Source organism: Barbus barbus, assembly GCF_936440315.1.
Source record: "Barbus barbus genome assembly, chromosome: 10".
NCBI classification, from domain to species: Eukaryota; Metazoa; Chordata; class Actinopteri; order Cypriniformes; family Cyprinidae; genus Barbus; species Barbus barbus.
In genome coordinates, this window is record NC_136738.1 from 2,425,210 (window position 1) to 2,648,709 (window position 223,500).

General features: G+C 37.7%; 11 protein-coding genes across 28 annotated transcripts; 6 read left to right on the forward strand and 5 right to left on the reverse strand.

Annotated features, from left to right (window-relative positions):
• Positions 1-768: 768 nt before the first annotated feature.
• On the forward strand, positions 769-33,607 carry abi2a (abl-interactor 2a). Of its 6 annotated transcripts, XM_079427187.1 has the most exons (11): positions 769-909; positions 15,303-15,470; positions 19,454-19,630; positions 20,301-20,398; positions 22,324-22,473; positions 24,825-24,946; positions 26,414-26,647; positions 29,088-29,246; positions 29,691-29,777; positions 30,739-30,912; positions 32,503-33,607. In XM_079427187.1, the coding sequence occupies exons 1-11, from the start codon at positions 793-795 to the stop codon at positions 32,676-32,678; spliced, it is 1,662 nt and encodes a 553-aa protein (XP_079283313.1). In that variant the 5' UTR covers positions 769-792; the 3' UTR covers positions 32,679-33,607. The 6 variants fall into 6 exon arrangements, with proteins under 6 accessions (XP_079283313.1, XP_079283308.1, XP_079283309.1 ...); XM_079427182.1 differs by lacking the exon at positions 26,414-26,647; XM_079427183.1 differs by lacking the exon at positions 26,414-26,647 and having other exon boundaries at positions 24,828-24,946.
• Positions 33,608-39,025: 5,418 nt separating this feature from the next.
• On the reverse strand, positions 39,026-105,313 carry raph1a (Ras association (RalGDS/AF-6) and pleckstrin homology domains 1a). 3 transcript variants are annotated; one of them, XM_079427212.1, is made up of 16 exons: positions 105,049-105,313; positions 86,520-86,576; positions 67,101-67,220; positions 66,649-66,751; positions 65,174-65,799; positions 62,644-62,718; positions 56,996-57,073; positions 54,386-54,545; positions 50,016-50,137; positions 48,689-48,754; positions 48,410-48,553; positions 46,572-46,682; positions 45,431-45,529; positions 45,214-45,334; positions 44,966-45,105; positions 39,026-42,596 (listed from the first exon to the last, which is right to left on the reverse strand). In XM_079427212.1, exons 3-16 carry the CDS (start codon positions 67,218-67,220, stop codon positions 40,497-40,499), a joined length of 4,065 nt encoding a protein of 1,354 aa, XP_079283338.1. In that variant the 5' UTR covers positions 86,520-86,576; positions 105,049-105,313; the 3' UTR covers positions 39,026-40,496. The 3 variants fall into 3 exon arrangements, with proteins under 3 accessions (XP_079283338.1, XP_079283336.1, XP_079283337.1); XM_079427210.1 differs by lacking the exon at positions 62,644-62,718; XM_079427211.1 differs by lacking the exons at positions 62,644-62,718; positions 86,520-86,576; positions 105,049-105,313 and adding an exon at positions 84,323-84,426.
• Positions 105,314-109,792: 4,479 nt separating this feature from the next.
• Positions 109,793-111,914, forward strand: LOC306876387 (uncharacterized protein). The gene is made up of 4 exons (XM_079427500.1): positions 109,793-109,919; positions 110,200-110,490; positions 110,774-110,898; positions 111,053-111,914. Exons 1-4 carry the CDS (start codon positions 109,826-109,828, stop codon positions 111,125-111,127), a joined length of 585 nt encoding a protein of 194 aa, XP_079283626.1. The 5' UTR covers positions 109,793-109,825; the 3' UTR covers positions 111,128-111,914.
• A 671-nt stretch (positions 111,915-112,585) lies between these two features.
• Positions 112,586-115,062, forward strand: cd28 (CD28 molecule). Its single transcript, XM_079427858.1, has 4 exons — positions 112,586-112,856; positions 113,322-113,666; positions 114,421-114,569; positions 114,756-115,062. The coding sequence occupies exons 1-4, from the start codon at positions 112,730-112,732 to the stop codon at positions 114,831-114,833; spliced, it is 699 nt and encodes a 232-aa protein (XP_079283984.1). The 5' UTR covers positions 112,586-112,729; the 3' UTR covers positions 114,834-115,062.
• Positions 115,063-119,856: 4,794 nt separating this feature from the next.
• On the forward strand, positions 119,857-123,820 carry LOC306876085 (uncharacterized protein). Of its 2 annotated transcripts, XM_079427001.1 has the most exons (6): positions 119,857-119,944; positions 120,712-121,041; positions 121,179-121,372; positions 121,470-121,490; positions 122,433-122,480; positions 122,591-123,301. In XM_079427001.1, exons 1-6 carry the CDS (start codon positions 119,890-119,892, stop codon positions 122,699-122,701), a joined length of 759 nt encoding a protein of 252 aa, XP_079283127.1. In that variant the 5' UTR covers positions 119,857-119,889; the 3' UTR covers positions 122,702-123,301. The 2 variants fall into 2 exon arrangements, with proteins under 2 accessions (XP_079283127.1, XP_079283128.1); XM_079427002.1 differs by lacking the exon at positions 121,470-121,490 and having other exon boundaries at positions 122,591-123,820.
• Positions 123,821-124,195: 375 nt separating this feature from the next.
• On the forward strand, positions 124,196-134,416 carry LOC306875995 (uncharacterized protein). Of its 4 annotated transcripts, XM_079426875.1 has the most exons (7): positions 124,225-124,756; positions 125,290-125,727; positions 129,461-129,508; positions 129,602-129,816; positions 129,912-130,071; positions 130,205-130,311; positions 131,670-131,752. In XM_079426875.1, the coding sequence occupies exons 1-6, from the start codon at positions 124,357-124,359 to the stop codon at positions 130,306-130,308; spliced, it is 1,365 nt and encodes a 454-aa protein (XP_079283001.1). In that variant the 5' UTR covers positions 124,225-124,356; the 3' UTR covers positions 130,309-130,311; positions 131,670-131,752. The 4 variants fall into 4 exon arrangements, with proteins under 4 accessions (XP_079282999.1, XP_079283002.1, XP_079283000.1 ...); XM_079426874.1 differs by lacking the exon at positions 131,670-131,752 and having other exon boundaries at positions 124,215-124,756; positions 130,205-131,486; XM_079426873.1 differs by lacking the exons at positions 129,461-129,508; positions 129,602-129,816; positions 129,912-130,071; positions 130,205-130,311 and having other exon boundaries at positions 124,196-124,756; positions 131,670-134,416.
• On the reverse strand, positions 133,771-152,846 carry fer1l6 (fer-1 like family member 6). Its single transcript, XM_079426872.1, has 42 exons — positions 152,748-152,846; positions 151,750-151,829; positions 151,443-151,560; positions 151,296-151,350; positions 151,066-151,197; positions 150,927-150,989; positions 150,771-150,849; positions 150,498-150,654; positions 150,072-150,258; positions 148,812-149,004; positions 148,278-148,603; positions 148,036-148,144; positions 147,188-147,344; positions 146,991-147,111; positions 146,794-146,894; positions 146,065-146,155; positions 145,692-145,811; positions 145,435-145,587; positions 145,162-145,339; positions 144,948-145,072; positions 144,483-144,617; positions 144,172-144,318; positions 143,894-144,001; positions 142,198-142,359; positions 141,897-142,068; positions 140,948-141,072; positions 140,624-140,746; positions 140,481-140,526; positions 140,337-140,381; positions 139,258-139,334; positions 139,056-139,184; positions 138,825-138,965; positions 138,449-138,576; positions 138,183-138,353; positions 137,942-138,096; positions 137,719-137,861; positions 137,514-137,602; positions 137,323-137,421; positions 135,519-135,760; positions 135,137-135,294; positions 134,818-134,918; positions 133,771-134,645 (listed from the first exon to the last, which is right to left on the reverse strand). The coding sequence occupies exons 1-42, from the start codon at positions 152,780-152,782 to the stop codon at positions 134,465-134,467; spliced, it is 5,457 nt and encodes a 1,818-aa protein (XP_079282998.1). The 5' UTR covers positions 152,783-152,846; the 3' UTR covers positions 133,771-134,464.
• A 1,610-nt stretch (positions 152,847-154,456) lies between these two features.
• On the reverse strand, positions 154,457-162,072 carry prkag3b (protein kinase, AMP-activated, gamma 3b non-catalytic subunit). 5 transcript variants are annotated; one of them, XM_079426737.1, is made up of 14 exons: positions 161,950-162,072; positions 161,214-161,310; positions 160,661-160,703; positions 159,698-159,838; positions 159,506-159,587; positions 158,157-158,215; positions 157,749-157,794; positions 157,605-157,659; positions 157,397-157,523; positions 156,069-156,234; positions 155,927-155,964; positions 155,679-155,825; positions 155,405-155,573; positions 154,460-155,137 (listed from the first exon to the last, which is right to left on the reverse strand). In XM_079426737.1, exons 4-13 carry the CDS (start codon positions 159,764-159,766, stop codon positions 155,457-155,459), a joined length of 906 nt encoding a protein of 301 aa, XP_079282863.1. In that variant the 5' UTR covers positions 159,767-159,838; positions 160,661-160,703; positions 161,214-161,310; positions 161,950-162,072; the 3' UTR covers positions 154,460-155,137; positions 155,405-155,456. The 5 variants fall into 5 exon arrangements, with proteins under 5 accessions (XP_079282862.1, XP_079282863.1, XP_079282860.1 ...); XM_079426734.1 differs by having other exon boundaries at positions 159,698-159,810; positions 161,950-162,060; XM_079426736.1 differs by lacking the exon at positions 161,214-161,310 and having other exon boundaries at positions 154,457-155,137; positions 159,698-159,841; positions 161,950-162,058.
• A 2,126-nt stretch (positions 162,073-164,198) lies between these two features.
• ttll4 (tubulin tyrosine ligase-like family, member 4) lies at positions 164,199-180,318 on the reverse strand. 3 transcript variants are annotated; one of them, XM_079426977.1, is made up of 20 exons: positions 180,207-180,280; positions 179,707-179,801; positions 177,467-178,864; positions 176,015-176,085; positions 175,806-175,860; positions 173,330-173,448; positions 173,072-173,182; positions 169,990-170,066; positions 169,587-169,781; positions 169,423-169,505; positions 169,208-169,336; positions 168,991-169,113; positions 168,727-168,825; positions 167,677-167,811; positions 167,079-167,216; positions 166,246-166,342; positions 165,663-165,873; positions 165,505-165,575; positions 164,910-164,959; positions 164,199-164,806 (listed from the first exon to the last, which is right to left on the reverse strand). In XM_079426977.1, the coding sequence occupies exons 3-20, from the start codon at positions 178,783-178,785 to the stop codon at positions 164,629-164,631; spliced, it is 3,261 nt and encodes a 1,086-aa protein (XP_079283103.1). In that variant the 5' UTR covers positions 178,786-178,864; positions 179,707-179,801; positions 180,207-180,280; the 3' UTR covers positions 164,199-164,628. The 3 variants fall into 3 exon arrangements, with proteins under 3 accessions (XP_079283103.1, XP_079283101.1, XP_079283102.1); XM_079426975.1 differs by lacking the exon at positions 179,707-179,801 and having other exon boundaries at positions 180,207-180,318; XM_079426976.1 differs by lacking the exon at positions 179,707-179,801 and having other exon boundaries at positions 180,057-180,270.
• A 3,184-nt stretch (positions 180,319-183,502) lies between these two features.
• LOC306876208 (uncharacterized protein) lies at positions 183,503-193,947 on the forward strand. Its single transcript, XM_079427213.1, has 7 exons — positions 183,503-184,066; positions 187,337-187,558; positions 188,681-188,851; positions 188,981-189,112; positions 189,198-189,367; positions 191,996-192,232; positions 193,289-193,947. Exons 1-7 carry the CDS (start codon positions 183,601-183,603, stop codon positions 193,487-193,489), a joined length of 1,599 nt encoding a protein of 532 aa, XP_079283339.1. The 5' UTR covers positions 183,503-183,600; the 3' UTR covers positions 193,490-193,947.
• A 1,093-nt stretch (positions 193,948-195,040) lies between these two features.
• Positions 195,041-223,274, reverse strand: abcb6b (ATP binding cassette subfamily B member 6 (LAN blood group) b). The gene is made up of 18 exons (XM_079426763.1): positions 222,999-223,274; positions 222,717-222,900; positions 220,270-220,362; positions 219,978-220,170; positions 219,735-219,856; positions 218,904-219,013; positions 218,738-218,803; positions 218,531-218,656; positions 218,368-218,444; positions 218,167-218,230; positions 217,592-217,677; positions 217,431-217,488; positions 217,209-217,313; positions 205,449-205,623; positions 204,978-205,090; positions 204,803-204,897; positions 199,168-199,236; positions 195,041-196,528 (listed from the first exon to the last, which is right to left on the reverse strand). Exons 1-18 carry the CDS (start codon positions 223,083-223,085, stop codon positions 196,408-196,410), a joined length of 1,944 nt encoding a protein of 647 aa, XP_079282889.1. The 5' UTR covers positions 223,086-223,274; the 3' UTR covers positions 195,041-196,407.
• Positions 223,275-223,500: the final 226 nt, after the last annotated feature.

Consider the following 223,500-nt stretch of genomic DNA (forward strand, 5'->3'; position numbering starts at 1 on the left):
GCGCTAGTGTTTGCATATTTAATTTCATTATTGTTCTACAGATCTTTAAATACTGTTTTTGACAGATAATATCATATTTGTTTTGCTTTTCCCTTAACGAATGTCAGCAATAACCTGCCCATAGGCTTTTTTGATTACTGCCAGTTTGATGTAGTGTTGCCAGATTTTGCTATTAAAAACAAAAAATAAACCAAAATTATTTCCAATCATAAAGATATTTCTGACCCCAAACTACAACTTTATACTTTTTTAACTTTCTAAAGTGTCAAATTATGTGTTTGGTTTAATTCAAAAGCATTTTTGGCAAATTCATAATGATTCACTTTGATTAGTAATTAAATTGTATTAGTTTTATATAAAATAGGCCACATTTAAATAATATTTCAATGCAAGAAAACTATTCCGGATTGTTTATTGCACCAAATGTAATTTCAAAGGAACATTAAATGTATGTACGGTTGAAGTCACCATTGCAAGATCTGCAAAATGTTAATGATTTTAAAATAATTATTTAATGTATTTTGTTTTTAGTATAAGGCCTACAGCTATTTTAAAATAAGCTATTTTATATAGGCTAATAGATTTTTACATACAGTTTGCAACTTAAATGTAGAATATGGTATGGTTATGGAATAGATGCTAATGTTAAATTATATTATAATACGCAATCTAATACGCAATCTCTTGAGCATAGTAGGATTGGTGAACGCGCTTCCATGGCTTTCCCCAAACTCTGCGGGAGGTGAAGCCGCTGTACTTCCTGTCGCTGGTTGCGCGAGGAGGGATGTAAAGATGGCGGAGCTGCAGATGCTGCTGGAGGAGGAAATCCCAGCGGGTCGCAGAGCGTTACTGGACAGCTTCACCAACCTCGAAAGAGTCGCCGAATACTGCGAAAGTAACTACGTACAGGTGAGCGGGCGAAGCGTTGCGCATAGCCGGAGCGGATGTGTGGAGACGGAGCTGTTAGTGTCTATGTGCAGGCTGTTGATCATATGTTGAAGCTGAGCACCAACTACTAAATGCATGCATGCAACCTCTGCGTTCCCTTGTTGAGATCAGCCGGGAAAGTTTATAGCACTCTAAGGTGAGGCTGGGAACTAAGCGAACACTACTTTGCGAGAGATTTGCAGGGATTGTAGCGCATCGATATAGTGATTACATGAGCATCTCGCGCTGGCAAACTTTCTTCTGTTTCTCCACGCGAGAGATAATGCACTTCAAATCAACTCATCGTTTGTTTTTACACATTTATAGACACTTTCTGTTACTCGTGATCATAGCGAACAGGTGCAGGAGGAATGAATCTGACAGACTGCTAGAGGCTCATTGGAAGTCTTCTATACTGAAGTCCTTGCAGGTTTATTTAACTCAGATTTTCTGTAAAGTGTAAATCACTTCAGGGATTTGTATTGTGCTTGAACACTCATGTCAGTCGTGATCAGGAATTCATTAAAATTCTTATTTAATATTTATTGGCACACTAGTCATATGTGTATTGAATTAAATGTTAATGCACTAAAATGAATGTTTTAGTGCAGTGATGCACACTAGGGTCAGTTTTAGTGGTCTACCATTTTTTGTGTTTTTTTGTTTTTGTTTTTAGATGGATGATGCCAATATTTTAGCAGGGTGACTAATAGTTAAGCACATATGTTAAATTAAATATATATGTATGTATGTATGCATGTATGTATCTAATCCAAATGTTTTCTGTTCCAAAACCTGATCAGTTGCAACAAGTCAGTTGTAGTCATTAATCAAAACTGAACCAAGCAGTTTGCTTTCCCATTGTGGGACTGCCTTCTTTGAAACCAATGTTAAGTTTTGGAACAGTTTGCATTGGGAACATCCTAGTGGTTCAATTGAACACAAATCTCACGGTTTATGGTTAAATTTAGCAATTAATCTGTGGATCACATGTGTGCCGAACCATGGGGCTTGGTCCGTGCGGATCTACGATCCGTTTAACCACTAGTCCCTATGATGCCTAAAAGTGCTGTTCTAAGGTAGCTCAGGTTTTGGACCAGAGCTTGAAAGGAAGGATAAGGAAGGAGGATGTGCTTGTATAGATTAGCTTTGTTAATTAAAGAAATGTCTGACTGTTTGCTTGGATTCATCACAGTTGCTTATCTTTATCAGCCAAATCACATGCTTGCTTTCATTCCCTCAAGCAAGCTTTCCAGGCCTGCATGTCAGATTTGAGTCTGTGAAGATCAGCGATTGGCTTTAGTTCTGAAGTATCAGTGCTTGGATTATAGAGAGAAAGATGGAGATGACAAGCCTGTGGGCAGTTTTTCACATGTTTAAGGTGTGTTTTTGGTGGGCTATTGTATCCATTCCAGGTCATTCCAGCTTGTTTCGATTATCTCTTGCTGAGGAGAGTCCCAGTTGTAATTGGATCCATGTTCGGATGATGTGCAATGAGTGGTCCGCTCTGAATCCTAATGGACACCCTTCCAGAATGTTTGTTTTAATGGCAGCCATGGAGATGATGTGACACACACTTTTCTTCTGGCTTCTATTCCAAGTTGAGAAGACGCAGAGTTTTACATATTCCCCTGAGAAGATGGTTTGGCAAAAGACAGAGTTAATTTATTTTGAGAAACTCGTTAGTGTTAGATCTTGACTCCAAAACATATCAGAGGTTCTGAAGCAGACTGGGTTAGTCGCCCATATTTCCAAGTAACTTACTATTCACTGCATTGCAACAATACTGAGTTTACAGACCTTGAGAAAACAACCTTCTTCAGGGTTTCCAAGGGTCCTTACAAAGTGTCTTAAAGGTCATAAAAAGTCTAAAAGTTGCAACTTTCATTGTGAAGAGGTTTTAAAGGGATAGTTCACCGCAGAATGAAAATTTGCTGTTATTTTACGCACCCTCAGGCCATCCAAGATGTAGATAACTTTTTCTTGAGTAGAACAGTAAAGAAGATTTTTGACTGTAACCGAAGGCCTTGATGGTTCATAAAATGCAAGTCAGCGGCTGCCTGTGTTTGAGAATAAAGAAAAAGTATATCAAGGACCACACATTTCATGCCTGTGCCTCCTGACAATAAATCGAGGGATTATGAAGTGAAACGATCAGTCTGTGCAAGAAATTGAACATTATTTACATTACCTGTAATCCATAACCTCAGGAAACAGGGAAATTCCTATTTGATTCGATTACGAGGGCTGTGCTGCGATGATAAAACCATTATTGATGCATCTTTTGTTTTAATACAGATTTTCACTGTCTGACTATTAAGGCAAAGTATCTGGAATGACCCATAATGAATTTACTTCCAGATCTTTTATTAATAAACCAAATGGAAGTGATTTGGCAAGTCAACAACAAGGTTACAAAGAACCAATGGGAAATCAAATTTATTTTGAGATTGTGTGGGTTTGTTCTGAATGAACACACAATATTAATTTTATTTGTGGAGGTCTTTAAAAGGTCTTGAATTGATTATTAAAAACTCTGCAGATTCCCTGTTCTTGATCTCGATAATGATGACAGTCCTAACCATGCAGACTTAGTACTCTGCTCTTTTCAGTAGGTGGTAAACTGGCCATTGATGTATCAGTAATAGCTGATAATTGTCAGTGCTATTTTTCTCAGAGCATTTTGTACAACGAATCATGCTGAGTTCACTAGCAGCAGGACAGTCATTCCAGAAGGAGCCGTAATTAGACCGTAAACATGATGGATGCAGAAATGATGGTGTCTGTGCCACATGACAATTGAACATGAATGAAAGACATGTCAAAATGAAGTGTGCTAAAAGTGGTTTTCTGCCTATGCTCGCTCTAGTGGGGGTGGACGAGTTGAAACTGTCTGTAATAAACCCTTGAATTTATCTTCTCGGAGTGTGTGATTGAATTGTTATTTATTCACAGAATGGGTTTGTATGTGTTGAACTGCACTGCATGTACTATGACCAGGACATTATCACAGAGGACAGTTTGTCAAGCCGATGCCAGACTGAGTCTTGCAGAAGAATGCCTCTCCTTTTATGGACTGGATGGCAGTTGCTTTCTTTCATCTCCTGGCACTAGGACTCTTTTCTTTGAGGGCAAACTCTGTGACTACTTGCTGGAGAAAAAATACTTCCTTTGTTCGTCTGCTTTTTTTCTTTTCTGTGTATTGTGTGTTCTCAGGTGATAAACCAGTCAAAGTAAAGTTCTTTGCTGACAAGATGCTTGTTGAGATAAACAAATCCCCTTTGTGTGTTCCTTCGGATCAATTCCTGTAGGCTCCTCTGAGGCGAATAACTGATGTGGATACAATATATTGTGCAAAAATCACTGTGTTGCTCAATAAGCTAGGCTTATATTATATCTTGGGGAACACTGAATATTAAAATGATTTTTAATGTGCTGTTTAAACACAACTTTCTCTTTATTTTGTGCTTCTTAACACCCTGTCATAGCTTTTCTTATCTTCATGCTGTATTTGTTATTTAAGTAATTATTACTCTCTGAGCAGATTATGATTCCCACTGGATTGTTTTAGCAGTGATCACATACTAGAGTCATTTGTTTATCATATATATATTTTTTAAACTGCTTCTCAGGGATGCTTTTCAGTTCTTAGTCATCTTGATTGCATCATTAATGGCAATGAGGCATTTAGAGTGTGACTCAGATGTTTGTTGCCATTTGGGAAAAGTACAGCGAGGCCCATATGTCACGTTTTAGTGTGCAGTTATTCACCATCTGAGAGTGATTGCATCACAGAAGATGGAGGAGCTGTGTCCAGACTCACTCATCCGCCTCACTCTGTGCTTCACCCCTTTTGTGAATTTAGTGAGATGTAAAAGAGGCAAGCAGGCGTTTCTTTTGTGAATTGTCCTCCAGCTTCATGGTGCAGTGCTGCCCTCTCCTCAGGCCAGAGAAACCAGACGACCAACTAGGTCAGATTAATAGACAGAGTGTCAGGGACAGGCAGGCAAACACTGGCTAGAGAGAGAGAGAGCAAGAGACACACACACACACACATACACACACACACAGAAAGAAAGTGACAGAGATGTAAGAAGGAGAGAACGAGAGTGTGATGAAGTGAAACTGTCTGTTGTCAGGATTTGTAAGAGTCCACATCTGTTTGATACGTGACCTGTTATATAGAATGTGCTCCTCTGTTGTAACTGACGTCTGTGATATTGACTCGGTTGAAATGACTGCATTCATAGGAGCTGTTGTGCCTTACATTTTACAGATTTGTCTGGAGCAGTGCTGTCTTATGGCAAGCTCGCACTACAGGACTTTTGGCTGGTTTTTGCTGTTGCAGACAGATTTTTCAAGGTCTGCAACAAAACCCCTGGATCGCAGCCAAACCGGTGCTCGTTGCAGTCGCTGAAGTTCGTTAGGTATGAGCAGGTCAGCAACGTGATCCGAACCGGTCTCGAGCAGTCACAGATGCTGCGATATTTTCAAACCCGTTTGATATTATCGCCACCTGATCTTGTAGTGTGAGTGTCGCGATAACAAGGTGGAACTAATCCAACCAATCGCAGTGCGGATGCTATAAATGGAGATCGGTCAATGAAGTTTGACATTAGATGTCTTTATTAATAGAACAGAAAAGACACAAATTAATCAAATTAACTAACTCGAATTAAATTAAACATGCATATATTGTGTATACATAATTTTTTATATTATTATATTATATTGTAGGTTTGGTCAATATTTTGAATAATACATTCATTTGTAGAATTCACTTTGGATTTAATGTGAGCTTCTGTTGGTAGCAATGGATTTTTTTTGAAAATTGCTTCATTTTATATAATGTTTTAGTTAAAAATTAGAATTCTATCTTATTTATTGCTATGCAATAGGTACAAATACATAAGATAGATTTTCACTGTATTTTGTGTTGCTTTTTCAATCTAACATTTTGAATTTCCTTCAGAAATGTCTGTTTCATTAATCATAGTTCAAGATTTCAGGGCATATACCCTACCATTCAAATGTTTTAATCAGTAATGGGCGATATCTTCCCGCTATAACAACAATAAACCTAGCTATTGACATATTTCTGTGTGTGACCATGCCTCGCGCACACAAAAATGAGTTGGGAAGCCATTTGATCGAATGCCGCCAGTAAAAGGGAAAGAATAGCAATGCTCGGGCAACCCGCTGTAGAGCTGATGTCACGACAGAGTTAGAGCCGGTGAATGTGGTTTACAGGTTTCATAGAAAGAGAACGATGTGCACCAAATGAGTCGCTGTAGAAACTCAATACTTGGTTGAAGTGCGCTCAACACGAGAGCCAACGCAAACACAATGACGTGAAATAAAACATCCTCATGTATTAAAGAAGAGTGGCTTGATTAAGGGCTGGAAATAGTGGAGGATGGGCAAAGAACGGTAACAAAACTCTGAAACATGAGTATTGTACAAACTGTACTTCATAACGATGTTTAGACAGCTATAGAAGAATTCATATGTTCACGTTTTTTATATTTAACTTACAGATCTCAGCTCAAGTTTGGCTTCAGTTTCTATTCTATTCTATCAGTTTCAATAGTTTGTTTTGATAATATATTATGTTAGGGCTATATTATAAACCTGATAAATAATTGACCTTGTTTTTGAGTCTTTGACTTTGAGTCTCTAGCTCATCAAGGCTGTATTCATTTAAAAAATAAAGAAAAAACAGTGATATAGTGAAATATTATTGCAATTTCTAATATTGGTTTCCTATTTTAATACCTATACTTTAAAATAGCATTTATTCCTGTGATCAAAGCTGTATTTTCAGCATCATTACGCCAGCAGTGTCCCATGATCCTTCAGAAATCATAATAATATGCTGATTTATTATCAGTGTTGAATCTGTTGTGCTGCTTCATATTTATTTGCCACCTGTCTTACTTTTTTCTTTGATTCTTTGATTAATAAAAATTTTAAAAGAACAGCATTTATTCAAAATAGAAATATTTTCTAACAATAGAAGTCTTTACTATCAATTTTGTCCATTTATCACATCCTTGCTGAATAAAGTTTATTTAACTTTCTTTAAACTTTTTTAAAGTATCTTTAAAAAAGAAATAAAACAATTTCTGACCCCAAACTTTTGGATAGTTTATATTGTAACACCAAATCTCTATTTTGACTAAAACACTGTTCTTTTTAACTTTTTTTTTTTTTTTTTTTTAAATCACAGGTCCCAAAAACTACCGTATAAAAAATTAAATAAAAGCAGTAAAAATCAGCATATTAAAATGACTTGTAAAGAATCATGTGACACTGAAAATACTGCTTTGCTTCACAAGAATTAATTACATTTTAAGGTATATTAAAATAGAAAACATTTATTTTAAATTGCAATAATATTGCACAATGTTATTTTGTGAAATAATATTCAGTATTTTTTATCAAATAGATACAGCCTTGATGAGCATAAGAAACTAAAAAACTTTATTGATCCAAACTGTTGAACTGCCGTGTATTGTTCAGTAAACATGTTTTCTCAGGTAACCTAAAATGTACATAATTTAGTTACATCAAGGGTCAAATCAAATATAAATAGCACATTAAAGTTAAAAGTTACACATGTTTTTGTGTGCATGCTGTACAGGTCTGGTATAAAGAATGATTTTTCTCAGGTGCCAGAAATGTCCGCCCAATAGAGAGAAGTTTTGCTCAGCAAGAAAATGATTTAGAAGGAACATTGCTCCCACGGGTCTTGAAGAGTCACTGAATGGAAGAGTTTTTAAGGCCTTATACCATTTAACGTATGTAAAACTGTCTAAGAAATAATTTTTCAAATTGCCTTTTTTTTAAAGAATTCTGCAGATGTCTTGTAAATAGTAAAATAAAACTCTTTCCTTGATATTCGTTGATATTTGTGTATTGAAAATGTTTTTGATTGACATTTATGGTCTTTATTTTATTTGGGCTAGTTAAATAAATTTCCGGGCTACCAAAATCTGAAGAGTACATTTTATATATATATATATATATCCACCACTATCAGCCGGCCACTTTACTCATGTGTAGCACAGGTCACTGTGTTCCAGGTTAATTATCTGTGTTTAATGATGGCTTCATTAAATCCCTGTTTCCCTGACAACAGATGCAGTAATTATACTCAGACGGCCACTGGCACCTGTCCTGTAGTTCATGTATTTTCTGTTTTCCAAAATGGCACAGATAAACTCTAGCTTCTGAAGCCACACACTGCTTTCCACATTTGGTTACTGCCTTTTTCTCTCTCTGTGTGAGTCTTTGTCATCAGACCGGCTGCAGTCTGACGTACTGACAGGCAGCAGTTATGGTGACATGAGCCATAATTCTCCTGCAGTACAGAGAGAACCTCGTACTGGTAGACAGATGCTGATATTTCTCATCTTGGCCGGTTCTGCATTGATATCCTGGCGAAGATGAAAGAGAGATGAGTCTGTGTGTGTAGGAGGAGAGACGATGTGGGCTGCTTTGATTCTTGGTTTAGTCTTCCATATCTGCGATACATCCTCGACTGCATGTTCACATGACAACGCATCAGTGTTTTCACAAACTCCCATTTAAAGCATTAGATATATTGAATAATATGTTTCTAATCATTAGTCAGGTTCTAATCATTACTCATGTTTCTAATTATGCAGTTATGAGATGTAGGTGCTGTGGCTGGTTCTCAGGGCATTGCTAAGGCAATTAAAGGTTGATAACCGTAGATGCTTACGGAGTCTCAATATAAACACACACTGCAGCCAGATGTGATCATGCAATGTAAGCCTATAGTTTTTTTTCTCTCATTTTATTGTTCACCAAGTTTAAAGAAAAACAACAAAAAAACTTGTCCATTCACTTGGAAAAAGTAGTGGTCGATGTCAGAAGTGCCCAGTCCTGCTCCATCCGATTTTTAGAAAGTTTTTTAGTTTCTAGTGATCCTGTAAAGACCCTAGTTAGCGGGTTCAGGGGTTAGATTCATGCAATTACATTTTTAATACACTGTGTATTTTAAATAGTTAATTTTAAGGAGCTTGATTCAAGATGGAGTGGTCTGTTGCATTTAATTGCACTCCATCTTTCTTGTGCTCTCTCTGGAATGGATGTGTGTGCTGAGATTTTAGACCATTTGGAGGTTATCCTTACTTTAAGAAGTTAATTATGAGGGTTTTTAATAAAATGTAATAATTCCTAATTAGAATAAATATAAAGAAAAAATAACAACTTTTTTCAAATGTTTTTGGAATGCAAAATATTGTTCACTTAAGTTAGGCAATAAAAAGAAAATAGCAGTAAAGCAATTCCCTGTATAAATTACGAAATTAATTTAGAGATTTTCAAAATCAACATGTACTGTACCTGTAAATGATATTGATTTAAATCGCAATAAGCATCAAATCAAGATTTTGTGAATCAAAATTGGATTGATTAGAGAAATCTGTCAATGATCAATAATGACAGTGATGCTTCTTTCTTCTGTTGGTGAATAATGACAACGTTTTCATTTTCTGCTGATCTATCCCTTTAAGAACGGTGTAAAGTGCTTCTGGGTACACTATTGATCAACGACTTGTCTTGATTAAATGAAAAGGAATCTCTCTCTCGCTCTCTCTCTCTTTTTGAAAGCTTTATTGAAAAGAACCCTCTGAATGTACAGATTTGCTCAATTGAATTGTACTGCACTACTTGAGACATCCTTTGACAGTGATTATTGCTTCAGCTCATCTGTAAGTTGCATTGCTTTCAGTTGAGCTGAGCCACAGTCACGCTTCAGAAAAGTGTAGTCACGACCCCCTGTTTGAAAAGCTCTCACTGTTGAAAGAGGTCTCTGGTGAGGTGTCTGATGAAAAGAGCTATGAGCTCTTGTGCATTGAGGAACAAAAGTGTCATCAGCGTCTCTTGTTCTACCCACCTGTTCATTTTCAGTGTGTAATTATTTGAGTCATCACTGAAAAATCAGTGTGTCCTTCTTCTGTGGTCAGAGCTGTGAGCACACAGCTGAACAGTCATTAATGGGCACGCTACCGTGTAATTACCCACAAGCCCTGCCTCCATTTGTGTGCGATTGAAACCGAGAGATGTCCTGTGTGGTTCAGTGGGCCGGCCAGTAAATGACTCCTGTACCTGCTCTCTTTTCATTTCAGACAAAAGCAGCTGAAACAATGAGCAGACATTCGCCTCTCCCAAACCTGCCCTGCAGACCCACGTCAGTTCAGGGGTCACACACACACTTTATTATTTTAATAATACACCTGTTTGAATTATATGATGATAATTCCCTCCCTCTTCACAGGAAAGAGAACTTTTTATTGAGCTGCACAAAACAACAAGCATACAGAGTGAACCACTAATCTTTACATTTAGTGATGCCTGACTCAAAAGGTTCACAAATCATTGTCTTATCACTGATTGATTGTACATAACATTAGATATACGACCAAATGCTTATATCTCACTGCTTATAGCAGTGAGAGATTTTCTCTCTTTTATTGTTTGATTAACATGAATGACAGACAGCAGGAATATTAGACTGCTGTCACTTTAAGAGCTGTCCGGATCCAATATGTGTTTTCTTTCTCAGCTGTTTGCTTTCATTTAAGACCTAAATGAAATGTATTTTCACGAGGATACTTGCAAAGATGGGTATTTTGAGTGTATTTAACCATTCAAGGCCTATAAAGCAGCAAAAATAACTCTGAGCACCGTTGAGTAATGTTTTATTGCTGAGTTATGAAAATTACGTTATGTACAACCTTCATGCAGTGTGTGCATTGTAAATGCTGCAAGTTAGCCTAATCCCTCACTAGGGATGAGTATCGTTTACATTTCATCGATATCGATACTGTTATCGATACTATTTGGTGCAAGAAGATATGATGAAAATGAATGAAAATGGTCATTTATTCACTCTCAAGTTGTTTCTTTCTTCTGTTAAACATAAAAGATATTTTGAAGAATGTGGTCCCCAGTGACTTCCTTTTTTTTTTCTTCCTACTATCAAAGTCACTGGGGACCATGCAACAGCTATTTGGTGACCCACATTCTTCAAAATATAAAACCGATAATAAACCGATCTTGGAGCGCTAATTGCTGAAAGGACCTCCGTTTAGTAATCCCAGAAGGTGCTTTTTGGTTATATTCAAAAATATAGCTATAGAACAAGTTACTAACATGATAGTTCATGATATTATTGGTCCCCGCTATAATGGTTATCTTCCATTTCTACTGAGCAACTGATTATCTACACCTGTGATCAATTTTGTATCTGACACACTCTGAGGACGTCTGGGTGGCTGAAATGCATCAGTGTGCAGTGTTTTAGCTATTTTGTAATGTTTCTAGAGTGAACCATGTTTGAATAAAGGCTTTTTAACATTTTGGAACCGGAAGAAGTGCCTTGGATTTGTTTTTCTATCGATACATCATCTTTTGTGTTCAGCACAAGAATATAAATTGCGGTAGATGTTGTTTTGTCTGTAAATGTTTCATTATGTTACTGGTGTTGCCTCCTTTGTTCACTATTACAGTACTGCATATATTGCAAACGTAGGACACTATTCAGTGAAGGAAAATGTCAAGCAGCAGCTTCTAATTCATCATTAACATTGAAGTATATAGAGATAAAACAATGCAAGATAACAGTATCGTTTGTCCTGAAGCTTATCGGTAGTCTGGTATTGACCCAATTACCTACCAGTTCTCGGTACCCATCCCTATCCCTCACGGCCCCATTTTTCTTCCAAATTCAATATGGAATCTAACCTGACTAAGGTCCATTACTGTTTAAGATCTGGAATTCAAATCATTGAAGCTATTATAATTATAAACATTGTTTTTTGTTCATCTGAAGTGGCATATACTAGAGAAACTATACTATAGTGTATTTACACGGGTATCATCATAACTGGAAACAGTGAATCAGTGTTTGTGTGGCTTTTGTGCACACGGACCAACAAACAGAACACACATGCAAATGCTAACCGAAAGGCAGCCCAATGATAGTCATCTGTCCAGTCATCCAGATTCACATACAGTGTAATAGCCAGCAACTATCACTCACATGAAAAAATGGCCCTAGTTATTGACATTGTTACGCCCCGTGGCTCAAAAGGGACAGAACAACAACAGGGACATATGAGAGAGCCAGAAAAGAGCACATCATTTATTAACAGAATCAAACTATAACAAAATTAAGAACAACGTAAAGCGTAGCAGTCTGGAATCAGTAATGTAAAGTGAAATGCATGCATGGAAGTGTAATGTAGTGTAGCGATGCTGGATGTACCAAAGGAAACAAACTTGAAGGAAATCCAGTAGCTCTCCCGTGGCCATTCGTCTTGCGTCTTTTAAAAGGTTCAAAAGGAAGTAACAACAGGTGTCCTTAGAGAACCATCAGTTTGGAGGGTGGAGCCAAACATCCACCTCGGCCGGAGGAAAACCCCACATACATCATACAACATCCCTCCCCTTAAGACATGGATCTGCCAAGAATCCCTGTAATAAACGAGACAATCAATCAAGACAATTAGCACTCAAACAATTAGACCTAAGACAACGGCCAGGAGAGTAAAAGAAAACTACCTTTACAGCATTCTAATTATTATCCACAGGAGCTTGAGACAGTGTGTCATCTACAACGTTATCTAATCCTCTGACATGTCGAATGTCATGGGAATGAGCCTGCAAAAAAAGGACCTACGGATACGCCTTTGATTCGGGCAGAATTGTGTGAATTTGATTTCTATAACAATTTGTATTGAGAAAAGTGCCGTGCAAATATATTTGGGAACTGCTTGGGATTTATTTCTTTTGCTGGGTATTTTGACTGCCAACCTGACATTAATTTGGAACATGTTTTGATTATTTTTTTTCATTGTGTGTTTTAATGAGTTTCTACTTAAATGCGTAGGTGTGATAATTGAGTAGCTGTTCTCTGTGTCTCTGTTCACCTGAGCTTCTCTCTATGAGCTGTTGTGAGGGAGGCGTTTCCTCTTCAGACGCTGCTGCTCATAGTGTTGAAGGGTCAGCTCTGTGTGGGACGGTCTCTCCTCCTCCACTCTCTCTGCTCAGATGCAGCTGTGATGTTATCAGCGTGGGTCAGCGCACTGCATCTGCATATTAGTGTCAGTGTGTCGTTGTGTGTCCTGGGGGAGGATGGGCCTACATGCCTGCCCACTGCAAGCCCACAGCTTCTTCTGGGCCTGCAGCATGTCAGTGCAGTAAATGCATTCAGTGGTGCAGATCATTATGTGAGAAGTTCATCCATGCGACTGAATGATTCCTTTTTTGGTCGCTTAATAACTGCTCTGTTTCACTGCAGCATGAGATTTATGTAAGTTTAGATGAGCAGGTGAAGTGTTATTTACTGACAAATTGATTTATTATTACTTACTATTTTTGATATTGCATCAGCTGATAACTTTTGGAATAAATTATCAAAGAAATGGGCTGGGTTTTGACACAAATCTCATGATTTAATTTGATTCTGATTCACAAGCTTTCCATTCGATTTCCAATTCGATTCGATATATATCAGGTACAGTATATGACCAAATTTCTTGAGGAAAAAAAAAATTGACTTTTTCTGAGGTAAGTTACATGTGATGTTACATGACATTGTTTACAAGCTATTATATTGACGTCTTTGCGTGGTTGAAACACTGATTGAGAGATTACAGGAGACGGGATATGGATTTCAGGAAGTTGATTCTGATTGGTTGAGCTGCGTTCAAAGCTGTTATAAATTACTCTACACACATACACCTTTGTTTACGTCTGTGTTTTGCTCGGCAACCACTTTTTCAACCACAACCGTTTCTGAGGAACTACATTGTTTGGTGGAAGAATTATGTTTTTATTAATATCATTACACTTCATTTGCTGTTTTATTTTGTGAAACCTTACTACGTATATGGAATAACCATTTTATAAAAGCAATGAGCCCTGTAAAGCCATGGTTTACTGTGAATTTATAACAGCTAAGGGGGTTTGAAATCCGAGACAGTTTTATATCAAAAGTAACAAAGCACAAAACTTATTGTGATTTATTGGATGAGAGGTGCACTACAGTGTTTCCTTCATTAACTGAAAACAGGCTAGACTGGTCGATTCTTGGAATTTAAGAATCAATATTGTTTCGTAAAAATGAAAATCGAGAAATCAAATTGTTTTTTTGCCCAGCCATGTTAGCTATCATATGTCATGATGTTAAATTACATTGTATTATGAAATAATTGGTTAATTTTGCATATCTATCTAATATCTCAATATATGACACCAGCAACGCTGTCTGTACAATACTTCTCTTGTTAGTCACTGAACATTTTTTGTGCTGGTTTAAGGTGGTTTGAGATCCACAGTGGTCTGTTGTCGTGTGGGGTTTGTTGAATGTGTGTTACAGCGGTTTGCAATCTGTAATAGCACATTCAGAAGTATGTGAGACGCGACATCCAGTACCGAGTACCGTCCTGGGACAAAGACAGGAATTGTGTACACAGACACACACGCGTACACTTTCTCTCTGTCAGCCTGGGGATCAAAGCCCAGGTCATGTGACTCTGCAGCTTGATGTCACAGAAGAACTGCTTAGATCCTGACATTCCACACCAGGGGCGTCGCACAAGCCCCAGTAAAATATTACTGACATTTTTGTCTGGTGGTGGTGATTACTGTATACTAAGATGAGAATTAGTTTCGATGATAGTATTTCAGCAATAATCTTGTGTTTTCTGCTCTTTAGAATCAGAACTAGTGATTCCAAATTTGTTAACGAATGATTGTTTCTTCTAATTGATTAAAATGGTTACACAATAAGGTTTGAAATTGTTTATGATTCAGTTTGATTCATCCAGACACTTTACTCATACTCACGCACTGAATCCCAGCTGTCAGCAACTTTTTTAAGACAGAAACCAGAAAGTGCTGGATGAGGTGGATATTTACCTACATCCATTGTAAGAAACGAAATTTGCAAACCGCTTGTCAGTGAAGAGAGCAGCTTGTAAACAGCTCATTTTATCCATTTGATTTGGCTTGATTCTGACTCGCAAAGTCCCAGTTTGATTCTGTTTTGGTTTCATTGACCAATGATTCAGTAAAGACTATTTTAGTTAGAAGCAGTGTCAATTTTGCTTGACAGATTTTGGGACGACTAATGCTTAAACAGCTTCTGCTGTTTGTTCATTGCTGTGTTAAAAAAATGCTTCAACAAAAGCTCAGTTGATAAACATGAATGGAGACGAGTTGCAATAAATATATTTTTTAACCATCAAAAATCACTCCGCGTACTCCAGTATCACACTTTGAAATGGCTGAACAGATTTAATGGCGCACTGACTATTGCTCTTTTATTTCTCCATCAGTCTCCAGACAAGCATGCCGCTCTAGAGGAAACCAAGAACTACACCACTCAGTCCCTGGCCAGCGTGGCCTACCTGATCAACACACTCGCCAACAATGTGCTCCAAATGCTCGACATCCAGGCCTCCCAGCTGCGCCGAATGGAGTCCTCCATCAACCACATCTCTCAGGTAACCTAGCAGCACACCACACCTCCCCATACAATCTCACACTCTGGGCTATATTTACTGAAGAATGACTGACCGCTCAAAGAGTCTGCTAGGAGGTGACAGGCAAATGACTGTGACATGGTTAGGTAAAAGAGAGATTATAAGAGGCTCAAATAGCGGTTCTGATGCTAAAATTAGTGTAGAAAACTTTAGACTGAACTCTAATCAAACACTATGCCTTCAAAAATGGCCACACGTTAAAGGACACCTATTATGCCCTTTTTTACAAGATGTAATATTGGTCTTGGGTGTCCCCAGAATGTGTCTGTGAAGTTTCAGCCCAAAATACCCAACAGATCATTTATTATAACAGCTGGAAAATGTCATTTTTGGGGTGTGTCTAAAAAAGAGCTGATTTGGAGTGTACGGCTTTAAATGCAAATGAGCTGCATATTCCCGCCCCGTCTGCAGAAGAGGGCGTCACATATACGTCTCTCTGCATTGCATATCTACAGCAATAAACAGCCAGTAGAAGCAACATAACAGAGCGAGAGAACTGGTGTTCAGCTGTACATATGGGAAGCCAAATGCACTGAAAGTGAGACAAAACAGGGCGATGTTCCAGAGCTCACGCCGTGCTGACCTGTCATCGCCGCAGTTCAATGGACCGAGCTGCGCTACGAATCTCAGAAGCTCCATGCTGATCAGTTAAAAATACTTAAAGGGGACATAACACACATTTTCACAGATGTTAATCTTGAGTACCTATAGAGTAGTACTGCATCCTTCATATGTCCAAAAATTCTTTAGTTTTATCATATTTATAAATGAAAGATACAGCTTTACGATTCTCTCAGAAAACAGCCGAGCTCCTGGAGGCGCGTTGTGGGCGGAGCTAAAGAGTAACGAGCACTTGAGCGCCGATCGGCAACAAAACAGACATTTAATGCCGTTTCTCTTACCATCTGCAGTTCTGAATTATGACCAGGAAGGTTTTTAGCTGGGACTGCTCTATCTTTCAGTATCAAACGATTGCAAATCCAGCTTCGAACTGGGCCTTGTTTATAAAACGTTCGTCAACAAACACACTTGTGAAACTCTGTTGCTGCCCCGGAAAAACAAACTGCATCCACTGTTCACGTAACACTGGGTTCTTCGGGAAGCTGAACAAGGTTATCTTGCAACCAAAAACACACTTCTTTAGAGACATTCTTCCAGAGCGAGTCCCGCGCAGTGCAGCCGAATGAAACGCGTTGATTGGCTGCTCTTGCTCTTGCTCTGGTCGATGCGTCCATGGATTTTTTTCACACACTGCCAACATACGTTTTGGTCCAAACACCATGTAAAAGTGGATTTTGCATAATAGTTGCCCTTTAAAATTAGAGTTACCAAGGATTGTCTTGCTTTTGTGTTTTAATTGTTCAGATTCTTGGTTGGCTCGTCAGACAGGATCCTTGTCCTGTCACTTTTTGAGTCAGTCGATCTCATTGATTCTGTAATTAAACATTTTCCCACAGAGTCACAGAGTGTGAGGAGCTGTAATTCAGATGCAGTGTAACTGCAGGGGTCTGGTGCGACTGCTGTAGTGTTTTGTGCCAGCCGAAGATACGAGCAAATGTTAGTCACACATACTCATTTATGTGTTCATGCCCCTGCCTTCTCTCTTTTCCTCCATCACCACTTCTCTCTCTTTCTCTCCTCTACCACTTATGGGAAATTCCTCCCTGTGGTGTCACATGTGGACTGTTACATTACACAAAGCTCTGAGCTTAACTATTCACCGTACCACAGCAAACTAGACGAGACCACACACATGCAACTCAAATATGGATAAAAAACCTCAACCTTTTGATGATATTTAATATTTTTCTTTTATTTAGCAATGTTGCATTAAATTGATCAAAAGTGACTTATAAGAAATCTATATTACACAAGATTTGTTTGAAATAAATGCTGTTCTTTTGAACATTCTATTCATCAAACATTCTATTCATCATTTAAAAAACTAAGATTTGGAATATAGTGAAGTAAAAGTTTCCCAAAATAAAAATACTCTGGTAAAGTACAGATACTTGAAAACTGTACTTGACTACATTAAAGAATTAAAAATACTTGGTTAAGGCCCACCTCTGCATTTTACACAATATTACGGTTTTCACTGTATTTTATAAATGGATATGGAATGAAAGATAGCTTGCTTATCTTACTCAAGAGCATAATCTATAAGTCCACAAGTCACACTAACAAGAAACTATGCTTCTAACCACGGGTTAAGAGCTGCAGTTTCAACCACACAGCTTTGCAATGCTATTTGCAAATGTTCGTTGGAACTATGTTTTTGGGAAACGCTGGATCGTTGAACTGTCACACACTATACCATCATGGATTAAAATCCTGCAGCGCGCGCAAGGTCCCCCTGCTCAAGCCAGCACATGTCCAGGCCCGTCTGAAGTTTGCCAAAGCCCATCTGGATGATCCAGAGGAAGCATGGGAGAAGGTCATGTGGTCAGATGAGACCAAAATAGAACTTTTTGGTATAAACTCCACTCGCCGTGTTTGGAGGAAGAAGGATGAGTATAATCCCAAGAACACCATCCCAACCGTGAAGCATGGGGGTGGAAACATCATGCTTTGGGGGTGCTTTTCTGCAAAGGGGACAGGACGACTGCACCGTATTGAGGGGAGGATGGATGGGGTAACCGTTGAGACTGTGGTCCCAGCTCTCTTCAGGTCATTCTCCCGTGTAGTTCTAGGCTGATCCCTCACCTTTCTCAGGATCATTGATACTCCACGAGGCGAGATCTTGCATGGAGCCCCAGTCCGAGGGAGATTGACAGTCATCTTGAATTTCTTCCATATTCTAAGAATTGCGCCACCAGTTGCCTTCTCACCAAGCTGTTTGCCTATTGTCCTGTAGCCCATCCCAGCCTTGTGCAGGTCTACAATTTTGTCCCTAGTGTCATTAGACAGCTCTTTGGTCTTGCCCATAGTGGAGAGGTTGGAGTCTGATTGACTGAGTGTGTGAACAGGTGTCTTTTATACAGGTAACAAGTTCAAACAGGTGCAATTAATACAGGTAATGAGTGGAGGATAGGAGGGCTTCTTAAAGACAAACTAACAGGTCTTTGAGAGCCAGAATTCTTGCTGGTTGGTAGGTTATCAAATACTTATTTCATGCAATAAAATGGAAATTAATTATTCAAAAATCATACAATGTGATTTTCTGGATTTTTTTTTCTTTTATATTCTGTCTCACACAGTTGAGGTGTACCAATGATAAATATTACAGATCTCTCCATTCTTTGGAAGTGGGAAAACTTGAAAAATCGGCAGTGTATCAAATACTTATTTGCCCCACTGTATTTAGCCATCGTGGATGATTTCTCTCTTCCACTTTTCATTCTTTTTTGTCTATGTTTTTCTGATCTGTCTTATCTCGACTGCCCTCATCTGTGGACTCAGCTGTTGCTCTGGACTCGATCCCTATTTACCATATCACTGTCACTTAATGCTGAAAATCATTTAACTGTGTTTGAGATGCCAGCAGCGGCGGCTTATCCCCCCTCTGTGTTTCCCCTTTTATTTTTTATTTAACAGCTGTCAACAGCATGGGCTCTAAAGCGATTAAACACAGCGGCACAACATCTAATAGAGCTCTTCTCGTGAAGTGCTTTTGACACGATCCTCTCCCAAATTGCCGTGTGAAATGAAACAGAACTCCGCCGACAGGGATTTCAGACCTCTCACAACTACACACTTTAATAATTCGCCTCACATACTCTGTGTTTTGTAACCTGCTTCCACAAATATTAAGTTTAAGGAGGCCATCATTTTTCCTCAAGTTGTTTCTTGCACCAATGCAGTACCACTGTGGCTTTAAGACTTTTGTATGCATATTATAATATCATGCTCTATCATGAATGCGAATGTGGTTGTAGTTCTTAATGACCCAGTTTGGTTTTAGTAGATTTCAAAGTTCTTTAAACTTTTTTTCCCCCCTCCAGACGGTGGACATCCACAAAGAAAAAGTGGCGAGGCGGGAGATCGGCATCCTCACAACCAATAAGAACACCTCCCGCACGCATAAAATCATTGCTCCAGCCAATCCCGAGAGGCCAGTGCGGTACATTCGTAAACTTATCGATTACAGCTCGCTGGACGATATCGGTCACGGTGTGAAGGTAGGACACGGGCTCACCTTGAGAGGAACGATTTTTCTGACTAACATGTTTGTTTTGAACTAACTGCCAGAATCTGATGTGGGTTTTCTTTGTGTCTGAGATGTGTGACTAACCTCTCTGTGCTTCCTCTCACCTCTGTTCTCTGCTTCGCTCTTGGTTTAAGTGGTTGCTTAGGTTCAAGGTAAGGGCCTTTACAGCTGTCTTATGATCAGGTGACACGAATGGAGAAGGAATAAGGTTTGATTCCTTAGTTCATATTACCTAAATATGGACTGATATTCTATATTTGATTCGTTCTAGGTTTAAAGGCTTGTCAGTTAATACAAAAACAATATTTGGATGCTCAGAAATGTCATGGAGCGAATAATAATTAAACAACCATTTGGCAATCATCCCTGTTTCTTCTTTCATCCTTTCCATAACACATTTGCATTTTTATCGTTGTTGCATGTTGCTCATGAGTAGGTGTGTGTGTATGTTTATGAGCTTTGTTTGTCTAAAAACTAAATGAGAGAAAACACTTGCAATCTTTCTCTCTGTGGCTCTACATGTTATGCGGCTGTTCTAGGCTATTGTCAACTTTTTTCTGCTCTTCCGTGAAACTGAGATGATTTTGTTCACAGCCAAAGGCTGTTTTTGATGTTGTTGATTCGATTTGTTATTGTCATAGGTCAGCACCCAGAACATGAAGATGGGCAGCCTTCTTCGCACCACACCTCCCACACAGAAACCACCAAGCCCCCCAATGCCAGGCAAAGGCACCATAGGGTATGTATATGCGCTTTGCAGCTCTAGCGGTCACGAATGAGAGAATGGGTCACTGAGATTGTGGCAGTGAATGACTCATTTCAAGTGTTTGCTCATAAATCTCCAAGGTCCTTGAACAGCATGAAATGTTTTGATTTACATATGTTCTGGAAAGTTTTTATGATAAATGAAGTGAATGACAAATTCTGCTTGACTCGGCACACTTATTCATTTGTCATTATTACCGTAGTAATTTCCAGTATGTAGAACATCAAGCATGTCCAAACATTTGACTGGTCCTTTGATTCTTTCAACTTATAGTCAGATTATTTAAAACAATATTTTTTATATTAGTCTCTGCAGCAACAGTGAGGTTTTTATTTCCTAGTAAAAGCCTGTTTTTCAGTGTAAGTCACACACAGCTGTAGTTGAGTTCAGGAGCACATGTGTGGGTCATGTCTTTAGTCCTCAGGGAGACTTCAGCCTCAGCCCCACAGATGACATTATCCTTCACATCCCTTGTTTCCCTTTATGCCAGCAAGCGAAGAGCCTGATTTTACATTTGGGTCAGAAAAGAGGCGTTAAATACGCTTTGGCATCTAAAATTGTGAAAGCGTGAAACTGATTATGAAAGATCAGATATGCTCAGTTTTTAAAGTGTGTTCATTATTAAGATGGAGCTTGATGTTTGAGCATTGAGGACAGAGGGTGTGTCCTGCCCTGTTTTCTGAGCACTAGCTGTGCAGATTGGCGCTCTTTTGGCTTCCTGTCGCCCCATGATGGCTGGTCATTGCAGGCCAGATTGTGTGCTGCTTAATGGACAGGTCAGCAACACAACACAGCTAAAGCTTGTTCCCTCATAAAATGCATATGCAAGTGATGGGAAATTGTAAATCTGTATATATCTGTTAAAACTGTTGGGTGAATCTCATAAAACTTGTCAAGATGTCAATAGTAGCCTATTATTAAAGGACCATTAAGGTTTTCTTTGCAATTTATTTTCATGACAATAAAGCACAGTTTTGGGTGAATTCTCATTATTGTACAGTGAAAAATAGTATTTTTTGTACTTAATGCTGATTTTAAAAATGACTGTAATTAGTTTACTGTTATACAGTAGAAAAATATGTATTACAGTTGTGGTAATATGATTGTGCCTGCACACATTATGGTAATCTGGGGTTAAAATGTCCTTTTTCGTGAAAATGTCACTGCAAAATAGTTTGATTTATTGACATATATTTTTGGGAAGAAATGTGACTTTTTGATAGATTCATTGTGTGTCTGTTAGTTTTTTTTTTCTGTGAGAATTGCTTAAGTGTCTAATTTTCTGTCACTTTATTTCTTTCATTTTAAAAAGGTTAATTGTTACATGTGTGCCATAGTCAAGAAGCACAGCGTTTTGGTAAAAATAGCACATCTTTTAAAGTCAATGAAAAACATTAAGAGAAAGCAAGGTTGAGTACTTCTAAGATGCAGTTTTTCCTGCGATGAAGAGACAAATTAGTTGATTAAAATAGTAATGAATTGTTTTAATTAATAATGTATGCTAATAGTTTATTCTTGTTGCCTCAAACAGAAATGCCCGTTTTATCTTTTGATTCCAGCGAAAAAATGTGACACTGACTTCACATTTTGTTTTCACAGATCGAATTACTATTTCTCACCTGCACTTTCCTGACCTCAGATCCAAAATGCTTTTTCACAACCTTGAAAATCATGTATGGAATCTCATCCTTTAAAAGAAACCCGAAATCATGCTGTTGATGGATTATAACTGTTTTGCTTTGGAATGCTAAAAGTTCTGATTGTAAAATTTCAGAATAACAGATATTAAAGCGAAATGGTTTTCTATATAACATGGCAGCAGATATTTCAGTTTTCTAGGCTAGTAATTGTCTGATTAAGCTTTCCCAGGGTTATTGACCTGCTGTCTCTCCCGGCAGGAGACACTCCCCCTACAGAACGCTCGAGCCAGTGCGGCCTCCGGTGGTGCCTAATGACTATGTCCCCAGCCCCACACGCAATATGGCGCCCATTCTGCAGCAAAGTCCTGTGCGCACGGCATCTGTTAATCAAAGGAACCGCACTTACAGGTACCATTATCCTCATCCTCTCCTCTCTGTCGGAGCAAACCTCTCGCACTGCTCTCAGTGTGCATGCACGTCTCTCTATTTACTGACTTAAAGCAGTAAGGGACCTTTAGGCACCTATAGTCACATGTATTTATTAGCTAACATTGATTAGTTGGTTTTGCTGCAGAGCTCTTTCACACAGACATCGCTTTTCCTCAGCGCTTCTAAAACAAGCATCGCTGATTGTCTGTACAATTGCATAATCTGAAACCCTGGCAACCAGTTGCGAGTGACGTTAGCAGTGCTCACATAAACGCATCATCGGTCATGGAGGATAAAGACGCCTAAAGATGCTCTCAGATGACTGCAGAGCCTCTCCTTCTCTGACATTTTCTCTGTCTCCCATCCCAAACTTTTCCTTTTTTCTTGAGGATTTTAAAGATCAAGTCCACTACATTGCAGAACAAGCACAGATAGACTCTTGCTGATAGTTCTCTCTGGGTCTTTCCTTTGAAGCTGAGACCTTTTCAGCTGTGTCTGAAATTATGTAACCACTTTCACTTGTTCTCTTTTGATCTCTGTGCCATCTGCAGAGATGCCTGTAACATCTTCATTTATGCATTTGGCTGACACTTTTAGCTAAAGCTATTTTTTTAATGCGTGTTTCCTGGGAATCGAACTCTGACCTCATCCTATGTTTTACTTGAGCAGGAACACTATTCAATGCACTCTCCGACTTGACTGAAAACAATCCTTATCATTTCTCATATTTTCACCCTAAGCAGTGAATGTTTGCTGAAGTCCTCCAACATGCTCTTTACGACTGCCTCTTGTCACTTAGTGCAGGATCTGAAAAAGAGCATTTGGGGCTGTTTTCCCCAGCCCTCTCCCATCTGTCTGCCATTTGGAAATGTTATTGAACATCTTGGACAAAAATAACAATGTTTGTGCCCTCCTGAAGGGCTGATGATGTGAATATATTCAAATTCTTGTTTGAGAACGCTTAAATATCCTCAAAGCCTTTACAAACCGAGCTCAGCCTTAATCTTGCATTTAAAGGCTACAGAAAGTTGAAGTCGCTGGAGCTTTAGCTCTGTGGTAGCACACGTGATCTTAACACATTGGATTTGTAGCATTTTAAGGATGGTTTTGAGTCCAGCCTGTGTTGTCCAAATCTCCTTTCCCCTCATCATTTTATAATAAGGGTGAATTGAAAGAAAAGATTTGGCCCTTAGTTCACCCCAAAATAATCAATAGAATAAATAAAAAAAATTGCATACAGGAAATTAAGATTTAATTCGAAAAACGGTTGGTTGTTATGCTATATCTCAAATGTCTTAAATGTTATGCAAATATTGTGCAGTCCAACAAGTTTTGGATGGAGGCAGATCTGAATGTGAGCTTGCAGTCGATCATAAAGGCACTGAAATCAAAGGTCGAATTGGTGTGATGCCATTTCAAACTAAATTAGGCCAAAATGAAGGAGTTTGTTTTGGGAGTTCAAATCAGCTTGCCAGGGTTAACTTTTCAGAAATGTTTCAGAAACTTTTCAAACTTTAAACTACCGATAATGGGATGCAAGCAAACAGTAAAGCACTGCTTGCGTATTTCAAACTTATTTTTACCTCTGAGTAAAGAACAAAAAATAACTTTGCTGTGACTAGATTGGGGCCTTAAGAAAAGAGCAGGCTTAAATGAACTAAATGATTGGAGAAATCCTGCATAACAAGTGTTGACATTTTGAACAAAATTACAAGGTCAGAATTTTTTGTTACATGCATTAAAAAGTAGGTGCATATCTATTTCATGTAGACTAAGAAAATAAATTATTGCTGCTAATTCTAAAGATGCTGACAGTTCATTCTTCTCTTCAGCCATTTAATGCATGTCTTGTCAGATGCTTCAGCTCTATATTTGCCTGGCATTGCTGTGTGTCTTTTTCTTTTCATCTAAAAAAAAAGTGTCTCAAGGACCTTCATCTCATTACTGATTTGTGGGTTTCTTCTTGCTCTTTTCTCTGCATCTCAAGCACATGATCTCATGCAGTCTGTGCTCCAAGTGCTCAGTATTTGTGCATTCATTATGAGTGCAGCCTATAAAGTCTCTGCTGTTGCTTCTCCATTCTTTCTGTGACTCACAAATGCTGCCATATCATGTTCTTTGTCATAGACACAGAACCAACCCGTGCTGTTGTGTGTTTTCCTGTCATGTGTGAGCTGTTGGCTCATCTATGTATCTGTATGTGTCTGAGTTTGTATGTTTGAGAGCGCTTATGATTCATCTGTTTTGTTGTCTCTTTGTGTGAGCCTTTGGATGTCAGAATAACATGAGACACATGTATGTGAGGTGTGTAATCTGTAGCGTGTGTTCAGCAGTGGGAGCAGTGGCGGCAGTCATCCCAGCAGTCGCAGCAGCAGTCGTGAAAACAGCGGCAGCGGCAGTGTGGGTGTTCCCATCGCTGTTCCCACACCCTCTCCACCCAGCGCCTTCCCAGGTGACATCTTCACAGAAAGCACACTTAACATAAATACCACTTGCAGTCTGGCTGGGGTCATTTGTTTTTTGATCAGTTATAAAAAGGGCTTGGTATGAGCTAATAACTGGCTTTAAATCAAGATTCAAAAGCTAAAAACATTAATGGGATAGTTTATCCAAAAGATAAAATTTTCATCTGTTCTCCGTCATGTTGCTCCAAATTTGTATTTTTTTGTTTTTATGGAACACAAAATGAGTTTAGTTATATTTCCCCAAAAAACTTTTGACGATACAAGCAAGAACTAATACAAATTGTATGCAGTTCTTGTCCAAATATGATGTTGACTGCTTGAAAAGATGTTTTCAAATGTATCGTAAATGCTGTAGTTTGCAGTCAAGATTTCCAGTGAACAACTGTTTGAAATATTGGTCTATTCTTCACAAAACTATTGCATAGCTTCAGATAATTTACCCATAGGTTGGTAGAATAAGATTCACATTTATGTATATCCAAAGTGACTATTTTCCCCCATGTATTTCCCATGTATTCCCTGGGAATTGAACCCACAACCTTGGGTATTGTGCACTGTTGGAGCTACAGGAACAATAAAATATAATACAAAATTTTTATGGTACTTTTGAACATTTTTCACTTTGTTTACTTCTGTGCATTAAAAAAGCATATTGGCTGACATAAGTAAATGTTTAAACACAATTTTTTGGCTGAACACTGAATGGGTGAAACTCGGGAATGACCGTTTTTACTGTCAAATGACTGAAGCACTTTCCTGTAGCTCAAATAGTAGAGCATGGCGCTAGCAACGCCAAGGTCATGGGTTCGATTCCCAGGGAAAGCAAACGCTGATTATATGTAAAAACTGTAACTTGAATGCAATGTAAGTCGCTTTGGATAAAAGCATCTGCTAAATGCATAAATGTAAAAAAAAAATGTAAATGAAACAAGGATTTTTTTTTTAATGAGATTTGCATGCATCCAGTCCTCAAGGGCCACTGTCCTGCAGAGCTTAGCTTTAACACACCTGCCTGGAAGATTCTAGTCATCCTTAAGACCTTTATTAACTAGCTCAGGTGTGTTAAATTAGGGCTTGAGCTGAAATGCTGAAAGGTTGCACTACAGGAGAAAGATTAGCATCCACTGATATACTTGGTCTTCACAAAAGTTGAATTGTGACTAGATTTTAAGCTCAGTCTTTTTCTATCATGTTCTCCGATACTTGAGGCCAAAGTATGCTGCCGTTTTTATGCATATGCAAGGGTATACAACACAGTGCATGTGACACAAATTTTGTCACCAGAATAGAAGCACACCATCCGATTTTTATCCAATTTACAAAAACGAAGTATACTTAAAGCAAGACTTCTTCCTGGCATGCCCCACATTAGTTCCCTTTAAGCGAAATGCAAAAGCATTTCTCATTTGGTTTCCTCCCTCTCTCCTTTTTTTTTTTTTTTTTTTACCCTCAAGCTACTGGTGCCAGCACACCCTCAGCTCCAACTAACTCCACTCAGCCTTCTGTTAAGTCCTCTAATTTAACCCCCACGCAACCCTCAGCCAACCCCACCTCAATCCCTGAATCTCTCCCCACTCACCCCGACTCCACTGAGAGCTCTCTGACCCCAGATAATGGCTCTCCTCCCTCTCAACCACCCCTCGCTTCAGCTGAAGCTAGTGCTACATCCAGCACCAACCCTGGCACAGGTGAGTCCGCCACTGTCCGGCCCATTTCCAGCCCATCAGTCACACATTCTGCCCTTCTTTCATTCCCCACCTGCTGATACATCACCTTATTCTGTGGTGAAGTTTTTGGTCTTGTGTCCTACTCATTTTGCTTTCTCATGAGTCTCTCAGGCTGTTTTCACACATTGTTTCATTGTTTGTTCCAACTCAAACATTGTCGTTTTAAGTCATTGATAAAAGTACCACTGCTACTTCACTGGCAGAGAAAAAAGTTCTTTAAGCAAGATTACGTGTTTCATTATTTTGAGTGTCATGTTACTTAAAAACAAGCTGATTAATCGCCTTCGATATTTCTCTAGAATCCTGCAGTTCTGATAGTTAATTTTGTAGGTGTTAAGGCATCAGCCTGGTTCCCCTGACGAAAACCCAGTAGGAATTTTCCCTTGACCTTTGGATTATTGCAGAAAATAAGCTCTGTGGCCAGCAGAAGTGTATTATTCTTAAACATCTTATTCATCATGATATTCTTCACAAACAATTTTTTTTTTAATTTTGAAGCCTTAATTACAATTGCCAAAAAATAAAAAGCTAAATGTAGAGTATAAAGTACGCCATGATCACATGACTTCAATGCCACCAGCATTATGCTTATTTAAAAACACATTCCATGAAAGTTAGAAACGTTTGCGAGAGCGCAGTTGTATGGGCAACAGTGAGTAGATTTAGAGAGTTCAGCATGATTTTTAATGACGTTTAGCAACTACCTTTTTCCAAGACATGTAAAAGCTTTCAAAAATTACATATCAAAAAATAAAACATGAAAATATTTTGAGCTTGTATTGACCACAGACTTTATTTCAGGCATTTAACCAAAAAAAAATGACTTGGGGACAATTGAACCAGAAGTGCTAAAATGCCAACTTGTTTCCAGGTTTTTGCTTAGAAAAATATATGAATCCAATTTGCCCGATAGCATTGTGGCCAGTATGCCAACATACAGCCCCGTTGCGCTACAGGCGTCCCGAGTTCAAATCCCTACTCGAGGACCTTTCCTGATCCCACTCCCTATCTCTCAAGAAGATTTAGTGACAAAACCTACTTAGTCCAGATCAGTTTAAACATAATTTATGATATTCACAGTCATTGTCAAAATGTTTGTCTTTGAATGGTCTGACTTTAGACCTCTCACAATTCTTATTTTTTTTTTTTTTTTTTTTGTACTGTTAAAAGGTTACTCCACCGCAAAATGAAAATTTTGCCAATCACTTACCCCCACGTCGTTCCAAACCCGTAAAAGCTTTGTTCGTCTTCGGGAACAATTTAAGATATTTTGGATGAAAACCAGGAGGCTTGTGACTGTCCCATTGCCTGCATAGTTAATAACACTGTCAAGGCCCAGAAAAGTATGAAAGACACAGTCAAAATAGTCCATCTGGTTCAACCATAACGTTATGAAGCTACGAGAATACTTTTTGTTCGCAAAGAAACAAAAATAACGACTTTATTCAGCAATTCGTCGTCTCCGTGTCAGCGTAGCGCCATTTTGGAGAATATCCATATAATATTATAATAGAAAATATTTAGGGGAAGTCGTGGCCTAATGGTTAGAGAGTCAGACTCGTAGTCCAAAGGTTGTGGGTTCGAGTCTCGGGCCGGCAGGGATTGTAGGTGGGGGGAGTGAATGTCCAGCGCTCTCTCCACCCTCAATACCACGACTGAGGTGAGACCCTTGAGCAAGGCACCGAACCCCCAACTGCTCCGGGTGTGTGTTCACGGTGTGTGTGTTCACTGCTGTGTGTGTGCACTTTGGATGGGTTAAATGCAGAGCACAAATTCAGAGTATGGGTCACCATACTTGGCAGTATGTCCCTTCACTTCATCCGCTGGACGCAAACTGCGTACGCTGTTCTGTTTCAGTCGCACCACACAGAGACGCTGTTTTCGTTCAAATCAAAGCGTAAATAAATGTAGAAGACGTATCCATGTGGTGCGGCGGACACAGAAGAGTGTACGCAGTTTGTGTCCAGCGGATATTCTCCAAAGTGGTGCTACAGTGACTCGGAGTAGATGAGTTGTTGAATAAAGTCGTTTTTTTTTTTCTTGGCGTACAAAAAGTATTCTCGTCGCTTCATAACGTTACGGTTGAACCACTGATGGCAGATGGATTATTCTGACGGTGTCTTTCATACTTTTCTGGGCCTTGACAGTGTTATTTACTTGGCAGTCAATGGGACAGTCACAAGCCTCCCGGTTTTCATCCAAAATATCTTAAATTGTGTTCCGAAGACGAACGAAGCTTTTATGGGTTTGGAACGACATGGAGGTAAGTGATTGACACAATTTTCATTTTGAGGTGAAGTAACCCTTTAATAGGGAATAAAGGTTGTATGTTTGTCAGAAATGAATGTGATCAATCTGCAGTCAGTGTTTTCTCCATCTCATGGCTGTGTTGTTCATGCAGGTGGTCCTCAGTTCTACAGCATGAACAGGCCCGTCCCCAGGCAGATCACACCCACGGTGGGGGGTTCGCTGCCGTATCGCCGGCCGCCCTCAATCTCGGGTCAGACTTCCATGCCCTCCAGCCAGCAGAATGGAGGGCCCTGTTACAATCAGAACCAAGGTACTGCTCTCACTATTCAGACCTGATGTCTTTTAGAACATTTGTTCTGGTGATTCGTCAAAGGCAGTTTCATTTGTTCTCTGAGACGGAGTACATCATGGACCCCCTGCCTGCAGTTTACTTTCTTTTAACATTTGACACACCATCATATCTTTGCTGTGCCACATTAGTTTTTTTCTGTAGTAACATCTCTCTCATCAGGTTCTTAATAATAATGCACAGTTAGATTGGTGTTTTGATGTATAAATGGGTTAGTCTTTCAACTCTTTAACTGTTTTAGATCCTTTCTGTTCCAAGGTGACCACTTCCTGTTTGTCAGACAGTGTTTGCACACTAAACTGCCTACTCTCTTCTGTTTTTCCCTTTCACATTCACTTTATTTATCTTGGTTCATGCTCACACACTCCCCCCTTCCTCTGTGCTTATTGTGGTCTTGTGGACTAGCCTCAGTGGCCCCCCCTCCCCCCTCCGTACTGCAGATCACAGCCCAGCTTCCACTGACGGGTTTTGTGGCTCGCGTACAGGAAACCAGTAAGTGGCTTTGAGCTTCTCTGATGAGACCCTCCTGCATTCAGACACACGTTCAGCTCAATGTGTCTTGTCATTGCAAGGCATGCTGTTGAAAGCATGAAAATATATCTTGGTTTCAGGGCTGTCAATTGATTACAATCTACTTGTTTTTAGAAATTTAAAAAGTCTTTAATTATAGTAATGTTATATGTGACCCTAGACAACAAAACAAGTCATAAGAGATTTATACATCATCTGAAAGCTGAATAAACAAGTTTACGATTGATGTATGGTTTGTTAGGATAGGATAATATTTGGCTGAGATGCAACTATTTAGAAAATCTGGAATCTGAGGGTGCAAAAAAGTCTTAAAAGTTGTCCAAAGTAATTCCTTAGCCATGCATATTACTAATCAAAAATGAAGTTTTGATATACTTAGTGATCAAAATTAAGAATGTTTTAGGCAGCCCTCCTTAAGAGAATTGTACCCCTATGGGTGTATTGTAGATATGAGCATTTGTTTATTTAGTATTATTAAATTAAACTAATAAAATAAAAAGCAATATTTAACACTTCTTAAATGTTTGTAATCAGTGCAAGCTAATGTGTCTAACGTAATTCTGTCGTTTTAAAGAACAGAGTCCAAGCTCAATTTTATTATGCACGCCTGATGTAATGCCAAATTAAACATTTTAATGAACAGTTACTTTTTGTAACTGTTTACCATATGTGTAAGTACAATAAAAAAAAAATTGGATTTTCATTTGTTTTACACAGGTGGATCCATGTGTGTATGCATCTGTCTGTCTGAGAATATTAGGAGTCAAACTTACATCACTGTTTCTTTCTCACAGTAATCCATTCAAACATCCATATCACAACTTGCCTCTTGCGCTTTCTGCATGGATCCATGAGCTTGCATGGCCTTCCCTTCTAAAGGAGTCCTGGTCTGTGAGTTTCCTGTTCATTTCTCATCTCTCAGTTTCAGATGCGCCTCCCCCACCTCCCCCTTCAGAAGAGCTGGTGTTTGAGGAGACACAAAACCCAGTTCCACCTCCAGAAGACTATGAGGAAGAGGAGGCTTCTGTGGTGGAGTACAGTGACCCTTACGCTGAAGAAGACCCACCCTGGGCTCCACAAACTTACTTGGAGAAAGGTGCACTGAACATACTGTACTGTATAATAACTGCTGCACGTCGGCGCCAATAGTCTCGTGGTTAGTACGTCGTCATACAGCGCGCTCACGGTGACCTGAGTTCGATTCCCATCTCGAGGTCCTTTGCCGATCCCACCCCCTCTCTCCACTGTACTATCTATTTAAAAAAAAATGCATAAAAAGCCCATAAAAATATCTAAAAAAAATAAATAACTGCTGCATGTCATGGTGCTGTGCACACATTTAAAAAATTGAGAATTTTAATAATAAAATTCTGGAAACAAGAATAATGTTAAGTGATCGCTCCACTACAGTAATTGGGAGCTATTAAGAAGAAAAAAAAATTATGTAAACTTTTATAATGGGCTATTATGGTATTAAAAAGTTTTTAAATATTATGTATATTAATATAAATTAGGGCAAGCACAACTATTCACACTAGTCGAGCAAGTAGCTGGGTCAAATGTTTACCTTGTATAAATAAGTTGATAACTGATTTGATAACAAATAACTTGATTGTTAATTTCCACATTTTTTAAATGATATCCATCAATTTGAGAGATTAAATACAAGACAAAAGCATTTTAAATGTTCCTATTTTTAAATAGGGTATTTAAATAAAAATAGGATATTGTTTCCCTATTTTCAAATAATATATACATTAATTGTCTAGACAATTATGAAACTGACCATGTGTTCCTGGGTTCATAGGATCACAGAACTCAATCCCCCACCATGAATAAATCACAATACAAATGCAATGCAAATTTGTTACAGATGTCCCCATGTGCTTTTGCACAATTACTCTCCAAATAGGGCTTCATTCATAACCGAAAGAATCAAATTAGCACAAAAATGTAATAAAAACAAGGGTTTTGTGGAACTGTGAATGATTGGTACTCAAATTCCCACATAGTTTGGTGCTGATAGCTATGGAAGCCCGTTTCCGCCACGGAATAAAAAAGGTAATTGCGACTTTTTTTCTCAGAATTGCGTGATATAAACTCACAATTGTGAGACAAAGTCAGAACTGCAAAATAAACTCGCCATCGACTTTTTTCTCACAATTGTGAGATATAAACTCCTAACTGGGAGTTATAAGTCAGAATTGTTAGATATAAACTTGCGAGTTTTTATCTTGCAATTGTGACTTTATAAATAGGAATTCTGACTTTGACTCGCAATTGTTGTGAGTTTATATCATGAAATTCTGAGGAAAAAAGTCGCAATTCTGACTTTATAACTCGCAATTACGAGTTTATATCTCACAGTTCTGTGGAAAAAAAAGTCAATTGTGAGAGTCCCAATAACCGTTTTTTATTATTATTCAGTGGCGGAAACGGGCTTCCAGAGATAGCACTGTGGGCAGCGCACCAACATATAGCGGCGTTGCACTACGGGCGTTCCCAGTTCTAATCCAGACTCAAGGATCTTTCCTGATCCTGCTCCCTATCTCTCTCCCACTTCACATCAGTTCTGATCTGTCCTATCCATAATAAAAGGCAAAAATGCCAAAATGTAATCTTAAAAAAATCCACATGGGCCTCGTCATTTGTAACTTGAATCTCTCTTTGTTGTTCCTGCTTTCAGTGGTGGCAATCTACGACTACATGCAGGACAAGGAAGATGAATTGTCTTTCCACGAGGGGGCTATCATCTACGTCATTAAAAAGAATGACGATGGGTGGTTTGAAGGTGTGATGAGCGGCTCTACAGGACTCTTCCCTGGTAACTACGTGGAGTCCATCATGCACTACACGGAGTGAGAGTGTCCTCAGCCCCAACCCTCGACGCCCACCAGCGCTAATCTTACACTGCAGAAGAGTGCATGTGTGCATACAAACCATGCTAATAACAGGCCGTGAGACTTCAGAGATGCGACTGAAAAGAGGAAGCGATGTGAAGCTGAACATCCAGACTTCTGCACCAAGACTGAGAAAACACTATTAGAGAAATAAAATTATATTAATAAAAGCCAATAATGTTTACTGTTGAATGAAGGATACAGAGTTTGAAGTTCAAGATATGCATAAGCTAGATTTAGTGTGGGTAGATTGTTTTTATTTTTCCACATTTCATAACCTTTGCTCATTCCACAGCATTGCTGTGTTTTGGAAGGCAGCACGGGGCCTTATGATGTCTCTGAAACAGATTTGTATTTTTGAACAGCCTGAGGTGGGTTCAGGGTGTGTCCAGTGAGGTCACGCTCAAAAAGGGAGTTCATTACATTCATGGTGTATTTTAAGGAACGAGGAAAGTGTGGAACTGAACAGAGAGTGAATGTAGAGAAGTAGCTTTCTATTTATTACATGTTGTGACAGCTCAAGGTTTTTTAATTTGTCTGTAAAGTGTTTTGATTGAGTTATTCTCTCCCTTCTAATTAAAATCAGTTTGAGCCAGATTGATGATATAGGAAATATTTGCACAAAAGGTCTAACCTTGGTTTTACTTTTTTTAATCATTAAATATATTTAATGTTATTCATTTTTTTTCCCCCATGAGAATCAGTCAGCCCCAACACACATGCAGTACTATACATATCTAATAACCTCATGAACTTAAAATGGTTTTACTTTTTGTTTGTTTTACATATAAATATTGTGTCATGATGCTAACCATTTGGTTAATATTTGATAAGTGTATGTAGTGTTTCATAGACTGCATGCTTAATAAAAAATAAACCTTATTTACATTTAATTTCTTTTTTCCCCCCTTTCATTTATAGGGTGCCCATAATCATGGAAAACCTGAAATATCTGGAAATGTTTAACATGTGATTTCTAGTCTTCTCAACATTTTCTGCAGTGGTTCTGAAATATTTAATCAGCTAAAACCACAGCTATGCTTGTGACACTTATTTCTGGTTGAGAGACATTTACACCATAATATGTGACCCTGGACCACAAAACCAGTCAGAAGGGTCAGTTTTTTTTATTGAGATTTCTGAATAAATAATCTTTCCATTAATGTCTGGTTTGTTATGATAGGACAATATTTGGCCGAGATACAACTATTTGAAAATCTGGAATCTGAGGGTGCAAAAAAATCATCTTTAAAGTTGTTCAAATTAAGTCCTAAGCAATGCATATTACTAATCAAAAATTAAGTTGATATATTTACAGTAGGAAATTTACAAAATATCTTCATGGTACATGATCTTTACTTAATAGCCTAATGATTTTTGGCTTAAAAATCAATAATTTTGACCCATACAGTGTATTTTTGTCTATTGCTACAAATATACCCCAGCGACTTAAGACTGGTTTTGTGGTCCAGGGTCACATATAGTTGGTCTATTCATGACACTAAAAAAAATCATCCAATAATAGTCATCTAGAAAGGTTACAAAAAAGAAACAAGTGTTAGAACCCCATATTTAATTAGTTCATCACGTTTTTGTTCTCGATGACCTCTTATACCTAGTTTAAGACATTCGTGTTACATGGACAGTAAGTCCAAATATTACAGTATTATTTTGGGTGCTCTTTTCATGTTTATGCTAAATATATTGTGCCATTTTGTAGTAGTATTGAAACATGTGTAAGCTACTATTTGACAATCACTGCTCTCTTTCTCTCCAGCTACTAAACAGGTTTTGCATTTTTCAGGTCCTAAAATAAGAAAGCCTTCAGTGAGTTTCCATCGTGAAATTTAATTTGAATCTTATGTAAAGAACAGATGGAGTTTGTTTAAAGCAGGGTAGAGCCAGGTGAGCGTATCTCTCTCCACCCAGCAATATCTGGCCAAATGTGATGTTTAGAGGGTTAATTTACCTCTGTCTGAAAGCACATCAATCTAAACACCAGTGTTGATAGATATTTTAATGAGTAATTTTTGTAAACAAACCCAGTAACTATATTATTGTGTGCAAATATATGTGTATATATAACAATAAAAGTATGGACATCAGTATTTCCATGTATGAGAGGATGCAACTAATGTGCAAAATCTCTAACGTTAAATGTGAACCTTTTAAAGCACTTGCTTAAAAGAAATGTTTCACCTTTGCCCTGTGTCTCATACATAAGTTTATAGATTGTGCTGATAAGCTAGACAATTGTTTTTTACTTCTTTCCATGCTGTCTTGATTGTGTTGTGGGAGTTTATAGTGAAATGTCAGTCTCCTCAGATGGTGTAGTTATAATGCAGACTGCAGATCTCATGTTTGGGATACACGCCCATGTTCTTTTTCAGACTTACGTAACTTGGCAGCGAACAGGGGTCCAGATGGCTTGAGACGTACGTAAGATTGCTGGAGGTTTGCACACTCAGACGCCCACAGGCTGTTAGCTGCAGAGACAGAGAAGAAGAGCATTTATTCTGCTTTGATGAAGCTATGAGATTCTCTACATATTTATATCTTATACATGCTTGTTCACATCATTATATAGTGTTATTTTATTTTTAAAGTAATAAATAGAGCTGCAGGATCCACACAGCAAAAATTGCAACTACACAAGGAAAGGTGAATGTTTGTGTGGAAGTGCAAAAATCAAACCTCAGCTCAGTGAAACATGTTCATGGAGTGAAAATCAAATGAGCTGTTCTGTTTAGTCCGACTCAGACTAGGAGGGGGAAGGGGATATTGATCATTCTATGTTATATAGGATTATATCTCAGTAACTTTTTGTATGTGCGTTTCAAATTAGGATAATGTTATAGAAATTCCATTGTTGTCATTTTCTACTATAACTTTGGTAACAAGTGAATTAAAACAGGTTAAGACTAGAGTCAGCTATACTAAACTTTAAAAACTGTTTCCAGGTCAAAAGGATTGATCACAAATAACAGGTTGCGGCAGGCTGTCGTGTTTTATGATGCAATTTCATACAATTAACAAAAGTTTAGTGTTTTGTTAACTTTAACATCATCTTTTTTATGATTAATTTTGTATGGAATAGTTCACCCAAAAATTTAAATTTGCTGATGTTTTTATTTTCTTCAGAACAGATTTAAGTACAATATCGAGGGGTGAGAACCAGAAGGGCATAAGTGACATTTTTGGTGAAACATACATACATACATATATATATATATATATATATATATATATATATATATATGAAATGAAAGCTCTTAATGAGCTCCTTCTACTGGCAAAAGTACTGTCACCCATGAGTGTACACATTTTTATTATAAACAATTGAAATCAGTAAACAAAGTCAGATCAAACTATGGTAAACATTTTTGTTTTGGCTCTCCTGTAAAGTTGGTGAAATGTATCAAGTTCATAAGATGAGGATTTAAATAACGAATCACTGTAAATATTATATGGACATAATAATGACGTCAATTCTTTAGAAACAAGTCATATGGTGCTTAACATTATCGCATGTCTTGGAAATATATATAAATATTTTAATGTGTTTCAACACTCAGAAAAGAGGTACAAGAGTTGTCAATGGGGTGGTACCTTGTTAAGAGGTAATCTTTTCTTTTTCACCTTATTCACCCCCTCAAAAGATGCATATTAGTACCTTAAAGATACATATTAATAGCTAAAGTATGAGTACCTACATGAACTGTTCCAGTGGCAGCGTTTGTACTTTCCCTTATTTTGTTAAGCAGATGATGGAATATTATATTAAATTGATCAAAAGTGACAGTAAATGCATTTACAAAAAAAGATACAAAATGTTTTGGGATATTTAGCCTATACTAACACTGCTTCAAATAAATTATATTCTTTTGAGCTTTCTATTCATCCAAGAATCTTAGAAAACATTATTATTAACATTTTCATGGAAACATTAGGCTATAGTTTCCATGAAAATATTAAGCAGCTCAACTGTTTTCCGCAGTGATAATACAAAATGCAGCAATTTAGCATACAGTATATGATTTCTGAAGGATCAAGTGACAATGAAGACTGAGGTAATGGCTGCTGAAAATTCAGTTTTGCCATCATAGGAATAAATTGCATTTTGAAGTATATTAACGGTCACTGTGAATTTTGGAATAATATTTCACAATATTAGTTTTTTCTGTATTTTTGATCAAACAAACACAGCCTTGATGAGCATAAGAGACTTGAAAACATGAAAAAATATATATAACCCCAAACATCTGAATGTTAGAGTAGCGACATAAACTGATTGCTACTACATTAGTGAAAGTTATGATAAAGTCTTATTTACTCTAATTAAACAGGGCAGCTTGGATATAACTTCAGTCCTCTGGCTAACCTGGCATTGAAGGTTTCTGTCGATGAAGTCAACAGGCAGTCCAGCAATTTCAACCTGCACAGACCAACCAGCAGTGTGGTCCGACAGGTAATAATATGCGCTTTTCCTTTTAAGGGGAAAAAAAGGTTTTTATATTTGATCTGCCAACCATTAATGGTTTAGACCAGGCATCCTCAAATCTGGCCCACTCCTGCAGAGTTGAGCTCTAACCCAAATCAAACACACCTGAGCATGCTAATCAGAGTCTGCAAGATCATTAGAAAATCACAGGTAGGTGAGTTTGATCAGGGTTGGAGCTAAACTCTGCAGCAGATTTGAGGAACCCTGGACTAGACCGCAGCCTCAGGAATCCTCTCAGCAAAAGTCGAGCAGTTTCTCAGTGCACTACAGTCCTCTAGTGGTTATATGAGTTCAAGTCAACAAAGTACTGGGTAAATTTATTCACACAAAAAACAAACATTATAAGGCCAAAATATAGCTACTCTCCCTCGTTCGGTTTCAAATCCGAATGCTGTTTTTATTAAACACAAAATTGTAAAGAATCGTCAAGTTCAACAGCATTCTTGACGTCTGTCAAGCTTCAAAGTAAACGCACCATAAATTTTGATTAATTTTAGGTTAGCCTAAAGTTTGGGTTTGTAACTTCTGACAAACAATTTAAATAAGAGTATATTCAGTTTTTTTGTTTATTTTGCTTGTCAGGCATTCATAAATTCAGCTATGACTAAACAGCCTAAATAAGAAAATCGCCAATAATTGATTTGAATGCTGCAGCAGAGGTCAAGGAAATGGACCTCTGAAAAAAAACTATACTACAAATACCGTTATAAACATTGCAAACATCAACTTTTAACCATTAAAACCATTTAAAAATGGTTTCCTGTAGTGTGTTTTGGGACATATTCCATTAAGATATAGTGGTTTTAACAAGACACCAATAGAAGGCGAGAGACCAACAGGCACACTTCCCATTATAATCACACCAGTAAAACCATTACAAATTCTGTGATGATTTCTATTGTTTTTTTTCCAGCAGGGCTCTGTATGTTATCAAGCATTCATACTATTTTGAAAGAATAGCATTAGAAAACAGATTAAATGACAGACTCATTTGATCTTTGTCATCGAAGATCACACTGGGACGTGATAATACATATGATATACTGCTTGATTTGGGTATAAAGGAGACAGTCTGTCTAAAGTATACCAGGAGACCATACAGGAATAGTTGCCGTTTCAAACAGGGACGTCTTGCGGTAAGACAAGCGTCTCCCTTCTATTCGTTGCAGGTCACACATACCAACATCATACGAAGATATTTCTCACCTTCTCTTTCTCATGTCAAAGAAATGTTGCTCCAGTCTTGTGCGTGTTGGCAGCATGTCTGTAGCTCCTCTGGGCATCAGTTGTGTGGCTGCTTTTGTGTCCAGCTCAAGAGTCCAGCAGTGAAGAGTTCAGTATCCGGCAGCCAGGACGGGTTCCTCTGGGCTCTTTGTCTTAAGGAGTCATTCTGTGTCAAGGAGAGTTTAACTGTTCCAGATTCCTACTGTGATTTCATAGAATGTGATTAAAGTAGACAAACAGATAGACCTCCAACTGACGTTTCAAATAAAACAGTAACTTTACATGAGATTGTTTTGCTTTGAAAAGATTCATTTTCAACCAAGAAAATACTATAATCAAATAATTATCTCCTTATTTCTCTGTACATAAGAGTGCCTCTTATAAAATTAATTGTGTAGTAAATCTCGAGCAACATTCAACCCAAGGCACATTCTTTTACAGTTTAATCAGGCATACAAACGAGTGCAACACATTTGTAGCTAGCTATATTTGCAGATTTTAAAACATTATGCATGTATTATATAGAGTGTATTGTCCATAAAGGACTAACATTGTTATTCGCTGGAAATCAGAGGATTCAGCATAAGAAGCTTTTAATTGTATGATGATAACAAACCATCAAAATAACAAGAATTTGGACAACATTCCATGTGATTTACACATTTATATTGTTCAGTTTAAATGTAACAGACATTTACTTCCCCATTTATTTAACTAAAGGTTCCTGACTTTAAGAAGCAGCATTAGCTCTGTACTCCTCCCTGTAAAGAGAACTCTATCTGTTCCTACATTTCATTGCTCAGCCTTTCAAACTGAAAGTCTTTTGGAGATGCAAAACCAACAGGTACATGTTTTCTCAACCTACGCATTCAAGTTTGTTAGAGGGATGACAATGATAGTAGGCACACAGTGAATTTTTTGCATTGTAAGTCAAGTAAACGTGACATGACACCTTTTATTTTGTGGCTATGGTTCTAAAACCCTACAAAGTGTTCAATCTTAGGCAACCATACTATGGAAGCATGCATGCTAGATTAACGTCAGTACATTGTGGCATTGCCATGACATGAGAAATAGATGTTCCAGATATGTGACACACTTCAATACAGCACTGAGTATAGACAGAGGTTAAAATAAGGAGAACGACATCACTTCCTAGTGTGTTTCACCCATGCAGAGCTAACACACATTGATAAAGTCAGGAACTGCAGCTGTATGTACAGATAGATAGCAATGTAACCAACAATGTAAGACATCACATCCCATCCCTCAAGCGGCAACAGGCTCATTTTTATCTCTGTCTAACATTTGGACATCTTCATGAAAAGTAAGGGTCCACAGCGACACAACATAACAGATTTATCAATAACAATGGTAGCGTTTTTTTTTTTTTTTGACATTTTAAGTGGAAGTTTCTGAACCATTTAAATTAAATGTGGAAAATTTGGTAGAATACTTCATTTAGAATGTATGCTACACAAGTGCAGTTCCCACATTGGGATTTGCACATCTAATGACGAGCAAGGGCGGCACTATTTCCAGGCCCCTGCTGTTTTTCTGAGAGTGGATCAACCAAATCACTCAGACGAAATGCGCGCACGCACACACACAAGCATCGGTTCAACAACCCTGATTTTCTATTCACGTTTAACGTTTACAGTCAAGGGTTTCAAAACTAAACTTTAAAATAAGAATATATTTCAGGTATTAAATAATTTCATATAAAAAGTACAAGTTCCCTCCCACCCCACTGTTCCACATATATATTTTATCATACATATACAGTATCCCCTTTCCTCACAGCAGTGTCCATGCAGTACCTATAATAACAACGTCAGTCTCTTTTTCTCAGTTTTTTTTTGTATATCTGCTACACTTAATAGCAAAGCGGCACAAACACGCAGAGAAGCTTATGTATAGATGGTTTGGATTTTTAGTATTGTGGTTATAATCTGGGGTTAAAATGAGTAGTATTTTAATGCAGACGTTTCAGCCGTTGAAGATAAACAGATTGGAAAAGGAGAGTGGCATTTCCTTACTCGGCACATGTCCCAACTACCACTCGCTTGTCAGTTTAGTGTTTTGGTCCCGTTTGGGTGGAGCCGGCGGAGGACCCCGCCGTAATGTTGCATAGCCTGAGATGTTGCCGCTCATGTATCCACCCTTTTTCTGCTGGCCCAGCAGCAGCTCTGGAGGAGGGGGCGGAAGGGCCATATCGTCCATGGTGGTTACTGGCTCCAGCTTGGCCGAGATTCTCGAGGACGTGAGGGAGCCATGTCGAGTCATGGACTTCCTTTTCAGAGTTCTGTTGAGGTCTTCCAAGAAGTTGGGCTGGATGGACAGACTGGCCTTGGGGGAAGTTGGTGGGATCTGAGAGTTAAAAGAGGACAGAGGCATCTGTTGAGGAGGTGGAGAAAGGACAAGTGGCTCGGGTGGGCCACTGCTGCGGCGGTGCATAGCCGGAGGAGGCATTTTCTTCAAGGAGCTTTGCTTCCACGAGGATGTGGAGCTGGAGGAGTGTTGGGGTTGAGGGTTCACCACGGCCACTTTGGGAGCCCCGGTGTGCAGTTCTGATGGGAGAGGTGGAGGAGGCAGGAGTTCTGAGTCCGGCGGCGGTGGGGGAAAGTCACATTCGGGAGGAGGAGAGGGGAAGTCTGAGCTGGTTTGCTGATATTGACCTGGCTTCCCCTGGAGAGCCAGAGGCAGATTAGCCAAGTTGATCTTGCTTGGTTTTGGTAGTGCACGAGGACCTGCGGAAGAGTCCTTGGAAGGTGATCCTGTCGTAGAGGATGGAGTTGAGAAGGAGCTGGGTGGGGCTTGACTGGTTTGGGCAAACATGCTGACCAGATCCTCCACTTTCTTGGACTCCTGGTACTCAACAGAAGAGGTGGACTTCATGCTGGAGTTGCGCTGTGGAGTTGGAGGGGGCTTCTTCCCTCCAGAACCAGTAGAAGAATTTGATGACGTCGATGGGGACTTCTTGATTGGTGATCCCATCTTGCCAGAAGGCTGTGGGGCAGGAGGGGGACTTGGAGAAGGAGGTGGAGGGAATTCAAGGATATCCTCTGGTGGAGGTGGAGGAAATTCAGGAGACTGTGGTTGAGCCTGCCCTCCTGGCTGCCATTTTGGTTTGGTTTTTACCACAGGAGGAGATATGGGACCTTTGGATTCATCAGGGGTGTCCGGGAACTGGTTTACAATCTGCTTTACAAGCGATTGGGTGGGAGAGATGGGAGCAGATACAGATGCAGCTTTGGAAGAAAGGCTATATTGCTTGGGAAGGGTAGGTGGAGGTTGATTGGGGCTGTGACCACTGGAGAGGCTTTGCTGTTTCTTCATGGTGGCCGTAGGGGTTGGAGACAATGAAGGTGGCACAGGAGAAATGGGGGAAATGCTGTGGGCAGGTTTCAGAGCCATTTGGGGTGGAAACCCACCAGTGAATGTTTTAGGTGGGGCAGGTGGACCTGACTGCTGAGGGGGCGGAGAGAAACACACTGGAGGAGGTGGTGGAGGCTCTTCATCTTGTTGGACAGGTGAGAAGTCATAGGTCATATTAGGGAACTTCTGAGCTAAGAACTGCTGGAGCCCATTGGTGCTGAGGGGAGGTGGGTATTTTAACTGTTCTGGGGGTGGTGGTGGAGGCAAGTAGCCATTGCTGTGTAGGTGAGGTGGGGGTGGCAGCTGGTCTTCCTCTGGAGGTGGAAGGGGAGCGTATTGGGGGCTGAGGGGGGCATGCTTCAACACCGCCATGGCTGACCCTGGCACTGGCATCTCTGGAGGAGGTGGTGGTGGTGGGTGCGGAGGGGGACTGCTTTCATTATCTGCCATATTATTCATTACAGGTTTGAGACACTGTGGGGGTGGTGTTGGGAGCTGCTGCTGTGCTGCCAATAAGGGGGTCTGTTTGTAATGATTCGGAGCCTGGGAGATGTTTTGCAACCTAGCAAGGGTGCTGTATTTAGTGAACATAACCGGGGTGGAGTGGTGCGTGGGGTTGGGGAGAGGGGGAGGTGGTGGTGGAGATGGGGGCGAGGAGGGGGACACTGGGGACACACCACTGTAGCTGCTACGAGATTGGAGAGACTGGGGCAGTTGGGGAAGTTGTAGAGGGTAAGAGGCTCTAGCAGGCTGTGCTGGTGGGCCATCCATTCTCATCTGTGGAAATGACAAAAATGATTCAATTAGAACAGATATAGTTCACATTGATTTTATTTTTTGACGGATATATATTAGTGGTGTGCAACAAGATATTATTGAGATCTGCTCTTCCAAACTCAGACACCTTTGTTCTCACAACATAGAATAAATGAGATGTAGAGATCAAACTAAAAATCAACAGCAATTCAATGTGTGCAAAACAAAACACGAGCTATCCTGTATTCTTGTCGAGCTTACCTTCTCTGACAATATCTCTCATTTATAACACACACCAAACCAAAACACACCAAACATCATGTAACAGGTTATTCAAAATACAACACCAGTGTGTCTGTTAAGAGTTAACACAAACTATTACAGCAGGTGTCTCACACCAGTCCCCAATTACCCAGCATTCAAAAAACAACTAAGATGAACTGCCCACCACACACATCATATCAGTGGTTAGTTGCTTTAGAGGTTCACATGTAAGGATTATTTCAAACATAAACAGCTAGAGTGTGAGGTTTTATCACACTCCTAACCTCAATCCCCATCAGTGTATAGCCTTTCCAGGCTTGACATTCTCATCCTGGGTAGACAAACAGAGAGGGGACCAATTAACAAGTACTATATCTGGGGACAGTGCGATACAAGTAATATCCCACAATCACCCAAAGGGTCTAAATTGTGGCTTAAATTGCTCTTGTCCTCTTAGCAATTAAACTTAACACTTGGAAGTAGCTGACAATATGCCATATCCTAATTCAGCAAATTCCACTGACAGAGCAACAAAATCAGAACTATAACAAACCTCATTGTTTTCTGCTCGGTATATGCATATATTTTATTTCAGGTTTTCATTACAACTAATATAAAACTGATTGGTACATATTGTGAACCAGGTGTGTCAGGACACTCTTGAAAAAGAGATTTTTAATCTCAATGAGTTTCTTCCTGGTTAAATAAAGGTAATAAAAACCCTATTTCTTGAATGTAATATTTAGGGCTGCTCTCGATTAAGGATTTTTCTGGTCGACTAGTAGTCATTCATTTTAAGCATTAGTTGACTAATCTCACGTTTATTAATAAACCGTTTAAATCATTATAATGCGCCTTTCATTGTCTACATAGCCTAATTATCAGTCAAGCACATGCATAAAGCTTGCCACAGTGCACCGCAAAAGCTATGATTATGAATGTGTCAGGGAAAAACAGTAAGTAGGCTGCATTAACGTTTTAATAATTCACTGATAAACAAGTGCTTTCTTTGTTCTCGGTTTAAGAGATGAACTCTGCAACACTGACTCGTCATCTCCACGAGCCCGGTCTCATGAAAATGTGTATAAATAGTGCGCCAAATAAAAACAAAACCTTGTTGTATTTACACGCAAAAACTGGCTTTGGCATGCATATGATACGCACGTGTTTGGCGTGCATATAATACACAGTTTTCACATACATATGATACGCATCTACCCCACAACCCTAATCCTACCCATTGCATAGCATATACACGCCAAAGTCAGTTTTTGCGTATCAATACCATGAGTTTTTTTATTTTATTTGGCGTACTATTTATAAGCACTTTCATGAGATCGGGTTGGAGAGCCTATCCATGCTTACATGATCTAACAATATTTGATCATGTAAACATGGATTACATAATCTGACAATATTTGTTTTCCATTTCAATTGGTTCATTTGAAAGTAGACATTTCATTCTCTATAGACATATTTTTAATGTTTGTAAGGTAAAAATATACATGGAGTTTCGCGCTCAAGTTCACAGACCGAGACGGCAGAAAGCGCATCCTGTTTGCTTTCATTATTTTACAAAAGCGCAATGATTTGTTGTTATTGTGAGCGCACACAAATAAACGTGGAGTCTTTACAGATTTGAAATATGTATTACTCTTATATGTATGACCAACAATGAGGGAGTATTTTAAGAGCAAGCCTCCATCTGTCCTGCGGTGAGCTACTGTTCAGCTTCCGCACAGACCCTTGAATAGTGGACATTTCTCTAGGTTAACATTAGTTTGAGCAGCCATGTAAAATTCCTAATACTTGCATATTTCAGATGATAAGCCATATTTGTAGTGGATGAATGATGTACTGTATTACCATAGACCAGCTGTTAACGATCTCCATGACTTTGCCAATGTGGATTTTATTTTTTTTCTAAGCGACTAATACAATTTTGGTTGACCAAGCCTCTTCTGGTCGACTAACGATTAGTCGACTATTAGGGGGCAGCCCTAGTAATATTGCAAACAATAGGTCTTTCGAAATGGATTAAGACACAGAAGAGATGATAATGCCACCATGATGAAGAAACAGAGGTGAAACAAAGCAGAGCAAGTAAAGAGACTAGTAATGTTCACCTTGGGTTCATCTGCCTGATTGCCTCTCTTCCATGCCTCAGAGAAGATGGAGCTGACGACACTCTGAGAGCGCACATGACCAGACGATGTGGTCTCTGACACGCCGCTGTCTGATTGGCTGGAGTGGTTGGACTGAGATTCTGTAGGCATGAAATAAATCACAAAGTCTATTAAATGGGTGAACACAGACAACAATACACAAGCCTGTTAAATATAAAGCATTTCTGCTGCTGCACTGCTGAACTCACCTGGTAGACTGGAGGAGCTGGAACCAGACTTGATACTGGAGCTGGAGAGCGAGGACCAGTCATGAGCAGCCTCTGTGCGTCTCATGGCTTCCTGGTAGTTCAAATACAGCTGCTTCCCATACTGCATTACAAATCACATAGATTCAGCCAAAAAACCTAGCTACTGTATACACATTAATACACAAAGCAGGGTGATCTCATCATAACCAGACGTTACCTTGGCGATGCGTATTCCATTGACCCACTGATGCAGCGTTCTCACATCATCACAGCACAGGTATTTGACGTACTGTGATTTCTTTTGAATCTGTGGGTGCTGTGTGGCGAAATCAGAGATGTTACCTATACTGATGCATTTTATAGTCTGTGTGTAAAGACTTTTTGACTTTATTAGACTATGGTCAGAGTAAATACAGCCTCAACTGGCTCACAGTCTGATCACTAAATGTCTGATGCATATTAAACTCAAAACGTGCAAGCACTACCAAAAAAAAAGTGAAAATGATTGAATGGCTTTTATGCAATTTCTGACCCCTCCTTCAAAACACAGTTGTGTTTACAAAGTATCAGTTTGATACAATAAATGCTTCTTTGCCAAAGTGGGATCAAATATCGGGGTGATTTCTATACTGTTAGTTGCTGGCTGGTGTTGTAGCATAATTTGAATGAGATTGTCTGGTATAATATTGTGGTATAAACAGTTTCAGATGAACTCATCTCTAAATGGAGCGTTAAAAACACACACTGTGTTCGGTCACTTTTCAGATGGGCAGTTCTTTATATTAATAAACTGCAGTGTGGTCAATCCTTTATGCTATAGTCAAAATTTTGGACTATGCAAGAATAGCGCCAGAGAAGTTCAACAGCTGATAAGTTATGTCAAAGGAAAGCCAAACACTGACCAAAAACAAGCTATATTTATGTTTGTCTCACTTCTGTGGCTTTGATTTCCTTCTGAGGGTGTCTGCAAAAACTGAAGAAATATGTTGAGCAGTCCAGAATCATAAATTGCAATGCAGACCGAGATCTGGCTTTTACAGATCCCAGCACTTGGCAAAAACCTCTGACTGCTGTCTGCTTTAACCATATAGACAAATGGAAATCTGGAAAATAATGATAAACTCTAGAGATATGGACAGGCAAATGCTTGTTTTACTGCTTCCGCTACTTACAAATTACTTTTCAGTCATTTAAGCAAATGCATTTTAAGAGCACATGGCTTCATCTCATCTTCATGAAAAAGCAGTGTGACTGATATCTGATAAGGAATTAAAACTTTCATATTTTTAGACATTTTTTATATCTGCATAAAACTGCAACGTCTGACGCAATGTACAAAGATGATTGTCATCCCTCACCTTCAGGACCATGCAGTAGTCAGTTGGGGCTTTATACTTGCTGCGGTAGTCCTGACCCAGGTACACGTTAACATGATCCAGCTGCAGGAAGCAAACCAGGTCTCTAGAGGCCTACAGATGACACAGGATGGAAGCAAAAAGACTACGTGTTAGAACATAAAGGATAATCTTTGTTTGTGAATGCATCTGTAGGGAATGCTGGTAACAGCACTAATGCAAATTAGAAATCGATTGTCTGCATGCATATGCTTGCATCTGATCTCTTACTATTATCAGAATGATTATTTATTTTATAATTATTTTTAAAACATCATGCTACACACTTAGACCTGCTGTTTAATACATTTGTTTGCTTATATTTTAATTTTAATTAGTTTTTAAATAAGCAACAAACAAAAATGAAATGACCTAAATGTTACATCACTGTTGAATCCACTAGGGGGGGCACTGCATTTGTAAAAAGTGCATTGAATTAGTGCATAGAAATAGGGAAGACAGGTTGAATAGCATGAAAAGGGGGTCCTGAATGTGTTATTTATTTAATTTTTTTTAAGAACTGAGATTCTGTGCTTGTCTCATGTTAAATCAGACGGGTCATGTGTTAAGTATGAAACAGTATGCGAGTATGCTAGTGATGCGGATGGGCAGCAGCTGTCAAACCCAGAGTGATGACCTGAGGATGTACAGCAGCTGCTCTTTTATCTCTCTCTCCATCACCCTCTGCCTCCCTGTGGTCTGTGGATAATGAACAGTCACTGGCCCATATCTCCTCTGATCTTGAACTCATTAACTGATCTCTAGACAGATTTGTTAAGCACAGAGTCAGCAGGCCCTTTATCTCTTGAAAAGCACAGGAATTATGATATGTGACTGACAGCAAGTGTGCTCATGCTTCAGCTCTCAAACCTCAATCACATTTGCACATTCACAAGATGTGCTTGTATTCTTGAAATTGATTATTTGTATGCGCTTTTGTCACTTTTATCAGTTTTTATATGTTTCTAAAGAGATTTAATCTCAGTTTAAGTTTTAGTAATTTGACTATTTCAAATTAAACTTATTTCAGTTAGTAGCCAAGGCAACATTTGTACTCAGTTTTCCATCGATTATTTATTTTATTTCAGATTTATTTCAATTATGGAAAACAATTTTTAATAGTTTTAGTTAACGGAATTGAACATGTTTATTCAAATAGCACAAACGTAAGAAGGAAGGGGAAGATTTTGAGTGAATGCTGATTTACATTGTTTCTCACACTACGCTCTTGTGTATCATCACTGCTCAGGCCTCAGTGTATCTGCACATGTGTGTGTGAACACTTAAGTGCATGCATAATACGAGCATGTGTGCACACAATCATCTCAGTCATACGCGCACATAATCCCAAAATCTCTTTTCATGCTTTTATAGATCATTTAGTTGGTTAGTGTATTAGATTATGGAGCATCTTGTTCTGGGACTGAATCTTTAATATTAATCGAACACTATGCACAGATATGTGATTAGTGCTGCCCAGTTTGATTGTAAACTAGTCAGTGTACCCTAGTGAAAAATAAATATACTAAATAGCATATAAAATATACATTTATTTCATGCTTTCATTATATCATGCACTCTTGTTTTGGCAGAGCCTAAAGAAATGTGATTTTACAAATGCGATGTGGTCAGACGCCTTTTGATGCTCTGACATTTTGGACCCGTTGTGATCAGATCACCAGAAAGTGTATTTTAATATCAGTTAGAAAGCGGGCCATAGTGTAAGAGTGTTTGTGTATCAGTCAGCAAGTGAATTGCAGCAAGCAAACTGATTATTAGAAAACGAGAGACTAACAACTGACCTTGGCTTTACCCTTTGGCACATAATATAGCCCAGAGGCTCGTAACAGGAAGTAGCGCTTCTTCCAGGATTTCTTGCCGTCGTCTTTGAGCCAGAGCACCCCTTCCATCTCAGGCACACTGATAGAGCTTCCACAGAAACACTCCTGCTCAAAAACACGCACAAACACGTTTATCAGTCACTCCAGTGAGTGCAACATGCATGACATGAACCACATAAGTCATGCTGACTTTAAAACCCAAGAGAAAATGTGTGCAAGTAGGTTCACAGTCGGTCTCACCTCCAACAGGGCCTCTTTATTTCTGTCTGCCATCTCACACGTCTCCTTACGCCCCAGCAAATAGTTCTGAGGAAACAGATGATTCAGGGAGATATCACAGTGATCTATGACTATCGCTGATTTATAGGTTTACTAGAGCATTAGCCAAAACCAATCTTTAGATATCTGAATATGCCATTTTAAAAGACTTTCAACAAAATACAAGTGGTTAAACACATGGAATGGCTTTTTGTTTTTAGGGTTGCACGGTCTGTCTGGGGGTTTTTAAACGGCCAAAGCAGCAGCCAGAGACTCAGTCTGGGCAGTGAACACACTTCAGCCAGCCTCTGCTGAGATCAATTATTCATTACAGCTCAGCATTTACATGACATTGACCTACATTAGTCACATACACCAATAAAAGCACTGCACCAGCAGAACATCCATACTGAACAAACCTATATTACTGTCACTCTGAAACTCAGTCACCTTTCTCCTGCATATCTACTATCAGTCTTTGGTGACAAAACTGCACATCACGTCTAGTCATTATACGGGCAATAAGGGACAGTTCACCCAAAAACGTAAATGCTGTAATACTGAAAATCAAAGCATTATTAACTGAAAATTTTGCCTTTCACTGTTACATTCATATTAAACATGGCATTATCAGACATGTGAATAGCTAACTTACACTATCATTCAAGTTTAGGGTATTTTTTAAATTTATTTTTACAAGGACACATTTAATCAAAAAAAAAAAAAAATATATATATATACAGTAAAGACATTTACAATGTTACAACGGATTTCTATTTCAAAGAAATGCTGTTCTTTTGAACGTTTTCTATTCATAAAAAAAATAAAATCCTGAAAAAAAAGTTTCACGGTTTCTAAAAATATTAAGCAGCCAAATGTTTTTATTTTTGATAAAAATAAGAAATGTGTCTAGAGCAGCAAATCAGCATATGATAATGATTTCTGAATGATCACGTGGCACTGAAGAATTAAAAGTCATCTTTTACAAGAACAAATCAAATTCTAAAATATATTCAAATAAAAACAGTTCTTTTAAATAGTAATGCTTTACAAAATTACTGTTTTGTTGTATTTAGATTAAATAAATGCAGCCTTGGTGAGCATAAGATAAAAAATGACCAACTTTTAACAATAGTGTGCACAATATTTAACAATGCTATTATAGGCTACAGAACACTTGTATGTGAAATGTAGCGCAGAAGTTGTATGGAACCATTTTTTGCTGCTATATCACTACTGACAGATTTTATATCACTAATATAACCTGTATATATACTAGCATTACCTTTAGCATTACATGTAGTATTACCTGAGGGTTCTTGAAAAGTGCATATTTCTCAATGCGTTCGATGAACATCAGTCTGTTGGTGCTGTCTCTGGTCCAGTTCAACAAGTTCTCAACCAGGTTCTCATGGTCCTCAAAGATTCTCTCTGGAAAAACAAAAAGTATGAAGTTTATGTTTGCTTTTCAAAAATCAATGAGGAGAACATCTTTGGACACTTCGTCCATTTATAGTTGTAGAGCACTTTCATTTTTCCTCAAAAACACATTCTGATGTATAAAGTGATTGTGAACTAAAGATAGGTTTAGGAGTCCATGTCTAAATCATGAAGTACACAGGCCTACAAGAGATCCGATGGTCTGTAAGGAAAAGTGACATTTATCCAAATTACTATAAACCCTGCTGCCACGGTCCTGCTCTCTTTATGGACTATAAAGATCCCTTGGACTATTTCATGGTGGGAAAGTCCCCTGAAGACATTTAGGATGAGAAAGTATGTAACAAACTGAATGCACTAGACAAAGTTAAAATGGGTCAAACCATAAAATGCATTGAAAAAATGCATAAAATGCAAATGATGCATTGACTACAATTTCTACATGAGGGCTGCAATTATTACTTAATTACAATTACAACATGCTTTAACCCTCAAAAACAATGAGCCAACAAACAAACCTGCCAAAGGAGCAAAATCTGAGAGTTAGGTGCTGACAGCAAGACAAGAATCGTTCAAAACAACATGGAAATTGAAAATGTTGTTTAATGCATGAAAACACACTTTTTTATTTTCTCATGAATACACAAGTGTGTACATCTATTTCTGATCTCATTCAGCCAGAGGGGCAAAAACACATAATTCCTCATTATAAACGGCAACAATCCATTAACTTGCACAAAATACCTCCAGAAAAGACCTCCGCTGCTCTTTTTATCAAAGGGATTTTAGCACAGTCCATCTGGCGGATATTCTATACCCTACCACTAGATCTCCTTGTCTTTCCCCTCTCTGCCTTTTTCTCCCTCCACTGAAAGAGCAGAGAGTGGAAAAGCTGAAGCCCCGGAGATGTAGGCTATGGCCTCACGCATGATCGCTCAGGACCTACATACAGAGCAGCCCAGCACACGAGGCCTGACTCACACACTCATATATCAGACACGGCACGGGAGGATGCAGGCTCTAAGTTCAATACAACTCTATCAAAAACATAACTCGGATAATACATTTGATTGGTTTTTCAAACCATAAAAAAGAAAACAAAAATGCTTATAGTAATACTTTCAAAATGGAAGTCTATGGGGCTGAAAATACATAAAAATAAAAGTATAGCCTAGTAGACTATAATACTGTATTACCTCTGTTAACATGCAAAGTTAGACTACTGTTAGCGTAATTTGTCAAATTAATATGTTTATTCGGCAAGGATGTATTCAATTGTTAAAAAGCTACAAAAATCTTTTGTAACAAATTTCTTTACCATTTCAAATGCCAGAAATGCAAACAGGTAAAGGGGAAAAAAGGTGAGAACAGTGTGGATCGGGGGCATTTATTTTAAAGATATTTGCTTACATGCTCATTTGTAGTTACTTTAAGGTTTTATTATTATTATTATTTATTACCTTATATGTCCTAAAGTAATTTTTCACACACACACACACACACACACACACACACACACACACACACACACTAAAAAAAAAAAAAAATCTTGTTGCAACACAATTCAATCAAAAAAACTATACAAAACTTACTGAAACAATCAGGGGCCAGTTCATAAACTTAGCCACCACTGTGCCATAGTTTCACCAACTAGCAGTTGCCAAGGGGTAATCAGTCTTACTTTTCCAATACTAATAAGACCAATCTACCTTTTCATAACTGAATTTAAAAAGTTATGACCAGTCTTGAAGAAAAACAAAATTGATGACTAACTTTTTAAGTCTAGTCTAAACAGTTTATGCAACTGGCCCCAGTTCTTTCTTTACCCTTGCAAGACCCCCTCCCCATGAAAACACTTTCTCATTGGATCTAAGCAAATCTCATAGGTGACCTATTTTGATCTGAAAAAAGTGGGTTGTCACTGAAAGGTTAGGAGTTTGCATCTATGAAATGCTGATCTTTTGAACTTTCTATTCATTAAAGAATCCAGAAAAAAATGTGTCATGGTTTTCACAGAGATATTAAGCAGCACAACATAGATAATAATAATAAGAATTGTTACCTGAGCAGCCAATCAGCATATTAGAATGATTTCTGAAGGATCATGTGACACTGAAGACTGGAGTAATGATGCTGAATTATTACATTTTAAAATAAAATAATAAAATATATTCTCAGTAGACTTACAGTCTTACTATTATGGAATTGGAGGAAGCGGTTATAGTGATATTTACCTAGCTCAGGCTGTACATGATTGTATGGGATAATCCTATTGGGATTTCAGACATAGATTTTGCTAATCTATACTCGTTGCTAATCTGCAGTGATCAAATAAATCAAATAGGACTGCTTTTATGGTTTGAAGACCAGCGGAAAATGAAAAGGATGTGCATTATCATCCAGCTGTCGTTGTGCTTCATCTGGGGAAAGCCTGACCACATGATTTTAATCCCTTTTTTGTTTTGTTTTTATTGATTCAATCTCTCTTTGGACACTTCAGTCTCTATTGGATCCTTTAGACTAGTCAGAGAAGGAATAGTCTGTTATCATACGTACTCAAGTGCCACCACACAACATGGCGCTGCATGTGAAGTTCCTGCCAGACCATGTCTTTGATGATGCACAGTTTTTATAAGTCAATTTTGGTTACAATATACTAATGATATTTAAAGAGATGATATTTAAAAGTTTTGGGGTAACACTTCAGTATAGGGACCAGTTCTCACTATTAACTAGTTGCTTATTAGCATGCATATTATTAACATATTGGCTGTGTATTAGTATTTATAAAGCACATATTCTGCATCCCTAATCCTACCCAAGACCTAAACTTAACTACCTTACTAACTATTAATAAGCAGAGTTTATTGAGGCAAAAGTCATAGTGCTAACACTTTATATCGATACCACCGATATATACCGATATATCGACCACTTTAGACATTCTACTAACAGTAAGTAACTTTGCAACTACATGTCAACTAGCAGTCATTAGAGTATTAGTAGACTTTGCAAGTATATGTCAACTTATTCTACTAACCCTAAACCTACCCTAACAGTCTACTCTGAGAGTTAGTAGACATGTAGTTGTGAATTAATGAGAATTACTTGACATGTAGTTCCAAAGTTACTTATAGCTAGTAGAATGTCTAAAATAGACTATCAAAATAAAGTGTAACCGTCATAGTTAATGGTTTGTTAATGGCGGGATTGGGCCTTAAAATAAAATGTGACCAGTTTTGTTAGCAATTAGAACCAAAGTGGAAGTAATCATGATATCTTCACGTACAACAGTGTATTCTGCTTTGTTTGAAGAATTGTGTTGGTTAAATAATCAGTCGTTATTGCTTTTGAATGGAAACTATGAATAACACTACCATTCAAAAATTTGGGGTCTGTAAAAAATTTTAAATATTTTTTTAAGAAAGTGTCTTATGCCTCATTTATTTAATCCAAAACACAGTAATATTACTTGTGAAACATTACAATTTAAAATTGTGAAATAATTCTGTGAAAAGGTAAAGCAGAATTTTACTCCAGTCTTCAGTGTCACCTGATCCTTCAGAAATCACTCTAATATGATGATTTGATGTTCAAGAAATGCAATTATGTAATTATGAATGTTGAAAGCAGTTGTGCTAAATATTTTTTTCCAACATTCTTTGATGAATAGAAAGTTCAAAAGAACAGTATTTATTTTAAAAAGAAATATTTTGTAACATTATAAATGCCTTTACTGCCACTTTTGATCAATTTAATGCACCCTTGCTGATTTAAAGTATTAATTTCTTAAAACAAACAGCAACAACCTTACTTACTTTGACCGATAGTGTACACAAATAGATTTTCTGCTAATTACTTTGAAGTTGCCTATAAAACCATTCACATTTTTGTGACACTATTTACATTTACATTTATTCATTTAGCTGACGCTTTTATCCAAAGCGACTTACAATTGCTATATATGTCAGAGGTCGCACGCCTCTGGAGCAACTAGGGGTTAAGTGTCTTGCTCAGGGACACATTGGTGTCTCGCAGTGGATTCGAACCCGGGTCTCTCACACCAAAGGCATGTCTCTTATCCACTGCGCCATCACCACCTATTTGTTGCATGTCTATTACTGTGGGACCAAATCCAGATTTACCTAGAGACATCCTGTGGCTGGTCCATTTTGATGTCAATTACTGTGCAGTTCTTGGTCAGAACAAGCTATAATCAGACAGTCTTCTGGCTCTTACCCATCTGGAGTTCAGGGATGATTTCCACCAGAGACCAGTCCAGGCTATAACCACAGTGGGATTTGTCCAGCAGGCTGTCCAGCACTTGACGCACCGTCTGTCTCTCATCCACCATCACAGTCTTTGAGCTTTCATCTGATAGGTGCACTCGGATTACCAACTGAGGGGAGAGACAGGACATGACAACAGTTACATATGTTTGTACATCATTTGCGAAAATGTCTCTCTCATCAGTAGGTTACATCGTGACCTGTGTTTTGTGCCATTTTATCCTTCTGAAAGCACTCCAGGCAAAAATTCACCTCGGCTCCGAGTAAAACAGCAACAACATCAACTGCTCATAAACAAGATTAAATGAAACAACCCTTCCACATACATATCCCCATTTTAATAAGAAAAATCTCCTATAAACCACTATAAACCAATAGGAATCCCCTCCCTCTCTAAGACATTACACACTGACCTACATTTTACCATATGAATGGTCAGTGAAAATACCAGAATCACATTAATCTACCATCTACTCTAATATACTCCACATACTGTATGCAGATATTAGATTAGATGTAAAATTAGTTTTCTTTCTAACAATCAGTTCTTTCTAACTGATGGTTATATTACGCACTGATTCAAAAATGAATTTCCATCATTACTAAACATATCCACATATATATTTAACATAAATGTATTAATTTATCCGATCATAACTAGGGAGATCAATATCTCAGAACACAAGGCGATGGCTTCCTCCCTGAGCACTGCCATAAACCCAGCAGCTTGTTACTGTCCACAAGCACTCATTCCAGATTAACTGTGGATTTTAAGAGCACATTTACAGCGATTTGACTTCAAGAGAGATTTCTGAGGAGCATTTAAAGAGATGCAGGCTCAGTTTGTGTACTGTCACAGTGACCTGACCCAGAAAACATTTCATCAGGGCTGCTGACCCACACACACATATTCAGAGAGAGAACAGACGCCGGGGGAGAGTAAGGGCATGTGGGCACACGTGCATACACACACACACACACACACACACACACACACACACACAGAGAGACACACAGACACACACAGCTAATCCCCTCAATGTGTTTAAACTGTCTTGGACATCCGCTCTTTGGCTGTTTGTATCAACACAGCTCTGTTTCACCTCCTCAGATAACAACACAGAAACTTCAGGAAGTCCTGACACAGGACATCAATCTATAACTGTACATACATCTACTTATATACACATTTATACTTGCCAACATAGACTGAAACATGCAATAAATTCTAGAGAGTCTAGAGATCAGTATTATTTTTAAAGACCAACACCAATACTTATAATTTATTACAGTATCAGATAAATGACATGACAAAATTATTAATAATATTCATTTTATTTCTTTTACGGACAGTAACTAAATAAATAGGTCACACTTTAGATTGGGGAACCATTCTCACTATTAACTATTAACTACAACTTCTCATAATTTGCTGCTTATTAATAGTTATAAGTTAGTTGTTAAGTTTAGTTATAGGTGGTCATGCGGAATAAGGCAATTACTATGTGTTTAAGTACTAATAAGCAACCACTATGCATGCTAATAAGCATACTGGTCAACTGAATATCGATCAATCTCTACTAAAGGCAACACAGCTCTTCCAAAGCCAAATCACACTAAACATTCTGTGAAAATGTGCTATAAAATCATTTCCCAGGTCCCACGAGGGCCTGATTAAGCCATGTAAGTGTGCTGCGATGACCCACTTCTACACTACACCACACTGCACATGCTGAAGGTGTCATCTGAAAACTACGGTACAGCACAGATGTATAAGCAGTAAACATACAGCGGGTAAAATAAGTATTGAACACGTCACCATTTTTCTCAGTAAATATATTTCTAATGGTGCGGTTGACTTGAAATTTTCACCAGATGTCGTTAACGGCCCAAGTAATCCATACATATAAATAAAACAAAACAAATAAGTTCAGAAATTAAGTTGTGTGTAATAAAATGAAATGACACAGAGAAAAAGTATTGAACAAATGAAGAAAGCGAGGTGCAAAAAGGCATGGAAAGCCAAGACACCAGCAGATATCTATCAGTAATTAGAAAGCAATCCTGCACCTTGTCAGGGGAAATTAATACTAGCTGGTTCAGTCACAACACCTACAGTACCAGGATGATGAAGATGAAACAAGGGTGGACATTTCAGCAAGACAATGATCCCAAACACAGCCAAGGAAACTCTCAACTGGTTTCAGAAAAAGAAAATAAAGCTGCTAGAATGGCCAGCCAATCACCTGACTTGAATCCAACAGAAAATTAAAACTAAAGATCAGAGTTCATAGAAGAGGGCCACAGAAGTTCAGGATTTGAAGACTGTTTGTGTGGAAGAATGGGCCAAAATCACACCTGAGCAATGCATTCGACTAGTTTCTCCATACAGGAGGCGTCTTGAAGCTGTCATTACCAACAAAGGCTTTTGTATAAAGTATTAAATACATTTCAGTGTCATTCCATTTTTATTACCCGCTGTATGTGACCAGGTCTGCGTCACATGTTCAGTTAAGATGTGTTTACATCTAAACAAAAAAAAAACTGCTGATCATCTCACCTTTTTAACCTGCGCTTCCTTTATCTTCTCCAGAGCTACTCGGATCTTTTCAGCTTTTTGTTTGGCAGCTTGTTCCTCCTAAATATACACATACAAACACAGTCACCACATGGAAATACATTCTGAATTATTGTAACGTTAATTATTTCTTGGAGTAACCAATTTCCAATGGTTAAACATTTGGACATTTGATGATCTATAAGACCCAAAGTGCACAACACTCACATTTACCTGGCTTTTCCAGCAAGATGCCATTGTAAAAAGGATTATTTTGACCTTGAAGAACAATAAAAGCTTTGGTGCAAAAAAATTAAAAGGAAGGTAAACGCAGTTTAACGTAAACGCCCCATTTGATTCTGGTAGCCCTTTTTCGATGCCTAATACAGATTCGACTCAACAGATTACAGAAAGCTGCTTTTCAATAGTCACATTTCGAATTATAGGTCCAGTCGAATAGAAAAATATCCCATTGTAGCAAGTCTGAAGCTTGTCCATGTCTATTCGTGACTGTTCTGGCCATCGCTGAGGTGTGCAGATCCATGCTCAGAAAGGAATACCCCTCCAACAGCATAAATGATTCCCAGAGAGAAGCTCCTCTGCCCAAGAGCATAAAACGCATCTACTACAAGGTGGAGGATGGGCAGAACTGGCTACACTCTACTACCTCTCGTCTACTGGCTAATCTCTCTCTAAAACAAAGAGATGATCCCTCCCCTTTTACTGTCAGATACACTTCCATCAAGCCCTCCCCATCCCTGTTTCTGCGTGTGCATTTGTGTGCAATTGCTTTAGTCTGGGTTTGGGATTTTGCATTATCCTCTCACACTGCAGTGAATAACACACAAATACACCAGAAAACAGCCACAAAAGGGCACTGACTTTAGCAACAGAATCATCTTAAAATCTGGACACACATGCCTCCTCATTTTAACTAACAAAATGGCAAATGAGGGAATTACAGCTCAAGCCTCTTAACAGTACACATCCTCCCCTGACTAATGCCCAGCACATCAGCTATAGTAACAGTAACATGCAAATAGCATAATATTTATATTCAGAGCCATGCATTTATTCTTGCTTGTATTTATCAGATTGAAAGATTTCTATCCCTCCGCTGAAAGTCTATTTCATTGAAACTTCGAATAGTAAAAGTAATCCATATGAAGTGAGTGGTTTAATCACATATAAAGTACATCTAATACGGTAATTGCACTTGATGAGAAAGAACAAACCTCATTCTTTTACAATGTCTTTATGAGCTTCTCAGAGTTTTGGTGGAACAGAAGTCCCTCAGGTTTCATTAAAAATCTGATTTGATGATCAACAAGTTTTATGGGTTTGGAACAACATTGTAATGAGTAAATCCATCCATTTCCCATACTGCTTTATTCTCTATAGGGTCGTGGGGGGCTGGAGCCTATCCCAACAGTTTTGAGCCAGAGCGGGGCATGCCCTGAACGGATGGCCAGTCCATGACAGGGCTCACACATAGACACACACACACACACACATTTGTTTTTGTGAAAAGTGGGGACATCCCATAGGCATAATGGTTTTTATACTGTACAAACTGTATGTGCTATTGCCCTACACCTAAACTTAGCCCTCACAGGAGACTGTGCATTTCTACCTTCCCCCCAAAAAACCTCACTCTGTATGATTTATAAGCGTTTAGAAAAGTGGGGACATGAGTCAATGTACTGAAAAGTCACCTTCTCCTTGTAATACCTGTCATACCTGTGTCATTATACGAATTTGTGTCCTCATTTGTCACAAAAATGCATGCGCACACACACACACACACTGTACAGACAATTTTATAGTGTCTAATTCAGTTATGGTAAGTAATTTTTCATTTTCATTTTTGGGTGAACTAACCGTTTCATAAGTAATTGGATGAACATTTACAATATTTGTAAAAAATAATAATAATAATGATTCCAGAAAATATAGCATGCAAGTAAGGTGTATGGCCTATTTTGACTGAAGTTTTGGTTAAAAAAGTGGTGTAAGCTCACGACCCATAGACAGCATGTGGAAATGGGAGATAGCTGACACAGAAACACACATATTAAAAAGAGGCATGTCTTCAATAAGAATAGCCTCATCTGAAGATCAGAATCCAGATACTATTTCAAGGCCTCAATGTCAAAACTAAACGACCCACTGTCTACACAAAAAAAAGAAAGGAAAACCTGGCACAAACCAAAAATAAGCGGATAAGCAGCAGCAGAAACTGCCCAGCAGCTGTTCTCCTGACCCGTAATTCTACATCACAAACCACCTGGCTGCAGAAACTACAATTATCTATATCGCTGAGAAATCAGGGCTTGTACAGCATCCAAGGTTTTGGGGAAATCAGGAGAGCCAGTGCAGCTTGTGTAGGAAGAGGAGAGAGAAAGACATCTCTGTGAGCAGGTGTGTGCCCTCAGGGCAGAGTTACGGTTATCAGTGACTCAAATAAACGTGCAGAGAGGGAGTATGATGAGACATGAACCCAGGAGCTGTAGGTGTCATGACCTCACAGACATTATGAGCATCGGCATATATACGCTAGTGGTGAATCACAAATCATCTGAACACATTTTCACACGACTGTGATGTTTGTTTACTGAAGGATAATTTAATACTCTTCCATTAACTGTACCAGAACTGATTATTTAAAAAAAAGAAATTATGTATTGTACTGATTGAGAACTGGCAACTTCATTACAAATGTGAAATTACAAATATGTGACCCTGGAGCACAAAACCAGTCTTAAGTCGCTGTATGGGTCAAAATTATAGATTTTTCTAATATGCCAAAAATCATTAGGACATTAAGTAAAGATCACGTTCCATGAAGATATTTTGTAAATTTTGTCAATTTAATTTTTGATTAGTAACATGCATTGCTAAGAACTTCATTTGGACAACTTTAAAGGTGATTTTCTCAATATTTAGATTTTTTTGCACCCTCAGATTCCAGATTTTCAAATAGTTGTATCTCGGCCAAATATTGTAATATCATAACAAACCATACATCAATGGAAAGCATCAATACATCTCGATTTTGAAAAATTGATCCTTATGATTGGATTTGTGGTCCAGGGTCACACATTTAAATACATGTCATTTACGTTTCAATAAAATTATTAATAATAATATACATTATTAATTTAAGATTATAAGAGAAATTATGTAATTACATATATAAGATATACTTACTAGTACCATTTTTGTAGGACCCAAGTTCAACTAATTTAATATAATATAAATTTACTTCTATTTTATAAAAAAATTGAATCTAATACTTTCTCATTTAATTGTAGTTAACATGCAATTAAGTGTCCAAAACATTACGTTCAGTTCACACTTAAGTATATACTTTTGAAGTATATTATATCTGTAATAAGTACTTTTTTCAAAAGTATGCTGTAGTGTTGTGTTGTGCACAAGGGCAGTGATGAACAGACTGAATAAGGAACGCAAATCTAGGTGATGAAACGTCCCGAGTGTAAAGCGGATTACTGGCACGTTCACTCATCTCCTCCAACCAATCAGATCACCTCAACCGACTCCAAGCCTTGCTAATGCCGCCACAACACAACAGACTCACACTTTAGATACTGTCCAAACCAAAACAGTAAAGAACAACACAAAGAGAGACAATGCAACTTAAAAGTCAGCACATCCGTAAAGAGGTTTTCTACACATGCATTCGGAGTTACTAAAACTAGAGTGCTACTGTACTAAATCTGAGATCACCAGTGAATGGTTAAACAACCCAATTTCACAAGAAAATGTAACTATTTTACAACATCCTGATTTTGTATTAATTTTTACTACTTTAGAAATAAAGAAAGCATGAAGTTCCATGCTTAAACATAACTGTCCATAGAACATAAGCAGAATATTGCTTATGAAACTGCACATATTCCCAAATTTGATCAAAATTGGTCAAAATGTAAAGTAGTTATAAATTGCCATAAGACTGCGTTGGATTTAACACGCTCTGAATTGGGGTCTCAGCTGTGGATAGGGCACTGGTCCGGCTACTGTTGGTCTAGAGGCCACAGTACAGTTTAACAAGATGAGCTGATCTGTGCTAACAAAGCTTAAGACTAGTTTAATAGAGGTTTTGTTGTGCAGGTAAGTCCTCAAAAAAAGAGAAAACAAACACTGGTTGAATGTGGCGTACAATTGTCTGTGAGGAAGCAAAACACTTTTGTGTGGGACTGCAGCCTGCTGTTTCTGGTGAAACTCGATCGCTTCCTAGAATCCATCTGTTGGGCTGATCATTATGTCACTCGGTACCTTGCGGGTCCGTCTGCCACCTGTCCACAGCTAACCGATCTGGGGCTGTACCTCTCTAATGAACAGGTACATACAAACCCGCAGGGAACACACAATTATCACTTACAGTCATTATCACAGATGTTGTGTTACATAAGCAGTGACGAAACTAAGTTTCCTTCCATAAAAAACAAGCAATGAAACTCATCTAATAGCAATTACAAATAATCCATGTCCAGTTTTCAACTTCATGTTCAAGTTTAATATTGTTCTGTTGAACTCAAATGTCCAAATGTTTAACCTCTAAATGGAATGAGCTCCCCGAAATCCTTTAGATATCTTCATACATATTTAATGGTTTGCATTGGACATGCAGTCCTGAAGAGCTGCCAAAACCAGACTCAAAATGCAATTCACACATGCATGAACATGCTCTCCAGACAAATCTTAATGAAGTCAATAGTCATAGTGCAAAACAATTCATTTTTAAGTGGACATCTCAGATGCTACGGAGCCCCTGAGGGGACATGGTGATGAAAACAATACGAGATGAGAAGAGAAGAAACATTTTATTGCAATGCTTTTGCATTCCTCCATGAATATTTGTGTTTGGCTTACAAAACTATAACATTCTCTCATCAAGGAATTGTGTTAATGCAAAAGCATTAAAATACAATTTTTATTCCCGTCTCATGGAATTTCCCTCACCAATTGTTTTCAGTGTATGCCAAAGTAAATACCAAAATAAATGCTGAAAAATGGGTCTATTCGCACCAAGAGGAACATGCAGGACAAGATTTTAAAATAAAATAATGCATCTCCATGAACCTCTTTACACCAACTCTGACCTCTCTTGTGAAGGTTCATGATCATTTTATCATTTGTGCTGGTTACCTGTCAGACTTGGTGTAAACAGGACCTAAGATGTAGTGCACTATAACTGCATCAACAATACAAAACTTGGGAGTTTGAGTTAATAGAGGGATGAACATTCCTGTTTTGTTATGGAACAACACAAACATTGTAGGTGAAGTATCCATGCACATCGATCTGCGTCAACCATCAATTCTGATACTTCTGATGGCTTTTAATATATTAAATTGACTAGATACAGACGAGGAATCAGCATGACGCAGAGGGTGGGGAGATGGTTAAGGTCAGTAAAAAATAACCAAAAAAAACATTGAGGTTTAAGGAACAAGCTTAGAGGAATTATGCAAAGCTTTATTTCATTAGAACAACTTCTTTGTCTTAACACCAAGACACATAATGAAAGAAAAACAGATGAAAATGAATCATGCTGGCATGCACAGAGGGGTTAGGAAGCCACTAGGAGAAACTCAATACATCCAGAGGTGGAAAGAGAGCGTCACCTTGGTCAGCAAGTGAGAGGGCTTTCCTGCAATGCTTTTCAGAATGAGAGAGGTCTCCCTGTCCAGATACGAGTGCTTTGTGCAGAGAGAGAAGAGACAAGAGTTATTAGTGCTTTGATTAATAAACATGAATGATTTTTCATAGTGTGAAAGCACAGGGGAAAATTGTGAGCAATAATCAGTGAAACTAAAAAGAAAATGTCCTATCCAAAACAGCTAAATTTCTCATTTCAAATGGCTAAAATATTTTTTAAACTGCACTTTTAAAGACCGTACTAGTGTGATTTCCAAGGATAATCAGTAATGATCATGTTTTGTTTTTAATTGCACATGTGTGGGTGCTGTCGTTTAATTAGAGGGGAAAAATACACAACCAAAAAGGTGTTTATCTATCATCAATCATCTGTAGGTGAATCATGTTCGTCGGTAAATATCCGTGGGATAGGATTGATTAGTGAAATGCCTCCACAACAATCTGCCCTGTAAGACTATTCCTCTGAGCAATCGAAGAAAGCATGCAGACAGCTTTAAATAGCAGTGGTCTGAGTGCCTTCTTAAATCATTTCATCTGTGACCACAATCTCATTCCGTTAGCAGGCTGGTTCACATTAACCAACACTGTTGACATACTAATATAACACAACCCAACAAGTTGGTGTTTGGCGTCAATGCGAAAAGCCTTAAGTAAAATAAATGGTCTGTTACCGTCACTCACATGATTCATGACAGCCTTCAATTCATTTAAGAAAGAAAATGTAATTAATAACTGATGCATTTAAGAAATCTGCATTTGTTCAACTGTACCCACAATGGGTTGAAAGTTGAACCATTAAATATTTGGGTTAGATGCAACTCAATACAACAATTAAATATAATCCAAACTACAGCAAAATCACTTGTCTGTGTAATTAAGTCTGCAGTGAGGGTAAAAGCCGCTTTTATTTGGCCTTTCGGTCAGGGACAGAAGCAATGCTCAGTTTAATGCTTAATCTGCTCTGCTAGAGGCCAGACGAACTGACTAGGTTCTGTTCCAAAACCGAGAGAGCTGTCTACATGGGCAGCATGTTAAGCACTTTAGACCTTGCACCCCATTGAACACAATGATATTCAAAGGCCAAATGACATTTTCTCTCACCCTTTCGGTCCCACTTATTTTTGATGCAAGTTCAAATTAGTTAAGGCCATTTAATCTAAAGTGGGACCAGGAGGTTTAATCAAATAAAACTGTATTAATTTACAGCATTCTTCTATGTCTAGAAATCACACAATGGTGCATTAGTACACATAGGTTCCTCAAAGAAAGAAAGAAAGAAAGAAAGAAAGACATACAGACATACAGACATACATACAGACATACATACATACATACATACATACATACAGACATACAGACATACATACATACATACATACATACATACATACATACATACATACATACATACATACATACATACATACATACATACATACATACATACATACAGACATACAGACATACATACATACATACATACATACATATAGTTGAAGGGGTGAATTAAAATGAGAAATATACCCCCGGTTTCACAGACAAGGCTTAAGACTAGTCCTAGACTAAAATGTAAATCTGAGCTGTATCAACTAAAAGAAACTTGCACTGACTGATCATAAAACATGTCAGTGCCTTTGTTTTGTCTTAAGATGCACACCAGTAATGCTTTTTTTCTAAGGCAAGTTTATAAAAATGACTTAAATGTCCTAATTGAACTATGGCCTAATCCTGGTTTAGGCTAAGCCCTGTCTATGAAACCGGGCCATATAGATTTTTAGTTAGGTTTTGTTTTAAAGGGTTAGTTCACCCCAAAATGAAAATTCTGTCATTAATTACTCACCCTCATGTCGTTCCAAACCCGTAAGACCTTCATTCATCTTCGGAAGACAAATTAAGATATTTTTGATGAAATCAGACAGCTCTCTGACCCTGTATAGACAACAACGCAACTGAAAACACATGCACGCACTTTCTCCTGAATGTAATCAACGCAATCAGTGTAGTTTACGTTCAGGAGAAAGTGGTGGAAGATGGTAACTCGGTGGAGAAGAATTGTTGAATAAAGTTGTTATTTTTGTTTTCTTTGCACACAAAAAGTATTCTCGTAGATTTGCAAAACTGAAGTTGAGCCACTGATGTCACATGGACTGTTTTACCGACGTCCTTGCTTTGTTTCTGGGTTTGGGAACATTTCAGCTGCGTTGCGGTCTATGGGAGGGTCAGAGAGCTCTCCGATTTAATCAAAATATCTTAATTTGTGTTCCGATGATGAACAGTGGTTTGGAACGACATGAGGGTGAGAAATTAATGACAGAATTGTCATTTTGGGGTGAACTATCCCTTTAATGCTTGTTTGTCTTAATCAAATTATTTTAAGTAACCTAAAGGCCATCTTGGACGTTTGCTCAAAGCCTCTATCGGGCCCTGGCCCCTTGGTTGAGACCGATGGCCTTATAAAATCTCTTTTTTTTTTTTTGACAAACTCTCACTCTTTACCTCTGAACTCGGCTGGTCCTGTCCATCCTGCATCCCGTCCTGATCAGACTTGGGTTTTTCGATGTCTAGTGAGTCCATGCTGGACGCAGAGGCCGAGTTAATGCTAGAGCGAGAGGAATGGACAAAGGACCGCACCTCATGCTCGGTGACCGTACCCACCGACCCCGTCCTGCGATGATGATGATGGGAGGTCGGCCGCCGCATGGTGGAGGAAGAATACGGCGCTGAGATTGTAGAGCCGAAGGATGTGGAGCTCTGCCTGGCTGCTTCATCCATGCTTTGGGAGGCTTTTTCCAGTTGGGCTGTGATGTCATCCAGGGAGAAGTTGGATGCCAGCGGGGGTCTGCTGCTGGAGCTGCCCACCCTGACGGTAGACGCGGGAGAGGCGCGGGTGCTACTGCTGGTGCTGCCGCCACTGCTGCTCGCCCCTCCACTGCTGCTGCCCGTGTGCTTGGTGCTGTGACTGCGCCCGGCCGGGGGCTTCTGACGGACTTTGGTGTCCCCTGTCAAGCCAAGGCGAGAGGAAGCGCTGCTAGGCTTACCGATGGTGCTGAGCTCCTGCTCGATGGAGCAGAGGTCCGCCATCAGAGCATCCAGATCCACCGCATCACCCTGGTTCAGAGCCTCTGTGAGGAAACAAATGTGCACACAAACAAATCTAAACAAATCAGCTTTAAAGTGCCCGTTATGGATTTTTGTAACACAGCTCTAAGTGACTAAAAACATCCTGCAAAGTTTTAAATCTGAAAGTAGACCATGTATAAAGTTATTGTCTATCAAAAGATAGAGTCGACTCTGAATCATTGAAACTAATCGTTTTTAAAACGAATCCCAAGCCGTTTCATACTGATGTCAACATGAAACATTAGCATATTGCCTGCACACTTGTTGGTCTTTCAGCGTTGGTCTGAATGAAAATGCAAATTTTGGAGTAGTAAAAATAGCTGTTTCCCCAGTAATGCTGTACACAAAGCAGCACTGCTCACAAACACTGCTTTATCAGGCATTACAGGAGAGATGAAATGAAAATGAGACCAATCGACCAATCACCGCAGATTAGCGTCACGCAAAGGAGGGGTTTGGAAAAATGAATCGTTTGGGAGTTGTTGAGCAAGTAAGATAATATGCATTTATTTTTATAAGACAATGAAAGTGTTTTTTGACCTTGCATGCATGTCTACCTGTTGTTGGGGACTCCCAAAACCAAAATATGAACCTTTCATAACCCATAATAGGGGCATTTTAAGCATGTCAAATATTTACTGAACACATCAAGGGCCTTGTGTTCCAAGAAGTCATAATCATTTTTATAGAAAACAATATATACTTATCCTTATGGAGTCATAATGACTTTAAAATGCATAGTCCCCAGTTACGAATAATTTTGACGTTATAATGATATTAGAATATGACAATATAATATTGTGGATAATAATCGAGTAGATTGTAATGCAGAGTGTATAATGTGGCCTCACCGTTGATGTTATAAACGGAGAAGCGGTAGGCCATGTTGGCCATGTTTGTCTCTTGTCTGAGAGGTGCTCTCTGCATCTTCTCCGGTCTCCCGTCATCTAGACTCTAAAGACAGCAAAACAGATAAACAATAAGTGGTGAGACTACACATATACAGTAGTTTCAGCTGTGTCAGCACTGTGAACAACACAAGGGATTTCAGGACTATCTGATTAATTTAGAAAAATACAGATTATCAGTGATGTCATTCTTACTTAATACAGTTTGTTGCATAACACTAAAAACTAATAAAAGAAGCTTTAATAGTAAATTGAAATGCATCTATGAGGACACTGCACAAAACTGAATGACTGACAGACTCATCATGCTGCTTAAAGCCCCATGGGTAATGACATCACAAACCTAATCTACACTGACAACCATGAGATTATTACACAAATGTACTGGTTATCACCTTTGTCAGTTTGTCCAGCTCTCCTAGCCATGCTCCAAACATTTTGTCCAGGTCCTGGTCCTCTTTATCGCTGTCTTCCTCTGCAGCGTGATCCAGCTCGTCATCTGAAAACTGCTCCATCTGAAACAGGAAAAGTGAAGGACTGCTCAGAATTCATGGGAAAATTGGACTTTTTACAGATTTTAAACTTTTAAAATGCAACAACTTTTAAAAAGGTAAAAAAGTTTCTTAAAAAAAAAAAATCTAAATTAGCCATTTAAGCTTAAAATGTTAAGTAACCAAACCTCAAATATAAGCAAAATTTGCATGTTTTTTTACTGCAAAAGACAGTATGACATACACTACCATTAAAAAATTAAATATTCAGCGTAGACAATTTAAATGTATCAGTAAAGACACATTTTAAATTTCAAATAAATGCTGTTCTTCAGTTTTCTATTCATCAAAGAATCCTTAAAAAAGTATATCAAAAATATTAAGCAGCACAACTGTTTTCAACATTGATAATAATAGGAAATATTTCTTAAGCATCAAATCAGCATATGTGACCCTGGAGCACAAAAGCAGTCTGAAGTCGCTGGGGTATATTTGCAGCAATAACCAAAAATACATTGTATGGGTCAAAATGATTGATTTTTCTTTTATGCCAAAAATCATTAGGATATTAAATAAAGATCATGTTCCATGAAGACATTGTGCAAATTTCCTGCCGTAAATGCATCAAAACTTCATTTTTGATTAGTAATATGCATTGCTAAGAACTTCATTTGAACAACTTTAAAGGTGATTTTCTCAATATTTAGATTTTTTTGCACCCTCAGATTCCAGATTTTCAAATAGTTGTATCTCGGCTAAATATTGTCCTATCATAACAAACCATACATCAATGGAAATATTATTTATTTAGCTTTCAGATGATGTATAAATCTCAATTTCGGAAAATTGACCTTTATGACTGGTTTTGTGTTCCATGGTCACATATTAGAATGATTCCTGAAGGATCATGTTGACACTGAAGACTGGAGTAATGCCTATAATGATATTTCACAATATTACAGTTTTTACTGTATTTTTGATCAAATAAATGCAGCTTTATTGAGCATACGAGATGTCTAAAAACCTTTCAATATCTTAAAGGTAGTGCAGTTGAGACTATTTTAATAATTTTTTTAATTGTGCATGCTTCAGAAGAAAAGGAACTAAAAGCAGTCAATCAATACAAATGTCAATTGACATTCATAAATTTGGCATTTGAACCTCACAACATTCTGCTTTCTTTGAGCTCTAATGCACATGCATTACCAAGACCTCAGATTTCCTGATCAGCCACTGACCTCAAAATTTCAAATCACACACTGCCCTCTGGTGGCCACAAAGACACATGACAATTCTGTCATGAATGAGACCGCACAAACCAATGTTACCAATGTTGTCACTATTGTAAATTATGAAATGCTTATGTAACATTTGCACTCAGCGCTCAAAGCATAAAAGAATCTCATCCTGTGGAATCTAACACTACGCAGGACAGATGGAGACCTGGTGTGTGTGATGCACACATCAGTGTCTTATCATCAGTGTTTATATCAGATGGTTTGGAAATCATCCTATCCAGATGTAAATGGTTTTGTCAAGCTTAGCAGCAACACATTTCAATCGCTGTTAAAACACAGAGCCATTACCGCTCTCCAGCATCTAATGTTTCTGTACCACACATCAACCCTCTCATACACTCTCATAAGTAGCTTGAAGTTTATGCACTTGCCAAGGAACAAAATAAGCACTGTTACACTGTGCATAACAGAAAATTCTTCTCAGGTACTTTGGTCTGAAAATATCCTGTCACTGGTGAGGAAACCTCATGGACAGACTGTACCAGGCCACAGAAATCTCCACCGTAACCACCCATGTTACGGAAAAACTAGACATGGGCTATTTACAGTAGTTGTTGGAACGGTTTCCAAGCCAGTCATTCTGAAGCCAGCATTCCGTAGGTTATGTACGATACACAGGAGAGGGGGGGGGGGGGGGGGGGGGGGGGGGGTTTCATTTGCAATCTGGCAACCCTGTTATTGTGGGTCAGTCCTTCTCAAACATGCAGAAGGAAACTGGGCAGTGGGATGATGAACTGCTAGCCAGATGTTGCAGAGTTTAGATCTTCATCAGAACAGCCGGCAGGATCATTAGAGATGGAGACCAGAGACCACCGCAAATATCTTAAACACACCAGCACAGCTGAAGAATGATCAACATCACTACAGTACATATCCAATGACCACTTTTACAAAATCCACTGTTTTATGATGCTATCACTGTACAGTGATGGTATCACACAAATAATCATCCCATGGCATTTTGATATACACTATAGTTTTCAGCTGGAATGATTTTTTTTTTAAATACAACACTGATGCTCCCCAAGACTGTATTTATTTGATAAAAAAAAAATAAAGTAATAAACAGTAATATTCTGAAATATTATTAGAATTTAAAATGACTGTTTTCTATTTGAATATATTTTCAAAGGTAATTTATTTCTGTGATGCGAAGCTGAATTTTCAGCATCATTGCTCCAATCTTCATTGTCACACGATCCCTCAGAAATCATTCTAATATTCTAAATTTGTTGATCAAGAAACATTTATTATTTTTAATGTCAATTTTTGCTGCTTAATATTTTTTCAGGATTATTTACTGAATAGAAAGTTAAAAAAACAGCATTTATTTGAAATATAAATCAATTATAAATGTCTTTACTATCATTTGTATCCTTGATGAATTATGTATTAATTTCTTAAAAAAAAAAAAAAAAAAAAAAGTCAATGGTGCCACATACTATGGTACTGAATTATTACCATATTCATCAGCTCATGGGGATTGGGGTTCGAATCCAGCTTGGGTCAAATCCCAACCCTCTCACTTTCCTGTCTGTCATTACTTTTTCGTACATACAGGCTAAAAAGCCCCCCAAAAGCCTCAACTACAGAGTAATTGGTTCATTCTAGATTCTAAACCTGTCAGTCTCAAGTTTCTGGAAAGTTTTCAAATTCAGATTCCACTTCTCACACGTTCTCTTGGCTCATAGCTTTATCAGCAACTGTTTATGTTTGATCCGAGGAGAGAGAGTGAGTGAAACCAGGGAGAGAATTAGAGGGAAGCGTTTCAGGGAGCTGTGCTACAATTAGCTCCCTGCGGTTAGCAGCCCTGTGATTTGGGCCTGGACTGGCAGGCCCGGGGCGTGGGACGCTACAGACACTCAAACTGTGCTCGGAAAGGTCCCTGCTGACACACACTGACCCGCGTAGAAGAGCGGTGCGAGTATGTGTGTGTGCCTGTGCAAACAACATCATCATCACCAGAAGGCCTGCGATCGCACGTGCTGCGAAGTCATGTACGGTAGATGCTGGACCGGATTGCTTGGCTCGCACCTTCTCCGTTTTATGGAGAGACAGCAGCCACATGCAGCGTCAAGTCTGCAGAGGAGGCATCTGTTTCACATCACTGCCTTACACATTCCACACACAGCAAGCTCTTCGCTCTGATGGAGTAAAGCAGGCACTCCTGTTGCCTCCTACATGGGAGCGTTAATACTTTATACCTAATAATTAATACAGAAACATGTGTCCTACCAACACTGCCACACTCTTGCTGTGTCCACATTCTGTGAGTTTTCTAAATCCTACTTCAGATCCCTATTGACAATTTTCATCAAAGGAGATTTTAAAACAAGCTACTGCATGTGCACCATTACCTTCGTGTGTCAGCTTGGAAACAATGATGATTTCTGGGTGCAATGCAATTTTCCGGAACAGAAGTCACAGTGGGTCAAAAGTGCATTATTAAGAGAAAAAAAAGGAAGTTGCATCGGTGCTCTAAAAGTAAACACAAATAAATACATTTATTTCATGCTAAGTATACTACAAATTCATTTACATATATATGTGCTTAATAAAAATACCCTGCTGTTGTACTTTTAGTATACTAAACTGGTATAAATAAAGTCTGCTAAATTGGAACAACTAATTTTGCACTTAATGCACTTTAATTGTGCTGCTGAAGTCCAACTAAAGATATACTGAAGTATATTTGATTGCGCTAAAGTGAAATATACTTTAGGTACACTTTAAATATCTTGCATTTAAAGACCGATATTATTCAAAGCTCATACTAAGGTCATCAGTAGTGACATTAAAACACATTTTAGGCTTAATATTAAGAAATGTGCATTGTGCACAAGTAGTATTCCAAATAATTATAATTTTTATATCAGTAAGTCTCAAGTGATATGTCAGAATAGATTTGAATTATACTCAGTATGAAATAAATGTATTTTAAATATATTACTTTTTTACTAGGGTGTACATGTATATAATAAACACTCAAAATGCATTTTAGTTCCGCATAAAATCCTGTAAATTTTCCAGTATTTGGAAAGAAAAATGAGCCATTCATTATAAATAAAATATATTATAAACACAAAATGATTTCAAGCAAAGCTGAAACTACTGTTGGAATGAGCTGTATAAATAAACTTGGGCTCACATACCTCTCACATTTAGCACAAATCCAAATGTGTGCACTTTGTGCAAATTTCATAATTTATCAAATTTGTAAAACTTTAGCATCAAACAACTGAATGCACTTTTGACTGTGCGCAGTATTATTAGTGCTGCTAAGCAAACATATTTATCTCATCTAGCATGTTTTTGTAAGTGGAAAAAAAATGAAAATATGCATTTATAATGAACAGCAGTTTTGAAGTTACACATCATTTAAATTTTTACTGATAACAGATAAGCAGCGAAGGAAACATTAAATCTGAGGGCATGTAGCTGTGTGTAGGAGGACAGGCTAATGTGAACAGGAAGTGTGCAGGATGTAATGGATTCCTCATCCCCCTCGCGGCTTGTTGTGTAAGTCATCCCTCAAGATGAGGGCCACACCAAACTTCTACCATGTCACAACAAACACACTCCCAAAAGCAGTACATCAGAAGATGTGACTCATTGCATCAGTGACATTTTAGATTATATAACAAATGGCCCATCAAATCCTTAAGTGATCCAAGGTCAGAAAACAGCATCATAATAAAGAAAAGGCACATCTCCACCCAAAGATGCCATTTCATAATCGACCTGCCACGGGAGTGTCAGAGGAATTCAACATCTATCTGAGAAGTGGATTTACTAAGAACCCTGATTAATGGGCAGCTAAATCCTAAAGAATGAATTTAATGGTGATAACTGTTGGGCTGCTCCAATAGATGTGCTTCAACACGCAAGAAATACCAATGTATTTACTCAGCGATACAGTCTGATACCAGCAGGCCGCAGGAAATCGAATGACCTCTGAACAGACCATAACGGATGTTCACAAAAGGCCACCCACTGTCCAACACAATGCCTCCAGTACAATGCATATGCTAACTATAATGTGTATTAACTACATTATGAACAGAAACCGGTAGTGTCGATAGATTTATTAACCACAACTCATTTTTGAGCACTTGTATGTCCTTCAAAAATAAATATAAGAGAAAACAAGAAATATGATTTCAGTTTACATCTTGATTGTATGTTTTTTGCATTTTAATAAAAATAATAATATATGAGTTTGAAAAAAATCATCCTGCGGCCCCCTGTTTGGAAACCACTGTAGTTAAAGTAATGTTACAAATAACATATTGGCATTACATATGCTAAATAAGTAAATCATTTTAAACACAATTTATTTTTTATTGTAATATTATATTTTAAAACTAACGTTTCCTCTACACTGCTCATAAACATTATAGCCTGTATTATCAGACGATCTTTCTCATGATCCCAACGTCATGCTGTTTGCAAATGGACAACAACTGTGTGAATTGTGCTTCCCACTGCCTGACCTTATAATCTTTCAACTCTGGGCCAGAGGTCAGTAGAGTGCAATGGAACAAGCTCAAATTCGCCCATGGAACCCTGATGTCTGGCAAAACTCTTAAAAAGAGAATGATGAAGACACCACGCATTCATTTATGCCATTACCAAGCCCAATAGTCACAGCATCATAAATATGATTTAAAGTGCATTGATGGGCTGTGTGGGCCTATCAGAAGCATTAAGCTCAGTTAGTCTGCTCTCATGCAGCATGTTAAAAATGGATGCAAGGAGGCTTTGAAGTGGGGTCGTGACCCCTGTACATTCTTCACACAACACATGGTGGGTCCCATATAATGAAAGTGTGTTTGTTATTAATGGGAGCATGGTAAAGCCCGGAAAACACAGATACACTAATGCAAACCACAGACCCAAGCTGGCCCTACATGCATCACCACAATCATCACCTGTGAGTGCATCAAATGACTACATATTTCAAACATGAGTCAACAAAACAGGTTGTATTAAATGGCCATGATTCAACATGGTTTAGGGTGCCAAATCAATTTCAAAATCAGCATATAGAATCATTTCTAAAGGATCATGCGACACTGAAGTAATCACTGCTGAAAATTCAGCTTTGCCATCACAGAAATAAATTATATTTTGATATATATTATAGTATAAAAGTGTTATTTTAGATTGTAATAATATTTTACAATATTACTGGATTTGTCATCAAATAAATGGAGCCTTGGTGAACATAAGAGACTTCTTTCAAAAACATTTTAATTAATCTTACTGAACCCATACTTCTGAATGGTAGTCTATATAGTCCTGTTTCAGCCATTACCCACAATTCCATGACCAGAACACAAAAACGGATCAATAAAAGGGTAAATTTGAATCAATATTTGAATCAAAATAAAATCATCAGCATTAACTTATTCAAAAAAATAATTAATCTTAAGAGCCATTAGCACAAATTTGCTGCAATGTAAAATAATTGTCAGTGACTTTGCGTAGTGTTGCAATTAGTCAGTACTACACTGCACCCTTCAGAGTGTTCTGTCTTTCTCAGAGAGTGGGGAATAGTGATACTCATATTTAAATAAGAGCATTCCTCTGAAATCATCACATGACCTTGTATGACAACGAACTGCTTCGAAACAATAAGTGTCCATTAAAGCATTAAAGCACCAACATCCAAGTGAATTTCCTGAAATCTGGATTTGGAAGCAGAAATATGATCTGATGTATAAAAACTCACAGTCTTGGAAGGAACTGTAGAAACGTGGCTCAATCTAAGCAGTTCTTGCACTTTTGCATCCATGAAAACCTTATCCAACCCTAACTACTGAAACATCGAGCGAGTACAGATGAGATTTACATGAGGAGCCAAATGGAAAAAAGAAAGCAAACAGTGGAGGGAGGCAACTAAAGGACAGGTACAGGATCTGCCAAAAGCTAATAGGACTGTGCTTTTGAAAACAACAGATCTATACCATGGACTGAGCAGAGTCATGTAAAAACATACAGTTACCATCAAGTGTGTATAAATCTGATTGCATATTCCTCAAAAAGAAATGTCTCTTTTTGAAAAATACCTTTATTTAATAAATAATAATTTTATAAAACACTGGAACTGATGGCATTAAACACCTATAGGAAAAGATTCTGGAGTGAAAAGAAATAAGCGGTAAATGCTACAATGGTGTGTGCTAAGTTTACATCACCTAATAAATATTCATGAGCCAAACTGATGGCTTATCTCAAATATCCCCTCACTTCTGTTCTTAAACCCTGTCAGACACCTTATGGAAGTAGAAAAAACTATAATCAGAGCATTTGGAGAGTAGTTTCCATTCGCAAGTCCAGCATTCATCTGATACAGATGTGGTTTATTCCAAAAGCTCAGAGCTTTGTGTCCTTGGGGGCTGCTTTAGTTTGCAGATCTCTAGTTTATTCACCCCAACTTCAGGAGCAATAAAGATACGGGGGGCGGGGGGTTGGGGGCTTAAGTAAAGGAACCCTATGCTGACTGGGCATAATTACAAAGCTGCATCCACGTTCCTTGTGGAGCATGAGTGGAAACGTTCCTCCAACCACACCACCAACTGAAGTACAGTGACTCTCAGTAAAGCACAGAGGAGCACCGAGGAGCGTTTTCCCACGACTACGGTACAGCTGTCATCCTCGGGGATGCGGGACTCGGGCCACGACCGCAGTAAGCTCCTCGCACGAGGCAGATTCCAGCTGAGCTGTGGTGAGGATACAAGCAGAACGTCAGGGCAGAAAGAAACTGCTTCAAATAAGATCCAGATTTTCCTTCATTCCCTCTGCCTTCATCTCGAGGAGAAAAACAAATGTACTCGTGGTTAGGACGAGCTGGCTTCAGTCATCGTAGGAAAAAATGAAAATTAATCAACAAGAGAGTCTAACTCTCAGCTTAGTATTCCAGATGTGAGCGAGGGAGCATGGAAACACACAAACATAACACATTCTCTCGCTTGCGTATGAAACGACATGCAAAAATAGACTGAAAACCATCAAAACGGGGCAAAACGGTTGATGAGTGAGATAATTGGGTACACACTCAAAGCTTGAAAATATTAAGCGTTAGTGACATTTTCCTCCCTGCATACCTCTCTTTTCCTCCCTGTTCGTCTCCGTTCTTCTTCGCAATTTGATTGTGATTACTCCCCAGAGAAAGACAGGAGTGTCGTTGGCAGAAAGCTGGAGACAGCCTTCTACACAGTCAACATAAACAGTACCAGGGCGATGTTTAGACTGAAGTTCAGGGCACAGTGGCTTTGCGATTAAACTGTCTGTTTAAAACGGCTCTTTATAAACGTTCAAAACAAAAAGAAAGAATAAGCAGGGGAGAGATAATAAGCGGAAAAGAAGGGAGTTTTATCTCTTTTCAGTATCAAAGGGAGGTCCCTTGGCGAACCACTGTGTGGACACCACACACACACCCGCATCTCTAGACAGGGACCAAAATAGCTAAACAAATCTTAAGAGAGGTTTGTGGTTCTCACGGATAAATAAAAGCAAGTGGCAGCACTATAAAGGTCATAGCCAGAGATCAAAGATAAGTTGACTAAATAAACATTGTATAACATTCCCAAATTCCCAAAATGAACATTTGAAGAGTTTATTGACAACAACCGATAAACGCCACTTAAAAAAAAAAATATTCTCCACATATAGCACGATCTGAACCCTGAACACGTTTTGTCAAAAAAGCCGGTATTGTCCACTTTGAAGACATCGCGAGTTCACATTTTACTGCAGAAGCCGACAAGCGCCCTTGTTGTTTTTGAACAGAAGCCGATAAAACCGATAAATCTAGCAAAAAGCTGAAACGTTTTCACTGAGCCTTGCAAAAGCAGCGCGTTACAATGGTGAGGGAAAAGCTCACAACAATATGATCACAACAACAACAACAACCTTTGTCAGACATCTACATTGTCATCTAAAGAGATTACAAAGATCAAACAAGTGTTTTTTTTAAACTCCAAAACATGAAATGTGGAATTATCTGCTTTTGCCAAAAATACAACTGTTGGGAGTTATCCGTTTTTGCTATATTTTATATATCTTTTTAAAATATATACATACACACACACATATATATATATACATATACATATATATATATATACTTTCAATGAACTTTAATTTAGTAAATTACCTGTATTTGTTTAAGTTATTATTACTTACAACAACCCAACTGCAGTTTGATTGATATTACTTTGAATGCGCAATAAGAAAAAACGTGATTTCTGAAAGAAAAGAAAAATTAAAATGGAGTTATCGGTTTTTGCAAATGAACTCTTCATTTGTAACAGGGTCAATGACATATAAAGAACACGATATTAGTCACATGTGCCAAATTACATATGGTTTTGAAAAACCTACATACTATTTTCAAGGGAAAAATGGCTAAATTTAAAATAAAAGTATCACATGGCGTAACCATGAAGTAGAAATTATTTTCCTTACACTTCGTATACATGACAGTGGACAAAATGTGAATGTATATATGTATATAATATACATATATTTGTGTAATATTTGTGTATATATGTATATTTGGTTTGGTTCTCACACTGCACACTGTAACTGAAATAAATACATTTAAGTCAAAGTACTACAATTATGAAAATTACAAAAACTAAAACTGAAATAATTACATTATTATTATTATTATTATTGTTACTGTTATTGGTACATTTATTAAAATTTTGTAGAAATATATACAGTCATGAGGTTCTGCAAGGGGTCTTCTATATTCCAATCTTCTGTTTTAATTTTTTTCATTGGTCGCACCACATGACTTTGATTTAGTGGATAAAGGTTCTTTAAATATTAATAAGTCGTGGTGCAATTTTCTTAAAATCCTTTTTCCCCTAGGTATAATAAAAGAGTATGGCCAAACTACTACAATGAAAAGGTTTTCTTTTCAAGAATTCCTTTCTTTTAATGAGAATTTTCCTCCTTTATTCTGACTATTGTATCATCCTGATATATTTTACTTTATGTACCAAAAAATGTCAGAATGCAATTCACTTAAAACATGCTCATAATAGAAGAGCATGAAAAAAAGCATGAAGAGCAAGAGAAAAACTGTTTTCAACTCCATGTATGTATGAACTGGATGTTTACAGAATGTTTAATAAGTAAACAGATTTAGGTAAAAAAACAAAAAAAAAACAGAACATAACAAATGAAACCAGACGTAACGGCTTTCAAATGATAAGTTGCATAAAGTGCATGACACATGGTGTCCTGGCAGTGTGCAAATCAGTCTCCTGCTCAACAGATGGTCCTGTCTAACATAATTCTTCTTATTCGAGTCAGCACAGGTTGTCAGAGACCATATACAACGGGCAGACTAAGGTGCAGGGATGCTGGTGCTCAGCCAATGCCACTGTTTCTGGCACGATCCCTACATATGGGAGCGATCATAGCACGTATTCCCACTGATCCCACTGCACTGCTATGGCACGGAGATCCTTAAGCGTTACTAAAGCAGTCATTTATCTCCAAGAGAGACTGAAAAACACAAAAGTATGCATGTGCCACGTTGTGCTCGGGGAAAAACAGATTCAAAATGTGAAAGAAGAGACTGAAAAGAAAAAAACAGCAAGAATTCAGATGAGGATGTGTGCTGGAAATGTTTAAGACTTATCCAGTGGGAGCATTTCACCAAAGACTGATGGAATATGTCCTACTGAACAGGTCTGACAAACAAAGTCATGATTGCCTTTCCATTTACTGCACGAGGCCTGGATGGTTATTTCCACTACAAATTTTTTTTCTTTCGCTCTCAGCAAAAGTTTACATTTGATGCCTCGTTCTTGTGAGCGCTACATTCCAGTCCATGAGATCAACTCCAAATCCCAATGACACGCTAGATACCTAACTGCAGTGAGTCTTTAGTAACATATGATGTTCTTCCACACGGTCCTGTAGATCTTTGTAAAAAAAAAAAAAAAAAAAAAAAAAAACTTGTCATCCAAATGTAATTAGGCCTACTTGTCTCTAAGAAAGACTTGAAGAAAGAAAATCAGAGGATGAATCTGTCTCCATGGCCTTCTGACAAAGCCTCTTCAAAGACTTTTGGACGTGTCATTCAGATCTGGCTCCATTCTGGTGTGGAACATCCACTTTTCATGATCCAATAAATTCCTGATGAATAAAACAATCTCAGTCCTTCAGTTTTTTCACATTTAATATTCCATTTTATTCTGAAATGGATTATTACGAACATAAAATGGATTCCCATGAAAGTTACCACTAAAATCCAATCAAATCAACTCTACCCTAAAAGGCATAGTTCACCCAAAAATTCTGTCATCATTTACTCCCCCTCAAGTATTTCCAAACCTGTATGAATGTCTTTGTTCTGCTGAACACAAAGGAATATATTCTGAAGAATGAGGGAAACAAAGCAGTTCTGACGCACCATTGACTTCCATAGTATTTGAATTTTTTCCTACTATGGAAGTCAATGGTGCGTCAGAACAGCCTGGTTACAAACTTTCTTCAAAATATATTCCTTTGTGTTCGGCAGAACAAAGCAATTCACACAGGTACGGAACTACTTGATGATGACAGAATTTTCATTTTTGGGTGAACTCTCCCTTTAACTCCTGAGTGGTTATCAAGAGGAAAAGGGTGTTCAGGAATGAACTGAGAAAGCTAGTCCAGCAGAGTGATTTTAATTGCTCTTATCAAGGGCATAAAGCTCAAATCTGGACATGGACCAAGTGTACAACCATTTTTACTGGCTTCAATTTTGGCTATTCATATTTCATGACCAAAGTGCTGGGAGGTTTGACCAAATATCACGTTTTTTTTAGGATTCTGGCAGTTTGACCGTTTTTCCCTGACTGTGCCTTTATATTAAACTGAATGCAGTTGCAGAACCACTATATTTGAATCATGATCCTAACAAACATGCTAGCATGAGCAGTTTTTGATGTGAATTAGATTGTATGATTTCAAAATTTAAAGCAAAAACAGAATGGTCTAACCTTAGCTTTGTGATATTATGCTACATAAAATGTGAACGAAAACAGAAACCGCAGAAGGGCTGAATGAGACACAAATTCACTCTCTGCCAGCAGGTGGCGCTTATGGAACAGCAGCTATACAGCGTTTCCGTGGTTACCGCAGGAAACAAACCAGCACAGAGCTTTTAAATACTACGTTAATATGCATTATACCAGTTCAGTATTTAGAATTTTCTTCCTATACTTCAGTGATCTTGCTCTGCCTGTTATCTTCTACTTTTTGAATTCATCCTCACTGTCTCTAACGCCATTTACCGCTTGGTTATTTGCCCATTTAAAGAATTAGTTGTGTTATTAATAGTTCTAAAAGTTTCCCAACCATTAGTCAGAAGTCTATGCAGTTAACAGGGATCTCCTCTCAATTAACAATGCTGTGTATGTTGCTTAGGCACTTGTACCTCTATTCAGGTTTTCAAAAAATTCATACCATTTGCATGATTCAAACCAGTTTACCGTTTGAACCGGTATATCGCCTAGCACTACTAAAGACACAAATAAATCACTGATGAACCAATGATTCCCTATCTTCTACTGCTAATCAGAGGCAGCTGGTTTTAGCAGACAGGACTGTCTTATTCTAGAGGCCTTATGACTGATCAAAGAATTCAGGGATGGAAATGATTTGTTCATCAAAACACTAAAATAACAGCCAAAGTAAAAATGTCAAAATGCGAAGACAGATGAGGTACATAAAACTGGCCACGGCTCTGGGCGGCACTGAAGGCACACTCATGCTGTTACGTAACCATGCGGTCTTAATTGCTGTGTACTACCAGGCCTGTTCAACTGCTATATAATGTACCAGCCCTGTGTAAAAACAGCAGCCTGTCTACATGACCTTTCAGAGCTAAAGTCAGAACATGAAGACTGTCTCACACCCGCCTGGGCTACACCCATCACACATCCATCACTGGACCACACTTTTCCTTTAAATGTTTGATTCAAATGGGCAGAAGTACACTGAGGACTCTCAAGCAAATTCTGGAAAACAGTTCAAAGGGTTTGTGATTTTTCATGGCTACTACATATGAGCATGTTTTAAATGGCTCCATGAAATCAAAGTTTTGTGGATATACATCCATGTGTGATTGCTTTGAGGTCATCTATATGCTAGTTTACACATTAAAGTTGATCAAACTAGCACTTTTTATATATATATACACTCACCTAAAATGTAGCAACAATTTCTATTTTAGAAAATATTGATGACATACTAACAGGCATAACCATATTTTTGTCCAATCAAATGCCTCCTATCATCAGTTGCTTCAGACTAACTATCAAATCATTACTGTTCATAACAACTGCGATTAATTACATTTTTTAATAAATAAATAAAGAATGGGCATTCAACATGCCTTGTCCACCTTGCCTGTTTCAATTGGAAATTCATCAAAACAGGAAGAAAAACCATTTAACAAGCCACTTTCATGGGATGTCATGAATGTGTACACAAGCTCAATATTTGTGATCAAAAATTAAGAGCCAAATCAACCAAACTCTTTGATCATACATTCACTCAGTATGTTACTTAGGATTAAGTATAAAACATATCCTCTTTGATGATGTGGAGAGTTTTCTTTGCCAAGGAATGCACTGGATTCAATGTTTATAAAATTTGAGTCAAATAATATCTCAGTGGCACCACAAAGTCTCCATTGTTTATTACCTCCAGAACTCAGTCACCCAATCACAAAGCAACATCTAGAGCTCAACACACAACCGTGTAGTGACACTACAGATAGCGGAGCTGGAAGAATGTGCACAAATCAATCAGTCAATTTGTCACACAACTTCATGCTAAGTGCAAAAGTTGCAGTACAAAGCAGAAATCTCTCATGTCCCCGCTTTCACGAGGAAGGCATAAAGAAAACAATGCGTCAATTAATTTGGTCCAGGACTTTGACTCTTAACAAGTTGCAGGTTTAAATTTGCTGCAGACTTGCATAGATGGCACTATTTGCTACACATAAAAGCAAGAATTTGAGTGCTCCTTTCCTGGAGTGAAGAACACTAAATCCTCCAAGCAGTTCCCTCTCATTGCTCTCATTATTGCGAAACTATCGTCAATGTTTCCCAACTTGATGCCACTGCAGATTTCCGCTCTGTACTAAAATAACCTTGTGAGTTAATAGTAGGAGACGTGTCTTTATTCAGTCAGATCTGCCATGCTTCTGTCATTTCCACATCCCTGACCAGGATAAACAAAGCACCATCCAACACTATCCTTGGTCAAACGCCTCTGCGAGGCTCATAGGAGATGATGGTCCAACCTCGTGAAGTCACAAACGCACACGCAACCAAATCTCCACACGCAACCAACAGAAACCAGGCTTACAGGATATTTGACATTAGGCTATAATATTTTACAGATGATAAATGTCCATCAAGTAGGTTTGTTTGGGTGGGAGCTCATACAATTGGTTCACATTTTTATATGCGCATTTTTCCCATATTCTACATTCATATTCATGCATCTATTCATCCACCCTTATAAGAGAAAAAGGTAACCATCCTGATTTATTCAAATAATAAAAATATTGGGAAACAAGTGGTGAAGATACTAAATATGGGAACCCACTAGATTGGGGATGGTTGATGGTGTTTGGCTCTAGAACAGCTGCCTGTCCGTGACCAAATTAAACACTGGAACCAAAGCTACGCCAAGTATTCCAGCCATTTGTCTTGTCAATCACGTGGTCAATTCACATTAGCGAGAAAGCACAGGGTTTAGAGGAGGATGGAAGAGAAAAGATGTGGAAGCAAAAGAAGGATTCAAAGGTCCAAACATCCTGCAACAGAGTGACAAAGCATCACTAATATCATCATTCACGCACAACTGAGTGCTGTAAACGGGAGACGTGCATGAAGACTCCCTGCATGAGCTTGGCAACACACACAATGGGAGAGAGTCTTCACACATGGCTCTGCCAATTAGATGCAGAGAAGAGGATCCAAAACAAACTCCAAATTAACAAATTAGCCATTCTGTAATCCCAATAGATGCACAAGTGAGTTTTGCAGCAAGGACGCAAATTGAAATACTAAATGCAAATTCAATTCTTGTGCATTATGCAAGACATAAAAGGCCTACGCTCTGGTCTAGATGCCCCTTTACACATCTTAAGGCCCAGAAGGGTGTGGTGTCTGCCAACGACACATATTGCCGATTCCCCAGACGTCGTAACCAGCACAGATGCTCCAGTTTTCCAATCCCAGCTGCACAGTAACAGGGTCACACCTGATAACGCACTTAAAATACAAAGCAAGTGCTTCAAAATAGCAAGTCGTCCACTAGGTCTAGTAACTAACAAGTCATAAAATCGTAAAAAAAAATTAAAATAAAGGTTCTAAAAGGTGTTTTTTGTATCGACGCAATAGAAGAACCATTCTACGTTTTGCAAAGAACCCTTCAGTGAAAAGTTCTCAAAAGAAACATTTTTGCTTCGTGTGGAGAACATTTAAATAATCTAAAGAATCTTTTTCCACTAAAGAACCTTATGTGCATTTGAAAGGTTCCATGAATTTAAAAGTTCTTCACAGATGCCAATAAAGAACCTTATTTTTTAAGAGTGTACTAAAGCCATTTCAGCCAAGCCTCTCTAATATCACAACCGTATCTCAGAGGTTAAATATATAGGCAAGGCACAAACTCTAGCTGGGATAAAAGGGGGCAACAATGTCTGCCTCGGGGCACTTAGGGAAATGAGGGGCCCTTATTCAGTGACAGTACAGAGACAGATCAGAGGCAGTCTTGCTGATGCTACCATTAAATTTAATGAGTAAGGAGAAAGAGGGGTTTCTGCAGTAGACAGTGAATGGAATCAAAGATGACGATTCTGGTACGGGACAGTCCAGCTGAGGCCCCATTTACACACAGCAGGGGGGTTTGTGTTCATCCACAGAGACATAATGCATCACACTATGAATCAATACTGTTGCCCATACTCTTTTCAAGCAAACCCACAAGCTTTGAACATGGGCCAGTTCATCCTGCAGTACATCAATGGCAAAGATGAGCCTAATTTGAGTTCATACAAACATGGCCTAGAGCTGGTCGGAACTGTTTTCAAATGTAGATCACTTGCCATGCTACACTAAACTTATTTAGTAGTGTTGAGGGATGTAGAGGGGATGTGAGTTGCAGCAACAAAGCATCCAGAAGTCGTTATATATCAATGCGCCTACAATGTAAATCTATAGATGTAAGAGGATAAAAAAAGTGTATTATAATGTAACATACCACTCAAAAATGTGGGGTCAGTAAGATTTTTTAAAAAGAAATTAATACTTTTATTTGGCAAAGATGCATTCAATTTGTTTAGCAGTAAAGACATTTATAAAATATTATATAAATTTAAACATGCTGTTCTTTTAAACTTTTTCATCAAAGAATCCTGAATTCACTGAACATTAAGCAGCAAAACTGCTGTGTTTCAGCAACAAATCAGCATATTAGAATGATTTCTGAAGGATAATGTGACAATGAAGACTGGAGTAAAAGCTGCTAAAAATTACATCTTAAAATATATTCAAATAGAATACTGTTTTTATTGTAATATTTCACAGTATTTCACAATATTCCTTTTTTTATTGGATACAGTTTTTGATCAAATGAATGCAGCCTTAGTGAGCACAAGCGACTTCTTTCAAAAGCATTCAAATATTTTATCACCCAACCTTTTGAACAATGATACAATGGAATAAAATAAAACATGTTATATTGATGTGGTAACACATTGAATAGGTAGATAAAAGCACATTGCACTCATTCCATTACATGCTTTCCTGTGGGTGCTCTGACATCATTCCATCACTTCCTGTACCCACTTGCTCTTTTCTTATCTTCATGAAACCAGTACAATCAGAGCAGTCCGTCTGTTTGGTGCTGAAAGGTCAAGGCGGAAACAGAATTCAGTAGAATAAGTCTGCTAAGGTCAACACCACTTCAGGATCTACATTTGAAAGAGCTCATGAGTCAGCCAAAGGCCATTCTTCCAAACAAAAACAAAAGATCCTGGTTTGTACATGTTATGAATAGAAACTGAAATGTTATGAAAGAAAAACCATCACACCCTTTCTAGAGGGCTATGAGACATTTAGATAGACTGACCACAATTTAGCCCAGTGATCCTAGTCTATTGTGTTAGGCTTTAGTTCCACATACATGCCACTATCCACGACAAGAGTACAGAATAGAAATTCATTTTCAACAATAGGTTTGTGACATAAGTAATTACATTTTAGAAAATGTTCGTCTATCTCTTTATTTTATATGATGTTCGCCATTTTTGCAACCCTGTTACCAAATATAGGGCATGAAACAATGATGCAAACTAATTTTGTTTGGTAGTCTGGGTCATGTACACAGGCTGGCGAGCCTGTGTACATGACCTTATATACATACAGTATATATATACTGTATGTATATAAGGTATATTAGATGCGATTTCAATATTTGATCTGAAATATCTAAGGTGGCATTCCAAAGAAAGCATTTAATGCATCTTAATGCATTAATGCATTTACTGCTTAAAAAACAATCTCTACCCATATTATGGAAAGTGCCAGATAAAAGAGTGTGATCCATGCGACTGGGTCATGCTGGCTTTAGGTAGCAGCTGAAGTCAAGAGATACTAGAGACTACAAAAACAGCTCACAGTGGGACAGAGCGGCTGCCCGGGAGCAGCACATACTTTCAGATTCTATTTCCATCTAAACCAAAAACATTAGAAACGCAACACCTTTGCACAGACTGTGTGGAAAGCTGCTTCTTTGGCATCTGGGGAACTAAAAACATCTCAGCTTTTCTTCAAGGCTACTGACATTGATTTCATTCTCCCTTGACGCCCTTTACCACTGAATCATGTAACTACAAAAAAAAACATATAACAATATTAAAGTATCTCTTTACATTATGGAAAGATTAACCATGTCTGACAATTTTACAAAATTTCCACTAGGTACTTGCCATCGTGTTCCTCAGACAACTGTTCTAGACTCTTAACGCAGAGAGAAAACTCCAACACTCTTTTCCTGCACCTCACTGATGAGGAAAACAACACTTTGTATAATTATTGTTCGAGGAAACTTGAGACTGTGAAGTCTTTGCTCTCGCAGTGGTGGGGCCCCAGGGGCCTGACAGCCTCTCCCACTGTCCCCTCTCATTAGCGCAGAGCTAAAGCAGGCGCTCTGAGGAGATGACCACACTTCTGAGACGAGACATGAAGAGGCACTAACTGAGAGGGTGGATGGAGGGAAGCAGAACTGAGGTTTACTCCAGGCGGGGATCGAGGGGTTAATGATAGTGTGTCTGTGTGCACACGTGCGCTGGAATGTACGGCAGGCGGCAGGTCTCAGACCTGATAACAGGGCAGACAACACACAGGGATGTAATTCAGGAACATCAGAGTCCTGGAGGAGAGACCGAGTCTACTGTTTCCATACATCCCCACATGCTTTCACTTTTCAAATGGAATTACCAATGCAGACAGGCTCTGCGGCGAGCGAGCGGGAGGATCCAAGGCTTAAAGCAGCGTTATTTGAGATTTGGCTAACTTCTGGGAGGTTTTAAGGGTCGGGTATGTCCACAGACATTATGTTCCTTTCAAAACACACATCACATGTCTATGGAAATATTCAGAGTGTTATTAAAATGTATTATGGAATGTTTAGAGAAAAAAGCCAGTCACGCACGTGGGATGAGATCATAACTTTGTCAAGTTCGCTTTGTGTAAGTGCGCCAAGAACGTCATCAAATTAAATTATAATAGTTCACAATTTTCAGGGAAATCAACCTATGATATGATACGATACTAGTTATTCTAGTTTTTGAAAAATTAAAATATATATACACAGCAGCCCATCACCTGAGATTTCAATATCTAAACATTATACAGGTCACCTATATTTATCAAATGTAAAGGAATTTTGGCAAATCATGCAGTCAGCTGTTTTAATGCTAGAGAAAGCTTACCTTTGGTTCTGTGGCAGTGCCAAGCTGATTTCTGAATGGAAAAGGTCCTCGATCAATCTGTGGAACAGAAAAGACTAATTAATTCAAGTTGCCCTGGCCCATTAAGCATTTAGATAGATTAGGAGAGCTACAAATCAGTCCACTTTAGCCATCAGATCTGCAGGTTAAGAATGCATTATCCACCTGTTGTACCTGATGTGACAATGCAGTGCATTTGCTTTAATACGGTCTTTAAAACTATGATTAATGTGGCCACCGTTCATAAGCAAGTTGATATGACCACAAAAAAAAAACAGGAAAAAAGGTTGTTTAATGCAACACGGCTCTACTGGTCATGACAGAACCTGAGCTGTTCAAAATGTTTCAATATTATATCCCCAATATTCAATTAATGTTTAATGCACATAATGCAAGCACAGTAGTTCTTGTAACAAGTTAAAAGCTTTGATGGAATAAAATTTCAATTAAACTGAAAGCAACTGATTGATCAAGTCATAACGTTTAAGACTTCTCACAAATCTATGAGATCACAAGAAGCAGACGCTGACATGGGGTTGGTTTCTGATTTAAAGCAGAGAAACACATAATATGTCATTAACTCTTTTCATAATCAGGACATTAAATTAAAATCTATGTATACTGCTATATGGAGAAATTAATTGACAAATGAATTAGAAAGAATGCATTTATAACTTTAATTAGTAAAATGTTATTTAGGACAACTTAGAGACGGATGATAATCAGCTTGACTTTTTTAATTATAATAGATTTTCACACATTTTTCTATATTGAGTTTAATATCAGATCTCTAAATAATAGCACACAACATATGCAATTCTATTACACCATGTTTTTTTTAAAAAGTTAACGACAGTATTTACAAGTTAAACACTTATTTAATGTATTGTTTCATGTGCATAAATTACTCAAAGTATTTATGTAACAGACATTCATTCTCAAATGAGAAACATCTATTATTTTGGCATTGCCAAACACAAATGATGAATAGCCAAAAATACATTGTATGGGTCAAAATTATTGATTTTTCTTTTATGCCAAAAATCATTAGGATATTAAGTAAAGATCATGTTCCATGAAGATATTTTGTGAATTTCCTACAGTAAATATCAAAACTTAATTTTTGATTATTAATATGCATTGCTAAAAACTTCATTTGGGCAACTTTAAAAGGTGATTTTCTCAATATTTAGATTTTTTGCACCCTCAAGATTCCAGATTTTCAAATAGTTGTATCTCAGCCAAATATTGTCCGATCCTAACAAAGCATATTTATTCAGCTTTCATATGATGTATAAACCTCAATTTCAAAAAATTGACCCTTATGACTGGTTTTGTGGTCCAGGGTCACAATTTAGGATGAAAATAAATTTGCAATCATTTAAAAGAAACAACCAACCAAAGAAAAAATAAATAAATAAATACAATGAATGAATGTTGTATTGTTGTAGACATGCTTTTTTTTTTTTTGTCAAAAAAGAAAAAAAGTGGCATGTCGTTATTGGACACGTCTAAATATAGAAGAATATATACGTTGTATAGGAAGTATAGCATGTCACACTGCAGGACACTGCTGTCACTGGTTGTCATTTCATGCCAGTGACCCAATTATTGTAGGCAGGGCTGAAGAGCTAAAGCACAGACCTCAGATAGGCTATGTTTAAAACAAATCCTGTGTATTCCCTATAAGGTATACCGATGTGTTATATTTAAGACTAAATATTATCAAATACTAATAACAAATTAAATGCTGCAAGAATCTTCCTAAAAGGGAATTGTTACCATTAGATAAGCTTCAGTGCCTCACATACTCCAGAAATGAAGTTGAGTCAAATCAACACTACTCCACTATAAATAGACAGTCAACTGTAGTGGTGTGTGTGGGTCAGTGGGGTAGGCTATTTATACATAGAGTGGGGTTCAAATGCTTTGATACACTCTCAAACACCCTTCCACATGTCTGCTACACAGCTGTTCACTAGACAAATGCGCTTGTTGTATTTACAAAGACTAGCTGCCTCTGTTTAGCTCCCGAAGTTAGTACTTCCAAAAGTCAAAATGAACAAACCAAATCTTAAGTTAAGCAAATCTGAACCACTCACTGATGAGCAGGGGAAGAGCACCAATTCACACTTTCCACACACCCAGTGAAGAAAATCACAATTTGCAATTCAAATTCAAGGATCAGCTCTCTACGGCAGGAAGCCACATAAAGCCTAATGTTATGAGCGAGTTACGTCTCGTTCATACTGATGGAAGGAGAAACAAAAGAGCGATTATCACTGTGACCTACTCCACATCCTTCTGTCCATGCAGACGAAAACCAATACACTTCCCTTTGTGAATGATGAACAGGTGAGCGAGAGAGAGTATAGTGCAGAGCAGCATGCATGTAAAGCAGATTTGAAGTACATGGTTGGAGGACGTCAGAAAGGAGAACCCAAGCTGTCACAACAAACAGTGACCACACACTGACCTAATATTGCAGCTCCGTTTAGGCATAACCACACTAGTGGAAGGAGCTTGTGCCATTTAGGCCAGTTTCATTCAGAAAAAGAGAACAACAAACTCATGGTTTTGACAGAACAAGCTACTTTTTTTCAATTAGTAGAAATGTATCGCTACATTAAATCTTTAATGTAATGTTAAATTGTGCACAATGCTTTTGATGTGACAAAAAGGATTACATAAATGCCAGGTTCTGTCATGAAACTCTAGACGGTGCAGGCTGATGGGTCACGCAAAGTGATGATATTCACAGCATTAATATACTTGGCACAAGCTGATTGGTTCATGTTGCAGCCGCAGCCAATTAGTTTGGTGCTTTACATTTAAAAGGCTTGTTAGCATTCACTAGATCATTTCACAGCTTTAGTGTTCCTCTGAAACCCTCCACCCTCCCCAGCTCCACCTGTATAGATCTGCTACAGCTTATTATATATGCTATTTGTGCAGCAGCAGGATGTATTAAAAACTAACAGCATCGTATCGGCGTACACTGTAAAAAAAATTCTGTAAAATTTACGGTAAAAAACTGGCAGCTGTGGTTGCCAAAATTCTACCGTAAAAAATATGGTAGCAACATTTTAGGTTTTACGGTTTTAACTTAAATTTACAGTTAAATACCGTAATTTCTTTAACTGATATAATCTTAATATACCAACCTATTAAAGTACTGAAATCTGTTTTGTTCCTTTGAAATACACTGATAACCACCAAATGCAGGTGATGATGAGAAAGTCACATGATGAGCCAAAGCCCATCACAAGCAACTTTTAAACAATAGAATATACAGAAGGTGCACAGTGTCATTCACACAAGCACTAAACACCATCATGGTGAGACTCATTAAACTGAAATATGCTATAAACATTAATTTAACAACATTAGATGTAACATACAAACCTAATAAACATAACTGATAAGAAAAAACTAAGAAGAAACATAGTTATTTCAAAGAAAAAACGTCAAATTCAAACAGAACTTGAAATGGAACGCAGGGAATTCTGGGAACGTCAGTTTACAGGAACTTTCCGTTAACCATGTAACAGGTTTTTACCATAGCATTTTCACAGTTTTTTACCGTTAAAATCACGATCATTTTTTACAGTGTATGTATTGGCAGTAGCAGCAGCAATTCAGCAAACGAAGCAGATCTATTCCGCCAAGATCAAATACATTAACATTGTCATATCCACTACCGTGCTAAAATTTTCAGAGTTGTCATGTTACAACTGAAAGTATAGTGGCAGCATATTTTGTTAAATTATGCTGTTCATTATGTCTCTGACTTCAAATGAGAGGTGTTTTTTCACATTTAGATTAAACCGTTTTTCTACTGTTCTGTTTAACCGTTCTCTAAATGCAAAAATCAATTATCTGTTCAAATCTAGTGTCCCTATATGAGTCTATAGTTCAAAAACTCCCACTGCGTTTGTGAATATACTGCAATGACTCTATTTTGACTGTGAAATTTTGCTGAACATTGGTAGATGTGACTGCACCTATTGACTGACTTGAAGCAACTGCAATATAATAATAACTTGACTGTAGTTTAACTACTTAATATGTCAGTTATCAGAAGTGTGGGTGCAGTACCACTTTCTCGCAATGATTTTCAGTTGGCTACTGATATGACTGTAATCTGTTGTGCATCTTTTTGAAAAGTAGTATTCGTTTACTTAAGGGTAATACCCAACATACTTTCACAGCAATTTTGTTTTCCCCCAAATCTATTTCACATTTTACGAATTAATGGCTAATTTGTATGAATTCATACGTTGTCATTCGCTGCTTATGCCCCACTGACAGTTAAGTGTAAGGGTGGAACTTCATGCTATTTGTTAACCATTGTACCTTTTTATATGACTCAAATCTTTGCCGCAAATATGCCAAAATGCTTACATTTTCTCAGGAGATTTGGTTATACATGTGGGTTCGTAATACCTTACTAATGAGAAAAAACAGAAATGAAACAGAAATAGGGACAAATGTTTTTTTTTTTCCCATACATAACATTCCAGTGATTATCAAAAAATGTAAGATGTAAGACTTGGTTCTATCCATCGGTTGTTGACTGGATGGAGGCAGACCTCCAAGCTTGAGGTCAATTTTACGAAAGAGAGGGGGGTTAAATTCTGCATTTTAATTATAAAAAGCAGTTGAAAAAAAAACATGCACAGATGAATCGGTTTCATTTCAGGCTGACTTTAAAACAAAAATAGGTAACTGGTAATTAAATACACATAGCCGCAGAAGCTTACATCATGTTCCATTTCTTTTGCAGTTGAAGCAGACTGCTATGTGTATTTGTTTTATGTGCATCTGTGTACATGTCTCTATCCCTACAGCTCTCATTTCAAAGTCAGAGCTGTAAAGAAGGAGGTCCGCTCGCCCTCCGGACAGACACAGATTAAATGAGGAAAGGAGGGAGCTTGCTGACAGCCTATGACTGCACCGCCAAGGGCTTTAGGGTGTCACCTGTCTCTCCGGCCTCCAGGGCTGCGTTTGGAATTGAAATAATTAACCTGGCAGAGCTAATGAGCTGCTGGTGGTGTGGATGGACACAGCGGAGGCTGAGAGTCATTATTAGGTCAGTAGGACTCGCAGAAGGAATGGACCAGAGGCCATACTATGGCTTTGATATGTGATGGGTGTTTAACATTGAAAGCCACTGCAAACTCTCTTCTGAAGCCCCAGAGAAGAATTACCATCACCCATTCAAGAAAACGCTCTTGAGCATCATAGCTAGTGGTGGCAATTAGAACTCAAGCAGCTCACCAGAGAGAAAACAGAGCACTGCAACAACTGGGTCATGCAAACGGTTGGAGGCAGACTTCTTCTACCACCTCTCTGCAAGGTCTGGTGTGACTCAAATAAAGAGATTGTGAGGCAATTTGCTGTTAAGCTGCTATTACAATCAATGACATTTTAGGAAGCAAGTGCCAGAATAGAGAATCTTAAGCAATCCCAAGAACAGTTTACATGAGACTAAATATAAACTGTGCTTTAAGACTTCAGGCAGTGCACCTTTGAGGAATTCTGTCATTAAATAATTAAATAAGCTAAGCACGTTCTTAGATGAGACACTCGATGACAAACCAGAGGGCAGAATAACTCATTAGCAGCATTTTCTAAGGCAACAAGCACTATTGCTCACACTTATTTTTGAAACTCCACATTTATTAAACACAATGTCTGACCCATAACTACCACTCAAAATGATTTTTTGTTATTGAAAAAATGATATTTCTATTCTACAAAGATGCAAAAATAAAATGTTACAAAAGATTTTCAAATAAATGTAGTTTGAACTGAAAAATGTATAACTTTTTTTAAAAAGTCGTAGTTTTCAGCTGCTGAACTGCATGCTTCAAATGTTTTCAACACTGATAAGAAATTTTACTTGCTGCTGAAAATTCAGCTTATGAATTTTTATTTATCAATATTACTGTTTTACTCTCCATCTTTTGATCAAATAAATACAGCCTTAGTGTCCATAAGATACTTCTCTCAAAAACAAAAGAAAATAAATGTTACAGACCACAAATATATTATCGTAAACAATCAAACTTACGCCTTTAGTCTGGTGGGTGATAAAACATGCAAAAATATCCCATAAACTTACACTTAAGGAGGCACCATATCTAGATTCCAGAATATCTTTGAGAATCCAGGGTGGATGGTTTTAACTTGGGCCTATAAGTAACCACCCAAGAAACCACATCAACACACTAAAAACAACACTTTTACATGAACGTATGCATTTGGCAAAAAATTTGCTGAACAACAGTAAATGGTGGCCGCACCTTAGATGTGGCTATTCCTGCTTTTGCTGAGAGTACAAGTATCTTATATTAACCACCAACAAAGCACATTATGTGACTCTTGTAAAGAGTGTGAAATAGTCACATATGAAAGAACGGGGTCCATTTAGACTCCAAAATTGCTCTGGCCAGTGACACAGATGAACATACACACTCAACAACATGACTCAACCACCACCCACAACGACTTTCAACAAATCTCACACAAAAGCCTCTCTGTGTGCTTGTCTTTTATGGGAGAGTTATGCTTTGAGTGGCTCAACTACATGGAGTATCCTAAACTGGGCTACATGGACAGCAAGGCGGTCGCCCCACCTTCCCTGAGCTTTAACAAACCCGGGTGGTGCTCAGTGTTAGCATGGCCACTGATGAAAATAGCATCAGTCAATAAGGATATACAGGAGACAATCGCTTCTACATTAGAACATTGCAGGAAAACACAGCAACAAGAAAGATTGATGTTAAAATGGAGCTTGTGGAGAAACAAGACAAAGCAGGAACAATATTGGTTGCAGCCATTTCCTCCTATACAAAAATAGAACCGTAACCGGAGGCTGAAGTAATGTTATAAAGAAACCAGCCAGGAAGAGCCGCTAATGGACACCAGCAGAATGTTTCAGTTTTTCAGAGAAACAATTCAAATGCAAATGACAGAAATGTAAAGACTCCATAACCAACAGGGATATCTTCCTGTTTTTCCCTCCGGGTGGGAGAGCAAGCATGACAAGATACCTCATCCATATCGATCTCTCTGCAGGCGTTGGCCTTTCCCGGAAATGCTGCAGCTCTGTACACTGGTAGACACTGAATGGTGGTATGAGGCATTATTACACATCATCTATCAAATTTAGCCTGCTACAGTAGTAGGTAACCTACAAATATGCCACCATTGAAACTACGCACAGAGATTCAAACATAATGAACATCCGTCATTCACAAGTTCTATCAATTGAGAACGTCTATTTATAGCCTATATTTATTAGGAATATAAATAATTATCAGCTTATTGCACAGACTTTTAATATCACTTCATCCCCAGCATCACACATAAGAAACATGATGATTTAGCAATGAAAATGAAAGCAAAACACAATGACAAGCTTATCCATATTAAGGAAAGCCTTAGGCATGAATCTGATGAAGAGCCATCGTATGAACTCCAACAGACCTGCTTTGAAATTCTATCCCGTATCCAGGAGGAGGGAGCACAAATCCATGAGCCATCTCCACTTTCAAACCACAGTAGCTGTCTTTATCTCATTTTGACACACAATGGTGTGTGTATGTGCATGTCTGGGTTTAATCGCAGAGGAGCTGATTAGTTTCTGCACAGCGTAATTGGTGCCACTGGTGGGTGAGAGCAATCCGTTTCAGAACACACACATGATGAGTATTAAGAAGCACGCAATAGTAGAAATGTTACAATGGCATCTCTGAGCCAAATATGACAACAGAAAGGATGGAGCAATGCCACTTTTGTCATGAACTCTTTAAGAGAATACGTACATTGCGTGTACTGTAAAGGAATAGTTCACCAAAAATTTACATTTCCTGAAAATGTACTCACCCTCAGGCAATTCAGGATGTAGATGAGATTGTTCTTTCATTGGAACAGGTTTTGAAAAACACTTGTTCACCAATGGATCCTCTGCAGTGAATGGGTGCCGTCAGAATGAGAGTCCAAACAGCTGATAAAACATCACAATAATCCACAAGTAAAAATGCACTCAATTTACCCTGCGAGCGCACTTATGATGCTGCATACACAAAAAGCTCAGGATAAAAGAAGAACCTTTTCATTGTGAAACCTTCAAACTCCAGTTAAGTTTTGGCTATACAGTAAATTAGGTTTGCTGATCCACTGTGTGAATGAAACTGACCTCTCATTATTACATTTAAGGGTCCTACAGCAGGATAACCAATGCCACACATGTTGTTACATGACTTGGACGACCCCGCAAGAGGAGTTTTACCTAAAGGACCAGTAGTGTGGATCAGATTCATTACACAGATTCAATATCACTCACACATGATTTACTCTTCACATTCACTTAACCTTGTGCAATTCCCAGACATAGCCAGAAGAAAAACACTAAATAGATTTAGAGCAGCAAAAGAATTACTAAAAATTAAATAGTACATATCCACTCTGTAAACACTTATGTTGATGTCTCGGATTTAAAAAAGGCTTTAATGTTATGTTAAAGTGCAATGTCAAGTATCCAAGAAAAATGTGAAAGTTAGGTTGTAGCTCATTGTATTGATGGTGGTCTGATTACATCGCACCTTCCTGGACTTCGTGGAAACCTTTTGCGTGTACATAAGATAGCTGTCTCCTGAAGAAGCGATCTGCTATGTCAGACATTTAAACTCAGCAAACACACCCATCTTTAGCCACCCACTGTGAGTCTGGCTCTGGGACGGAGGGTCTAGGCCATGACGACACAAGCAGAGGTGGATCCTCATAACACACGCAAACACAGACATGGGCTTGAAGAGATCTTACGAAATCTTCCCTTCCCTTACGAAACACATTAACACTTTCTGCCCCAACATGTAATTTCTCCATTACAACAATCAGACAGTTTGGAAATCTCTTCTTAACTGAGCTTCCACAGAATGACAAAACAAGCGTCAATAGACACAAGTTATATAAAGGCGTCAATCTGAACAAACTTCAATAGTTTCTTCTTATAGGGATCCAGGAGGATTTGCCTCTCCTTCACCTCAGTGCTGGACGCGTCAGAGGGAAAAACAGCTGGGATGCAATTATGTCTCTCCTTGCATTTACGACAGCTCTTCCAGGCATGTCATAACACGATCAAATGATTTTCTGTGCTCGCTGAACAGTAAGGAGTTCACTCTTAGAGCTGGATATATGGAGTACAATGTTACACCCAGTGCTGTGAAACCTGCTTTGAATTATGAGAGAAGCTTGCAGCTCAAGAAGATAAAGTCTCAAACGATAGTCAAGCAACAAATAATGAAAACAGCTAAATAGATTGCATCGGTTTAGAGAGGTAAAACAATAAGAATATCAATGATCAAATTAAACTTTATAACAGCTGCATATTTACATTTATGCATTTAGCAGACGCTTTTATCCAAAGCGACTTACATTGCATTCAAGTTACAGTTTTTACATTTTATCAGCTTTTGCATGTAAGACACACAATTGCTAAAACTGAAAAACATCCACGGCAGTATTTTACAAAACAAATGAATCATTGAGCATGTTTATTCACATAAACTGTCCGAACCAATTCACTAAAATGGATCACACCAAACTCTTTTCTCTCTTCATCTTGATCACTCTTTCTCAGACAAATTAAAACGGTACTGTCACCATCTCTACATTCTCATTGACCTTCAACTTCAGCAGATGTTGAGCTAGTAAAACCTTGTAATTAATCAATAAACCGAGAGTTGGGAGGAAGACCATAAACCTGCATCCTGATCTCCATCCTCTCATTCTTCCCCCAGTCCACCGCACAGGGAACAGAGCAGAACGCTTGGCACACCGGGAAGCAACAACATTGGACGAGTGAACCAAAAGCGAATGAGGTTAGATTTTCCAAGCACAGATTTCGACATTATATTAACTCACCAGAAAGTTATTCATACACTTTTCTATTCATGCTCTTTTCATTTTACGACCTGGCTTTCTGGTAAGAGTACAGTTTTATTGCTAAGAGATTACCACCTTTTATGAATCATCTATAAAACCAATAATGAACTGGGTTGCATGGTTACATCCAGGTAAGACCTCAGAGATTCAAGCACATACAGGTCAAGACAGAACAACTTGTGACGCTCAGATTGCACTGACAAGGCCCCGCAGAGATTTGAGATTGAGCCGAGATTTGAGAACACATAACTATGCAGCAAACATGCAGTCAGAGACACGTCTGCCACTATTTGAGCTGACAGAGAGACAGCACAGGCCGTGATAGCTGAAGCTCTTTCATGCAAACTCTATTTTCACGATCTAACGCACACTTCCCCAAACACACTTGGCTGCCTTACGAGAGTAGGTCAGGATTGATACAGAGGCATTAACAGCAGGTCTCTAGTAGACCTCTTCTTTTGGTCATGCTGAGTAAAAATATCACAGTAACACTTGCTAATATCTAAAACATCCAAAAATGACCCACTCTCTTCTTACTGTGTTAGACATTCTCACATTCTCATTCCAATGTTACTAACCTTCTCTTTTCTCACTCTCTTTGGTTGTAATTTGTGCTCCTTTTCCACATTTAATTATCAAATCTAAGCTCGAAAGAGAAGGGATTTCAATTATATTTTTCCCAGAATGAGACTATTTGAGAGACTTACCATTCTCCAAATAATCCTTTAAATTTAAAAAAGCAAGTATCCCAATTTCCACAAAAATATTAAGCAGCACAACATTGCATTGACAATAAGAAATATTTCTTGAGCAGCAAAACAGCAAATTAGAATGATTTCTGAAGGAGCATGTGACACTGAAGACAGGAGTAATGATGCTGAAAATTCAGCTTTACCATCAAAAATATTTTATATAATATATAAATAAAGAGCAGTTAGTTTTGATCAAATAAATGCAGCTTTAGTGAAAGTAAGAGTGTAATGCTGTGCATGTGAAGGTGATAATTTTAGAGATAATCTTTGTGCAGCTCCAGAGTCAGGTGATTGGCTTCAGGAAAACTGGTTGCCAATGCCAATAAGCAAAGATAGCACTTTTCTAAAATCATACACTTCTGGGGGGGTCCTGCACCAGACAAGCAACTCTGGCATTGAGATTGATGGGAACATTCACGGATAGCTTTTTTCTGGTATTTATAAGCCTTCTTGGTTCAGGCAAACAGGTAGTCCCATTCCAAACTCACGTCACTGGTGCAGTGTTGCCAAGTTAGGACTCTCAAACAAACAGATTACACCATGTGATGCCACTGGCATAGAAATTACACACTTCATCTTACTAAACTGCACTTCACCTTTTACTGAAACCAAATCTGCACGCTGCCGGAGGAGAAGGAGAGCTGATTGGCAGATTCATGTAGAATATTTACATAGGGTGAGGCATTGTTCCACCGATCCACCAAAACAAAAGCAGCTCACGCAGCAACAGAATTAATCAGCTAAATATCATGGCATACAAACTACTTAGATATTACCAAATATAAACTATACCACTTTTCCATCACCAAATTGCAATCCACAACAACAAGCCCTCTCAGCACTCATAACAATATCAGAAAGCACCACAGACATGTTTAAAGTGCTCTCTATCAGCAGTGAACAAAACAAGACTGATTACATTGAATACATGGCTCTGATTGGTCAATCGTTCTAGTGTCACGTAAGTATTTTTTTAATAAAGGCCACAGTGTGATACTGAACATGGCACAGACTCAAAGCCATATTTTATTTTTCACTAATGAAATCAGGGGTTTGCTCTTGTACCACTCTTTTTTCTCATATAATAACACAATATAACTTATTTATTTGTTAAGTGGCCAAGTAATAAGCAGGATAATGTACAGTCAGCAGGTCGTAACAACTAAATAAAGACACCTATACTTCATATTGTGGTCTTGATTACGCCATCTGGGTCATTTTGTAATGAGCTGCTGACTGTACATTATCCCTTAATACGGTGCCTCATAATAAGAATCACATGAACTGCATTTCTGAAGCACTCCTGAGGAATGCAAGAGCAGAGAAACTTCTGTCAGTTATGCACTAAAGGAGGACAAACAGCACATGTTGAGAGTGTCACTTCACACTCGTCTGATGGTAGTCCTTGAGAAGAACTGATAGAGCTCTGGTTATTCATTCCTTCTCTCCCTTTAGCCCGTGTCCTATGGGAAACAGTCAGTTCTCTCAGAGGGACGCGGGGAAGAAGGCTGCCAAGGTCAACTGTGTCCATAAACTCTTGGCAGAGGTATAATGTGACACTTAATCTCATTGACTGTCGGTGGCTAAAGGAGCTCAAATGAAGGCTGTTGCCTGTCAAAAGAACCATTCCGCTATCTATGGTCTTAACAGATTTAAAATAAAAATCTGTCATCGTTTACTCACCCTCATGTTGTCCAAACTTGTACGGCTTTCTTGCTAAGTCATATGGGTTTGCAACAACATGAGGGTGAGTATATGAAAGAATTTTCATACTTTGGGTGAGATATCGTTAAAGTTGTGGTAACATAAGCAGCCAAAAATTCACAGGCAATAAGGGTCTCGTGTCAATAGTTGTTACAACCCCTGGCTCAAAGGGAAGCAACAAAAAGAGGGATGCACGCAAACATAAAGCTCAATAAGAAAAGGCTTTATTAAGCTCAAAAGTAAATCATTATAATAGAACAAAACAGAAAAAATAACAATATTTCTGAAAACATCAGCATCATCAGTGTGTAAAGCAAGGTGTCTGGCTGCTAGTGTAATGTGCTGTTGTAGCAATGTAAAAGTGCTCAAACAATACGAATCACACCAAACACAACCCAAAATCCCAAGTCCAAATCCAAGCAGCCTTTGTCTCTGATTGCAATCTCTTTTAAAGGGCGTCTGAACCGCAACGGCAGATGCACTCAATAAACTGCCGATTGAAGTGAATCATAGGTGGAGCCGCCAATCACAACATGCCCAAAAATTGAGTAACGGGAACCATCACAATAGTAAAGCGATGTTATGAAGCACTGTTCACACAGATGTCTGTTGGTCAACATACCAGATTCGTGTTACCGGCCCGTTGTGAAATCTGCGAGGGAAAATCTTTCATCCTCATTGCATAGATTTGGATTTCACATTTAAAAATTTGCTAAATAATGGTAAATGTGACTGTTTGTCAAGGACGATAAAGAAATAAATAAGTGAAGTGTCAGCATGCAACTCTCAAGGAAAGCTCTGAGGTGTGGATCATGTTCAGTCAGCCATGTATAAAAAATGCTGTTCATAACAGAAGAGCACGCAGGAGCGTGCTCTAAAACAATTAAAGGCAATTAAAAGAACGTAGCTCAAATAATAAATGATCAGGGCATTACTGTAAACAAATTTCCATTCTAACAATATGCCTCACGTAAATTCTGTTTAACCCGGAATATTTTTCAGCAAAAGCTACAAGGCTCCGAGAAAGATCCCTGGTTCTCAAGCTAGAAAGGGTCTGTGACATTTCAGTGTTTGATGCAGTGCTGACTCTGTCAAATGTTGAACAATGTTGCTGTGCTGGTCAAGATGCTCAAACAGACAGAGCAATGTTTTTAAAAATCCATAGAGACGCAATACTTCCACTTTTCGGTGGAAACAAAACAAAACAAAAAGTTTATTTTTAGAGCAAATTAAAGTAAAAACAGGACAAAGTATTGCACCATTGGGGGAAAAAAAACACAGTTTCCTTTGAAATCTGTTTTCTAAATGATCTTATTGTGAACAATTCCTACAGAAATGTGTTGCATCTTTATTTTTTTCTGACCTCATAAACAAAATCTCTTAAAGGTTTAGTTCACCCAAAAATGATAATGGCAGGGAATGGGGTATAAGATCCAGGGGGTTAATAAAGGCCTTCTGAACGGAGTCGATGCCTTTGTGCAAGAAAAATATCCATATTTAAAACTTTACAAACTGTAATCTCTAGCTTTCGCTAACTGTATTTCTGCGCGTTCACCAGAGAGTGATGTTCCAGTAGATGACGTATAGGCCAATGCGGTGACGAACACTGAAGTGCCGCCAACATTATCCGCTGGAACGCCACTCTCTCATGAACACGCGTACAACAGTTAGAAGAAGCTAGAGATTACGGTATATAAAGTTTTAAAGAAGGATATTTTTCTTACATAAACACATCGCTTCACTTCAGGTCTTTATTAACCCCCTGGAGTCATGTGGAACACTTTTTATGATGCATGGATGCAGTTTTTTTGGGCTTCAAAATCTTAAACCCTATTCACTGCAAATATAAAGTTTGAAAGAGCCAGGTCACTTCTTAAAGGCGTCATGACATGGATTTTTTAATTATTTTCATTTTTTTATTATTTTATATTCCTTGAGGCTTACTTATAATGTTAATAAAGTGTTTTGCACAAAAAAAAACAAATAAATGTATAGATTTTCAACCCTCATTCTGACCCTCTGTCTAAATCTACCTGTTTTAAGGGGCGTGTCATTTAAGGCTTCACAGTGATGATTGGCTAACGTCATTGCATAGGAAACAGTATCAACACCCTCTCGCTATTGCATGCGAGTGTCTTGACAACATAAAAATAAAATGGTCATTTCCTGACAAAGTGTTACGAAATCATTTACTTTCGGTGATTCAGCTGCAGTCAGATGTAGTTCCGCATCATCTTTCAACAAATGTTTCTTTGTGAACTCACCATGACACTGTGCCTCATTTACAAAACAAAATCCTCAGACACGATCCGGGATGCCAATAGAAATAAACTATCCACTTGTTCCGTGAACCTTCTGATATCTGTACACTGACGCGAACAAGCTTTTTAAACTAAGCGCGTCAAAGTGAACGTTCTTTCACTCCATTTGTACTATTGACAGACTCAAGCATGCGTGTACTGTGTCCGAAAGCGTACGTGCATCTGTATACTGTATCCAGTGTAGACAAGATAGCGGCAGTGATTGTCATTTCTATTTGCTTTTGATGCAATGCGACACTCGCATTAAGTGTAATCAAGCATCAAGTTCACCGGCTGATTGCCAGTGGGCGGGGCTTATGGTGAGAAGATGATTATTCGTGGATGTCTTGCACTGTCACAAACCATAAGTAAATGATTACATAATGCTTTGTCAGGAAATGACCATTTTATTTTGATTATGTTGTCAAGAAACTGCACCTCGGATCCGAAACGAGCCGTTATTACATAAATGCTTTCTTATTGACGATGAGGACATTTTAAGTTATGAAACTTGCAGGATACAAAGACCTCTTCTGTGTCAAAAGTTCAAGGGAAATTTTGTTCATGTCAAGACCCCTTTAATATAACTCCACTTGTATTCGTCTGAAAGTTGTAGAGTTTAAGGTATTAGAATGAACCCCTTTAATTTTACACATTGCTGTCTGTTTGATAAATATGAGGAGATCCATGCTAAAGCCACAGATGAAAGTTGGAACTTAGATAATTTAGAAAGAAGAACATTGTGATTGACAAAGGCTTTACGCAAATCTAAAAATATAGCACCATACAAATACATATTATACAAAAGAAAATATCCTCCCCCGTTTCGGTTTCATTGCAACTTAATGTTTCGGTCAATCTAAAACATGCATTGTGATGGCAAATTGAGTGTATGAATGCAACAAATCTTCCTCTCCAACAGCCTGCCTTTCACAAACACAGATAAAACAGTGTCACTGCCTGGTGGCAGCTGCCAATGTTTCTAAAACAACACTGGATGAGAGGCTGTAAACACTTTTAATCTTCTACCCAACATAGGCAGGTTACAATGTAAGCAGTACTGTCAGAAGGAAACCAATGCAAGGGGGCAAAATCTGCCATTGTAGTAACACAGTTCACATTGATATGAACACAATACAAAACCAAACACGCCTAAATAAAACACTGGATCTCAATGCAAAGCTCAACAAACCATGTGTACAAACACTCTGCATGAGTCATCCCCTTCCACCTTTGTTTGTAGTGTGATGGAGACGGAGGGGTTTATGACAAATCATTCTGATGACAAATCAGGCTTTGGTCTAAGGTCTGTTATCCAAGGGAGCAAACATGTGCATTGAGTGCCATTCATGAGCCAAACTATAAGCCGACGACAGATCACACACACCTGACAACACATTTGAGCTGCTATACAGCAGATGCCACCGAAATTAGCTGATTAAAGTTGGCACGAAGTCCTCCCTCACTCACGAAACATTAGCAATATTGCACTCGTGCTGCCTCGAAGATTGATGCACGCAGTTGACCTACTCCTGCCCCAACAAAGGACGTCCTTTCGTCCGAGACTCGTGGGACGCTATTAATTTAAATAATTTCACCCCCTTTCGTCCTAGCTGCCAATTTCCTCTTCGTCTGCTCTTTTTCTACGTCCTGAAGAGTCTCGCAGACATCTCTGCTTTCAGTCCTGAGTCGAGGGAAAGTGGGCGCAAGTGTGAGCCGTCAGATAGCTGCTCATGCTGCAAAGGTCAGCACCACAGAGAACCTACTGAATCTTTCAGGACTCATTTATGATCACTTAGAACAAAGATCTGTCGAGCAGAAAAAGACCTAGGCTGCTAGACTCTCTGCATCTGGACTCCAGGGTCCTCACAGCCAGCATCCACCCTAGTTTCACAATCACCTGACGTCATTTTGGTATAGGAGGCCAGCTCTAGAAAGAGGAATCTGGTGGGGATGGACACTGGATTTCTGCTGCACATATGGTGAGAGGTAATGAAAACTAATTCTGCAAATAACAATGCATTTTAGGGGAAAGGTCTTATAGAGATAGCAACACTAAAGAAGAAACATCCCATTGTAATTCTTATTAAAAAAAAATAAAAAAAAACAATTTCATGGTTTTACTTCCCTCTCAGCACATCTTCTACTGCTCCCACTGGATTAGACTGAAGCAACAGCACTCTGTGCAGAAAAATAAACCTCAAGTTTAATGCATTACCAGCAGCAAGTGCAGTAAAGCTTCCAAGATCTGAGGCAAAGAGCTCGCTAGAATATTTCCTGTGTACCAATGATACACATTTAAGATCCACTCTTCCAATCTGCCACTGGCCTGTGCAAAGATGCATTTATTAATGCATATGCAAGATGATCTACTCATTTAAGGATAATGTTATAGCCATCTGCAATCTACTGTTACAATAACATAAGAGCAATAAAGGCATGATTTTGGACTATTTTGACCAATACACTAGCCTTTTGGGGGTGGTTGAAACTACTGGTTTAAAAAGTGGCTTTTAGAACAGTCAGAAAAAAAAATAATTATTATGTGCATGCTTAAAATGTATATTAGAATGACTTCTGTAAATTGAATTCAAAAATGATCAAAAATACACATTTACACTGTGAAATATTATTGCAATTTAAAGAGCTGCTTTCTATTATAATATATCTTAAAATGTTATTTGGTGCTCAAGTAACATTACTTATCAGTTTTGTCCATTTCTTCCAGGTATAATACAATTTTTTGATGAATAGAAAAATTCCTTAGTATACTGTCACTTTTTTATCAATTTGATGCATTCTTGCTGAATAACTGTATTATTATTATGATTTTTAAACGGTTATTTTAGTTTATTTAATTTATATGGTTTATTTAACCATTTATTTAAATGGTTTAATAATTTGGAGTTAACTCCTACTTTTTTCTGTTGAATTGTTTTAGCATTTACATGCTGGAAAAACTCTAAATATTTAATGGCAAGTTTCATTGTACCTGATGTAATGTGACAATATGTCTGTACAGAGACTGACTTTCGGAAATAAAGCCTGAAAAATAACTATTCACTGAAGCAAAAGCAGATACACATACTCAGACAAGCTGGACAAAAATGTGTGAAAACAGGCCTCCACTCTACAGGCACCAAGACTGGCACGAACCCTACAGCTGTCATTGCAAAGGGTGGAGCCTGAACATATCAGTGTGTGTGTGTGTGTGTGTGTGTGTGTGTGTGTGTAGGGGAGGTCCAATTTGGCATCAGCTCATCTGTTTGCAGTATGTGTTACTGCAGAACACACTCCACCAGGTACAAAGAGGAAAAGCACCAATAACAGCAGAAATGAGGCTTGCATTAGATACAGCGATGCTGGAAACCCAAAAGGCTTATAACAAACGAAACATCAGAGGTTAAACATCTCAGCCACCCTCAATAACAGCAGATGTATTCAGATAGATGGAGATGCATCTCATCCTCTCTCTTTGACAGACTGATTAATCTCGTCTCATTATTCATGCTGCAAAACCTTACAAATCAGCATCTTCAAAAGATTCCATTAATCGTTTCAGTATTTTATTATCGACTATAATGTTTCTTCAAGGGAGCAGCCCTCATATTCAGACACTGGAGGCACAGCACAGCTGTCTGAATTTCAGGGCTGTTCCCTGGATGTATCGCTAGATAATGAGCTAATAATACGCCGCCAGCGTGAAATACACAAGCCGTGCTTCTGATCCGCTCATTAATGTCTTTATTTCAGAAAGAGATCGCATGCAGCAGCGAGTATAAATGAAGAGAAAGCGCTTACTGTCGCAAACCAGCCGACGCTTCTGCGGCTTCTGTCTTGTCCGAAGGAAACGGTAACAATGGGAAAAAGCCACTGATGTGTTGCGCAAATCCAGCGACAGAATCCAAGCTCCTCTCCCACCTCAATCGGGTTTTCGCTTCCCGTGCCGATCGCTTATATTTGATGATGATGAGACGAGCGAGCCTCCCGTTCCTCCCGCTTCCATTCCCGTTCTGAGCTGCGGACCGATGCGCGTTCCTGGCGTCTCCGTTTCCTGTCCAGCCCCGAAATCCATGCGATTGCGCCCTACCCGGTGTGACGTCACGCAGGGCATGGAAAGACGACTCACTTGCGTTTGGACACTACTTACTAAATGTGAGCTTATGGCCATAAATGAATGTCTCGGAACTAACTATCATGGCATTCCCTTAAAAAATAAGGTTCGATATCTTGCAATAGCCTATTGATAACCAAAGACCAGAAAAGAAGGTGCTTGCTAAATTTGAATCCTATTATTGAAAAAACTAAAAGGAAGTTAAATCACTGGCTTATAAGAGATCTCTCTTTAAGGGGCAGAGTTTTAATTACAAAGGCAGAGGGTATTTCTAGACTTTGAAAAAGCAATTGACAAAAGACTGATTGAGTTTATTTGGAAAAAATAAAATACATTACATAAAGAAAACAGTTCGTATGAAAATGGTGGCCTAAATGTTTTAGACTTTGCAACATTACATAATACGTGTAAGGTTAACTGGCTTATTAACAAATTGTTAGAAATCCTATTTCCCTCCCATATTCTCTCAAAATTTGGTGGTATAATTTTTAATAATAATAATAATATTGATAAAATACCAACGAAACTAGCAGAATTTCACCGTTAGGCCTTTATAAAAAGGTCTTTGATCCATAAGCACAATTTTTCACCTCATAGGTAGTATATATGGAACAATAAGGATATATTATATAAACACAAATCGCTTTTTCTGAAGCACTGGTTTGATAATGGCATCATATTGGTGGATCACTTATTTAATATAAATGGTTTTCTTTTTACTCATGGTGAATTTTTGGCACATTATAAGATTCCTGTAACACCAGAGGACTATGCCAAAGTTTTTGAGATGGTCCTCACTGCAGAACATAAGATCCAGGGGGCGTGGTTGGATCTAGATAGGACTTACATAGACCTAAACCTACCCATCTCCACCCTCTGATCCCTAAACCTACCATCTCCACCCCCTGATCCCTAAACCTACCATCTCCACCCCCTGATCCCTAAGCCTACCCATCTCCACCCCCTGATCCCTAAAATTACCATCTCCACTCCCTGATCCCTAAACCTACCATCTCCACCCCCTGATCCCTAATCTCCACCCCCTGATCCCCAAGCCTACCCATCTCCACCCCCTGATCCCTAAACCTACCATCTCCACCCCCTGATCCCTAAATCTACCATCTCCACCCCCTGATCCCTAAGCCTACCCATCTCCACCCCCTGATCCCTAAAACTACCATCTCCACTCCCTGATCCCTAAACCTACCATCTCCACCCCCTGATCCCTAATCTCCACCCCCTGATCCCTAAACCTACCCATCTCCACCCCCTGATCCCTAAACCTACCATCTCCACCCCCTGATCCCTAAGCCTACCCATCTCCACCCCCTGATCCCTAAAACTACCATCTCCACTCCCTGATCCCTAAACCTACCATCTCCACCCCCTGATCCCTAATCTCCACCCCCTGATCCCTAAGCCTACCCATCTCCACCCCCTGATCCCTAAACCTACCCATCTCCACCCTCTGATCCCTAAACCTACCCATCTCCACCCCCTGATCCCTAAACCTAACATCTCCACCCTCTGATCCCTAAACCTACCCATCTCCACCCCCTGATCCCTAAACCTACCATCTCCACCCCCTGATCCTTAAACCTACCCTGTGTGTGTGCACTTGGATGGGTTAAACGCAGAGCACCAATTTCGAGTATGGGTCACCATACTTGACAATACGTCACGACTTTACCCATCTCCACCCCCTGATCCCTAAACCTACCCATCTCCACCCCCTGATCCCTAAATCTACCCATCTCCACCCCCTGATCCCTAAATCTACCCATCTCCACCCCCTGATCCCTAAACCTACCCATCTCCACCCCCTGATCCCTAAATCTACCCATCTCCACCCCCTGATCCCTAAACCTACCCATCTCCACCCCCTAGATGTGGATCCAACCCCGTCCCCTGGATCTTTGTTCTGCAGTGAGGGGCTACTGAAGTTTTTGGGGCTATTTCTCCTGAAGTTTGTATGTTATTTAAAAATCAGACAAGAATTAACATCCAACAGTGGTCTCTGCGTAATATAATAAGGTAACATTTGTTTTTCTCTTAAGTCACACAACAGTTCCGTAAGAGCTTTATTTCAACGAGACATTGTTTTTTTGCCTTATGTTTTATATTGGAATCACCTGACAGACAATATTGTTTGGAAGAAAGGTTTGGTTAATACCTAATCGATATTTAATTACAAACAAGGTAAAGGAAGTACCATTCAAAATTATACACAGGATTTACCCAGCCAAATATTATTTGGTAAAATTTCAATCTGATATGGATTTTAGTTGCTCCTTTTATGTCAGTTGCCCTGAAACTGTTGTACATTTGTTTTGGCATTGCCCTTTTGTAAAAAAAAATTGTGCCAAAATTTTTGGCAAAATGTCTGTGATTTTATTGTACAAAATATTGACAGTCATTTGGTTTTGTTTTGGAAATATGTATTATTTGGTATCTTAGAGAATAGCAGAGAAAAGCACAGTCACGTTTACATGATAAATCTTATTTTTTACATGCAAAATTTCATATTCGCAAATGTAAGTTCTCCTTGTTTTTTTCTTTTAGGAAGGAAATGGAGCGTTATATACGATTTTCTATGAAACAACAGGCGTTTAAAATGGTGAAAGTTTGTAAACGCTTTAATATTTTTATATAAATCTGTATTAGTATCATATATTATGTTTGTTATATACATGTAACTTGTTCTTGTTAATAATAATAATAATAAAAAAAAACTTGCATTTTGACACAATGGTTCTCCCACTGAAAATTTCAGCATATGTACCAAGTGTGCGTTGAATTGCATTAGGCCGCAATTACTATATAGGCTATATTTTTGGGGCGCAATATGTTGATATTTATCTCATAATGTAACGTTTTTGCATCCCCTAAACAGGTTTGTTTTTACTGTATTTTTCATCAAATAAATGCGGCCTTGGTGAATATAAGAGACTCATTTCAAAAACGTTTTAAAAATGTTATTGACCCATAAACGTTTGAATGGTGGTTCATTTTTGTGGAACACTTTTGTAGCGACTTCATTTTTGGAACACCTTATCAATTTAATTAACTTAATGCTTCTACACACGTTTCTGTGTGATTCCACAGGTGGACATAGAGATATAATGTTAGTAGTTTAGAGGTTCAAAGAGTTATGAAATGAGAGCAGATGAAGGCTTGAAGCCTAACCACATCAAACAAGTGTGACTCGTCAAGATTTTGTGAAACTGAGACCACTACAATCTCATCATGACCATATTTCTGTGGTCTACATCAGACTATATAGTATGCACACTGTATTAAAAATGCTCTGCATTCAGTATAAAAAACAGACCAAATATTAGAAATTAATTCAAAAACTGAAAATGTAAAAAAAATTTAAATCACACAAGAACATAGCAGATGTAACCAAACTAAATATATATATATAAACCATGCCATAGAAAGTGATTTTCACAGCCTTGTGTGTTATAGCATTAAACCAAGCAACAGGTGCTAGAGATTCAGTGTCTATTCTGCCATTTAGTGGTTATATCTGTTACTGCATGTGATTTTCAAAGCTAGTTTAATGCAATTTAAGTGCAGACAATATAAATATTTAAGGAATGTATTAAGCAATTAAAGCACCAATCAGTGCGTTTGACATTTTGAAGATAGTAGCTATATACAAAATACTACACTACACACTAAAATTAGCATTCTTAGCATAATCAAAGCAATATTTAAAAGAAGAATGTGTAAGAAGTAAAAAGAGTTTCCTACTTGGCCATCATTTTCTATTTTTTTTATTTATTTTTTTTAGAACAGGATGCACATTATTTATTCATGACTTAGAGACGCAGAGAATGCAAGACTGTTTTTAGAGATAGAGAAGCCTTTGCTTGCTCGTAAAAACAGTCAGCAGTTGCAGAATGTTACAGAATGCTGATGGTAAAACATACTTGTTACTCTGAATGTAAAATGTAACCACAACACTGCCGGCAACACCTCTTCTTTCCTTTTGTTATTGTTCATTTCCTCTTATCACTGCAATGCTGCACTGCAAGGAGCTGAGTGCTGAGAAGTTTCAGTGCACAAAGTGAAGAAAAAAAATGAATAAATGTGATCTCATTATGTAAAACTCAGCAACAGGGAATATTACTCACGTCCCAAATAACCTTTTCAGTTTTTAAAAACCCTACACATGAAAATTGAATACCTGAACACATGAATACCAGTTTTCGTCTTTTACTCGTTGTTTTTATTAAGTAAAGTACAAAAGAAGATAACCATAAGGGAACACTTTATTATTCTCCAGCGACAAATGTCAAATGTTTGGCTGCTTTCCTCAGTCCTCCATAGTGTTAAATTGTGATGCAAGTAGGAAACAGCCTCCACCCCCTCACCCCGTGTGACCCGTGCATCTGTCTGTAACAGCTCTGAAGTCATATTCCCCTGTTTTCACGTGCACGGAGCAGCAGTGCAGAAATGCTTGAGCAGATGATCATAGCCATGGCTGTTCTCCTTACCCTCTTCTGTGCTGAATTTACTGAATCCTCCTCAAGCTGCTCACTTCACAAAGGTTTGAGATTTTCTGTTGCTTCTTAATTCAGTTGATTTATGTGGTGTGCAGCATATTTATAACTGAGTGTCTCCAGAATATTTATCAAAGAGAGATGCTGTATACTTGAAATTAATATTACAAAATTCAACTTTGCATTAAAGAAACAAGTCAACAGACAAAAAATAATAAAAGAGGGGGAAAAGGCAGTGGAGGAAACAGTCAACTCCATGTGCAGTGCACCACATCCTCGATCTCTAACTTTCTCTTTCAAAAACGTGCACATGCTTTTATCTTTCAGCCGAAATAAAAAGAGCGGATGAGAATGCAACAGCATTTGTGTCCTGTCCAGCACTTGCAGAGCATGAAAACCCAGCTATCTCTCTATACAAGGGAGATACAAAACTGCACTCAACAAATCTGAGTGATGTGCACAACAATCAGTCATGGCAGCGGTTTCAGGTGTACGTGCAAAACTCCTCCGTCTCATATAAGATTCTAAGGACTGAAGCAAGTGACACAGGACTCTACAACTGCAACATCGACACACAAATCAGGACATCTGCATCCCAGACTATATTGCTCATTAAAGGTAAAACAAGAAGCAATTCATTTGAATTCACATTTGAATGTGTTTAATTCCAGTTTATGATTTGATTATTGCATTGGTCTAATCCCTTGCTTAAATAGTGTAAACCAGCCTATGATAGTCTGCTGCCAAACTGCAGACCAGCTGGACCTTCTTTAAAGACCAACAGGGTCATTGCACCCTTGCAACCTTTTCACTTGATGAGTTAAACCAATACAGAATAAAAGATACATTCAAATATTATATTAAAACCGCACTTTATTTAGTATTGTTTGCATTATTTCAGATGGTTTCAGAATCATAGAATCAACTATCACTTGTACCAATAATCAGACACTGGTACTCGCTGTTGGCTTTGGGGTCATCGCTGTATATGATCTGTTCATCACGGTCTTCTTCGTTTACCTCAGAGTGAGTATCCACATCTGCAACCACATGTTAACTCACATATGCAGGTCTTTGCAGAGACACACCGTCCTATATAAATTCATAACCAATTCAAGTGTTCGGAAGGTTTATATGTTGTTTCATGCGCTAAAATGCTGATATGGTGTTTTTGTTTCAGTATAAACTCAAGAACACAGAGCCACCTGAGAATCCCTACATAAACACAAGACCGAGAGGATTTCAACGACGCTGATGAGCTCAGCATCCAGCAAATATCAGCAGCGTAGCAACATTTGTACCTCCTATCAGCTGAGAGTGTATTAAACAGATCTACTAATTGTTCTTGTATCTATTGCTGTTCAGTATATATGATAGATATTGTATAGTATATGAACACTGGGGGTCAAAGGTTTGGAATGATTAAGATATTTTATGTTTTTGTAAGAAGTTTCTTATGCTCAACAATCTGCATTTATTTGATCAAAAATAAAGTGAAATGGTAATATTGTGACATATTATTACAAAATAACTGTTTTCCATTTGAATACATTTTAATATGTAAATTATTCCTGTGACGACAAAGCTGAATTAGTCCAGTGTCACATTATCCTTCAGAAATCATCCAAAATATGCTAATTTGGTGCAGAAGAAACATTTCTTATTAGTATGTTTTTATTAAGAAATTCATAATAAAGCAAGGATGCATTAAATTGCTCAAAAGTAACAATAAAAAGATTTAATATTAGATATAATATGTTTCTAATGTTTTTTATTTCAAATGAATGCTGTTCTTTAGCAGATAATAATAATAAGAAATGTTTCTTGAGCAGCAAATTGCCATATTAGAATGATTTTGACCTCCAGTGGGTGTGTATTTTCAGTGAAACACTATATGATGCTCTGACTTTAAAGGAAACCTGCTGTGTTTCATTTGTTGCAAACGTGTTTCATTCTGCCATTGCTTTAGTGTGACTTGTATAGGATTTGAAATCACGATGAAGAGAAAAATACAATTTATTTAATAAAAAGTCAAGCTAATCAAGATCTTTTGTTGAATGCATGATCTGTTGTAGGTTTTAGCGTCTGTAACTACTGCATCTGTAATTACAGTATAGCCCTTAGTATGCAATAAAATGCAAATCTGAACCCCACTGTAAACTGTAAAATATACCGTTATAGCAGTATAATTCGTTAGCAACAGTGAGACAGGAAATTACAGGAAAAAAAAGAGCAGGGTGGTGGGTGGCAAGACGGTAACCACTGTTCTCCAAAATGTCATGCAGGAATGCAAATGTTAGTTTCACAGAAAAACATATACAGTATGTACACAATAAATGCATTAAAAGCTTTAATTGCCATAGAAGTAAATAGTAGGTAAAAGCACCTATTTTCATACAATTAACACAATTCAGATTAAACTTCAGGGAATCATTTTATGTCTTTAATGAACACTGCTCCCAAGAGACATTTTCAGTTTCCAATATGATCTGATATGATGCAATAATGAACATAGATATGTTGACCAATTGATAAAAAGAAAAAAGAATGCATTGAACTAATTCCGAAAGTGCTGAGCCTGAATTCAAGTGTATCTGCTTTTAATATTTTCCCCAAATTCAGAGTCAAGTAATCTCTTGACCACTGGGCTTTATGATAGGCTGAGAGTCAAACCACACCCTTAACCAAATGTTCCAGTTCCACTGCTATTGTACTGTTTTTTTCTCGAGTCTCATTATGCTCATTCGATTTTTTCCCCTTGATTACACATATTGTGCAAATTGGCTTCATTACTTGCAAAATTTTGAGCACTTTACGGGCATTTGCAGTCAGCTTGAGGTTTCCTGCTACGTTACTGATGTCACAAAGATGTTTCCAGAGCTCACTCAAGTATAAAGAGACAGGGGGGATACCTCCACAGTTATTACATGACACAATGATTATCACACTTATTAGAATCTTTATATATATCCCTCTAGGATTGGGTAAGTACCAGCTGAGCTTCTAATGTTTGTTGCTTGTCAGTCACAGATAGTCTAGATGATAACAGCTTTACCTCTGTGTGGCAAAGACTGCTTTAATACTAAAGTAGATTTGATTAATAATTACTCTTTTTTATGAAGAATTTATTTATTATCTCTTGTTCAATGACAGTTAAGATGTTTATTTTAATATGCAGCAAAACTGTGGGTGACCTAAATGTACAACTTCCAACATGATCCAGATACTCATTTTCAGACAGAATATTATTCTATATGTGCATATCATATTAGTTTAATGTGAACCTTGAAGTAGGCTACTTTTGTCATAGCTGGTCATTCAGATGAAAACGTTCAAATTTTCTGTACTTAGCATTTGTGATGCAGTTAAAGAATCACCCAAGCAGAAGGAAAAACTAGAAGGTAGTGAGTATTTGGGTTACATCTGATGGTCTTTGGTTTTGTTTCCAGCTCTGCGTGTGTCTCAGCCTTATCGTGTGGTTGGGAAAGAGGGAGAAGTCCCTCTCCGCTGCTCCTTCAGTTCAAAGTTAAAGCCTGAGGACATGCAGGTATCTCTGTACAAAGGTTTGCATGGCCGTGAGAGGATCTGCAGCGCTTATGTCAACCTCTCTGAGCCCTACTTCACAACAGATGGCCCAGTTAACTGCAGAGGGAATATGAGCTCTGGAAGAGTGGACATGATCATCGCTGGACTGCGAGGGAACGACACAGACCTCTATCGCTGTGAGATTGAGATTCTCTTCCCACCTCCTTATCTCAGAACGATTGGGAACGGCACTCTTGTTTACATACAAGGTAAGCGATAGCCTAGTCTTGTTTTCAGTCTCTTGCATGTGGTTTCCCCACAGTTTCACCTTTTTTTGTACACAGTTGTTAAAGTATATTTGATCTATAACAATAGTGTGTTTTTGTATTACTAGCTATTACTAATAACAATTATTGAAATAACAAACAGGCAATGCATTTTAGAAGATAACCATAATGTAATCACTTAAGTGAAATACTACATGTTATCATACCTTTTTTTTAATCCCAGTAACATTCTTTTAATATCAAATTTGAATATTGCGTTCACGACACATTGTTAAAGCACTAGAGGGAGCCAGATTATAAAACAGTGTGCAAGGAAATGTTGTCACCTGAGGTTAAGTGGGTGGAAATGGGGCCTCCCCGGCATGTGCAGCTTTACAGCACTTACTGCTCTACATTTTGATATAACCAGTGGAAACTTTGACTTTACACGAGAATGATGTTTTTCTTTGAAAATGTAGATTTCTTTATGACGCAAGTGTGCTAACGTAAGCGCTTGAAAATACAAAAGAACTGAAAAAACAATCATCAAAGATGAGAAGGTTAGCCGTTAAAGACTCCCCAGCTTCCTGTTGTCAAAAAGGTGGAGGCCCCATCCACTAAATTTTGATCATTGTTAAAAATTTAAATGACAAAATGATTCACATAGGCCTAAATAGCTCCAAGTTTTCAGTGAAAGTCATACTGGGTAGGCGCAGGGTGCCATCCAGAGGGTAACTTTAGTAATCTTCTTTTATAGAAACTCCAACCTGCCCCACTGCATCCACCCAGAGCCAGAGCCAGAGCCAGAGCCAGACTTCAGAGCGGGAAGCTGTCAAAAATGATGTAGGCCCACTTCCTCTGCTATATGCCATCCTAATCATCACTTCCTGCAGTTTAATTCTAGAGGTGAGAAGCATGTCTATTCTAATGATTTTCCTTAACAGACTGCCCTGCTGAAATGATTAGCATGGCAGGTCATATTGAGTTGTGTCGACAAGCTGTACTGAATTTCTAAATAGATTTACTCAAGTTTAGACTTTGACAATAATATGAACAAATGTCACTCAGATGTCACTCGTCTCTATTACACAGATGATCACCTGCAAATGGAGAGCATCGACGGCCACGGCACCTATGCTTTCACAAAAAGAGAGCTATATGAAATTCTAATTGGGGGTAATATCTCCGTTTGCATGTACTTACATGTCATTTTCTCCTACATGTATTTTCATGTAATTTTAACCTGCATGTATTGGCATGTGCTCATTGTATTTTTCAATTACATGTACTCACATGAATTCTCACTTGCATGTATTCACATGTATTTACACAACATTTGACCACTGTCTTTGTTATTTCTTTACATTTTTATTAGAATGAAATAAACATATTTACATTTAACCCTTGTGCTGTGCTGAAAATGTCTGCTGTCCTCGACGGAAACTCGAACCCGAGGCTCGGGTTGAGCTCAGAGTTCAACCCTCCCATTGCTGTACTACATAGAGGGAGAAAAACAAAAACTTCTGCTTATATGGGTTCGTAATGATGACTGACAGGATTGAATGATTAGGCTCCTTCCAAACATTCGTTTTGGAATTTTATTTACCAAATTTTAAAAATTGCTTGTAAATTTATTATCTTTTTGTTAACTTGTTTTCATTCAGTTAGCACAGGTTTTCTTTTTGGAACTGAATGATCGCAGGCTTGGTCTAAGCTAATGCCCCTCAGTTTTTGAGTGAACATTGTCAGAATTATCTACAGTAATGCTTTTTTTTCAGTCACAAAATGCAGGTGCATAAGCTTAGATCAATGAGGTCTAATAGACTGAATCCAGTATTTGTTAATTATATATCATGATGAGAAATCTATAAGCTATTGTTTGACTGAGAACACCACATGTATAACAAGATAGGAAAAATTGTAAAAAAATTACAATTTGAATGTCTTGAGGATATACACTGTACATGTCATTCTATACAGTGACTATAAAAAGTTCACCCACCTCTAATGTTTTAATTGATATTTTCCACCTTTAATGTGATAGTCACGTAACAAAGAAACAGAAACCTTTAAGAAAAACCTAAAATTATCTGGTTGCACTATTGTACACCCTGTTATATTGGGGCATATTACTCTGTTTGGAATCACATTCTTACAAAAAAAAGTAATTATAATCCTCAAGTCACTTAAAAAAAAGCAAAAGATGCTTCAACCAGTGGTGTAGTCTACGTGATACGCAGGTATACGCCATTGAATACCCACTAGTAAAGGTCAAGGATTTGCGTATACCCACTTAAAAAAGTGTGCGGATACGTAACAACATCGTTTTGTGACAGACCTTTCACGCATTCACTCATAAGTTCACACAGTCTGTGTTACGATTCGAAGCACCATCTTTTTGATAATCACGCCGTATTTATGTTGAAGACAAGTGCTATTGTGCACACTGTAAAAAATGACAGTGATTTTAACGGTAAAAAACTGTGAAAATGCTACAGTAAAAACCTGTTAAATGGTTAACGGTAAGTTCCTGTAAAATGAACAGGGAAAAAACGTAAACTGACGTTTCCAGAATTCCCTGCGTTGAATTTCAAATTTTGAAATTGAATTTGATGTATTTTCTTTGAAATAATTATGTTTCTTCTTAGTTTTTTCTTATCAGTTGTGTTTATTAGGGTTGTATGTTACATCTAATTGTTGTTAAATTAATGTTTATTGCATATTTCAGTTTAATGAATCTCACCATGATGGTGTTTAGTGCTTGTGTGAATGACACTGTGCACCTTCTATATAAGTTATTATTTAAAAGCTGCTTGAGATGGACTTTGGTTCATCATGTGACTTTCTCATCACCACCTGCATTTGGTGGTTATCAATGTATTTCAATGGTACAAAACAGATTTCAGTACTTTAATAAGTTGGTATATTAACATTATATCAGTTAATGAAATTACGGTATTTAACTGTAAATTTAAGTTAAAACGGTAAAACCTAAAATGTTGTTACCGTATTGTTTACGGTAGAATTCCGGCAACCACAGCTGCCGTTTTTTTACGGAATAGTTTTTTTTTTACAGGGCAGCTTGAAATTAATTAATGTGAATCACTAAAAGAGATATGAAACAAACTACACTCTTTTAGTGTTTTTGTAAACCTGCCCCTGAAGCTGCTGCTGCTTTGGGTGACACTGCAAACAGATGACAGGAACGTTAACATGATAGAAGCTACAGAAAATGAGCCAGATAAGGCTGATACTATCCTACGCGGTACAGAAAATAAGGCCGATGCTATTGTAGCATTACCTGGTACGTCAAAGTAGACGCAGTTGTGTGACGTGATAGTATGTCCCAAAGCTTGCCTACTCTTCTACTACACACTCAAAAGTGTGTACTTTTTCTTCACCAGAAGAGAACATACTTTAAGGGTGTAGTATAAGTAGGCACATTGGGACGCAAGTCACTTGCTTTGTTCCTGAATGAATCAGCCATTCGCCCAAATCAATTGAATAAATGATTCAGTGATAAAATCAGTAACTTGCTGCCACCTAATGGCAGTTTTAGTTTCATTATTAAAGTATAATTTTAGTTATTTAAATCATTGAATATTTCTATATTTAAAACATTAATAATTTATGAAGTGAATTGCACTCATGCCACCTCTGAGCCTCATTAAATGTCTGTAAATACCTACAAGTCCTTTTGTGTTCTTCTGTGCCACCTCTGTAGTGCAAATTAATTTAGCTAATACTGATTTTATTTGATCGGTAACTTATTCTTCTTATTGCATTGTTTTAATTTGAAATGTTGAAAAAAGCTTATAAAAATACACTTTAGAATTTGATATAAAAGATCAAATACTTTGTATAAAATACCCCTGTAAATCACTTTAAGGAGTCCAATATTACTTCGGGAATATTACTTCCAATATTATCAATGGGAAGACAAATTTTTGTTATTGATCAGAAGGTGCTCCTGATTTTATTTTATTTTTTTAATTAGCAGCACAAGTGCTCCTTAAAATAAAAGTAAGCGTACTAGCATAGTTTAGTGAGTGTGGTGGTGCTTATGAGGGGCTGCTCTGGCCTGGGACGGGTGAGTATGAAGCTGGGAGGGAAACATCAGGGGCGCCGCTACGGATTCTGGGCCCCCTGTGGGTGATATATTTGGGGTGGCTACGGCCTCAAATTTAGGCCCTGGCCCTGGCCCTGGCCCGAGACGCTCAGGCCCTAGCCCGGCCCGTGTCCAAGAGCTTAACAGAATTACCAGCCCGAGTCCGTCTTTTTCCCCTTCATCTCTCCCAAATCAGATTATACTGTTTCAGCTATTAAAATAGTTCAGTTTTGTATGTAATGGCAGTTATTGAAGTTAATTTAGAAAAACTTTGGAGTTTTTTTCTTTCTTAAAGTAACGACCAAGCGGCCAGCAGCAGACCGGCAGGCTGATCATAGCCATGTTTCATCAATTTAGCCTTCTCAAATCATCGCGACTTGCCTAAAATAAAATCTATAGATACACTAAAACAGTTCAAGCATATAACAATGTTTAAACGTTAAACCTAGATAAATGTGCGCTGCATCCTAGTTTGTGCGGAGAGTGGAAGCTAAAGCAAAGGACATGCATGTACTTGCGCCAGCGCAATCAATTGCATTTTTTTAATTGGAAACAACTTATGCCGTAATTTTTGCTCATAAGAGTAATACATCATACGTAAAGGGTCTACTTTTATTTGTGTGCATTCACAATATCAACAAAACTTTTAATAAAATATATAAAATAACAGCGCCCCTGGAAAAATCACAGTATACTCACAACAAAAAACTAGACTACACCACTGGCTTTGACCGAATGTTAGTTAACTGGTATGAACATGCAACTAGGTTAGACTTTTTCCCCCTTTTTCTATTTGTTTGTTATTTGTATTGGAAAAAAGATCTGATATGATATATATTTTCATAAATGTTTTACATCACAAAAACCTGCAATGACCTTCCTCTCATACCATAGTAAGTCATATGACACAGTCAAATAATGCAACAGAGCGTAATGACTTTTTATCAGTAAAAACAAGTCAAACTTGTGTCATCCATCAGTATCAATCTTTCTTATCACCAAAAAGTCACAAAGTCATCACAAGTGTTTTTGTTTTGTGAACTTCAGCTATCCATCACAAAAACAGGACATGCTACTACCTGATAACTTGCTGTGCTTTCATATTTGTGATGCTTCAACAGGATGTGGAACCAAAGAGAGCCTGCTTTACGTCTGAATATACCACAACTGTTACCACAACTAGGACAGGTTAACCTTAAATCAGCATTCCTTCATTTATTTGCCTAATGTAGTGAAAAAAATTAAAACTTATATGTGACCCTGGACCAAAAAATAACTATTTGAAGATGTGGAATTTGAGGGTGCATAAAAAATAAGAGAAAATCGCCTTTAAAGTTGTCCAAATGAAGTTCTTAGCAATGAAGTTATGAAGTAGCAAGTTCTAATCAAAGTTTTGATATATTTACTGTAGGAAATTTACAAAATATCTTTACTTAATATCCTAATGATTTTTGGCATATAAGAAAAATCAATAATTTTGACTCATATAATGTATTGTTGGCTATTGCTACAAATATACCCCAGCGACTTAAGACTGCTTTTGTGCTCCAGAGTCACGTATGTAAATCATGTGTCTATGTACTGGCTAATGTAAAACCCACAATTTTACATAACTGAACATTTGACCATAACTATATTGTGAACAAAATGAGAATACCGTATATGACTTTTTTTATTCTTATGAAACTAAACTGCATATGAAAGTAAGTTGATCAGAATAACTTTATTGCTCATTTAGTAGGATATGGGTTTTTCCTAACATGGCTGTACATCAAACATTTTCCTATCAACAGCTTCACATTACAAGAAAGCTGCCCACTCACTTCCTCGCCATCAGACGCATGTCTCAGTTGGGACACCTTAAGAAAAGAGGTTAAAACTGTATCACACATTATGATTCACTTCACAATACTGACTTGTTTAACAAGTGTGTTAAATGTTGTTGCCTTCTCTAATCACTTAATCAATTTCTCACTTCACACCGAGCAACAAATATGATGCCTATGGGTGATATTAATCATCCAACCCACATACTTCCTGTGTTTTCTCACTCCAGCAAAAACAAACTGAAGAGCTTCGGCCAGCATCACACTGTCAAACTGACGAGGACACGCTAACATGCCTGACAGGTTCACTCTGCTCACTTTCAGCTTTTGTTTCATACTTCACAATGGTAAGAGGCTAACCTTTTTAATGCTGTTGTCAGTTACTGGTCTGTGTACATTCACACCAAACATGCTGATTAAAACAGGTGACACTAATTTAGACCAGTTTAAATTCCTAGATGGTTTGTTCTTGGCACCGGCAATAATGGTTTACTGGCAGAGTCTAGTTTAACTGCTTAAATTTGATCACTAATACCGAATAACGAAACTAGACAGAATATAAATTACACCAGCAATAATTTGGTTTTAACTGGTCATTTTTTATGGTAAATTTAGCTTGACATGTTTAAGTCAGCAGTAAAAATCAATGAATTAAAATAAAACACTGCATTAATCAGAATTATATAAATGTCCTGATTGCCAAAACCAGATTAAACAAATATTCTGGTTTCCGGAGACAGTTTTCATATGCCTAAATACATTTTTAGGCCTGTAAAGTATCATGAATATAACTGAATATTAATTTATTTACATTGTTGTGTCCAATTTTGATTGTCGTGAATGAGAATAAGCTGATTAAATTACTGTTCAAAAGTACTAAACGCATCATAATAAATAGCAAGAAAGAACATAATGTGCATGTCTTATGTTTATTTAGATTAAGCTGATTTCAGGAATATGTATATATTCAGGAAGGTTTATATAACTGTGGAGCATGTAAATGGGGTTTTCAAAATAAAGACTTAATTGTGTGTCAACGTCAAACTGTAAAACTGATATATAAAACATTTGATCTATAAATGAACTAAACTGATTTTCTTCTTTGTCACCTCAGTTTATAGTTGGAACGTGAGTGAACCTCTCAACCACACATTCAATGACGACGACTCTGTCAGTGTCACATGCGTGTTTAACGGAGAAGAAAAGTTTCAATTGGAAGCTAAGTTGAAAATGAATAATGAAATTGTTTGTGAGGTTTATAACAAAAGCCAAGTACAGGGCAAGCATAAACACGACTGTACATGGGAGCGCAAGGACAACAACTTCACGTTCACCTTAATGAAACCTGAGGGCTTACACAAAAATACATTTTCCTGTGAGATGTCCAAAATTAAACCATTTCCAATCCAAACTCAAAAAGGACCGAAAATCAAGCTTTTCCGAGGTAAGTTCAGCCAGTGTAAACAACAGTGCATCAGTTAATCAGTTTTATATACCCAGAAATGCATGCAAGGAATGTGGAATATTTCAGATCTTGCATTTAAAAAAACATCAATAACTTTTATACAATTTTTTTTAAAGGTTGCAATAAGTCTTTGGCTCCACCGACGAACAGTTGTCCATTCACTAACCAAACATATAACCAAGATCGCACACCTGTAGAAAGTCGCACACCTGAAGAAATGTATACCATATTAATCTGTGGTCTGATAATAGTGGTGGTAATGCTGTCTATCTACAGTATTATTCTTACTGCAGTCTACATCAGATTGAGGGTAAAACTTATTTTCTAACTTTTTATTTTATGTTTGTGTTATCTTATCAGTATAGTGTCTATATACTTATCTTGTTGCATTTGTTTATTTAATCAAGACGGAGAGGCTGTGCTATATTGTGAGTATTCTGCAGTCACGGTGCTCTTATTATGCACAACAGATTGATTATATTCACACTACAGCACTTCCTCAAGGACCTTACTGCTTTTATAAAACAATCACCACTTGATAAATCATAACTTAATGCCGTTTTGTGCATTCCGTATTGTTACAAAAATGACATTTTTCACCCTCAGGTCACCCAAGATGTAAATGAGTTTGTTTCTTCATCAGAACAGATTTGGAGAAATTTAGCATTATATCACATGCTCACCAATGGATCCTCTGGGGTGAATGGGTACCATCACAATGAAAATCTATACAGCTGATAAAAACAAAACAAAAATGTAATCAACATGACTCCAGTCCATCAGTTAATGTCTTGTGAGACGCTGTGTCCAACAAATCCATCATTTTTAACTTCAAACAGTTGCTTTCGGCTAATGTAGTCCTAATATTGCTTGCCCTAGTTCTCTCAATCAGGAGAGAAATATGCACAGATCAAGCACTGTAAAGTTATTATGGATTATTTTGTCCAGTAGCAACAGTTTAAAGTTAAAACACCTCAATGATGGATTTGTTACAAACAGACAGCTTCATAAAACATTATTTGATGGACTGGATTACTTGTGGGTTATTGTGACGTTTCTATCAGCAGTTTGGACTCTCATTCTGACGGCACCCATTCACTGCAGAGGATTGGTGAACAAACGATGTCATGCTAAATTTCTCCAAATCTGTTCTGATGAAAAAACAAACTCATCTACAACTTGGCTGGCCTGAGGGCGAGTACACTTTTAGCTAATTTTCTTTTTTTTATTAGATAAAGCTGAATGGAATCACAGTGTAATATAGGCATCAAATATGTTTGATTATTCTAAGTCTAAGACAATTACATTGATATCCTGCAATTGAGCTGATATGCATTTATATATTGTGTTTTATTTGTTTTCCTCTCCAGGTCACAAAGCCTGAGTCTTCTGATACACTGACCTATGTCCCGATGCAGGTAACTTCTTTCCTCTATTGTGCCAACACTGTATTTGTGCCAGTAATGCAATATGTCTGTGGCTATCTGGTACACCAGTACTTCAAATTCAAATGATATTACTGTTTCAGAGGAATGTAAAACGGCGTGATCTAGACAACACCGAATATGTGGACATGCGTGAAGTGCAGAAACGGGGAGGATCCCACAGAGATATGAACCACAACTCTCATCTTGCCTGAGCCAATTTCTAGTGGCATCAGTGAGCTCATGCTTTAACTGCTCTTGGACTTACTGCTGGATGAATTTTACATAGCCTACACTAAAGAATATCGCAGGACAAAACTAATGCCTTTCTGCCAAACAAAACAGACTTTCCTGAATCTGCATATTGCAGATGCACCGCACATGCAGTCTTGATGTTCTCTGTGTCAGATGGTTTCATCTGGTGGCTTGTACAACCGAATGCTGAATTGTAGCTATGCCAAGCTAAATGTATCTAGCTTGGGTATTTTTTTATTATTCTTTTGATCCCATGGACCAATAATCAACGCTAGTATGAATTTTGTTCAGTGCTCCCCAATCCACACACTTTTCTATCTATCTATCTATCTATCTATCTATCTATCTATCTATCTATCTATCAATAAATATATAAAACAGAGACTATATTGAATGATGATTTAAATTTGCTCATTATATGGTGAAGTAAATAAAGAAAAACAGTAAGATAAGATCTCATTAATGTGGTGTACCTAGCTTAGCCATATTAAAGATTTAGGAAGGAAATTAGTAACAACCAGTGTGATCAAAACAGTACCATAAAATCTGTAACATACTGTAAATCATTTGTGCTGCCTACAGTTTGTTTCAAACATGGATAGAAAGAGATCTACAGAAATATCTCTTTCCAGAACTACCCACAAATGCACACAAGGTCACAGTATGAGCATGTCTGGTCATAATTCTTGATATTGAGAGATTACATCCCTCTGAATATAGAAGTTCAATGTATAATGTCAACAACATATCACATTACACTTACAAACTAACAGTCTTTTATACCAGCTTAGCTAGAAAACCAGCAAACGTTTCACACTCTGTGGAACAAACTCAGCCCAAACACAACGACATATAGGCCTACGCTTTCGCATCTCCCACATGCGCATCATTTCCACATTAGAAGCTGTGATACATGAACCAAGCAGGTTTGTTGTCACACATTTACAACAGCTATAATTCAACCTCAAACCACATCCACTCTATTCATGTAAACATGTATATTTTTCATCTGATAGAGATCTTTTGATTTGTTTTTGAGAACTGTATTATGATTTTTTGGACAAAATAAAACTTTCCCTAAAAAACAAACACTAGTTGAAATCCCAATGGTTTCCATTATAAACCATTAGCTTTTTCCAGTGAAACCATTACAAATTCCTTTTTGTAGTGTGTTTTGGGCATTTTTCCAATAGGATTTAACATCCCACCAACAGAATCCATCACATACCAGTAGAAACCATTATAATTTCCATTAAAACCAATACAATTCCCATCATATTAAATCCATTTTCTATTGTGTTTTTGGGCAGGGTTAAAAACTCTTGTGTTTCGTCTGAATCCAGTAGTTCAGATGTTTACATGCACACAAACTTGCCATCCTAAAAACAACAACAGCAGCACACTGTAATGTTTTTATTCACTGTGTGCTTCCTGCAGAGGGTCAACGCTCCCGCTGAACCGGATGTGATTCCTGCTCCGTTTCACTGTTGTCATTGCACGGCCGATGGCGGACGGTGCCTGAGCGTTTATCTGAAAAACATAACTTACGTTTCGCACAAATATACTCGAATATCGCTCGGTCATTTAAAGCTTGTAGATCGCACGTGTGTTCAGCATGGATGTGAATCTGACCATCTCTCTGATGCGGGGTCAGATGGGCGCTGTTATTGAGAAAGCCGTGAACGTCGCGGTGGAGACCGTGCTAGGAGAGATGATCCGAGTGGTCGGGCTCAAATTTGAGGAGATCAAACGGGAGATGACAGCTAAAGAGAAGGAGAACGACAACATCAGGAGGATGTTGGAGACGTCGCGCTGTCAGATGAAAACTATGCGCAAGTACATCAGCATCCTGTCTGCTAAAGACCACAACCATAGACTGTATCCGGGAGATGGAGACACAGGGATGCACTGCAGAAGAGGGCCGACGAGCAATGCCCCGAGCCCCAGAGTCTCTGGAGCTGGACCCTCATGGGTGCACAGAAGTGAGAATCACATTACTGAAGACACACATAAAGGTATGGACACTTCTCCATATTCCCATCATGCATGTCTGTCTTAAAATATGACATTAGGTAGCTTTCTTTTGCCACTGTATCACAAGCAAGTGACTTTTTAAAGCATTTCATTATTAGTAATTGCAGCAATAGACGGATATATTTTAATTGCTGATCATATATACTTAGAGCTAGTGGTAGGCCAATATTATATCTAAAGCAGAGTGGTCTAATGATGGCATGTATTTTCAAGTGTCATGACAATTTATGTAAAATTGTCAAGCAGGACAGCAGATATTTTTAAAGGGAGACAAACAAAATAGTTCATGCAATGCATAATTACATGCAAGTAACCCTAAGCGTATAGCAAGTAAATGTAGTTAATTAATATTACTCAGTCAGTACTTAAATGTATAATTACACTGTAACAAGGAAAGCTTAAAATAAGGTGTAACCCCAATTTTCTGCTAATACTTGTACTGCACCAAAAATAATGTCACTTTCCCAATGTTTTCCCTAAACTCAACAGAAAGTGTCTTTTGTTGTTTCTGTAGTTGAGAACTCAAGCTCTCATCTGGTGGACAGTCAGGCGCTTCTGTGTGGGACCAGTGATCCAATCTGGGGTCAGAACCCTCTCGCCTCTGTAGAGACTGGACACACAGACATGCCGGACAGCAGCGTCCTCTCTGCACCCATAATGGCAGATGAGAGCGTGTCCTCCCAAACTACAAGCACATTGACATTTGGAGCACCATCACTTAAAATCAAACAGGAGGAGGCGGAGGTTGAAATAGTCTGTGTGAAGGATGAACCCGCAGAAGCTGGCAGCATACCTAGATGTGAATATTCCAGCGCTGAACTTCATCAGCCAGCGGGAGAACCAGAGCTCGGGGTCTCACTAGACCTACCCACATCATTTCAAGCTCTTCAGAGTCCAAGCACTTCAGCAGACCTTGCAATCCCAGCATTCATCAGCGTGGACCCATCTACCTGTAAGTATCAAATTGAACATTTCTGCACTGCTTTATTTTGGAAATATTATGAACGTGCTGTAGATAGTAATGCCTTTTCTCAGGCTATTAAATCCCTGATATTACGATTATGTCTCCAAAACACAACTATGGTGTACAAACTTTTCTTTAAAAAAAATGCATTAAAGCTTCACACTTCAAAAATAATAAATCTGTATTTTTATTTTAAAATACTTGGACAAGGGAGTAAGAATAACAGTGTGACGTTTTTATAAAACTGATTTTAACAAACCGGTTTGTGTTAAAGCAAGATGATTTGATTCTAGCAGCTGCTTTGTTAAAGTGAAGTGACATACGGCCAAGTATGGTGACCCATACTCAGAATTCGTGCTCTGCACCCAATATGCGCACACACACACACACACACCGTGAACACACACACAGCAGTGAACACACACCCGGAGCAGTTGGGGGTTCGGTGTCTTGCTCAAGGGCACCTCAGTCGTGGTATTGAGGGTGGAGAGAGCGCTGGACATTCACTCCCCCCACCTACAATCCCTGCCGGCCCGAGACTCGAACCCGCAACCTTTGGATTACGAGTCCGACTCTCTAACCATTAGGCCACGACTTCCCCAACTTCAACTAAACAGCTTGCTTTTCAAAATCCTTAGGATACTTAAGTTTTGATCTGATTTTTGGTGGACGTGCACCAAAAAAAAAAAGACGAAAAAATTATTGAATGCTTTACTCAAAGGCAATTAAGACAAAGCTTTTATAATTTTATGTAAAAACCAGTGTAACTGTGCAGTTAATGAAATGTTTCCAAGTATACACATTTTGTGCAAACATGTACAAAACAACAAAATGTACACTAGGACACCGCAAAGGGTCTGTTTACATGAAGCAAACCCCACTTACAGGAATTACGTCAGTAATGAAAAACCAAAAGTACATTCACCTAGAAAAAAGATTTCCACCTCAGAAAAGGAAGGGTTAGACAATGTGCTGATTTATTCAGTTTGTATTAATGTTTTCAAAAATACGATTTTAAAGTTTGTCACTAACAGTTCTCTGAAAGCAGTTCACACAAAAAAAGAAAAAGTCGTTGAAAACCTGCATGAATGTTTCTTTGTGACACAAATAACAAAATAATATCAGAGATCTATTCAACAATATTTTCTGCGAAAAATGTGTTTGGCACTTCTGTTTAACCTAGAAGTAACCTGAGAGTGTGGTTAGAGGCCTCTTTTCACATAGTATGACACTGAACTGAGGTCCGTGAACACTAACAGCAGCTGTTAACCACTGCAGAAAGAACTGATGGCACCAGAAATGGAAAGCATGGTTATCTTCACTGGTACTCATGGTTTGTCACCTTGGTTTAACTATCAAAGTTTGCCATGTTACAGAAGAGATGCGAAGAGTGCACTTTCTACAGCGACAAGCATCAATGAGAAATTCATCAACTTTTTTTGATCAACATTTCAAAACTTAATACTCTGTTTAGGGTCTGAATAATTTCAAGTATTGCAGTGACACTGAACTTCAACCCTGTAACATTTGAGCCTGAAACATTTCTAAGTGTAATTCAGAATTATGGCCATTACAGGGTTGAAAAGGTCATATCTACATTTTTGTAAAATAGTACAGTTAGTACTATACACATATTAAATGACACCAAGAAATGATGAATTCATGATCAAGTGATGCTGAGTTTTGAAAGCATCTGTTCATTTGGAATATGGAGAGGCTGAGCAAGTCTTCATATTGGATTCCTTTTTTCAGACACAGTAATGGCAAAAACAGCTGCTGAAAAACAGAGAGATTACAGGGCGAGAAGGGATGCTGATCCGGCACGCAGGGAAAAGTACCTCAGGAGTGAGCGAGAGAGGTGGAGAAGAGATGTTGAGACAGGGAAAAAGAAGAGAATTGGCGACCTGTGTGAGAAGGCTCAGAGATGGAGGCGCAAGGAGTGGAGAGAGGCCAAAGAACGACAGAAGTTTTTCAAAATAATTGCTACCCCTCCAGACAATTCCGAACCCAGTCTGATGGCGTTGCTACAACCCTGAAGAGGATGACAGACAGACTGTTAAATCAGGGTCAGGATGTCCCAGGTGCATGGAAACTCATCAGGGCCCTTATCGAGGCCAGAATAGCCTTAAAAGCGATGTGGTCGACAAAGCACTTGAGTCCGTCAACACTAGATGACTTGTGACCAAGTCAATGAGCTGAACAATATTTCAGTAGTAACTGGAAGAGAGAGATCAATGGCTTGACATTGATTTCAATTCACAAAACTTTGTGGGCCGTTCTTAATGAATATATTACTATGTATTTTTTTATTTATTATACTGCTAGTTACTATTTAAATGAATTGTTAATATTTAAATAAATGATTGAATCAATGTATATTTCACCAACAATAGTCACTTCAACCCTGTTATCATTTTCAACCCTGTTGAATTGCATTCAACCCTGTTACTTTTTTTCCATCACTGTGCTTTTGTAATATTTAGTTTACTGTATCTGAGGTAATCAGCAAATTACCATATGCTATGCGTGGCTTTACTGAATATTTCTGTAGGATACTGAATCACGAGTTAAAATAATAATAAAATAACTTTAGCCTGAGGTGGGGAAATATTCCTTAGATCAGCAAAAAACATTTTCATGAAATAATGAGCATTCAAACAATCATAAAAATAAAATCTGCATCATTAAATTTGACACAGGCTGAAAACAGTGAGATTTATGATCCTTTCTAATGAATGTTCATGTTTGATTTTCATAAAATACACATTTTGTTAATTAAATATAATGATTGTATTTGAAGAAACCAACACATTTTTTCCCACTACATGGCTGTTCATGATTTTAACACGTCGCAAGCCATTCCATGATGGGGATCACAAGAGAAATACATCAACATGAACAGGTGAGTCTAGCTGCTTTACTTAAACTTTAAATATCACTCTCTGACATATGAAGACTTCCTGCTCTCACACTCATGGTTTTAAAACATTTTAAACATTCTTTCAGAGAGAACAGCATTTTTAAATTTACATTAATATACCGTTTCAAGGTATAATGATGTAGGTTTGGGAAAATTGTTGTAAAGGTAACAGGGTTGACTGTAACAGGGTTGAGTTAGACGGGTAAAGGTCGTGACACTTAAATGTGGAGAGTTACATTATACACATACTCACTCATCAGTTGTTTACTATACAAAATGATAACAGGGTTGAAATAAAAAAGTTGGTCCCTACTGAGAAGTTATATGAAAAACATGTCCTTGCAGAGTTTGCTTCATGAACAGGTGATTTTGCAATATCGACAGAATTATATGATCTTAAGCACATTTGAATAAAATAAAGAGACTTATGATGGCAACAGGGTTGAACTGGGGACACAACTTCAACCTAAATCTAATAATACATTAAGAAAAAGGGAACGTTTCTAGCTTGTACTTATTCATATTTGTTTAAAATGAACGTGTGTAATTTCTAAGTTGGGGGAAATTGACAGATTTAAAAAAATGCCTTTATTAATGCATAGTGAAAGTATTCTTTGTTAAAGTCATTATCTGCACAGAAAAAAGTAAATATTGGACATTTTTCTCTTTTTTTTTTGGTTTAAGTTGGAAATCGCTTTCTACCAGAAATCTAGCAACAGACAATATTTCTACATGCTTTTTTAAAAATATATTACTGTAAACAAACTTGAAGTTTTAATGTTTGTACATTTGTTTTTACAGCTAGGTCGGATGCGAGTCCAGGGAGTTTTGAAAATAATCAATGTACAGGTAAGTTTATTCATTTTTATCATAGACAATTGAACTCATACATTTTTAAATGATTAGTGGCAGTTTCCAGCTAAATCACCTGTGGTGTTGCAGCTGTAGAGAGGGCTATTCTTGAGTCACAGGGAGAAATGGACTGGAAAATCAATCACCTGACTGCACTGGTTCAGTGTCTTGTGGGGAACAAGCACTTTGTGCCTCCACTGCAGATAGAGGATGAGGAGGAGGATTGTCTCTTTCCGCTAATGTCTATGGAGGATCTAGACCGCTTGGAGCAAAGACTTATGGATAGAGGGACAATGCAAAAATGTGTAAGATTCGTTGTAATTATGCTACTAAAGAAGTGACCAAAATGACTGAAATTTTTGGAGAACTTTTATTCATCTATATTTAATTTCTGTTTCAGGTGAACAGATTGTCTGTTAGTGGAGGTCAAACTATGAAAAAGACCATATGGAGAATTTGCACCAAAGTTTTTGCTTCCAATGTGGCCAAACAGCTCAACTGGTGTGGACGAGGAGACAAGCGAGGCATAAGAAAAACAAATATCGGAGCACTAATAATAGGTATGGCCAAACTTAATGAAATACTTTTATGGATAGTGATATCATAATCAGGCCTGTCCGTTCTAGTCGAGTAATAAATGAAAGTCAGAGGTTGTTTTCTTGGTAAACTAGTGATCTGATCTTTTCAACACAGCTGCAGCTATGAGGAACAGTGTCCTTCTGAGTCCCACAGAAGCAGAGGCAGAAAAGTGCATCAAAGATTACCTGCGTTTGGCTCCAGGGAGGACATCCTCCTAATCTGTAAAAATGCCCGTTTTGTTTTATACATTTTAAGCTTGTACAAAGAATGACTGTATTGCATACTGTTAAATAAATATTTAATAATTACTCGATTTGTTGTTCAGAAGTCAAAATGATTTTGAGTAGTTGGGATTAGGGTTAGTAACATGTCAATTTAAATCAACAAGGATTTTAAGAAAGTTTATTTAAAAAAAAATAAAAATCTTTAAGGTTGTTTATTAATTTTGCTTTAAATATTGTAAAAATAGTCTGACTTTTTAATCAGCACATTCCAGTATTTTTTCCTCTTGGCATTATTGACTTTCTAGAATCATGTGTTGAACTGTAAAAATATATATTTTTTCAATTTACAACATAAAATAACTGTTGGTACTCTGGGCCTGAGGTGGAAAAAGGAATAACATTTTCATAAAAACAAGATCATTCAAAAAAAAAAAAAAAAAAAAAACATTCCTACCTCAGGCACACAGGTTTTGTTTATATTGCTTTTGTGCATAATAGTACCTTAAAAGTACATAATACATAAAGTGTACATTTTACAGTGACATTGTGCATCGCCAGTTCCACGATTTTAAGTAAAAATATTCATAGTTTTAAGATTTTTTTTTTTGGAACCATTTTAAGCGCCCTTTTTCTTTAACTACTTTTAAATAGTCCTGCAGTGTGAAAAGTACAAATATTACATGTAATCCTTAAATTAACATGATGTCAGAAAATATGAAAAAGTTATAAATTGCATGTCAGGTTACAGTGTAAAACCAAATGCATTCTAAAAATCTAGATATCTTGGTTACAGTGTACATGAAACTTGCTCAGCAAACATTGATAAGAAGATACTCAAGATTATCAGGAAACTGACAGGATGTGATGTTGCTTTAAGCACCCAGAACCTTTCGAGGAGAGGAAAAAGCTGACGTGTAACATTAGAAACCAACCTTTTTTGGTCTTTCTTGAAATCAGAGTAGTTTTGAGATGGGCTTCGGTTGGACTGGGTCAAATATTTGAGCACTTATGTGCCTAAATATCAGTGATATACAATTATAGTTTTTTATGATTTTATTTTAAAGTTGAATGTTTTTGAACATTTCTGTATAGTTTGTTTTATTTTTTATTTCAGTGTAGTTATTGTAAAAAAGTAATAAATGAAACTTGGAAAATAAAGAAAATTGCAAATATTGGTTTGGCAACTAGCTGAAATGTTTTTATGGTTTTAGTAAAAGTTTTAGTTAATAACTTTGGTGTAAATTCACAAATGCATCATATAAAACATTAAAGGTGTTTTAAACCATTACTTTCTACTTCTGTGAAATGGCATATATTAAATGCATGTAATCTCTCTCTTCCCTGGCCACATTTAGATGACGAGCTGTCAGTGGCAGGGGTCCAAAAGCAGGTGCGTCCGAGACGCAAGGACCTGAACCTGTATGAAGAATACAAACGCAGCCGGACTCTGAGAGGCCGCAACACGAACCGAGGCCATAGTACAAACCGACGGCGTGAGCTGGAGCAGACTCTACCGCAGGCTCTACTTGCAGACTTGGTAAGGGAACGAAGGGAAAAGACTCGTCTTCGAGTGGCCCGCTGGCGTGCCAAACGCAAATTACAAGCCTGTCTGATGGCCTCGCAGGCTGCGCAGTTTAGCGGCGCTCCTGTGCAGAGTTCACCTGCCCAGCGTGGCGGCCTGATCTCCACCCGCAGGCGAGGCGGAGCGATGGCGCAGCGTGGTGGGCTTGGAATGAGAAGGGGGCTGTCAGAGGCTGGCACATATAACCTGCTGCTGCAGCTGGGGCCCAGTCCTACACAGTCAGGCATGAATGAGGGTCTGATGCCGTCTGGACCCTCAGCAACATCACAGCATAGAACCACTGCACCGAGATCAACTTATCAATGATGCAGCGTTTACTTACTGGTGGAAACTCGCGCTGGGCTGTTGTCATCTTAATGGTTAACAAAGTGATATTTTCCAAAGTGAGGTACTTTTACTATAAACTTACACTGATCTGTGCAAACCTCGTATACAACAAAAATTGTGCTATTCAAGAACACAATGTTTACTTTGACCTAGGGCTGGGCAATTTTTCCCAATTTAATCGATTAATTAGAATGTAATGTTTTGTCACAATTTTTTTTTTTTTTTTTTTTTTAACAAATCTCGATTTCGAATAGAAATATTACCAAACATTACTCGCGTGACGCACTCTGTGAAGGACCATAAGTCAAACAGTCAAGATCTCGCAACAGTCAAACAGCTCACATACAAAAAAAAACATGGAAAAGCAGCGCAATCGAATTAATACTGACTGATATTTCATATTTGCATCATGGTGACAGGCTGAAAGCTGCAGTTCATTGTTTTTACAGAATATTTATAGTTAATAATAGTACACTTTCAGTCATTTTTGGAATAATCTTGACTTTCGAGAATTTTTAAGCATTTTTCTTGTATTATTTCTGAACATATGTATAAGACAAGTTTGTACAAGAGATGGTTGTAGTTCATGCATCTTTTCTGCAAAGATATTTAAAAAAGATGATTTGTTTAACATTTACATGTTGACAACTTAACGTGTGTGGTGCACTTTGAATAGAATTTTCTTTAACTAGAGGGTTAATAAAGAAAAGGTTACATGAGTTACATTTCCAAGTTGACTAGTTAAAAATGACAACATTTGAGAATCTGTCAAACGTTCTGAAAACATCAAATTTTATTTTTTGTGTATCACCCAGCCCTACTTTTACCTTTGCAAACTGAATCCAAATTTAGTCAAATTAAACTGTTTGGTTATTTAAACTAACACTATAAAATGCATTTTAAAGTCAACTGAGCTTGTAAAGTAAATGGTACAAAAATATTTTTCAATGATATTGTGCTCATTGATGAGGAAATTGCACTGCACACAGCGGAAACTGATATTTGTCCTAGAAACCAGTGTTAGCATGACTGCCCTGGTTATGCTGGCTCACATACTTAATGTTTTTCATCTCTATGTTTGACTGCAGTGTTCAGGGTGGTTTGAAATACTAATTTGAGTCATTAAAATACACCTTTGTGTTCATTTTTGTAGCCTACATTTGTTCTAGCAAGCGGCATTGTTGGCAATAACCATGCTGACATTCGTTGGCCAAAACAAATTGTATGCCAGTGCTTTCTGAATGAGCACACATTGCAAAATTGCTGTGTAAGCGATTTTGAGCAGGCAAATGTGGTTTAACAGAAAAAAACGGTGAATGCTGTTTCGGGAAATTAGTCTCTGTTTTGGTGGCTGATGTAATGGTATGTTTTGGTATGGAATATTTTTCTGATAAAATGCTCACGAGAAGAGTTACTGTCTCAGTAATGGGGAAAACTGTAAACCAAGAGCCGTATCAGTTTTGGTTACTGATTCACTTACAGATATTAGTTGTTTTTTTGTTTTTAAACCACAGTGACTTGGGGAAAAAAAGTGCACATACGGTATTGTGACAGAGCTTTAAGGATCAAAAGGCACACTCAACAACTGAAATACTACATTAATGAACATTTCAGACTTATTGTCATTCAGGCAGAACTTCATACAGCTACATTTTTTACTTCATAAAGTACCATCAGTGTTACAGTTAAATTAGTATTCTGAGAAATTACACGAAATTTCAATCTGAGAATAAAACCCTTTATAATTTTTAGATCATTTCTGGTATCAATACAAGGCAATGCACAATATGTTTCACAAAGACTATGAATAAATGTTATTTTAACCCTTTGCAACAATCACAAATTTACATTACATGGACTCATTGGGGTTGTGGTCGCTTGTTTTGTCACTGTATTTACACAAATTATAATTTTTGAGTTATTGCGGTCATTTTTAAAAGTCACTTCGTAATAATTTACCTAGTTTCAAATCTCTACAGTAGAACAAAGTCCAACTGTTTACAGTAGGTGGGATGTGATTAATTTGTTTTCTACAGTTTTCATGTTCAGTGTTTTATGCTGTTTAAAGATGAATAAACATGTAATGTTGTGTGTAAGTATTACATTTGTTGGTGCACATTAAATAAAAAATTGTTCCTAAAATCAACAAGAGCAAGCATTTAAATATGTGCATCATTAAAGCAACAACAAGCTAAATATGTGCTGTTCATTTGTGTTCAGTTACTTAATCAGGGTGTTTGATTACCCATTGACTATCTTACTACTGATCGCCCCTGGTAGGGTGTAGAAGATAAGAACCAAGAACAAGGTCACAATCAGCAGCACCAGTCCGGCAATGATGTATTTCTTGTAGTTCCCCCAGATCAGGTGAAAGAAGCACTTGAAAGGATTCATAAACCAGGAGAAGGACGTGTCTGGACGACTAGAGAAAAGTTAAAGATTGATATTAGAAATAATTCACATAAACATAGCCCTTAAACACATATCATGTGCTGTAATTCAATTATATTGGCCTATATGTTTTTAGTTTAATTGACAGCTCTCGTATTAATATGAATAAAAACATCTGAAAATAGGTGTATCAGTCTTGTTACTTTGGTTTCTCTAGAGGCTCTGGCTCCTTGCGTGCACGTCCCACTGGATTTTTCTCTGCCTCTTCAGTTGTTACCAGATGAAACTCTGCTTCTACCTTCCCCTACAGAAAGAAAACTGTTTAAATACTACTTCTATTAGGTCAGGTTTCTGTAAATACAGTCTTGAACAATACCATACCTGCTTGAAAATTGATCATATAATTACATTTACAATAAATTAGTCAAAGGTTTGGTTTTGATTGTCCATGTTTGCAAACATGGTGCTACTGAGTGATTAATTCACAATTTTTCTTTCCGTGAAATAATGCAATTCACACACTGTGATTTCTCCAGCTTTAATGAAGGGCCACCAGCCTTTGGAGCGTTTCTGCTGGAAGATAGAGATGTTCTCCATGGTTTCTGTCAGCATTTCCATCTTACAAACTTTAGCTGATTTAGCTCCACGTGGAAAACCATGCAGGTCCAACTCCACTGAGCCTAAGGACATAAAAATGACCTTCAAGCATTGACATCAAATATTTAGAGCCGGGTTTCTTAGGAATGATTGTATTTTTCTGCAACTGAGGGACTGTGAGCTCTATACAGCACAAGTATATATAGCACAAATCCCATCAGGAGTGACAACAGAGCAGTTCTAAGGAGGACGTGATGCATATAAAACCGGTGTAAATGTAAGCATGTTAAGCAAAATAGATTCTTACCCAGGAAGTCATCAGAAGAAAGCCTCTCAAAGTCCCACACCTGCATAACAAGGACTGCAGGGATCTTCTGTTCAGTTTTGTCCAGAGAGAGGATGCTTTCTCGCTTTTGTACCACCACCACTTTCTCAGCCGGCAGGTAGTTAAAGGGGAACACAAAGCGCCAGTTGAAGTTACCCTCTCCAGTCAGAGAATTGTAATGGACATCAGTTTCCTGGCTGTCATCTTCAAGCCCCTTTAACCACCTGGAAAAAAAAAAGCATGAAATTTACCAGAATTTACGGTTAACTCTGATGTTCTCTGTTAAGAATATTAAACAGCATTCATTTTCAGAAAACGTCTCCTTTTGCAATATCTGTACCACAATTCAAAAGTTTGGGGTCAGTAAGACTGCATTTATTTGGTCAGAAATAGACTAAACAGTAATATTGTGAAACATTATTACAATTTAAAATAACTGGATTCTGTTGTTGTTTTTTTAAATGTAAATGCAAATCTGAATTTTCAGCAGTAATTACTCCAGTTTTCTGTCACAAAGGGATAGTTCACCCCCCAAAAAAATAATTATTTCATTAATTACTAGGGCTGCCCTCGACTAAAGAATTTGCTGGTTGACTAGTAGTCATTCAGTTTAAGCATTAGTCAACTAATCGCACGTTTATATATATACCATTTAAATCATTATAATGAGCCTTTAATTGCCTAAAGGCCAATTCACACCGCACAGACAAACGCCAACAAACAAGTTGGCTCAAGTTGGCCATTGGATTTAGAATCTTATGAAAAATGACTGTCATGTTCACACACTGCACCAACAGACAACGACCAACTCTATAAGCATGTTCAGTCTCGTGAAAACAAACTCCAACCAACACCAACAGGGGTAACACACTGATCCAACAAACTCCAACAGACTAGTTTGTTGGCGTTTGTCTGTGCGGTGTGAATTGGCCTTAATAAGCGCTCAAGCGCATGCATAAAGCTTGCCACAACACCGGCAGAAGCTATGATTATGAATGTGTCAGGGAAAAACAGTAAGGAGGCTGCATTAACGTTTTAATAATTCTCTGATAAACAAGTGCTTTCTTTGTTCTCGGTTTAAGACATGTATTCGGTGATACCGAGTCATCATCTCCGCAGTAGTGATGCGCCTGTATGCAAGGTTCATACATAATCTGAGATGATTTGTTTTCTATTTGAATTGGTTTTTAGACATTTTGCTCTCTGTATATTTTTAATGTCTGTAAGGCAAAGATATACACAGAGTTTCGCGGTCAAGTTCACAGACCAAGACGGCAGAAAGCGCATCCTGTTTGTTTTCATTATTTTATAAAAAGCACATTTTGTTGCTAATGATTAGTCGGCTATTAGGGAGCAGCACTATTAATTACCCTCATGTCGTTCCAAACTCGTAAAACCTTTGTTCATCTTTGGAACACAAATTAAAATATTTTTGATGAAATTCGAGAACAGAAAGTGTCAGGAGGCTCTTAAATTTAATCAAAAATATCTTAATTTGTGTTCCAAAGATGAATGAAGATCTTACAGGTTTGGAACGACATGAGGGTGAGTAAATAATGACAGAATTTCATTTTTGGGTGAACTATCCCCAATGAACTTTTTTTTCGGGATTCTTTGATCAATTCAATGCATTCTTGCTGAATAAAAGTTAAAAAATAAATAAAAAAAATCTTACTGATCCCAAACTTTTGAACGGTAGTACATATTGGGAGACTTTTTCCTAAATAATCACTTAATTAAAATTATTATAAATAAAGATTGTTTATGTTTACAGTGATCCACTTACCCTTTGACGTAAATGTCACTTGACTGCTGTCCTGTTATGAAGTTGGTGTCCTCCAATATTACATCTTCAGTGTTCCAGATAATGATCCTCAGCTCATACCTTACATAAAAAAACATTACATAAGATGTCCCAAACAAGTATTAAATTTACAGAACAACCTAGTAAGATGGTTTTGTGAATCTTCACCTTACCCTTTGGGTTTGCGAGGGGAAATGTCCACAGGAGGGCCAGGATGAGGCATATCCATCGGAAAAATGTCCACCCACATCTGCAGATGACCCTGAGAAACATGCAAATGCACATTTATTAAAATTAGATTCACTCCACCACCCATACTGTATATGTAATGTATATTTAGTGCATTAAAGTAACATAAACCTCTAAACAACTCAATACCTGGTCTATTCCTGGTTTGTCCTTGAGGTAGAGTGCACGAGTTTCAATATGCTCTGGCACAAGTTTACAACCCCCATTGGATATCTCAGGCCATCTGTGCAGCACCTTTAGAGCCAGGTGCTCGTACGACTCCACCATCTGATCTGTGAAACAGCAGCAAACACTTGTGGTACATTGCTCCTCTAATTATTATGTCACGATGTACGCCAAAAGAATGACCTACCTTCATCAGCAAATACAGTTTTCCCGGTAAAAACTTTGCTACCAATGGTAATACGTCCTGGAGAAAAGTGAGGGTTGTCCAGTCTGTTTTCTTTGCAAAGCTTAATCAACAGTTCTGTTGGCTTGATGCAGTCCCTCCATGCATTATAACCCTCACTAGGTCACATAACATCATCAGTTGATGCATGAAAGGTGGGAATGAAACTAACTTGAGAAGATGAAAATGTTCAGTAAATACTCACATGGCATATTCAGTAGGCAGGCCGCAGGTAGCCCGATGCCTGCTGTAAAAACGGTTCTCCAAATCAATCTGTGTTTCTCCAATCAAATCATCACCGCCAATAGTGTCATAGTCATTGATGAGAATAGTTAGCAGGGATTCCTTGGGGAAAGTGGCTTGAAATTCAAAGGATCTGAACAGCAGAGGAATATGAAGAGAGAATGGACCTCAAAGAAACATGGATTTAGTATTTCAAAGTGAAATTTTTCCTTCATTGTGCTCGTTTACCTTCCAAACACTGGGTTGAGCTGCTTTGGGATGTAATTGTCTCTATCTTTGATCTCAGTTTTCCCAAGTTTCAGGACTATGTAAGGGTCTGCTTTGCCATCTGGGTCCGCAGGGTGCAGGTTGAAGGCCTAAAATGCATAAGAGAGTGACTTGACTGTATCCTGTGGTGGTGAGCCCAGTTGAGCACGGGAAAGAATATTGATGAATAAAAAGCTCAAAAGAATAGCATTTGTTTGAAATAACAAACCTGTAAAAATGTCACTTTTGATCAATTTAATGTGTTTTTGCGTTACCAAGTAACAATTATCAAAAATGAACCAATAAGTGCTTTAATTAGCATCAATATTCCAGAATCAAAAATACGAAAGGCACTTACTGCAACTATGTACACACGGATAAGGACGTCCACTGCGGTGTTTGGAGGAATACCCTGGCTTATTTTATACTGCCCAGAATCCAAATATCCATCCTCCTCCTCATCGTCCGTTTCAGGCAGCTTGTACAGACAAAACCTGCCCTGATGGCACAATCAGTGATGGGAATTCTGTGACCTGGGTCTTAAAAAGCCTCCTTGTATGTAATGGTACGTCACGCGAAACCAATTTACCTTAAACTTCCCAACAATTCTGTCATCAGCAGAGCTTTCTTCCTCATTGGCCTTTCCTCGATAGAGTTCGAAGGTTTTAACCCAGTCGTCAAAAGGCCCAAATTCAGCCTCCAGCTCTTTGTCATACACCTAGAGTGATTGACAAGTGAGACTCCACATCCATTTAATGGATAAATCTAAGCATTGTAACGACACATTTTACCTGTAGTGTTGAAAGCCTGGGCTGTTCTATCACACTCTTGTAATTCATCTCCCTTTTCTTGTCCTTAACATTTGAAGCTAAAGAAGAAAAACAGCACATCAAAACAACTTACACACAGTCTAAATGACTTTAAAGGTAAACTGCTTTAAAAAAAAAAAAATCACATAAATATGCTTTTATCACTTCCACCAGCAGTTTTAGTGTCTTACACAGCCAACACAAAACATCCAGCTATACTGCCCTTAACATGAAACCACTTTTTTGACATGCTAACCCTCACCAGACACAACAATTAATGCACTTATATACTGCAAATTAGTAAATTGTTATATCCTAAATGCTCAAATATCTGGGGTCAGTAAGATTAGTTTTTGAAAGAAATTAACACTTGTATTTAGCAAGGACACATTAAATTGATAGTAGAGACCTTTATAATGTTAAAAGCTCTTCTTTTGTACAGAGCCAGCACATGACATCCAAAAAAAATTAAATAATTATAATTAAATAATAACTAATCAATAAGCCCTGGGAACATATTCTTTATTCGAGGCCACAGTTTAATTCGAATCAGGAAACAAATGCTTAATTTATTTGATAAATATATTTCTCTATACTTTTGATAAATGTAAGCATATTAAAATCATTTCAAAGGATTATGTGACACTGAAGACAGGATTAATGGATGCTGAAAATTATAGAAATAAATACATTTTAAATTACATTAAAAGTAACCAATATTGTCAATTATAATAATACTTCACATTATTACAGTTTAACTGTATTGCCGATCAAGAAACTTCTTTCAAAAACATCAAAAAAATCTTACAGACCCTAAACTTTTGAAAAGAAGTGTATGTGAACAAAAATCAGAGATAGAGGTGCAGATCTGGGTTCACTGGGATTGCAAAATGTTGTATGATCTCTTGTGTAAGCACCATTTACTTTCATTAAAAGTTTTAAATGAATAGATAGACAATTTACTTCCAATCAAATGCACAGTGAACAAAACATTCTGCAATCCTGTTGACCGCAACAAAGAAAGAGGGCCATGCAATGGACAGTCTCCCAGGCATTCTTACCCAGACTGATCAATCCTTCAGAAATAATGTTCTCCAGAGGAGTTACTGAAATACATCATAACGTGATCATGTTTGACTAAAGCTGGAGCATGATTTGTCTACATGATTCCACAATTTATTCATTTTAACTCCGATATTACTTACTGTTTTCAAAGAGCATCGGAAATGGATTGTTTTCTTTTTGCTTTGCCTAGGAAAGAAGTTGTGGTACAAAACAACTAGTCAGGGGAAAAAAAACCAAGACAAATAAGACCAACTCCTGCTAGCAAACTAGTTTGGAAGCTTACCACTTGGATCTTCTCCATTGATGCATAGTATTTCGACCACCAATCAATGACATTATCAGCAGACTCATCAGCTGTGGTGCGTTTCTTCCTTTTCGTAGACATTCGTTTGCTCTTCTTTGACACCTGGCATTGATGAAGAGCTTTATAGTCATAGTAGATTGGTAATGTGTGCATGTGTTTATATGCTTCAACTTGCACACATGTGCTTTCAGGAATCAGAGACATAGATTAAATTGGTAGGAAAGCAGGATGTTTTTGATACATATTTGGTAATAATATTGGTGTGTGTCAAAATTTTTAGTTTATCCAATTCAAAAAACAAACCTTCTTGTCTTGGACGTCTGGCTCAGTTTTACGGCCAGGGGTGATTATTTCATCCTGCTCTATTTCAATGGCGATCTCCTCATTGGGCGGTGGCACAACACTCTGCTGCAGAGACAGCTGGGCCACTACAGGCCAAAAACAAACCATACTTTTAATTAGATTTAGAGTAGACAATCATTTTTATTAATTGCTCGGTAGGATTTATAAAAAAAATGATGTGTTTGAACTAAATTTTGCAGGATTAAGCATCCCTGCCCGAGGCCATCTGGGGTTATATATAATTGAGGGCTGGGCCCATAATATTTTCCTAAAACATTAATTATTTCATACTCACATGCTCGCATTACTTTGAAAATGTAATCAGTTACAGATTACAAGTTACCCTATCTAAAATGTAGTGTAACTATTTTAATTACTTTATTAATGTAACTGATTACATTTGATAAGAAATATTTTAATAGCAATGGTTCTGGTTTTGAAATCAAATCTTTGCATATTTATGACAGGAAACACTGGCATCTAACAATGGCTTGGAAAAAATAAAGGATATACATAAACCCAAATAGGAAATAAAACAGTTATTGAATAAGCATGTGTCCTATTCGGTGTCTCCTAAAACATTTGTGTCTCATATTTTAAGAGCAGTCACTGCAATTTACGAAAGAAATCAATTAAATCTGTATGTGGGTGTGTGTGAAAAAATTCATTTGTAACGCCTCTTTGTAATCATTAACATTTTCATAAGTAACTGTAATTTATTTAAACATTTTTTCAATTACAATTACATTTATTTTGTAATTAAATGACATAATTTAGTTACATGTAACTAGTTAGTCCTCAGCACTGCTCATGCTAGAATAATAGGTCAGATGGAGTTCGATTTTTCGTTGAAAAAATGAGACGGTGTAGTAAATTTTGTTACTGGGACTGTAACTGCGACGTGCGTTACCTGCTATATTTCTGGGTTCTGGTTGGGGCTGTTGGATGGGCGAGGGGATGTGTTTGAATAAGGCCAGGTTGTTGATCATATGACTACCCACAAGTGTGCTCCGCCCAAAGGCCCTCCAGTCCACCACAGTGATAGTGAGAGGAGGGAGGAGGTGTTCGTCTTCAGGCAGCTCCTACAGACAGATAACAGCGGCCACAGACATGCTGAGATCAGCTGAACGCCATGCGAATCACACCAACAGAGCGTATATACACATACGTACACAACACCCTATACTCTGTTATTGCAGCAGTTGACTTACCACATCAAAGGCATTCACAAGTATTGTGAAGTTCGGGTTTTTCTTGTAACTCTGTATCACTGAAGAGTCGATGCCTCCTCCTGCACACTTGATAAAAACTTGGGGCCGATCAACAGATAAAAGCTGAACCTTCTTCAGTTCTCTGAGGCCCCAGAACAAAACCTGCAGTGCACAGAAACACAAACTCAAAAATACTTGTAGTCATAGTACAGACAAAACACTAACAGTGTACACTGAAAAACATAATAGTGACACCTACTAATAGTGAGACGTGGTATACACTGAAGACCACAAGAATATTTCCAACTACTACCATGCAGTTTCATCTATGTGTAAACACTGATCAGATAATGTATGGCATTTGAGAGATTCACAACACTTTTGGGAAAAGATCTTTGATTAGAGACATAGTGGTTTGACATCAAACGAAAAGCTCTGAGTAACAAGGGTTTCAGAACAAGATGTAACATACTGACACATGAAAGATGTAAATACATGTAGCAGAAAGCAAATTCAAATGCCAAAATTCAAAAGCAAAAATGTGTTGCATTTATAGGAATTGCCCTGAATAGGTTTATAGAATGCAATGCTGCAGTGAATTATTTCAATCTGTATTCTATGCATGTTTGGGATCAGTAAGAACTTTAATGTTTTTAATGGAGTCTCTCATGCACATTAACAGTGTATTTATTTGATCAAAAATACAATAATATAGTGAAATATTACTGCCGTTTGTAATATTGCTTTTCTATTTATTTAATATACTTTAAAATATAATTTATTTCTGTGATGCAATGTGATCAGCCATTACTCCAGTCTTCAGTGTCATACGATCCATCTTTCTAATATGCTTATATGATATCTAATATGCTTTCTATATCTAATATGAAAATAATGTTGAAACTGTTGTACTGCTTAATGTTTTTTTTTGAACCTGTGATACTTTTTTCTTTGCTTCTTTGATGAATGAAAAGTTAAAAAGCATTCATTCAAAATAGAAATATTTTCAAACAAGTTCTAATAAATTTGAATAAATGCCGTTCTTTTTAACATTTATCAAAGAATCACGAAAAAAGTATCACAGGTCTCAAAAAATATTAAGCAGCACAACTGTTTCCAACATGGATTATAAATCAGCATATTAGAATGATTTCTGAAGGATCATGTGACAATGCTTCACAGGAATAAATTATATTTAAAAGTGTATTAAAATGTGTATTTCACAAAATTGCAGCCTTGATAAGCATAAGAAACTTCTTTTAAAAGCATTAAAAATCTTACTGATCTCAAATTTTAAATTGCACTGTATGTATGTTTAAAAAAAAAAACAGTTTTCATAAAAAAAAAAATACAACAAATAAATATATAGTAATTTTGTGCATGTGGGAGCTTAGAAATTGTTCATGAACATGAAATCAATGGTTCATAAATGATTTTCAAGTATAAGGCCTTGGGATTCAAATGACTAACGACCATGAATCTAAAAGAAAACACAAATAAAGTCTTTACTGTCAATGCGTGAAATGAAACGGCTGCAAACACACAAATCTCAAAATCTGTCTCACGCTATATAAAGATTTGTACAACTGTCAGCTAAACTAGAGAGCAATGCAATGTGTCTTGATAAGAATGGTAATGAAGTGGTTACCCATTTTTTTGTATTTAACATATAGACCATGAGTCACAGATTGTTCACCTCGATTCTGTACTTGCAGAGCACAGGTCGAATATATGAGGGTACTGGGATAACCCCTCCATCCGGCTCGTCTAAATCAGGAAGTGTGTGTTCTCCTGACTTTGAGATCTACAGGAACATGGGACAAGACAATTACATTATAAATGTTAGTAGAACATAAAAATAACTCATTATGTATAGCAGTAGTAGTAGACGTAATAGTAATATTAATAAACAGCAGATTCAACCTCATCTGTACTGTAAATGCACATTACTGTGATGTGTTTGTAAGACTGGACCTGAATGAGTTCAAACGCTCCCAGTATGTCTCCTCCTGACAGGCTGCCACAGAACAGAGGGCTGTACTGCAGCTGAGGAGGGGAGTATCGCTCATCTGACAGTCTGACTACAGGAACAGCCACGGTCGACCCCAGGTACTCTATACCCTGGAGAAAGAAAACCATTGCTTCAGCTCAAAATATTTAAGAGATGAAGAGAAACAATGCAACTTTTTTTTCAGCTGCATATAATGGTTAATTAAATTACAGGACAATCCACACTAGGACAAGAGCTACATTTGTAGCCTGCATACTGTGAATGTATTCCTCACCACTGCATCATCATCATACACTTCAATCACAACAAGCGGCGGCTCCTGGACTATTTCATAAAGCCCTCCATACAGACACACATTATTTATCAGGATCAGCTGATTCCATGTGGGAGTCAGTGTTTGCTTGATAATCTAAAAAAAGAAAATACAATATGAACAAATATCAATTACCTTTTCACATAATAAGATCATTTATTTTGTGGTAATTATATCCTTTGTGGCTAATTATCCAAAACCAAGTATGCATATGTAAAATAGGTGCTCTTACTTCCCAATACATTTTCTAAAATGTATTTTGACAACTGATTCACTGATTGAACTTCCTATACTTCAAAACCTTGCACTTTTTGCACATTGAACCATAATAATACCATTATATATTATATTATATACACTAGTGCAGTTAGCAGCATCATCCATTGGATTTTTGTCTAGAATATCATCATAGGAACTCATGCTTACACCAGTGCTTTGGCTACAGGACAGAAAAGACACCCACGCAAAGGGGTCTGAGAGGCCAGTGTTGTCTGCTGCAATGAGGCCACGGGCCTGGTACATATGAGCCCTCAGCTGGAACAAGTGCTGCTCTGCAAACCAACAACAAACAGGGTCAAACAGCAAGACAACATGCAAATCATGCAAAAACACAACAACACAGAGGGCTGAGCAGTCTTGCCTGTGTAAAGTAAATAATCAGGAGGAGGGCCAGTCCTGTCCTCAGATGAGATGCCTTGCAGTTCAAAGCCTGATGGGAGATTGTCAAAAACGTGGGATGAATCTCTGCTAGTTCCCAGCCATAAATACACATCAAGTTTAGCCTGGACTGTCCACCCTGGTCCACGCTTCCCTGGAGGCTGAAAGACACGTTTCCTTTTAAACGTTACAGGAGAAGTGCCAACAAAAGGTATGTAGCATTTGTAAGTTTTCTATTTGATTTCAGAGTTCAGACCTTGAGGAACAGGGTCTTGATCTTCCCACAGTCTCGGCCTCTCTGCTCTGGGCTTTGTGAGAAGAGCAGATGACGAGCAGGGATTCTGGCAAATGCCAGACGCTTGTTATTATTGACCAGACACACAAACACATCTGGTAAAGTGTGTTGAGGCTGAGAAAGGCATGAGATGAGGATAAATATGAGTACTGATGGAGACTTACAGTACATTATACGTATAAGAGTTCAAGGATATAACAATGACAAAAAATAACAACCTCTTCCACAAGGAATCTCAGTTTCTTTTTAATTTTCTGGGCTTCCAGCATCATCTCTTTAACAGTCAAAGACCTCCTCTTGGGCTCAAGGAGACCTCCTGCTGCTTCTGTCATACTCTCCTGAAGAGCAGCAAAGAAAACCAAAGACTAGTCAAATATACAAAAGTTCAAATACACTTCACAGAATTTAAGTTCAAGTGATCCTAAACACTTCTTTAAATTGAACCCACAAATTCCTCTTTACAAATTTAATATTTTGGTTGTGAAAAGAATGAGTTGGACTAGACTGTGGAGGAAAAGCACAGTCATACAGGTTTTTTACAGGTAAAAGACAGAGGGTTAAGTCATGAGATCATGCACAGAAGAGACCCACCAGCTCCTGTTTGCACAGAGTGAGCCTCTTTTTGTCCAGTAAGGTCAAGTTGCTTCCCTTCACCTTCTTTTCAGCGAAAGCAATAAACTCACTGCAGAAAACATACCATTACATCCAGCAGAAACATAATTAGGACACAGTTTTAGAATTTCATTAGAGAGAGCATATTAAAGGGATAGGTCACCCACAAATTAAAATTCTATCATTATGTTCTCATGTTTTTCCATAACTGTACCTTTCTTCTGTGGAACACAAAAGAAGAACGTCCCAATTGTTTTTGTCCATACAATGAAAGTCAATGGGGTCCAAAACAACTTTGGACCCTAAAGACTTTTATTGTATGGACTAAAAAAAAAAAAAATGGACCATAGACAAAAGAAAGTTGAAACAACATAAAGGTGAGTAAATGATGACAGAATTTTCTGTTATGCAGTTCATGAATAATAAATTTTCTTTAATGCTGTGAAATAAAACACCTGGTTTTGTTATAAAACATCTTAACTTTCAGAATGCAGAACCGTGACACAAAAGTGAAAACTAACACAACAGTGACATCTACTGGGTGTTCAGAAATTAGTTTCATACTGTCACATTGTAAGGTATTTGAACATGAAACTTTACTAACATTTAAAAAAATGGATGTTATGACCCTATTAATGGTAAAGAGCTGTTTTTCTGGTATCACTGAATATCTCCATTAACTCCCTGTGGTTAGTAGACTTACTGTACCTGGCATCTCTTTTAAATTCCCGAAGAACATGATGCATGAGAGTCCTGGCTTCTGGAGACAACATTCTATCCAATTCTGCCACTTTAGTGACTCCCTCCTCCTGATAAACATTCAATGGAAAGAATCACATGAACTACCAGCTGATTACATGGTAATGTCATAAAACACTACTGGGTTGAGGGTTCACATCACATACAAACATCAGGGCAATTGTGTCCAGCATGTTGGCGTGATGGAGTCTGTACGCTCGATCCTCCCAGCTGCTATAAATATACACACAGGGCTTCTGCACTCCAATGGGCAAGTGCATGTAGTGCCTGCACAAACAAGATTAGTCCAGTCATAAGGTATTTTCCATTATTTGATGAAAATATAAACTAGTGTTGTAAGCACCTCTGTGCATCTCCAAAAAGAGGTCTTTCTGGTGTTGTAGTAGATTTGCACGGCATTGTTGCTGCAGTGTCCAACAGAGGAGTGGTCACTGACACATCTTCAAGCTTTTTCTTTGAAGGAGGCGGTGCTGTACCATCAATTAAGTTCCCAAAGTTACCTGAATAAACACGTACACATTTAAAGGGGGTCATATAATATTATTCTTAGTTCTTCTTGAGAAAAATTATATATCTTAAATATTTTCACACCCTCACTCCTAAAATCATATATCAATTTCATAATATCTACATTATCTATTCAAAGACATTTAGTAATTTTAACTATTTTAAACTTGTTACCACAATGTTTTTTCTATTACAAAGAACTGAACATTTCTAACAATTGTGACACTCAAAAAAATAATGTTAAATGTATTAATTTAGCTCAACTTTTCAGCCCTGTTACCAAATATATTTTGTGGAAAAAGTGGCCATGAACAATTAAAAATATATATTTTATTTATGAGAGATTAAACCAATACTTGGTCTCTACTGAGTGACAACTTAGTTGGATAAATATGCCTCTCTTTTATTGATCCATTCTATATTTTTTAAATTTAGTAATTCTAGAATTCAGACATGTATAACACTTGGAAACAGGGTTGAAAAAATGACAAACTTCACAAAAATAGGCTGAAAATAAAAGATTTAATATTTAGTTTATCCTCATAAAGGCTGACTATGAACATTAATCTTTAAATCATTAACTTAAAAAAAAAAAGTAAACTTATGAGTTTCAGCCTTTTTTTTTTTTTTTTTGAGCCTGTAAGTGCCATGTATGTTGCTGAATGTAAATCCTGTTATGTTTACCAATGGTGAACTCAAGGCTGACCGGTCTATCACCGATTCTTCTGTCAATCATGGAGGCCTCAAACACACAGCCAAAGAGCAGGAAGGTTTCCATGTCTTCATCATTTATCTAAATTAAAGTTAAACCAATGACTTGGGTGGCTTTACAATATAATGCAAATGTTAGTAATGGAAAGTAAAAGGGAAAACAACTGTAAAAAGATGGACAGTAAAAAGAAGAAAGACTGCTGCAAAACCTTCACCTTCTGTGGGGGCTCCACTGGTATCACCTCAGGCCCTATAGTCTTGGACTTCTCTTCCTCTCCTCCGGCTCCAGTCCCAGTTTTGGGATCTTTCGCCCCTGCTTTTCCTCCCTTGGTATCTTTCAGACTGATTTTTGAGAGCAGGGATTTAGAGTCAGGAGCACCTCCAGACAGGATCTCCACACTCAGCTCTATGTAAACCCTGCCTCTGTAGGACACCCCCTCTCCAACACCCTCGTTCAGCTCCTGGCTGTCGTCCACCAATGTGGAATTACGAAGTGAACCATAGAGGTTGATCCATGCCGGTCCAAATGTGGGCAGGAAACCTTGAGAAGAGCAATGAAATATATTAAATTATAGCATGCTAAATAACTACCGCCCTTTGTTTGAAGATGGTACTCGGTTTGATACTTTTTGTATTTTGTTTTTCTAACAGAATCATATTCAGACATTTCTATGGTGTCCAAAAACTGTTTGTGGCCATTATAATTCAAAGCATCATATATTTTTTAACAATGCAATGAAATGGCTAACCGTTGTCTCCATCATTGTCATTTGAGATGGTGTGTAGATCAATGTAATGAGTCCCAATGGCCACATCGTTCATGCTTCCCTCATCCAGAACCCGAATCTTCAGTCTTTGACACAGTGGAGGAAACATCTCCTTAAACACCACCTGCTCGTTCCACACTGGATCTGCTGTGCTCTTCTGAGTAGATGTCCTGCCCTTTCCAGCAGAAAATAAAGAACGCAAGCATCATATATATACATTGATATACAACCACTCGTTTTTACAAGTTTATATCACGCAATTATGAGAAAATTAGTTTTTATCTTGCAATTGTGACTTTATAAATCGTAATTCTGACTTTATAACTTGCAATTCTCATTAACTAGCGAGTTTATATCTCACAAGTCTGTGAAAAAAGTCAGAATTGTGAGATAAAAAGTCGCAATAACCGGTTTTTTTAATCAGTGGTGGAAACGGGCTTCCATAGAAAAATTTCCCTATTTCAAACGTAATAAACACTTTTCTCTCACTTCCGCTGACTGTCGTATGCAGAAGCCGTTCCTGCGTAGTATGAGAAATGCTAGTCTCGAGAGTTTGTTTACAGGAGCAAAGGAAAATCAGTCTCCTCTTGGCTTATATCGAAATCCTCCATCATTTTTCTTTACAAATCCTCGTTTTGTGCTTCTAATTGGTGACCTGCGTTTTGTTTTGTTCTCTCTCCACGTTCGTCACTAATCACGCAACGCCGACGTCCTACATCATCCGCCGGAACAGCTTCCACGTGCCACAGTCAGCGGTAGTGAGAAAAAAGTGTTTTATTACGTTTGAAATATGGATATTTTTCTTACAAAAACACATGGATTCGCTACAGGAGGCCTTTATTCAAACCCCCACCCCCCGGAGTTTATGTGGATGCATTTATTATGGATGCATGCACTTTATTTAACGTCTCTTGGACTGTTGTACAGAAACATCCACCCACTGCAATGATAGAGCTTGGAAGTGCCAGTACAGTTTTACTGAAAGAAGAAAGTCTGAAGGATTATATTACTAAAACTGATGCAACTGCATAGACATATTTAAAATAAAACTCATAAAAATTACAAAACCACATAACACAACTGCTAAAACCTAAATTAAAATACAAAAATAAATACTATATTAGTATATAAATAATACTATAAATACTTAGGGTAAGTAATAATGACAGGACGTTTTCATTTTCGGTTAACTACCCCTTTAAGTGTGTTTTTTTTGTAATAAGCACTGAATTGTGAGCTTACAACTTGACCGAAGAATGACACCTCTACATAAGGATCTATGAGGGCTGTCGTGTCTCCAACAAAGGCTTTGGTCACATTGGCCATAATGCTGGAGTTTATCCTGGGAAGACCTTCTGCACGGTACACTATCACATAAAACCGAGCCCACGGCCGTTCAGGGTTTAAGCCTTCGGGAAGCAGGAGGTGTCTGGAGGAGGACAAAGGTTCTCAGTATCATTTTCATAAGACACAAAGGAGATGTAGTGGCAGTTTATCAGAAAGGAAAGTCACTGAATTAATATTTATTATTAATCTTTATATAGAGAAGCAATCAAAATCAACAAAAGAGCAATGATATGTGCTATAACAAGTCTCAGTTAGCCTAATGCAGTATTTTGTTTATTACATTCAGTCTTTAGTATGCCATAAAACAAACTGAGATCTCACTTTTCTATCTGTTCTTCGGCATCACTGAACTTCTGGGACGGTGCTGCAACATCTCCCTTTCCTGACACGCTGATATCACACTTCAGGTGACCTTTCACCCCTGTGCGGATGTCAGCGGGGTCTGTGAGCGTGGCCCATTTATTGATGAACTGATGGCCTGTCACAGCAAGACAAGATTTAGTGTTGCTTTACATGTAGAAAAACCAATAATCCAAAAAACTTTATCTCTCTAGTTAAAGAAAAGATGCGACCAACTGCAAAGCAAGTGTTTACCAGGCTGGGAGTAAACTGTCCCAACATCAATCTTGAAGGTTCCCACACAGTAGCTCTTCATGATCTTTGAGTGCATGACCTTTGGGAGAAGCGCACAAAAGTATAAGCATTGCAGGTTACATCAAGAAAAGCATTTAGTTTAGCCTAAGTACTTACGGATAGTTTGATGACTTTGCCAAAAAAGATGTCTTGATTGCAAAAGAAGTCAAACACAAAATACTGTTGGGACGAGAAGAACACGGTTGTTAAACTTTTGCCAATATCAGAAAGTGTCCATCAAAGAAAGCACGATCACCTCATTGTAAAAGGGAGAGTTGGTTCCTTCTTTCACAGACGTCTGTTTTTTCTCATCTCCAATTTCAATCACGACACTAGGGTCTATATTGTCCCCGATGAGCTGCTTAGCCTCTGTTATGTTGATGGAGATCTTAGGAAGAACAGATTTTGACTTATTACGAATATCCGCTTTATCATCTCTAAACAAGACATAACTGCAACTTTTACTCAAATTATGTTGAATTGTACCTGGAAATGTTGTGGTTTGCTTTCACCTTCCAAGATCTTGGCCACAGGTTTAGACCTTTTAAGTCAGAAAAAGGAAAAATATGAACATAAGCTACAAGAAATTACACAACGCACTGTGTAAAGTTTGGAGAGAAAAACAAAAAGTGCCTCTTAGTATAAGCCGTCTGTCTGAAGGAAGCGGGTGCAGAGGTGGACGCTTCAGCGAGTCCAGGCTGGGGTACGTCTACCACGTCTGGATCATCAGGATTAGTTTCAGGCTCAGCCTCTAAAATGTAAAGATTAAACCAGCTCGGTCAGAATTGGTTTACAAGCATTTTAAACCTTTGTAAGGATCAGCTGCCGTAAGTCTGACTTTATGGATTTGAATATCTCTGTCAACAAAAGCATGCAGTTAATCCTCATGAAATGCTCCACATCTTTACTTATGTAACAGTGTTTGCTTTCATGGTCTTACCTAGAGCATTTTTGTTTGCGATTACAACACCCTTGTGTCCTTTCCTGTGTTTCTTCTTAACTTTTATTCCAAACTTTTTGCTGCAGAAACACATTGGAATATCAATCATTGTAAATAATAACTCTTCTCAATAGTCTTTTTTGCCTCTTTCACATATTTTATTTTTAATAGTAAAAGCCCAGTGTTAGCAATGTTAATATTGAGCAAGTTAACCTGTTGGGCTTTTCTATATCTATATATATATATATTTAAAAGTCATTTGTAAGTCGCTTTGGATAAAAGCATCTGCTAAATGACTAAATAATAATAATACATATATGTATTATTATTATTTAGACATTTAGCAAATGTTTTTATCCAAAGCGACTTACAAATAAGGACAACAGAAGCAATCAATTGTAGTATTAAAACAACTAAAAACAGATCCAAAACTAAAAGCTAAAACTTTATAAATAGTAAAGAAATGAAATAAGTGACAAATGCATACAAAAAAATGTCAAAACTTAACATTTAAATGAAAAACAAAAAATAAAGCAAAAACAATTCAAAATATTAAAGAACAAAAGGTATAAGAGTATAATGATTCTAACATAACACTAAGCCAAACACAAAAAAACAACTATATATATATATATATATATATATATATATATATATATATATATATATACACACACACACACACATTTAGAAATTATATATATATATATATATATATATATATATATATATATATATATATATATAATTTCATTTCCATGTAGTTTGTTGAAGTATTAAAATAACTCAAATTAAATGAAACTAAATATATATATATATATATATATATATATATATATATATATATATATATATATATATATATATATATATGAGTGTGTGTGTGTGTGTATGTATACATATGTGTGTGTGTATATATATATATATATATATATATATATATAAAATACATGTTTTGTTTTGAACCAATAAACAAGTAAAACCCCGGGAGATCTTACCCTTGTGGCGCAGTGCTCTCTTTATCTCGGTCCATTCTTTCAGAAGGAATTAATTCAAGAGAAAATATCCTGTGACTGTAACTCACTCCATCAAGCGAGACAGAGAGTGCACTTCCTTCCCAAACGTCTGTTTGACTTTCTGTTGCCGAACGATTGCATTACAAACAAGGGTGGAAGACTGTGGCATGTGTGTTTTTACGAAACTCAATAGAGGCCATATACAACATCTAAAATGATCAATACACCAAACACTCCACTGCCAAAAACAGAGATAGGAATCTTGTGTTGCATTGTTTAATATTGTAACTTTATAGTCCTGCAGTAAATAATATATTTTAAGTTGAATAGAATTGTGCACGGAGTCTGTCGTTTTTTAAGTGTGCACTCAAACATGTCCCCTTATCAGAATGAAAGTATGACTGAGGCCATAAAACGACATTTGACACATGGCATTCGAGCTTCTCCATCTGTACTTTGGTGGTACCACTTTACAGTAAGCTTCTACACATTTATTAATGTGTATCATGAGCTAAACTAATAATTTTGCAGCGTTTATTAATCTCGGTTAATGTATAAACACACTATTGTGCATATACTATAGTAGCCAAGCTTAATGTTAAACGTATTCGTACAAATAGAAATTAACATAATACACATTAATGCTGTAAAAGTGTTTTATTAGTAGCCTCTATGCAGTGTTGGGAAGGTTACTTTGGAAATGTAATAGGTTACAGAGTTTACCCTATTAATGTAATGTAACTGATTACATTTGATTACTTTTCTAAAGAGGTTTTCAACTGTTAATCATTATCAAAATGAACCTTACAGTAGTGCTACTCAACACTGATTACTGGCAGACTTTCAAAAGCCTTAATCACTTGAATTAAGATTATAATTATTTCATTTTAAAGCACAGCCACTAGAAAATCAGACCTTAGCACCTATTTTAACTCGATTAAATACAGATTTAAAATCATAAGAATCAGTTTCATAGCGAATTTGAATCAAATCTTTGCATAGCTATGACAGGAAACACGTGCATCTTACAATGCCTTGGAAAAAACATCCAGTCTGAAAAAATTAAGCATATACACAAACCCAAATAAGAAGTACAGAATAAGCATGGGTCCTATTCTGTTCTAAACTCCTAAATTATAGGCGTCTCATATTTTCGAGAAGTCAGTGCAATTTGGGAAAGGAATCAATCAAATCTGTATGTTGGTGAAAATATTCAGATGTAATCCCCTCTGTAAAAATTAACATTTTCATAAGTAGCTGTAATTTAATTACACTTTTTGATTACAGTTACATTTGCCTACACTGCCTACGATTGCTGTTAGTTCATGTTAATTTTTGCCTTGGGTAATGTTAACTTGCGCAGGCTTATTATAACGCGTTTAGCTTAATTTTATTTGAACAGCATTAACTTGTTCACAGTGTCTTAAGACATTAGTCATTGACATACAGTAGTTTTGTGGACTAAGTGCTTCAAAACATTAGTCAGTGTTTGAGAGACTTAATGTCAAAGGTGCTAGCTACATACTGAAATAAATGTAAGTGTTCAAACTGGTACGAAGCGCAAATAATGCAAATTAGGTTGTTAAACTCCTACTTCGAAAGTCATAATGACACTGTTTGCTGACAGTGAAAAGCAGGATGTACAAGGATACACCTCTGGTAAATATATGCACCAACAACTCAAACATTGAACTCTGTATTTGCCATCGCCAGGCTGAATTATTTATTTTCTTGTATTGAAACATTGCAATAAAATATACAAATTATGCTTATTATATTTATAGAAGACTTTGATGCAATTCAGAACCAACCATAGTTTGATGCTTATAATTTTGTTTTCTAAGTTTTACTCTGTAAAGCAGTTTTTCACCCAGACAACTTTCTTTTCCAAAATAATAACACAGTACAATCATTGAATTAAATATGTTGTATGTGGTAGGAAAAAATAACATTCGTACAATATAACATTGTAAATCTACTGTGAGCATGAAAAATCTGTAGGAACACTTCAGTGAATTATAAATAACATGATTATCTGTTTATTTACAATAGAAAAGATCAGGGGTCAAGATGTATTATAACAAAAATGTTATTAAAAAAGGAGATTTTTGCCTGGAGGGTTAGTATTATTACATATTATGTGTCAAAATATCTGTAGTTTTATCTGACATAGAACTATCACAATTCAAACGACTGTCCTAATTCTTTAATAAATTATATACAAGTATACAAGTTAAATTTCTAAATAAGATTTGACATGTTTAAAGTTATACATAAAATCCAAAGTGCCAGCAACATTAAAGATATTTACAAGTTCTGTCTTCAAACATTCATCTTCATGGTTGGCTCATGGTTTGCTTTAGGACAAAATTCTAGAAAACAAGAAAAAAAAGAAAGCATCATTCCTTTAATTTTCTTTAACAAATGTTCCTGGACTCGCGGGAACACTTGATCTGCACTAATGTCCGTGTATATTTTAGAAACAATCTTTCTCTTCAGAAACAAATATTTGTATGGAAGATGTCTCCAAAGACTTAAACAGCCCATGTTCTCCAGAGCAAACATTATAATGTACTTTCCGTTCGATGACACTACAGGTAAACTCTCAGAAATAACAAATTCCCAAGCAGTCTGCCTACCTGGTATGATATGAAATGAGGATGATGGTGGAGAGGGAGCCCTCCACTGGTGTTAAGAGAAAAGTGCTTCTACGCCTGCAGGAGTCAAGACCAGTGCCTGAAGCAAATCAGAGAGCGAGACGATTCCCATCACCACATCCTCTGTGTCCACCAGCACGAGACGGTGAACCTGACAGAAACAGCATAAGGACCTTTGGTCAGAGTGGACAGCGTATTTCAAATGAAAACAAGCCATCAGTTCTTGAAGGCTAGGCTATAATATAGAAACTACTACCTCAGCCTCAGCGATCCGATCAATGATGGTTTCGAGGGTCTCGTGAGGGTAACACTTCAGCACCCCCTCAATGCAGCACCAGCGGCTCTGAATGACCTCCTGCATCGTCATGTTCAGGTTGTTGTAGCTTTTCTGTGCAGCCAAATTCTGTTCATGTAAATTCAGATGATACCAACTTTAAGCTTCGCTTGGTACATATGAAAGTTATTTGCTGTAACATAATCATGGAAAAAAAAGAGTCTACATACAATGACGTCAAATCTGGAGTAAAGTGCCACCACTTTGCCTAAAGAGAATGAAAAATGTCAGAAACCTCACAGAAGACCTTCAGAAGTTAAAGATATGTATTAAGTAAGCAGAAAAACATAAGCAAACAGCCGTACACAGTACCTTGCTCGTTGACGACGGGGAGGGCTGAGACCCGTCGCTCTACAAATATTGATAAAGCATCATAAACTGTTTCTGTCTCCCTGATAGTTGCAATGCTCTTGAATGTTCCAATTTTCACTTCCTCAATCCGCTTCTGTAAGAACTGCGGCTTTGGGTTCATAGAGCCCTGAGATTCATAAAGCAAATTCTCATCATTCAGTACAGAGCTATGGGGACAGTCAACAATCTCATGGCAAATCATAAATGTTTTGGCAAACTGATGTCTAATTCATTTGAAATCATATAATCTCATTTGTATGCTTTCATACAATCGGTTTATGCCTCACTGGTGTTTTGGTTTGAGATGGGTTCAGGTTGACCCTCATGCTTCTTGCTTTTTTCTAAAAATCATACTTTTCCGTCTGAATAATGTGGTACGAATGATGTGGCTCGCCACTTTTTGAAATAGCTACTTTTTTTCATGAGAAAAACCTCTGTGCAACCTCTGTAGGGTCCAGGTATCACCTCATGCTAGCAGTAGTGACACTGATCCTAGCCAAATGCAAAACTAGTGAAAAACAGTCAGAAAAGAGGAGTAGGTAAAAAAAAAATTCAGGTGCCTCCACCTGTAAAACCATTCCTGTTTTGGGGGTCGTCTCATTGTTGCCCATCTAGTGCACCTGTTGTTAATTTCATTAACACAAAGCAGCTGAAACTGATTAACAACCCCTTCTACTACTGAACCGACCAGATCAATATCCCAGGAGTTTAATTGACTTGATGCTATACTCTGATTAAAAAGTATTCCTTTAATTTCTTTGAGCAGTGTATATCAGTCCCAATGAGTCAACCACCTCAATGAAGAATAAAGGTGCATATACATTACCAAAATCTTATGGCGAAAAATGTCTATTGTCAATAGTGCAATGATGCCGAAGTCAAACCAATCAGAAATCTTTTACACTTCAGTCAAGTGGATTCCTATTAAAATGACTGGACCTTCGCCCATAAAAATTTGCAGAATGATAGTAAATGTGTCTAATACAGCTTTTTGTTGTCTCACTGAAGTGTTCATCATTTTAAACAGTAGTTTAAACTTTTTTTGTGCTCTTTTCCTGATAGGACAGTGGAGATCTGACAGGAAGCAAGCGGGAAAGAGAGAGGGGAATGGGATCGAGAATGGTTCAAAAGGCGGGATTCGAACTTGGGACACCCGAAGCGCAACTGCGCTATATGTCAGCGTAATGCTTATGAAGTTATTGGCGCCGACAGCAGTTTAACTGAGTTAAAATGACTGAGTGCACCGTTAATGAATGGTGATATCAAAAGTACAACATAAAAGCTCTTACAAAGATGTGTAAGAACTTGAGGATGCGTTTATGGGTGAGTATGTGGAGGACGTTCCCTGATTCTGGATCTATGACGGGTAGCCGGTGAATCTTGTTCTTCAGCAAGGAATAAATGGCTTCGAAGAGGCTGCCAACAGGAAACACAACTCTCGGTCACTGGAAAGATAAAAGACAGGACAAACAAAGTGCTGTAGAGGTCCTGCTTTACCTGGAGTCAGGTGTGATGCTGATCAGGGAGTTGAGAGAATACTCTAGATAGATCTCTGAAAGAGGGAACAAATACAGCTACTACTTTAACACATTACAATGTGTGTGTAATTACATATTTATCCTCAAAACTATACACAATCACCTCTCCATGTTTCAATCTTGTGTTCCTCCAGCTCATAGATCTGAACCTAAAACAGAGAATGAACATGATCTTGGTGTACATTGGATATCTAATTCTGGATACACTACCATTCAAATGTTTGTGGTCGTTTTATTTTTTAAATGCTTTTGAAAGAATTCTCTTATGCTCACATATACAGTATAACAGCAATATTGTGAAAATGTATTACAATTTGAAATAGCTGTATTCTATCCTGATCTATTTTAATTTATTCCTGTGATGGCAAAGCTGAATTTTCAGGTCACATGATCCTTCAGAAATCATTCTATGATGATGATATGCGGCTCAAGAAACATTTCCTATGATCATCAATGTTATAAAACAGTTGTTCTGCTTAATATTTTTTGTGGAAACATTTTTCAGGATTACCATGGGAGATTTGTAGTAACGATGGAGAATGTTGATAAAGTCTGTAATGGTGAGCATCCCTGCAAAGACAGAAACAGCACATGGAAAACAAAAACTTTAAATTTAGATTTAGCAATTAATTCATACATTCTGATCTGAAACGGACTTGACAGTACTGCATGCAAATAATGTTACTAAGCATTATAGTCTGAAATTAAAGTATCAAGAGGCCTACATTCGCATAAACATACTAACTCTCACTATGCACGGAGACAGGAACACACTCCTGTGCCCGAGCTTCCTTTCAAGAGAAGGATATGCTTTCTCGTTAGCATGGCTATTATTACTCCCAGAGAAGGTTCAGGGGATTAGAGCTCTACCCTGCTATTTCCCACCAGATACCACGGCCCAGAAGCCACACTAAACTTAGAAGCTGGCACTGATGGAGGGGACGGGTGCTGAGAACGATCAGTCTCTAACAGTCCCTGACACTGACACTGCTACAAATCAAAGCTGTGTATACATGGTGAATACATGGTGAAACGTTTGGGGTCGGTAACATCTTTAAATGATTCTGAAAGAAGTCTCTTATGTTCACCGAGGCTGAATTTATCTGATCACAAACACAGTAAAAATTATTCCAATCAGAAATAGCTATTCTCTTTTAACACATATTTTAATATTTAAATTGTTCATGTGATGGCAAGAATAGCTGAATTGTCAGCAGTCATTACTCCAGTCTTCACGGTTACACGCTCCTTCAGAAATAATTTGAATATCCTGATTTGCTGCACAAGAAACATTTCTCATAATCCATACTGAACTGAATATTTTCCATGGAAACTGATACATTTGTTAAGAATTCTTTGATGAATAGAAAGTTCAAAGAACATCATTTATTTTGAAACAAATGTCTGGAATGTTTAAAGCATCCTTGCTGAATAAAAGTATTAATTTCTTTCCAAAAACACACTTTTAAACAATAGCTTATGTGAATTGTTCTGTGTTGATGCTGCAATTTACTCAAAAGCAGCAAAACATCAGTCAAGAGCAGATTATGTGGTATTTATAAATAACTTAGATTCAAGAAAATCCCTCTGGGAGCAGAAATTTAATATCAAATGTCATCCGTTACGTAAGCCTTTTCTATCCCATATATATCAAAACTCAAAATGGATGGCACACTTGGTTATCCTTTGCATGTGCTAATCATTTTAGCATATGCTAATCATGCTTGCTTTTCCTAATATAGGTTTATGGGTGAAGATGTTGTTGTGACATTATAAGATTTCAGTAATCTGATGCAGGCTCACAGCTGAGCAAGCACACTTCAACAGACTCAGCAGATCCCCAACGTTTGCTTAACTTACCTACAAAACACTGCAGCTTGTTATCCCATAAAGGTGCCGCTCTGACCCCGTTTGCAACCAGTGCAAAGAATGCTTTTTTCACCTGTACACATCACTCACATATTTCAGCGTTTATGTGTTGAACATCTTAAATAAGGATTATTTTTATTGAAGTCAGTCTACTAAAACACTGTAGTAAGCACATAAGCACACCTGCAGTGTTGTGTCAAAGATGACCAGTTTGGAGCTCGTTGGAATGGCATCGTAGCAGCAGTGACTCATGAAAAACTTGGCATACACGTCTGAGTCAGGGTCCTGGAGAGGCTCTTGAGAGGGACACAGAGAGGGAGACCCCTGCTGCAGGTCGGTCAGTCAGCAGCTGTGCTACACTCATATAATCGTATGTATCCTACTGGTCAAACATCACAACTAAAGTCCAACTCCACTTTTTTTGCAGTTTCATCAATCACACTTATTATGACATAAAACAGGTCTAAAAGTCCCTGGTAAGTTCACTCTCTCTCTTGAATGAACACTAATGGAGCGACCTAATTTGAGAAAAAAGAAATGGTACAAGATATTCCTTATACTCGGGGCCTTATACTTCACACTTTGGATTCTCAGATGTCTTCATAGTTGGGAAAACATCTGTTGTAGTGAACAGGAACTACAATGCATATTTTTTTGTGTTCCCATTTGCTGCAACGGATATATATATATATACACAAGTAAATAAAATAGCTACGTTTATGATGTTAATAACTGTGGAAATGCATCATTACGACCTGTGAAAATGGTCCATTTGGAAAAATTGGTAAATTATACATTTCTGATATAGCAAGATACATTTTAAGAGAAGTACTAATTCTTTTACACACAAAACTCCTTTCACTTTTTTTTTAGCTTCCTGTCACTAAAAAACAATTATTTATTAATTACCTTTAATAATTGCTCTAATAATTAAAATGGAAATTTTACAAAGTCTTAAAAGTATGTCATAGTTACAGAAATGCTGCATTAGATACACATATCTAAAACATTTTAAATATTATTATATCAACTTAACAAAATAAATAATTTAGCACTTGAAATCAAAATTTCTGAGACTACAGCTAAGAAATAGTTCATGTTTACATTAAGAAATGCACAGGGTGTACAAAAGACACTGATAGATACCTGTCCTCTTCATGGTCAGCCCCTCATCCTCCATAAAGGGGAACTAGAAACAGAGCAGAGAATAAATGGTGTTTTACTTACAGGTAAAAGCAGTCAAAAGAAGTACATAGCATCACCTTATAACTTACCTGTTCAAAAATATAAAGAGAAACTTTAAGCAACAGGTTGCTGAGTATTTGTTCACCCAGATATTTAGTGTTTTGGTAACTGCCTCAAACCTAACTAACTGAACAGTTACTGATTATGCAATAGTTATTTCCAGTCGTTAACTTTGATTAACCAATTAAGACAGTCCAACAGTTTCTCTGTTTGTATCACTCCACTTGTCTGTGTTTGTTCCAGCAGTAGTTATGCTGATTTTTCAGTGACTCTTTCTGCACGTTACAAGATTGCGCCAGTAGGCGGCGACAAGCGTCTTTAAAAGTGAGTCATTGAATCACTCATTTAACCGATTAGTTCAAACACATTAAATCATTCAGAAGTACCATTCTGCTGTGGCTTCACTTGAAACCGTGTTTATTGGAAGAGATAAAAAAGATACTCGAAATATTACCTAAAATCATGCTGTTGGACTGAATTATTGCATAGATTGATTGGTATTGTGATATTGCTTAATTGCAGCACTGTCCTTCATTTTCTGCCACAGAACCCTGTAGAGACAGGTACATTATCTTTACAGTATGACTAGAGAGATAAATTAGGTTACATATAACATTACTCACATACGAACCACAAATGATTAGACAGATATAAATCAACCCGAATTAATTACCGTACAGACTCCATAAAGTTGCTCAGATTCTGTATATTATTAACACTGAACCAAAGCCTAAAACCTTTACCAAAACTTGAACACTAGTGCTACCTTGCAATCACTGGTATTTCAGGAAATGCACATGCAGTTAATTATTATTAGAAATAATGTTTTTTGGCTACATATCTCTACCTCACAATGAACTTGATTTCCACAGAGGCCTTTGTCTCCATGCACTGGTCAGATCTCCAAAAATAACCTCAAACATAAGCACAATGTACAAAGCAACCAGAATAACTAGTTATTCATGTTATCTGTTGAATCCACTAATTGTGGATTATCAACACTGAAACAAGCCTGGGGGTGCAGTTTGCTTATTGACATTAGTTCTTCAAACTACAGCAAACATATCAAGTTGATATAATAACATTTTCATAAGCAGTAGACACCAAACTGGCACAAATGTTCCTGGAATATGATTCCCTTCCTCTGAAGAGTATGCGAGAACATGTACAGGTTACTTTCTGGGTCTTACCTCCGTCAGAGGGTCCATGTTCAGGGGTCCCACTGTGAGACAAACGCATTCAGTGCATTCAGAGCTGGCCTGCCCGGAGCATATTTCAGCTGTGCTCCCGTCCCTGTGTGCAGAGCACGATCTAAATCAGGAGAGAAAGCCGGCCCAGGCACGCAGAGGGCTGGACGTGGGACGGGGGGAGGAGAATCACAGATGTTGTGGCTGTGACTGGCTGTGTACACAACACCCCTGTAAGAGACCTGGATGGTATGAACACGGCACAGCATAATCAGGACCTCAATCTTGATCTAGAACAAAATTACACAGGAATTTAAGACATTTATGACTTTAATTCATGTTTAATGTAAGACCAGTCAGCTGAAAAGCATACTACTGACATTAATGACCACTGCCAAACCACGACCTGCAAGATGATAAAAATGTCGTGTCAAGTCTAAAAAAGACTTGTCTATGTCTCCTGTTACCTGAGGAGTACAGTTTGGACCTCTTGTTATCATTGAGACTGGATTAGGCCACAAAGTGGGTTTAATTGTCACTGGATACATGTGTTGACTATGGAACCCCTTTTCAGACTTTTTCTTCTCATAATTGCATGATTTAAAGTAGCAATTCTGAGAAATAAAGTCAGAACTACGAGATATAAACTCTGACTTTTTTTCTCAGAATTGTGAGTTTATCTCTCGCAATTCTGACTGTATATATCACACAATTGCGAGTTATAGTCAGAATTATGAGATATAAACTCTTAATTCTGAGAACATATCAGTCTCCCCCCACCCCTCAAAATTGGACTTTAACTCGCAATTGTGACTTTATAAATCGTAATTCTGAGTCTGACTTTATAAGTCACAATTGTGAGTTTATATCTTGCAAGATATTTTATTTTTTTATTTAGTGGCAGAAACGAGCTTCCATAGTTGACAGTAAAAAGTAGAATAAAGTAATAAAATCATTTTAATTAAAAGTTACATTTTGCAACTTTTGGCCCTCTAGCGGTAAAAACAAAATGCATGCGTCTGGTTTAATTGTCACTGGATACATGGTGTTGACAAAAAGTAGAAAAAAGTTATATAATCATTGTAATTAAGAGTAAAATTTTCTCTAGCAGTTAAAAAAAATTATGCGTTTTGCGGTTGTGGCAGAACATTAGCTGTGTCCCAATTCAAAGACTGCATCCTTCGGAGGATGTAGCCTACGAATTGGGACACAGCTACTGTGTGGGTTGTGCATCGGCTGTGCTTCTCTGCACAGATGAATGTTTCGTAACACATGGAAATAAAAAAATAGATACGTGAGCAAGAGTCATTTCTGTTGTATCGAGTTATTGGAAACATTGATGTTTTTTTAAAAACAACAACTTAAGTTTGCATTGCAAGTTGTTAACATTAGACAAAGATTTCTAGTCAGATTTCTATGGTCAGACGTTACAATGAACTCACGCTACTGTTTGAGAACCATGTTATAAAATTATATTTTTATATTGTTATTATATATATTATCTATCTCGTCAACAGCCAAAGTAGCTGAGTAATGTAAACACACGGTTTTGAACATTTAAAATAACAAAAAATAATTACCTAGTGAAGCTTCAAAATAAATATCAATAAAAGGTGTGTGGGGGGGAGGCAGTATCTGAGGGGAGTCTTTCAAATTTTAGGCACCCCAATCTTTTTAACCATTGGATTTACAGGACTTTTCCAGGTCTACACAAAACAATTTCATATTTAGCCTGCTTTATTTATCTAGGATTTTGGGGACCCTGGTAGTGGGGGGGGGGGGGGGGGGGGGGTAGTTGTTGAGGGCTTGAATTAAAAAGATAAATATCTTGTTTTTTTTAGTTGTTTTCACATATTTTAAAGCGTGTTTTGTCTTATTTTAAATCAAATGAAGTCATCTTGATGCTCCTTTGGAAGTTTGCTGATGCCCACAAAGCTCTGGTTGACAACAACTGCTGTACACTGTTTGTGTTTGCTATGAGCAATAGCAAAAATATCACTGATTACAGAAGTAAACAGACTGTCAGTACCCGATACGAACTAAACACACTAAAGGGAATCTGCCCCTTTGAGACGCTATTTCTGTAAACTATCTATGCAGTTGAAATACCAGTCAGCCAAGTAGTTGCATAAAACAGTTGATATTCTCAAAATAACCCCAAGCACAAGTGTGATCAAGATCCAGAGATCACTCTTAATATTCAACTTACTTTTGAGGAGCTAATGAAAATAGTTATGAAAGAATGAAAAGGTCATATTTCAAATAGCAATTTTAATTTAAAAGCCTTAACCTGAGCATATTGTCTACCTTGAACAGGGCATGCAAATGTCATTAAAAGACATATGACAGTGATTTTTATTTTTACAATAGTATCTCTTTTCCAAACTTCACATTGCATCCCACATATTTAAAATATTCAGCTCAACAGATGCCTGTACTATGCACAGACCTGTGATGTAAACAATGCAGAAGTATCTATAGGCTCATATGGAAACAATCAAAACTCCAAACAGGAAAAGATGATTCCTCCTGCCACCCACATGCACCTGAAGGTGTGGTCCAGCAACAAAATACTCATTCAAAACACGGCAGTTAACACCCATCCATTTGGCCAGTTATATCATTTACTCTGCTTTTCAGTCTTATCTCCCTCCAAAAGCAGAAAAGCACAACTCTAGGAGCTCAAAGGTCGTCATGAGAAGGCAGGCTGTCACTGGCCAGGCTGGAGCTGGATGTGGGACTGGGGCTCAGGCTGACGGGGCTCAGCAAACTCATGTCTGGAAGACTCATAGTGACTGACTGAAGCTCACGGTCAGACGAGTCCTCGTCTTCAGCATCAGACCTCTGACTGACCAGCACACTGAGAAAACAGAGAGAGAGAGACATGAAGCGAGTCAGATGCAAGTTGTACATAAGACCATCATAAGTCAATGTGGTATGGGTGTAGGTAGGTGTGAGCATACCCAGATCTAGTCATCTGAGATCTGTGTCCGTGATACGACTTGGAAGACCACTATGAATAGAAGAACAAGCATAAAGATCATATACTAATAAAAAAATCTCAATCTTCAAGGTTTACATAATAAATGACTGATGAATTTCCACTCCCTTATAATAGTTTTGATTAATACTTTGAACTTAGCCATTTTGAATTGTTTAATATTATTTTAATATATCTATCTATATAGTTATACTAAATGAAAATGTAACATTTACTACTTTATTTCATGTAACGTATTTTATTGCAAATGTTGAATAGAAAAATGAAGATCAGCACATCAAGATACAGCCCAAACAGCTTACAGCAGTTGATTATACAATGGCCACCAAAAAAAGAAATATACAATAATAACAATAATAAGAACTCCCAAACACATGCCCAGGGAAAACAGTATACATGCCATTGGGTGTGTAGATCCAACCTCAGTTCAGAAACAGAAAAATGAAGATCCGCACTTTGGTCTCTAAAACCTCTAATTCCAACAAAGCAGCCATATAATACAAGAGTCTGATACAAAACAGCTATTGCAGTATGGCTGCACAAACATCAGTACTTACGTGATGAACAGAATCTGCCAGGTTGCCCTGGTGCACCCTCTTCTCACACAAATCCCTAAGCAGACTGACACCTAAAAGAATGAAAAGAGTCAAAATGGATAGCTAAGCAAACTGGGTCAGAGTTTCAGGTCATAGCACTGTGCAGTGCAAACACACACCTTTGCTCCTGGTGAGCCAGTATTTCTGTTCCCATTGATTGAGGAGGATGTTGAGGTAGCGTGGTTGCTCAAAGAAACGGAGGTACCGAGAGGAAGCATGAGAGGGAAAAACTCGCTCAAAATCTCCTTTACGACTCAACTCGTCCTCACTCTCTGCCAGCACACGCACATCATCAGGTGTCAGCACATCCAGGATTGTTGCACAGAAATCCTGCACACAAATAGACATTTCATTCAAATATGCATGGGCCTGGGGTAAGGCAGTCATTAGTATTATTAGTAACAACCAACTTTGATAACTGGACAATGCTTTCTTTTTAGCTTAAAGGGATAAAATTAATAAATTAATGAACTTTTTAACAAATCTGCTATACTTTGTTGGTTCTGTTTACCCTAGGGGTTTATCGCTGCTCTCCCTGTTCGCTGCATGGATGCGCAGGGAGTTCTTGCCCAGAACAGAACCATTCCGCCAATCCAAACTATATGCTAATAGTCAATCATCTTTGACGATAGTGGTCCTGACAGAACTATCCCTTTAAGTGACCATCAATGATCAATATGAAGGCGGGGTGTGTTTGAGTACCTGGTCTCCAAAGCGCTGGCTCAGATAAAAGGCTCTCTTTACTTTCTCATCAGTTGAAATGTCTGATCGCCATTTCTCTCGCACTGCTCCACATAAACTGAATCATATACAGTAAAACTTCAGTTAGAAACATTCAGAAATAATTGAAGAACAACAAGAAATGAATGAATGACGTACTTTTACATTGCCATTTAAAGGTTTGGGCTTGGGTATAATTTATGATGCTCACCATTTCTTTGTTACAATAAAACAGTAATATTGTGAAATATTAGCATAATTTATAATAACCTTTTTCTATTTGAATGTATTTTATTCCTGTGATGGCAAAGGTAAATTTTTAGCAGCCATTACTCCTTCACGTGATCCTTATTATTATCAATGTTGAAACAATTGTGCTGCTTAATATTTTTTTAAAAATTTAATGTTTTTATTTCAATTTAAAGATTTTAGGCATTTTTTGGCCTTTATTTGACAGGACAGTCGTGAGACAGGAAGAGAGAGGGGGGACGGGATCGGGAAAGGTCCACGAGCTGGGACTCGAACACAGAACTACCGAAGCACAACGGCACTACATGTCGACACGCTGCCCACAAGGCTATCGGTGCCGACTATTTCAGGATTTTTTTGATGAATATAACTTCAGAAGAACAGCATTTGTTTGAAAAAGAAATATTCTGAACATTATTAAAGTTCTAACTCTTATTCAATGCATCCTTGCTGAATAAAAGTATCACTTTCTTGCTGGCCCCACACTTTCAAATTGCAATGTACAAATATACAACAATATACAGTACATACAAACATTTTGAAATGCATGTAATATCAGAACAGACCTGTTAGTGGAGCTGCTGGCACTGGAACTGGATGGCGCAACGTCTTCTCTCAATGGCAACACAAAGCCAGCGAGGTTCAGCAGGTCCCGTATCATCTGACCCTTGACGCTGACATCCAGCGGTGTGTTAGAATGGAGGCTAGAGAAGGACAGAGAGAGGAAGAGGAAACATTACGAGAATGATATTTGCAACAGGGCAAGGCAGGATTCTGTGAAACACAACATCTTGTAAATATGAAAAGTAAATTAACACCTTCAAAAAATCTTCTGGTTCAGTGCATTAATGAGGCCATATTTTGAGCTTAGGTAATTGACAGTGTTGGGGACTGATTAAAAGCAGTACTAGTGGCACTGCTTCACAAATTCTTAGTGTTCATTTATGTATTAGAGTCATCCTTTTTGTGCCAAATAAATACTGCTCTGATTAATTCAATACATGATATAACCCAATTTATAATATTATTCCTAATGTCAGTGTTATTACTCACTCAGTAATTAGTAACAGAGACTACTCTTTTTAAAAGGTAGCTTGACTTAAACTTGCCTGACTACTGTACATTCTGAACAGCTTAAGCTCCAAGACTTGCCACATGCTGTACCTGGGGGAGATGTTCACCTCCAGCACCCATGGCTTCAGATTCTCATCCAACATGATGTCAAAGCCAAACAGCTCATGACAGCTGTAGGAAGAACGTACATGCATCTTCACCAGCGAGTTCACATATGGGTCAGACCTGCCATGGGAAGAGACAACACACTCAAGTTCAGTTTGGAGGAATATGAATGTGTGCACTAGGGGTGAGCGATATTAAATAAAAAAAAAGATATCTCAATATTTTTTGGGAATTTTTTCGATGGCGATAATTAGACAATATTTTGCAGAGTGTGTTATTGTGCTGATATCTGTCTACTGTGGACAGCTGCTGTTTTTGATATTCTTCATATTCTGTGTGGTCAGTTCACATCAGTGATTTAATTAATCTTTTCATTTAAGTTTAAATAGATTTTTACCTTTAATAAAGCAATTTTTTCTTTTGAGTCAATTTAAGTCAATTAACATAATACACATTTTAGGCTGTTACCAAACAAATGAAACCAGTATCATCAAAATTAATATTTGCAGAAGTTGCATCTAAAGTGGCATTTAGTTGTATTTAAACACTATTTAATGCAGCTCAGAGGCACATGGAGTGCTTTAACCAGTTACAAATGCATAATTTTTTTACATTAAACATAAAACTTTGAATACTGATATTATTTTAAAAATGAAAATAAAACCACCAGTAGGTGGCTGAAAGTCGCTGGTAATAAGGGAGTCATTGCGACTGAACCGAATCATTTAATGGTTGATTTATTCAGGAACGTAGCACTGTCCTGTTGCTCAGAGACGCAAAACAGTGCTGTGGCTGTTTGGAATTATCTGTTGTCTGCAAAATGGAACAAAAACAGGCAATATGGTGTCTAAAACGTATGATTTTGCAAAATACTTGATATTGTAAAATTGCACATCGTTAAAACAACAATTACGATATTATCGCAGACGATATATATCGCACACCCCTAGTGTGCACATCCACAAGAATAGTCAAATATACAAATATACAAATCTATACAAATATAGAACAAGGCTACGACTACAGGACACTCACGCAATGATGGTTTTGATGACCATATCTTTGATCTTCTCCCAAATGAGAGTGGTGTTGATACCTTGAGAGCCCAAGTACTGCCACAGTGCCTTCAAGGCCCTGCATTACATAAAACCTCAATCATTAGACTGTATTACGATTCTGAGACCAGTTTGAATATTTTAAGGCCATGTGTCGCCTGCTGATTAAATCACAAAACCTCTTATCTTACCAGTGCAGGACAGACTCACCTTGAATTCACAAGTAATGTCGCTTTATTCTTACCATTTATGGCCCTGACAAGCCTTATCGTCGCTGTTACTCTGATACTCAGAGTTCTTCTTATTTACACTGTAGTTTGTAAGGTGCATAAACTTGTTGTTGAGGGTCTTCATAGAAGGAGAGTATCTGTGTTGAATAAAAATCAGAAAACACCCATTTAATTGAGCAAAGTCTTAAGATTTGCACATTTTAAACACTTTTAGTTAAATGATCTACTCACTTGCAGCTTGCAAAACGGACTAGTCCATCATTAAAGATGTAAACACGGAGTGGGTCATAAGAGGTCACATACACATAGATGCGTAGATCAAACTTATTCCCACTGATGAGGTAGGGCTTGTGAAGATACCTGCAGAAACACATACCACATTACTTAATAGATCAGAAGCCTGTCTCAATTAGGAACTGAATATGATCCAAGGTCTTCCAACTAACTTCTGCACGAGGAGCGGTCTCTTGCGTGGCATTTGGCTCCACTTGTGAATGACCTGAATGCCAATTCCACGAGCAGATGCAGGCTAAGAGCGAGAAATGGCAGCACGTCAATGACAAGAATGTCAGCGAGCAATTTCAAAACAACTTTAGTAATGTCAGGGTACCGGTTTGATGATCCATTTCTGTTTGCTGCCTCCATCCTCCCAGGCCTTCCTTAGCAGCTTGATATCCTGAGGGAGAATGAAGGAGCGTGGGAAGAAGCCAAACTCTCTTTTGCCAAAGCGTGCCTGCATCTTGGACAGGTTCCTCCAAAGTCGGTCCTTCCGGCCGATCTGAAAGGAGCCTGGAAAGTGGTTCAGCTGCCAAACAGAAACGCATGCTTGTTAATGCTCAGCTGACAGGAAGTATTAAGCAATTACGAAAGGTATCGGAATACCAACCACTTGGCAGATCATTTAATGACAATCACCAGGTCATTAAATATGAGAAACAAACTTGATGGATTTTTATAACACTATGGTAATACACAGATGGCGAAACACATCAAGTTTCCAATCCCAATCTTACCTTCTGAAACTCTCTAATGGCCTTGAACCCTGGCGACTTCATATGGTGACCCCAACAGCCAAGCCAGTCATGACTCTCTAGAAAAAAGACCAACACATGACAAACTGCAAACTAAAAGAGATGGTCCTCACGGCAGAACACAAGATCAAGCACTGAAATTCAGAGCCAGTCTGCAAACTCTTGACAGTATTTTACAGACAAACGCCTAGTGTAAAATTGGTGCACACCCTAAAAGCAAAAAAAATTAATAATTCCATCCAATAGGAAGATATTAAACCTTTCATATTTCACAATGACTTTACAACACGTTGGTTTTCTCAACTGCTCTGTGCACCCATAAATACACATGAACTAGACGAAATGACTAGCAACATGGGCACTATCTTCTCTAATACATTAGAAGCTGTTGCCCCCCTCAAATTGAAAAAGGTTAAAGAAAAACGTACTGCGCCATGGTACAACAGTTATACCAATTCTCTCAAGAAAGAAACTCGTAATCTTGGGCGCAAATGGAGAAAAACTAACTTGGAAGTTTTTAGAATTGCGTGGAAAAACAGTATGTCCAGCTATAGACAGGCTCTAAAAGCTGCCAGGGCAGAGCATATCCACAAACTCATAGATAATAACCAAAACAATCCAAGGTTCTTATTTAGCACAGTGGCTAGATTAACAAATAAACAGACGCCACCCGATCTAAATATTCCCTCACAGTTGACTTTATGAATTTCTTTACTGATAAATAGATAACATCAGAAATACAATATCAAATGTAGATTCTACTGCGTCTAGTTTTTCAGCTTCATTCATCGCACCCAAAGAAAAACTGCAGTGCTTTACAATTATAGGACAGGAAGAGCTAAATAAACTTATCAGTGCATCTAAACCAACAACATGTTTATTAGATCCTGTACCCACTAAACTACTGAAAGAGTTGTTACCTAAGAACCGCTTCTCAATATCATTAACTCATCGTTATCTTTAGGTCACGTCCCAAAACCATTCAAGCTGGCGGTTATTAAGGCTCTTATTAAGAAACCACAACTAGATTCTAATGAACTGGCAAATTACAGACCCATTTCAAATCATCTGTTTATGTTTAAAATTTTAGAAAAAGTCGTGTCTGCTCAATTGTGCTCCTTCTTGCAAAAAATTATCTCTATGAAGAATTTCAGTCAGGTTTCAGGCCTCACCATAGTACAGAAACTGCATCTGTTAAAATTACAAATGACTTGCTTCTTGCTTCAGACCAAGGCTGCATCTCATTGCTAGTATTACTTGATCTTAGTGCTGCGTTTCACACTATAGACCATGATATACTCATAGATCGATTACAAAACTATACTTGTATTCAAGGGCAGGCTTTAAAATGGTTTAGATCCTACCTGTCCGATCGCTACCACTTTGTTCATTTAAATGGGGAGTCATCTCAATTATCACCAGTAAAGTATGGAGCATCACAAGGATCTGTCCTCGATCCTCTGCTATTTTCAATATACATGTTGCCTCTTGGTAATATTATTAGAAAATACAGGATCAGTTTTCATTGTTATGCTGATGATACTCAACTATATATCTCAACAAGACCAGATGAAACTTCTAAACTAAGCTAATAGATTGTGTGAAAAATGTAAAAGATTGGATGACCAATAATTTCCTCCTATTTACATTCAGATAAGACAGAGATATTACTTATTGGACCAAAAAAAAAAAAAAAAAAAAAAAAATTACACAGAATCCCTTGGATTACAATTTGCAACTAGATGGATGCACTGTCACTTCCTCTAAAGTCAAAAATCTGGGTGTTATATTATTAGACAGCAACTTGTCCTTTAAAAATCATATTTCCCATGTTACAAAAACAGCATTCTTCCATCTTAGAAACATTGCCAAGCTTCGAAACATGCTACTTGTTTCTGATGCAGAAAAGCTAGTTCATGCATTCATGACCTCTAGACTGGACTATTGTAATGCACGGCTAGCTGGTTGTCCTACATCTTCAATAAACAAGCTACAGATAGTCCAAAATGCAGTGGCTAGAGTTCTTACCAGGTCAAGAAAATATGATCATATTATCCCAATTTTACAGTCTCTGCACAGGCTACCTATTAAGTTCCGTATCATTTACAAAATATTATTACTTGCCTATAAGGCCCTAAATGGTTTAGCTCCTGCATACCTAACTCGTCTTCTACCACGCTACAATCCAACCCGCTCTCTAAGGTCGCAAAACTCTGGACTTTTGGTAGTACCTAGGATAGCAAAGTCCACTAAAGGAGGTAGAGCTTTTTCACATTTGGCTCCCAAACTCTGGAATAGCCTTCCTGATAACGTTCGGGGTTCAGACACACTCTGTTTGAATCTAGATTAAAGACACATCTCTTTAGCCAAGCATTCACATAATGCATCTTATAATCTTGTACTGCAGTTATATCTGATCAAATGTACATTATTATTATTCGTTAGCTTGGGTTGAAAAGATAATTTTTCTTAGATGGAACAGCAGCTACGCTAATTATGTCTCTATTTGTTTCTCTGTTTCTGCCACGGGATTAACATCCCGTGGTAACTAGGAATTACAGAAGCTTCAGCCTGGATTCAACCCTTAAATGATCTGAGATGACCGAACACCTGAGAAAAGATAATACCAACCCCTCAGAGGACCTCAGAAGATGCCAACGCTCAGACAACATACAGAATTACCAAATTAAGTTAAATATATTAAGGTTCTGCAATATATAAATATATTGTGGAAACTTAATTTTCCGTAGAGCTGCTTTGCAACAATTTGTATCGTAAAAAGCGCTATACAAATAAACTTGATTTGTCATGTGTCGTTGAGCATATTTCTGTGCGAGTATGCATTTGGAGTGACTTGAAAGTCTGGTAGTGTGCAATCTTCAGTCCTTTTGTATAGGATGCCCAGTTTTTCTCTATAACAACCATTCACAAAGGTGGCAAGTGTATGATGCCTAATATTTTAAAATCTGTTCAGAAAAAAAAAAAAAAAAACTATGCTACAAGCAGTTTTCACAATTAATATCACTAAAAACACAACGTCACAAAAAAGAAACTGTCGACTCACTTTTGGTGGCTTTGAAGTGTGATCTGGAGATGGTGTTTTTCACAACATTGGGGGTGACTGTGGTTATCTTCCATTTGAGCAGCTTCCTCTGTTCAGCAGGCAACAGCTCCACTGTGAAGTCAGGAGAAATTGTAACAACAGTCTCGAAAACACAAGTGCTGATATTTAAAAGAGAAAAATGTGTATTTAACGATCTGTTCATATTGTGGTAATAAAGAATCCCAGAAAGTCAATGCTTTTGTGAGTGTATATGCCAACCTCTTTCATTGGCAGTGCTGAAGTACAGCGTGGAGGGCATGTGGGGGAAGAGACTGGGAACAAGTGCAGGTTTCTCCACCAGATCCCCCTCCACATCAGGACTAATGGGTTCCTCAACACTTAAAAAAAAAAAAAAAAAAAAGAAACATTAGCAGGACCCCCCAAAAAACATCTCGGAACATATTCAGAAGAACCACTAGTTATGAAGTACTACAATTCCTTGACACATTTATGTTCGTTTATTATACTTTCTGGATAATTTGAAGATGCTTTCAGCTGCCAGTAATAGTACTCTCAGCTCTGTTAAACTCACAGGATTCAAAAAAAATCAGCACAGAAAATTGCAACTCTGACACATTACCTTAAGTGAAATACGTTTACAATGTGGGCAAGAAGAATCACAAACCATTTTTGAATTCTTTATGCAAAATAGTCTTATAAAGATTCTTGTAGTGTGTTTTAAGTATGTCAATAGCCAGCTTCCTCAAAAATAAACCACTTCAGACAGAGAAACTAAGAACATTTTAAAACTACTAAAAATTATATTTAAATCTGACAGAAAACAGAAAAACGAAATAACTCACGTGACAGTCATGTAGAACTGCTGAGGTTGATTCAAAGTGGTAAATCACACTGAACTGCACTGACTTTGAGGTTACACTCAACATGGGCCTTTACTTTGAGTGGGAAAACTAAACCAGAAAACTCCTACTACAAACAAACCCATCAGCTGGACGTCACTTCATGACAATGCCTCCACAGGCCTGACAATTCACTAGAGACTCATTTTCCTGTTATAGAGGGATAGTTCTACTTCTATCCCACAAGAACAATTGTGGGACCTTTCTAAAGGCCTCTGGCTTTAAAGCTTTTCCCTGACAGCAACCACTAGAACAAACAAAAAACACTGTCAGGATCTCCTCTGTGTGTTGGTCATCACTATAGTAATGTCAGGTGACTAGAGGAGAAACGTGAAGTTAGAAGACCCTCTTCCACTGTAATCTAGCTTCCACAGTCAGCCTTATTTGCACTCTAAATCAGTGTGTCAAAGGTATGCCTTTGGCAGATCACCAGCAACCAGCACAAAGCCAGGATTAGCTAACAGAAAGAGATCTTTGAATCAGCAAAAAGATAAAAATGGGGATTTGCTAAATACTGCATCTGAACTTAAATTCTGAGGTAAAACTGTGTATAGAAAAAGTTTTGGAAAATTTCAATTTTGTGTTAAAAACAATCTCATTGATTTTATATAGATTATACTGCTAACATACCGACCCCAAACATTTATAGGGTAGTGTAGGTTTTTTTTTTTTTTTTTTTTTTTTTTAAGAAATGAATTTTATTTAGCAAGGGCACATTAAATTGATCAAAAGTGACAGTAAAGACATTTAATGTTGTCAAAGATTTTCTTTCTATTCATCAAAAAAGTTGCAAAACTGTTATATTAATTATAATAATAAGAAGTGTATGCCAAATCAGCATATTAGAATCATTTCTGAAGGATTGTGAGATGCTGAAGACAGGAGTAATGGCTACGGAACATTTAGCTTTGCCATCACAGGAAAAATTACTAAAACAAATATAAATTAAAGCTGCCAGCAGCGATGAAAGGGCCCTCGCACCCGGGCTCACCGCCATAACGTTGCCATAGGAAAACAGGGAACAGTTGGCAATTTGCTTTTAAAGTGGTAAATATAGGAGGAATATGTCAAAGTCATTTATATGTGCCAAATTTCCTGCTGTCAACAGGAGGCGCTATGATTATAACTGAATATTGGCATGTAGATGTCTTCAAGCCAGGACTGCTACCAAACATGTGAAGTCTGGGGCAGATCGGACATTGCATGTTTAAGTTAGTGTGAAACAAGTCATTTTCTGTTGCCAGCAGGTGGTGCTATAATTATAACTGAATATTGGCCTTTAGATGTGTTCAGGCCAGGACTCCTATAGTACCTGTGAAGTTTGGGGCAGATTGGGCATTGTATACATGAGTTACAACAACTTCCTGTTTCATAGTATTAATAGCATGCTTTAGCAATTAGTAAGTGTTGCTAGCATGTTTGAGCATGTTTAACACACAATGTCATATTTTACTGTGTTGCTAATAGTGCATCACAGTGTTAAACATCACTTCCTGTTGCTATTAGGTGGCGCTATAACTATAACCGAATAGGAGCATGTAGGTGTGTTCAGGACAGGACTCTCATAAAACATGTGAAGTTTGAGGCAGATTGGCCATATGCATGAGTAACAACAACTTACTGTTTGATGGCGTTAATAGCATGCTTTAGCACTTATGGCGCTTTTCCACTGCATGGTACAGAACGGTACGATTCAGTACAGCTCACTTTTGGGGGGTTTCCACTGGGAACAGTACCTGGAACTTTTTTTAGTACCACCTCGGCCCGGGGTTCCAAGCGAGCCGTACAGTTACCAAAACATGACGTGTAAACTCTGAAAATAAAAGTCTATTTACTTGGATGAGGCTGCCATGGATGTTGTTGAAGAGACATCACAATCATCTGAATCAACTGAAAAGCAAAAAAGTAACATTAGATTTTATGAAAACACAATCAGACAATAATAAAATAAAAAGTAACCTTATACAAACACATATAAAAGAGTTCTGGCTACACGGTTTCATATATGCTAGGGTTAAAGCAACAGAAAAAACTGTTCTGTTACCATCATCACTGAAGTCATTTTCCAGCTTATCTGGAAGCTCCTCCTCATCACCATCTAGAAGCATTCCCTGTCTGAAAAGTGAATTACAAGGAAAAGGAAAAAAAAAACTTGAGAAATTACCTCAGACAGACATGTGACTTTTACAGTGTAAGACGCACAATATTTGAAGTTAAGTCCAAAATGCATGAAAATCTATGTTTGAGTTTCTTATTGTTTCAAACCAGTTTGAATGATCTGATTTACTAAAATGAATTAAGACTTCCCATCAGCACATTATTTATAGACATGCAATACTGGAATCAGAAAGATTTAAAAAAAGATTTTTTAATTAACATTCAAAAAGGACACATTAAACTGATTTAAAGTAATAAACAGGGATGCACGATATTGGATTTTTTTCATTTTGGCCGATACCGATACATTTGCTTTTGTTTGGAAACACCAAGTCTCTCCTGTGCAGAAATTATAAGCAAAATATTTTTTTAATTTTGGTTAGTTTTTAACAAGAACTTATTTGTTAGAATTAAATAAACAATAATGAAGGTTTTTTGATAGTACACTGAAGCTTTCAAAATAACTAAATAAACTACATATCAATCGCTGCATTTTTTCCCTCAGAAAGATGCAGTGTTTACTCTAACATTTTATTTTAAGATTGAACATTTGTAGATTGTCTAAAGCAAAAGAGTTGTAAAAATTCTGAAAATCTTTTAGAGCTTATGATTTGTTCAAAAAATATATTAATGAATAAATCAGTACATATAAAATTTAATTTACAAGTGTCATGTTTGTGATTTTTTTCATGTAAGCTATAGCTTCTGACCTTTAAATAAAAATATATTCATTATATGACATTAATTACTGCTTCATTTAATCAGAAACAGTCTAAATGTTACTTGTGTAGGCTATTTTACTTTTAATTGAATTAGAAGTAGGCCAACAGCACCCCCTATAGATTAAAGCTCCTTATCAAACAGGCATTAGGACCCGGGGGCTATTACTATTACAGCTATTACTGTTTATACACTGAAGGCTTCACAGATTAAATGCAGCAATCCAAAAGAGTGAATCTATTCATCATTCAGACAAAACTTTGCTTCAAAAATGAGTCACACTGTTGACTTGATCTAATCGCTAGCACACCCGGAGCACATGTGAGTTAAGGTACTTCTCTTATCGGCAAGAGATTTTTCATTTGGGCCGATGCCGATATTTACATTTAAAGCCATTATCGGCCGATTCTGATAATATTGTGCATCCCTAAAGACAATTAAAACTTCTATTTCAAATAAATGCTGTCCTTTTAACCTTTATAAAGATATGTCACAATTTAAATGTTTTATGGCGTTTTTAATCAAATAAAGACGCCTTAGTGAGTATAAATGACTTCTTTCATATACATAAAAAAAGCTCATCAACACCAAGATTTTGAACAGTAGTAAATATACACACCTCTGAATCATATGACTATCCTCCTCTTCTTCAAGTGACATGGGGCTTGTGTCCACCTGAGAGGCCTGACAGCATTCCTCTTTTGTGAGTTGAATGGCAGATATCTGGTTTGTCACGGTGTAAACAGACGGCGATTGAGGAGAGGCCATTACATGGCCAGTCACCTCTGGAATGGCACAATCACCTCCCTGTGTCTTACCATCACATACAACAGCAGAGGGGCACTTCTCATCCATTATATCAAAACTGAGGGCACTGTTGGTTTCCATAGGTGCAAAACAAGACTCCTTATCTTTATGAATAAGGCAGATGGGTACAGTACCACCTGTGAGATGTTTTGCATTGCTCACACCATTGAGTGCCCGGCGTCTTGCATGTACATTGTTTTTGGTGAGTTTTTGCACAACGGCGGCAGCGAACTCTGCCTCAGAGCTGATTTTAGTCACTCTCTGAGGAGCTTCACCGACACCGTGTCCCACACAGCAATCCAGCTCAATTGCTCTAGTGTCTTCCGTTACGATCTTCTCAAACCGCTTTAAATCCTTGGCTGCCTTGCTGTGGTTCAAAAGCACATCCGTGGATATGTCTTTCAAAGGCACGCTCGGTTGGGGAGGTTTTGTTGCATCGGTTTTGAGGCCTCCTGAATGTGTTCCATTGCAGCCGGATATGATATTGGCAGGACTGTGCAGGTCAACGGTCTCTCGTTTGGAGTACGTGGGCATTTTGGCATTTGGGGGCCACACAACTCCATTGCTGTTATCCCTGAGCTTGTTGCTCGTCCAAGGCAAAGACTGATTAGTAGGCATGATTTTCTCAATTACGACCCTTTGAGAAGACGACTTAGGTGGGGAGGGACAGGCAGGACAAACAGACAGCTGAGGCGAAAAGGCCCTTTTTCCTAACAGCCCTGAACTTCGAAATGAATCAAGGTTCCAGTGGGATTGATGCTGACTATTGCATGCAGAGGGAGCAGCGTTAATATGTGGCAAGCTCTTAGACAAAACACTGTGTGTCCTTAAACCATTACTAGCACCATTTAAAGAAGTCGCACTTGTGCTCTGTGCGCGGCTGACTCTTACTGTAGGCACGTGTGGATAGGCACGTTGTGTGGGGATCCCTGAGACACAGAAAGGCTGATCATACAGCACTCTCACATTCGGCTGAGGCAACGAATCACCCGCACCTCCCTGCAATCTCTTTCTTTCAGCATTGAAGGAGCCTCGTGCATTGGGTGAATGCACTACTGCGGACTTGGCTTGGATGACTAGGGCTGGCCGAGATGCCCCATTCCTTACGTCTTCAGCTCCACTGGAGGCCATTAATTGCCATCTCACACCCCCCTGGAATGGGCTCAGGCAAACACATAAGTGAGGAACCGAAGGATAGAGGGGGCTACAACTGGAAAACAGAGAGAAATAACTCCAGTTATTGATGAAATCCTCACTGTGGCATCTTAACACTATTTTGTAATCACCATTATTTAACAATCAGATATGGCCAAGCATTTGATATTCTTGATGCTGCTCTGCTGGGCCAACGATAATATTCAACTACTTGATTTTTTTGAAGAATTTCACTATTTTATAAAATCTATTTCACTGTAATTGAAAATATAGGCGATCATTTCCATAATTCATGTAATTAATAACTGAATGTGATTAACAGAACCGTTGTCAGCAAATTAGTTATAAAAGTTGTATGCATTTAAAAAAAAAAAATATTTTATATCAATTACAAATTTCGGTTTATTAGTTTAAAAGTAGTAAGTTTTAGTTTCTTCTTTATTAAAAAAAGACCATAATTATCCCACCCACCCAAAAAAGCTATATTGGAGTTTCCCTTTCAGAAATAATTTTACAGAAATTTCCAAGCAGACTGACATCTGTGTGTCAGATACCAACCTTCTGAATGATTTTATTTAAATGATTATCTATATAAAATAATAATAATTATAGTTATATTTAGTTTGAAATGTCTCGAATAAAAGCCTAAATGCAGACAGTAATATATACACAAGCAACATCTACCCAATAAAATATTTCAGAGAAGAACCCTGAAAATAAATAAATACATACATGCATACAAATAAATTAAAAATATTTTAGAATATTTCCAGATCTAGAAAAGGCCATTTTTAATGTTTTTAGACATGTACTATAGTATTCTTGAACACAGGAATAAGATAAAAATATATGCATATATTTGATTCTGTTTAGTATGACAGTGAACTAAAACAAAACCTGGGATCCGTGCAGGCAGCTCATAAGATTTGAGACACTCCATTCACTCCTTAGTCTGAATTCCACAAGATTAGCTAAACCTACATCTCTCCTCTCTGCAAACACAAACACCATGTTGTTATAATTATTAAGTTAATCAATATTTTGGGCTTCCATCGGTCTGGCGTTGAGCTTTCATCAAGCCAAAACACATGAACGGGGCTTTATTGTTGTGAATAAAGTCAAAGGAGACACACAGGGTATGACTCAAAACCCAAAATCATACCCACGTTAAATACTGCCTACGCAGGCAGCGCACTAGATTTTGAGACGCGGCCAAAACGAGGCTAATCGTTAGCGCGTTAGCTTACCACACAACACTCGCCTCACAGTACAACTCTGTCTCATGCCGTACATCACCAGCGTCCTCGAGTACGGGACAAACAAGTTCTGAGTAACACTAAGGTTTATTACTACTCAAAGACTTCTGTCTCTCTCAGCCAGTGATAAACGCGTCTTACCGGCTCGGGATGACAGGGTGGTTTGTAGCGCTGCCTGAAAGAGAGTGTCGCGCTCGAGAAGCCCGCCTCGTGCTGTTTTCCCTCGTGCTGCCACCCACCCACACACACACACACACACTATATACTGTCTGTTACTGCTGCTGCTAAACTATTAAAACTCGCGTTCAGTAACTGAAACAAAGCGGGTATAGATTAACATTACATGAAAAAATAACGAAAAATCGAAAATTAGAAATGTTGCCTTGGCAACTAACTGAAATCAATTACTAAGCTTACTAAAACTAAAAAAAGCTATATCTAAGTATTGAAAAAATATAAATTTCACATAATAAAAAAGCTCATAATAAAATGACTAAAACTAAAATTATAATGAAAATTGAAAATATAAAAAAATTCTATACAGTGTATATACTAAAAAAAAAAAAAAAATACCACAACAGTGTATAAATAATAACACTGGTCTGAACCGTAATAGACGTTTCTAATAAAAGTTCAGATTAAAGGAATAACTTAGGACACACTATTTTGTAAATGCATGAACTGATACACAATATATTTATTATATTTATAGGGAAGGCCGGGGCTTATGCAAGTCTTCTTGTGGTTTTGGTCATCAAATAGGCATATTGTAGTTAATAAACTAAAAGGTTTATAACATTTAAACAATGTGGTTTTATTGTGTTCACTTGTTACCCCAAGAGCTATAGCAAAAAAATATTATGATAAAATTCTAAAAACCCGATATTTCTGAATCTCTTGTGACAAGTTCTGGTCTTCCCTACATACATATATACAAAATAGGAAAACCAACAGAACATTTTCAATATAATAAATGTTTTGAAGCTCTGACCAATTATAAAACTCTTAACAAAAAACAAGAACAATTTGACACCATATATATATATAAATAAATAATTTAACCTACCTTGTACAAATTCACATCTTTTATGATGAGTTCTTAAGGATATACTAAACTAAATAATCTCACCAATAAAACAGAGAGCAACAGATCCAAGAGAGGTTTTCTGTGGTAAATCTTGAGCCAACTGACTAAACTTATGCAGTATCCTCTCGAGTTATTGAAAACTCCTTTACAGAATGAAGTAACCCAGTATCGCCATCTCACATGCACTTAAAATTAAATATGCATTGTGACAAACCACCTGCAATTCAAACTCTCAGCAGGTCTCACACACACACACACACACACACACACACACACACAGTGAACACAGTTGCTAAAACACACACTCTGTTAAACATATCACATACCTTTTAGTCTGAATCAAGGATGAGACTGTACCTTTTCAGTGACCCTCATGAAATCACAATGCTGTGCCGTCATGTAAGATTCTCAGGTGAGAGAGGGCTCGATCAGATCTTTTCTTCAATGACACTGGATAGGGTTACATGTACAGAACTGAAGTTGTGGTTACATTACCATGGAAAGACAATTCACACCTACTAACTAGGCCATGGTTGAAGTACAGTACTCAGGGGAAAAAATGTCAGAGAATAAATGACACAATAAATGCATGCCTGTATAGCTGGTTTATTATAATTTAGCTTTTATGTCAGGTACTAAAAGTCTAGAAATTATGTTCTTGTAATCTGATATCCCATTTACAGTAAAGCACAATCAATCAATCAATCAATCAATCAATCAATCAATCAAATAAAACCAACCTTCAAAACGATTAAGATCAGCAAGTTTAAGACACGGTGCCAATTCCCTAACAGTATTGAATATACAATACAAGTTTCCTAATAAAAGAGTGACCTTACAAGTACAGCTGCATGCAGATCATGTTTCTAATTAAGTGTAATTAATGGCACAGAGGTGTGTAATCATGTCAAGAAGAAACTCTCAGACAATCTGAGAAACTGCAAAGTCATGAAAGCCGTGTCTAACAATATGCAGTCATAAAATATCTCTTTAATCTGCTTTGAATAATCAGAATGTGGTGAAATAATACTGTTATAAACTATTATGTAATTACTCATCATCATTAATATATAGATCTGTTATTCAACAATTAGTGGTTGGACAGGTTGTTGGGTTAAATATGACCATGTGGAGGTGCCCAAATTTCCAATAAATGAGAAAACATCGCCATCCTCTGGTCAGATGCAATAAATTCATTCGAAATAAAAATAATAAATACTGTGTGTGTGCTATCAAGGAGTTCGTTTTTCAGGTTAAATTGTTTTCATTTGACAAAAATGTTATGGTGTTTTTGCATATGCGTGGCCTCTACTATTTATATGTATACTTATAATGGATATTTATTTATATTTTATATCAAATCGTTAGGCTGCTCTGAGGATTCTTTTGCCTCAGTCTCTCACAGGCTTCTATTTACTGAAGCAGACCAAAAACCCAGAATTTAAATATTTTAAAATCAAATGTTTATTGTTATTTGCAAATGTATATCACTATCATCTGCTAACACTAGGCCTATCCAAGTGAGAGAAAAGCTACAGCAGGACTAGAGTTTTTCATGACATTTTCACGTGGAAATAAAAATATCCCCCCCCCCCCCCCCCCCTCCTCCTGATGAGTCAAGTATTCCACCAAATACTTTCTCTTATTTATAACCACTTTACTCTATAAAAAATCTTAAATTATTTGTATGTTAAGCAACTGAAAAGTGGAAAATTCTCTATAAAACTTACATTTTCTAAGAAACATATTTTAGTTGCATAACCTTGTGCATGAGGCTTATAATATAAAATTAAACTGCCAACACTGTTTCCATAAGATATAGGCCTAACTGTATTTCAGCGTTCTAAATTATTCAGTTTGAGATGTTAATAAACACAATTTATCACTTTAATAAATGCAATTTATTACCACATAATTTGACTGATAATGTTAAAAAAGATTGAATAAGAGTTGATAAAATATCTAAAATAAATGAAAGAATAAATCATATAAAACTGCAACATTATGTGTGCTTTGGGGTCACTTTGCTCCAGAAAAAAACAAGTTATGCATCCAGACAGATGTATAGAGTGGCAGCAGTTTACAGCTCATTTTCAAACAAGTTGTTTTCCTTTAGAATATGTTTGGATCATTTATCATAAAATTATAAATCCAAGAGTCATTTTGTTAATGGGCATTACCTGACAGGCAGCTCCCCTCTCTCTCTCTCTCTCTCCTCCCTCCTTCCTCTGTTCAACAGCATGTCAGAGTCTGTGGGATGGAGTTACAGCACATTACTTTCCATCTGGATGCTGCTCTGAGCACCTTTAATGAAGACACCGCATCTCTCCAAACATCACAAGACCCCTGACTGTCCAACACACACCTCCAGCGGAGCAAAGCTGTTTTAAAAGTAACTTTCCCGAAAATAGCTACACAAGCCAGGACACCCAAACACACAGCCAAAGCATGAAGCTCCAGTGCGTTTCTCTTATCATTTGTGCTTTACTCGTGGGCGAGTGCTGCGGGTCGCGTCTGGACCGCTGGGTCCGGACTGGACTTCAGTACCTGAAGCTCAACCTGTGCCGGAGGGTCTCTCTGCCGGAGAGCGAGTGCAAGAAGCTGTCCCACCTGCATCTGAGCGGGGTGGTCGTGTACGTGACCGAGTCCGGCTCGGGGAAAGTGCTGGCGATCCTGCCGGACTCCTACTCGAGCGGTGCGCTGCAGTCCAAACAGAGCGGCTTCTCTGCGGACGCGAGCGCGGAAGATGAGCGCAGGGCGAACGAAGAGCTGTACCCCGGCGCGAGTGCGCATGACGCCGCGCTGCTGCTGGACCCCAGCCCCGGAGAGAGCTTCGGACACCCGGTGGTCCTGTTCTACGTGGACTTCAACACGACCAAGAAGAAATGTGCTCATATGGACGGCATTTATCTGGGTGAGTGGACTGAATCTGTCCAGCCTGAGATTTACAATCATCAGTATAAAGGAGAGAACAGAAATTTTAGGCTGCTTGAGTAAATTAAAAATTATGTTCAAAGCTTGTGGCAATCACTACACGTTACTGAACCATATAGATTGCAGCCTATTTTATTCTAGTATGGTCCAATGTAAAAAAAGTTTCAAAAGAGTTGAAAAAAATTTGCATTTGCCCAGCAAGAGCCAACAGAAAGTTGGAAACTTTTAAAAAAATGTATATATTTTTTTTAACAACCAAGCAGTTGCCAGTGAAATATTTGTGCATTCCTTTTAACTTTGATGTAATAATAGCCCTACTTTTAAAACTAGAATTGAAAAAACGTGACCCCATGTTTATATCATGATTTAAAGTCGTGACGTATAAGTAAAGTATAAGTAAAGTCATATTACATTAATAATAGCCCCAATAGAGCTCTGTCACGAACATCATACCTGGAATCAAACTGGAATTAGACAGCTCTCCTCATGTCACTTTTTGCACCAGCCATGTAAAACTGTTGACATGAAGCCAGTCTGCACATTCATTTATAGCTGTTTAGACCCTCAAACCAAAAGTAGCCCATTTATTTGTTACCGGTGTGATTAAATGTAAAAAAAAGTGTAAAGGGTGTTACTCATATTAGCTTCTATCAGGACACTTTACTAATTATAATGACATTATATATCTTTATATGTAATTATTATACTAATTATCATAATAATGTGTATTTACAGCAGCTAAAAACAGCACACAATAATTATAAGTAACATAAATTACACTGTAACATGAATAATGTCATAATATTTATTCAAACATCAGTGTCACATAGACAGCTCTAAGATGTCCGAGGTGTAAAATGTCAATTGATGAACATGCAATGAAACTAAATTTTGCTTTATAAAAAGCCAGTTTAGATGTCTTTTTCAACACTTAAGAACATAAGCAAAGTTCATCTGCCCTGTGATATGAAGCTGCGTGTGAATTAGTCAGAGGTCTGCACGAGAATCTGCTCTTAGGAGTATTCGGCCACGGACCCCCTGCAGGGAGAGTGGAGGGCAGACGCACGACTGAGCCGAGAGTCATGCATTCACAATAAGAACGTCAATAATTCATTCCTGACTGAGAGTTCAGTCCTTAACACTGGGTTCAGCTGTGCCCCCAGTCCACAAGTCAAACCATCACCTTTGAACTAAACTTGAACATTTGCATCATCACCGCTGAAAGAGACTGGAAAAGCTGTGATGATAAAGCCAATTTTCTTTACTAGGGCTCAAACTGTTTTCCAAATAACTGTTATTGAAGTTAGCATCAGATTGTCTTAAAGTGTCGCAATGACAGCTGATGTACTAATAACATCCAGAAGAAAGTCTTTTAATCTCTTGACCAGACTATATGACTATGATTTCATATGGGCTGCAGCTGAGGCTGAAAATGTATGCTGGTAAAGAATCAAGAGATATCCGTATCCAATTATTTGTTTGAAATTCCCGTCTAGTGAGATGCCTTTATCTGGTGAATATCTGAAGGCAACTTGGATGTGTCCTTCTCCTTCATTGGCTAGGATATCCCAAAACCTGTGTGGGATTAGGCTACTTCTGAAAATAATAATGTCAAATGAGTTCTAAAAAAAAAATAAAAAGAGTACATTTAAATTCACATTATCTCTTTCCGCAAGTTTGGGGTCCGTTTTTGGAAAAGGTCTCATACTCACCAAGGCTAATGAAAAATACAGTAAAAACTAATATTCCAAAATATTTCAAATAACTTTTCTATTTGAATAAATATCAAAATGTAATTTATTCCTGTGATGCAGCGCTGAATTTTCAGCGTCATTACTCTCCAGTCTTCAGTGTCACATGATCCTTCAGAATCACTTTAATTCGATGATTTGTTGCTGAAGAAGCATTTCAGAAACTATTAGCAATGTTGATAACTCTTGTGCTGCTTAATATTTTTGTGAAAACCGTGATTCTTTGTATTTTCAGGATTCTTTGATGAATCTGCCTTGGGGATGTGGTAATTATGTAAATATATTTAAATAAACTCTCATTGCAAGACAATTCTTAAAGGCCTCAAGCCTTCCTCAAATTGTTTCAAGAAATATTCTTAGTAACTTGGAGACAAAATGAAGCTCATGAAGGGCAATAATGAGCAGACACATTAGAAATGATAAACAAAAATGCTCTGGTTTACACACGAGCTCAAGGCGAAAGGGCTTGTGTGACTCAGTTCAAATCTGGAACCGTTTTAGAGTCTCGTAGTGTCCAAACCTGACATCTCATCTGAAGATGTGGTGAGAATCAGAGAAAGCTGGGTTTAGTTCTGGCCACATTTAAAATCATCCCAAGTCTCTCTGAATGGGCCTCCGGATACAACTGACCACAGAGAGAGACTCATTAGGGCTACTGATGCTGTCTTACCCCACATTCCCAAATCACGGCCAGCCAAGGAAACCTTTCATTGTAAGAGGCAATTTTAGATGTTAAGTGAAATGGATTTATAATGGCTTGTGATTACACCTCCTGCGCTGCTGTCTAATTCAGGCTTCCTCAGCGTGAAACTGATCAAAATTGCTTGCCGTCAGTAGCCCTGCTGCAGTCTTGTCTAAAGTGCAGCATGTGCCTGAATGGATAGTTTGCAGTTATGGCAGATTACTGAAGGAATGCACGCTGTTCTGCCCAGTCTGATGCTATGCCTGTTTAAAAGTCATTATTACTGCTTTTCCTGAAAGGATAGTTTCTCTTTGTCACATTCTCAGGGTAGAAATTAGCATTGCAGGCAGCTCTTTCTTATTAAAGCCAGGTGGATGATCACATAACTACGGCAGAGCAATAAACCCTGGACAAATGACAGCGAAGGCTCTCATTTATCCAGGTCATGGGATTCTCACATAAACATTGGGCAAATATTGACACTGGTATGTTCTTGAATGATCACCAAGCAATAAACCAAAAACGTCGCTCTTTATTGTGGATTGTTGCTTGGATTCTTTCTTGGCATCTGTGGTTCCATGAAGAACCTTTGACATGCATAGAACATTTTCATTGCACAAAAAGTTCTTTATAGTGTAAAGTTTCTTCAGATTATTAAATGTTCTTCACACTAATAAAAAGTGGTACTTTTAGGAACTGTGCACTGAATTGGTTTTTAACAGCATTACTTACCAAAACCTTTGTCTTTATAAATAGTGCGAGCGGTTATTAGCAGATTGTATTCGTACATTAACTGTTTCATGCAACATGTATACAGGGGAGGAGTGCTTGACGATTGCTGTGAAGACACGTTGCCAGAACCAGCTGAAGCGGAGGAGGAGTCGCAGCGACCGTATGGCGAGCAGGGCGAGGGCCCGCAGGAGCACGACGGGCAGAACTGGCCGAGCGGAGCATAGCAGCGGCCTCTGTGAGATTCACTTTCTCCCTCTGGTTGTGGGAGTAAAAGATAGCAACCGAACCCAACGCCTGCACTGTGTAGGTGAGTCAATGAATTGTAGAGTTCAACAGGTTTAATTATCTCTGGAAGGTCAGTGATAAACTCTTAGGAAGAGAAAGCAATAGAAGCACAAATCACAATTACACCATGTTAAACAACTTATCCCAAATCCCGAATAGAAGGGTGTCAGGAATCTGGCTTTTTTTTTTTAAGGTGCTATATGTGATTTTATGTGTTATTCCAAATCCCACAATTTTGCAAATTTCAACCATTATGCCTCCACTCCAAAAACATGTCATCCAACAATTTCTGGTTGAGCATTTCTAATTACTACATTTTTATTTATGCTGTCAGAGAGATTGGTGTGAATTCTTAGAATACTTATTTTAGTGAGGTATTCATTCACCATTTACAGTGCACAAATCACACAGTTCTTTTAAAGTCATGTTGGAATTACTGCAAGTATGAGGAAAAAATTTGTTCACATCCTTGAATAATTACAAAATTGTAATTTTCTGAGAGCTCTGCTTGTACCACCTGACAAAATACTGAAAATGGCAGTAAAATGTAGTTAAGCTGTTATTTCGTAATATTTGTTTATTAATCTTATTACTGACTACTGTTAATGTTTAACAATGCAAAAATATTCGGAAAATGAACAAAAGACAAATAGGTTAATGTAGCTATAGCACAGCGTTAAATAATTAATGCATTTGCATAGCAGACACTATTTTTTATTACACAGATTCATCATGCCGTTAATTGTGGTTGCCACAAAAATGCATAATTCTGAGCCCAAGAATCAAGAATGTGTCCAGCTCCTAGTAGAATGTCAAGAGTTATCTAATAATTACAACATGCTGTGAATGCAGCATAAAGGGACGGTTACAGAGTTTTTTTCCGCGTAATTGGACAAAAATGTTTATTGCACAATTTGCAGAATTCACTTTCAAACCACAAAGATTTCTGTTGGTCAAAGTGGCAAATTCACATGAACCCGTTGCAAAGCCTGCGTGTGGAATTTTTCCGTCCGAAATTCCCAATCACGCAGATTCCTACTGAAAATTTAAATTTTAACTACAGTATATACTTGTAATCAATCATGTCACGTTTGGGTCTCCTACTTTTCAAACCTAGCACTAAGTAATGTGGTTGTTGCTGTAGATCACCCAGACTTTGCCAGATGCCCGCAGCCTTTGCCACTGACCAGCCCCAGCACACCCATCTCCAGCTGTGAGCTCAATAAAAACACCCGCCGGTGCCATCAGCAACGCCTGGCCACACACCTGTCCTGCCGCCTCTACCAGACCTGTGATCATGCTGTTCTCCTGTCAGGTACAAAACACAGACTCAAAGAACTCATTTGTATGATCTGACCCATTGATGTTTGAAATGCTGGAGGAATACTTGGACTTATCAGCTGTCTCAGGTATGCTGTTCCTACATAACCTTTAACCTGTGCAGGTGGCTGGCAGGAGCAGATAACATACCAGCAGCATGCAAAGAACCTGCAGCTCTTCTACCAGATGCTGAGGAACAACGGCTTCCATAAGGACCACATAAAGACATTCTTTGCTGGGAATGGACAGGTAGCAGGTCAGAGGACATTTCAAGTCATTTAAGCTTTTAATTTACCCCAATGCTTTATATTCAGATTCACAAACAGTCTTTATTTCCACAGCTAAAGAGACTGAGGGGATGTATCCAGCCACAGAGAAAGAGGTGATCAGGAATCACATTTCCTACATCTGCCGGAAGCAGCACTGTGTGGATTCTCTGGTTCTGTACCTGAACAGCCCCACACGCAACGACGGCACCATGCTGCTCTGGGACCGCAATAACAACGGCATTGTGAGTGTGTGCATCTGTTCAGCCCTTCTGATGGTTGTAGTATAACATGTTCAAACTTTTATTTTCGTTAACACAATTACCATAGAGCACAACAAATAATTTTTCCAATTCATTTTTTCAACGGTTTAAAAAAAAAAAATCATTAAAAAATTACAAATGACAAATATAAACATTATAAAAAAAAAACACTTTGTACGAGGCAACAAGCTACTCATCTAATGTAGCATTGTTTTTGAATGACTACAGTCAAAAGCAATGATATAAAACTATTAAATGTAAAGTTTTATAATAATGAATTAAAATAAATGAAGTATAAAATAAAGCCATTGATTAAATATATTTTAGGTATGTGAAATATTCAGATATACTAATGCACTACTACTAATTTTTTTTAGTAATTATTTTATTCAGCAAGGATTATTAAACTGATCAAGTGACATTAAATATATTTATAATATTACAAAAGATTTATTTTTAAAACAAATACAGAGTTCTGGCATGAAACTCTAGATGGCGCAGTCCGATAGGTCTAACTCAATATGACCTAATGACATCATCATCACATGGCACAGCTGATTGGTTCTTTCCTGTATCGGTAGCCCATGAGCTCGCTGCTCAACATTCAAATATATGACTAGTGCTTGTAGCAGTTTGCAGCGTGCTTCAGAAACCTCCACCTTCCCCAGCTCCACCTGTATAGGTCAGGAGAATGTTTGGCACATGTTTGTGGTAATAGCAGCTTCTCTGAATGGTGGATCTTTTTCTTCTGGACTACGATTAATGTAGCTAATCGTATTCAGCTGTTAAATGGTTTAAAAATGAAACTGAAATCACACTGACTTGCGGCCTCTATCATTACTTACATAATCTCAGACATCAGGGTAGGTCAGTTTTAAAAGGTGTTTACATTACCAAATATCTATTCCTCTATGGAGGAGGGAAAAAAACTGGGATTTTTTTTTTTAGGTTCAGTGGATTTTGTAACGGGCTTATATTTTCACAGTCAGGCCTACAGTGTTTGTTATAAATGTGGGGGTTCCTGGAATCACAGAGAGGACAGATGAATAAAAAGTTTAGGAATTCCTTATCTTCCCGTAAATGAATCCAATGTGTTTCCCCAAGACCACCACTTCAAAGTGCCCACTAAACAAAGGATAAAAGTATTACACTATGAAAGCTGACTTTTGGTTGGCTCTCATCTGTTCATTCGGTTTCATTTCTTGGAAGGGATGAATCTGTAGACACTTTGCAATATGGTGGTTCTTGTCTTACGAGTGCATGGAGTATTTTTAGTGCTGCTAATGAGAACGCCACCTGTGCAGCAAACATCCAAGAGGGGATGCTGTCAAAACATATTCCTTAATGCACATGGACAACCCAGACCAAGAGAGAGAGATTAGATCAAATTTCATAGAGAAATACAGCACAATCTTACTAAGAAACTCACAATAGACCAGCCATTCACCTCTTTCATCTATCAATAATACAATCATTCCACACATTTAATGATATTGCTTTTAGTACACTCCTGTTGCTCCACCAAAATCCCACAATCTTTTGCAAAAGGTGGTCAGTAATCCCGGCCATATGTTTAGAGTAGGGCAAACAGAAGGGAGCAGACTGCACAGTAAAGCCCACCCTTCCATGACAATAGAGACAGACTCTCTAGGGACAAAGGCAACAACCTGATCCCCAGACAGGGATGTAGTGACAAAGGGGGGCTTGAGAGACAAGGACCACACCGGATCAGGGCCACCAGACGCTCGGCTTCCCACAGGAAAGCTGCTCATTTCTTCTTCGAGTAGAAAGAGTACGGCTAACTGTTCATTTCAACAACTGCCACGAGTCTGAATGCCAGGACAAATGAATGTCCGCTTTCCTTTTCAAGTGCCTTAAAATAGACCACAGTCATGTAAGTGGAAACAGTGCCCCGCATGAACGAATTGTAGGTGCATTGGATGAAATTAAAATATAAACTAGAACAAATTAGTGTGTGGGATCAATATTTATTTTCTTGTGATGAGACTAAACTGAAAATGGGGGGGGCAGTTTGTTGATAAAATTTTTATTTGATATTCCCATTTATTTTTATTATAACATTTATATATAATGTAATATTAATATTATAATATATAAAAGAGATATATTACAAATTAATTCTGTTCTTTTTAACTGAAGAAATGTTTCTTGAACATCACATTTAATTTCTGAAGGATCATGTGACTGAAGACTGGAGTTATAGCTGCTGAAAATTCAGCTTTGGAATAAGTTACATTTTAATATATATTTAAGAAAACAACAACAAAAAACAATTATTTTAAATTGTACAAATATTTCACAATATTACCGTTAATGACCTTACTTTTGATCAAATTAATGCAGCCTTGAGCACTTGAAAGAATTCTTAAAAAAAAAAACCCGTTTGAACAGTCTATGATTGCTGGCTAAGATCTAAGATTTATAAAAGTATTTTCCACTCAAGTTTTTGCATTGCAGTGCTTTTATCTCATGCTGTGAAATAACTAATGTACTGTTTTGTGGATTACTACTTATCCATAAAACATGTCATTTTATATGCTAGGAAAGCTCTATAAGATGGTTTCATGCTATATATATATTTTTCTGCAGGCAGATCTGAAGGAGCGTTACTCTGTGGGTGAACTGTTGGCAGATCTGGCCGGATGCAGGGCCAGTCGGGTGCTGCTCTTTGTGGAGCAGAGCTACAGTGGAGTCCTCAGCAAGAGACTGATGGGATCTCTCAAACACGTCAATGTTGTGATGCTGAACGGCCTGCCCTGGGTGCACACAGCTGAGTTCTGGGCCTCTCTGCACCCATCCCAGTGCCTCATAGACCACCTCAGTAAGGTGAGACTTTCAAAGTCACTTTTTAAAATTTGTTCAAAACAAGGTATACACCTTATTTTTAACGTAAGAGCAGTGTACAACCATTTGCTTCCAGTTCCAGTTAGCTGTAGAACCATGTCTCATTTATTATCATAATCATAAACACTCTACACTTTGTTATTCGTCTAGTTATTTATTTACAGCAGCTAATGAAGGATAAGTCTCATACATTCACTGGAATTGAAAAATAAGATGGAAATGCAAACTTGATTATGTGATTAAATGATTATAAATGCTTAAAGGGACAGTTCACCCCAAAATGAAAACTCTGTCATTTACTCACTCTATATAGTATCCAGTAACACTTTACAATAAGTTAACTACATTTGTTAATATGAAATAACAATGGAAAACAATTCTAAAGCATTTATTAATTTTAGTTCATGTTTAACATTTGCTATTAAAATCAAGATGTATCTTTCAACATAATTTAAAGGGATAGCTCACCTTTAATTGCTCGTCCCCATTGGCTTCCATAGTATGGGAAAAAACACTATGTGAGTCAATGGGGACCAGCAACTGAAGGTGAGCTATCTCTAGCCAACATGAACTAACAATGAACAGCTGTATTAACATCAACAAAGATTAATATAGTAAAAATGAATTGTTCATTTTAGTTAATGAATTAACTAACGCCAACTAATGGGCCCTTAATGTAAAGTATAACTGAATATTCTAGCTGCTCTTTTCTTTGTACTAAAACTGAAAGAAGACAGAGGCAAATTCTACTTTTATGACCTACATCATAAACACAGTCTATACGACTCACGATCTTTATTCTGCTAAGTCTTCTTCACTGTAATGACGGCTTTGTCTGTGGAATAGAACCAAATCCAAAAAGTCAGTTTTGACAAAAAATGGTCACAAAACAAATGTTACGTGTCATTTTTGCAGCCAATACAACCTTTACATTTCAGATCTTCTGTGGAATAACTTAAATATCTGTCTGTTTTCCACATAAAGCTATCATATGACTTGAAGACTTTAAACGCTTTCTTTCTTTGCTTAATGCAACAGCAGAGTTCTGCGACGCCCCGACTGGCTGATGCTGCTCTGGGACTGATGAACGTGACTCTGGCCGGCGCTCCGTGCAACTCCACCCCTCCTCTCACCGAAGCCGAAATGAGGAAGGAGTACATGGGCTGCCAGAACCTCCCCACAGCTCTGTGGTACCAAAAACGGCCCAAGACTGACAACAGCAGGAATCGAGCAAACTGACCTCTTCCAGGACTTTCAGAAGGACTAGAGCCAACTCTACTGTTCCCAATACGTAATTCGGACACTCCAGTGGAGTACTTCCATGGAAAAACGAGTACCAACGAGTAGTCCTAAAAGTATGACTTTGTATAATGCACAAACTTCAAATCCATGACCAGCGCTTTCCTCTCACAAACACAGAGAGAGAGACACACACACACACAAAACAATCTACCTGTGTGTGCACACTTAATTCACCCGGTGATGCACATAGACCCTGACAAGCTGTTGAGGAACGGAGACTACATAATGTGTACATTTGAGATTGAAAGAAGAGGCGGTAATGCAGGACAGAGAGAGAGAAAGCGTCTGACATGTCCTCACTTTGAACCTCATTTCCCCTGCTTGCCGCTCCGTAGAAGGCGTCCCGTGGGGAGCGTCCCATGCGAACTTCTCCTCTCTCCGCCTGCCGCGGGGGTTCAGCGCAGGGGCATCCGCGCTCCTTTACCAGAGTGCTCTTCCGTGGGTGACAAGGCCACTCTGAAACACACCTCACACTCACTTGAACATTTCAGGACAAATCTCCTTGTCCCTCCTTCAGCTCAGTAAGGGACAGGGCGGTCCAGCATGATTTAGTAATGAGAAGTCTTCCCTCACCACGTCTGGACCCTAGCAGACACTGGGCTCTGCAAGCATGTATTTAAGTCAGACCTCTTATTCCACGCTGTACTAACCACTGTCCGCAGTATTCGCTTATCTCTCCGCAAACATTTAATCGCCAGCCATTGATAATGTTGACAGTGACGAGAAGGTATTTCAGGCCCCACGCCAGCTCCTGTGGGAATTCATACACATTCTTCAGAAATTACAAACAGTAGGATGATATTTTTCCGCATTGCATCTACTTGCTCAGAAATATACGCTCTCATTCAAAAGTTTGGGGTTAGTACGATTTTTGAGAATGTTTTTGAAAGTCTCAGCAAAAGCTGCATTTATTTGACCAAAAACATTTGATATTTGAAAATACTCTTACGATTTAAATTATTTTAATCCTTTTTAAAATGTATATCCTTCAGAAATCATTCTAATATGCCTATTTGGTGAAAAATGTATTATCAAACATTTATTATTATCAATATTTTGTCAGCATTTGTTTCTGGACTCTTTGAACAGAAAGTAGAGCATTTAACAAAAAAGCATTTATGTGAAACAAATCTTTTAAACATGATAAACATCTTTACTGTCACTTCTGATCAATTTAATGTGTCCTTTCTAAATAAAAGTATTATAAAAACCTACTGACCCCAAACTTTTAAACATTCACACAGACTCCCATTTGTTCATACTTTTCTCACAGTATTGATAAAGCTCCATCAAACTCGAAGCCTAAATCATTAAAGAGAAATATCTGTTTTTGTATAGTTCAGAAATGCATTATCCTGTAAATATTGCTGTCATGTTCTACTTAATGAATGGTTTTTAATGTTAATTGTCTTAAAGGATTATACATGTCATTGTGTTAAACCATAGCTGGAGTGAAAAGATGTAAATACTCTAAATAAATTAACTTTTGTACATAGTCAGGGTTGTATTTATTTACAGACTTCATTTTTTTTTATTAAATACTTGTGCACATTTCACAAAAAAGGTACAAGACACCTAGCTAATGTTTCCATGAAAGGCAGTAGCTGCTCTTCATAAAGCACAATATCATTTTAAGAGTATTCAAAGGCTACAGATGTTTTTCTGATATTCTTGAATGTTTCTGTGGTTCATGCAAGTCCCTTTAATATCAATCGGTTTATCTTTTAAAATTAACCCAATTCCTTGTTCAATTCAGTACATTCAGGAATACAAATAGTTTCAATTCAAACTAGAAATCAATAAAGACCTATTTTTAAAAAAAAGAATACATCTCAAACACATCAAGTTCAGCATGTCATTAATATTAAAATATTGGTTTAAATGTACATGATGAGTGTTTTCCACGGTCAGTTTTTGAATCTCAACAAAACAGATATGACGGATATGATAGTTAACGTGGTTTGGTAAAGCATCCAAACTTTGGTGAAAATATTTGGCTCAGCCTAAAGAGGTCTGGTGGTTTTTTGAAATTATGTTTTTGGAGGACATCATGTTACACATACTTGAATTTAAACACTATATTCATGTGTTACAAATTCAAGTTACTGATTTGAAATACTATAGATAAAGTAGTTCATTAGATTTACTATGTACTTATGTAAATACAGAGTAACAATGAGACTGAAAATGCATTATAATGAAAGAAACATGACCCTGAGCAAGTGAGCATGTTACCTACAATTCCCATCTGTAGACCACAGAGATACCTCCACATCTCCTCAGTTTACGGTGATGGATAGAAGTGTAAACCAAATTGTGTTGCATGTAATATAAAGAAATAACAATGTAACAGAAATGACTGAATATAGTCATCACATGACAGTATTTTTATACTAATGCCGTTTCCTAAGCATTACAGGGAAAATTCACCAAAAAAATGAAAATGCTGTCATTATTTACCCGTATGACTTTCTTTGTGGGACATAAAAGATACTTTGTGAAATATCGAAGTGTTTTAGTGCATACAACTGGTTGCCAACACTCAAAATCAAAACAGCTTTTATCTTGCACAGAAGAAAAGTCATACGAGGTTGGAACAACATGAGGGTAATGAGTAAATAAGGACAATTTTCATTTTAGGGTGAACTAACCCTTTAACATATTTAGAGGTACTCAATGATTGATTGGTAGCATTTTAATGACACCTTTCCCTGAGAAACACTCTTCATAGTTTATTACTTTGGTGCAGTCTGGTGCCCCTGTGTCTGAGATGAACTCTGGAGCTCAGTGGGCTCTTTTACCATTTTCCTGATTGATTTCACCCATCGCCATTCATCATCGCTGCTCCATCAGCTTCAGCCACTCTGCTGTGGCTCCTGCGGTTGTTCATCTGTAGAGACCTCTGACTCTGGGGTTCGCTGCTGTTTTAACCACATGTCTGCGTACAGTCCCCCCATGGCCAGCAGCTCCTCGTGCCTACAGACAGAGAGCAGTCAGACATCGTATACTGTAAGCAGACAGACCACTTGCAGAAAAGTGTACCACACGAAAGTTTCATCTTCCTGTTTTTCTTTGAAAACAGAGTTAATCTTAATCACCGTCAACGGTTTTTGAAATTTTTGACATGTACCTTTAAAATGGAAGATTTGCTTGACTATAAACTAGACTGAAAACAGCTGCCCAGGGCACGGCCAAGATGGCTGCCAAAGTGGACTTCTGAGCATTTCAGCTTCACAGGGGGTCGGAGAAGCCAAATGAAAGCTTCCCTCTGGCTCCAGAAATCACTTAAGGGTGAGGAAACACTCAGGACCATCTCTATTCCTTTTCTCAGATTGCTAAAACGGAGTTAGGAGGGTCGGTCTAGGGTCAAGTTTGTCGAAGCCTCAATTACTTGGAAGTATGACATCAAAAGTGAAGCAGACGCAGTAGGGGCATTGAGCTCTGGGAACGAGAGTGTGGAAAATGTTCTCATCGTAATGGAAGATCACACCAGAAGTTTCAAATGGACCTGAGGAAGCATTCTGTAGCAGCTGCAAAAGTGGATTATTACCTGTATAAATAAATAACACGGATAGTTTTTATCCTCCCATATCCCTACATTTTTTGGTCATAATAAATATCCATGAGTTTTCCAGTTATTTGTTCTTAAATGGACAATTTGTACAATATATTCCACTTAAAAATATTATATTATTTGAAGTCTTAATATTTTAAGATGAGCACAACTAGGCTGACAAGAAATTACAGTCAATAAGACATTTCAAGATTACCAGTTGTTTGTCCTTACTGGATTAAATTATTTTTAAAATACTGCACTTAAAAACAGATTACATTATATCTGAATATATTTAGCTGTGCGTAAATAGAAAATTAATAGTCACTAAGAAATTTCCATTGTTATTCTTACTGGATATGGACTATATTTTCAATGTATTGCACTTAAAGATTTTGTTATATGTGACCCTGGACAACAAAACCAGTCATAAGTGTGAGATCATCTTACACATCATCTGAAAGCTGAATAAATGATCTTTCCATTGATGTGTGGTTTTTGAGGATAGGACAATATTTGGCTGAGATATAACTAAAGGAATATCTGGAATCTGAGGGTGCAAAAAAAATCAAATTAGTGAGAAAATTGCCTTTAAAGCTATCCAAATGAAGTTCTTAATGCATATTACTAATCAAAAATATATTTACTGTAGGAAATTTACAAAATATCTTCATGGAACATGATCTTTAGTTAATATCCTAATGATTTTTGGCAAAAGAAAAATGGATAATTTTGACCCATATAATGTATTTTTGGCTATTGCTACAAATATACCCCAGCGCCTTAAGACTAGTTTTGTGCTCCAGGGTCACATGTTATCTATGAATACTTTTTAGCTGATAATAATGAAAATGATTCATAGTCACAAAAAATATTCCATGATTTCTCAAGATTTTGCGCTTACTGGATATGGTTTTTAATATATTTCACTTAAAAATTATTTTATTGTATGTATGTATGTATTATTATATTAAAAACTTTTCATATCATATTCTGTTATACCAAAATGATTTATAGTCACTAATAATTTACATGACTTTTCCAGGCCTGAAAAATCACTATTTTAAAATTCCCTAATATACTTCCAGATTTCCCCATGACCATGTGAACCTCACATCCTCCCTCCTTGTCAAATCTTTTCCCAGAGATTTCCCAGACCACAGACGTCTCTTTTCAGGAAGTAGCCTGTTAAGGGGCAGCACAAGGTGTATCTATTAATTCCTCTATTCTGAAAGCATTAACCCTTCACCTCCCCAAATGGACGTTCCCACCTCGCTCTCTTCCTGTGAACGTGTGTATTCCGATACGCTATTCCTGTGGGTTAAAAGCCTGCGTGGGTCGTGTTTACATCGCAGTGTCAGTCAGGGCTGAATCTGCGAGGTGTGGAGTTACATCCCTGACGGCTGTGTGTGTGTCTTGCTGAGGGTCTGTTGGCTGTAGCTCATATATCAAAGGGCCGAAGTGCAGGACAGTGAGCACAAGGTTAAAACCGGGGCTGAACGGCCAGGGTGAATGGAAAAGTCCATTAGCGAAACGCTCTGTGTGTGTGTGTCCATCAGGTTTAAGGGAGGAACTCTGTGTGTGTGTACCACCTGAGGGCCTGCAACGAGACGGGACACACAGATCAGGCAGGGTGTGGACCGCTCAGACACTGAGAGACTATATCCTGTCTCTGGGAAGATGAGGACACACTCAGACGGCCCTCAGGTTAAAACTACAGATCGACTGATAACAAGAACACCGCCTCTGAGACGCACACTAACACAGAGATCTTAGGTTTCCGAAGGATGAAGAAGACCCTGTCTGTCCCAACACGTCTTCTATGATTCACTCTCCACCGAACCAAAGGAATTTCACTCAATCAGGACAGAGAGAGGGTGTCACATTTCCTCTTTTATACCGCTAGCGTTCTGGCCGTTCTGAGGGGAAAAGGCCACGCAGGTTGTGTCGTTTGAATCTTTACTGTAGGTTTTTCTCTCAGAGTAAAAGAAGCTCAAGGACAAACGCGCATGCGCGCACACACACACACACACACACATATACACACACACACACTACTGACCTTCCTTGTTCTGCAATCTGCCCATCATGAAGAACCAGGATCTGATCGGCACTGATGATGGTGGATAACCTGAAAATGCAAATAAACGTTATTGCATTATATAGAAATGATCTAACACTCACTAAAAGTTAATCTCGATCAAACAAACAATTCAATAATGTTAAATGTAATCTTCAGCAAACCTCACCATCATGTTATTTATCATATTGTACATTATAATGTTGTGACGCCCAAATTCACTTGTTGCTATTTCTTTAAATTTATTTTATATTTAATATTGGTTATCAGCCTTTATATAAAGATCATTTTCAGCTTCTCGGTATTGAACAGAATGTATGCAACAAAAGATACTGAGCTGATAATGCACTCAGAGTGAACAGAAATGTCACCACCACCATAAGGAATAACAAACATTGATTATTCTCATAGAAGTTTCCTGAAAACCATCTTCAGGCCTTGACAAACCCAGCCGAGGCTTGGCCATCGGCCAATGACAGGCATTTTTTGTGGTTTGTTTCACACGGTTGTAATAATCGAACTGCCATGTTTCTTTGTTTCAAATTTTCATTTTCCGTCAGTCTTAGTACATGATGTAACTACAGAAGAGTCAAGCTTTAAATAGGAAAATTATGGAAACTCTTTGGTCATTTTTGAGCGCGATGCTAAAGGTCTAATCCGATTCAATGATCTATGCTTAGCTAAGCTAAAAGTGCTACCGCCAGACCCGGAGATCGGCTGAATGGATTCAAAAACAGTAAGACTCAACTGTTTAACTCTAGGGGAGGTGTAAAATTAGCTTATTTTCAAAAAAAGTGGAGTGTTCCTTTAACAATTTATGTGTTACTACCAAATTACATGCAATAGTTGATGGGATCCTCAAATACCACTGGGAAGTGTGGATGAAGTCCAGCATTTATCAGTCACATATTTCTGTCACATACATGTGCTCTGGAGTGGCCAAGACCACAAGTATGGACACTGGAGAACAACCACTGCTTTATTGATGGTTTGTATATCTACACTACAAGATCTTTGACGTTCCTTTTTGAATGATGAATACAGACGACTGCCACCTGCTGGTATGGAGAGTTATTTCTTCTCAACCAGGCGCAGAATGTGTGTCTTCAAGTGCAACTTTTTGGCCAACATGCGAGCTTTGCTGTCAATTAGGTGTTTCTGTGCCTTATTGGAAAAATAAAGGATAGTCCTGCCTCAAACTCACATTGTTGTGTTGGACTGGTCAGGATGCTCAAAGAAAACATGTGCCATGCTTTGATGGCACCATTAAGCCCAATATTTACAACCTACAAACAGCTTACTTGTTGTCTACATAATTTAGGTAGGAGAAAATATTTGCAGTATTAAAAACATTAGACTTCATATTTAAAGGGCACAGACAGGAAACAGGTCACTTGCCCCTAAAGCCTGTTTTTATTCCTGCATCACATAAAAAAAAAAAACCTTAATCCTTGTTTGCATCCTGTTCACAAAGCAGAACGATTCAGCTGCTGATGTACTGTAAACGCATTCCCTAATTTAAAGCAGCAGCAGAGCCTTTAAGTGCTAGATCCCTCTTAATCTAATCCACACACACTACTTCTTTAATTCACACCCAAAACCCTTCTGCAGGTCATCCTCTCAGCTGCCCTTCATCTTCAAACAAAGGAGCGGAGACTTCTTTATTGATCGCTAGCCCCAGAACTACCACCCCAAAACAGATCAAAGTGACACCACTGTCTCAGACGCTGGACAGGATCAAAGCTCGCAGACTCTGATCCTGATGCGTTTACAATTTTCTAAAGAGGAGAGCAATGAGAGACAGAGGGAAAAACATTAGGGAGGAGGAAACAGAGATGCTGGACGGGCAGAGACGCTTTCCAAGAGCGACAGCAGGAGTACGAGAGTGGTGGAATGCGACACAGAAAAAAAGGCAGAGGAAGTGAGCAAGGCTTTTGAATCTATGTCAAAAGTGTTCGCTCTTCTCATAAAACACCAATACAAAATAACTCCACACTAATAACTAGCAGGCGCACACGTGTTTTCTGTTGAGGACACAGCAGACCTTTATCTAACACTGTCGTGTGGACTAGAGGGGAAACGATTCTTGGACAAAAAAATACTTTGGTTAGCTTTCCTGTAGCTCAAATGGTAGAGCATGGCACTAGCAACACCATGATCATGGGTTCGATTCCCAGGGAAAGCAAGAGCTGATAAAATATAAAAAACTGTAACTTGAATGCAATGTAAGTCGCATTGGAAAAAAGCGTCTGCTAAATGCATAAATGTAAATGTGGTAGATATTTGTACTGTTTTTAATCTCATGACTAACACCACCTCTGAAAACAAACTAATTTAATGTGGATACACTGTAAGATGTCCATTTGTAGTTTGAGTAATTAGCACTGAATCAGTGTTTAATTAGAGAGGATGAGAAGAAACTGTAAGACAGGTGGATGTACAATTGAACAAACTGACAACAAAGTAAAAACTAATGCAAGTATACTAGCAGTCATACAAGGAAAGCATTTATAGAGGTTCGAAATACTCTTAAAATGTGACAATTTATATTAAATTAATACAAACATGTATATAAGATTTGTTTTATGTTTTTGAAAGAAGTCTCTTATGCTCACAACGGCTGCATTTATTTGATCAGAAATATATTAAAATGGAAAATTGTATAAATGTCTCACAATATTCCTGTTTTACAATATTTTACAATCTAATTTATTCATGTGATGGTACAGGAGTCATTAATTCAGGCTTCAGTGTCACATGATTTCATGATTTCTTATTATCATCAATATTGAAATCACTAGTGCAATTTAATATTTGTGTTAACTCTTCTTTTCAAGATTCTTTGATTAACAGAAAGTTCAAAATAAAAGCATTATTATCATTATTATTATAAAAAGCAGGTCACATTTTATTTTAAGATCCAATTCTCACTATTAACTAACAATTACACAACTTTTGCCTCAAACTCCTAATCACTTCTCAGTAAGGTAGTTGTTAAATTCAGGTATTGTAGAATATGGTCATGCAGAATATGTGCTTTATAAGTAAATTGGGCCATCAGGTAAAATGGGCCATTTAAGTTGAAGTGTCTTATCTCTTTAAAAGTTAACAGTCAATGACTGCAAAGAATTTCAAACTGTTGCCATAACAGTACTTGACATTTAGCAAATTAATTTATTGGTCTGAGGTTGCTAATGGGAGAGGGGCAATGCCTCATTCAAGGCAAGGTGAGTGGCCTGCCATATCCAATATTACTTCTCAATAATTAGGATGATAAATCAAAACAAATGCACATTTAGAAATAATGATTCATAACCCATGTCTTGACGGCCTCTCTGAGATAAAATACTGATTTTTTTAAATAATCCAGATTTTTATAAATTCTTACCAAATGTTCAGGTTTTTGTTACATTTATCATTTTTATTGATGAAATTCATTGAAAGGTTTGAGTGTCTTATACCTCATCTGTTTGAAATTCTTTGCAGTCATTGGCTGTTAACTTTTAAACTGTTATTGTTACATTTTGTTCATGAAATGTATGTTTTATAGATTAAATTGTTTGAAATTAATGCAATTCAAATGGATGTTCTACTGTAATTTAAATGCAGTGTTCTGTTACATTATACAATTAAATGTGTTTTTATCAGAAATGCCTCTATTTCACTTTGCAGTTTGACTGGCCCATTTTTGCTGATCGGCCGGCCCATTTTACCTGAACACTGCCATCTCAAAAAATGTGGGGCAGCTAATGTTTCAAAACCTGTAGGGCCTGAACTATTTTATTTTATTACATAAATTCAACACTAAAATATTAAAAACAGTCCTTAATAATCATAAGAACATTATTTTTTTGTTAGTGTTCCAATCGATTAACAAAAAAAGTGGCCCAATTTGCCTGATATCACCCTACTTTATATGTACTAGTAATATGGATGCTAATAAGCAACTACAGTATTTGATAGTGAGAATTGGTCCCTAAACTAAAGTGTTACCAAAAAGCATTATACATCTATTTAATTTCATTTGTAACCAATTTAATGCATCCTTGCTAAATAAAAGTATTAAAAAAACATGCTGATCTCAAACTTTTCAACAGTAGTATATTTGAAGAAGTGTATTATGTCATCAAACCATAAACTTTTCTAATACGAATGAACCAACACAAGTGTCGTCTGTGTTTGATGACGTTGCAGGTGTTCCGAATGAACGCATTTGTGTCCGATGAAGTGAACTTCAGCAGATATCCTGTGTTCAGGGAGTAGGGAGCAGTGAACCCTGCGCATAAGGAGCCTGTCAATTGGAATTCAGCTCCAGTCTATGCTGCAATGACGTCTTCTTCCAAATTAATTATTAGTGATTGTTACTTAACTACCTGCCATTGTCATCAGTATCTATGTATTAATTAGGGACGTTCTTCTGCACCATATGGCTTAATGCTTGTAAAGTACTGTAATTTGACAATCAGATCAGCTGATCACGGTGTTAAAACAATGGTTAATAATAAAGGGTCTTTAATGAATTGGTGCACCCTTAATAGTAAAACTGTGACAGACCCCCAAAAAAACAGTTTTACTTGTTCGCTAACACCTGATATGATAAGACCAATATCTTGATCACCAACTTCCCTCTCATTTAATCCCAAGTGAACAGTATTAAATACAGGAGTAGACAGGTTTTGTGGTCAGATCACTGAAACCACATCCTGAGGTGGTCAGACACCCATGTGACCACATCACATCTGTAGCGTAAGCCCTAATCTTTCAGACTCACCTGTCAATCATCCACTGCACTAAACAGATATTTTAAATGTTGCCAGCTGACTAAAAAATTGGATAGGCACATGCAGTTGCATTGACAGTACTCAACAGAACTTCTCAGCATGATTGTTTATCCAATACAGGTAAACCATTACAATTATTTAAAAATGCAGTTAATGTAAGCAAAAGTTTTTCTAGGTTCAATGGCGATAATGACAAAAAATGTAGACTGTAATGTTAACTTTTTCATAAAATCCAGAAAAAAGCAAGATACTCTCTTTTATAAGCCTGAAGATATAAAATGTGTTTAATGCCACAAACATTTAGGTGTGAGCTCAGCTACTATGTCACGTACAGCTTTATCTCATCGGCGAGACAACTGATTGCTATTGTTTGGATTATCCTTCATACACCTTTCAATTCTTTGAACTAGGGCGTTATTTTGAAGACACTAGGTTTAAGGACAAATAGATTAATTTAATTAATGCTAGAGATGTGTCCCAGATGGCCCAACAAAAGCTTTTATCAATACATGATGTTATCTGAGGGATAAAGCTTAGAACCCTGAGCAGAAGACAAAAGCACTGATGACATGTCTATATTGCAGGGCCTTGTCACAGTGGAGTATTAAAACAGATATAAAGGCGCAGTCAGATTAGAGAAATTGTGGTGTAATTTTGTATGTGTGGGGAGTAACTAAGCAAGTTACTTATTCCTCCCAAAAAGAATGTACTGTACTGTAACAAGTCCATGGAAGTCACACCAGTGGTCTCTTTTTTTTGTAAAATGATTATATAAATGTTATTATACAAATGTGGAGCTCTGTAGCACTTCTGTTAGCATATCAAATAAGACTTACCTGTGTGCCACGACCAGAGTAGTGTGGTTGGCACACACCTTAGCGAGAGAAGCCTGAATGTTTCGCTCCGTTTGACTGTCCAAAGCAGATGTAGCCTGAAAGCAGCATTTGAGAAACAGGATTGAGTACAAACCCATATCATGAATTGTCAACCTTCAAGAGAGTCTTTACTCACTTCATCGAGCAAAATAATGCGAGGGGATTTTAGGATCGTGCGAGCGATGGCCACTCTCTGTTTCTCCCCTCCGCTCAACTTCAGACCCCTTTCACCCACCTCAGTATCATATCCTGTCATATTCAAAAAGGTATTGTTCAGAGAAAAGGGAACATTCAGTAATCCTATATACACACCTCACGTTATTACAATCCTATATCTGTTCAAATCTGTGATCAATACACACTGCAATATGACACTGTCTGCTTTGCCATCACAGGAATAAATTACATTTTATAATATATTCAAATAAAAAACAGTTACTTTTAATAGTAATAATATTTCTCAATATTCTGTTTTTACTGTATTTTGCATCAACAAAAATTAAGAGTTAGTGAGCCTAAGAGACGTTAAATGGTAGTGGTGCACGTATTCCAAGCATGTGGAGATCATAAAGCTTGAGAAACGTAGAGAAAGATAGCAGTCCTCTACCGTTTGGAAAGGACAATATCTTATGGTGGATATCAGCAGCCACTGCAGCCTCTTCTACTTCTTGGTCCCTTGCAGAGATGCGTCCATAGCGAATGTTTTCACGGATGTTATCATTGAAAAGAACAGTGTCCTGAGGAACTACACCAATGTAGGATCGGAGAGAGTTCTGTTTCACCTGTATGTATGAAGACAAACAAAGTCAAATAAGTCAACTAGAAATTCTTATAGATGTTGCTGTGTGCGCAAATGATTGTTTTCTCTGCAACTTCACACAAAGACTATCTAGCTCTACACAACAGGTGAATCGCAGACAGGTGGGCCTCGAACTTTAAAGCATTTCACCACCTGAGGTTTTGGAGGTCTCCACTGCCTTTGAAAGCTAAGGAGCCAGGTGCTGATGGGCTATGAAGGGGTCCCAAGCTCTGAAGATCTGAAACCCCAATTATAAAGCAGGGTGACAATCTTCACATGCTGCCTGTTGTTGGGAGGGGTGCGGCGATAGACCCCTGCCGAGATCCAAAGCCTGGCAAACTCTGTGAGGCAGTGCCAGCTGACATCAAGGGTTTCGAACAGCATAAAGAGGAGCAGAGACAAGGCAAAGTAGGTCTGGAATGGGCACAAATTTTAAGGAAGTGCTAAGCTGGCCCGCTTATAGCCATATATCAAGAGCCACGCTGCAGAGATGATCTACGCCCGTACGCCGTTTCCATCTGGAGCCATCTGAATGCCATTCTGGTATGCTTTTGCTTTATATATTAGGGTAAGTTACGTTTGTCCTGGCAGAGGCAAAACAAGCCAATACAGCTGACATTTTATATTCCAACAAATTTACAACTATAATGTGCAACACTGGTGCTTAAGTGATCAATATCAGGAAATCATTACCAATACACTTAAAATGGATTGCTTATACAGCATTTTTGAGTCAAAAACAGGCCACTCTTAAAGCTAAGTGTCAACTTGCTTTGAAAATAAACAGAATTATATTGTGACTAGTGCAGTATAATCGTACCGATCCAGATCCTTAAAAAATAAATGCTGGTTACGTATCAGAGTATTAGTTGTACAAAATATAGTAATAAAAATGTATCAGAAATCAGAAAAACAAAACATGGAAGAATAAAAATACCAATATATATCAGATACCCCAGTCTCAAAAGCAGCATCACACAACATATACTACTATTCAAACGTTTGTAGTTTGTAAGATTTTCTCTAAAGAAATCAGTACTTTAATTGAACAAGGATGCCTTTATTTGATCAGAAGTGACATATTAGAATGACTCTAAAAGATTTTCATTTCAAATAAAACTGTTCCTTTGAATTTTCAAAGAATCCTGAAAATATGGCCTCCACAAAAATATTCACAACACCAGTCTTTAAGACGACTGGAGTAACGGCTGCTAAAAATTCAGCTTTGTCATCACAGGAATAAATTACATTTTAAAATATATTCAAAAGTTAATTTAAATTATAAATCGGGAGAACTGACAGAATTTGAAACAAAATAGCAAGATAATGATTTCTACACCTCTTTCCACTCACTTAACGGATAACACATGAAGAATGTAAGAACTAGAAAATGGGGCGTTAATGTCATAACTATTAAAGGGAATGTCGAGGCGTCTTATCTGTAGGAGTGATCAGAAATGTGCAAACAGTCTCTACAAATCAATATTCAATTAAGGGAGATTATCCATACGGATTAGAGCTTGTGTCAATGAGGTCATAGCAGGTATTACCAGCTCAATGATTGGTAGTGAAGACAAACACTTATGATAACATTTAATATGCTCTCTGTGTCCTAATGTCCCACAAGAGTCTTGGCTTGCAATTAACCTTACATTTCCCTGCTGGTTATACTCTGTATAATTGTGTATGTGACAAATAAAACTCTTGAATCCAAAGCTACTGTTTGAACTTGGGTGCTTAAAAATGAACCACAGACGTTTCAATGGATTATAAAATTGCTTTACAAATGTACTGCGATTCAAAACATCATAACAGTGTGAATGCACTCAAGTGGAGGCTCTTTTAGACAACAAATCAAGTCTAAAAATGGGCATCCAATCCAACTTTAACGCGCTCTCTAAAATGGCTTATTTATAGTCACGGGCTGCATTCGAAAACTGAAAAATGCTGCCTTCGGAGGACACATTCCAAGGCAGGAAGGCATCAAGGCACGTCCGAATCCCGACTTCCTGTCTCATGAGATACCTTCATCTGATTGATTTTTGAAGGCAGCATAGATGTATCCGTCGCTGCCTTTGATATCCCACAATCCTGTGCGTTCCATTCCGTGACGGTTGAGCTAAAAAAATAAAGATGGCATCTGAAAGTTGGGTTTGGTGGTTAGTTTGTGTGTAAATGTATATTTCTGATGAACTTTTTGCACATTTGATGTTATTTCTAGCGAGAAATTAGTATTATAGTAATTAAATATTCGTTTAGTTATCACCAAAACTTGTTCCATTTTGTTGTAGATCATTAAACCGTTATGCTGCCTCAGAAGCATGTTTCGTGAGGTGCCTTCATGCAAAAACGCTGCCTGCAAAGTCATTGCCTCATAAGGCAGCTGCCCAAGTTTTCGGATGCAGCCTAGATTTCTGAAAATTTTTTTTTTTTTGAAGCTAAAATTTTTAAGTGTCTCTGGAACTAAGATTTTTTTTTTTCTTTTGCACTCAACTTAGGAAAACTGACCCAACAAACCTCAATGATGTAAAAACGAACAAATCTAACTAACTGCTGTAAGAAAAACTGAGCGTAATCTTAGCCACAACAAGAGAAACTGGAAATTATTCTTGGATCACATTAAAGAAAAGCCCTCGTCTCGGAGCACTGATAATAATAGAGCGAGTGGTGCTCTGGCTGTTCACTCCACCATTAATCCATGTGGCGAGTGGAACCAGCCTCAGTGTTTTCACTTCAAACGCCTGACGAATTAGATCCCTCTTTGAAGTTTGCTTTTTTCTTTTGTTTATTTTTCGCCTGTTTTTTAGTGTGCTTAATTCGCCGTCTTTCCATTCTTTCTTCCCATTCATTTGACTCTTAAAAAAAGTCAATGTCTTTAATTTATGAACTAATTAACATCAGACTGGGCCGGGTGAGAGAGGGCTTACTGCAGCCATGTGAAACACAAATGGCTTCCCAGGTCTTTATGGGAGTGTAGCATCTGTCCCTTCACAATACAACTTTTATCCTACGAGACTTTCGCTCTGGTTTCCAGTCCTATTTGCAACAGTATTCTCAATCATTTCAAGAACAAAGAATTGTTTTTATAAAAAAAAGTAAAAGAGCACATTTATGCCATTTAAGTTCAATCAAAAAAAAAATAATAATAATAATAATAATAATAATAATATGAAGAAACAAATCGGACAAGACTGGCACAATTACAGTATACTTAGGAAAGATTACACTTTTACCTTGACTGATAAGAAAAAACACGGATGTCCATTCTCTCAGATAATTCAGACATTGTTCATTATATATTCAAAGTTATGCAAAAAAAGTGCTGCTGGGGTGTAAAAAGTCCATTAATCTGTGCTCTTTGGATGCGGGATTCTTTCATATCATCAAAAAACTCAAATCCAAGGCACTCGAGTAGTGTGAAAACATTAAAAAGCCTTTATTCACATGGCTTTAGAATTTAAAAACACCAGATTTGTGCACCGACGCGTTGCGGCTAACTCGCCTTCATCAGGGTGTCAATTTAATCAGTTCATCACATGACGTAGCCACCGGAACAGGTATCGAAGCAACAATGAGAGAATTACTTATCGTAATCAATAAATTCAAATCAATTCAAAACACTGCAACACATATTGACTGTATCTTAGCATCTTTTCCTTCTTCCAATCATAAACACTACTATATAAGATGGATTGAGCAGCTTAAAATAAGTTTTCCCATCAGTAAGGAACGCTGTATTCTCTCTACAGATTCATATACAGTAGTATACAATAGTAGTGAACAGTCAATTAGTTCTACCATTAGCCTTTGTCAACTACTCAATTGCACTTGTCCTATGCGCTGACAGGAGCTAGTTTCCTCAGTTCATAAAATTTGTGCTGGCATATTTGTGTGGCCTGTTTCTAGTAGTCCAACATTTTAATTTACAAGATATGAAAATGCAATGCTTGCATTTCCAAGACTGCAAATAAGCAAACACAGAGGATAAGCCAGAACTGTAAAAAAATTGCTTCAGGACCCTGATACTAACTTAATCTTGCCCAGAGTCAGAAAAATAAAAGTGAGTTAAGGCCCATTTACAGCAAATACGATAACTATAACTATGAAGTTAATCGTTCTAATTCAAAGAGGGAAGTCTACACTAGAATTATAACGACAGCCAATCAGAGTTTAAAGAGCAAAGCCACAGACAACATAACTGCCTGCAGACCAGGGGAGTTTCCTCTGAGGAGGCAAGGGAGGCAGTGCCTCCTCAAAATATTGGAAGAAACTAAATTTGTAGTACAAAATTAATAACAGCAAATAACAAACATAAATCACAAATTTTTCTAAAGAAACAGTGTCCAACAGCGACACCAGCGTCACTCTCACCTCCCCTGAGCCCATTGAGTTTTAACAGACCCCCTAAAGCGGGAGGTGAGCTGGGGGGGGGGGGGGGGGGCTGGGGGTAATTGAGAATGAATGGGGGAATAGTCACGTGAGAGGAGGCAATGTCTCACTCGCAATATGATTGGATATGACCGCTTATGTTCAGCTATGATTGGATCATACAGTAAATCCCACCTCTTGTGTTCATGCACGTTACCTGTTTCAAATCAGTCTGAATGAACAATATAAATGACGTTAATGGGAACATTAATAAAAAACAAAAGGTAAACAACTCGCACACTTTTAAATAACCACTTTGTGTCAAAGACTTAAAATGGAAATATCATATGATCTGTGGGAGATTTTAATGAGTTTAAGGTAAATCTCTGTGTCTGTGACCAATATTTACTGAGCTTTGATGACTGATAATCAGAAAAATTCACAAATAGCTGAACATAAGTTCACTAATACTGCCTTGAGTTATTATTTCGGAATAAATGTAGAATGCTTAAAAACACAAACCTGATGCGATTCCAACTTGGCTTTAATAAACAGAATATTGATTACATAGTTAATGTGAAAATATAAAAAAAAATAATAATAATTCTCTTTTTCTGATAGTGCAAGTAATGTTTATTTAACCAAGAAAATGTGACTGGGCCATGGATTTAGATTTACTTTTGATAAAAACAAAAAACAACCTTGTATACTTTGCCTCATTACAGAACACCACCACACACCACTGCTGCAAGCATATACAACATGTTATTGTGCGTTGGTGTGGACACTAATATAGGCGTTATAGTTATATTTATAGCTATTGCTCTTTGAGTAAACTGGTTACTTGCACACCATTTATGACAAAACAAGCAGCATCAGGGGTGATACACAAGCTTCCATTGCACGACACACTCATCTCTCTTCATTCACATAAAACAAATATTTGTATTTGTCAACTAGCAGAAATGAGTAGTCATGCAAAACCTTAAAACACCAGAGACACCAAATTTGTGCTAATTCTTAAACGGCACATTTGTTTAGGTGTTATCTTTTATTCAAGTTTCTTAAAATAGGAAAAATAAGATGCACATTACCGTTCACTCATTTCATGTGGTGCAGGATATATTCAAATGATTAATGTGCATGTCAAACACAGTTATTATTAAAGAAGGCCATGAATTGGTCATGAATAGCATTGGTTCAGCCATTTAATAAACACTATGTTGCTGGAAACAATTTATCAAGTACAATTTTATGACTTGTCTGTATGTGTGCGTGACTCTACATCAATTGGTCACAAACCACCTGAGCACTGTCACATGTGCACAAGGCACAACAAGTCTAGACCATCAGACGGGGAAAACGGGCCATATCAGATGTTCGAAAATGAGAAAAACACAAGCAAAACTGTGATATGCAAAACAAAACACGCTAAAATTGAATCCACTTGGCGAGAGGCAGGCACAAGTATTGTTCCGCATATCCGACCAGATGTGCGCTCAAATCAGGGCTGCAACCGTTTACTTGAAAGTCACAAGAAAGGCTGGGAGGGAACTACCCATGTGCGTCTAACCTGGACCAAATGTACGCAAAACATCTTGTTTACACGAACCTCCACATGCTGCTCTGTTTAACACTTCACAAGATTGTTATAGACTCCAGTCTCTTCTCCTCGGCACTCCACTAAGTCAGACGTAACATCAATGAAGTACAGTGCCTTAGAAACAGAGAGGTTCAGCGGGGGCAATGGGGTCATTCCCTTTTGGTCTCTTTTCCATCCTTTGTTTCCATCTTCTGTTTCTTCCTACATTTACATGTTATTATATTACATAAAGAGAAGACAGTGCAACAGTCAGAAAAATTAATCAAAAGAGAGTGACTGCTGAAACCGGGCAATGTCTCTGGCGACCACTCGCCTTCTGTAATCAACCGCAACTGAATCAATAACCTCCTTTTATGAAGTGTTCCATATAGTGGAGCATGACAGAAGCACGGCTGGATCCCAGCAGGAAGAGCCATCAACTCCAGGAGTAAAAATGGATGAATGGTTACTATCAATAAGGTCTCTAAAACAAGTAGATTTGTGAAGCCAGTTGTTATACGTAATTTAAAGGTTGTTTTTGCCAATTCAGATTTAAAAAGGCATGAACAGTACTATTGAGAAATATGTTTATAATGATGTAAACTCACATGAGATGAAGACTTCAGATATTTAGCTAGCCTACAAAATAGTTTCATTCTACATGGAGCAGGTCAACCCCACATGGGAGCTGCCGTATTGAAATCACATGACCAGCTGTGCTATTCAATCGAAACTTACTAACGCTGCTAATTATAACAAAAATATATTCATTTTATAAAGTGCTTTAAATGAGTGCTCTATGTGCTTTACAAACTGTAAACCTACAGAAATGATGAATGACGTACTTGTGTGCATGTGCAAGCGCACCAGAACATGTGGCCTGTCGGCTGTCAGTGTGGTGTCTGTGTTGCTCTGCTCCCATCGCTTACGAGATCAATAAGCCCCAGCGGGAACATCACTCCACCCCTTCCTAAAACACACTGGCAAACCTTTTCTACCATCAAAAGCCACTTTGAAAAGAAACATTTACGACCCTCAAAATCTCAAAATCATTTTTTAACAGAGCTTTCATGTTAGTCATTATTAGCATACTACAATCCAGTCCTCCCTGTGCTGTACCCGACCATGTTATTTGTTCTCTCTGTCTTGTTTGCGTTTGACCGTTTGTTTGTTTGACGAGTCCGGAAACTCAGGGAGACGGAATGCGCTTGTGCGTTTATTTCAGTGACAGCATTCATAAAGCAACACTCATTCAGCTGTGAAGTCGATGCGCAATAGCTCTGATATTTCTGAGTCTTTCCCCTCGTCGTCTGACAGGATGGATTCCCATTTCACGTGCAACTCTCATCATCAAACGCAGCATGGAGAACGAGGAATCAGTGACCAACACCAGAATGAACAATAAACATGCTTAAGTGAGTGTGCAGTTGTTCTCCTCTTAACTGATTCATATATTTTTTCCTTCAGCTTGCACCTCATACGGTGTGCGTTTGCTTTGCCTCGTTTGTAACACCAGAATGAAAACAGCCTCTAGGTATCTATGCATTCAAAGGCCATGGGATTCATATTTTGATCTATTATTTCTGCCAAAGCGTTTACCTAAGAAAATGAGCATGAAGAATGACAAACAGATGTTTCTTGCTATCTATATCCTGCGACTGATCTCTGCAATATTGCAAGATTTGTTGCACAACTGCTTGGTCATGATGACAACTTCTAAAGTTACAGGAAATCTATGAAATATAGATGATATAAAACACACAGATTGAAAGGTTTTCTCCTCGGTTTTAAAGTGGGTAAGTCACTTTATTCTTGACCTATCAACTATGCAAGATCATACGATTAGAGACATCACGTTCCCATGCTCTCCCACCAAAAAAGTAAAAAACAACAACATTTTTTTTGGCCTGCTCACACCCACAAAACACCACAGAAAGATGTATACAAGATTTTTCATTTCAGGTCTCCTTCTGTTGTTATAGGCTGTTTTTTTCAATTCCCCCCCACACACACACACACACACACAACGTATTACATTTGTGTGTTAGCACCTTGTTGCATTTGACGCAGAAGGCACATGTGTTTTCATTGAGAATATCCAACCACGAACTTCTAAATCATTTATTTTTAGTTGCACAATAAGCAAATAACCTTAAAAACCTTAAGTAAATGTGCATAAGATTTTTTTTCTGGATATTACATTTTGCTGAAATACCACAAGTCATTTATTTGTCTGGCACACATATCAGTATTGTCCATCCTGAACCTGCCCTCAGCAATAAAAACTTGTCCAGCACAGAACGTCTTAAAGATCTGTCATTAATGCCACGGGAGTGCAAACCTCGGTCAATTTTATTTTCATTTCTCATTTCCACAACTCTATTAAGACAAAACACCACCACGTATAGCCCTTAACATCAAACTATTTTTATGTTCAGACTGTATTCGTCTTTGTACACATTGACTGTCACGGTAACACCGCTAACGTGGTTCAACATGAGACTTCAGCTGTAAATGTTTGTCAAGTGTTCTTGTTGCAACACCTGACCTAACAACCCATTGCACAACGAACGGCAAAAATCCCACATCAAATCTTATAAGATCGTTGAGACTGAGAAGCATTAAGAAAAATCTGATATTAATCAGATTTCAAAGCACCTAAAAATCAACACTGATTTCTGATGCCTGTCTGAACAAGTCCCAAGAGTCAAAAGGTGCATCTCAGTCTAATAAATATTTCACATTCATGGACACTTGTGTAATTTCACGCAACATACTTCATAGTGCAATACTTGGCGAAAGATCTATTCATTTGCCAGCTCATGCTTTAGGAGTCCAAAGGATAATGTTCCAGTGAGTTTAATGAGTTCGATCTGGCCAGTAGTGAGAGGGATGAGATGCTGAACTGATGACAGCTGCTCTATAAAGTAAATCTCCCCTCATGCCTGTACTGTGAGAAAGCGTTCACTCCCTACGAGTGTACTGGCACGCTGACCTACCTCATGCTTCCTGCTGCGCTCCAAACACATTAACGCAGCAGGAATGTGTGGCCATCGTGTGCCAGTGTGAAAGCAATCGCTTGAACGCTGGGTTGCGGTTCTCATAGACTTGACATGATACTGGAGAGGCTGTGAATGCGTGTGTAGGAGAGGACGAGAGAGATACAACTTTTACTTGTCCTCCCTTTCCATCTCCTCTTCTTTCTGCCAGCACAGCTTGTCAGCAGTGCTTCCTCCATTTAAATGACAAACCACAGCTTCTCTAAACACTCTCAGCCAATCGATTATCTCAACTCTCTCAAGAGGAATAGACAGGAGGTTGCATAAACCATGTTTCCTGGACTTCGATTGAGGTACTATTAAGAATCCTGAAAAATCTATCATGGTTTCCAAAAAATATTAAGCAGAACAACTGTTTTTAAAGACTAAGTGAGCATTAAATGAACATTAGCAAAGATAACCTAAATATGAAAATAGGGGAAATCAACATGCATAATTAAATGCAACAAACCAATACTGATGAATGAACTCTATAACACTGGATATTTGGATTGTATTACCAGGCTGCTAGCAAATACAGCCAGTTATAAGTTCATCTTATTATAAAGAACCATTCCATTTTTATTTATTATTTTTAAAGACTTGCTTAATATATGCTTAGGAGCTAAGCCATACTACATAGGCCGGTGAGCAAAGGTAACAAGCTTCTGTCCTGGATCAGACCAGGACTCCAAGAGTGATTCTAGCAGCTCTGAGCAGAGACCAGCGCTGTGCAAGAGGCCACCGTCTCCCCCAGGACACTGCAGCTTACAGCTCCATATTCATTATTTACGTCTCTCTCACCATGATTAATTCACAGGGGGCAGGTTTACTTGGAAAGAAGAGGCAATAGTAAATCATATTCCTAGAACCTTGTCAAGTGTAGTGGAGGTTATATGATCTATGGTTGCATCTTACATCCCTGGTGTCACTGCATTGTAGTTAACAGTGTGACAGCTTGTACGGTCTGGTATAACATCACCTCAAACAGGCTACAGTTACACACTGCACTACGCTGTACAAGCATTTGTATTCCTGCGGCTAAGTCAGTCAGGTTTGTGTGAGAGCAGAGCATTAAAGTCTCATGGGTTTAGAAGACATGAAAGTTTCACGCTGCATGTGACTTCACCATTTAAATGTAAGACGCCAATAACAACATTATTCATTATCAATGCTATTACTTCATTACCAAGAGCACTCTGAGATCAAATTGTGACTAAAACTCATGGACGATTTCTTCTTGAGCAGACTGTCTGACGTAAGCTTGGTAGGAAATTAATTTTTCACATTTTAATGCAAGCTCTTCGTCCTCTTCCGTCAGTCAGACACTCTTGCCTAACATCAGCCCTGTCACTATTCCAACCCTACATTAGAGGTTTTCAACCTTGGGGTCAGCAGACATGCAGGTGGGGTTGAGAGAGATATCTGGCATAATCTTAAAATGCTATTTATAGCTGCAGTCTAGACCTATAAAATATGCAGCTTCTCTTATGCATAAAATCATGTTAACTTTTAAAACATGAAGAGAAATATAGGTGACAATGTGGTCTGTGATGCAAAGGTGACCTCCGTTTACTCACTTCACTACATCCTGGAAAGAATTTTGGTTTGCAAACTTTTTCATATTCATATGACTTGGTCGAATTCATATAGATTCATTTTACAATGTCTTTCTCAGGGTTTCTGCAGGTTTTATGAAAGTAAATTAAGGACTTTATGACCAAGTAAAGACAATTTAAGAAGTAAATTGAAAGGAACAGAGTATACCAATATGGTCTTGTACTTCCAATAGATCTCCATTCCTTTTATCATAACTCAAAATAATAACTTTTACTGTACCTTCTCACAAAATCATGTTCTTCCTCAATATTTTCATCTTGATTTCCTGTGCAAATGTTCCAGTGTCTAAGCATCCTTAAATCAAGATACTTAAGCAAAATATGACGTCTTTTATATAAGCAATTGACCAAAATTAATTGAGTGGGTTAAAACAAGAACAAATATGCTAAAAATCAACTTGATCCGTAAAACACTGACATATATTTTGTCTGATATTTGTTCTTGTTTTACGCATAAACTCACTTAAGTTTGTTAATTTGCTCAGAAAACAAGACTTCATATCTTAATTTTGCATCTGAAGTAAATGTATCTTGATTTAAGGATGTTTAGATATTTGTATTTGAATACACTTCTCTGTATTTTTTTGTTTTCTTTCTGTTATTTATTTATTTTATTTTTTTGCAGTGCAATTTTAATGCCATGATTTTGAATTTAAGACCTTTTTAAGGCTGTAAGACCTTTTTAAGACCCACAGAAAAATAAACTTTTTGAAGCTTGCAAATGTTAATTACATAAACGTTCAATAGATGGACAAAAATGAGGGGAATATTACTAATATCTTCATTTGTGTTTTGAAGATGAACAGAAGTCTTTTGGATTTGGAATGCTAACTAAATGTTAACAAAAATCAAAGTATTTCTCTAAAATCTTACATATTCTGCTTTGGTAATTTTATTACATTTTCTACAGAAGCTTTAACATCTGACCATATAAAGTGTCTCTGTTGTCATGTTTCCTGACCTTGGAGATGTCCTGACCGTCGATGAGGATGCAGCCTCCCTGCACGTCATAAAAACGGAAAAGCAAACGGATGATGGTGCTTTTTCCTGATCCAGACGGACCAACCTGTTAAATAAGACATTAGCAGGGGTGAACGTCTTGTCTTGCTCCTGTATACACTCTTATTCTATAAATGTTTTAGAACAAAATATTTACAAATGAACAATTTAGATGTCATTTTACCAGTGCAACTGTCTGACCAGGCATCACTGTGAATGAGACTTCACTGAGAATTTCTTTCCTGTAGACAAAAAAAATAGGAAACTAAATTTAAAAGATGCTAGCTCAAAAACACTGTTCTCCAAAAACAATTAAAAAAAAACGTTCTTCTTGACATCACTCACCCAACAGTGTAACTAAAGCACACGTTCTGGAAATCGACCCTTCCGTCGGTGAACAACAGGTCTCCTGCATTCACATCATCCTTTACCTACAGCAGAGGGGAATCTGGAAATTAGAAAGGGCAATTTTGGCATGTGCCACAGGAGATACGTAGAAAAGCATGGCACTGGGCTGACAGTGAATTAAGCAAACCTGAAGAATGCATTAAAACTGAAACCATGGCAAAAATACTGAGGCCTCTTTCAAGCCAAATCCAAGAATCAGTTTGCAAATTAGCTCCGACAGCTTTTGCGAATATATAAAAAGAAATGTGAAGATCAAATAAGGGTTTTAGTAAGATTATTTGCATATGAATAGAATCTAAAGGGACTGGGAGTGTCGAGGAATGGCCGGCTGTTGGTTTGTGTGACTTCGGGGAGAGGGTTCCCAAAGGACTGGGGTAACAAATCCAGAGGGGCCGCAATGTGACAAGACGAGTACTTGTTCTGTGCAAACTGATTTAGATTTACTAATTTATAAAAGATTTACCTTTGGCTTGACTACAAAATGACTCAAAATGTCCACAGTGGCCACTCACCTCTTTTTCCTCTGTTAACAGATCAAACATGCTCTCCATGTCAACAAATGCACTTTGGATCATTCTGTGAAAACATAACCGTAAAACAAAATAAGGCAAGGGAGAAACAAACAGAACAGTTTGGTAATTGCCAAAACTGTATATATAAAGAAGAAAAATAATAAATGAATGTGTCCACAGATACTCCTCCTCTAAGCTTACCTATAATATGTGCCAAACCAGTTGAGCGGAGTGTAGAGCTGAATAATGTAGGTTCCAAAAAGAACATAGTCACCAACCTATTATAGAAACAACAGAGCATGAGCAACAAAAAATATGCTTAAGATATTAGATTTTATAATTTTATGAGTGGTGATTACTGTACTTGAAACTTGTCCACTGTAACATAGTATGCACAAAGCAGGGATCCGGCCAACAGGCCCAATCCAACGATCAGGTTCTGAGTTTGGTTCAGGAGAGCCAGGGAAGCATTGGTCTTCAATTCACATGACTGAGCATAAAGAGAATCCAACTCAGCATCTCTCCACTCAACAGCTTATAAAGTCCAAGTATGTTAAGTGATCGCAACTACCTGATATTTCAGGATAGCGTCCTCAAAGCGCCTGACTTCAAAACCCTCTGAATTATAGTACTTTACCTGAATAGAGACAGATTTTTGTATTATTTCAATGTTAATACTGTTAACAACACTCCATGGCCAACCTTGGGCAACTTGGCTATGGCATTTAGTCACTTACGGTTTCAAAGTTGAGAAGTGAGTCCACTGCTTTTGACTTGGCAATGTTGTCCTGCGTGTTCATTTCCCGCCTGTACTTGGTCCTCCATTCAGTGATAATGATGGTGATAGCTGAAAACAAACGTCAAATTGAACTAGATATCAAAATGTGCCTGCTGACTGCCATATCCTATAGAAACATGCGGTAACAATTTCTAAACTATGAGTTTGAAACTATTATTGAGAACATTGCTGTCTACTGATATCAGGATCAGAATTTTTTACTTAAATCTTTTTTTATTTTGTGAGTATTTTCAATACTCATTTTCAATTGATCAAAAGTTACAGTGAAGGCATTTGTTATAACACATTTCAAATCAGTGCCGTTCTTTTTAAACAGTTTCCACAACTGATTTTAACACTGATACTAAATGTTTCTTGAGCAAATCAGCATATTAGAATGACTTCTGAAGGATCATGTGACAATAATGGCTGATGAAAATTCAGCTTTGCATCACAGGAATAAATTACATTTTAAAGCATATTAAATGAGAAAAGTGTTATTTTAAATTATAATAATATTTCACAATTTTACGGGGGTTTTTTTGTTTTGTTTTTTGATAAAATGCAGCCTTGGTGAACATAAGTAAAAGTAAAAAAAAAATTTCAAATTTGAACAGTAGTGTACAAACAACAACTTTCAGAAATTTGTGATTAATCACCTTAATAAGAAAAATATCTGATATTAACAATTAATAGTAAATATGAGCAATTAAAAATATTATGTAATTGGTAATATTTTAATCTATCAGCATCCACAACATGAAAATAAGTGTGTTTGTGCTGCACTTACTGAGGTAGAGAATCATGCAAATGAAAACTATGAGGCCGAACCAGGCACTGAAGTATGTCACAAAATAGATGATGGCAATGATGATGTCAGCAATAGTGGGTACAATGCTGAACACAATATAGCTGTAAAAGAAATCAATGAACATTTAAACAAGAAGAGAGGAAAAAAAGTTGTCAATCATTTCACTGCGTATCATATTCAAGTATGGTGATACTAAAATCAAATCAAAGAAAATCATCAGACCTTAGCAAGTTGTTGACTGAGGAGGTTCCACGGTCAATGCTGCGCAAAACATCTCCGGTGCGGCGGCCCAGGTGCCAGCGTAGAGAGAGGTCATGCAGGTGAGCAAAAAGACGCACCTGCACCACACGGCTGGTGTACTGCTGGACATAAGTCCACAGGAAGCTGCGCGAGTTACTGACAAACCCTGATGTCCCTGAGGGGAGAGAGAGACAGTTCATGGTTTGTACAGAATAAAACAAGCTGTAGTGTTTAAAAGCATCCTTAAAATATCACTTTGAATGTCAACCCTCACCTACCCCTCCGCCCTGCAAGAACTTAAGGAGGACGTAAACACAGACCGTGATGGCCAGGGTTCTCCAGCTCTCCATCGCCGACAGCTGGTTCACTAGAATATTATATAATTGCAAAAATACAGGAAACATGTGAATACATTACTCGTGCTGGCTCAACTGGCACATTTTATTGTTTTGTGTCAGGATTCACTCAAAAATACACATGATCTTCAGATATCATTCTAATATGCCGTTTTTGTGCTCAGAAACATTTCTTATTAAGGTCAATGTTGACAACAGGTGTGCTGCTTAATATTTTTTTGGAAACCATGGTACATTTTTTCATGAAAAGAACGTTCAAAAGAACTACAATCATTACAAATGTTTTTATAGACAACAATAATATAAAAACAAACAACCTTACAGACTCTAAACTTTTGAACGGCAAGATTTTTGCTTAACTATTCCTTTAATTGTATGTGCATCCCCAAGGCTCTGTGTAGGAAGCACATACTGTGAACACATTTCTGCTGTTTTCCTATTAATGAGTGTGTGCAGAGCATCTTCCCTTTAATCACACAGACTATAAACTTTAACATCCTGAGTCATGAATAACCACACGACTTCAGTTCAGTACACCAACATTGAACAGCTGCCCAAAACTGCCATCTCACTGACTTATACGTGAATCCACAACAACAAAAACAGAGAGAAAAACAGCCAAAAGGATGCAGTCTGAGCCAGGAGCAAAAGCCTAAAGAGAACACACTGGTCTGTCCTGAGAGCTGAGAAAGATCCTCAATCTGATTCATTTACATTCATGGCTGTTTTGATTGTGCACTCGGAATCAAATGAGGAAAGAAAAGGTGGAGGGTTGAAGCAAAAAAAGAAAAATCAAAACAATACAAGAAAATGCCAAGGGCAAAAGCAAAAACTCTCTTCCTCTCTGCTGAGTTGGGGGCGTAGAAATGGATGGTGAGAGAGTTGATTTTTATCCTTGGCATGGGGGCAGAGAGAGCTGCGGACAAAAAGGCCCTTGTACCAGCGTGTTAACTCGGCTAAAAGCCCCTAATGCCCCCTAATCGTGACTGGCAGGGTTGGTGACCTCCCCTATTACCCCTCTCAATCTCTCTCTGCCACACAAAAGCTCACTTTTCTCCCAACGTGCCTTTCATGTGCCTCCAAATGCAAAGTTGTTACTTGTCTCTGATAATGAAGCACATACACAGCACCAACTTCAGGAGGAGATCAAATGAACAACGTACACTTAAAGGAGGAGGATGATAAGAGAACGAACGAACACATGAATCAAGACAGGGAATTTCAAATACGGGGTGAAAAAAAAAAAAAAGGCAGAGAATTAAGGGTGGAAACAAAGTCTTGAGCCACAGAAGAGTTTAGCATAGTTGGGTTTTGTCCCACGTTTCTTTTGTAAAAGTTCGATACCTCTTGGCTTATGTGAATCAAAGGCTTTGACTTCTCGGAGAGGTTTCTCATCCATCCAGCTGGCCCACAACAACAAGGGGCTGAGGAAAACTGGCAAGGGAGGGGCAATCCGACTTCACAAGCATAAGAACACTCCCGCATAAACATGCTTGACTTGTTTCAAAACTGCCTTTATATATAGTTTTTTTTAACAAATACTCATCAACATGGATTTAGGTATATTAGGTTATCTGTTTCAAACCAATTAAAGGGCCTCAGCACAGCTGCATGCATTTTTAATAATTACTGCAATTCAATCATTTATTCCTTCACAAAAAAACAAAAACAAACAACAACAAAAAACCAGCAGGTTGAGGAGCTCTCACCTTCCCAGGTAACAGGGCAAATGTTGAAAGCTGCTGTCCTCTACTGGTCATGTATGGTAATGCAAATTCTTTGGCTTTTTGTTTTATTTATTTTTATTAAGGGGCCAGATTTTAACCTTTTAAATTATTTTCAGGGGTATTTTATTTTACCTTTAAGAAGAGTTTTTTTCTTTCTTTCTCTGAACCCCATAACATTCTGATATACACTACCATTCAAAAGTTTTCAGTCAATAAGATTAGTTTTTAAAGATATTAATACTTTTATTCAGCAGATTACGCACGGATCAAAAGTGACAGAAAAGAAAATTTATAATTTAATTCTATCACTATATTCCTTTCTATCACTATTTATCAAAGAATCCTGAACAAGTAAATAGGTGATTTCTCATTTAAAAACAGCATACACAAAACAGCAATAAAATTTCACCTTTGAGACAGTGAATTGAATACAGCTGCTGTACTGTCTGAATAAGCGCTAAAATATATAATACTTATATAGGCATAGAACCAAGCATTATGAAATACGTCAAAGTCCGTTTCAGGGTGGGACATTTTGTCCCTGCTGTGAAATTGATGATGTAGATGCTAGACATGCATTTATGAAATTGCTACAGACTTTGAAAGAATTCTAAATGCATAGATGAGTCTAGTCTCACCGATATTCCTGCTGTAAATGGGTACAAATACATTGATGACCCGCTCAAGTGCCAGCAGCCCAACACACAGCATCACCAGAGCCTGCAGCCCCACACTTCCCCTGGGCCACATGTATGGCACCAGCAGACACACTTTCCTCCTGAAGCCCTGCCATGCTGACCCAGAGATCACCTCCACCTGCTTCTGATGAACAGAGAAGAATTCTATTAGGTGTGATAGAACCTTCAAATAAACGTACTGAGAAAGACTCTGATGAGAACTAAAGTGATTGCTATTCTTACCTCTACAGTCAGTGCAAGTGATGCTTGCTCAGTTTCATTTCCCAGAGCGTTTTGTTTCGTGTGTCTTGTAGAATACTTGTTTGCCATTGTTTGAAAAAAAAAGGCTCTCAAAGATACAATCTGAATGCATTAGTCCATTGAAGAGTATTGCAGTCTATGGATTTGCAAGGGTTTAAAAGTGCATGCGTGCAAATGCAGTTTTCTAATGATTATACCGACAGCTCAACAGGAAGCGCTCTCTGCGTGTCATATGCACAGCATTCACATGACTGATAGACTTGTGGTCATGTGGCTCGGATGTTCAAATGAAAACGCTGACGCTTTTAAACACTGAAAAGGCTGTTTTCCTCTGTTCGGTGTTGTGAAAGAATAGTAGTTCTCTTACAGTATATATTTTAAATCAGTTCTAGTTCTAAGGAATGGTAACTAAACACAAATTAAGCCATTTACATCTAGAAAATGCATAACAAAAACAAGACTGTGATTGGTGCAATCTGACCAG

Excerpts from the sequence above, each read along its gene's own strand:
- LOC306876387 (XM_079427500.1), top strand. The coding sequence starts at position 109,826 with ATGCTTGAGCAGATGATCATAGCCATGGCTGTTCTCCTTACCCTCTTC. Across the intron at positions 110,491-110,773 it reads GACTATATTGCTCATTAAAG|ATGGTTTCAGAATCATAGAA; the intron begins GTAAAACAAGAA and ends GCATTATTTCAG. Across the intron at positions 110,899-111,052 it reads TCTTCTTCGTTTACCTCAGA|TATAAACTCAAGAACACAGA; the intron begins GTGAGTATCCAC and ends TTTTTGTTTCAG.
- fer1l6 (XM_079426872.1), bottom strand. The coding sequence starts at position 152,782 with ATGGACCGAGATAAAGAGAGCACTGCGCCACAAGG. Across the intron at positions 144,319-144,482 it reads TGTATGATGATGATGCAGTG|GGTATAGAGTACCTGGGGTC; the intron begins GTGAGGAATACA and ends TTCTTTCTCCAG. Across the intron at positions 142,360-143,893 it reads TCTGCAAGTACAGAATCGAG|GTTTTGTTCTGGGGCCTCAG; the intron begins GTGAACAATCTG and ends TGTGCACTGCAG.
- raph1a (XM_079427212.1), bottom strand. The coding sequence starts at position 67,220 with ATGGAGCAGTTTTCAGATGACGAGCTGGATCACGCTGCAGAGGAAGAC. Across the intron at positions 57,074-62,643 it reads CCTCTCACTTGCTGACCAAG|GAGGAACAAGCTGCCAAACA; the intron begins GTGACGCTCTCT and ends GTGTATATTTAG. Across the intron at positions 45,106-45,213 it reads CAGCTCCTCCAGTCTACCAG|AATCTCAGTCCAACCACTCC; the intron begins GTGAGTTCAGCA and ends TCATGCCTACAG.
- LOC306875995 (XM_079426873.1), top strand. The coding sequence starts at position 124,357 with ATGGATGTGAATCTGACCATCTCTCTGATGCGGGGTCAGATGGGCGCT. Across the intron at positions 124,757-125,289 it reads TACTGAAGACACACATAAAG|TTGAGAACTCAAGCTCTCAT; the intron begins GTATGGACACTT and ends TTGTTTCTGTAG. Across the intron at positions 125,728-131,669 it reads CAGCGTGGACCCATCTACCT|ATGACGAGCTGTCAGTGGCA; the intron begins GTAAGTATCAAA and ends GGCCACATTTAG.
- abi2a (XM_079427187.1), top strand. The coding sequence starts at position 793 with ATGGCGGAGCTGCAGATGCTGCTGGAGGAGGAAATCCCAGCGGGTCGC. Across the intron at positions 24,947-26,413 it reads TCCACCCAGCGCCTTCCCAG|CTACTGGTGCCAGCACACCC; the intron begins GTGACATCTTCA and ends TTTACCCTCAAG. Across the intron at positions 26,648-29,087 it reads CAGCACCAACCCTGGCACAG|GTGGTCCTCAGTTCTACAGC; the intron begins GTGAGTCCGCCA and ends TTGTTCATGCAG.
- abcb6b (XM_079426763.1), bottom strand. The coding sequence starts at position 223,085 with ATGGCAAACAAGTATTCTACAAGACACACGAAACAAAACGCTCTGGGA. Across the intron at positions 220,363-222,716 it reads CATTTACAGCAGGAATATCG|TGAACCAGCTGTCGGCGATG; the intron begins GTGAGACTAGAC and ends ATAATATTCTAG. Across the intron at positions 217,489-217,591 it reads TGCTTTAGTTACACTGTTGG|GAAAGAAATTCTCAGTGAAG; the intron begins GTGAGTGATGTC and ends TTTTGTCTACAG.
- LOC306876208 (XM_079427213.1), top strand. The coding sequence starts at position 183,601 with ATGAAGCTCCAGTGCGTTTCTCTTATCATTTGTGCTTTACTCGTGGGC. Across the intron at positions 187,559-188,680 it reads CCAACGCCTGCACTGTGTAG|ATCACCCAGACTTTGCCAGA; the intron begins GTGAGTCAATGA and ends TTGTTGCTGTAG. Across the intron at positions 192,233-193,288 it reads TCATAGACCACCTCAGTAAG|CAGAGTTCTGCGACGCCCCG; the intron begins GTGAGACTTTCA and ends TTAATGCAACAG.
- LOC306876085 (XM_079427001.1), top strand. The coding sequence starts at position 119,890 with ATGCCTGACAGGTTCACTCTGCTCACTTTCAGCTTTTGTTTCATACTT. Across the intron at positions 119,945-120,711 it reads TTGTTTCATACTTCACAATG|TTTATAGTTGGAACGTGAGT; the intron begins GTAAGAGGCTAA and ends TTGTCACCTCAG. Across the intron at positions 121,491-122,432 it reads CGGAGAGGCTGTGCTATATT|GTCACAAAGCCTGAGTCTTC; the intron begins GTGAGTATTCTG and ends TTTCCTCTCCAG.
- cd28 (XM_079427858.1), top strand. The coding sequence starts at position 112,730 with ATGTCACAAAGATGTTTCCAGAGCTCACTCAAGTATAAAGAGACAGGG. Across the intron at positions 113,667-114,420 it reads CACTCTTGTTTACATACAAG|AAACTCCAACCTGCCCCACT; the intron begins GTAAGCGATAGC and ends CTTCTTTTATAG. Across the intron at positions 114,570-114,755 it reads CCTGCAGTTTAATTCTAGAG|ATGATCACCTGCAAATGGAG; the intron begins GTGAGAAGCATG and ends TCTATTACACAG.
- ttll4 (XM_079426975.1), bottom strand. The coding sequence starts at position 178,785 with ATGGCCTCCAGTGGAGCTGAAGACGTAAGGAATGGGGCATCTCGGCCA. Across the intron at positions 168,826-168,990 it reads GCTTGTCAGGGCCATAAATG|GGCCTTGAAGGCACTGTGGC; the intron begins GTAAGAATAAAG and ends TATGTAATGCAG. Across the intron at positions 164,960-165,504 it reads TGGCAGATTCTGTTCATCAC|TGGTCTTCCAAGTCGTATCA; the intron begins GTAAGTACTGAT and ends TTCTATTCATAG.
- prkag3b (XM_079426733.1), bottom strand. Across the intron at positions 157,524-157,604 it reads AGCATCACACCTGACTCCAG|CCTCTTCGAAGCCATTTATT; the intron begins GTAAAGCAGGAC and ends TCCTGTTGGCAG. Across the intron at positions 155,965-156,068 it reads CCCCGTCGTCAACGAGCAAG|GCAAAGTGGTGGCACTTTAC; the intron begins GTACTGTGTACG and ends CATTCTCTTTAG.